The 288,358-nt window shown below is 45.3% G+C and overlaps 2 protein-coding genes across 12 annotated transcripts; both read right to left on the reverse strand.

Annotated features, from left to right (window-relative positions):
• Positions 1 to 60,382: 60,382 nt before the first annotated feature.
• LOC144719621 (cathepsin L-like) lies at positions 60,383 to 73,886 on the reverse strand. 5 transcript variants are annotated; one of them, XM_078595715.1, is made up of 9 exons: positions 73,776 to 73,886; positions 71,707 to 71,802; positions 71,154 to 71,296; positions 70,087 to 70,229; positions 67,029 to 67,220; positions 65,977 to 66,168; positions 64,104 to 64,272; positions 63,338 to 63,440; positions 60,383 to 61,286 (listed from the first exon to the last, which is right to left on the reverse strand). In XM_078595715.1, exons 3-9 carry the CDS (start codon positions 71,242 to 71,244, stop codon positions 61,187 to 61,189), a joined length of 990 nt encoding a protein of 329 aa, XP_078451841.1. In that variant the 5' UTR covers positions 71,245 to 71,296; positions 71,707 to 71,802; positions 73,776 to 73,886; the 3' UTR covers positions 60,383 to 61,186. The 5 variants fall into 5 exon arrangements, with proteins under 5 accessions (XP_078451841.1, XP_078451838.1, XP_078451840.1 ...); XM_078595712.1 differs by having other exon boundaries at positions 71,697 to 71,802; XM_078595714.1 differs by lacking the exon at positions 73,776 to 73,886 and adding an exon at positions 73,632 to 73,767 and having other exon boundaries at positions 71,697 to 71,802.
• Positions 73,887 to 81,711: 7,825 nt separating this feature from the next.
• On the reverse strand, positions 81,712 to 234,191 carry LOC144719622 (uncharacterized). Of its 7 annotated transcripts, XM_078595719.1 has the most exons (71): positions 233,743 to 233,973; positions 202,630 to 202,788; positions 202,066 to 202,282; positions 197,619 to 197,781; positions 195,169 to 195,300; positions 186,761 to 187,000; positions 184,941 to 185,021; positions 181,799 to 181,831; positions 177,659 to 177,922; positions 174,129 to 174,185; positions 171,782 to 171,823; positions 170,899 to 170,961; positions 167,929 to 168,003; positions 165,818 to 165,901; positions 164,691 to 164,747; positions 162,943 to 162,996; positions 162,233 to 162,286; positions 159,840 to 159,893; positions 158,595 to 158,648; positions 157,889 to 157,942; positions 155,664 to 155,708; positions 154,482 to 154,535; positions 148,552 to 148,596; positions 147,278 to 147,331; positions 144,698 to 144,742; positions 143,787 to 143,840; positions 142,688 to 142,732; positions 141,056 to 141,109; positions 139,912 to 139,956; positions 138,988 to 139,041; positions 137,259 to 137,366; positions 136,321 to 136,374; positions 135,165 to 135,218; positions 134,096 to 134,140; positions 133,005 to 133,058; positions 131,897 to 131,941; positions 129,793 to 129,846; positions 129,041 to 129,094; positions 124,475 to 124,528; positions 123,471 to 123,578; positions 121,126 to 121,215; positions 120,445 to 120,498; positions 118,844 to 118,951; positions 118,018 to 118,125; positions 117,394 to 117,447; positions 112,042 to 112,095; positions 111,358 to 111,465; positions 109,940 to 109,993; positions 109,356 to 109,409; positions 108,682 to 108,735; positions 107,580 to 107,633; positions 107,037 to 107,144; positions 105,486 to 105,539; positions 104,925 to 104,978; positions 103,666 to 103,719; positions 102,974 to 103,027; positions 102,527 to 102,634; positions 101,521 to 101,574; positions 98,396 to 98,449; positions 97,360 to 97,467; positions 93,308 to 93,361; positions 92,623 to 92,658; positions 92,130 to 92,183; positions 91,471 to 91,620; positions 89,609 to 89,705; positions 89,067 to 89,116; positions 87,548 to 87,610; positions 86,299 to 86,367; positions 85,069 to 85,320; positions 83,905 to 84,059; positions 81,712 to 81,814 (listed from the first exon to the last, which is right to left on the reverse strand). In XM_078595719.1, the coding sequence occupies exons 1-70, from the start codon at positions 233,819 to 233,821 to the stop codon at positions 83,916 to 83,918; spliced, it is 5,550 nt and encodes a 1,849-aa protein (XP_078451845.1). In that variant the 5' UTR covers positions 233,822 to 233,973; the 3' UTR covers positions 81,712 to 81,814; positions 83,905 to 83,915. The 7 variants fall into 7 exon arrangements, with proteins under 7 accessions (XP_078451845.1, XP_078451847.1, XP_078451844.1 ...); XM_078595721.1 differs by lacking the exon at positions 81,712 to 81,814 and having other exon boundaries at positions 83,817 to 84,059; positions 186,821 to 187,000; positions 233,743 to 234,191; XM_078595718.1 differs by lacking the exon at positions 81,712 to 81,814 and having other exon boundaries at positions 83,817 to 84,059.
• Positions 234,192 to 288,358: the final 54,167 nt, after the last annotated feature.

Raw genomic sequence — 288,358 nt, forward strand, 5'->3', positions numbered from 1 at the left:
GATCCACGGGGACCTTCGTAAAGCTCCGTTCGAGCCTGCAACGCAAACATCGGTGGTTCGTGCTCACTCACTCAATGGAAATGTTGTGCCACCAAGTCGATAAATCTTTTCTGTTCACGTTTACAGCAATTTCGAGCACTCTGCTTATTTTCTAATGCCAAGTGCTTGATTTTGTTGTGAACGAGTCAGACTCATCTACTCGTTCTTCTGAAGTCCATTGTAGCAGGCCGCAAACACAGCGTATTGATGAAGAAGCCTCAAGTTGTTGATTTGTTTTCAATTGCGCTTGTGCACCGCTGCCAAAGCAGCAGAAGCATTAGCACCCGAATGATTCGTTACACTTTGAAAAGTGTGCAACCGATGCGTGCATTTACTATTTAAATTAGTGATCATGAATTCATGAATGATTTACAAGGTACCCTCAGCTACGTTAATCCGGCCCATTATGTCGTGGAGTTGGTGGGAGGAGACTGCGCATTCTTAAGGCGATGCAGACGAGTGGAGCAGCCTAGGACGGACATTCGCATACCTCGTTCCTGTCCTGCTAGAAGAGGCACATCTCAGTGAATGGTGTTGGCTCAAGGAGGTCGAGTGTGAGATCCACGGGGACCTTCGTAAAGCTCCGTTCGAGCCTGCAACGCAAACATCGGTGGTTCGTGCTCACTCACTCAATGGAAATGTTGTGCCACCAAGTCGATAAATCTTTTCTGTTCACGTTTACAGCAATTTCGAGCACTCTGCTTATTTTCTAATCCCAAGTGCTTGATTTTGTTGTGAACGAGAGTCAGACTAATCTACTCGTTGTTCTGAAGTCCATTGTAGCAGGCCGCAAACACAGCGTATTGATGAAGAATCCTCAAATTGTTGATTTGTTTTCAATTGCGCTTGTGCACCGCTGCCAAAGCAGCAGAAGCATTGGCACCCGAATGATTCGTTGCACTTTGAAAAGTGTAAAGCGATGCGTGCATTTATTATTTAAATTAATGATCATGAATTCATGAATGATTTCCAAGGTACCCTGAGCAACGTTAATCCGGCCCATTATGTCGTGGAGTTGGTGGGAGGAGACTGCGCATTCTTAAGGCGATGCAGACGAGTGGAGCAGCCTAGGACGGACATTCGCATACCTCGTTCCTGTCCTGCTAGAAGAGGCACATCTCAGTGAATGGTGTTGGCTCAAGGAGGTCGAGTGTGAGATCCACGGGGATCTTCGGAAAGCTCCGTTCGAGCCTGCAACGCAAACATCGGTGGTTCGTGCTCACTCACTCAATGGAAATGTTGTGCCACCAAGTCGATAAATCTTTTCTGTTCACGTTTACAGCAATTTCGAGCACTCTGCTTATTTTTTAATGCCAAGTGCTTGATTTTGTTGTGAACGAGAGTCAGACTAATCTACTCGTTGTTCTGAAGTCCATTGTAGCAGGCCGCAAACACAGCATATTGATGAAGAAGCCTCAAATTGTTGATTTGTTTTCAATTGCGCTTGTGCACTGCTGCCAAAGCAGCAGAAGCATTAGCACCCGAATGATTCGTTTCACTTTGAAAAGTGTAAAGCGATGCGTGCATTTGTTATTTAAATTAATGATCATGAATTCATGAATGATTTCCAAGGTACCCTGAGCGACGTTAATCCGGCCCATTATGTCGTGGAGTTGGTGGGAGGAGACTGCGCATTCTTAAGGCGATGCAGACGAGTGGAGCAGCCTAGGACGGACATTCGCATACCTCGTTCCTGTCCTGCTAGAAGAGGCACATCTCAGTGAATGGTGTTGGCTCAAGGAGGTCGAGTGTGAGATCCACGGGGACCTTCGGAAAGCTCCGTTCGAGCCTGCAACGCAAACATCGGTGGTTCGTGCTCACTCAATGGAAATGTTGTGCCATCAAGTCGATAAATCTTTTCTGTTCACGTTTACAGCAATTTCGAGCACTCTGCTTAATTTCTAATGCCAAGTGCTTGATTTTGTTGTGAACGAGTCAGACTCATCTACTCGTTGTTCTGAAGTCCATTGTAGCAGGCCGCAAACACAGCGTATTGATGAAGAAGCCTCAAGTTGTTGAGTTGTTTTCAATTGCGCTTGTGCACCGCTGCCAAAGCAGCAGAAGCATTAGCACCCGAATGATTCGTTGCACTTTGAAAAGTGTAAAGCGATGCGTGCATTTATTATTTAAATTAATGATCATGAATTCATGAATGAAGAGGCACATCTCAGTGAATGGTGTTGGCTCAAGGAGGTCGAGTGTGAGATCCACGGGGACCTTCGGAAAGCTCCGTTCGAGCCTGCAACGCAAACATCGGTGGTTCGTGCTCACTCACTCAATGGAAATGTTGTGCCACCAAGTCGATACATCTTTTCTGTTCACGTTTACATCAATTTCGAGCACTCTGCTTATTTTCTAATGCCAAGTGCTTGATTTTGTTGTGAACGAGTCAGACTAATCTACTCGTTGTTCTGAAGTCAATTGTAGCAGGCCGCAAACACAGCGTATTGATGAAGAAGCCTCAAGTTGTTGATTTGTTTTCAATTGCGCTTGTGCACCGCTGCCAAAGCAGCAGAAGCATTAGCACCCGAATGATTCGTTGCACTTTGAAAAGTGTAAAGCGATGCGTGCATTTATTATTTAAATTAGTGATCATGAATTCATGAATGATTTCCAAGGTACCCTGAGCGACGTTAATCCGGCCCATTATGTCGTGGAGTTGGTGGGAGGAGACTGCGCATTCTTAAGGCGATGCAGACGAGTGGAGCAGCATAGGACGACATTCGCATACCTCGTTCCTGTCCTGCTAGAAGAGGCACATCTCAGTGAATGGTGTTGGCTCAAGGAGGTCGAGTGTGAGATCCACGGGGACCTTCGGAAAGCTCCGTTCGAGCCTGCAACGCAAACATCGGTGGTTCGTGCTCACTCAATGGAAATGTTGTGCCACCAAGTCGATAAATCTTTTCTGTTCACGTTTACAGCAATTTCGAGCACTCTGCTTATTTTCTAATGCCAAGTGCTTGATTTTGTTGTGAACGAGTCAGACTCATCTACTCGTTGTTCTGAAGTCCATTGTAGCAGGCCGCAAACACAGCGTATTGATGAAGAAGCCTCAAGTTGTTGATTTGTTTTCAATTGCGCTTGTGCACCGCTGCCAAAGCAGCAGAAGCATTAGCACCCGAATGATTCGTTGCACTTTGAAAAGTGTAAAGCGATGCGTGCATTTATTATTTAAATTAGTGATCATGAATTCATGAATGATTTCCTAGGTACCCTGAGCGACGTTAATCCGGCCCATTATGTCGTGGAGTTGGTGGGAGGAGACTGCGCATTCTTAAGGCGATGCAGACGAGTGGAGCAGCATAGGACGACATTCGCATACCTCGTTCCTGTCCTGCTAGAAGAGAAACATCTCAGTGAATGGTGTTGGCTCAAGGAGGTCGAGTGTGAGATCCACGGGGACCTTCGGAAAGCTCCGTTCGAGCCTGCAACGCAAACATCGGTGGTTCGTGCTCACTCACTCAATGGAAATGTTGTGCCACCAAGTCGATACATCTTTTCTGTTCACGTTTAGAGCAATTTCGAGCACTCTGCTTATTTTCTAATGCCAAGTGCTTGATTTTGTTGTGAACGAGTCAGACTCATCTACTCGTTGTTCTGAAGTCCATTGTAGCAGGCCGCAAACACAGCATATTGATGAAGAAGCCTCAAGTTGTTGATTTGTTTTCAATTGCGCTTGTGCATCGCTGCCAAAGCAGCAGAAGCATTAGCACCCGAATGATTCGTTGCACTTTGAAAAGTGTAAAGCGATGCGTGCATTTATTATTTAAATTAATGATCATGAATTCATGAATGAAGAGGCACATCTCAGTAAATGGTGTTGGCTCAAGGAGGTCGAGTGTGAGATCCACGCGGACCTTCGGAAAGCTCCGTTCGAGCCTGCAACGCAAACATCGGTGGTTCGTGCTCACTCACTCAATGGAAATGTTGTGCCACCAAGTCGATAAATCTTTTCTGTTCACGTTTACAGCAATTTCGAGCACTCTGCTTATTTTCTAATCCCAAGTGCTTGATTTTGTTGTGAACGAGAGTCAGACTAATCTACTCGTTGTTCTGAAGTCCATTGTAGCAGGCCGCAAACACAGCGTATTGATGAAGAAGCCTCAAATTGTTGATTTGTTTTCAATTGCGCTTGTGCACCGCTGCCAAAGCAGCAGAAGCATTGGCACCCGAATGATTCGTTGCACTTTGAAAAGTGTAAAGCGATGCGTGCATTTATTATTTAAATTAATGATCATGAATTCATGAATGATTTCCAAGGTACCCTGAGCAACGTTAATCCGGCCCATTATGTCGTGGAGTTGGTGGGAGGAGACTGCGCATTCTTAAGGCGATGCAGACGAGTGGAGCAGCCTAGGACGGACATTCGCATACCTCGTTCCTGTCCTGCTAGAAGAGGCACATCTCAGTGAATGGTGTTGGCTCAAGGAGGTCGAGTGTGAGATCCACGGGGACATTCGGAAAGCTCCGTTCGAGCCTGCAACGCAAACATCGGTGGTTCGTGCTCACTCACTCAATGGAAATGTTGTGCCACCAAGTCGATACATCTTTTCTGTTCACGTTTACAGCAATTTCGAGCACTCTGCTTATTTGCAAATGCCAAGTGCTTGATTTTGTTGTGAACGAGAGTCAGACTAATCTACTCTTTCTTCTGAAGTCCATTGTAGCAGGCCGCAAACACAGCGTATTGATGAAGCCTCAAATTGTTGATTTGTTTTCAATTGCGCTTGTGCACCGCTGCCAAAGCAGCAGAAGCATTGGCACCCGAATGATTCGTTGCACTTTGAAAAGTGTAAAGCGATGCGTGCATTTATTATTTAAATTAATGTTCATGAATTCATGAATGAAGAGGCACATCTCAGTGAATGGTGTTGGCTCAAGGAGGTCGAGTGTGAGATCCACGGGGACCTTCGTAAAGCTCCGTTCGAGCCTTCAACGCAAACATCGGTGGTTCGTGCTCACTCACTCAATGGATATGTTGTGCCACCAAGTCGATAAATCTTTTCTGTTCACGTTTACAGCAATTTCGAGCACTCTGCTTATTTTCTAATGCCAAGTGCTTGATTTTGTTGAGAACGAGTCAGACTCATCTACTCGTTGTTCTGAAGTCCATTGTAGCAGGCCGCAAACACAGCGTATTGATGAAGAAGCCTCAAGTTGTTGATTTGTTTTCAATTGCGCTTGTGCACCGCTGCCAAAGCAGCAGAAGCATTGGCACCCGAATGATTCGTTGCACTTTGAAAAGTGTAAAGCGATGCGTGCATTTATTATTTAAATTAATGTTCATGAATTCATGAATGAAGAGGCACATCTCAGTGAATGGTGTTGGCTCAAGGAGGTCGAGTGTGAGATCCACGGGGACCTTCGTAAAGCTCCGTTCGAGCCTGCAACGCAAACATCGGTGGTTCGTGCTCACTCACTCAATGGAAATGTTGTGCCACCAAGTCGATAAATCTTTTCTGTTCACGTTTACAGCAATTTCGAGCACTCTGCTTATTTTCTAATGCCAAGTGCTTGATTTTGTTGTGAACGAGTCAGACTCATCTACTCGTTGTTCTGAAGTCCATTGTAGCAGGCCGCAAACACAGCGTATTGATGAAGAAGCCTCAAGTTGTTGATTTGTTTTCAATTGCGCTTGTGCACCGCTGCCAAAGCAGCAGAAGCATTAGCACCCGAATGATTCGTTACACTTTGAAAAGTGTGCAACCGATGCGTGCATTTACTATTTAAATTAGTGATCATGAATTCATGAATGATTTACAAGGTACCCTCAGCTACGTTAATCCGGCCCATTATGTCGTGGAGTTGGTGGGAGGAGACTGCGCATTCTTAAGGCGATGCAGACGAGTGGAGCAGCCTAGGACGGACATTCGCATACCTCGTTCCTGTCCTGCTAGAAGAGGCACATCTCAGTGAATGGTGTTGGCTCAAGGAGGTCGAGTGTGAGATCCACGGGGACCTTCGTAAAGCTCCGTTCGAGCCTGCAACGCAAACATCGGTGGTTCGTGCTCACTCACTCAATGGAAATGTTGTGCCACCAAGTCGATAAATCTTTTCTGTTCACGTTTACAGCAATTTCGAGCACTCTGCTTATTTTCTAATCCCAAGTGCTTGATTTTGTTGTGAACGAGAGTCAGACTAATCTACTCGTTGTTCTGAAGTCCATTGTAGCAGGCCGCAAACACAGCGTATTGATGAAGAAGCCTCAAATTGTTGATTTGTTTTCAATTGCGCTTGTGCACCGCTGCCAAAGCAGCAGAAGCATTGGCACCCGAATGATTCGTTGCACTTTGAAAAGTGTAAAGCGATGCGTGCATTTATTATTTAAATTAATGATCATGAATTCATGAATGATTTCCAAGGTACCCTGAGCAACGTTAATCCGGCCCATTATGTCGTGGAGTTGGTGGGAGGAGACTGCGCATTCTTAAGGCGATGCAGACGAGTGGAGCAGCCTAGGACGGACATTCGCATACCTCGTTCCTGTCCTGCTAGAAGAGGCACATCTCAGTGAATGGTGTTGGCTCAAGGAGGTCGAGTGTGAGATCCACGGGGATCTTCGGAAAGCTCCGTTCGAGCCTGCAACGCAAACATCGGTGGTTCGTGCTCACTCACTCAATGGAAATGTTGTGCCACCAAGTCGATAAATCTTTTCTGTTCACGTTTACAGCAATTTCGAGCACTCTGCTTATTTTTTAATGCCAAGTGCTTGATTTTGTTGTGAACGAGAGTCAGACTAATCTACTCGTTGTTCTGAAGTCCATTGTAGCAGGCCGCAAACACAGCATATTGATGAAGAAGCCTCAAATTGTTGATTTGTTTTCAATTGCGCTTGTGCACTGCTGCCAAAGCAGCAGAAGCATTAGCACCCGAATGATTCGTTTCACTTTGAAAAGTGTAAAGCGATGCGTGCATTTGTTATTTAAATTAATGATCATGAATTCATGAATGATTTCCAAGGTACCCTGAGCGACGTTAATCCGGCCCATTATGTCGTGGAGTTGGTGGGAGGAGACTGCGCATTCTTAAGGCGATGCAGACGAGTGGAGCAGCCTAGGACGGACATTCGCATACCTCGTTCCTGTCCTGCTAGAAGAGGCACATCTCAGTGAATGGTGTTGGCTCAAGGAGGTCGAGTGTGAGATCCACGGGGACCTTCGGAAAGCTCCGTTCGAGCCTGCAACGCAAACATCGGTGGTTCGTTCTCACTCACTCAATGGAAATGTTGTGCCACCAAGTCGATACATCTTTTCTGTTCACGTTTACAGCAATTTCGAGCACTCTGCTTATTTTCTAATGCCAAGTGCTTGATTTTGTTGTGAACGAGTCAGACTCATCTACTCGTTGTTCTGAAGTCCATTGTAGCAGGCCGCAAACACAGCGTATTGATGAAGAAGCCTCAAGTTGTTGAGTTGTTTTCAATTGCGCTTGTGCACCGCTGCCAAAGCAGCAGAAGCATTAGCACCCGAATGATTCGTTGCACTTTGAAAAGTGTAAAGCGATGCGTGCATTTATTATTTAAATTAATGATCATGAATTCATGAATGAAGAGGCACATCTCAGTGAATGGTGTTGGCTCAAGGAGGTCGAGTGTGAGATCCACGGGGACCTTCGGAAAGCTCCGTTCGAGCCTGCAACGCAAACATCGGTGGTTCGTGCTCACTCACTCAATGGAAATGTTGTGCCACCAAGTCGATACATCTTTTCTGTTCACGTTTACATCAATTTCGAGCACTCTGCTTATTTTCTAATGCCAAGTGCTTGATTTTGTTGTGAACGAGTCAGACTAATCTACTCGTTGTTCTGAAGTCAATTGTAGCAGGCCGCAAACACAGCGTATTGATGAAGAAGCCTCAAGTTGTTGATTTGTTTTCAATTGCGCTTGTGCACCGCTGCCAAAGCAGCAGAAGCATTAGCACCCGAATGATTCGTTGCACTTTGAAAAGTGTAAAGCGATGCGTGCATTTATTATTTAAATTAGTGATCATGAATTCATGAATGATTTCCAAGGTACCCTGAGCGACGTTAATCCGGCCCATTATGTCGTGGAGTTGGTGGGAGGAGACTGCGCATTCTTAAGGCGATGCAGACGAGTGGAGCAGCATAGGACGACATTCGCATACCTCGTTCCTGTCCTGCTAGAAGAGGCACATCTCAGTGAATGGTGTTGGCTCAAGGAGGTCGAGTGTGAGATCCACGGGGACCTTCGGAAAGCTCCGTTCGAGCCTGCAACGCAAACATCGGTGGTTCGTGCTCACTCAATGGAAATGTTGTGCCACCAAGTCGATAAATCTTTTCTGTTCACGTTTACAGCAATTTCGAGCACTCTGCTTATTTTCTAATGCCAAGTGCTTGATTTTGTTGTGAACGAGTCAGACTCATCTACTCGTTGTTCTGAAGTCCATTGTAGCAGGCCGCAAACACAGCGTATTGATGAAGAAGCCTCAAGTTGTTGATTTGTTTTCAATTGCGCTTGTGCACCGCTGCCAAAGCAGCAGAAGCATTAGCACCCGAATGATTCGTTGCACTTTGAAAAGTGTAAAGCGATGCGTGCATTTATTATTTAAATTAGTGATCATGAATTCATGAATGATTTCCTAGGTACCCTGAGCGACGTTAATCCGGCCCATTATGTCGTGGAGTTGGTGGGAGGAGACTGCGCATTCTTAAGGCGATGCAGACGAGTGGAGCAGCATAGGACGACATTCGCATACCTCGTTCCTGTCCTGCTAGAAGAGAAACATCTCAGTGAATGGTGTTGGCTCAAGGAGGTCGAGTGTGAGATCCACGGGGACCTTCGGAAAGCTCCGTTCGAGCCTGCAACGCAAACATCGGTGGTTCGTGCTCACTCACTCAATGGAAATGTTGTGCCACCAAGTCGATACATCTTTTCTGTTCACGTTTAGAGCAATTTCGAGCACTCTGCTTATTTTCTAATGCCAAGTGCTTGATTTTGTTGTGAACGAGTCAGACTCATCTACTCGTTGTTCTGAAGTCCATTGTAGCAGGCCGCAAACACAGCATATTGATGAAGAAGCCTCAAGTTGTTGATTTGTTTTCAATTGCGCTTGTGCATCGCTGCCAAAGCAGCAGAAGCATTAGCACCCGAATGATTCGTTGCACTTTGAAAAGTGTAAAGCGATGCGTGCATTTATTATTTAAATTAATGATCATGAATTCATGAATGAAGAGGCACATCTCAGTAAATGGTGTTGGCTCAAGGAGGTCGAGTGTGAGATCCACGCGGACCTTCGGAAAGCTCCGTTCGAGCCTGCAACGCAAACATCGGTGGTTCGTGCTCACTCACTCAATGGAAATGTTGTGCTACCAAGTCGATAAATCTTTTCTGTTCACGTTTACAGCAATTTCGAGCACTCTGCTTATTTTCTAATGCCAAGTGCTTGATTTTGTTGTGAACGAGTCAGACTCATCTACTCGTTGTTCTGAAGTCCATTGTAGCAGGCCGCAAACACAGCGTATTGATGAAGAAGCCTCAAGTTGTTGATTTGTTTTCAATTGCGCTTGTGCACCGCTGCCAAAGCAGCAGAAGCATTAGCACCCGAATGATTCGTTGCACTTTGAAAAGTGTAAAGCGATGCGTGCATTTATTATTTAAATTAGTGATCATGAATTCATGAATGATTTCCTAGGTACCCTGAGCGACGTTAATCCGGCCCATTATGTCGTGGAGTTGGTGGGAGGAGACTGCGCATTCTTAAGGCGATGCAGACGAGTGGAGCAGCATAGGACGACATTCGCATACCTCGTTCCTGTCCTGCTAGAAGAGAAACATCTCAGTGAATGGTGTTGGCTCAAGGAGGTCGAGTGTGAGATCCACGGGGACCTTCGGAAAGCTCCGTTCGAGCCTGCAACGCAAACATCGGTGGTTCGTGCTCACTCACTCAATGGAAATGTTGTGCCACCAAGTCGATACATCTTTTCTGTTCACGTTTAGAGCAATTTCGAGCACTCTGCTTATTTTCTAATGCCAAGTGCTTGATTTTGTTGTGAACGAGTCAGACTCATCTACTCGTTGTTCTGAAGTCCATTGTAGCAGGCCGCAAACACAGCATATTGATGAAGAAGCCTCAAGTTGTTGATTTGTTTTCAATTGCGCTTGTGCATCGCTGCCAAAGCAGCAGAAGCATTAGCACCCGAATGATTCGTTGCACTTTGAAAAGTGTAAAGCGATGCGTGCATTTATTATTTAAATTAATGATCATGAATTCATGAATGAAGAGGCACATCTCAGTGAATGGTGTTGGCTCAAGGAGGTCGAGTGTGAGATCCACGCGGACCTTCGGAAAGCTCCGTTCGAGCCTGCAACGCAAACATCGGTGGTTCGTGCTCACTCACTCAATGGAAATGTTGTGCTACCAAGTCGATAAATCTTTTCTGTTCACGTTTACAGCAATTTCGAGCACTCTGCTTATTTTGTAATGCCAAGTGCTTGATTTTGTTGTGAACGAGTCAGACTCATCTCCTCGTTGTTCTGAAGTCCATTGTAGCAGGCCGCAAACACAGCGTATTGATGAAGAAGCCTCAAGTTGTTGATTTGTTTTCAATTGCGCTTGTGCACCGCTGCCAAAGCAGCAGAAGCATTAGCACCCGAATGATTCGTTGCACTTTGAAAAGTGTAAAGCGATGCGTGCATTTATTATTTAAATTAATGATCATGAATTCATGAATGATTTCCAAGGTACCCTGAGCGACGTTAATCCGGCCCATTATGTCGTGGAGTTGGTGGGAGGAGACTGCGCATTCTTAAGGCGATGCAGACGAGTGGAGCAGCATAGGACGGACATTCGCATACCTCGTTCCTGTCCTGCTAGAAGAGGCACATCTCAGTGAATGGTGTTGGCTCAAGGAGGTCGAGTGTGAGATCCACGGGGACCTTCGGAAAGCTCCGTTCGAGCCTGCAACGCAAACATCGGTGGTTCGTGCTCACTCAATGGAAATGTTGTGCCATCAAGTCGATAAATCTTTTCTGTTCACGTTTACAGCAATTTCGAGCACTCTGCTTAATTTCTAATGCCAAGTGCTTGATTTTGTTGTGAACGAGTCAGACTCATCTACTCGTTGTTCTGAAGTCCATTGTAGCAGGCCGCAAACACAGCGTATTGATGAAGAAGCCTCAAGTTGTTGAGTTGTTTTCAATTGCGCTTGTGCACCGCTGCCAAAGCAGCAGAAGCATTAGCACCCGAATGATTCGTTGCACTTTGAAAAGTGTAAAGCGATGCGTGCATTTATTATTTAAATTAGTGATCATGAATTCATGAATGATTTCCAAGGTACCCTGAGCGACGTTAATCCGGCCCATTATGTCGTGGAGTTGGTGGGAGGAGACTGCGCATTCTTAAGGCGATGCAGACGAGTGGAGCAGCATAGGACGACATTCGCATACCTCGTTCCTGTCCTGCTAGAAGAGGCACATCTCAGTGAATGGTGTTGGCTCAAGGAGGTCGAGTGTGAGATCCACGGGGACCTTCGTAAAGCTCCGTTCGAGCCTGCAACGCAAACATCGGTGGTTCGTGCTCACTCACTCAATGGAAATGTTGTGCCACCAAGTCGATAAATCTTTTCTGTTCACGTTTACAGCAATTTCGAGCACTCTGCTTATTTTCTAATCCCAAGTGCTTGATTTTGTTGTGAACGAGAGTCAGACTAATCTACTCGTTGTTCTGAAGTCCATTGTAGCAGGCCGCAAACACAGCGTATTGATGAAGAAGCCTCAAATTGTTGATTTGTTTTCAATTGCGCTTGTGCACCGCTGCCAAAGCAGCAGAAGCATTGGCACCCGAATGATTCGTTGCACTTTGAAAAGTGTAAATCGATGCGTGCATTTATTATTTAAATTAATGATCATGAATTCATGAATGATTTCCAAGGTACCCTGAGCGACGTTTATCTGGCCCATTATGTCGTGGAGTTGGTGGGAGGAGACTGCGCATTCTTAAGGTGATGCAGACGAGTGGAGCAGCCTAGGACGGACATTCGCATACCTCGTTCCTGTCCTGCTAGAAGAGGCACATCTCAGTGAATGGTGTTGGCTCAAGGAGGTCGAGTGTGAGATCCACGGGGACCTTCGGAAAGCTCCGTTCGAGCCTGCAACGCAAACATCGGTGGTTCGTGCTCACTCAATGGAAATGTTGTGCCACCAAGTCGATAAATCTTTTCTGTTCACGTTTACAGCAATTTCGAGCACTCTGCTTATTTTCTAATGCCAAGTGCTTGATTTTGTTGTGAACGAGTCAGACTCATCTACTCGTTGTTCTGAAGTCCATTGTAGCAGGCCGCAAACGCAGCGTATTGATGAAGAAGCCTCAAGTTGTTGATTTGTTTTCAATTGCGCTTGTGCACCGCTGCCAAAGCAGCAGAAGCATTAGCACCCGAATGATTCGTTGCACTTTGAAAAGTGTAAAGCGATGCGTGCATTTATTATTTAAATTAGTGATCATGAATTCATGAATGATTTCCTAGGTACCCTGAGCGACGTTAATCCGGCCCATTATGTCGTGGAGTTGGTGGGAGGAGACTGCGCATTCTTAAGGCGATGCAGACGAGTGGAGCAGCATAGGACGACATTCGCATACCTCGTTCCTGTCCTGCTAGAAGAGAAACATCTCAGTGAATGGTGTTGGCTCAAGGAGGTCGAGTGTGAGATCCACGGGGACCTTCGGAAAGCTCCGTTCGAGCCTGCAACGCAAACATCGGTGGTTCGTGCTCACTCACTCAATGGAAATGTTGTGCCACCAAGTCGATACATCTTTTCTGTTCACGTTTAGAGCAATTTCGAGCACTCTGCTTATTTTCTAATGCCAAGTGCTTGATTTTGTTGTGAACGAGTCAGACTCATCTACTCGTTGTTCTGAAGTCCATTGTAGCAGGCCGCAAACACAGCATATTGATGAAGAAGCCTCAAGTTGTTGATTTGTTTTCAATTGCGCTTGTGCATCGCTGCCAAAGCAGCAGAAGCATTAGCACCCGAATGATTCGTTGCACTTTGAAAAGTGTAAAGCGATGCGTGCATTTATTATTTAAATTAATGATCATGAATTCATGAATGAAGAGGCACATCTCAGTAAATGGTGTTGGCTCAAGGAGGTCGAGTGTGAGATCCACGCCGACCTTCGGAAAGCTCCGTTCGAGCCTGCAACGCAAACATCGGTGGTTCGTGCTCACTCACTCAATGGAAATGTTGTGCTACCAAGTCGATAAATCTTTTCTGTTCACGTTTACAGCAATTTCGAGCACTCTGCTTATTTTCTAATGCCAAGTGCTTGATTTTGTTGTGAACGAGTCAGACTCATCTACTCGTTGTTCTGAAGTCCATTGTAGCAGGCCGCAAACACAGCGTATTGATGAAGAAGCCTCAAGTTGTTGATTTGTTTTCAATTGCGCTTGTGCACCGCTGCCAAAGCAGCAGAAGCATTAGCACCCGAATGATTCGTTGCACTTTGAAAAGTGTAAAGCGATGCGTGCATTTATTATTTAAATTAGTGATCATGAATTCATGAATGATTTCCTAGGTACCCTGAGCGACGTTAATCCGGCCCATTATGTCGTGGAGTTGGTGGGAGGAGACTGCGCATTCTTAAGGCGATGCAGACGAGTGGAGCAGCATAGGACGACATTCGCATACCTCGTTCCTGTCCTGCTAGAAGAGAAACATCTCAGTGAATGGTGTTGGCTCAAGGAGGTCGAGTGTGAGATCCACGGGGACCTTCGGAAAGCTCCGTTCGAGCCTGCAACGCAAACATCGGTGGTTCGTGCTCACTCACTCAATGGAAATGTTGTGCCACCAAGTCGATACATCTTTTCTGTTCACGTTTAGAGCAATTTCGAGCACTCTGCTTATTTTCTAATGCCAAGTGCTTGATTTTGTTGTGAACGAGTCAGACTCATCTACTCGTTGTTCTGAAGTCCATTGTAGCAGGCCGCAAACACAGCATATTGATGAAGAAGCCTCAAGTTGTTGATTTGTTTTCAATTGCGCTTGTGCATCGCTGCCAAAGCAGCAGAAGCATTAGCACCCGAATGATTCGTTGCACTTTGAAAAGTGTAAAGCGATGCGTGCATTTATTATTTAAATTAATGATCATGAATTCATGAATGAAGAGGCACATCTCAGTGAATGGTGTTGGCTCAAGGAGGTCGAGTGTGAGATCCACGCGGACCTTCGGAAAGCTCCGTTCGAGCCTGCAACGCAAACATCGGTGGTTCGTGCTCACTCACTCAATGGAAATGTTGTGCTACCAAGTCGATAAATCTTTTCTGTTCACGTTTACAGCAATTTCGAGCACTCTGCTTATTTTGTAATGCCAAGTGCTTGATTTTGTTGTGAACGAGTCAGACTCATCTCCTCGTTGTTCTGAAGTCCATTGTAGCAGGCCGCAAACACAGCGTATTGATGAAGAAGCCTCAAGTTGTTGAGTTGTTTTCAATTGCGCTTGTGCACCGCTGCCAAAGCAGCAGAAGCATTAGCACCCGAATGATTCGTTGCACTTTGAAAAGTGTAAAGCGATGCGTGCATTTATTATTTAAATTAATGATCATGAATTCATGAATGATTTCCAAGGTACCCTGAGCGACGTTAATCCGGCCCATTATGTCGTGGAGTTGGTGGGAGGAGACTGCGCATTCTTAAGGCGATGCAGACGAGTGGAGCAGCATAGGACGGACATTCGCATACCTCGTTCCTGTCCTGCTAGAAGAGGCACATCTCAGTGAATGGTGTTGGCTCAAGGAGGTCGAGTGTGAGATCCACGGGGACCTTCGGAAAGCTCCGTTCGAGCCTGCAACGCAAACATCGGTGGTTCGTGCTCACTCAATGGAAATGTTGTGCCATCAAGTCGATAAATCTTTTCTGTTCACGTTTACAGCAATTTCGAGCACTCTGCTTAATTTCTAATGCCAAGTGCTTGATTTTGTTGTGAACGAGTCAGACTCATCTACTCGTTGTTCTGAAGTCCATTGTAGCAGGCCGCAAACACAGCGTATTGATGAAGAAGCCTCAAGTTGTTGAGTTGTTTTCAATTGCGCTTGTGCACCGCTGCCAAAGCAGCAGAAGCATTAGCACCCGAATGATTCGTTGCACTTTGAAAAGTGTAAAGCGATGCGTGCATTTATTATTTAAATTAATGATCATGAATTCATGAATGAAGAGGCACATCTCAGTGAATGGTGTTGGCTCAAGGAGGTCGAGTGTGAGATCCACGGGGACCTTCGGAAAGCTCCGTTCGAGCCTGCAACGCAAACATCGGTGGTTCGTGCTCACTCACTCAATGGAAATGTTGTGCCACCAAGTCGATACATCTTTTCTGTTCACGTTTACATCAATTTCGAGCACTCTGCTTATTTTCTAATGCCAAGTGCTTGATTTTGTTGTGAACGAGTCAGACTAATCTACTCGTTGTTCTGAAGTCAATTGTAGCAGGCCGCAAACACAGCGTATTGATGAAGAAGCCTCAAGTTGTTGATTTGTTTTCAATTGCGCTTGTGCACCGCTGCCAAAGCAGCAGAAGCATTAGCACCCGAATGATTCGTTGCACTTTGAAAAGTGTAAAGCGATGCGTGCATTTATTATTTAAATTAGTGATCATGAATTCATGAATGATTTCCAAGGTACCCTGAGCGACGTTAATCCGGCCCATTATGTCGTGGAGTTGGTGGGAGGAGACTGCGCATTCTTAAGGCGATGCAGACGAGTGGAGCAGCATAGGACGACATTCGCATACCTCGTTCCTGTCCTGCTAGAAGAGGCACATCTCAGTGAATGGTGTTGGCTCAAGGAGGTCGAGTGTGAGATCCACGGGGACCTTCGGAAAGCTCCGTTCGAGCCTGCAACGCAAACATCGGTGGTTCGTGCTCACTCAATGGAAATGTTGTGCCACCAAGTCGATAAATCTTTTCTGTTCACGTTTACAGCAATTTCGAGCACTCTGCTTATTTTCTAATGCCAAGTGCTTGATTTTGTTGTGAACGAGTCAGACTCATCTCGTTGTTCTGAAGTCCATTGTAGCAGGCCGCAAACACAGCGTATTGATGAAGAAGCCTCAAGTTGTTGATTTGTTTTCAATTGCGCTTGTGCACCGCTGCCAAAGCAGCAGAAGCATTAGCACCCGAATGATTCGTTGCACTTTGAAAAGTGTAAAGCGATGCGTGCATTTATTATTTAAATTAGTGATCATGAATTCATGAATGATTTCCTAGGTACCCTGAGCGACGTTAATCCGGCCCATTATGTCGTGGAGTTGGTGGGAGGAGACTGCGCATTCTTAAGGCAATGCAGACGAGTGGAGCAGCATAGGACGACATTCGCATACCTCGTTCCTGTCCTGCTAGAAGAGAAACATCTCAGTGAATGGTGTTGGCTCAAGGAGGTCGAGTGTGAGATCCACGGGGACCTTCGGAAAGCTCCGTTCGAGCCTGCAACGCAAACATCGGTGGTTCGTGCTCACTCACTCAATGGAAATGTTGTGCCACCAAGTCGATACATCTTTTCTGTTCACGTTTAGAGCAATTTCGAGCACTCTGCTTATTTTCTAATGCCAAGTGCTTGATTTTGTTGTGAACGAGTCAGACTCATCTACTCGTTGTTCTGAAGTCCATTGTAGCAGGCCGCAAACACAGCATATTGATGAAGAAGCCTCAAGTTGTTGATTTGTTTTCAATTGCGCTTGTGCATCGCTGCCAAAGCAGCAGAAGCATTAGCACCCGAATGATTCGTTGCACTTTGAAAAGTGTAAAGCGATGCGTGCATTTATTATTTAAATTAATGATCATGAATTCATGAATGAAGAGGCACATCTCAGTGAATGGTGTTGGCTCAAGGAGGTCGAGTGTGAGATCCACGCGGACCTTCGGAAAGCTCCGTTCGAGCCTGCAACGCAAACATCGGTGGTTCGTGCTCACTCACTCAATGGAAATGTTGTGCTACCAAGTCGATAAATCTTTTCTGTTCACGTTTACAGCAATTTCGAGCACTCTGCTTATTTTGTAATGCCAAGTGCTTGATTTTGTTGTGAACGAGTCAGACTCATCTACTCGTTGTTCTGAAGTCCATTGTAGCAGGCCGCAAACACAGCGTATTGATGAAGAAGCCTCAAGTTGTTGATTTGTTTTCAATTGCGCTTGTGCACCGCTGCCAAAGCAGCAGAAGCATTAGCACCCGAATGATTCGTTGCACTTTGAAAAGTGTAAAGCGATGCGTGCATTTATTATTTAAATTAGTGATCATGAATTCATGAATGATTTCCTAGGTACCCTGAGCGACGTTAATCCGGCCCATTATGTCGTGGAGTTGGTGGGAGGAGACTGCGCATTCTTAAGGCGATGCAGACGAGTGGAGCAGCATAGGACGACATTCGCATACCTCGTTCCTGTCCTGCTAGAAGAGAAACATCTCAGTGAATGGTGTTGGCTCAAGGAGGTCGAGTGTGAGATCCACGGGGACCTTCGGAAAGCTCCGTTCGAGCCTGCAACGCAAACATCGGTGGTTCGTGCTCACTCACTCAATGGAAATGTTGTGCCACCAAGTCGATACATCTTTTCTGTTCACGTTTAGAGCAATTTCGAGCACTCTGCTTATTTTCTAATGCCAAGTGCTTGATTTTGTTGTGAACGAGTCAGACTCATCTACTCGTTGTTCTGAAGTCCATTGTAGCAGGCCGCAAACACAGCATATTGATGAAGAAGCCTCAAGTTGTTGATTTGTTTTCAATTGCGCTTGTGCATCGCTGCCAAAGCAGCAGAAGCATTAGCACCCGAATGATTCGTTGCACTTTGAAAAGTGTAAAGCGATGCGTGCATTTATTATTTAAATTAATGATCATGAATTCATGAATGAAGAGGCACATCTCAGTGAATGGTGTTGGCTCAAGGAGGTCGAGTGTGAGATCCACGCGGACCTTCGGAAAGCTCCGTTCGAGCCTGCAACGCAAACATCGGTGGTTCGTGCTCACTCACTCAATGGAAATGTTGTGCTACCAAGTCGATAAATCTTTTCTGTTCACGTTTACAGCAATTTCGAGCACTCTGCTTATTTTGTAATGCCAAGTGCTTGATTTTGTTGTGAACGAGTCAGACTCATCTCCTCGTTGTTCTGAAGTCCATTGTAGCAGGCCGCAAACACAGCGTATTGATGAAGAAGCCTCAAGTTGTTGAGTTGTTTTCAATTGCGCTTGTGCACCGCTGCCAAAGCAGCAGAAGCATTAGCACCCGAATGATTCGTTGCACTTTGAAAAGTGTAAAGCGATGCGTGCATTTATTATTTAAATTAATGATCATGAATTCATGAATGAAGAGGCACATCTCAGTGAATGGTGTTGGCTCAAGGAGGTCGAGTGTGAGATCCACGGGGACGTTCGGAAAGCTCCGTTCGAGCCTGCAACGCAAACATCGGTGGTTCGTGCTCACTCACTCAATGGAAATGTTGTGCCACCAAGTCGATACATCTTTTCTGTTCACGTTTACATCAATTTCGAGCACTCTGCTTATTTTCTAATGCCAAGTGCTTGATTTTGTTGTGAACGAGTCAGACTAATCTACTCGTTGTTCTGAAGTCAATTGTAGCAGGCCGCAAACACAGCGTATTGATGAAGAAGCTTCAAGTTGTTGATTTGTTTTCAATTGCGCTTGTGCACCGCTGCCAAAGCAGCAGAAGCATTAGCACCCGAATGATTCGTTGCACTTTGAAAAGTGTAAAGCGATGCGTGCATTTATTATTTAAATTAGTGATCATGAATTCATGAATGATTTCCAAGGTACCCTGAGCGACGTTAATCCGGCCCATTATGTCGTGGAGTTGGTGGGAGGAGACTGCGCATTCTTAAGGCGATGCAGACGAGTGGAGCAGCATAGGACGACATTCGCATACCTCGTTCCTGTCCTGCTAGAAGAGGCACATCTCAGTGAATGGTGTTGGCTCAAGGAGGTCGAGTGTGAGATCCACGGGGACCTTCGGAAAGCTCCGTTCGAGCCTGCAACGCAAACATCGGTGGTTCGTGCTCACTCAATGGAAATGTTGTGCCACCAAGTCGATACATCTTTTCTGTTCACGTTTACAGCAATTTCGAGCACTCTGCTTATTTTCTAATGCCAAGTGCTTGATTTTGTTGTGAACGAGTCAGACTCATCTACTCGTTGTTCTGAAGTCCATTGTAGCAGGCCGCAAACACAGCATATTGATGAAGAAGCCTCAAGTTGTTGATTTGTTTTCAATTGCGCTTGTGCATCGCTGCCAAAGCAGCAGAAGCATTAGCACCCGAATGATTCGTTGCACTTTGAAAAGTGTAAAGCGATGCGTGCATTTATTATTTAAATTAATGATCATGAATTCATGAATGAAGAGGCACATCTCAGTGAATGGTGTTGGCTCAAGGAGGTCGAGTGTGAGATCCACGCGGACCTTCGGAAAGCTCCGTTCGAGCCTGCAACGCAAACATCGGTGGTTCGTGCTCACTCACTCAATGGAAATGTTGTGCTACCAAGTCGATAAATCTTTTCTGTTCACGTTTACAGCAATTTCGAGCACTCTGCTTATTTTGTAATGCCAAGTGCTTGATTTTGTTGTGAACGAGTCAGACTCATCTCCTCGTTGTTCTGAAGTCCATTGTAGCAGGCCGCAAACACAGCGTATTGATGAAGAAGCCTCAAGTTGTTGAGTTGTTTTCAATTGCGCTTGTGCACCGCTGCCAAAGCAGCAGAAGCATTAGCACCCGAATGATTCGTTGCACTTTGAAAAGTGTAAAGCGATGCGTGCATTTATTATTTAAATTAATGATCATGAATTCATGAATGATTTCCAAGGTACCCTGAGCGACGTTAATCCGGCCCATTATGTCGTGGAGTTGGTGGGAGGAGACTGCGCATTCTTAAGGCGATGCAGACGAGTGGAGCAGCATAGGACGGACATTCGCATACCTCGTTCCTGTCCTGCTAGAAGAGGCACATCTCAGTGAATGGTGTTGGCTCAAGGAGGTCGAGTGTGAGATCCACGGGGACCTTCGGAAAGCTCCATTCGAGCCTGCAACGCAAACATCGGTGGTTCGTGCTCACTCAATGGAAATGTTGTGCCATCAAGTCGATAAATCTTTTCTGTTCACGTTTACAGCAATTTCGAGCAATCTGCTTATTTTCTAATGCCAAGTGCTTGATTTTGTTGTGAACGAGTCAGACTCATCTACTCGTTGTTCTGAAGTCCATTGTAGCAGGCCGCAAACACAGCGTATTGATGAAGAAGCCTCAAGTTGTTGAGTTGTTTTCAATTGCGCTTGTGCACCGCTGCCAAAGCAGCAGAAGCATTAGCACCCGAATGATTCGTTGCACTTTGAAAAGTGTAAAGCGATGCGTGCATTTATTATTTAAATTAATGATCATGAATTCATGAATGAAGAGGCACATCTCAGTGAATGGTGTTGGCTCAAGGAGGTCGAGTGTGAGATCCACGGGGACGTTCGGAAAGCTCCGTTCGAGCCTGCAACGCAAACATCGGTGGTTCGTGCTCACTCACTCAATGGAAATGTTGTGCCACCAAGTCGATACATCTTTTCTGTTCACGTTTACATCAATTTCGAGCACTCTGCTTATTTTCTAATGCCAAGTGCTTGATTTTGTTGTGAACGAGTCAGACTAATCTACTCGTTGTTCTGAAGTCAATTGTAGCAGGCCGCAAACACAGCGTATTGATGAAGAAGCTTCAAGTTGTTGATTTGTTTTCAATTGCGCTTGTGCACCGCTGCCAAAGCAGCAGAAGCATTAGCACCCGAATGATTCGTTGCACTTTGAAAAGTGTAAAGCGATGCGTGCATTTATTATTTAAATTAGTGATCATGAATTCATGAATGATTTCCAAGGTACCCTGAGCGACGTTAATCCGGCCCATTATGTCGTGGAGTTGGTGGGAGGAGACTGCGCATTCTTAAGGCGATGCAGACGAGTGGAGCAGCATAGGACGACATTCGCATACCTCGTTCCTGTCCTGCTAGAAGAGGCACATCTCAGTGAATGGTGTTGGCTCAAGGAGGTCGAGTGTGAGATCCACGGGGACCTTCGGAAAGCTCCGTTCGAGCCTGCAACGCAAACATCGGTGGTTCGTGCTCACTCAATGGAAATGTTGTGCCACCAAGTCGATAAATCTTTTCTGTTCACGTTTACAGCAATTTCGAGCACTCTGCTTATTTTCTAATGCCAAGTGCTTGATTTTGTTGTGAACGAGTCAGACTCATCTACTCGTTGTTCTGAAGTCCATTGTAGCAGGCCGCAAACACAGCGTATTGATGAAGAAGCCTCAAGTTGTTGATTTGTTTTCAATTGCGCTTGTGCACCGCTGCCAAAGCAGCAGAAGCATTAGCACCCGAATGATTCGTTGCACTTTGAAAAGTGTAAAGCGATGCGTGCATTTATTATTTAAATTAGTGATCATGAATTCATGAATGATTTCCTAGGTACCCTGAGCGACGTTAATCCGGCCCATTATGTCGTGGAGTTGGTGGGAGGAGACTGCGCATTCTTAAGGCGATGCAGACGAGTGGAGCAGCATAGGACGACATTCGCATACCTCGTTCCTGTCCTGCTAGAAGAGAAACATCTCAGTGAATGGTGTTGGCTCAAGGAGGTCGAGTGTGAGATCCACGGGGACCTTCGGAAAGCTCCGTTCGAGCCTGCAACGCAAACATCGGTGGTTCGTGCTCACTCACTCAATGGAAATGTTGTGCCACCAAGTCGATACATCTTTTCTGTTCACGTTTAGAGCAATTTCGAGCACTCTGCTTATTTTCTAATGCCAAGTGCTTGATTTTGTTGTGAACGAGTCAGACTCATCTACTCGTTGTTCTGAAGTCCATTGTAGCAGGCCGCAAACACAGCATATTGATGAAGAAGCCTCAAGTTGTTGATTTGTTTTCAATTGCGCTTGTGCATCGCTGCCAAAGCTGCAGAAGCATTAGCACCCGAATGATTCGTTGCACTTTGAAAAGTGTAAAGCGATGCGTGCATTTATTATTTAAATTAATGATCATGAATTCATGAATGAAGAGGCACATCTCAGTGAATGGTGTTGGCTCAAGGAGGTCGAGTGTGAGATCCACGCGGACCTTCGGAAAGCTCCGTTCGAGCCTGCAACGCAAACATCGGTGGTTCGTGCTCACTCACTCAATGGAAATGTTGTGCTACCAAGTCGATAAATCTTTTCTGTTCACGTTTACAGCAATTTCGAGCACTCTGCTTATTTTGTAATGCCAAGTGCTTGATTTTGTTGTGAACGAGTCAGACTCATCTCCTCGTTGTTCTGAAGTCCATTGTAGCAGGCCGCAAACACAGCGTATTGATGAAGAAGCCTCAAGTTGTTGAGTTGTTTTCAATTGCGCTTGTGCACCGCTGCCAAAGCAGCAGAAGCATTAGCACCCGAATGATTCGTTGCACTTTGAAAAGTGTAAAGCGATGCGTGCATTTATTATTTAAATTAATGATCATGAATTCATGAATGATTTCCAAGGTACCCTGAGCGACGTTAATCCGGCCCATTATGTCGTGGAGTTGGTGGGAGGAGACTGCGCATTCTTAAGGCGATGCAGACGAGTGGAGCAGCATAGGACGGACATTCGCATACCTCGTTCCTGTCCTGCTAGAAGAGGCACATCTCAGTGAATGGTGTTGGCTCAAGGAGGTCGAGTGTGAGATCCACGGGGACCTTCGGAAAGCTCCATTCGAGCCTGCAACGCAAACATCGGTGGTTCGTGCTCACTCAATGGAAATGTTATGCCATCAAGTCGATAAATCTTTTCTGTTCACGTTTACAGCAATTTCGAGCAATCTGCTTATTTTCTAATGCCAAGTGCTTGATTTTGTTGTGAACGAGTCAGACTCATCTACTCGTTGTTCTGAAGTCCATTGTAGCAGGCCGCAAACACAGCGTATTGATGAAGAAGCCTCAAGTTGTTGAGTTGTTTTCAATTGCGCTTGTGCACCGCTGCCAAAGCAGCAGCATTAGCACCCGAATGATTCGTTGCACTTTGAAAAGTGTAAAGCGATGCGTGCATTTATTATTTAAATTAATGATCATGAATTCATGAATGAAGAGGCACATCTCAGTGAATGGTGTTGGCTCAAGGAGGTCGAGTATGAGATCCACGGGGACCTTCGGAAAGCTCCGTTCGAGCCTGCAACGCAAACATCGGTGGTTCGTGCTCACTCACTCAATGGAAATGTTGTGCCACCAAGTCGATAAATCTTTTCTGTTCACGTTTACAGCAATTTCGAGCAATCTGCTTATTTTCTAATGCCAAGTGCTTGATTTTGTTGTGAACGAGTCAGACTCATCTACTCGTTGTTCTGAAGTCCATTGTAGCAGGCCGCAAACACAGCGTATTGATGAAGAAGCGTCAAGTTGTTGATTTGTTTTCAATTGCGCTTGTGCACCGCTGCCAAAGCAGCAGAAGCATTAGCACCCGAATGATTCGTTGCACTTTGAAAAGTGTAAATCGATGCGTGCATTTATTATTTAAATTAATGATCATGAATTCATGAATGATTTCCAAGGTACCCTGAGCGACGTTTATCTGGCCCATTATGTCGTGGAGTTGGTGGGAGGAGACTGCGCATTCTTAAGGCGATGCAGACGAGTGGAGCAGCCTAGGACGGACATTCGCATACCTCGTTCCTGTCCTGCTAGAAGAGGCACATCTCAGTGAATGGTGTTGGCTCAAGGAGGTCGAGTGTGAGATCCACGGGGACCTTCGGAAAGCTCCGTTCGAGCCTGCAACGCAAACATCGGTGGTTCGTGCTCACTCAATGGAAATGTTGTGCCATCAAGTCGATAAATCTTTTCTGTTCACGTTTACAGCAATTTCGAGCACTCTGCTTAATTTCTAATGCCAAGTGCTTGATTTTGTTGTGAACGAGTCAGACTCATCTACTCGTTGTTCTGAAGTCCATTGTAGCAGGCCGCAAACACAGCGTATTGATGAAGAAGCCTCAAGTTGTTGAGTTGTTTTCAATTGCGCTTGTGCACCGCTGCCAAAGCAGCAGAAGCATTAGCACCCGAATGATTCGTTGCACTTTGAAAAGTGTAAAGCGATGCGTGCATTTATTATTTAAATTAGTGATCATGAATTCATGAATGATTTCCAAGGTACCCTGAGCGACGTTAATCCGGCCCATTATGTCGTGGAGTTGGTGGGAGGAGACTGCGCATTCTTAAGGCGATGCAGACGAGTGGAGCAGCATAGGACGACATTCGCATACCTCGTTCCTGTCCTGCTAGAAGAGGCACATCTCAGTGAATGGTGTTGGCTCAAGGAGGTCGAGTGTGAGATCCACGGGGACCTTCGGAAAGCTCCGTTCGAGCCTGCAACGCAAACATCGGTGGTTCGTGCTCACTCAATGGAAATGTTGTGCCACCAAGTCGATAAATCTTTTCTGTTCACGTTTACAGCAATTTCGAGCACTCTGCTTATTTTCTAATGCCAAGTGCTTGATTTTGTTGTGAACGAGTCAGACTCATCTACTCGTTGTTCTGAAGTCCATTGTAGCAGGCCGCAAACACAGCGTATTGATGAAGAAGCCTCAAGTTGTTGATTTGTTTTCAATTGCGCTTGTGCACCGCTGCCAAAGCAGCAGAAGCATTAGCACCCGAATGATTCGTTGCACTTTGAAAAGTGTAAAGCGATGCGTGCATTTATTATTTAAATTAGTGATCATGAATTCATGAATGATTTCCTAGGTACCCTGAGCGAAGTTAATCCGGCCCATTATGTCGTGGAGTTGGTGGGAGGAGACTGCGCATTCTTAAGGCGATGCAGACGAGTGGAGCAGCATAGGACGACATTCGCATACCTCGTTCCTGTCCTGCTAGAAGAGAAACATCTCAGTGAATGGTGTTGGCTCAAGGAGGTCGAGTGTGAGATCCACGGGGACCTTCGGAAAGCTCCGTTCGAGCCTGCAACGCAAACATCGGTGGTTCGTGCTCACTCACTCAATGGAAATGTTGTGCCACCAAGTCGATACATCTTTTCTGTTCACGTTTAGAGCAATTTCGAGCACTCTGCTTATTTTCTAATGCCAAGTGCTTGATTTTGTTGTGAACGAGTCAGACTCATCTACTCGTTGTTCTGAAGTCCATTGTAGCAGGCCGCAAACACAGCATATTGATGAAGAAGCCTCAAGTTGTTGATTTGTTTTCAATTGCGCTTGTGCATCGCTGCCAAAGCAGCAGAAGCATTAGCACCCGAATGATTCGTTGCACTTTGAAAAGTGTAAAGCGATGCGTGCATTTATTATTTAAATTAATGATCATGAATTCATGAATGAAGAGGCACATCTCAGTGAATGGTGTTGGCTCAAGGAGGTCGAGTGTGAGATCCACGCGGACCTTCGGAAAGCTCCGTTCGAGCCTGCAACGCAAACATCGGTGGTTCGTGCTCACTCACTCAATGGAAATGTTGTGCTACCAAGTCGATAAATCTTTTCTGTTCACGTTTACAGCAATTTCGAGCACTCTGCTTATTTTGTAATGCCAAGTGCTTGATTTTGTTGTGAACGAGTCAGACTCATCTCCTCGTTGTTCTGAAGTCCATTGTAGCAGGCCGCAAACACAGCGTATTGATGAAGAAGCCTCAAGTTGTTGAGTTGTTTTCAATTGCGCTTGTGCACCGCTGCCAAAGCAGCAGAAGCATTAGCACCCGAATGATTCGTTGCACTTTGAAAAGTGTAAAGCGATGCGTGCATTTATTATTTAAATTAATGATCATGAATTCATGAATGATTTCCAAGGTACCCTGAGCGACGTTAATCCGGCCCATTATGTCGTGGAGTTGGTGGGAGGAGACTGCGCATTCTTAAGGCGATGCAGACGAGTGGAGCAGCATAGGACGGACATTCGCATACCTCGTTCCTGTCCTGCTAGAAGAGGCACATCTCAGTGAATGGTGTTGGCTCAAGGAGGTCGAGTGTGAGATCCACGGGGACCTTCGGAAAGCTCCATTCGAGCCTGCAACGCAAACATCGGTGGTTCGTGCTCACTCAATGGAAATGTTGTGCCATCAAGTCGATAAATCTTTTCTGTTCACGTTTACAGCAATTTCGAGCAATCTGCTTATTTTCTAATGCCAAGTGCTTGATTTTGTTGTGAACGAGTCAGACTCATCTACTCGTTGTTCTGAAGTCCATTGTAGCAGGCCGCAAACACAGCGTATTGATGAAGAAGCCTCAAGTTGTTGAGTTGTTTTCAATTGCGCTTGTGCACCGCTGCCAAAGCAGCAGCATTAGCACCCGAATGATTCGTTGCACTTTGAAAAGTGTAAAGCGATGCGTGCATTTATTATTTAAATTAATGATCATGAATTCATGAATGAAGAGGCACATCTCAGTGAATGGTGTTGGCTCAAGGAGGTCGAGTGTGAGATCCACGGGGACCTTCGGAAAGCTCCGTTCGAGCCTGCAACGCAAACATCGGTGGTTCGTGCTCACTCACTCAATGGAAATGTTGTGCCACCAAGTCGATAAATCTTTTCTGTTCACGTTTACAGCAATTTCGAGCACTCGGCTTATTTTCTAATGCCAAGTGCTTGATTTTGTTGTGAACGAGTCAGACTCATCTACTCGTTGTTCTGAAGTCCATTGTAGCAGGCCGCAAACACAGCGTATTGATGAAGAAGCCTCAAGTTGTTGAGTTGTTTTCAATTGCGCTTGTGCACCGCTGCCAAAGCAGCAGCATTAGCACCCGAATGATTCGTTGCACTTTGAAAAGTGTAAAGCGATGCGTGCATTTATTATTTAAATTAATGATCATGAATTCATGAATGAAGAGGCACATCTCAGTGAATGGTGTTGGCTCAAGGAGGTCGAGTGTGAGATCCACGGGGACCTTCGGAAAGCTCCGTTCGAGCCTGCAACGCAAACATCGGTGGTTCGTGCTCACTCACTCAATGGAAATGTTGTGCCACCAAGTCGATAAATCTTTTCTGTTCACGTTTACAGCAATTTCGAGCACTCTGCTTATTTTCTAATGCCAAGTGCTTGATTTTGTTGTGAACGAGTCAGACTCATCTACTCGTTGTTCTGAAGTCCATTGTAGCAGGCCGCAAACACAGCGTATTGATGAAGAAGCCTCAAGTTGTTGATTTGTTTTCAATTGCGCTTGTGCACCGCTGCCAAAGCAGCAGAAGCATTAGCACCCGAATGATTCGTTGCACTTTGAAAAGTGTAAAGCGATGCGTGCATTTATTATTTAAATTAGTGATCATGAATTCATGAATGATTTCCAAGGTACCCTGAGCGACGTTAATCCGGCCCATTATGTCGTGGAGTAGGTGGGAGGAGACTGCGCATTCTTAAGGCGATGCAGACGAGTGGAGCAGCATAGGACGACATTCGCATACCTCGTTCCTGTCCTGCTAGAAGAGGCACATTTCAGTGAATGGTGTTGGCTCAAGGAGGTCGAGTGTGAGATCCACGGGGACCTTCGGAAAGCTCCGTTCGAGCCTGCAACGCAAACATCGGTGGTTCGTGCTCACTCAATGGAAATGTTGTGCCACCAAGTCGATAAATCTTTTCTGTTCACGTTTACAGCAATTTCGAGCACTCTGCTTATTTTCTAATGCCAAGTGCTTGATTTTGTTGTGAACGAGTCAGACTCATCTACTCGTTGTTCTGAAGTCCATTGTAGCAGGCCGCAAACACAGCGTATTGATGAAGAAGCCTCAAGTTGTTGAGTTGTTTTCAATTGCGCTTGTGCACCGCTGCCAAAGCAGCAGCATTAGCACCCGAATGATTCGTTGCACTTTGAAAAGTGTAAAGCGATGCGTGCATTTATTATTTAAATTAATGATCATGAATTCATGAATGAAGAGGCACATCTCAGTGAATGGTGTTGGCTCAAGGAGGTCGAGTGTGAGATCCACGGGGACCTTCGGAAAGCTCCGTTCGAGCCTGCAACGCAAACATCGGTGGTTCGTGCTCACTCACTCAATGGAAATGTTGTGCCACCAAGTCGACAAATCTTTTCTGTTCACGTTTACAGCAATTTCGAGCACTCTGCTTATTTTCTAATGCCAAGTGCTTGATTTTGTTGTGAACGAGTCAGACTCATCTACTCGTTGTTCTGAAGTCCATTGTAGCAGGCCGCAAACACAGCGTATTGATGAAGAAGCCTCAAGTTGTTGATTTGTTTTCAATTGCGCTTGTGCACCGCTGCCAAAGCAGCAGAAGCATTAGCACCCGAATGATTCGTTGCACTTTGAAAAGTGTAAAGCGATGCGTGCATTTATTATTTAAATTAATGTTCATGAATTCATGAATGAAGAGGCACATCTCAGTGAATGGTGTTGGCTCAAGGAGGTCGAGTGTGAGATCCACGGGGACCTTCGTAAAGCTCCGTTCGAGCCTGCAACGCAAACATCGGTGGTTCGTGCTCACTCACTCAATGGAAATGTTGTGCCACCAAGTCGATAAATCTTTTCTGTTCACGTTTACAGCAATTTCGAGCACTCTGCTTATTTTCTAATGCCAAGTGCTTGATTTTGTTGTGAACGAGTCAGACTCATCTACTCGTTGTTCTGAAGTCCATTGTAGCAGGCCGCAAACACAGCGTATTGATGAAGAAGCCTCAAGTTGTTGAGTTGTTTTCAATTGCGCTTGTGCACCGCTGCCAAAGCAGCAGCATTAGCACCCGAATGATTCGTTGCACTTTGAAAAGTGTAAAGCGATGCGTGCATTTATTATTTAAATTAATGATCATGAATTCATGAATGAAGAGGCACATCTCAGTGAATGGTGTTGGCTCAAGGAGGTCGAGTGTGAGATCCACGGGGACCTTCGGAAAGCTCCGTTCGAGCCTGCAACGCAAACATCGGTGGTTCGTGCTCACTCACTCAATGGAAATGTTGTGCCACCAAGTCGACAAATCTTTTCTGTTCACGTTTACAGCAATTTCGAGCACTCTGCTTATTTTCTAATGCCAAGTGCTTGATTTTGTTGTGAACGAGTCAGACTCATCTACTCGTTGTTCTGAAGTCCATTGTAGCAGGCCGCAAACACAGCGTATTGATGAAGAAGCCTCAAGTTGTTGATTTGTTTTCAATTGCGCTTGTGCACCGCTGCCAAAGCAGCAGAAGCATTAGCACCCGAATGATTCGTTGCACTTTGAAAAGTGTAAAGCGATGCGTGCATTTATTATTTAAATTAATGTTCATGAATTCATGAATGAAGAGGCACATCTCAGTGAATGGTGTTGGCTCAAGGAGGTCGAGTGTGAGATCCACGGGGACCTTCGTAAAGCTCCGTTCGAGCCTGCAACGCAAACATCGGTGGTTCGTGCTCACTCACTCAATGGAAATGTTGTGCCACCAAGTCGATAAATCTTTTCTGTTCACGTTTACAGCAATTTCGAGCACTCTGCTTATTTTCTAATGCCAAGTGCTTGATTTTGTTGTGAACGAGTCAGACTCATCTACTCGTTGTTCTGAAGTCCATTGTAGCAGGCCGCAAACACAGCGTATTGATGAAGAAGCCTCAAGTTGTTGAGTTGTTTTCAATTGCGCTTGTGCACCGCTGCCAAAGCAGCAGAAGCATTAGCACCCGAATGATTCGTTGCACTTTGAAAAGTGTAAAGCGATGCGTGCATTTATTATTTAAATTAATGATCATGAATTCATGAATGATTTCCAAGGTACCCTGAGCGACGTTAATCCGGCCCATTATGTCGTGGAGTTGGTGGGAGGAGACTGCGCATTCTTAAGGCGATGCAGACGAGTGGAGCAGCCTAGGACGGACATTCGCATACCTCGTTCCTGTCCTGCTAGAAGAGGCACATCTCAGTGAATGGTGTTGGCTCAAGGAGGTCGAGTGTGAGATCCACGGGGACCTTCGTAAAGCTCCGTTCGAGCCTGCAACGCAAACATCGGTGGTTCGTGCTCACTCACTCAATGGAAATGTTGTGCCACCAAGTCGATAAATCTTTTCTGTTCACGTTTACAGCAATTTCGAGCACTCTGCTTATTTTCTAATGCCAAGTGCTTGATTTTGTTGTGAACGAGTCAGACTCATCTACTCGTTGTTCTGAAGTCCATTGTAGCAGGCCGCAAACACAGCGTATTGATGAAGAAGCCTCAAGTTGTTGATTTGTTTTCAATTGCGCTTGTGCACCGCTGCCAAAGCAGCAGAAGCATTAGCACCCGAATGATTCGTTACACTTTGAAAAGTGTGCAACCGATGCGTGCATTTACTATTTAAATTAGTGATCATGAATTCATGAATGATTTACAAGGTACCCTCAGCTACGTTAATCCGGCCCATTATGTCGTGGAGTTGGTGGGAGGAGACTGCGCATTCTTAAGGCGATGCAGACGAGTGGAGCAGCCTAGGACGGACATTCGCATACCTCGTTCCTGTCCTGCTAGAAGAGGCACATCTCAGTGAATAGTGTTGGCTCAAGGAGGTCGAGTGTGAGATCCACGGGGACCTTCGTAAAGCTCCGTTCGAGCATGCAACGCAAACATCGGTGGTTCGTGCTCACTCACTCAATGGAAATGTTGTGCCACCAAGTCGATAAATCTTTTCTGTTCACGTTTACAGCAATTTCGAGCACTCTGCTTATTTTCTAATGCCAAGTGCTTGATTTTGTTGTGAACGAGAGTCAGACTAATCTACTCGTTGTTCTGAAGTCCATTGTAGCAGGCCGCAAACACAGCGTATTGATGAAGAAGCCTCAAATTGTTGATTTGTTTTCAATTGCGCTTGTGCACCGCTGCCAAAGCAGCAGAAGCATTGGCACCCGAATGATTCGTTGCACTTTGAAAAGTGTAAATCGATGCGTGCATTTATTATTTAAATAAATGATCATGAATTCATGAATGATTTCCAAGGTACCCTGAGCGACGTTAATCCGGCCCATTATGTCGTGGAGTTGGTGCGAGGAGACTGCGCATTCTTAAGGCGATGCAGACGAGTGGAGCAGCATAGGACGGACATTCGCATACCTCGTTCCTGTCCTGCTAGAAGAGGCACATTTCAGTGAATGGTGTTGGCTCAAGGAGGTCGAGTGTGAGATCCACGGGGACCTTCGGAAAGCTCCGTTCGAGCCTGCAACGCAAACATCGGTGGTTCGTGCTCACTCAATGGAAATGTTGTGCCACCAAGTCGATAAATCTTTTCTGTTCACGTTTACAGCAATTTCGAGCACTCTGCTTATTTTCTAATGCCAAGTGCTTGATTTTGTTGTGAACGAGTCAGACTCATCTACTCGTTGTTCTGAAGTCCATTGTAGCAGGCCGCAAACACAGCGTATTGATGAAGAAGCCTCAAGTTGTTGAGTTGTTTTCAATTGCGCTTGTGCACCGCTGCCAAAGCAGCAGCATTAGCACCCGAATGATTCGTTGCACTTTGAAAAGTGTAAAGCGATGCGTGCATTTATTATTTAAATTAATGATCATGAATTCATGAATGAAGAGGCACATCTCAGTGAATGGTGTTGGCTCAAGGAGGTCGAGTGTGAGATCCACGGGGACCTTCGGAAAGCTCCGTTCGAGCCTGCAACGCAAACATCGGTGGTTCGTGCTCACTCACTCAATGGAAATGTTGTGCCACCAAGTCGACAAATCTTTTCTGTTCACGTTTACAGCAATTTCGAGCACTCTGCTTATTTTCTAATGCCAAGTGCTTGATTTTGTTGTGAACGAGTCAGACTCATCTACTCGTTGTTCTGAAGTCCATTGTAGCAGGCCGCAAACACAGCGTATTGATGAAGAAGCCTCAAGTTGTTGAGTTGTTTTCAATTGCGCTTGTGCACCGCTGCCAAAGCAGCAGAAGCATTAGCACCCGAATGATTCGTTGCACTTTGAAAAGTGTAAAGCGATGCGTGCATTTATTATTTAAATTAATGATCATGAATTCATGAATGATTTCCAAGGTACCCTGAGCGACGTTAATCCGGCCCATTATGTCGTGGAGTTGGTGGGAGGAGACTGCGCATTCTTAAGGCGATGCAGACGAGTGGAGCAGCCTAGGACGGACATTCGCATACCTCGTTCCTGTCCTGCTAGAAGAGGCACATCTCAGTGAATGGTGTTGGCTCAAGGAGGTCGAGTGTGAGATCCACGGGGACCTTCGTAAAGCTCCGTTCGAGCCTGCAACGCAAACATCGGTGGTTCGTGCTCACTCACTCAATGGAAATGTTGTGCCACCAAGTCGATAAATCTTTTCTGTTCACGTTTACAGCAATTTCGAGCACTCTGCTTATTTTCTAATGCCAAGTGCTTGATTTTGTTGTGAACGAGTCAGACTCATCTACTCGTTGTTCTGAAGTCCATTGTAGCAGGCCGCAAACACAGCGTATTGATGAAGAAGCCTCAAGTTGTTGATTTGTTTTCAATTGCGCTTGTGCACCGCTGCCAAAGCAGCAGAAGCATTAGCACCCGAATGATTCGTTACACTTTGAAAAGTGTGCAACCGATGCGTGCATTTACTATTTAAATTAGTGATCATGAATTCATGAATGATTTACAAGGTACCCTCAGCTACGTTAATCCGGCCCATTATGTCGTGGAGTTGGTGGGAGGAGACTGCGCATTCTTAAGGCGATGCAGACGAGTGGAGCAGCCTAGGACGGACATTCGCATACCTCGTTCCTGTCCTGCTAGAAGAGGCACATCTCAGTGAATAGTGTTGGCTCAAGGAGGTCGAGTGTGAGATCCACGGGGACCTTCGTAAAGCTCCGTTCGAGCCTGCAACGCAAACATCGGTGGTTCGTGCTCACTCACTCAATGGAAATGTTGTGCCACCAAGTCGATAAATCTTTTCTGTTCACGTTTACAGCAATTTCGAGCACTCTGCTTATTTTCTAATGCCAAGTGCTTGATTTTGTTGTGAACGAGAGTCAGACTAATCTACTCGTTGTTCTGAAGTCCATTGTAGCAGGCCGCAAACACAGCGTATTGATGAAGAAGCCTCAAATTGTTGATTTGTTTTCAATTGCGCTTGTGCACCGCTGCCAAAGCAGCAGAAGCATTGGCACCCGAATGATTCGTTGCACTTTGAAAAGTGTAAATCGATGCGTGCATTTATTATTTAAATAAATGATCATGAATTCATGAATGATTTCCAAGGTACCCTGAGCGACGTTAATCCGGCCCATTATGTCGTGGAGTTGGTGCGAGGAGACTGCGCATTCTTAAGGCGATGCAGACGAGTGGAGCAGCATAGGACGGACATTCGCATACCTCGTTCCTGTCCTGCTAGAAGAGGCACATCTCAGTGAATGGTGTTGGCTCAAGGAGGTCGAGTGTGAGATCCACGGGGACCTTCGGAAAGCTCCGTTCGAGCCTGCAACGCAAACATCGGTGGTTCGTGCTCACTCACTCAATGGAAATGTTGTGCCACCAAGTCGACAAATCTTTTCTGTTCACGTTTACAGCAATTTCGAGCACTCTGCTTATTTTCTAATGCCAAGTGCTTGATTTTGTTGTGAACGAGTCAGACTCATCTACTCGTTGTTCTGAAGTCCATTGTAGCAGGCCGCAAACACAGCGTATTGATGAAGAAGCCTCAAGTTGTTGATTTGTTTTCAATTGCGCTTGTGCACCGCTGCCAAAGCAGCAGAAGCATTAGCACCCGAATGATTCGTTGCACTTTGAAAAGTGTAAAGCGATGCGTGCATTTATTATTTAAATTAATGTTCATGAATTCATGAATGAAGAGGCACATCTCAGTGAATGGTGTTGGCTCAAGGAGGTCGAGTGTGAGATCCACGGGGACCTTCGTAAAGCTCCGTTCGAGCCTGCAACGCAAACATCGGTGGTTCGTGCTCACTCACTCAATGGAAATGTTGTGCCACCAAGTCGATAAATCTTTTCTGTTCACGTTTACAGCAATTTCGAGCACTCTGCTTATTTTCTAATGCCAAGTGCTTGATTTTGTTGTGAACGAGTCAGACTCATCTACTCGTTGTTCTGAAGTCCATTGTAGCAGGCCGCAAACACAGCGTATTGATGAAGAAGCCTCAAGTTGTTGAGTTGTTTTCAATTGCGCTTGTGCACCGCTGCCAAAGCAGCAGAAGCATTAGCACCCGAATGATTCGTTGCACTTTGAAAAGTGTAAAGCGATGCGTGCATTTATTATTTAAATTAATGATCATGAATTCATGAATGATTTCCAAGGTACCCTGAGCGACGTTAATCCGGCCCATTATGTCGTGGAGTTGGTGGGAGGAGACTGCGCATTCTTAAGGCGATGCAGACGAGTGGAGCAGCCTAGGACGGACATTCGCATACCTCGTTCCTGTCCTGCTAGAAGAGGCACATCTCAGTGAATGGTGTTGGCTCAAGGAGGTCGAGTGTGAGATCCACGGGGACCTTCGTAAAGCTCCGTTCGAGCCTGCAACGCAAACATCGGTGGTTCGTGCTCACTCACTCAATGGAAATGTTGTGCCACCAAGTCGATAAATCTTTTCTGTTCACGTTTACAGCAATTTCGAGCACTCTGCTTATTTTCTAATGCCAAGTGCTTGATTTTGTTGTGAACGAGTCAGACTCATCTACTCGTTGATCTTAAGTCCATTGTAGCAGGCCGCAAACACAGCGTATTGATGAAGAAGCCTCAAATTGTTGATTTGTTTTCAATTGCGCTTGTGCACCGCTGCCAAAGCAGCAGAAGCATTAGCACCCGAATGATTCGTTACACTTTGAAAAGTGTGCAACCGATGCGTGCATTTACTATTTAAATTAGTGATCATGAATTCATGAATGATTTACAAGGTACCCTCAGCTACGTTAATCCGGCCCATTATGTCGTGGAGTTGGTGGGAGGAGACTGCGCATTCTTAAGGCGATGCAGACGAGTGGAGCAGCCTAGGACGGACATTCGCATACCTCGTTCCTGTCCTGCTAGAAGAGGCACATCTCAGTGAATAGTGTTGGCTCAAGGAGGTCGAGTGTGAGATCCACGGGGACCTTCGTAAAGCTCCGTTCGAGCCTGCAACGCAAACATCGGTGGTTCGTGCTCACTCACTCAATGGAAATGTTGTGCCACCAAGTCGATAAATCTTTTCTGTTCACGTTTACAGCAATTTCGAGCACTCTGCTTATTTTCTAATGCCAAGTGCTTGATTTTGTTGTGAACGAGAGTCAGACTAATCTACTCGTTGTTCTGAAGTCCATTGTAGCAGGCCGCAAACACAGCGTATTGATGAAGAAGCCTCAAATTGTTGATTTGTTTTCAATTGCGCTTGTGCACCGCTGCCAAAGCAGCAGAAGCATTGGCACCCGAATGATTCGTTGCACTTTGAAAAGTGTAAATCGATGCGTGCATTTATTATTTAAATAAATGATCATGAATTCATGAATGATTTCCAAGGTACCCTGAGCGACGTTAATCCGGCCCATTATGTCGTGGAGTTGGTGCGAGGAGACTGCGCATTCTTAAGGCGATGCAGACGAGTGGAGCAGCATAGGACGGACATTCGCATACCTCGTTCCTGTCCTGCTAGAAGAGGCACATCTCAGTGAATGGTGTTGGCTCAAGGAGGTCGAGTGTGAGATCCACGGGGACCTTCGGAAAGCCCCGTTCGAGCTTGCAACGCAAACATCGGTGGTTCGTGCTCACTCACTCAATGGAAATGTTGTGCCACCAAGTCGATAAATCTTTTCTGTTCACGTTTACAGCAATTTCGAGCACTCTGCTTATTTGATAATGCCAAGTGCTTGATTTTGTTGTGAACGAGAGTCAGACTAATCTACTCGTTGTTCTGAAGTCCATTGTAGCGGGCCGCAAACACAGCGTATTGATGAAGAAGCCTCAAGTTGTTGATTTGTTTTCAATTGTGCTTGTGCACCGCTGCCAAAGCAGCAGAAGCATTAGCACCCGAATGATTCGTTGCACTTTGAAAAGTGTAAAGCGATGCGTGCATTTATTATTTAAATAAATGATCATGAATTCATGAATGATTTCCAAGGTACCCTGAGCGACGTTAATCCGGCCCATTATGTCGTGGAGTTGGTGGGAGGAGACTGCGCATTCTTAAGGCGATGCAGACGAGTGGAGCAGCATAGGACGGACATTCGCATACCTCGTTCCTGTCCTGCTAGAAGAGGCACATCTCAGTGAATGGTGTTGGCTCAAGGAGGTCGAGTGTGAGATCCACGGGGACCTTCGGAAAGCTCCGTTCGAGCCTGCAACGCAAACATCGGTGGTTCGTGCTCACTCAATGGATATGTTGTGCCATCAAGTCGATAAATCTTTTCTGTTCACGTTTACAGCAATTTCGAGCACTCTGCTTATTTTCTAATGCCAAGTGCTTGATTTTGTTGTGAACGAGTCAGATTCGTTGCACTTTGAAAAGTGTAAAGCGATGCGTGCATTTGTCATTTAAATTAATGATCATGAATTCATGAATGAAGAGGCACATCTCAGTGAATGGTGTTGGCTCAAGGAGGTCGAGTGTGAGATCCACGGGGACCTTCGGAAAGCTCCGTTCGAGCCTGCAACGCAAACATCGGTGGTTCGTGCTCACTCACTCAATGGAAATGTTGTGCCACCAAGTCGATACATCTTTTCTGTTCACGTTTACAGCAATTTCGAGCACTCTGCTTATTTTCTAATGCCAAGTGCTTGATTTTGTTGTGAACGAGTCAGACTCATCTACTCGTTGTTCTGAAGTCCATTGTAGCAGGCCGCAAACACAGCGTATTGATGAAGAAGCCTCAAGTTGTTGATTTGTTTTCAATTGCGCTTGTGCACCGCTGCCAAAGCAGCAGAAGCATTAGAACCCGAATGATTCGTTGCACTTTGAAAAGTGTAAAGCGATGCGTGCATTTATTATTTAAATTAATGATCATGAATTCATGAATGATTTCCAAGGTACCCTGAGCGACGTTAATCTGGCCCATTATGTCGTGGAGTTGGTGGGAGGAGACTGCGCATTCTTAAGGCGATGCAGACGAGTGGAGCAGCCTAGGATGGACATTCGCATACCTCGTTCCTGTCCTGCTAGAAGAGGCACATCTCAGTGAATGGTGTTGGCTCAAGGAGGTCGAGTGTGAGATCCACGGGGACCTTCGGAAAGCTCCGTTCGAGCCTGCAACGCAAACATCGGTGGTTCGTGCTCACTCACTCAATGGAAATGTTGTGCCACCAAGTCGATACATCTTTTCTGTTCACGTTTACAGCAATTTCGAGCACTCTGCTTATTTTCTAATGCCAAGTGCTTGATTTTGTTGTGAACGAGTCAGACTCATCTACTCGTTGTTCTGAAGTCCATTGTAGCAGGCCGCAAACACAGCGTATTGATGAAGAAGCCTCAAGTTGTTGATTTGTTTTCAATTGCGCTTGTGCACCGCTGCCAAAGCAGCAGAAGCATTAGCACCCGAATGATTCGTTGCACTTTGAAAACTGTAAAGCGATGCGTGCATTTATTATTTAAATTAATGATCATGAATTCATGAATGATTTCCAAGGTACCCTGAGCGACGTTAATCTGGCCCATTATGTCGTGGAGTTGGTGGGAGGAGACTGCGCATTCTTAAGGCGATGCAGACGAGTGGAGCAGCCTAGGACGGACATTCGCATACCTCGTTCCTGTCCTGCTAGAAGAGGCACATCTCAGTGAATGGTGTTGGCTCAAGGAGGTCGAGTGTGAGATCCACGGGGACCTTCGGAAAGCTCCGTTCGAGCCTGCAACGCAAACATCGGTGGTTCGTGCTCACTCAATGGATATGTTGTGCCATCAAGTCGATAAATCTTATCTGTTCACGTTTACAGCAATTTCGAGCACTCTGCTTATTTTCTAATGCCAAGTGCTTGATTTTGTTGTGAACGAGTCAGACTCATCTACTCGTTGTTCTGAAGTCCATTGTAGCAGGCCGCAAACACAGCGTATTGATGAAGAAGCCTCAAGTTGTTGATTTGTTTTCAATTGCGCTTGTGCACCGCTGCCAAAGCAGCAGAAGCATTAGCACCCGAATGATTCGTTGCACTTTGAAAAGTGTAAAGCGATGCGTGCATTTATTATTTAAATTAATGATCATGAATTCATGAATGATTTCAAAGGTACCCTGAGCGACGTTAATCTGGCCCATTATGTCGTGGAGTTGGTGGGAGGAGACTGCGCATTCTTAAGGCGATGCAGACGAGTGGAGCAGCCTAGGACGGACATTCGCATACCTCGTTCCTGTCCTGCTAGAAGAGGCACATCTCAGTGAATGGTGTTGGCTCAAGGAGGTCGAGTGTGAGATCCACGGGGACCTTCGGAAAGCTCCGTTCGAGCCTGCAACGCAAACATCGGTGGTTCGTGCTCACTCACTCAATGGAAATGTTGTGCCACCAAGTCGATACATCTTTTCTGTTCACGTTTACAGCAATTTCGAGCACTCTGCTTATTTTCTAATGCCAAGTGCTTGATTTTGTTGTGAACGAGAGTCAGACTAATCTACTCGTTGTTCTGAAGTCCATTGTAGCAGGCCGCAAACACAGCGTATTGATGAAGAAGCCTCAAGTTGTTGATTTGTTTTCAATTGCGCTTGTGCACCGCTGCCAAAGCAGCAGAAGCATTAGAACCCGAATGATTCGTTGCACTTTGAAAAGTGTAAAGCGATGCGTGCATTTATTATTTAAATTAATGATCATGAATTCATGAATGATTTCCAAGGTACCCTGAGCGACGTTAATCTGGCCCATTATGTCGTGGAGTTGGTGGGAGGAGACTGCGCATTCTTAAGGCGATGCAGACGAGTGGAGCAGCATAGGACGGACATTCGCATACCTCGTTCCTGTCCTGCTAGAAGAGGCACATCTCAGTGAATGGTGTTGGCTCAAGGAGGTCGAGTGTGAGATCCACGGGGACCTTCGGAAAGCTCCGTTCGAGCCTGCAACGCAAACATCGGTGGTTCGTGCTCACTCAATGGATATGTTGTGCCATCAAGTCGATAAATCTTTTCTGTTCACGTTTACAGCAATTTCGAGCACTCTGCTTATTTTCTAATGCCAAGTGCTTGATTTTGTTGTGAACGAGTCAGATTCGTTGCACTTTGAAAAGTGTAAAGCGATGCGTGCATTTGTCATTTAAATTAATGATCATGAATTCATGAATGAAGAGGCACATCTCAGTGAATGGTGTTGGCTCAAGGAGGTCGAGTGTGAGATCCACGGGGACCTTCGGAAAGCTCCGTTCGAGCCTGCAACGCAAACATCGGTGGTTCGTGCTCACTCACTCAATGGAAATGTTGTGCCACCAAGTCGATACATCTTTTCTGTTCACGTTTACAGCAATTTCGAGCACTCTGCTTATTTTCTAATGCCAAGTGCTTGATTTTGTTGTGAACGAGTCAGACTCATCTACTCGTTGTTCTGAAGTCCATTGTAGCAGGCCGCAAACACAGCGTATTGATGAAGAAGCCTCAAGTTGTTGATTTGTTTTCAATTGCGCTTGTGCACCGCTGCCAAAGCAGCAGAAGCATTAGAACCCGAATGATTCGTTGCACTTTGAAAAGTGTAAAGCGATGCGTGCATTTATTATTTAAATTAATGATCATGAATTCATGAATGATTTCCAAGGTACCCTGAGCGACGTTAATCTGGCCCATTATGTCGTGGAGTTGGTGGGAGGAGACTGCGCATTCTTAAGGCGATGCAGACGAGTGGAGCAGCCTAGGATGGACATTCGCATACCTCGTTCCTGTCCTGCTAGAAGAGGCACATCTCAGTGAATGGTGTTGGCTCAAGGAGGTCGAGTGTGAGATCCACGGGGACCTTCGGAAAGCTCCGTTCGAGCCTGCAACGCAAACATCGGTGGTTCGTGCTCACTCACTCAATGGAAATGTTGTGCCACCAAGTCGATACATCTTTTCTGTTCACGTTTACAGCAATTTCGAGCACTCTGCTTATTTTCTAATGCCAAGTGCTTGATTTTGTTGTGAACGAGTCAGACTCATCTACTCGTTGTTCTGAAGTCCATTGTAGCAGGCCGCAAACACAGCGTATTGATGAAGAAGCCTCAAGTTGTTGATTTGTTTTCAATTGCGCTTGTGCACCGCTGCCAAAGCAGCAGAAGCATTAGCACCCGAATGATTCGTTGCACTTTGAAAACTGTAAAGCGATGCGTGCATTTATTATTTAAATTAATGATCATGAATTCATGAATGATTTCCAAGGTACCCTGAGCGACGTTAATCTGGCCCATTATGTCGTGGAGTTGGTGGGAGGAGACTGCGCATTCTTAAGGCGATGCAGACGAGTGGAGCAGCCTAGGACGGACATTCGCATACCTCGTTCCTGTCCTGCTAGAAGAGGCACATCTCAGTGAATGGTGTTGGCTCAAGGAGGTCGAGTGTGAGATCCACGGGGACCTTCGGAAAGCTCCGTTCGAGCCTGCAACGCAAACATCGGTGGTTCGTGCTCACTCAATGGATATGTTGTGCCATCAAGTCGATAAATCTTATCTGTTCACGTTTACAGCAATTTCGAGCACTCTGCTTATTTTCTAATGCCAAGTGCTTGATTTTGTTGTGAACGAGTCAGACTCATCTACTCGTTGTTCTGAAGTCCATTGTAGCAGGCCGCAAACACAGCGTATTGATGAAGAAGCCTCAAGTTGTTGATTTGTTTTCAATTGCGCTTGTGCACCGCTGCCAAAGCAGCAGAAGCATTAGCACCCGAATGATTCGTTGCACTTTGAAAAGTGTAAAGCGATGCGTGCATTTATTATTTAAATTAATGATCATGAATTCATGAATGATTTCAAAGGTACCCTGAGCGACGTTAATCTGGCCCATTATGTCGTGGAGTTGGTGGGAGGAGACTGCGCATTCTTAAGGCGATGCAGACGAGTGGAGCAGCCTAGGACGGACATTCGCATACCTCGTTCCTGTCCTGCTAGAAGAGGCACATCTCAGTGAATGGTGTTGGCTCAAGGAGGTCGAGTGTGAGATCCACGGGGACCTTCGGAAAGCTCCGTTCGAGCCTGCAACGCAAACATCGGTGGTTCGTGCTCACTCACTCAATGGAAATGTTGTGCCACCAAGTCGATAAATCTTTTCTGTTCACGTTTACAGCAATTTCGAGCACTCTGCTTATTTTGTAATGCCAAGTGCTTGATTTTGTTGTGAACGAGTCAGACTCATCTACTCGTTGTTCTGAAGTCCATTGTAGCAGGCCGCAAACACAGCGTATTGATGAAGAAGCCTCAAGTTGTTGATTTGTTTTCAATTGCGCTTGTGCACCGCTGCCAAAGCAGCAGAAGCATTAGCACCAGAATGATTCGTTGCACTTTGAAAAGTGTAAAGCGATGCGTGCATTTATTATTTAAATTAATGATCATGAATTCATGAATGATTTCCAAGGTACCCTGAGCGACGTTAATCTGGCCCATTATGTCGTGGAGTTGGTGGGAGGAGACTGCGCATTCTTAAGGCGATGCAGACGAGTGGAGCAGCCTAGGACGGACATTCGCATACCTCGTTCCTGTCCTGCTAGAAGAGGCACATCTCAGTGAATGGTGTTGGCTCAAGGAGGTCGAGTGTGAGATCCACGGGGACCTTCGGAAAGCTCCGTTCGAGCCTGCAACGCAAACATCGGTGGTTCGTGCTCACTCACTCAATGGAAATGTTGTGCCACCAAGTCGATAAATCTTTTCTGTTCACGTTTACAGCAATTTCGAGCACTCTGCTTATTTTCTAATGCCAAGTGCTTGATTTTGTTGTGAACGAGTCAGACTCATCTACTCGTTGTTCTGAAGTCCATTGTAGCAGGCCGCAAACACAGCGTATTGATGAAGAAGCCTCAAGTTGTTGATTTGTTTTCAATTGCGCTTGTGCACCGCTGCCAAAGCAGCAGAAGCATTAGCACCCGAATGATTAGTTGCACTTTGAAAAGTGTAAAGCGATGCGTGCATTTATTATTTAAATAAATGATCATGAATTCGTGCATGATTTCGAAGGTACCCTGAGCGACGTTAGTCCGGCCCATTATGTCGTGGAGTTGGTGGGAAGAGACTGCGCATTCTTAAGGCGATGCAGACGAGTGGAGCAGCCTAGGACGGACATTCGCATACCTCGTTCCTGTCCTGCTAGAAGAGGCACATCTCAGTGAATGGTGTTGGCTCAAGGAGGTCGAGTGTGAGATCCACGGGGACCTTCGGAAAGCTCCGTTCGAGCCTGCAACGCAAACATCGGTGGTTCGTGCTCACTCACTCAATGGAAATGTTGTGCCACCAAGTCGATACATCTTTTCTGTTCACGTTTACAGCAATTTCGAGCACTCTGCTTATTTTCTAATGCCAAGTGCTTGATTTTGTTGTGAACGAGTCAGACTCATCTACTCGTTGTTCTGAAGTCCATTGTAGCAGGCCGCAAACACAGCGTATTGATGAAGAAGCCTCAAGTTGTTGAGTTGTTTTCAATTGCGCTTGTGCACCGCTGCCAAAGCAGCAGCATTAGCACCCGAATGATTCGTTGCACTTTGAAAAGTGTAAAGCGATGCGTGCATTTATTATTTAAATTAATGATCATGAATTCATGAATGAAGAGGCACATCTCAGTGAATGGTGTTGGCTCAAGGAGGTCGAGTGTGAGATCCACGGGGACCTTCGGAAAGCTCTGTTCGAGCCTGCAACGCAAACATCGGTGGTTCGTGCTCACTCAATGGAAATGTTGTGCCATCAAGTCGATAAATCTTTTCTGTTCACGTTTACAGCAATTTCGAGCACTCTGCTTATTTTCTAATGCAAGTGCTTGATTTTGTTGTGAACGAGTCAGACTCATCTACTCGTTGTTCTGAAGTCCATTGTAGCAGGCCGCAAACACAGCGTATTGATGAAGAAGCCTCAAGTTGTTGATTTGTTTTCAATTGCGCTTGTGCACCGCTGCCAAGGCAGCAGAAGCATTAGCACCCGAAAGATTCGTTGCACTTTGAAAAGTGTAAAGCGATGCGTGCATTTATTATTTAAATTAGTGATCATGAATTCATGAATGATTTCCAAGGTACCCTGAGCGACGTTAATCCGGCCCATTATGTCGTGGAGTTGGTGGGAGGAGACTGCGCATTCTTAAGGCGATGCAGACGAGTGGAGCAGCATAGGACGGACATTCGCATACCTCGTTCCTGTCCTGCTAGAAGAGGCACATCTCAGTGAATGGTGTTGGCTCAAGGAGGTCGAGTGTGAGATCCACGGGGACCTTTGGAAAGCTCCGTTCGAGCCTGCAACGCAAACATCGGTGGTTCGTGCTCACTCACTCAATGGAAATGTTGTGCCACCAAGTCGATAAATCTTTTCTGTTCACGTTTACAGCAATTTCGAGCACTCTGCTTATTTTCTAATGCCAAGTGCTTGATTTTGTTGTGAACGAGTCAGACTCATCTACTCGTTGTTCTGAAGTCCATTGTAGCAGGCCGCAAACACAGCGTATTGATGAAGAAGCCTCAAGTTGTTGATTTGTTTTCAATTGCGCTTGTGCACCGCTGCCAAAGCAGCAGAAGCATTAGCACCCGAATGATTCGTTGCACTTTGAAAAGTGTAAAGCGATGCGTGCATTTATTATTTAAATTAATGATCATGAATTCATGAATGATTTCCAAGGTACCCTGAGCGACGTTAATCCGGCCCATTATGTCGTGGAGTTGGTGGGAGGAGACTGCGCATTCTTAAGGCGATGCAGACGAGTGGAGCAGCATAGGACGGACATTCGCATACCTCGTTCCTGTCCTGCTAGAAGAGGCACATCTCAGTGAATGGCGTTGGCTCAAGGAGGTCGAGTGTGAGCTCCACGGGGACCTTCGGAAAGCTCCGTTCGAGCCTGCAACGCAAACATCGGTGGTTCGTGCTCAATCACTCAATGGATATGTTGTGCCATCAAGTCGATAAATCTTTTCTGTTCACGTTTACAGCAATTTCGAGCACTCTGCTTATTTTCTAATGCCAAGTGCTTGATTTTGTTGTGAACGAGTCAGACTCATCTACTCGTTGTTCTGAAGTCCATTGTAGCAGGCCGCAAACACAGCGTATTGATGAAGAAGCCTCAAGTTGTTGAGTTGTTTTCAATTGCGCTTGTGCACCGCTGCCAAAGCAGCAGAAGCATTAGCACCCGAATGATTCGTTGCACTTTGAAAAGTGTAAAGCGATGCGTGCATTTATTATTTAAATTAATGATCATGAATTCATGAATGATTTCCAAGGTACCCTGAGCGACGTTAATCTGGCCCATTATGTCGTGGAGTTGGTGGGAGGAGACTGCGCATTCTTAAGGCGATGCAGACGAGTGGAGCAGCATAGGACGGACATTCGCATACCTCGTTCCTGTCCTGCTAGAAGAGGCACATCTCAGTGAATGGCGTTGGCTCAAGGAGGTCGAGTGTGAGCTCCACGGGGACCTTCGGAAAGCTCCGTTCGAGCCTGCAACGCAAACATCGGTGGTTCGTGCTCAATCACTCAATGGATATGTTGTGCCATCAAGTCTATAAATCTTTTCTGTTCACGTTTACAGCAATTTCGAGCACTCTGCTTATTTTCTAATGCCAAGTGCTTGATTTTGTTGTGAACGAGTCAGACTCATCTACTCGTTGTTCTGAAGTCCATTGTAGCAGGCCGCAAACACAGCGTGTTGATGAAGAAGCCTCAAGTTGTTGAGTTGTTTTCAATTGCGCTTGTGCACCGCTGCCAAAGCAGCAGAAGCATTAGCACCCGAATGATTCGTTGCACTTTGAAAAGTGTAAAGCGATGCGTGCATTTATTATTTAAATAAATGATCATGAATTCGTGCATGATTTCGAAGGTACCCTGAGCGACGTTAATCCGGCCCATTATGTCGTGGAGTTGGTGGGAAGAGACTGCGCATTCTTAAGGCGATGCAGACGAGTGGAGCAGCCTAGGACGGACATTCGCATACCTCGTTCCTGTCCTGCTAGAAGAGGCACATCTCAGTGAATGGTGTTGGCTCAAGGAGGTCGAGTGTGAGATCCACGGGGACCTTCGGAAAGCTCCGTTCGAGCCTGCAACGCAAACATCGGTGGTTCGTGCTCACTCAATGGAAATGTTGTGCCACCAAGTCGATACATCTTTTCTGTTCACGTTTACAGCAATTTCGAGCACTCTGCTTATTTTCTAATGCCAAGTGCTTGATTTTGTTGTGAACGAGTCAGACTCATCTACTCGTTGTTCTGAAGTCCATTGTAGCAGGCCGCAAACACAGCGTATTGATGAAGAAGCCTCAAGTTGTTGATTTGTTTTCAATTGCGCTTGTGCACCGCTGCCAAAGCAGCAGAAGAATTAGCACCCGAATGATTCGTTGAACTTTGAAAAGTGTAAAGCGATGCGTGCATTTATTATTTAAATAAATGATCATGAATTCATGAATGATTTCCAAGGTACCCTGAGCGACGTTAATCCGGCCCATTATGTCGTGGAGTTGGTGGGAGGAGACTGCGCATTCTTAAGGCGATGCAGACGAGTGGAGCAGCATAGGACGGACATTCGCATACCTCGTTCCTGTCCTGCTAGAAGAGGCACATCTCAGTGAATGGTGTTGGCTCAAGGAGGTCGAGTGTGAGATCCACGGGGACCTTCGGAAATCTCCGTTCGAGCCTGCAACGCAAACATTGGTGGTTCGTGCTCACTCAATGGAAATGTTGTGCCACCAAGTCGATAAATCTTTTCTGTTCACGTTTACAGCAATTTCGAGCACTCTGCTTATTTTCTAATGCCAAGTGCTTGATTTTGTTGTGAACGAGTCAGACTCATCTACTCGTTGTTCTGAAGTCCATTGTAGCAGGCCGCAAACACAGCGTATTGATGAAGAAGCCTCAAGTTGTTGATTTGTTTTCAATTGCGCTTGTGCACTGCTGCCAAAGCAGCAGAAGCATTAGCACCCGAATGATTCGTTTCACTTTGAAAAGTGTAAAGCGATGCGTGCATTTATTATTTAAATTAATGATCATGAATTCATGAATGATTTCCAAGGTACCCTGAGCGACGTTAATCTGGCCCATTATGTCGTGGAGTTGGTGGGAGGAGACTGCGCATTCATAAGGCGATGCAGACGAGTGGAGCAGCCTAGGACGGACATTCGCATACCTCGTTCCTGTCCTGCTAGAAGAGGCACATCTCAGTGAATGGTGTTGGCTCAAGGAGGTCGAGTGTGAGATCCACGGGGACCTTCGGAAAGCTCCGTTCGAGCCTGCAACGCAAACATTGGTGGTTCGTGCTCACTCACTCAATGGAAATGTTGTGCCACCAAGTCGATACATCTTTTCTGTTCACGTTTACAGCAATTTCGAGCACTCTGCTTATTTTCTAATGCCAAGTGCTTGATTTTGTTGTGAACGAGTCAGACTCATCTACTCGTTGTTCTGAAGTCCATTGTAGCAGGCCGCAAACACAGCGTATTGATGAAGAAGCCTCAAGTTGTTGATTTGTTTTCAATTGCGCTTGTGCACTGCTGCCAAAGCAGCAGAAGCATTAGCACCCGAATGATTCGTTTCACTTTGAAAAGTGTAAAGCGATGCGTGCATTTATTATTTAAATTAATGATCATGAATTCATGAATGATTTCCAAGGTACCCTGAGCGACGTTAATCTGGCCCATTATGTCGTGGAGTTGGTGGGAGGAGACTGCGCATTCATAAGGCGATGCAGACGAGTGGAGCAGCCTAGGACGGACATTCGCATACCTCGTTCCTGTCCTGCTAGAAGAGGCACATCTCAGTGAATGGTGTTGGCTCAAGGAGGTCGAGTGTGAGATCCACGGGGACCTTCGGAAAGCTCCGTTCGAGCCTGCAACGCAAACATCGGTGGTTCGTGCTCACTCACTCAATGGAAATGTTGTGCCACCAAGTCGATACATCTTTTCTGTTCACGTTTACAGCAATTTCGAGCACTCTGCTTATTTTCTAATGCCAAGTGCTTGATTTTGTTGTGAACGAGTCAGACTCATCTACTCGTTGTTCTGAAGTCCATTGTAGCAGGCCGCAAACACAGCGTATTGATGAAGAAGCCTCAAGTTGTTGATTTGTTTTCAATTGCGCTTGTGCACCGATGCCAAAGCAGCAGAAGCATTAGCACCCGAATGATTCGTTGCACTTTGAAAAGTGTAAAGCGATGCGTGCATTTATTATTTAAATTAATGATCATGAATTCATGAATGAAGAGGCACATCTCAGTGAATGGTGTTGGCTCAAGGAGGTCGAGTGTGAGATCCACGGGGACCTTCGGAAAGCTCCGTTCGAGCCTGCAACGCAAACATCGGTGGTTCGTGCTCACTCACTCAATGGAAATGTTGTGCCACCAAGTCGATAAATCTTTTCTGTTCACGTTTACAGCAATTTCGAGCACTCTGCTTATTTTCTAATGCCAAGTGCTTGATTTTGTTGTGAACGAGTCAGACTCATCTACTCGTTGTTCTGAAGTCCATTGTAGCAGGCCGCAAACACAGCGTATTGATGAAGAAGCCTCAAGTTGTTGATTTGTTTTCAATTGCGCTTGTGCACCGCTGCCAAAGCAGCAGAAGCATTAGCACCCGAATGATTCGTTGCACTTTGAAAAGTGTAAAGCGATGCGTGCATTTATTATTTAAATTAATGATCATGAATTCATGAATGATTTCCAAGGTACCCTGAGCGACGTTAATCTGGCCCATTATGTCGTGGAGTTGGTGGGAGGAGACTGCGCATTCTTAAGGCGATGCAGACGAGTGGAGCAGCCTAGGACGGACTTTCGCATACCTCGTTCCTGTCCTGCTAGAAGAGGCACATCTCAGTGAATGGTGTTGGCTCAAGGAGGTCGAGTGTGAGATCCACGGGGACCTTCAGAAAGCTCCGTTCGAGCCTGCAACGCAAACATCGGTGGTTCGTGCTCACTCACTCAATGGAAATGTTGTGCCACCAAGTCGATAAATCTTTTCTGTTCACGTTTACAGCAATTTCGAGCACTCTGCTTATTTGCTAATGCCAAGTGCTTGATTTTGTTGTGAACGAGAGTCAGACTAATCTACTCGTTGTTCTGAAGTCCATTGTAGCAGGCCGCAAACACAGCGTATTGATGAAGAAGCCTCAAGTTGTTGATTTGTTTTCAATTGCGCTTGTGCACCGCTGCCAAAGCAGCAGAAGAATTAGCACCCGAATGATTCGTTGAACTTTGAAAAGTGTAAAGCGATGCGTGCATTTATTATTTAAATAAATGATCATGAATTCATGAATGATTTCCAAGGTACCCTGAGCGACGTTAATCCGGCCCATTATGTCGTGGAGTTGGTGGGAAGAGACTGCGCATTCTTAAGGCGATGCAGACGAGTGGAGCAGCCTAGGACGGACATTCGCATACCTCGTTCCTGTCCTGCTAGAAGAGGCACATCTCAGTGAATGGTGTTGGCTCAAGGAGGTCGAGTGTGAGATCCACGGGGACCTTCGGAAAGCTCCGTTCGAGCCTGCAACGCAAACATCGGTGGTTCGTGCTCACTCAATGGAAATGTTGTGCCACCAAGTCGATACATCTTTTCTGTTCACGTTTACAGCAATTTCGAGCACTCTGCTTATTTGCTAATGCCAAGTGCTTGATTTTGTTGTGAACGAGAGTCAGACTAATCTACTCGTTGTTCTGAAGTCCATTGTAGCAGGCCGCAAACACAGCGTATTGATGAAGAAGCCTCAAGTTGTTGAGTTGTTTTCAATTGCGCTTGTGCACCGCTGCCAAAGCAGCAGAAGCATTAGCACCCGAATGATTCGTTGCACTTTGAAAAGTGTAAAGCGATGCGTGCATTTATTATTTAAATTAATGATCATGAATTCATGAATGATTTCCAAGGTACCCTGAGCGACGTTAATCCGGCCCATTATGTCGTGGAGTTGGTGGGAGGAGACTGCGCATTCTTAAGGCGATGCAGACGAGTGGAGCAGCCTAGGACGGACATTCGCATACCTCGTTCCTGTCCTGCTAGAAGAGGCACATCTCAGTGAATGGTGTTGGCTCAAGGAGGTCGAGTGTGAGATCCACGGGGACCTTCGGAAAGCTCCGTTCGAGCCTGCAACGCAAACATCGGTGGTTCGTGCTCACTCACTCAATGGAAATGTTGTGCCACCAAGTCGATAAATCTTTTCTGTTCACGTTTACAGCAATTTCGAGCACTCTGCTTATTTTCTAATGCCAAGTGCTTGATTTTGTTGTGAACGAGTCAGACTCATCTACTCGTTGTTCTGAAGTCCATTGTAGCAGGCCGCAAACACAGCGTATTGATGAAGAAGCCTCAAGTTGTTGATTTGTTTTCAATTGCGCTTGTGCACCGCTGCCAAAGCAGCAGAAGCATTAGCACCCGAATGATTAGTTGCACTTTGAAAAGTGTAAAGCGATGCGTGCATTTATTATTTAAATAAATGATCATGAATTCGTGCATGATTTCGAAGGTACCCTGAGCGACGTTAATCCGGCCCATTATGTCGTGGAGTTGGTGGGAAGAGACTGCGCATTCTTAAGGCGATGCAGACGAGTGGAGCAGCCTAGGACGGACATTCGCATACCTCGTTCCTGTCCTGCTAGAAGAGGCACATCTCAGTGAATGGTGTTGGCTCAAGGAGGTCGAGTGTGAGATCCACGGGGACCTTCGGAAAGCTCCGTTCGAGCCTGCAACGCAAACATCGGTGGTTCGTGCTCACTCAATGGAAATGTTGTGCCACCAAGTCGATACATCTTTTCTGTTCACGTTTACAGCAATTTCGAGCACTCTGCTTATTTTCTAATGCCAAGTGCTTGATTTTGTTGTGAACGAGTCAGACTCATCTACTCGTTGTTCTGAAGTCCATTGTAGCAGGCCGCAAACACAGCGTATTGATGAAGAAGCCTCAAGTTGTTGATTTGTTTTCAATTGCGCTTGTGCACCGCTGCCAAAGCAGCAGAAACATTAGCACCCGAATGATTCGTTGCACTTTGAAAAGTGTAAAGCGATGCGTGCATTTATTATTTAAATTAATGATCATGAATTCGTGCATGATTTCGAAGGTACCCTGAGCGACGTTAATCCGGCCCATTATGTCGTGGAGTTGGTGGGAAGAGACTGCGCATTCTTAAGGCGATGCAGACGAGTGGAGCAGCCTAGGACGGACATTCGCATACCTCGTTCCTGTCCTGCTAGAAGAGGCACATCTCAGTGAATGGTGTTGGCTCAAGGAGGTCGAGTGTGAGATCCACGGGGACCTTCGGAAAGCTCCGTTCGAGCCTGCAACGCAAACATCGATGGTTCGTGCTCACTCACTCAATGGAAATGCTGTGCCACCAAGTCGATACATCTTTTCTGTTCACGTTTACAGCAATTTCGAGCACTCTGCTTATTTGCTAATGCCAAGTGCTTGATTTTGTTGTGAACGAGAGTCAGACTAATCTACTCGTTGTTCTGAAGTCCATTGTAGCAGGCCGCAAACACAGCGTATTGATGAAGAAGCCTCAAGTTGTTGATTTGTTTTCAATTGCGCTTGTGCACCGCTGCCAAAGCAGCAGAAGAATTAGCACCCGAATGATTCGTTGAACTTTGAAAAGTGTAAAGCGATGCGTGCATTTATTATTTAAATAAATGATCATGAATTCATGAATGATTTCCAAGGTACCCTGAGCGACGTTAATCCGGCCCATTATGTCGTGGAGTTGGTGGGAGGAGACTGCGCATTCTTAAGGCGATGCAGACGAGTGGAGCAGCATAGGACGGACATTCGCATACCTCGTTCCTGTCCTGCTAGAAGAGGCACATCTCAGTGAATGGTGTTGGCTCAAGGAGGTCGAGTGTGAGATCCACGGGGACCTTCGGAAATCTCCGTTCGAGCCTGCAACGCAAACATTGGTGGTTCGTGCTCACTCACTCAATGGAAATGTTGTGCCACCAAGTCGATAAATCTTTTCTGTTCACGTTTACAGCAATTTCGAGCACTCTGCTTATTTTCTAATGCCAAGTGCTTGATTTTGTTGTGAACGAGTCAGACTCATCTACTCGTTGTTCTGAAGTCCATTGTAGCAGGCCGCAAACACAGCGTATTGATGAAGAAGCCTCAAGTTGTTGATTTGTTTTCAATTGCGCTTGTGCACTGCTGCCAAAGCAGCAGAAGCATTAGCACCCGAATGATTCGTTTCACTTTGAAAAGTGTAAAGCGATGCGTGCATTTATTATTTAAATTAATGATCATGAATTCATGAATGATTTCCAAGGTACCCTGAGCAACGTTAATCCGGCCCATTATGTCGTGGAGTTGGTGGGAGGAGACTGCGCATTCTTAAGGCGATGCAGACGAGTGGAGCAGCCTAGGACGGACATTCGCATACCTCGTTCCTGTCCTGCTAGAAGAGGCACATCTCAGTGAATGGTGTTGGCTCAAGGAGGTCGAGTGTGAGATCCACGGGGACCTTCGGAAAGCTCCGTTCGAGCCTGCAACGCAAACATCGATGGTTCGTGCTCACTCACTCAATGGAAATGTTGTGCCACCAAGTCGATAAATCTTTTCTGTTCACGTTTACAGCAATTTCGAGCACTCTGCTTATTTGCTAATGCCAAGTGCTTGATTTTGTTGTGAACGAGAGTCAGACTAATCTACTCGTTGTTCTGAAGTCCATTGTAGCAGGCCGCAAACACAGCGTATTGATGAAGAAGCCTCAAGTTGTTGATTTGTTTTCAATTGTGCTTGTGCACCGCTGCCAAAGCAGCAGAAGCATTAGCACCCGAATGATTCGTTGCACTTTGAAAAGTGTAAAGCGATGCGTGCATTTATTATTTAAATAAATGATCATGAATTCATGAATGATTTCCAAGGTACCCTGAGCGACGTTAATCCGGCCCATTATGTCGTGGAGTTGGTGGGAGGAGACTGCGCATTCTTAAGGCGATGCAGACGAGTGGAGCAGCCTAGGACGGACATTCGCATACCTCGTTCCTGTCCTGCTAGAAGAGGCACATCTCAGTGAATGGTGTTGGCTCAAGGAGGTCGAGTGTGAGATCCACGGGGACCTTCGGAAAGCTCCGTTCGAGCCAGCAACGCAAACATCGGTGGTTCGTGCTCACTCACTCAATGGAAATGTTGTGCCACCAAGTCGATACATCTTTTCTGTTCACGTTTACAGCAATTTCGAGCACTCTGCTTATTTGCTAATGCCAAGTGCTTGATTTTGTTGTGAACGAGAGTCAGACTAATCTACTCGTTGTTCTGAAGTCCATTGTAGCAGGCCGCAAACACAGCGTATTGATGAAGAAGCCTCAAATTGTAGATTTGTTTTCAATTGCGCTTGTGCACCGCTGCCAAAGCAGCAGAAGCATTGGCACCCGAATGATTCGTTGCACTTTGAAAAGTGTAAAACGATGCGTGCATTTATTATTTAAATAAATGATCATGAATTCATGAATGATTTCCAAGGTACCCTGAGCGACGTTAATCCGGCCCATTATGTCGTGGAGTTGGTGGGAGGAGACTGCGCATTCTTAAGGCGATGCAGACGAGTGGAGCAGCCTAGGACGGACATTCGCATACCTCGTTCCTGTCCTGCTAGAAGAGGCACATCTCAGTGAATGGTGTTGGCTCAAGGAGGTCGAGTGTGAGATCCACGGGGACCTTCGGAAAGCTCCGTTCGAGCCTGCAACGCAAACATCGGTGGTTCGTGCTCACTCACTCAATGGAAATGTTGTGCCACCAAGTCGATACATCTTTTCTGTTCACGTTTACAGCAATTTCGAGCACTCTGCTTATTTGCTAATGCCAAGTGCTTGATTTTGTTGTGAACGAGAGTCAGACTAATCTACTCGTTGTTCTGAAGTCCATTGTAGCAGGCCGCAAACACAGCGTATTGATGAAGAAGCCTCAAGTTGTTGATTTGTTTTCAATTGCGCTTGTGCACCGCTGCCAAAGCAGCAGAAGCATTAGCACCCGAATGATTCGTTGCACTTTGAAAAGTGTAAAGCGATGCGTGCATTTATTATTTAAATAAATGATCATGAATTCGTGCATGATTTCGAAGGTACCCTGAGCGACGTTAATCCGGCCCATTATGTCGTGGAGTTGGTGGGAAGAGACTGCGCATTCTTAAGGCGATGCAGACGAGTGGAGCAGCCTAGGACGGACATTCGCATACCTCGTTCCTGTCCTGCTAGAAGAGGCACATCTCAGTGAATGGTGTTGGCTCAAGGAGGTCGAGTGTGAGATCCACGGGGACCTTCGGAAAGCTCCGTTCGAGCCTGCAACGCAAACATCGGTGGTTCGTGCTCACTCACTCAATGGAAATGTTGTGCCACCAAGTCGATACATCTTTTCTGTTCACGTTTACAGCAATTTCGAGCACTCTGCTTATTTTCTAATGCCAAGTGCTTGATTTTGTTGTGAACGAGTCAGACTCATCTACTCGTTGTTCTGAAGTCCATTGTAGCAGGCCGCAAACACAGCGTATTGATGAAGAAGCCTCAAGTTGTTGAGTTGTTTTCAATTGCGCTTGTGCACCGCTGCCAAAGCAGCAGCATTAGCACCCGAATGATTCGTTGCACTTTGAAAAGTGTAAAGCGATGCGTGCATTTATTATTTAAATTAATGATCATGAATTCATGAATGAAGAGGCACATCTCAGTGAATGGTGTTGGCTCAAGGAGGTCGAGTGTGAGATCCACGGGGACCTTCGGAAAGCTCCGTTCGAGCCTGCAACGCAAACATCGGTGGTTCGTGCTCACTCAATGGAAATGTTGTGCCATCAAGTCGATAAATCTTTTCTGTTCACGTTTACAGCAATTTCGAGCACTCTGCTTATTTTCTAATGCAAGTGCTTGATTTTGTTGTGAACGAGTCAGACTCATCTACTCGTTGTTCTGAAGTCAATTGTAGCAGGCCGCAAACACAGCGTATTGATGAAGAAGCCTCAAGTTGTTGATTTGTTTTCAATTGCGCTTGTGCACCGCTGCCAAAGCAGCAGAAGCATTAGCACCCGAATGATTCGTTGCACTTTGAAAAGTGTAAAGCGATGCGTGCATTTATTATTTAAATTAATTATCATGAATTCATGAATGATTTCCAAGGTACCCTGAGCGACGTTAATCTGGCCCATTATGTCGTGGAGTTGGTGGGAGGAGACTGCGCATTCTTAAGGCGATGCAGACGAGTGGAGCAGCCTAGGACGGACATTCGCATACCTCGTTCCTGTCCTGCTAGAAGAGGCACATCTCAGTGAATGGTGTTGGCTCAAGGAGGTCGAGTGTGAGATCCACGGGGACCTTCGGAAAGCTCCGTTCGAGCCTGCAACGCAAACATCGGTGGTTCGTGCTCACTCAATGGAAATGTTGTGCCACCAAGTCGATACATCTTTTCTGTTCACGTTTACAGCAATTTCGAGCACTCTGCTTATTTTCTAATGCCAAGTGCTTGATTTTGTTGTGAACGAGTCAGACTCATCTACTCGTTGTTCTGAAGTCCATTGTAGCAGGCCGCAAACACAGCGTATTGATGAAGAAGCCTCAAGTTGTTGATTTGTTTTCAATTGCGCTTGTGCACCGCTGCCAAAGCAGCAGAAGCATTAGCACCCGAATGATTCGTTGCACTTTGAAAAGTGTAAAGCGATGCGTGCATTTATTATTTAAATTAATGATCATGAATTCGTGCATGATTTCGAAGGTACCCTGAGCGACGTTAATCCGGCCCATTATGTCGTGGAGTTGGTGGGAAGAGACTGCGCATTCTTAAGGCGATGCAGACGAGTGGAGCAGCCTAGGACGGACATTCGCATACCTCGTTCCTGTCCTGCTAGAAGAGGCACATCTCAGTGAATGGTGTTGGCTCAAGGAGGTCGAGTGTGAGATCCACGGGGACCTTCGGAAAGCTCCGTTCGAGCCTGCAACGCAAACATCGGTGGTTCGTGCTCACTCACTCAATGGAAATGTTGTGCCACCAAGTCGATAAATCTTTTCTGTTCACGTTTACAGCAATTTCGAGCACTCTGCTTATTTGCTAATGCCAAGTGCTTGATTTTGTTGTGAACGAGAGTCAGACTAATCTACTCGTTGTTCTGAAGTCCATTGTAGCAGGCCGCAAACACAGCGTATTGATGAAGAAGCCTCAAGTTGTTGAGTTGTTTTCAATTGCGCTTGTGCACCGCTGCCAAAGCAGCAGAAGCATTAGCACCCGAATGATTCGTTGCACTTTGAAAAGTGTAAAGCGATGCGTGCATTTATTATTTAAATTAATGATCATGAATTCATGAATGATTTCCAAGGTACCCTGAGCGACGTTAATCCGGCCCATTATGTCGTGGAGTTGGTGGGAGGAGACTGCGCATTCTTAAGGCGATGCAGACGAGTGGAGCAGCCTAGGACGGACATTCGCATACCTCGTTCCTGTCCTGCTAGAAGAGGCACATCTCAGTGAATGGTGTTGGCTCAAGGAGGTCGAGTGTGAGATCCACGGGGACCTTCAGAAAGCTCCGTTCGAGCCTGCAACGCAAACATCGGTGGTTCGTGCTCACTCACTCAATGGAAATGTTGTGCCACCAAGTCGATAAATCTTTTCTGTTCACGTTTACAGCAATTTCGAGCACTCTGCTTATTTGCTAATGCCAAGTGCTTGATTTTGTTGTGAACGAGAGTCAGACTAATCTACTCGTTGTTCTGAAGTCCATTGTAGCAGGCCGCAAACACAGCGTATTGATGAAGAAGCCTCAAGTTGTTGATTTGTTTTCAATTGCGCTTGTGCACCGCTGCCAAAGCAGCAGAAGAATTAGCACCCGAATGATTCGTTGAACTTTGAAAAGTGTAAAGCGATGCGTGCATTTATTATTTAAATAAATGATCATGAATTCATGAATGATTTCCAAGGTACCCTGAGCGACGTTAATCTGGCCCATTATGTCGTGGAGTTGGTGGGAGGAGACTGCGCATTCTTAAGGCGATGCAGACGAGTGGAGCAGCCTAGGACGGACATTCGCATACCTCGTTCCTGTCCTGCTAGAAGAGGCACATCTCAGTGAATGGTGTTGGCTCAAGGAGGTCGAGTGTGAGATCCACGGGGACCTTCGGAAAGCTCCGTTCGAGCCTGCAACGCAAACATCGGTGGATCGTGCTCACTCACTCAATGGAAATGTTGTGCCACCAAGTCGATAAATCTTTTCTGTTCACGTTTACAGCAATTTCGAGCACTCTGCTTATTTTCTAATGCCAAGTGCTTGATTTTGTTGTGAACGAGTCAGACTCATCTACTCGTTGTTCTGAAGTCCATTGTAGCAGGCCGCAAACACAGCGTATTGATGAAGAAGCCTCAAGTTGTTGATTTGTTTTCAATTGCGCTTGTGCACTGCTGCCAAAGCAGCAGAAGCATTAGCACCCGAATGATTCGTTTCACTTTGAAAAGTGTAAAGCGATGCGTGCATTTATTATTTAAATTAATGATCATGAATTCATGAATGATTTCCAAGGTACCCTGAGCGACGTTAATCCGGTCCATTATGTCGTGGAGTTGGTGGGAGGAGACTGCGCATTCTTAAGGCGATGCAGACGAGTGGAGCAGCCTAGGACGGACATTCGCATACCTCGTTCCTGTCCTGCTAGAAGAGGCACATCTCAGTGAATGGTGTTGGCTCAAGGAGGTCGAGTGTGAGATCCACGGGGATCTTCGGAAAGCTCCGTTCGAGTCTGCAACGCAGTATGGGAAGGCCGGATCTGACGATCCGGAAGGGTGGAGTCGGGGTCACGTGGGAGAGAGAATATAGAGGGGAGCCCAGAAGAGATCGGGGCCAGTTGATGGAGTGAATAAGCGGTACCACGTTGGGTGGCCGCCGCGCCATCAGCCACGTAGCTGATGGGGCTTCGGCACACCGTCGGCCAGTGGTGTGCGGAGCGGGGAGGAGCGGAGCAACTAACGGGAGAGCGCATGCGGGGCGCGCGCGAGAAGGAGCTGACGGAGGAGCGTGCGGGGCACGCGAGAGGAGCGTGCGCGGCCCGTGAGAGGAGATGCTGGTAGGAACGAAGTGGACCAGACCACCAATAGATTGATGTGTCCGTCTGTCCGACAAGATGGCCGCCCGCTCCCCCTGCGATCTGTGAACTAAACAAGATGGCCGTCGCTTCCGGCGCCTCACGGCGAAACTATTAACTTCTCTTCAAAATTGCTTTACTGAAACTCAGCACGTTTTTTTAAAAAATTACTTTACTGAAACGCAGCACATTTTTTTAACACAGAGACAAGAAACATTTATTAACACAGAGACGAGATACATTTAATCGCCTTATTTGTGCACGAAAAGCATGGCGCGAGGCCTAGTGCGGCAGGCTTCGCGAGGCCTAGTGCGGCAGGCTTATTAACACAGAGACGAGATACATTTAATCGCCTTATTTGTGAACGAAAAGCGCGGCTTCGCAAGGCCTAGTGCGGCAGCCTTCGCGAGGCCTACTGCAGAGAAGGCATCGCGAGGCCTGCTGCAGAGAAGGCTTCGCGAGGCCTACTTCAGGAGGCTTCGCGAGGCCTAGTGCAGGAGGCTTCGCGAGGCCTACTGCGACAGGCTTCGCGAGGCCGTCCGTCTGTCCGACAAGATGGCCGCCCGCTCCCCCTGCGATCCGTGAACTAAATGAACTAAACAAGATGGCCGTCGCATCCGGCGCAGCCAATGACATCGCCTGTTGCAATCCTTGCTCTGTGGGCGCGCGAGTCAGTGGGGAGGGGGGTGTGGACGTCATCGCTCACCCCCCATGCACAAATCATTTTCTTTTTAACTCCTCTATACCCGGTCGATATCCCTGCACCGGTATTAGTATTATTCCTACCAGCCCACCCCCCAGGAGCTGAGGAGGAAGCGCGTGCGGGGGCGCGCGCGAGACGACGCTGGTCCGCGGAGGAGACCAGCGGGGTGCGGAGGAAGAGCTTGAATAAAAGACAAGCGGAGACCAGCAGTGCCTGACGGAGTCTTTTATTACAGATATATCACTGAAGGATTTGCCTAAGTCTGAGCATGAATGTTTACAAGTACGTTTTAGTCAGTCCCTCCAGAAAAACGCGGAGTTTTTTGGTGATTGTTGCGGGAAAAAATCGTTGATTATGCGGCACGTTTTCTTAAAAAATGCGATGGAATATGCGGGATATTGATGCAATTTTATGCGATTAAATTGCGGGAACTTGCAAAAATTGCGGGAACTTGCAAAAATTGCGGGAACTTGCAAAAATGCGGTTTGATGAAAAAGAGAAAAAAAAGTGATTCCCCCAACACCCTATTCACTAGGCTACTACTTTAATGTAAAGAGTCATTTCTTATTACTTCCTATGATAAGCAAGCATACTACATCACAGAAAGTGCTGGGAATATTTAAGTTCTCATCTTGTTTTATTTCAGACCTTAACAAACAGATGGCTCAAACTTACAAAACATTGAGTCGAACAAGTTCTGTAGCTTTACAAAATGAATATGCTACAACTTCTGTAAAAATGAATAAATAAAATATTAAAAAATAAAATGTGTGCTTCCTGTTTTACAGAGGTAGCTATACAAAACAGACATCTTCTGTTAAAATAAGTGTTTTCAGTGCACAGTAACGTAAGCAATACAGTAACAGTACAGTCTTACAGTAATGTAAATTTACATACTACTAACAAAAAAGTGCAATCTTACAACTGTAAAGTTGCATAAACTCTTCATCATGGTTTCATTGGCATCGCGGTGTTTGCAGCTTTTCAATGATGTCGCGTAATGAGTGACGTCACTTCATAACGTTCCCATGGCAACAGGGGAAATGGCTGCGCTTGTGTGAAGTAAACGCAACATTTTTCAACTTTCTGCTAAGATATATGTGACTTTTTGCAACGAAAATGCGGGGATTATGAAATCATGCATATTTTGCGCGCAGAAATCTGCAATTTATGCGGCGAATTTGAAAAAACGCGCCCCCCGCATAAATATGCGGACTTTGGCTGATTTTGCGTGGAATCTTGCGATCGCATAATCGCGTTTTTCTGGAGGGACTGTTTAGTCTCAATTGGAAGTCCAGCATTACAATTTGGTTGCCATTACATACATATTTGACATCACAATTAAGGAGCGCTCATGTTTGACGAAACATTTGTATAAATGCATGTTTTCTCATGCTGACAATGTCAACTTTTAAGAAAAATATATAATGGGTTTGTGATATTAGGCGGATGTGAATATTTCGAGAATTGCAATGTTTGATTTAAGTTGGCAATAAAAAAATGTTTTGAGCAATCAGTCCCTTTCTTTTCTCTTTATACGTCTTAAAAGCTGATGCAGAACCTTATGTTTCATTCTAAAGATATAAATTAATTATCAATTGACTTGTTCGGCCAGGTGATAGTAGTGCATCAATGTACCCAACTTTGAGTGTTACCGCCTTGTATACACGTGTATACGTTGCTTCCCTTTTTTGTTGAACCGTAATGCATTTTATAGCGCTGATCATATGAACTATACAATCAACTATTGAGTTCTGAGATACGAACAAATCAACTTACGACTGGCCTAGGAACGTAACCCATCTTATGTCGAGGACTGCCGGTATTATAACTGGACATATTTTATACCTCTTGATTGTCCTCAATATTCAAACATAAATTACCAGATTGCCAACAATCAAAAATTAATTTGATATCGTCAAGTGAAACATATACATTACTTTAAACTGGCATTGGTTAAACATTATTTTAATGTTTACCAAATGTTAAAAAAAAATCTAGAATTTTTATTTAACATGCAATACTTGATGATATATTTAAACAGTTAAGTAACGTTGATAATTGAGGAATCAATAAGTGATTTAACATATTAAAAAGGTTGATGTATGTTCAAAATAAAACATGTAAAGAATCGAACAGAGAAACAAATCCTGCCATAGTGAATGTGCGTATGTTCAACATTGGCATGTTGCTTTTCACTATGAACTTTAGCGTTCATCATTGATATGTTGGACACTATTCATGTATGTTAAATATATTTAAAAGAATTAAAAGCGCATTTCATCTACTTCGTAAATATAAAAAGCCAGACCACGTGGGAGAGAACCCATCCCCTTCGACGCTTCAGTTACCCCAAGGGCACTGCTAGTAATACACTCATGTTTTTATACATTCATTTTATAAATCAACTTTTTTCAAGCCCCTCAATCTCTTCAGCCATCCAATTATGATTTATAGTGATGGTAATTCGGATTACATCGTACTGTAGTGTTCTTTAAACATTTTATTTTCTAAAAATATTTTATTCTAATTTCGTTATTCAGTTACTGAGTGTGTTAATTACGTGTAAATGCAAATTAAACGTAATTTTACTGGATGTTTTTAATTGCTTGCAGTTATGCTAGATGTCCCCCATCACCATTCAGGTTCTGCAATTGTTTTGGTAGCACTTCGTATATATTCATGCCTCTGACAGAAACACATTGACCAGTTGTGTCGAAATTTTCACTTTATTGAGAAAGTCACAACATGTCATTTATACATTCATTCGAGTTTTTATATTGGTTAATGATTTCACATGGTCAAATGTTTCCCAGAACGTTGGTTATGTTGCATTTTTGTCCTCAAGATTTATCAATGATGGAAGATGTTTGAACACCATTGTCAATGTAGTGGATATATATAATCCAAAGAAATAAATCCTGCCAGCTAAGGGTAAAAGTTTTGGGATAATTAATTACTGTTGGTGAAAATTAACCGTTGTGGTTTAAAATTAAAATTTTTACAAGGTGTCACTGGTCAGAAGTCTGGGTGATTGTTACATGCTGAAAATGAAAGAATCGTTTTAAGTTAAATGTAACTGTAAATATCATAAATGATATGCCGATAGCAAGCAAAATAGCATTAGTTCCAGTGACAACTCTCCTATAGTATCTATTACATTTGTATATATTCAGTGAATATCGTGCTTCAGGTAAAACATAATTATACAGTGAAGAAAATCAAAGATTCCTTTCTATGCATTAAAACAATAGAAACCATTTACATCTCCAGTTACACAGTCAAGCAAAGCAGGGGTGACTGCAAAGGCACAAGTGTAGTGTTGAATGCAGCAATCATAATTCAACCTCTGACAAATGTGGTTAATCAAATATAGATCAGATAGAAATAAACACATTAATTTGTGTTTGGTATGTAATTACAATTACGTAGGATTTCAGGGGCAATAGAACGCACAGAGCGCAGACATTGTCTTAGTAATCTTTACCAATCCTTCACCAATGCCAGTGGAGTTTTAAATGATTGGGTAGATACCGACAGAAGCGATTCCACACTGGTTATCCTTGTTTCTAATCATGTATATGTAGCCTTTCTCTCCCCAGTCTTCCCCCCAGCTGTTAAAAGAAAAAGACATGCACACATGTGCATACAGATGTTAAAAAATACACCAACCCACATGGTCACACACAACTGCCATTCGCCACGAAGTGGTAGTGATGTTACTACAGCGCTTGCGCCTTTCCAGGTGTATTTTTCCGCCATGTGAAGTGTCGAAGGACCACTGGCAGGACACGAAACAGACCCAGATTCCATGGGTTGACTGACTGAGATGGCTGGCAGATGCACAATTTGTGCTCCCTACTCTGCCAACTTTTAGCATTTTAGCCACACGTTGCTTTGCTTATTGTCGTGAGCGTCACTCATCTGCCCTCGATTGTTGCTGGAGGGTGACTGCCTCCAATTCCCCAGTAGCACCCTTCACGAACCGCCAGTGGCCGACCTTGATACTGTTGGTACTAGTCATTGGCGAGTCCAATGAGCTCCACATCCTTCTATATGACATAAGTCCATCTCTTCTCTAGCCCATGCAGCGCCCATTTAGTCTCATATATCCGGCCAAACAGAATCTACTTGGACATGTGGTGGCTTGACACGTGGGCTACATGACCCAGCCAACGCAGCCTGGCTTGCCAGAGGAAGTCACTGATGGCACTGTATCCAGATCTTTCAAGGATCTGTGAGCTTACACAATCCAGTCTGGTTAAACCTAGGATGGATCGTAGACATACTAGCCTAAATCTTTGAAACTGGTGCATATAATCCTTTCGAGGGATCCACATTCCACAAGCAACGGGAAGCAAGTGCATAACTAGGGCCTAGAAGACCCACTGGTTCATATTGAGTGATCGAGCAGGTAGCTTCCACACAGCATTATGCGGCTGTTGAAAATATACTACTTGACTGATTTCGAGCGAGATCTCAGCTGTCAAACGTCACACACATATGCAGGGAAATAACAAAACGCATGCAGTGCATTCTCATTAGGTTCTATGTTTCATGAGGCTCAATCAAGTTAACAGTAATTGAAATGCACAATAGATGAAATTACTTGGACGACTGACTACTAGGAGCCTCTTTTCTTAAGATACAATAAAACACCAGGTCCGGGCATCGTGATCAGTCTTGAAGCTCGTCCCTTCCCTCGAACGTCCCCTCCCCTCGTGCTCTCTCCTTTTATCCTTCTCGTGCCCCCTTTCTTCAACTCAGCCAATCCCTGCCCTTCTCCTCTAACGGTTCCCAACCATTGCCTCTGGGTCCCACCCTGTTTCCCGCCTTTTCCCGTTAAAACATTTTCCTCCAATCACTTAAAAACCCTGCCTCCCAATCGATCACTGTGGAGGGCTCTTTCCACCAACAGGAGACCTTGGCCTACTTTTAAATCACCATTTGTCTGCACATTGGCATGAAGTGAATGCTTGTTAATTTCAGTCATTACAAACACATTAGGATGTGGTCCCTGTTTTGACAAAATAAAGATTGAATGGCTTGTAATTGGAGGTTGTATTTTACACCTGTGGTGTTCCTAAAACACAATTTTAAAAACTTAACAAAAAGTTGACATGAACTATATATGCCCCATTCGATATAAACATACATGCAAATGTTTATGGGACCTCCTTTGCCAGTACCAACATATGAGAATAGGTGTTTCCCCTTTTTATCTGCCAACAAAAAAACACCTTTTATAAGGAATCATGTCTGCATTAACCACAATATATGTGGTCAGAATGCAAACAAAAACATACTCTGATAATATCTGGTCTAACACCGTTTGAGACGAGGTTCAAAGGAAAGCTGTCTCTGGTGTGGACCAATCAGTTTAAAAGGCAATGCATATATTCTCATAGAATGTTTTGTTTGCATTCTGACCACAAGTATTGTGGTAAATGCAGACATGATTCCTTGTAAAAGGTGTTTTTTTGTTGCTAGATAAAAGGGGAAAAACCTATTCTCATGCAAATATTTGTTTTACTTCTAACAAATATATTTTTGGTTACAGAATTCTACTAAAGATATGATAAATGGGAAATGTTGATCAATGTAAAGTTTAGTATTATAAAATAATGTTAAAATATAACTTCCATGGGAAGATAACTTTTACAACCTGTTCTTGACGATCCAGAAGTCATTGCCACTCAGGGTGCCGTATCCAACCACCAACATGGCGTGGTTTGGGGTCTTGTCGCAGGATGGTTCGTTAAATAGCCCTACACAGGACAGATTCAGTGGTGGCAGATTGGTGCAAAAATATCATAAACATGTGAAAAGCGGCAAATAGGTCTGTAATTGTTCAACTCAATTTTATCACCATTGTGAATACACGAATGATTGAAGCGTAATTTAATCACTCAAATAATTAATTTCCTGTAAACATTTCGTAAATAGGTCTGCTAATTTTGTTCCAAAAATTGGTCCCGCTTCTCTGAAAGTGTCCAGAGTTTTGCTTTAAATCACAAGTGTTCAGTCTCATTAAAACAACTGTTAGGATGGGCCCTGTATATTTCGCTATTGTTCAAAATAACATCTAAAATTAACATGGCAGGGTCAGGCACGAAAATGTCCGTGGAGAAGCTTCGCAAAATTATAGTAATCACAGTGCGTGCCGTTTGCTTCGCAGTAGATGTTAAAGCTCGCGTGACGTAATTGGCAAGAGTAGGCCATTGTGTGCAGAAGCATCATGGTCCAAATTTGAAAATTACATGGCAATGACTTATTTAGGATTACACATAGGCAGATGGCCCTCTACTGTAAAAATACTGCACTGTCTGTGAAACATGGTGCCTTCCTTCATGAAAGCCTTGTGCTATCGGAATGGTGCAAATAACCAAATTCACTAATATATTGGAATTATCATTACAATGATTGCAAACCTGATTTGTAGTGCTTAAAGGTGTCCAGGTCAGCATTCATTGCGATTGCAATTGGTCCCACAGATGCCACGGCTTGGCGCAAGACCTCTTCGTTACTGGACGGCTCCACAAATTGGTAGCTACTGCACTTGGTGGCGACATTCGCAGGCTTGAATCGACACTTTCCATCCTGGAGGAGAATAAAGAGTGGTTTCTTGTTACAGCAGTCCATCTGTAGATTTTCCTACCCCTTCATATTCAAAATGCCCACTCTTCAAATGTTTCACATCTCAGCTTGAGGCGTAATTAATCAAAGCCTAGTTAATTTATCCTCGTGAGGATATATAGCAGACTATATTTCTGGTGTCGTTGTGACTTAACCAGGTTGTGTCAGTCTTTTGTTGATCTACACCAGTTTTGAAACAAAAAAATTTAATTGACACGTAGGTTTTCGCAGGAAATAGACATCTCTCTGATCGCCGATGTCATCAAGTTCCATCAAATGATACAAAATTGTACACTGCAGTGAAGTTAAAGTTAGATACGGAGAGCTTCTGGAACCTCGAAGATAGCACGCAAGTGGTGCACCTGTGGTTTGCACGAAACAAGATGTCGCTTAATCTAGGAAATTTGGAGGTTCTGCTGGTTGGCACTCGCGCTCAGGTGAAAACATTTATGGGAGGATCAGGTGTGGTGGTCGCAGACTTCAGGATACAGTTTTCCATTCATCCAAAGAGCCTCGGTGTCATGCTTGACCAGAATATGTTATACTCTTAGGTTTTTTCGGTAAAGTCACGTAGGTAAAAAAATAAAATTAATAAAAGTAAAATAAAAAATCACGACGTTTCGGAGGCAACACAAGCTTCTGTCTTCAGGTGGAACCGTCACAGCATGATTGCTGTATCAAGTAAAGAGAAATTCCAAGAGACCCGACCTTGTATATATATACTTTACCGAAAAAAAAACTTAAGAGTATGAATCCTTGCAGTCACGAAAGCTTCAAATCTATAACCAGAATGTTGTTTGATCACCACGTGCAAAATATTGTCAGGTCCTGCAATTTTCATATCAGAGCTCTACGACACATTCAACCAGTATTTAGTCGTGACATAGCCAACACGGTGGGGTGTAGTGTAGTATCGATAAGGCTCAATTATTGCAACTCGCTACTCTACAGACGGGACGTAACATTACTAAGCTGCAGCAAGTACAACATTCTTTGGCACGTCTTGTGATGGGTACTGCTAAACCAATCAACAAAGATTGTCACTGCATCGCACGTTTTCAGATGCGCTTCTGGGGCTGTCTGGAATGCTCTTCCTGACGATATTAGGAAGCCACTGGAGTTATGCACTTTCAAATCTTGATTGAAAACTCATTTCTTTAGAACTGCTTTGTGTGGTTAGATTTTTGTCCTTCCCCTGCACCTTCAATTAGCAGTTTGCTATGTGCGGCACAAAATAAGTTCAACATACATAATATTACGATTCAATACTAAATATTGGGTAATAACAGGTGCTTCATTTGATTAAGATCCTCCACCACCCAACAGCCACATTAATTCAATTGTCACGAATAAGCATTTAACACACCAATTGTGATTGTTTCAGCTGACCGGTAACTTCCCTGGATTGTTACTCTACCTTCCTCGATAATGTCCTGATAATGATCGATGAAATTTCACACAAAGCATCATATCTAATTACTAAATTCGGCTGTGAGAGTTGTTCTTCAACTTGACGTGGAGCTTACACGTAGGAAAATCATTCCCTACAGCATAACATCTGGTAGGACTCTCCTGAAAAAAATTAGTGAGGCTTTCCTGGGTAAAATAGCAAATATAAAAAAATAAAAACACCCACAGTTGACTGGTGGATTGACAAGTAAAGCTTACCGCGTGCTCATATGGATACGACAACTCTGAGTCAATGCCATTATTGTCAATTATGTACTGGAGGGCACGTTCTGATCGTCCACCATTGCAACCGTTGTTGTAGTAGCTCTTGGTGCAGTCCACCAGTTGTTGCTCGCTTAACGATGTAAGATTCCCCGTTGCGGCAAAGTGTTGTCCTTCCAGAGAGCCTGTCTGCAGAGGTCCAAGGGTGGAAGAGGTGAGGAGAGTGACGCACAAAGACACGCACATTATAGGTTCCCAATTGTGCATTACAGAGCTCAAGATTTCGGTGGAATAAAACATTCCACAATCGATGAATCGAAGGTGCACAATATGAGGCAATACGCCTCATTCACATTGGTGTCCCTCATTGTAAGTGCGAGGGAAGAAGCTGCAAGAGAAGTGTTGTGACCTGCAGTGTGGTGGTTGACAACAGTGTGAATAAGGTGAAACAGTCAGTCTGTTTGACTGGGTCCTCAACATTAGGGGAGGAATAAATGAGTGAAGTTGACTAGAACAGTAGTAACCATGGTATAGTATCGATAAGACTCGATTATTGCAACTCACTACTCTATGGGACGTCTGGCATTACTAAGTTGCAGCGTGTACAAAATTCTCTGGCACGTGTCTTGATGGGTACTGCAAGATCCGACCATGTCCGCCGCAACGGATTTAAGGTGGCCATCGAACAAAGACGGTCACGGCATCGCATGCTTTCAGATGCGCTTCCTGGGCTGTCTAGAATGCTCTTCCTTCCGATATTAGGAAGCCAACGGAGCTATGCACTTTGCAATGGAGATTGAAAACTAATTTCTTTGGAATTGCATTTTGTGTTTAGTTTGTTGTCCTTCCCCCGCACCTACGATTAGCATGGTTGGCTACGTATGGTGCAAAAGAAGTTCAACATAAATACATGGCAGTAGCGATAAAAGAGTGATTAGGATACGACCGACCACTGATGAGCAATGAGCAAGTGACTGAAGGGATTCAGTGAGTGCTGGGTCATCAATTAACAGTGAACTGCTAGAGGAGAGAATCGTATATAAACGTACCGCACTAAAGGCCCAACTGGAGCCACAAAGCCCTTGTTCTTTAACGGGCGTCACGTAGCCCTTGAGTCTCCAGTCCACCTGCTCGGGGAGATTGTCCATGCTCCGGAGTGGGAATGGGGCCCCTCTCCTGCGAGTCTCATTTCTCAGATTCCAGAAACGGCCGACAACTTTCTCATGGTATTCATGCAGTTCCTGTACAAAAGACACAATGTAAAACTTACTTGCAATGTATTTATTTATAAGTCAACAGTCAAAGCGATTTCCTGCTCAAATGAGCAATGAGACAGTACTCTTCTCATGTTCACAGTCCTGAGCCAGTGGTGGAAATTACACATTCCCATGGCAGGGGCAAATCTAGCCATATAACAGCGACTGGTGGCTTTCCCACAAGTAATTTAACCTGCGTGATTACATTATATAATATTTAATTATTTGAATACCGGACAATTCCAAAACTGGACTCTCCCCACATTCATTCGGTCTCCATGAAGTATTACTGTAGCTGGGGAACTCATTCATCTCTATCTGTTGAGGTATGGGTCACAAAAACCTGCGGCTCTGCCGCACCAGAACAGCTCGTCTCCCCTAGTTACAGATATTTATGTATACTGTCTGCCACGACTATTTTAAGGCCCTGACAGAACAAGGCAATGTCTCACGGCCAGCTCCCTCCACGCCTCCCATCCTCACATCCCTTAAACTCCACCACACGCGGGGCGTACACCTACTTGCCCAATCAGAAAACACCTAGTCTGATTTGCTGTTCTCCACTGCTTTACTGGTTACATAACATTCACTTTAAGGACGTCATTACCATCTACTGGGCCGTGTGGCCAGATTCTGCATGCTTAATGCAAAGGTACAGTCAGTAACACACGTGCCAAAAAGAGGACATCACCATTTCCTCATATGAAGGGAACTAACACTTCCTGCACATGGTTTTCAATTGACTGAAAATAGATTAAACATGTTTTAGTTTTAAATCATATGAGACGCGAATATTTGTAAAATATGAGACTCCAGATGGCCAATGTGTATGTCATCATTTCTCTCGTCCAATGTTTGCATATATATTCTAATATTGCTGGGAATAGACTTGGTAAGGGTATATCGCCTTGCCAGACCAAATTATGATTTGTATTTTTCTGCTCTAATTATGTAGTCTCAAACATGATAATTATACGAACATTATTATTTGCAATCAATATGGTCAAAGTCAACAGTTCTGAAGAAGTACTTTCCTCTAAACTGTATTTATACTAAGTGCAACAAAAGTGTCCAGCGGCTGTTTCAGACCAAGCATGTATATTTCGTATCTGAAAGAAGTGGCACATGGTAAAGAAAAAAACTGCAATGCAGATGGATTAAAGTGACATGTTTAACGTGGATAAAAAATAATGGCTTAAACTCTTCGAATTCAGTTTAAACCATCTGTAGGAAATGGCACTGCCCCCTTCCCATTACGGAGAATCTTTAATTGTGGCTTTTAGGCAGCAGCTGTACCATCGACATTTTCGCTGTTTTCTTCTTCAGTTAACTAGGAGAGGAAATGAACCCAATGTGGCGCATGAAACGGCATCGCCGCTTTTGCAACTTTGACCTGGGTTACATCAAGAACATCATATTGGGTTTTTTACATTTTTATTCAACAAATGTAGACTTTATTTTACTATTCAATACTACAGTACAATGTGAATAAGGTTAAGTGAAAAGTTAAATTGCAATAAAAATGCTTAATATGTAAAGGATACAATGTAACTTTCGGAAAGGAATGTGACTAGATTAGGCAAGTATAGGCAACGTTTATACCAGACATTATCTGTACAATCTATTCTATTTAATTTATTTGCACTTCTTTGCACAGGGAAGCCACACTGGTCCTTTTGAGTTTTTAGCAGCAGAAGGTAATGTTAGTGCTGTGTGCAGATAATCTATCAGCATTGGGATGTTTGGCCAATACCTTCAACAGTTGATGTTGTTTTAGCTGTGGGAGGAGGAGGAAACTGGAGAACCCAGAGAAAACCCACGCGAACAGGGGGAGAACGTAAAAACTTCCCCACAGAGAGGCACCCGAGTTGGGAATTGAACCCAGGCCTTTCTTGCTATGAGGTTCGAGCGTTTCCACTGTTCCACCGTCCGTGCAGTTATGCATTTTGTTCGCTCATACCTTTACAGATTAACAAAAAAACTCACATTCGTCAAAACCACTGTGGATGTAAAGTCGAAAAAAATACACGACGTTTCGTCCTTCTTTTAGAGCACCTAAATAGAGAACCAGAGAGATAGAGGGGATACTAAGAGTGAGGATTGACAGGTTTCCAGTTTTCAATACTGGACTCCAGAGACTGGAGGCAGAGCTGAGATTACAGGCCCACATACTTCCAACCTCCACTTTTATATATACAATAGAACCTCGGAGATCGAACGCACCAGAACTCGAACAAATCGGTGTTCGAACGATATTTCCGGAAAAAATATTGCCCCGGAAACCGAACGAAATTCGGAGGTCGAACGGGCAATCGCGACTTGAAAGAACCTGAACGGCTGAGACGCGCATGGCCAGCGTGCATGACACTTGCCCAGACAAAGGGGACTCCCCTTCCAAACAATAACACCACCACCTCCTCCTCCTCACCACTTTCCACTCAAGCCATCAACTCTCCTTACTACAGGTAAAGTAAAGTTCAATGTTCATTTATTCCATGTATTTATTCATTTATTCCATTTATTTATTGCGTTTCTTGTTTTTTTAAATGATTTTCTGAATGTAATTACTGTAAACTTCGTGTAAAAATGGTTTATAATGAGATATTTCTTGTGTCTGGAACCAATTCATGTAATTTACATTAATTCTTATGGGGAAAATTAATTCGGTATTCGAATGGCCTTCTGGAACTAATTAAGTTCGATTCTCCGGAGTACCACTGTACAGTGGTCCTTTGGACTACGATGCCATCGATTAACGAGATTTCGATTAATGATCCACCTCCCATGAGGTCCCATTGTTTCTATTAACGATACATTTTCGATTAACGATACATTTATGCTATGTATGTACCAGGTCGGAATACTTGTTGATGCCAAGACGGAATGAGACGTTGCCCTCGTCGGCCAGTAGGTTGTGTTGCAGTACGCGCTTCAGGTTGTGCTCAAACACGTCGCGGCGGTGGGCATCCTCCTGCTCACTCCCGTAGTGCTTGCCTAGCAACATAACAATCATAATAATAGCGAAAGCGATTTGTTATTGAAACTATGCCCTCCTATACACATTGGCAGCTGGTGCTTGTTGTGGCACAAGCTAACTCGGTACCTGGCCCGCAAGCGGGTATTAGCCCACTGCCAGTAGGGGGCGATGATTGCTGCTGCTGCTGCGTGTGTAATCCAAATGAAGTAATTTGCAAAAATAAAGCTTTGTAATTGTAACATCCGGAGTTGCTGAATGCTGAAAAGAGGAATATTGGAGAAGGCCAAGACTACTATCCCCACAGATATGGGCCAAAACTTAAGATCTATTTGTGTTCACATGCAAATACCTATGAGTGTTTCCTGTGAAGCATTTGGAGTTTCTGTTGCTTACAGATGTTGCTATATAAATATAAATTGTATTCTGTATGATTGCCCCCCAACTTAAAGCTAATCCCAACCCTAAATCATAACCCTTCAAGCGATGGCCCCTCACCAAAAATTCCAACATATAACCCTGAACCATAATCTCTCTACCCTAAACCTAACCCCTTCCACAAACCATAACTAATAATATTTTCATTTTATAAAGCATCGTTCATGTAAATAGCATCCCACAACGCTGTACATGAGGACCAAATCCCACACACAGCCACTACTCGGTTAATGAAAACCCCACGACCTACCAAAATCCAAAATTTATGAATACATAAATGTCACCAAAACAAAAGGCACAAACAACAAGAGTTATTACAAGTGAAAAATAAACCCTAACTTATACAACCCCCATGATTGACAAGGGGTGAGGCCTACATCCAGCAGCGGATTGACAATGGGCTGTACATTATTCTTCATAAATTTACGTGCAAAGCACCACAATAGTAAGAGCGTCAATTTATTTAGACATGTCCCGTGGTGACGATGTGTTATGAACGTTCGTACCGTACGTGCTCTTCCAGGTGTCCCACTGGAGCTGCTGTACGCTCAGGGCCTGCGTCAGGGTGAGCAGCGTGGCGAACAGCAGCAGTTGCATCGTGGCAGGCTTCACCTTGACAACTTCCAGAAGTCAAGATAAACTCGTCACACTGAAATCACAAGCAACACACAGTACCTCGCATTGAGCGTTTGCCCCACTGCAATTTTCCAAGTTATGCTGGCGAGGCCCAGGAACGCTCTAGCCTGTTTCCCCAGAACTGATATTGACTGATTGTATCCTATGCAGTCGGACTGGAATTGTAGCTGTTATGGATTTACTCTACAACACACTGCTGTGCTGAACTATTAACTATTTGGCATGCTTTGTTTATGTGACAAACCTTATTAATCGGCTGTGTCGGGTGGTGGCGGGTTTAACAACACATTTATATTCACGAGATCTAATCCAAAAACCTCGATTATGAATTATTGTAGCCGACAGGCCCACACGAGACAATCAACCCAGTGACAACAATTGGCGGCGTGGGGTGGCATGGTGGTAACACTCACTGTGCCTTACAGCAAGGGAGCCCTGGGTTTGATTCTTGATCAGGGTGCCTTTCAGAATATGTTCTCTCCTTGTTCTGTATGGGTTTCCTCTGGGTTCTCCGGTTTGCTCAAATATAAAAAAACATCATTCAACGTAATTTCCATTGGCCAAGACTTCCCAATGCTTACAAATGATCTGAAAATCACTGAATTTGGGATTACACACAGAAACATCACCCTATACTGTATTAAATAATAAGAGTTTTATTGGAAAAAAACAAACGTGAGTTTGAAGGCACATGCCAGGACTGGTGGAGGTAAGGGTTTGTGGATGTCAATTTTCTTGCCAAACTCCCTTTCCAAGGGCATCGAGGTGCCATACCCTCTGGCTTAGGACGCCATTGTTGGCGATATGTTAACTACCTCGCATGGTATACAGGAGGTAATGGGTTCAATCCAGACACTGACGCTTGTATATTTGGAGTTTGCGTGTTCTCCCTATGGTTGCATGGAATTTTTTTCTGGGTCTTACGGCTTTTCCGTCCACATTTAGAAACACGTGTTTAGAGCATTTGGCTGCCGTAAATTTGCACGTGATAAGCCACTTCGTTGAGCTATTATTTGTGGCCAAGTCGCTTCTGAAAAAGAGCTACATAGCTCTGTGGGCCTTACCTGGTAAAATAAAAAATATATAATTGTCATGAAAAGGCAGTACGACAAATGTAGGCCAATATCCTGTCCTATCTGTACGAGAGAGCGTTATCCCCTCACAGTACCTGTAGTCCCTGGGCTACAGGTACTGTGAGGCCCCCAGTAAAATTTTCTAAAGGAAACCCAAGTTAAAGAAAATATAAATTATTTTTACAAGGCTAACAACAAAGAAACTTCAGCATTCACAAGTGAAATAACTTTTCACTTAATCTCTGGTTAGCCAAAAGCCGCTGCGAGGATGACCAGAGATTGCGTGATGATTTATGCTCCCTGACGAGATCATCATTTGTGGCAAGCACTTTGTGTGTCATGAGTGAGACCGTATAATGTATTCGTTCGGCAACCAGAAGCCATGACGACTCAGCGAGCACTGGGTGGACACGGTGGGATCTTGCAGTAACAAGAATGGACAGATGGGGTTGAGGCGACGCACGTCAGGTGGCGGAAAATAATAAGGTGACGACGTATTTGCGAAACGACGTAAAAGGGGGAGACGTAAACCGGGACATGACCGCACAACTGTGTGGGAAAGTCAACCGTGGTTGTCCTTTTGACTTAAAACTTCCGTGACTGCAGGAATTCATATTATTTGGTTCTTTCGTTAAAGTCACGTAGATAGAAAATAAAAATGTTTATAACTTTTTTATTTTAATTTGATTATTTTCTATCTACGTGACTTTACCGAAAGAACCAAAGAGTGATAAATGCGTGGTTGTCCTACGGAGAGACTGTCCCCTGCCCTTAACAGCGTGCAACTTCCACCGCTCGGAGTTCTAAACACTCGTGTGGCTCTTGCAACTTGGTTTGCGAAGTGAAACTTCACTTAAGACATTTGTTTTTGTGTGCGAGGCTGCGATCCCCCGTCGCGAGTGAACACGGAATATTCATCAGCGTATTTGTGGATACCACGGGTAAACCGACGACATGACGCACACTACTCGCCTCCTTCCCATATCTGTTCCTCCACATAAAATATTGTTTTTACACATCCCATCAGCCACACGGCCTCCTCGGAGAGTGAATACTTTAAACTGCATTTGTCTAACACAGGGGGTCGGCAACCCTTAAGGACTGCTTAGTGACGTTAATCATTAATGGGCCGTCTCATATTCACCACGGTGCATTGCGGCTCTTAAAAAACTTTTTTTTTACACCGAATTAAAAAAAACATGCCTCGTTATTTTACTTGCCGACGCCCTTGGCCCTAACACAAGCCCCACACTCTGGACCGCTTTCGACACTCACCCAGCCTCAGGCGCAAATGCCAGACGGTACGAGACCGGCGTCTTCAAGTTGCACACAAAACGACACTTTGATGGAAAAATGACCGCTTTAGTGGCCAGCAAAAACCTGGACCGCTTGACTTCAACAGAACTCGGCAGAACTCACCTGGGGAAGACGGGGGGGGGGATGTCTCAGAAGACGCTCGCTCGTGCTGCGACGGACCGAGTTACCGAGTGGACGAGGGAGCGGCCGGAGGAGGAAACTTGGAAATCCCCGCGCGGCGGGCCACGTGGGGCGGGCCACGTGGCGGCGACGACCCCCCGGCGCGAAGTGCGGCAACGATCTCCGCTCGCCCCCCTAAGTCGTCGCAGCCGTTCAATTCAAATGGAATAAACAACACCCCCCCCCCCACACACAGGTGCTGAGCACAGGTACAAAACGTGAAGCGGCCAGCAACAGACAGCACTGCCATGGTTGTCACAGTCGAGAGTGTAACGCTGATGTTTGATTAGGAAAGGTTGTTTTTGTTGTTGTTGCTAGGAAAAAGAGACGGAAGAGAGGTGAGTGAGGGGTGAGTGTTGCCACCTGCAGTGTGGTGAGTTAGGGGGTGAGTGTTGCCACATGCAGTGTGGTGAGTGAGGGGGTGCGTGTTGCCACCTACAGTGTGGTGAGTGTTGCCATCTGCAGTGTGGTGAGTGAGGGGGTGAGTGTTGCCACCTGCAGTGTGGTGAGTGAGGGGGTGAGTGTTGAGTCCTGCAGTGTGGTGAGTGAGGGGGTGAGTGTTGCCATCTGCAGTGTGGTGAGTGAGGGGTGAGTGTTTCCACCTGCAGTGTGGTGAGTGAGGGGGTGAGTGTCGCGACCTGCAGTGTGGTGAGTGAGGGGTGAGTGTTGCCATCTGCAGTGTGGTGAGTGAGGGGGTGAGTGTTGCCATCTGCAGTGTGGTGAGTGAGGGGGTGAGTGTTGCCATTTGCAGTGTGGTGAGTGAGGGGGTGAGTGTTGTCACCTGCAGTGTGGTGAGTGAGGGGGTGAGTTGCCACCTGCAGTGTGGTGAGTGAGGGGATGAGTGTTGTCACCTACAGTGTGGTGAGTGAAGGGGTGAGTGTTGCCATCTGCAGTGTGTTGAGTGAGGGGGTGAGTGTTGTCACCTGCAGTGTGGTGAGTGAGGGGGTGAGTGTAGCCACCTGCAGTGTGGTGAGTGAAGGGGTGAGTGTTGCCATCTGCAGTGTGGTGAGTGAGGGGGTGAGTGTAGCCACCTGCAGTGTGGTGAGTGATTGGGGTGAGTGTTGAGACCTGCAGTGTGGTGAGTGAGGGGGTGAGTGTTGTCACCTGCAGTGTGGTGAGTGAGGGGGTGAGTGTTGCCATCTGCAGTGTGGTGAGTGAGGGGGTGAGTGTAGCCACCTGCAGTGTGGTGAGTGATTGGGGTGAGTGTTGAGACCTGCAGTGTGGTGAGTGAGGGGGTGAGTGTTGCCATCTGCAGTGTGGTGAGTGAGGGGGTGAGTGTAGCCACCTGCAGTGTGGTGAGTGAGGGGGTGAGTGTAGCCACCTGCAGTGTGGTGAGTGATTGGGGTAAGTGTAGCCACCTGCAGTGTGGTGAGTGAGGGGGTGAGTGTAGCCACCTGCAGTGTGGTGAGTGATTGGGGTGAGTGTTGAGACCTGCAGTGTGGTGAGTGAGGGGGTGAGTGTAGCCACCTGCAGTGTGGTGAGTGTAGCCACCTGCAGTGTGGTGAGTGTAGCCATCTGCAGTGTGGTGAGTGAGGGGGTGAGTGTAGCCATCTGCAGTGTGGTGAGTGAGGGGGTGAGTGTTGCCACCTGCAGTGTGATGAGTGATTGGGGTGAGTGTTGAGACCTGCAGTGTGGTGAGTGAGGGGGTGAGTGTTGCCATCTGGAGTGTGGTGAGTGAGGGCGTGAGTGTTGCCATCTGGAGTGTGGTGAGTGAGGGGGTGAGTGTTGTCACCTACAGTGTGGTAAGTGAAGGGGTGAGTGTTGCCATCTGCAGTGTGGTGAGTGAGGGGGTGAGTGTTGTCACCTGCAGTGTGGTGAGTGAGGGGGTGAGTTGCCACCTGCAGTGTGGTGAGTGAGGGGGTGAGTGTAGCCACCTGCAGTGTGGTGAGTGATTGGGGTGAGTGTTGAGACCTGCAGTGTGGTGAGTGAGGGGGTGAGTGTTTGCCACCTGCAGTGTGGTGAGTGAGGGCGTGAGTGTTGCCATCTGGAGTGTGGTGAGTGAGGGGGTGAGTGTTGTCACCTACAGTGTGGTGAGTGAAGGGGTGAGTGTTGCCATCTGCAGTGTGGTGAGTGAGGGGTGAGTTGCCACCTGCAGTGTGGTGAGTGAGGGGGTGAGTGTTGTCACCTACAGTGTGGTGAGTGAAGGGGTGAGTGTTGCCATCTGCAGTGTGTTGAGTGAGGGGGTGAGTGTTGTCACCTGCAGTGTGGTGAGTGAGGGGGTGAGTTGCCACCTGCAGTGTGGTGAGTGATTGGGGTGAGTGTTGAGACCTGCAGTGTGGTGAGTGAGGGGGTGAGTGTAGCCACCTGCAGTGTGGTGAGTGATTGGGGTGAGTGTAGCCACCTGCAGTGTGGTGAGTGAGGGGGTGAGTGTAGCCACCTGCAGTGTGGTGAGTGATTGGGGTGAGTGTTGAGACCTGCAGTGTGGTGAGTGAGGGGGTGAGTGTAGCCACCTGCAGTGTGGTGAGTGTAGCCACCTGCAGTGTTATGAGTGTAGCCATCTGCAGTGTGGTGAGTGAGGGGGTGAGTGTAGCCATCTGCAGTGTGGTGAGTGAGGGGGTGAGTGTTGCCACCTGCAGTGTGATGAGTGATTGGGGTGAGTGTTGAGACCTGCAGTGTGGTGAGTGAGGGGGTGAGTGTTGCCATCTGGAGTGTGGTGAGTGAGGGCGTGAGTGTTGTCACCTGCAGTGTGGTGAGTGAGGGGGTGAGTGTTGTCACCTACAGTGTGGTGAGTGAGGGGGTGAGTGTTGCCACCTGGAGTGTGGTGAGTGAGGGGGTGAGTGTTGCCACCTGCAGTGTGGTGAGTGAGGGGGTGAGTGTTGCCACCTGGAGTGTGGTGAGTGAGGGGGTGAGTGTTGCCATCTGGAGTGTGGTGAGTGAGGGGGTGAGTGTTGTCACCTACAGTGTGGTGAGTGAAGGGGTGAGTGTTGCCATCTGCAGTGTGGTGAGTGAGGGGGTGAGTGTTGTCACCTACAGTGTGGTGAGTGAGGGGGTGAGTGTTGCCACCTGGAGTGTGGTGAGTGAGGGGGTGAGTGTTGTCACCTACAGTGTGGTGAGTGAGGGGGTGAGTGAGGGGGTGAGTGTTGCCACCTGCAGTGTGGTGAGTGAGGGGGTGAGTGAGGGGGTGAGTGTTGCCACCTGCAGTGTGGTGAGTGAGGGGGTGAGCGTTGCCACCTGCAGTGTGGTGAGTGAGGGGGTGAGTGTTGTGACCTGCAGTATTTTGTGAGTGGGTGGGATAGAGCAGTGTGGATGAGATTCAAGTTTGGTAGGCAGGTGGACCGAGCCTCAACATGCGTGGAGTGAATACCATGGGAACTCTACCATGGCAGTAGAGTGACGGTATTTACTGGCACATTCAACAGTATGGCGACCCCCGGGGTCATGCCATAAGGTTCACATCAAGACGTGGTCAGCACAGTGAGGCCACCGCTCCTCGCCCCACGCTCTGTGCTCCCCGTCGGATCCCACAATAGCTGCGCAGCAGCAGTAGCTGCAGCAGCAGCAGCAGCAGCTGCAGCAGCAGCAGCTGCAGCAGCAGCAGCTGCAGCAGCAGCAGCTGCAGCAGCAGCAGCTGCAGCAGCAGCAGCTGCAGCAGCAGCAGCTGCAGCAGCAGTAGCTGCCTCACAGGAGACACGCAGCCAACCTCGAACATCTGCCCTCACAGAAACCACCAACTGCCCTTAGGTGGTTATCCAGGTTTGATAACAATAATGTGTGTTCCGCATCACCGGTAACCGCATGGAAGATCCGGTCAAACCGGTTATTGGTTTGCCACTCAACGTTTTCAAATTCTTTTTCGCTTGAAAGACTAATTGCCGCGGTGTTAGTGGTGAGTACACCGACCTGGCGACGCAGAGACCTAAAGTTCGATTCGACAGCTCAATCGATAGGCAAATCTGGCATCCAATCGAGTATGCCACAGTCGATCGGGCAGGTCGCGTGTGGTGGGATAAATCGTGGGTGCCTCCACTTCCTTCCAACACATCCCGCGGCAGCATTGAAGAGGAGGCCGAATGCCCTCTCGAGCTCCGTTGAACAAGAGGCCCGTCGGCGAGCGATCGCAGGGCTGCTGCACCGTGACATTGGGCTGTGTGTACAGGTCGCCGGAGGGGCACCTCTGAAATAAACGACGCCGCCTGTCGTATAAATGGGCAAAGGGCAGAGCTCGAAAAACCTGCGGCTCCGCAGCCCCATGCGGCTCTTTGAGGACTGCTTCGTGACGTTATGCATCGAGGACCACGCCGTCTCGTATTCACCACTTGCATTGCGGCTCTTGATATGGTTTGTTTTACCGAATTCGAAAAAGTACATTTCTTTTTTTGTTGCCGACCCCAGGCCAAGGGGTTCAAGGTGGTAGAGCACGGGGGAATGAAGCTAAGGTTAGGACGATTAGGGGCGGATAATGAAGAAGGGACTGGATTGTGAGGATAACCTTCAAGGAGGTGAAGGAACACGGGGAGCGAAGATGACACGTGGAGCGTGTCGTGAGCCAGGGTTCTTTTTGAGAGGGACGACTTCTGAGTGCACTTCTGAGTGCACGCGCGAACGGGAGAGAAATTAACAAATTCCCATAATCAAAGATCGTCTCGTGTGGATTTCCTTTCAAATGTAACATGCGGCGACTTAGGCCGTTTACGCAGTGTAGGAAGTACTCATTTTAGGCTGAGTTTACCGTGGAGAGGGCCAGTATTGGTTCATATACTCATGTCGCTGGGTGTGTATTGCAGTGTGCTCACCAATGTACATTAGCTCTCCACCACACAACACATGATTGTAGGTTTCTCCTGAAAAATATTGATCTTTGGGATAAACGAATGGGTTTTTTTTGTAAGCGTTATCAATATCGCCATAGTAAAGTTCATCATTGGCAATTTTGAGCATGTTTTTCACAATTTTAACTTGTAACCAACATTTGAGGCCATTTCATGAATCCAATATTCAGCCCTGTGCCAGTGGTGGAAATTCTTCACTCCTATGGTGGGGACGAGCGTTTCCACAAGACTACTTATTTCTCCACAACACGGTATTCATTTGTGTGTATGCATGTTGAACTTATTTCGCTAATCGGAGGGATTACGGGCTGGGTCAACCCCCAAAAAGGTTTCATCTCATAACCTTCAGGTTGCGAGCCGCTTGCTCGACTCGGTGAGCCTTAATTTTAAATCCACATATTCCAACATTTTTGTCGATATAAATATATCATTTAAATAAAAAAAATAACCAGAAAAACTTTATTTTCCAATAAACATTTTCAAAACATTAACATAAAAACAAACATACATTAGTACAGGCAATGGTTAAATTCAACACTTTGTAATTTCATTGTATAAACAACAATAATAATAGATTCACTTTCTCCCACGCCGTGAAACGTGTGCCGTTTTTGCATATTTTCTCAACGGCAGGAATCCTGCCTTTTCATTTTTTTTAAGAGCAGTGTATACTTTTATAGCACCTACGCTTCATTCTGTCCCCCTGAACACGGTCGGCTGAGGAGCAATTATTACCTCTTCCAGATCATTGGCACCCAAGTTCCTCGTGCATAAGCGTAAATTGTGAAATACGCCGAGAACAAGTGCAGATCAGATTAAGATGTAATAAAAACCCTGCCTTGCATTATGACAATTTGTTATTATTAAACGTGTCACGCCAGCCAACCTTAAAACTTATTTTCATTTCAGTTAATTTGTCATAAACCGTGTAAATATTGAGGTAAACAAAAAATGTACGACTATAGATGTATACATAATTTCAAATATGTATATTCAAGTTTTGTGTGCTAGAGTGTGTTTTAAAAACATTTATTCTTTAGTGAACCATGATCTTCAATTCAAAGCAGAGCACCAATATCAAACATGCATTAGCACATTGCATATCCATTACTATATCAATACTAGTTGTTGAATGGGTGTTTCTACATTTACCTGTTTATAAGCATAATGCAACATATTGACTCCTGCCCCCATGAACCGGGGCTTTTGTAAAGTGTTGTTCACAGCCAATCGCCAAACTGAAACGAGCACCACCAACTCGACCACGCGGCCGGAACGGTGCCGAGCCGAGCAGCCCACTCACGCGGGCGGTTCACCACGTGACTTGGCTGGACGGGCAGCTTGGCCAGACACACACTGCGGGCGTTTCATTTGAAGTGACAAAACATGGTACATTTCTCCTGGCTAAAATGGGAAATAGAATCGCCGATTCATGAGGAAACAATGGGACGTATTCTACGGTATACAAATCCAGTAATGATCTGTAATAACAGCTATGCATTGTCAGACATTACAAAGCGCCAAAGTAAAAATATACAAAGTATACACAGCTCTTTTAAAAAGAATTTAAATTGCAAAAACATGCCTGTAACATACTAGTGATGCGTGCGAGGACATGTCACGGAACTGCACGTAACATTGCCATGTTAGAGCCGTCACTAATGTCCTTGTAGCCATTATCTCCGCCACGCCATCAAGTAAATATCTCTTGACAAGGGGCCGATGTCTCTTCGAGCTTGTGCATAATTTTCTTTTCAATTTGTTCTCACTTAAGACAAAAGTAGCGTCATAGCCGATTGCCATGCTTAATGATCTATCGCTCATAATTCACTCGCCCTTGAATATTACACTTAAATATATATAACGAGAGTGTGTGCGTGCGTGTGTATGTGTGTGTGCATGAAACTATGACCGTTAAAAACACTTTTAAAAAATCCAAGAGTCTTCCAATCCACCACAGTTGTCACGGGATTTCTGTTCAGGCCTGTAGTTTTTCATTGTCATGTGTGGAGAGATGTCGCACTTAATAACCGTGAGGAATGATAACATGATATCCACAGTAGTCAGAGGGGTCTTGGACCTTTTCTGGAGGAAAGAATATATTTGTTAAATTGTATTGCCTTGGCAACCACGCATATCACATTTCAAAACATATAACTTTATGTTGATGAGAATACAACATATTTAATTATTTCCCTGTGCTGGCCCCACATGGAGAAAAAGTTACTTTTTCACAGAAAATCCATCCCATCGCGATGTAGCCATTTCGTTTCCACAGCGAGTGAAGAAATTAATATGTTTAATCATACGACACACGTGTGCATGTACAATCTCACAGTGAGCGTATGTACAGGCGAGGAACAGTATCACCGTCACAGCATTGCCTCATGAAAAGGTGTTAAAAGAGTCACACTCGGTTGGGTCAGCGTTCATTGTTCCCAATATTAAGACTGCGATTTTAACTGACTCACATCCCCAGTGCGTTGATTAAACGAGCACCACTAGGTCGGCACCACCGCTTAGTACAGAGACAGCTCCTCGCCAGAGAACTATAGAATTCCCATCGTTTTGGCTCAGAAATCGCCAAAGGAAATGAGCACTGCTCAATGCGTACTTGAGCACGGGGAGACTACGGCGTTTGATGTTGCCCCTTATACACAAACAATGCACATTCCGATTTCAGTTTGTACCTTGTTGTGAACAAGGATGCAATAAAAACTGCCATGATTTGAATGGAGCTGCAATACAAATGCCCTTCCAATTTCAAAGCAAACAGTAGCCAACGTTTAAATGTCGGGAGACAAACGGAACTGAAAGTTAACAGAAAAATCCGACTGCAATTTTATATAACAGATGCTCGTTAAATTCTACTGAGATGGGTTATCGTGAATGCCAGCGAGTCTCATTCAGTGTGCAGGCAAGTCATGGATGTATTCCACTCTGGATTCACTTAAGTCCGAGTGGCTGGTTCGATGGAGACACTGTTCAGGTAATAGGAGCTACACTATTTAACCATTTCAATCATCGGTTGTTTTTGCTCCAATTTCACATGTAGTTGTTTTTTGTCTGATTTTACATGCAATTGTTTTTGCTCTGACTTTACAGTATTGGCTTAACCGATGTACTTTGCTTGAATGGTATTGCTCTTGTCATTGGTGACCCAGGTCACTCTTGAAAATAAGGCTCTTCTATCCTGGACTCTTGACTTCTGACCTGGTTAAACAAAAACAAACTTGAACATGAACTTGCATTTTCTTTTCTTGCTCGGAATGTGGAGTCATTGCCCAAAGTGTATATATATATGTCTCGGTTCATAAGACAGTGTCAATGGAGGTGATCATTATTTGTTTGCCTGTCCATTTAGAGTGTACCAGTTAACATATAAACCCATGCCTACTTAGAAGGATCACTGACAGGCCTTCAGAATTACATTGGGATCGCTCGCAATTCACTTAAGCTGTTGCGCAGTTTCAGTGACCATAACTTCGTGTTAAGATTGACTCTGTAGGTGAATGATATTAGATAGATATTAGATAGGGCAATTTTGTTTCCAAAAGCAACAGGGCTAAAGATGGGATTCTACACAGATTGGAGTGATGTATTCCAGTCAAGTGTTATCCCTCATGCACTCGTAATGATAGACTTGAGTGATGCGTAATGCTGGCACAAAAATGGCCGTACAAGAGTTGAGTAATAACCATCACGAGCACTTTACTGCCAAAGACAGTCTCTTAGTCAATAAGGCTTTCGTAAAAGTGATTCAGCAGTGAAAGATGAATTTGTTACCAATACATTACACATAGAGCCATATCACATTTTAACGAACGAGTCGAGTTGTAAAATATCGTCATAAAATGTAATGAACGAGATTAAGAGACTGTTAGAGCTGTGCTTAAACACGATTCGATTGTCGTGCTATGCATGCCAAACCATAACATTTAACGGACACTTCAGATGTGACCACCAGCTAAACGAGTTTTGAACTTGTTACTTATAAGGTTCACTTATTGTTGAGGCGTTTCTTTTCTTAATCAAAACAGCCACTCCATAACAAATGTTGGGGCATAAAACATTTAAAACATTCATTTTAACCCAGGCTCAATGCAAAATATTGACCGGAACTCACATGTTTATGTCCCTTTGTTCACACTGTGCATGGCACCAACATACTTATGAATCAAGGTGCTGTTTCAAAGCTAGTGCTCTGTTTTACAAAGTTTTAATTGATATTTGCTATCATTGTAGGAGAAAGAACTTGATTCAGCACAAGCTAGAATGCATCAATATGAACCTTGCGCAAAATGCAGTGGGAGAGCTAATGTTTAATCGTGGAAATGTATGGAAGCCTTTAACTCATTATAGGTTCTGAATGCTATTGCAAATAAAATGCGATTCAGAAAACAATGTCGGGAAGTTAAGGGCAGTGTGACGTGCATCCCGAGCATGGCAGTGTCCCAAGGCAGCATCTTTCTTGCCATCTACCACAATTGCAAATCACGTGCAGCAAATCAAAATAAATAATCTCAGAGGAGGCTCTCAATGTGTCGCGATTGCCTACTGCGTGGGCGTTGTGGATTATGAACGTTCACTGTGTTGTAGGAGACTGCAGCGTTGGTGCCGTGACATCTCCGACACTGCCTCCGCATGGCCACTACGTGCACAATGCGCCAATCGGGGAAGTCGCTGAAGCAACGGCGTACGATTGAGATGACGGGCTGTCCGTAGCTTATACCCTCTGGGATTCACTGGGTCGTGTATGCAAGCACATGTCTGTTTTGAGTGTCCATCTATATTGTCTGATAAACCACACTTACATACGCTTATATACATGTGTGCACATTTAAACTACACATATTCATCGGTACGGGCTATGAATGTAAGATTGCATGTATGCACCTGGGTGGGTAGGTGAATGTACATAGGTGGTCTGTGTGGTTTATTTTCTAAAACGTCGGTGTGCACCACAGACATGAGCATGTTTACCGTGCCCAGGTGTTTTCTCGAATGCGAGTGTCAATGTTCATGCGTTCTTGCGTATGCATCCTGGTGTGGTGCGTGGGTACTTTATAACACGCGCTTCTCGTTCTAAATCATGGCTCATTGGACTAAGTCTTGATCTGATTAGGTTGAGGTGGGTTGCCGCAAGGTACCTTCCAGTTATGTACACACGTGATGCAAAACCAATGTTACGTGAGCATGTTGGTGCACGTCGTGCGTAAATGACGACCGTGGAGATAGCGTTGCTTAGCGTGTGCGCGTGACGTGACAGAAATGTTTAATGTGTGTAGTGTCAGTATTGTCACCTTTTTTTTAGTTAGCCCTTAAAGCAAACCGGGCCAAGTTCAAATCCAAATCGCTGATCACTTTTCCCAAAATCTGTCGCGGAGACATCCATCACTGGGAGCTGGTTCACTCTGGGGGTCGTGATGAGAAGCTCTGCGCGACCGGCACCCCTTCCCTGCACACGCACACCACACATTGATCACCACGACGCAAATCGCATGCTGAGTCCCAAAGACTCAAATGAGTCTGAGGCATTGGTGTTCTTCTCTCGTTTACAGCCCTGTACTCATGGTGGATATTCCACATTTCTATAGCAGAGGGGGGGGGTGGGGGGAGCTCTCTATAAAACAACCCCGGTTGACTTCACCACAAAGTGGTACCTACTTTATCGACCGTGGATGGCTTGAGTCAACCATGCCCAACCAGGATTTGAACTAATGACCTTCAAATTGCGAGCTGCGCGCTCTGCCGCCGAGTCACTTAGGTCGGGACTATGGTGAGGATTCACTTTCTCACCAGCTAAGGAGGACAGGCAAGTTTGCTTTGAATATTAACACCAATTATATGATTCAGTGGTGTAAATGCATATTTAATTAAGCTATAGTCCATTAGTCAACCATCATGACACACACCTAAACAGTTTCTGAGCACAGTAGGCCCAATTGCTCAAAACGTCATGAGGACGGCAACACACAGCACGATTGTCAAAGTTGTAAGACATAATAGTTGACACGTTTCTTGGTTACTGGGCAAAGGTTGTTATAAGAGCTTGGGGAAAACGGACGACAATGGGCAGGAATTCCAAATTGGAGCAGTGCTCGGGAAGAAACAGAAAGAGAAGTGAGGTGACCTGCAGTGTGGCGAGTGGTTTAACACAGTGGGGATGAGACAAAATAAGTCGGCATCTGGTGGAACGAGTCCTCAACAGGGGTGGAGGAATCACCAAGTGTAGTTCACGGGAACAGTAACCAGAGCAGTAGGGATATAATGGGGGTGGGGGGGGGGGGTTAAAACGAGTATTTCGCAAATATTTGTAAAAAATTAAAGTATACATTGCAATAGTTCTAAGTAATGCAGTCTTGTGAGATAGCAAGAGAGCAAATTAATATTTGCAATTGGTTGTCAAGTGACATATGACACACAGAAGAAGCAGATCTTGTGCACGAGTGGACAAGTGAACTCACCGTACAACTGTCGAACACGACGTCTGCTGCGGCTGGTGGTCCAGTCGCACCGTGAGCATCTCCAGCCGCCGTGTCTTCTGTCGCGGCGCCCGATTTCAGAATCTCGGACTCATCAGCTCCACGCATACGAATGCTGCTCAGAGAGCTCTGGCATAAATACGTGAGTGACTGGCGAGCCTGGGCGCTGAGCAACCGGAGGAACTTCAGCTGAACCACACCGAGAGGAGAGCCTTCTGCGTCGACGTACGAAAACTATAAAGAAAAAATCAAAGCAAATACCTCAGAACAACTTAAAACGTAGGAGGCTTTCGCGACAAATATCCATGAGAGGTATTTTTTGGGTTAGATCACGTATATATTTAGGCTGCTTGTAATTACCAGTGAAATGTCACAGTACTCGAATTGTAAATGTTGTAGTGGGTTTACTCTCCAACACACCGGTGTGCTGAACTAGTAACGAATTGGCACCTTTTATTTACGTGACAAACGTTGCTAATTGGCTGTGTCGGGTGGTGGCGGGTTTATCAACACATTTATATTTACACGATCTCACCCAAAAAAACAACCATTATGGACCTCATCCAACTGGAAGAGGATAAATGATTGCTATTTAGATGGTTATAGTTTTATTATGCTTGTTAAACCAGGAAAAAATAGAAACTATTTTCAGAGGGGGGCAACAATTGCTATGTATTTCCCAATACACTAATCTACAATATAATGAAAAAAAGTTAAATTGGACACCAGCATTATTCGAATTATGTCACCGGATCTTTCACATCCAGTATAAAGCAGACGGCACCTAGTATTTTATGGTTAATACACATCCGCAAATGCACTGCCGCTGATTTAGATCACTGCCATGTACAAATGCGACACTGATCAGGGCTAATCAGGCTCAACTATACTGCTTTGAATCAATACCAAAGACAAAGATCCCCCGCATAGCCTTAGCAGACAGTTGGGGCAAGTGCTGTTAATGAGCACCTTTGAAGGCTAACAAGGCACACCATGCCCGGCCACTTTTGTCTCCCCAGTGCTGATGTTTACACACTGCCCCAGGTACTCATTCAAGACTGATTCAACATATGGGAGAACCGGAATCGGGTCAAATATTTGCAAATTATTGATCGTGAGCGAGAATCAAACTTGGGTTTGCCGGATTAGTAGCACAGTGTGCTAACCACTGCACCACTGTTCCTCCAATACATGAACCACACAAAAACACACCTCTTTTCCTCCCTTGAAGTTGCTGTACCAGCCTCCTGGTTTCTCCTTTGCCCAGGTCGACATCTTTACCTACAGAGCGAGGACAGAGCCAGAGGACCAAAGTTTAACAGCAGTCGTCCTTGTGTTTGCGCAATATGTGTACACACGTGTAAAATCTGAGTGAAGCGATCATTGTTAAGCAAACGAGACTCATCGTCTGAAGAGAATTCTCACAAGATGGTACTTATCCAACATTATTCCAGTGTCGACCAAATGAGCACCATTGTGTGAGAATAAACAGTTGGTTGTTTAGTGACGATTCTATCCGTGTCAAAGAAACAGGGTCATCGGGGGCCTCTGCCTCAGGGTCACAAAACAAGATTAGCAGCACCAGACATGTTTCAGCATTGACCCATTGACTTGGAAGTCTGAGTGGGTACAAGGCTGGCTTGTGAGCAAGTGTGCACATGGACTCTGTACGTTTCCTTGAGCTTCGTGAAGATATATTTTAAATTAACTTATTTTTTTAAAGTATGTTTCTGTTAAAAATGAAACACTAAAGGTTTAAAGGTGATTTTTGTTAACCAGGTGAGAACTCAGGAGACCAGAACATTCCCATTTGCAAAATGACAAAAAAAACAATAACAGAAAAACAAAGTACAAACAATGAAGCAAATATAAATCGGAGCAAAAAACAACCAAATGTAAACCATCGCCACACGTACTTGGGATACCATTCAAAGGAGCATGTCAAGTTTACGTGCCATAGCTCAAATCTCAATGCTAAAAAATTCTCAACTTCATGGCCTGCGTCATCCATCTCTTCCATTGCTCTACCCTTACTCGCCGGGAGAAACTAATACAGTAAGTGTGGGCTCATCCCCATCTCTTCCTGCTCCTGCAGGGAGCCACGCCCCAAGTATAAATCGTTATTTTGAAGACTGGACTATAATGTTTCTCTCTCGAATTGCAACCGTCGCCACACCATCTACCATGGCGACAAACGCAGGGACCACAACCCACGTGACGAGTCAAGCTTTACGCTCTGCCCGTGTCCCAGCCTGAGAACGCTACCATTAAAGGTTGAACGCAGCTTGAATTACGTGATAAATGGGCACGTTGTATGGCACCTTGGAGTCGCTCTCCCATGAAACGTCCAATAGATTTCGATTTATTGTTGTCATTGACTGGCTGAAAGTGTGGGGGATATTTGCCTCAACTACGGTGTGGTCTAATTTTATGTAGAACACGCTCATGTGTATGTTATTACCCTTGCCGACTTGACATCTGGTTGAATACATGTCTCCCCTCCAGCCGTGAAATTACAGAACACCTGATAGAAGGGAAAACACAACACAATAAGTGCATCATACACAGCACATGCCAAAACTACTTCTTCTTATACTTTAAACATAAAATATTTTTGGGGCACACCGGAATGTGACATGAGTCTCCACTTTAATTAAAGCTTCCGTGGCACAACACCTCCAACTGTTACAGCGTTAGGGTGCATTTGACGTGAACTAGCGGTGTGCACCAAGTAACTATTGTTGTTCTATAGCTGCGCGTCCCGCAGAGCACGTCTCGCACAACTATAGTAATGGGTGCATCGGCATGTAAGCAAAATCTCAAAAGGATTTTCCAGGTGATAATATTTTGATGAATAAAACGTATATACATTCATAAAATCCCACTCCCTGTTTGCTGGTTTGTTTGGAAGGATTGAGAGGTTTGAGTGAGGGAGGAATGAGAGAATGTGTGAGAATTAATGGGAGGCACGATTGAGTGAGTTAATGAGTGGAATGAGTAAATGAAGGAATGAGGGAGAAATAATTAAGCAAATGACAGTTTAGTGGTGTGGTGTGGAGCAGTTGTGTCGTATAGTGTCAGGGGACTGACCCCTACCCTAGGGATGTGAAATTTCTTCAATGGACTCAGGGCCACTGATGGAGGCAAGTGCCAAGGTTCATTAGTTCCCTTGACGGGCCGGTCTCATTCATTCGTGGCACAAGCTTGAGAGAGGAAATGCTCAACGCGCGGCCCTACCCGGACAAGCCACACTTGTACGAGTTTACTCTAGGGTAAGTCCTCGCTAAACGCGCGTTCACACAACCCGTTTTCGCTACAAAGCTGTTCTTCTTTTCGGGGAACACTTCACACAAGGCGGAATGTGTCCATTACAAACGCGGTTTCTGATTGTTCGACGACGACTAACTATTTTGATTTAAAGCTTTCGTGACTGCAGGGATTCATATTGGTTCTTTTGGTAAAGTCACTTAGAAGGGAAATAATAAAATAATATTAATATTAAGAATGCAAAGTGGTATTAACTGCTCTAAATATATTTTTTTTCTTCCAAACTTTCCCCAAAAACAACCGGCCTACAGTCCTTGAGCGCAGGTTTTTGGACGTGCACTTTGGATACGCGGTTAACGCACAATGCGCCCACCTTCAGAGAGTTGTTTTATATTTATATTCTTTTATTATTTCCCTTCTACGTGACTTTACCGAAAGAACCAAGAATATGACGACTAACTACTTTATTGAGCTGCGTGGGTGAGCGGCAAGGGAATTCTGGGTATATGTGCGGAATGATAGAGTAGGCGATTGCGTACCCTCACCTCAGTTATTTGTGCTGCCATCTTACTGTGTGTGTGCGTACATCGTATCTTGCAACAAATACGTTGAACATTTATTTTGGGGAAATTGTTTTTGCTTGACGTGCCACTTTCCAGGATGCATTTCCTCAACGATCTGAGTTGAGTCTGCCTGATAATAAAATTGCTTACCTTGAATGAATCGCGTGAGCAGCCTTGGTTAGGGTCAATGTAGTACTCTCCTAAACACAAGCACGCACATAACCACATGACCAGTCTGATTGTAATGAGTGACACAATAAAGAAGCAGACAGTTCACCTACTTCGCATATCTGTCCCTCCAGATCAATAAATATCCATTTTATGATTTACACATCCCATCAGACACATAGCCTTATTTGCGTTCTTAATTCGCCAGCAACAAAAACTCTGGACCCGTTTCAATATTCGATATCTTATCGAGTCAGGCTCTCCTCGAACCAATGCTGGTGAACTGCCTGATGGTTATATGCCATTTTAAGTTTACTGTGGCTTGTAATAATGAATATAAATTTAAAGTAAGAATATCGAGACAACTATACAATAAGAGAAAAAAAGTATGTTTCTGAAAATATGCTTCACTTGCAGATAGTCTGCGCCTCAACATTACGCTTACTGTAACTCGTGAATTGAGTGGGTCATTAAGGACCACAGAAGTTGCATCACTGATGAACACGTGGCTGGGGCAGTCTCACCGTTGGGCATGTCAGGGTGGCACATGAGCAGGTCTCGGCACGTTCGTGCGGGGTTTTCCTGTGTTCCGGATGGTTGCTTCATTTGTTCAATTTCAACCTGAAATGAATGAAGACAATGAGGTAGATTGGTTAGATTCTCGAAAAGCAGACATCCGCACAGAGGGAAACTCCCCTTTCCATGGTTAAAGAGGCTTCTGTCAGTGTGTATTAACAGCTATGTACTGTATGTTGAACTTCTTTCGCACCATACATAACCAACCCTCTTAATCAGAGGTGCGGGGGAAGGACAACAAACTAAACACAAAAAGCAGTTTGAAAGAAGTGAGTTCATAGTTTTGATTTAAAAGTGCAGAGCTCCAGTGGCTTCCTAATATCGGATGGAAGAGCATTCCAGACGGCCGCAGAAATACCTCTGAAGGCATACGGCTCAGAAACACAATCATAACGGAAGATCGGGAACAAAAAAAACTAAAATGTGTGTAAAGAAGCTTGGGAAGAGATGCACACGTGGAGTTATGCTGAGAGAGAGAAAGAGGAACACCTGGAGTAGAGAACACATGCAGGTTACTGACATCATCCAAACTTTCTTGGCGTCATCTGGTCCAACCCATGTGAGACTAGGCTCTAAGGAAAGCTGTCTCGGGTGTGGACCAATCAACTTCAAGGACAGTGCATATATTATCAGAGTTATGTTTTTTTTTAATTATGGCTGCAGGTATTGTGGTCTATGCAAACATGACTCCTTGTAAAAAAGGTGTCAGTTTTGTTGCCAGATAGAAGGGTAAAAAACCAATTATCATATTCTTAGGTTTTTTTGGTAAAGTCACGTAGGACCAATCAACTTCAAGGACAGTGCAAACCTAAGAATATGAATCCTTGCAGTCACGAAAGCTTCAAATCTAGAACCAATTATCACATCATCCAAACTGTTAATAAAAGTGAGCAGGCTTGGGCAGGACCACGTCACAGCCAGAATGGACAATGGCCGACGGTTGCGAATAATAACAGGTGGCAACCAAGGGATGGAACGCGTACCGAGAGACTACGGACACTTAGTAGATGGAGCGATGGAATCAGTTTGTGCATAAGGCGCTGGACGGATTGTGGCATCGCAAGGATCGAGAGCGGTGGTGGTGGTGGCAGCTTGACGAGGCGCTCATCCAACAGTGGATTTACCCTGGCTGGTGATGATGGTGATGAAGGAGAGAGCAGTGGGAGGGGGTGAACCCGGTAAGGAGGTGTCACTGTTAACCGCACTCAGTGGGTGAGGGTAGTGTGTGGCCGGACCCGAGGCAGTGGTGCTATGGCTATCCATAGAAATAAGCAGACTCGGTGCCTCCCCCACCCCCCTTCCATATCCACACTCCACATAAAAAAACATATTTGTACGCATCCCCTCAGCCACAGTGCCTTCTGGGAGTGCATAATTTCAGCAGCATTTAGTTAAACGCAAGTAAACTCTGCACCCGTTGAGACATTCAGTGTCTCATCGGTAGAGTCAGACTTGCTTGAACCAATGCTGCTGATCTGCTCGATGTTAATAAACAAGGATGCTTTTTGACAAAAAACCATGAAACAAAAATAACAATTCGTCCCAGAATAAGCAGATGAGGCTCCTCCTTCCCATTCCTGAATGTACGCACATTGTCTGGCTTACAAAAGTCCGTGCGTTGAACGTAGGAGACACGGTCACATCACGATGATTTAAAGAAGATTAAGAATGCAAAGTGGTATTAACTGCTCTAAATGTATTTAAAAATTTTTTTCCAAACTTTCCCCAAAAACAACCGGCCTACAGTCCTAGTCAGCGCAGGTTTTTGAATGTGCACTTTGGATACGCGGTTAACGCACAATGCCCCCACCTTCAGAGAGTTGAGAGAACCGAATATCTCCTCCATCCCGTCGGTGTAATCCATGTAGCTCTGGGGGTCCTCGTCTTGCTCCTGGACAGCTCGCCGCGCCTTCTTGGCAGACTGCATGGGGAGTGGGTGGACCACCTCACCTGGAGGACCCTGCGGCAATAACCGCGTGGCCTTCGTGAGTCTTTGGTAGTCCACTTCCATTGTCACATCACATCAACGTTCCAGTGACTGTCTGCTCAAATCAGCATTCAGGCATTGGTGCTCATCTCCCGTTTACAGCCCTGCAACCCCCAACCAAGATTAGAACTTGGAACGTTCCCTTTGCGAGCCGCTCCCTCCACCGCCAAGCCACCTGGGCGGATTCACATTTAGACTGGAGTCTGATATCCTCTCTCGAGTTAAATCGAGCCATTCTTCACTCGACTGGCCTCCACGTAGAAGGGTCACCACAATGAAAATCATAGACAGGATAATGGCCTCATTTTCGCAATGTGCCAAATTGGAAAAAGTACGACGACATTTCTCAATTGGCAAACCTGTAGCTGCCCGTTAAACACGGCAATGAGAATGGCACGGACACCCAATTATCTCGAGATAATCATTGTTGTTCATTACTGTAGGGACGGGTGTGCACGTCGATGTGTGCTGTGCTTCTATACCGGGGGTCCGGGCAATCCTGTGGGGCCCATGTCTCCTCTTGTCCCGGCGGGACCCTGCACCCAGACATTCACATCAATGACACGGCAGCAGTGATGTTAGGTCCCATGCAACAGTTCAAACGATGTGTTAAGTGCACTGGCTATTTTGATTATTAGCACTGACATACGTGACTGAACCGCATTCAAATGATGCAAGTGGCAGCCCCTGCAGAGCTAGTGCAGGCAGCACGGATAAACACTCACCACGCCCCTCTCACCTCACTCTACTCCCGTCCACACCCTCAACACTCCCCTCTCACCTCACCTCACTCTCCTCCACACCATCTCCTACCCCCCCCCCTCTCGTCTCATTCCAGGAAGAACATTGAAGCACATGTATACCACAGTGAGCCAGTGTTTATCAAATGATAGAGATTGGCGATGGCTTCTTAACGCAACTTTATTTAGCACTGATCACGGTGTGAGCGATGTGTGATTGACAATATTTTTTCACCGTTGATCCTTTATTTCCTTTCGGGCCTTGGGGTCCCTGAAAAATAGCAAAAGACAAAAAAACAATCAGTGCGTATTTTTCATAGTCACGAGAATGTGCATGTAATCACATGGACATGTGCGAATTAGTACCAATGAGCACTTACTCATGGCTGTGAGTGCTGTGGAGTTCACATTAGAGTATAGCGCTAGCTAGTGGTGAAGGAATGGTAATTACAAAGTACCGGTTTAAAGAAAGGTTAATCTACGGTACATTGAGACACACAATCACAGCAGTGGATTTAAACCTTGTGTATAAATCATAACAAGAAACGACCCTATTGACATTAAAATGGAGAATTGAATATGTGTAAGTTGGGGCACGCGTTTGATATCTTTCAGAACCATTGGATAAAGATCAAGATGGCATCGTGGCCAAAGCCATTGATGTCACCATCCCTCGCCAAATGCTGTCTGCACTCCATCAGATCCAGCAGCCGCTGCACAGTACATACAGGAGGGACTTCCAAGATCGACCCTGAAATTCTTGAATCCACCACCTTCTGCTCTTAAGTCTTCCCCTTGGTCGCCGGAACCGTGGACAGTATTAGATCACACCCCATATAGCCGTGAAAATGAATACACCGAGTGACAACACATGCAGAATATGAAGTGCGGGCCCCTTTCTCGATGATACGGATACTCACAGCGAGGCCAGGAGGCCCAGGAGGGCCCTGCGGGCCACCGGGGCCTTTGATACCCTGCGAAATAAAGAAGCAGCCCACATCATCAGCATCGTCAAGAAGCTTGCATTTCTTTGCTAGGCCAAAACCATTACTCCAAACAAATACGTCTATGACACAAAGGACAAATTTGGCTTTAGCTAGAATACTGCTGTCACATGTGTGGTGAAACACCCATTTCCTACCTCACTGCACTGGATAAAATTCAATGTAAAGCAGTCAGGGTGATTGATGATCCAGCACTCACTAATTCCCTCACACACCGATGATCAGTCGCAATCTCATCACTCCTCTGTTGTGACTACCATGGTCACTGTTCCCGTGAACTTCACACGGTGATTCCTCCACTTATGTTGCATGTATGTACGTAGGTTGAACTGCTTTCGCACCATACGTAGCCAACCGTGATAATCAGAGGTGTGGGGGAAGGACAACAAACTAAACACAAAAAGCAGTTCCAAAGAAATGTGCATAGCTCCTGTGGCTTCCTAATATCAGAAGAGCATTCCAGACGGCAGCAGAAGTGCATCTGAAAGCGTGCGATGGAGTGACTGTTTTTGCTAGATGGCCAGCCAAAATCCGCTGCTGCGAGGATGATCATAGTTCGCGAATGGTTTATGCTCATTGACAAGTTCATTGTGGAAAGCGCTTTGTGTGTAAGGAGTGCGACCTTATAAAATATTAGTTCGAGCACTGGCCCGACATGGTCGGATTTTGTAGTACCTGTCATGACACGTGCCAAAGAATGTTGTACTTGCTGCAGGTTGTTAATGTTTTGCCAGATGTCCCGTAGAGTAGTGAGTTGCAATAATCGAGCCTTGTCGATATACTTCGCTACACGCCACTGTGTTGGCTATGTCACGACTCAATCGTGGTCGAATGTGTCGTAGAGCCCTGATATGAAAATTGCAGGACCTGACGATATTTAGCACGTGGTGATCAAACGATATATTCTGGTTAGGTACGGTACTGAGGCTATTTAGATGAGTCCAAAACTGAATTCTGGAGTCTGCGACTGCCACACCTGATCCTCCCACAAATGTTTTCGCCAGAAACTGAATGCCAACCATCAGATCCTCCGATTTTTCTGGATTAAGCAGCATTTCGTTTCATGCAAACCACACGTGCACCACTAATGTACAATCTTCAAGATTAACCGAGGCTGTTCACATCTAACTTTCAGTTTACTGCAATGTACACTTGTGTATCATCAGTATATTGATGGTACTTGATGTCATGTGATGAGATGACATTGGTGCTGACTGTTCGTCACTTAGCTTGACGAATTGTGATCAACCATGACCAGTGGCGGCTCCTGCAAAATCTCTCAGGGGGGCAAATGTCTGGATGATTGATAAGGATAAGGTCCACCCATGCAATGGATAAATTAACAGCTTAAGCATGTAAAGGCAACTTCACTGCTTTAATATTAATGAAAAATAAAGTGACTCTTACAATATATCTTGTTTGTTTCTATACTCACTATTATTACAATCCACTCAGTTTCTTTTATTAAAGATTCCACTAGGTGGCGACAAATAATATTGTTGGATGAAACGTGCTTACGTATGATGACGTAAGCACGTTAGTGCGAGCCCTCCCGGAAGCCATAGAGAATGCATTGCAGCGCCCGCCGTTCGAAAAAAAACATCTTTGAATGTAAGTCTATGGGACCACACGGGGCGATTCTTAGCCAGAGGGAAATCACCCAAAAAGAGGCGGTACTCCACAGAACGTAGCATGACGCTGATTGGACTATATCCAGAGGCACAGTAACGGCTCGCAAAACTCTGTGGTTGAATGACATTGGTGGTGCGTCGCCCAATCGCCCTAATGAAGAAACCGCCCCTGACCATGACTCAATCCACCCCAGTGCCATACCCGATACACCGAACTTTAACCTCAGTCGCCTGATGAGTATCTCATGATCGACGGTGTTGAAGACAGCTGAGAGTTCGAGGTCAACCAACCCTGCGGCACACCGGTCATCCATGATCTTGCAGAGGTCATCAGTGATCTTAGTCGAGCCGTCTCAGTGCTGTGGAACTTCTGATATGCCGAATGCAATGGGTTGAATCTGCGCATCGCAGTGATGTGGGGAAGTAACTGCTTCTAACAAACGTGGTCCATGACCTTTGAAATCTTTCCCCGATAGATTGCAGGGTCACTATGGCTCAAGTCAACTTTTTCAGGAGGGGTGTTGCCTGCGCCATTTTGAACCGGTCTGGGAAACAGCCCTCACTGAACAAACTATTTGCCAGGTGGACAATCAGCGGAGCAAGCACGTCTGAGCATAATTTGAGAATCGGCGTGTAGTTGTAGTGGAGCAGCGATGTCTTATTTGGCAGCCGTGCAATGCACATCGACACCTCTGCCACTGACGTTTGTACAAAGGTCTCGAGTTTTCCATTGGTTCCAGGTTGATCAAAATCAGATGGCAGACCGGGAGAATGCATTGCCTTCCAGTTAGAATCTGCCGTCTTGATCGTCACTATTTTATTGGCGAAGAACGTCACAAGTACTGTGCATAGACCGGGGTGACTAGTTGATGGGTGGTTGGAGTGCAGCAGACCTTTCAGGATGTGTCACAGATCACATATTTTGTTTGTTGCGGTTGCACCCGACTTAATAGCCGCATAGCTCACAGAGCTATACCTAATAAATGAACTTGAACAGGGATAGCCAGCCGACTGATTGACGTCTAGAGCATAGAACGATCTGTGAGACTCAATAATGAGTCGGTTGGGATATCTCCAGGTGGCTTTGTAACAGAGTCGGGCAGTCTTGAATCCAGTTTTCTTCCAAAGATGCTCTGGCATTCTCTGCATATGCTTCGTAGCGATTGCTTCCGGTGATAGCCAGTTACTGCATGCTTTTCCCATTCTCTTTGTGCTTGTTCAGATGGGCAGGCTGAATGTTTCATCCTATCCACAATGTGTTCATCCACCACACTGCAGGTCACAACAACACACTCACTCTCTTAGACACCCAATCACACACTCACCCACCAACCCACTCACCCATTCACTCACCACACTACACGTCACCTCACTTCTCATTCTGCTTCTTTCCTAGCACTACTCCACTTTGCAATTCACTCTCATCATCTCTTTTCTAAAACATTCTTCAATTCAAGAAAGGTGCCAACTTTCATCTATTACAACTTTTAAAGTGCTGTCTGTCGGTGGCCGCTTGCCATTTTGGGCATTTGGGCCTGCGCTCAACAACTGTGTAAAAAAAAATCTACACTGCACCAATTCTGTAATTCCACCAACGAGGTAGAAATGAAATGCACAGGTTTGATTGCCAAGCCAGATTTGCTTAATTAAAATGGTTCTCTGTCTGTCTTCAAGAGTAATCTAAGATCTTGCTGCTCGTTTACAAGGCCTTACGAGGGCTCGTTTCCGCCTTATAGTCAGGAACCAGTTCAATTTCATGCCCACGCAATGTCGTTAAAGCTCTGCCCACCGAGCCCTTCTATGCGTACCTCCATCTTGGTTGTGTCCTCGGGACGTTCGGGCGTTTACTGTGCCCCCCCACACCCCCCGGGTGTGGAACTGCCGACTGATGGAGATCAGGCTCAGTCGGGTTTTTCCTAATCATTATTGTTCCTCTTTGATTCTTATTTTGCCACCCGGATTGTTTTTTACGACTTTTACTCTTTTCAGTACTATTATTATTATTTACTGAAAATCACAAAATATGCAATGGGATGCAATCTCTGGCCACTATCATAAATAAATATAATTTTCACCTGCTAATGTGTGACATAATGTGAAATTAAACGTAAAAAACAATGATTGAATTTGGTTCTGAGCAGTGTTCTTCAACTCACCGGTAAGCTGAAAAAATACTAATCGATGCGTTAAATACTTGTACACCAAGTGACTTGAATGTGTTGAGTGGTGGAGGGTACTTAATGACATAGATTTGGTCAGATCGTTATGTGACCCAACCCAAGTATTTATTAAGAACCATAACATTGGCTGCGTGTTCAGTAACTTCTACACAATTACCGTGTCGCCCTTGTTGCCGGGTGATCCTTGGGTCCCGGGGAGGCCGCGGTCTCCCTTCTCTCCCTGCTCTCCGGGAGGTCCGATCAACCCAATCAGCCCAGGGTGTCCCTGAGAGTAGTGACACAAAAGCATGTCGTTCATTAAGACAGTCAGATGAAAGAACGTTTAGTGCATATAATACATAAACTCCCCCTGTACATTAAGCAGTCCACCTCCATGCATTCCTTCCATTCCTCTCTTAAAGCCTCACCTGTTATCGACTGCCCATGTTGTTCCTCGACCCTCCCCTCACCCCTCCACTTCTTTCCGTCCCTCCCCTTTAGTAATTCCTATGCACCCTCCGTCGCGGTCACTCATTCCAGAGCCCTTGCACACCCCTGCTCTCTAACTCACAATATATATATAAAGTACTTATAAACTTTATTCATATTTATAGTGACTTGCTTACATTTTCTCTATTTTCCACTCCTATCGTTGTTTGTATTGTTTGTTATTCTAAATTGCTGACCTGCCCCTACTGGACATCTGTGAGCTGCATAGTTCATCGGATTCCTCCAGTCTAAATAAAGATTCTGATTTTGATCATTTTAACATACCATTTCTTAAACAGTGTTAAGCGGCTTTTACCCTATAAAAACAATAAGGTACAGCTGAAGAGTCAATCCCAGAAGACTGTGTGGCTGATGGGATTCATAAAAAAATATTTTTATCATGTGGAGAGACAATCATGGCAAGGAGGCATATTTTCTGCTCATGTGTACAGGTGATGCGAGTGCTGGTGTGGGGGTGACCTTGGTCGAGCTCATTATCCATGTTAATCTGAATGTGGATATCGCTACCTCCTGCAGGTTGCTCCCCTTTATCTATGCCAAAAGGCATGGATACAATTGGGTGAAAGTCATCCTTCTTTGAGGCCACATCTGGCTTGGTTATGGTTGGGTCCAGTGGTGGAAAATGCCTAGGTGTCTCAAGAAGCTCAAAGGGGCACCAACTTCGGAAAAGAAAACAAAAATGTCAATATGAATATAATTCTTACCTTTTCTCCTTTAATTCCAAGATCCCCCTTTAGTCCGGGCAGCCCCGGTGGACCCTGAAACAGACATACACACCGCGTGCAGCAACCTGAGTTTAAATCTCGCTCATGGCCAACACCAGTGCCGATTATCTGAATCGGTACTGGGCCTCCCCTAGGTCGACTAATCCTCAAATGACGTACCTGGTGTGGTGTGTAAATATCACCACAAAGGCAGTCAGGCGTGGTGCTGGCCACCCACCCCCTCGTGTGCCGTGCCAGCCTTCATAGCACCCGTCGGTGCAGCACAGTCACCAATGTTCACTGCTACCCTGTGGCTATGGAAAGCCCCAGTGTGGAGTGGCTGTAACCTTCACACTATGGGGGCCTTGTTCGTGAATCCCAGGAGCGGTCGAGTAAATGTGTAACCGCCAGGGGTCACGACTCAAGTCTCTGCGATCCGTTTACTTGCTGCTGCTGCTGCTCCTGTCGTTGTTGGAAATGGTTTCTCTCGTATATACACTTTGTTTGCCCACCCCCCCTTAGCCTCATTTGCATATGCTGTCATTTGCAAAGCATTCATTTGACGCTTATACTGTGAGCCTTAAGAATTCATATGAATTGTTGGATAGAAGCTTCGATATACGCTTACTCATTTGCATGTTTAACTTTTTTTTTTTAACCCAGCCTTTGTCAAGATGAATGGTCTATGCATCATCATCATCGCTTCATACTTGTGTGCACCATTGTTCCAGTTCGAGGTAAATATTCCCTGACAATGACTGCATGTACATTGCCTCACATGCAAGCCACTGCCATCATCTTCTAACTTTCCATCTCGGTTCGTCCCACAAACCCCCCCCCCTCCCTCCTCTCTCTCGTTTAACGTCTCCTTGTGAATTCTTCTTCCATATTTTCTGTCAGGAATTCAGTTTTTATACTTTTGTCTGTCTTAAAAACTCACCTCATTAAATTGTCTTTTACCCCCTAATTCTGGCTGCCATGTACCCTGGTTCTGCTTATTTCCTGCTTTTTGTAAAAATGAGATGTGCCCTACAAATGTTAATTATTATTACTCTAGGTCGTGCTCAATTATTGTTGAACAGTCATTCAAATTCTACATTGCTTGCCATTCCTCTTCAGTGCACTCTGCATCAATTTCTTCAGTTCCCAAGTAGATGGAAATCCTAAGCGTCATTTAGAGTTGATAAAATAAGAAAATAATTAACCTTTTTTGGCAATACAGGTGTAGCTCCTTAAATGGGCTACATGTACTTACCTGCAGTAGCAGACAGGGCCCACCAGGGGCAGTAACTTGGACCGACATGAGGGTCGTTACATTCCCCTGCCCCAAAGCAGGGAGGGGGGGGGGCTGTGGGGTGTTCTAGGATCCCCCTGCGTGGCCAGGGGCGGACACACCTGGGGAGGTGTATAAAGCCGGACGTCTGGACGAGTCTGGGGCCAGTCCGAAGACCGAAGCCTGAAGACCAGCTAGCCTAGGACCCTGGGAACCCCCAGACCCGCTCCCCTTCTAAGGGCCGGGACTGATTGAGCCAGTGGTGAGAACCTGGGAACCGCCGGGGGCCGACGTCCTTGTAAGGGCCGGGACCGAGAGGGCCAGTGGTCGAGACCCATACCTTGGCTGGGTCGGGTCAGTGTAGCCTCCCCTAGGTCACCCGTAGCCGGAGGAGAGAGAGAGCCCGTGGTCCCAGTGATAGGGCACGCTAGCCCGGAGGCCGTACCTCCCCAGGTAGCAGGTAAAGGGACCGCTACCCCTTTGTGCTCGGGACTGTTGCTGTTACCGTTATTGTAAATAAACGTGTTGCCTCTACAAGCCGTCTCCACTCTCCTTGAACCCACTACACAGGTATTAAGATGTTCAAACACCTATTACAAGGCATTAAGCCTTCATCAACCGCACATACTTGTGGTAAAACATACAAGCAAATTTGCTCTGATGCATGCATTATCTTTCAAAAAGTGATTGGCCCATACCAGAGACGGCCCCTTTTATCAATTTGTCTCGCCAGTGTTAGACCAAAGGATGCAAAAAGGGTTATTATATATCTGCTTAACCCAAGCTATTAATGGCTTGGCGTTTGCATTGTCCTTGTACGGTTCACTTTTTGCAGTTCTTTGCTCTATGGCACTGGAGGCTGTCTCCGTAGTAGGACTATCAGTTTTAAGGACAATGCATACATTATCAGAACATATTTTTTGCATGTTTTGCCACGTGTGCTTTATGCAGACTTTATGCATTGTAATAGCTGTGTCTATTTGGTGCTGTATTTTTGCCAGAAAACATAAAACCTTAATTTTTCATCATCTTCATAGTGTAAAAAGGGTACCCATAGATATCAGTAAAGTGATTTCGTCTATGGATTCTTTAATTTGAGCCCTCAGCCACTGTTTGGTCTTTTTTTATGAGTAAACATACTAAAGGTTTTTTGAGATTTATCATGTAAATATAAACGTGTCGTTAACCCGCCACCACCCAACAAGGCCAATTAGTAAGGTTTGTCATGTAAACAAAACGTGCCAATTAGTTACTACTTCAGCCCACGGGGGTGTTGGAGAGTAAACTCACAGCATTCACAATTTGAGTACCATGGCGATTTGTAGGTAATTCCATCCAGCATCATCGGGTGGTGGTGGGTTAACGACATTTATAGTTACGCGATCTAACCCAAAAAAACCTTGATTATGAATAATACTGTTCGTTAAAGCCTTCACGTCAAACTGACAAACCTTTACGATTAAACCTTGCACCTCTGTATTGAGGACAATTGCTGTCAAAGTTCTCTGCACTCTCTCTGGTTCAGGTTCGCTTCACGTAATCTGTCCCAAGGGCTGCAAAATTCTCCACCAGGCTCGTGTGGGACTGCTCCCCACGCGGCATCCAGTCAAAGTGAATACTTTGCACTTCTCGTAGATTTTTAACCACCCAGCCTCATTCTTACCTCTGAATACACTTCACACACTTTTGCGTCCAATATTAGGAACGTATAACCCCACCAAAACGTTATCATGACTAAATACAATTTCTTAAAATATCTATCTCAATAAAGCAGACGACCTGGATGGATAAAAATAATGTCCTGTTCAGCACATAAACACCACCACCACCACCACGACCAGAGGTGACTTACCATAGGACCTGGAGGTCCCTTCTGCCCAGATGGACCTGGGGATCCTTGATCTCCCTGTGCACACACATAGACGCACACAACATCAAACACATCAGAACATCAGAGAGGTTTCTAACGAGAGGGGGGGCAATCAATCCAAGCTCTGTAGTCTGCCAGTAGGGGGCAGCAATGGCAAGCTATGTATTAATGTGCGAGTATTATTTTCAACGTTGGGAAATGTGGACTATGATGCTGGCACTCAATGGCCTGCTTCTGCGAAATATGTCATAGGATCGTTAACGTCCACTCTAAAGCAGGTGGTTCGTGTGTTTTATGGCTGATGCACACCCCGGTGTGCATGAGGGTAGCCGCTGGAGTTGAACCACGAACCTTTGCGACAAGCGGCGAATGTGCTTTCTCTGGGCCACACCACCACCCCAATAATAACCACCACTTTCAATTTACATCATCGTTATATATGTATATTTGTTATACTTCTTTCATAAGTAATGCGAGGAACATGTGGCCATAAGCATATTTTAATTAATATTACTATTGCATGTGAAACAGTGGAATTATTATTTGTATCTTATTTGACAATACATGTAACAGACACAGATACCAGACATAAACAATGAGCATTAAACACTTACGCTTGGGATTTAATTGAGTTACTCGGTAGCAACGAAAGAGCATCCTAGCCCAATGCTTTCCAGCAAGACTGGACAAAAAAAGAATATACTTAATTGTTATTGCTTTTTTTATGCATACTATTCGTATACATACATATAAATGTCAATATTTTAAATATTAAGATATAAAGGGGTTGATGACAATGACAAAACTATACTGTAAGATGATTAAACAGGCCCCAGTTGCATAGACTGGCAGCCTGCAGAAATATGCACACTTAACTATTTTGGCAAAGTATATGTACAGAAAATAGGCAAACACTTTGAAATGGGCATACAAACAGGTACGGATACTTAGAATTTGAAGCAAGTAATTATTACAAACATATTATTACCGCTGGGCCTGGTATTCCCCGCAGTCCTTCAGGCCCGGCCTTTCCTGGTGGGCCTTGATTCCCCATAGGTCCTGTCTTGCCTGGAGGGCCTTCCGCACCACCCTCCCCCTAACACACACACAGAGGAGCAGCAAATTCAACATCGGGCTCTCAAACATTACTGGCACAGAGAGATGTTCATATCATTGCTGTCATCAGCGGCAACACCAGATCACCATTTTCAGAGTTATGTCAAACATCTTCTTTGATCCATTGCCAGGGTTATTTGCATGTAAATGTCCACGTAAAATGCATCTTTGAACACGTGTCAGAATGTGTTTTCTATGCGTGTGTGAATCGGCATCCAGGACACCATAGCAAACGAGATGTTCCATCTTTTCAGGTGAATATATTGATAAGAATTATTATAAAAAAATGATGTAATTGACACCAAGAAAATGTACCCACCTTTGCGCCCTTCTCTCCTTGCTTTCCCTCGGATCCAACTGCTCCTGGTAGCCCCTTAAAACAAAACCAATTACCACAGCTGTCATTGCATTGGAATTACTACGTAACACGAGTTGTCAATAACAAGATGAAGATGTCACCATGGCCAAAGTCATGCACTCACACCTCGCAAACGATTTCTATCCGCCACCAAATATCCCGCAGCTGCTGCATGGTTGACACGCGATCTGCACAATCAGCCCTTACGGTCTCCCACTATCTGCCCTTAGGTCTCCTCTTTTCCTTGGTCACTAGCCTTGTAGAGACCCCTCGAATGGCAAGTCTCAGCAATGGGCCTTCCTTTACTCCACGCACACAACCTACTCAGTGCGGCCATTTTTGCCTCATCATGCCTACAACACTCACCTGCCCCACGTTCCCTTTCGGACTTCTGCACGGTTGCTCCTGTCTTGCAAAGAAACTCCCAGCATCCATCTCATACACCTGAGCTCAAATACCAACAACTTCTCTTGGAGCTGCTAGGTAAGGTGCAGATCTCTGATCTACACAGTATTACGGGCAACGTTCCTGTCTCAACTGCCCTTCCCTTTAGACTCAAGACTCATCTGTACGGCTAAGTGGTTTCCATAGCGCATCTATCATACAGCGAGTGGATGCTATGAGAGGGGCCAGCGGTCGAGTGGAGCACCCACCCGCTTGCCAGGAGGCCCCGGGGGACCAGCCTCTCCAGATGGCCCTGGTGGACCCTGAAAGGCAGACACAAGAGTTGGGAAGGGGCACGAAACAACACGTAAAACGTCCTGAAAACACGAGTCCTTCAAATAATGCAGTGCACTAAGGATAGAATGAGTGTCGTTTATTTAAGTCAGTCAAGTATCCTAAATTTAACCACGATTATTGTTTGGGATAGAGCCACCCTCTTTTATGCTGGGGAGTCTCCGAGCACTATACACGTGATACGTGACTTACATCGCATCACATCTCAACACATTTAAAAGGCACCCCCAGTGGCAGTTGTCCCTCTGTGGCACAAGGCGACTCAGCACCTGTCCTGCAACTGGAAATTAGTGCCAGTAGGGGGTGATGATTTTAATACCAATTAAGTGATCTGCAGGTATTATTTTTTACGTATCAATTGTTGACTATGATGTCAACCCACAAAAGCCTACTGATACTGAATGACGTCATGTGATCTTTAGCGTCTTCAACTTGGAGTATTTCATTGTTAATACACCTCAAGCAATAACCAGGGGTGCCTGCCCAACTCGAACTGAAAAACACTGCAATAAGCAGTAAACGTGCTGCCATTGGACAAGGTCACCACACCACAGTGAAATAACCCTCGTTGAGACACGTGGAGCAACACTGCCTCTTTTGCCCAAACGACTTGGGTCACATCCAGACCATTTAAGTGCACAATGTCATACTATATTGTAAAGAAAGTTTGACTGGCTGGCTGACTGACTGCAGAAGGATGGACGGTCAAATCCAAGGGAAATGTGGGCTACCGGTTAAAAAAATAATGTAACACATGGATGCCACCTACAACAATAATAGTAAAAGTGTGAAAAAAAGCTAATATACCATTAATATAACATACATTCTGTAAAATAAAATTTACTAGATTGGGCAAAGTAAAGGAAAATGCGAAAAGTTTAACAATATATAATAAAGTGTCAACATGTTGACTTAAGGCAGCAAGAAAATATGCTGTTTAAACAAAACATTTACAAGGGCTTTCATCACTGTCTCTTCAGCTACTGTCGGGGTTGAATTAAGAGGCAGTGAGGAAGTCACGTGTGATTTCAGAATCAAAGGCGCCAACCTAGGCAGATGCTAATCACGAGCTGACGAGTGGGACAGAAGGAATAAAATAGAGAAAGCACAGAGAAGGAAGTGAATGCATGGATGAGGCCTAGTGGGCAGATGTGAGAGAGGCTCATGAACTCACTGCAGCGCCTGGGTCTCCGTTGTCTCCTTTCTCTCCAGGTCCTCCGTCAATACCCTGTAAATTCACCATCACCACAGTTACCATCACCATCATAAGACATTACGAATTTACCAATAAAATTAGGTATTTGCGCCATTCTTATAGCATGAGGCTATCACGATGGCATATGTTTCGCAGGCACAGTCTGCAATTCCAACGGAGTGATTTGCAGGTAATTTGTAAAATTGGCAAATGTGGACCATGATGCTGGCACACTACTATTTTCAAATGACACAATGGGAACTTGAATGTCCACTGTGAAGTAGATGGTAGCTATTGTTATGGTTAACACACCCGCAGTATTAACTAGGTCGAGCTGTCAGGTTCGAACCAAGAACCTCTGCAATGAGCGCCGAACACACTATTGCTGGGCCATGTCGCCACCCAAGACAATTACCACCACTTTAATTTACATTAAACAATTACTATTTAACCACGTTTAGACTTATCGTGCTTCTTTCGTAAGTCATGTCAGCAACGTGTTCAAAACCATATTCGTTAGTATGAAACGATCCAACTTACAGCCACGCCAGGCTCCCCAGGGGGTCCCGGATCTCCTGGGAATCCAACCGGGCCCTGCAAAGGAAAAAAACACACCACAGTTTTGCGTGTTTCACATGCATGCGCGTGTGTATCATACATGTGTATGTGTATCTACAGGCATTTAGGTATGTCTCTTTAAGGATATACAGGTGATCTTCATATATTTTTATTTAATGCTTTCGTAACTGCAGGAATTCATACTCTTTGGGTCTTTCAGTCAAGTCACGTGAATAGAAAATAATAGATCACGACGTTTCAATCATCACACAAGCAATTGTCTTCAGGTGAGAGAGAGAGAGAGAAACCTGCTGAGACAAGGTCTTATACAGGCGTGGGCTCACACGATATTGTTTTTTCCGAGACCAAGGCACTCTGCAAACCTTCGGGCTACCATCAAAGATTTGTTCATGAAGCCATCCATCTATAGAAACATAGACACAACTTCAACCGGGAAGATGGGTACAAATTGAGCAATCATTGGAAGGACGTGATTAACCAGGTAAACTTTTAACTTGCTATGATGTTTTCATTTTATCTACCGATGTTAACTGACTCTCTGAGTTTCATTACTAGGTTGGATGTCTTTGTATTGACAGGCTGGGTGTCCACTGCCCGAGCCTCTGTGGTTGAACCATCTCTAGCTCCACCCACCTACCTTGATACACCCATCTCAGGACAGGCTAATCTCTCGCAATACAAAGGCCACTGCCCCAGCTATTGACATGCTAATCTCTCACAATACAAAGGCCACTGCCCGAGCCTCTGTGGTTGGACCATCTCTAGCTCCACCCACCTACCTTGATGCACCCATCTCAGGCCTATATAAGACCTTGTCTCAGCAGCTTTCTCTCTCACTCACCTGAAGACGATTGTTTTTGTACGTATGTGCATGCACACAATTAATTATATTTGTAGTGACACTGGTGAATTTCAGTGAAAACATAAATAGGCTGTGGATGTGTTTGGTACAGTGTGGGATATTAAAATACGTGATAATTTTTTAAAACAGGAAAATAACTTTCATATTCTCGACAGCAACGCAAATATTTTTTTTTCATTGTGTCGGATGAAGGCCCATATATCACAGGGAGGGACCTTGCCTATAAAAATCTGGAAATATTGGTTCAAGTGAGCCTGACTGATTATGTGACGTGGAAAGTCACAACTGGTCCAGAGTATCCGTGTGTTAACACAATGCTTAAAAAACAGGTCTCCAAGAAGGCTATGTGGTTGATGAGATTTGTAAAAAAAGGTGCTCTTGTTTTATTTATGTGAAGAGACCAATATGGGAAGGTGTATCATCTGCTTATTTATTTCGGTACTAATATTCTTGATGAGGAAGCGCGTGATTCTGTTGTTGTAAGTGCCATAACCATTGTTATGGTTACGATCACCAACAATCTATCTTTAGCGCAAGTTTGTCAGCATTTCCTCAACGGCCGCTCGCTCTATACTTGTGCATTTCAGGGTCTGGACGGTAGATGAGGTGAGAGGCTGTGAGGCGAGGACGCGTGCTGGAGAGGTCCTCACCAGGTTGCCCTTGGGCCCGTCATCTCCCGGAGGCCCCTTCAGGCCAGGAGGCCCAGCGACGCCCGGTGACCCGGCTTCGCCCTTTTCCCCTCGTTCGCCTTTGCCGCCCTGGAATCACAGAAATGGCTTCTCAACGGCTGCACGGGAAACAACACATGGTGAGGAGGGACTGGCCGTTTCTACCACGATGAGAATGAAAATAATGCCACTCAACCTAACTAGTGCTGCACAGTCTCCCAGCGGCAGCAGTTGAAACGGCAATGCAAGTTTCTCAAATCCTACCCCGCCTCTGTCCACTCGATAGTGTAAATGGTTTACAACGCAGTCGGTCGAACGGCAGCTGGCGCGTGGCGGGATGAAGTGTGGGTATACATCCACCCCTTCGAACACGTCTTCTCAACGCGGTAGATTCGACAGAATATCCTTCCGCCAGCGGTGGCGTGAGCAAGCAACTGCAGGACCGCCACACCTTTACTGTAACATTGCTTATCACAGTCCAGTATTATTTTCTTGAAACGGAAAAGACCTGACGGGCACACGTACCGTTCCGCCAGGCTCTCCCGGGGTTCCAGGATTACCAGCTTCCCCTGCTTCTCCCTGAAAAACGCAGACACAGGAACAGGAACGTGAAGAACGAGGCAGAGAAAAAAAGAGTTGTACGCCTTTTGGCATCATCTGGTCCAACACCAATGGAGACTAGGCTCTAAGAAAATCTGTCTCGGGTGTGGACCAATCAACTTCAAAGACAGTGCATATCATTATCATTATCAGAGTTGTTTCTTTTAGTTTGCATTTTGACTGCTTGTGTTGTGGTTATTGCAAACATGATGCCTTGTATAAAGGTGTCAGTTTTTGTACCAGTTGAAAGGGTAAAAACCTATTACTATATTTTGCCACTGGTAAAGGAGATGTCTCATAGAGCAGGGACCGTTGTGGTGATGAATTCGTACGGATAATGATGGAATTATCCCATCTCTTCTAGATTCTCAGAAAGTGTTACTGGAGAGCTTAAAAAAAGATAGGAAGAATGTAGCAGAAAATCTAGAAGAGGTGGAATTGTTTCAGCATGTTTAATTAGATATTGTCTTAGCTATGCGGTGTGTATGCAGTTCATATAATTGCATTTGTCTGTTCTGTATACACATAGTAGTGTACACTAGATATACACTCACCAGCATGTCTAAATGGGGACAAATAGTCCTCACGCTCCACACAGGCATATGGAGGCCCTCATCCAGCAATGGATTGACAAAAGGGCTGTGCGTGTTCACGTGAACCTGTGCATTTGCGTGTGTGTATGCATGTGAGCGTAAGTGGGAAGCCGTGTTGCAGTGGTAACAGTGCTGCGCTACAAACCCTGCAATACGAATTCGATTCCCACTCGTGATCAACATCGGTGATGAATATGTGAAATGATGTTGGGCCTCCCCTAGGTCAACTCATCCTTAACATGGGAACCTAGTGCAGTGTGTAAACATTACCACTGGGAAGACAAAAGCAGCTGGGCATGGTGCTAGCCACACCATCCCCTCGTGTGCCGTATTGCCCTTTATCTGTGCTCACTACCAGCTCTTGCCCCACAGTCTGGTAAGGCTATATGGATGATCTTTGTCTTTGTGCACATTCTATCATTACGACCGCTTACCTTCTCTCCTGTGGCTCCATGAGTTCCCAGGCCACCAAGCGGTCCAGGGGGGCCCTAGGGAAGCAACACACAGATACAAGTGAAGTTGACTGCATCCCTTCAAGAATGGAAAGCCCCACAATAAATTGGTTTATTGTCATTTCATACTGGACCACCACATTCATCATAGCACAGCAGATGAAATACATGTCTGTGAGCAGCATTTTTTTTTCCCTTTCACATCTTCGACTGAATTAGGAAGACACCATATTGCATTGAGGGTTGAATTGTGTATGGGAAGCGGGCGGCCTGACTGGAAGTGTGTGTGGATCCATTGCTGCCGAGTCTGCACACAAATCAGTTGAGCCACTCCTTCAGTGCACGGTGTTCAGCAAGTGCTGCTGCTGATGTGATCTGGTGGTGCCGCGAGTTCAATACTGATTCTGAAAGGCAATGACTTAACAGGGGAAGAAAAACCATGCTCATGTGTGGCTTGTGCAATGTTCTCCAACATGAATTTGTGTTTTTTATAATGAATGCGTGCTGTTTGCTATTTTGATACATGGATCATACATAAATGTTGGATCATGACAAAGGTCAACACAGCAGGATTTAGGTCAATTTATCTTGGCATGTATAACAATGTCACTCAAGCAAGGTAAGGAATAATATTAATGATAAGACGATCAACTCACATCAGCGCCACTTGGCCCTTGAGGTCCCCTTGGTCCCGGAGGACCAGGTGGGCCCTAATGAAAGCATCGAGACAAAGTGAGACGAAACAAATTAGAACAGAAATAATGGCAAACACTCCATCGAAACATCTCAAAGAAATCTAACTTAACATCGGAGAATGTTACAAAAAAAACAAGCGTGCAAAATAAACCATCGATTTGTGATGATTAAATCATTTCCCAAGCGTCAAGAGATAACCAAAGTACGATATCCCGGGTTAGACTGCGCTTTGGGCATTTTTTGTCCTCAAGCTATCGCCATGCACTACTTTGGGCATCTCTAATTCAACTCCTGAAGATGCCCAACAGGCATTATAATAATAATCACAATTGGCACCAATACTTTACATTTTTTTGACAAAGATTTATGTTTAACAAAAGCAACGCTACACTTCACTTACTTGGCGGCTATTTAACTGGTCATTGCAGAATCAAAGCACACCATGAAATATGTGCCCTACAAGTGGTAAAAAACAACAAACAATGTGACAAATATGTAAACAACTATGACAAAAGAACTAAAATGGCCAAATTTGTTAACTTACCATTGGTCCAACATCTCCAGATTCACCCTTTTCACCCGGCGGCCCTGGGAGACCCTGAGAATAATACACATGTGTGCACACGCACATCATTTCACGTAAGCATGTAGAGAACACATGTATGTACACATGTTACACTCGTTAGCCCAGCCTGTTGTCACACAATGTGACTTCGTGCTTAGCGTTGTGTGACAACCACAAAGAAGTATATGGAGTGCCTTGTGTTTCACTGACAAGACATCAAACACACACGCAAAACATGTACGGGCACACATAAGATACGCAAGCAAGACCCACACACAGGTGAACGTGCGCAAGACACGCAAACGCAGGCAAGACGCACAACACATGGATGGCACACACATGATATGGACGCAAGACACATGCAAACACACGACATGTAAACACAAGTGAACATATACAAAACACACACACACACAAAACACATACGAGACACGTGTATATAGGTATCCCTTGATTTACGAAAGGGATGCATCCTTCAAAAACACATGTAAATTGGAATGTTTTTTTCCCATTCATTCAATTAAAAAAATTTGTGGATATGTTTCGAACAGTCATTCGAACAGTCATTCCAACTCTACTCTCAATGTAAAAATATACACCTTTATCACTTTTCACAATACAAAAATGAAAACAAAGAACATAAATATTAAAACGATTGAATAATAATTAATATAAAAAATAATGAACCTTTTCACGAAACTCACTAAAAGATCTGCACGTTGGCATGACGGTAAAGGTGATGTGGAGGCGTTACTGTTGTACAGCAGGGACACCGTGAGGCTGTCGTAGGTGGATGACGCAGCTTCCCGGGTGCTTTTTGTTTTATGATCTCATGGTGCGTGCCGCGCAAAATTTTGTTATTGCGGAAATTCGATTTCGTTAATCAAAGTGTCCATAATTCGTCAATTGTGGAAATACAAAATTTCGTAACCCAAACGTTGGTACATCGAGGGATACCTGTATGTGAGCCACGTGTTTGCACCTCCCCCCAGTACCCGCTGGGAGTTGGCTGGCAGCTTGTCGTGAGTCTCGCTAGGTGCGGTCCCTAGTGGCCATGTTCACACATTCCCTTTTCCCCCATAAGTGACAGCCCCCCCATCCTGCACACACCCTACCCAGCGAAGCCACCTCGTCATGTCTGCAACACTTACCTGCCGTGTTCTCTTTCAGACTCCCACATTGCTTAAACTTTCTTGCCAAGAAATGTTTAGCAACCATCCCAGACACCTGAGCTCAAATACCAACTATATATGTTTGAGCTGCGTAGTCTGTCCAGCTCTCTGATCAACACAACGATATAGACAGAGACTCCTATGGAACATTTTATTTTATTTAGACTCATTTTTATTCTCTCCCAACAAACACGCACACACACAAGCGCACATACGCGCACCCACCTGCAAGCCCGTTGGTCCTGGGAGCCCATTGAAGCCTCGATGTCCCTCATCGCCCTTCTGGCCAAACATGCCCTGCTGTCCTCTTGGACCAGCCTCTCCATCCGCTCCCTGCATTTCCACAGACACCAACCCAACTCACTCTCAAATGCACGTACATTTACACAACTAGTCGTGGTATAACGTCCCAAGGCAAACACAAGGCAACCCATTCACGGAACTAAGCCGAGGGGCGATGTTGCCACACCCCCTGGTAGCCTGGGTGGACCCTAGTGGCATGTTCAATTTGCGATTGTTAGGGCCATTTCAGCATTGTAACGGATGGCATGCCCAGCACCGTGCCACCAGTTTCCTCACTGCTGACACTGACACACTGCGACAAGTATTACTAGGCTGAAGTGACCCTGCAGAGGCCTAGGTAAAGTGAACTAATAATTGGCATAAAATTATTTGCTTAGAGACCAAATCCAGGTCACCAAGATATGAGCATCCACGTATTATTCATATTAGCATTCACGGACAAACACACTCTCTGTAGACTCTGCGTACGGAAAAAAATGCGGGTGGAAATTTGAGTGTGTGTTCTAACAGGTTCGCACAGCTGGACACGGATGTACTTATACAAGTGCATCTGTGTATATGTACAAACGAGGCCATGTTAAATGTACAAGTGCAAAATAATATTACCGCTGGGCCAGGCTGTCCCACCACTCCCTGAGGACCTGCAGGTCCAGGAGGGCCCTGCAAACAGAAGGCCACAACAAAACAGATCAAGTTGTCATCCTGGCTGAGGTCACTAATGTCACGACACCTCGCCAACGCTCTTCTACCCTCCGCCAGAATCCGCAGCTGCTGCACGGCTAACATGTCACCTCCTAGAACTGTTCTGACAGTGTAACAACACCATGCACCCTTAGGTCTTCTCTTCCCTTTGGTAGCCGGGGTCGTGAGAACCACTCCGGTTTTTGTCTCAGCAATCAGCTGTCACCCAATCCAGGACGTGTGTCCCTCCAAGCGCAGCTGTGTTTCTCTAATCGTAGCGACAAAACTGACCTGTTACATTCTCTTCCAGACATCTGCATGACTTCCCAAGTCTTGCAAATAAATTCACAGCATGTATCTGAGCTCAATTGCCCGCCATTTATCTTTGAGTTGCTACATTAGAATCCAGCTCTCTCTGATCCACACAGCGATACAGACAGCACTCCCACCTCAAGTATGCTTTTCATTACACTCAGACTCATCTCTCTTCTCTCCCAACGATGTTTCCACAGCCCATCCAAAACCTGCTCTGCTATGCCACAGTCAACAATATGTTTTTTTCTTAAGAGGATGTATAATGAATGCTGATTATAACATCAATCCTCATCACCACACTCATACTGTTATAATACAGTAAATTCAGCTCATACAAACGAAGACAATAGGTGACGTTTTAGGCCATGGCCCCATTCATTTCCTCTGAAGAATGGCCATAGCCAGAAACGTCACCTGCTATGCAAGTTTCCTTTTCAGGCAGCAGTGTTTGTTGAGTTATTTTAGTTAATTATGCTTGAGCACCACTGTCAACGCAGCAGCAGCTTCCCTAAACAAGTTGCAGTGTTGAAAAGATCAACATTACTGGGTGTCAGCTTGTGTATGTCATGCAGGAGCGGAGAAACTGAACAAATATTAACGTATGTAATGTATTAATTTGCAATTATGTCACAGCTATAATAAAACGTGTATATAAAAAACGATTTAGCAAGGCCAAGCAGGCTTTTCCCAGCCAGGGTGATGGCTGCAGAGGGAGGCAAGTGCAAAATGTCAGTGCTTTAGTTGATTGTTGTATGTGTGCAAGTCAAAGATATTTTATGTTCACCTTGAGGTGCGACTGGAATGTCCTCTGGCCCAAACACGAACATCTATCTTTATAAATCGCATAGTCCAAGTTGCTTTCCATTACCGTACCAGAGGAATTTCCATCTGGTAAAGATACAATGGAAGGCTGATCGTTGCCAGAGTGATATTAAACGAATTGCCTCTGATAAATTCACACTGTTGTGCATGCCACATGTTCTGAGAAGTTGAATCTGGGGTGTGCCTTGCGATGCGACACAAAAAACAAAACTGTCGTCTGACCAGTGGTATCTGGTAATAGCGGTGTCAAGATTGGCCTCTATTGTGGAGACTCGTGAAGGAAGCTACTGGGCAGGATCAACACTCACGAGTGGAGCGCTGGGCGGCTAAAGGGTAGCAATCTGGCACAGTGGGAAGCACAACAAATGCATCGGCCAGTCATCTCAGTTTTATGACCTCCTGCCAGCGAGCCTTCAAAACTTAACATGGCTTTAAAGTGCACCTTGCCTGGCACAAGCTCCATGAAGATGTCACCGGCACTTAGAGTGATGAAAGGCAGCCAATGTTCTTGGAGGTCATATGTTGTCTATGTATGTTCAGCTTCTTTCGCACCATACATAGCCAACCATGCTAATCGGAGGTGCGGGGGAAGGACGACAAACTGAACACTTTAAAATCAGTTCTAAAGAAATTCGTTTTCAATCTAGATGATTTAAAAGTGCACAGCTCCAGTGGCTTCCTAATATCGAAAGGAAAAGCGTTCCAGATGGCAGCAGAATTGAATCTGTGTCTTTGTGTCTGCTCGTGTGTGTCCGAGGTCATAATCTTTAAGTCTCCCAGCAGAATAACTCTGACTCCCACTTTGGGTAGGGGCGGGGGGGTTAAGGGGTGAATCTCAAGTTCGTAAAACAAACAGACATGTGTAGTGTCGTTGGTATGAGTACCGTTGTGTAGAGACAGGAGACAGTACCATGTGGGTGCCACTGTATGGGCAGAGCCTCTCCCCGGACACCGGATGGGCATACCAGGGGAGGCTGGGTAAACAGGAAGGGACACGTGACTGGAGGTGGTGTGGACGGGGGGGGGGGTGCCAGGATTGAGGACCACGTGAGGTGGCCCCTGAACCCTCACGAAGGTTCGGGAAAAGAGGAGTGACCAAAGGCGGGGCCTGGCAAAGCCGTAAGGATAAAAGCCAAATCCCGGGGTGGGGGGGGGGGGTCGATGCTGCTAGAAGAAACCTTCGTCGTCGGCGGGTCTTCAGGTCTCTGGGCGTCGCGCATGTGGACCAGACAGTGCATTGGCTGACCTGGTCCGGTTTGTAGTTGCCCATCCAGAATGTAAATAGCCATCTACTCCAAGTGTATATAGCCAAGTGTAGGAACGGTGGGTTATCACCTTATGTTGTTATTCCGTTAAGGGTTATGTTAAGATGAAAGTTCTAGTGTGTGCCTGATTGGACCCACTACAACTGGTGCCAAAAGTGGTAAAAAAAAATCCTCACGAAGTAGCATTACCTTGGGTAAGGCTACAACTCACCAAGATAGCTTCGGATGAAGACGACAATGAGGGGACTTCCCCACAGACGACCCCGGGAATGGCAGACCCAGAGAGAGGGGGTGAGGCAACGCTACCTATGGAGCAGCGGGACGACCACCACACTGCCGCTTCGCCGCCTTCAGGGAGACAGCGCCGATCGCTCCTCGGGCCCCTCGCTGAGCTGCTGGATGCGATGGCCTCGCTCGTCACTGAGCTCGACCAGGAGAAGCTGGTCATGGAGGGGGGAGCGCCTGGGTTGCGGGACGTAGAGGCAGTCGCCGCAGTTTCTCGTACGCGGGAAAATTCCACCACGCGGAGCGCGCACGCGGCCGCCATTTTGGCGGTTGCGCGGGAAGGGTTCCTGCCATTTCAGACCTCCTGCCAAAATTGCCAATGGACATCCCATTATCCAAGCATCAGCTCCTGTTCGTAAAGGAATTCACAGCCGCTGGAGGGGTTTGAGAGGCATTTTGGCGGCGCTTCACTGCAAACTGTGAGTTAGCGGGCTGGATGGAAGAGGAAGTGCTGAGGGCGCTCCCCACCGTCCTGGACGATGATGCCTTAGCAGCGTTTTATGCCATGCCGCCTGCTGAGAGGGCCACGCTGAAAGCTTGCCTTTGCACAGATGGCAGCGATCTATGATCCTCCATCTAATGTTTGGCAGAAGTTCTCTGCGCGAAGGCGAGGGAAGGCCGAGACGCCTCTCGCCTTCCGCAGCGCACTTTTGTCATTAGCACAAGCGGCTTTTCCCAAGATGGAGCAAGCTAGCTTGGATTCAATGGTGTTGGAGCGTATGCTGGCCTTGGCGAAGGAGCTTAACGTCGCCCTGCCACTGAAGAAGTGGAGCCCGCTCAAGCATGCGCTTCGGTCAACGACGGCGGCTGGCGGAGGGGCGCCTTGGAGCGACAGGGGGAAACCGACTGATGGCAGAAGATCTCTTCTCGCATGAGGAGCGGTTCCGTGCTCTGCTACAATTGCGGTCGGCCGGGACACATCTCGACAGGATGCCGCACTGCTGGATGGAGATCCTCTGGGTCGTCGCTGTCATCCCGCGGACGTCCCCTAGCCCGCTTGGTTCTAAGGTGAGTCGCGGCACACCTCATGCTTGGCCCTCACATCCACCTCATTCATCCCGTTCGGTTGTTGGTTCGCGTTCACGCGGGGCACTTTCTTGGTTGGTTGTGGGGCGGGACAATTCGGTTATACGGGAAAACGGCTGGCCACACCACCCTGGTCAGTGGTCGGAGTTAGCTCACCGTGTATTCGCCGCAGCAGCGGGGTCATCGGAGGTACGGGTGCTCATCGACACCGGAGCATCCGCTACCATTATTTCAGAGTTAATTTTTAACATCCTACCCCACACGGTTCAAGACCTTCGTCTGGTTACAGCTCCGTGCTTTGCCGCGAATGGTGGCTCCCTCGGAATTATTGACCAAATAATGGTGATGGTGTGCATTGGTGACATCCAATTGACAGGAATTGTGTTAGTTTAAACCTCGCTCACTGTACCATGTTTATTGGGCACTGATTTCATGGGGAAAATGCCCATTAAAATGTAAATAGATCAAGGGTGCTAAGGGTTGCTGTCGGGCCGTCGCATGGCCTTTTTGGCGTCCCCGACTAGATTGCGTACCATCTAATAAAGTAGCTCGGGCTCTGACGCTAGTGGGAGCACAAACGCTGGTGTCCAACGACTGCGTACCCTTCATTCAGGTCCTGAATGCGGGGCCGGACGTGTCTGTTGTGCAGACGGGCACTGTGTTGTCCCACGCGTCCGTCGCGGATTTCGCGGGTGATTTTGTTGGGGAAGTAGGGGCTGCGGGGTCCAAGGATGAAGGGTCAGAGGATGATGGGAGTTGGCTCAACGCGCTCTGCTGAGAGAACCCTAATTTATCAGATGGCCAGAGGTCAGAATTGCGCTCACTCTTGGTTGAATTTGCTGACGTTTTCAATAAAAGCAAATACGATATCGGTCGCACCACCCTTTTGAACCACCACATTGACACGGGTGGCGCTGCTCCGATTCCGTCAGAACCCCTACAAGTTAAGCCCCACAGAAAAGGACCACGTGCGTCAGCCGGTTAACGAGATGTTGTCCGCCGACATTATCTCTCCATCGACCAGTCCGTGGGGCGCCCCCTATAGTCCTTGTTAAGGAGCAAGACGGAAGTCTACGGTTCTGCGTCGACTTCTGCAAATTAAATTAAATCTCTGTGGCTGACGCTTATCCTCTGCCGGGAATGGATGACTCGCTAGATGCATTGGCGGGCGTGAGATATTTCTCTACTCTTGACCTGCCCATCCAGAATGTAAATAGCCATCTACTCCAAGTGTATATAACCAAGTGTAGGAATGGTGGGTTACCACCTTATGTTGTTATTCCGTTAAGGGTTATGTAATGTAGTTAATAAACCGTTTTGCCTCCAAGTTCTAGTGTGCGCCTGATTGGACCCACTACACATGTACCGATTCCCCCTTGTAAAACAAACAGATACGTGCTGATTCCCCCTTGTAAAACAGACAGATACATACCGATTCCCCTTTGTAAAACAAACAGATACGTGCTGATTCCCCCTTGTATAACAGACAGAAACATACCGATTCCCCTTTGTAAAACAAACAGATATGCACTGATTCCCCCTTTTAAAACAAACAGATACGTACCGATTCCCCCTTGTCTCCTTTGCTCCCTTTTTGTCCCGGTCCCCCAATCTCACCCTAAAGAAAAACAAAGCAACAAAACACATCATTGAGCATCGTTAAGATATTTTTCATAGTGTTATTATCTTAATATCAATATCTCCAAAGCTCTCTATGGTAACAAGAGAGAGAGAGAGAGACGCAGTAAGAACTTTAGATGGAGAGAAACAAGAAGACAAACTCAGAGAGGCATGGGAAGTGACGTCTTATCGAGTTTCTTGTGGCAAGAGAGACACTTGGCAGATTGTAATGATTGTAAATAGAAATGCTACTGTGTGCTACTGTGCACCATTGTTGTTGTTAAGTATTTAACTTCATGTGAGTATTCGCCAGGCTAAATAAATAATGGGAAATGCCATTCCCAGGTTTAAATATAGACTCTGCTGCACATGACGCCAGGAAACAGCAGCATGTAATGGACCACGCCTGCCAATGAGAAGAAGAATCCAGCCCGGAGTTATTATGTTGTCTAATCAAATGCTGCTGGATACCTCTGGCCCATTAATCTCTGTCCATAAATGTTAAGGTTATTGACTCTTGTAATTGCGTTTTTCTGGCATGATATACATGTTCCTATTGGAACAGGACCTTGTCTCCATCCTCTCCCGGGGGTCCAGCAGGTCCCGCTGGGCCTGGTAACCCGACAGGGCCTTGGATGCCATCTCTCCCAGCAGGCCCCATGACGCCCTTCTCACCCTATATGGACACACGCACGCACACACAATGCATATCAGATCAAGATCAAAACATCGTCATGACCACAGCTGTGGATGCTACCTGTGGTGGTTGTAGGGTTACCACCTGTCCAGGTAGTAACTCAGACGGTGTGCTAATTGGCGTCTGTTTTCGGCTCACAGCAATTGATTTATACCGATAATCTGGTGTGGTACAGAGTTGACCGTTATACGTTTTGATAGACCTAGACTAACTGACAAATATTTCCGAGATTGATCTCTGGGAAAGGTGGCAACCTTAGTGGTGGTCAGAGCAATGCACAGAGTGTAGGCAGCTCCTTCCCAGTGTTTGTGGGTGCCTTCAACCTGCTTGAGGCTGATCTGAGGCCAGAGGCGAACCTCAGTATTGAGATTTATTTATCTGGAAAAATTCGTTGTATCAATCCAAGATGAGACCACACCAAGGAAGGGTGTGAGGGTTATCTGAGGTGGGGGTTTGTAGAGGAATGCTCATGTCAAGTTGGGTTTCATCAGCATGAACAGATTCAGATAAGCAGTGAGCTGCAGATGGGGACTTATGGAACTCCATAGCAGAGGGGTTTCTGAGAAGACAACAGTGCTTGTTAAATATAATATACGTGTAAATGTATAGCCCACACGCACAACAAACACACACATGAAACACACACACACCCACGGCCTCATCGTGCGATGACACTGGCAATCCGATAAAGACTTACTGGTGCTCCCTTTTCCCCAGCAGGCCCAGAAGGACCCTGCGGGCCAGGTCGTCCTGGAAGGCCAATCTGTCCGGCCACGCCTGCCGGGCCACGCTCGCCCGGGGAGCCCTAGAATGTGACATCGCACGATCATGCCCTAGCAGTGGACTAGGCCGTGGTATTTTATTGGTTGTAGAATGCGTATGGTTTTATCCTGGGGGCCATTTATGCCATGGCACAGACACAAACACAAACTCTCACAGGGCACCAGAGAGGCAACATCGTGCGCTTCCGTCTGTTGGGAGATAGGACTTAATTTATGCTGTAAGCACTTTACGTTCATCATAAATACATTTCACAAACACAGCACTGCCCATTTGCTCACGCTTAACGTGAATGCCAACCAATTGTATTGCACATGACCAGCTGGGATCCAGAGTCAAGCACATTCAGGTGCTGGTGGCCTTGTGATTTGGGGTAGTGGTGAAAGTGGATCTCTAATTTTTTATCCAGTAACCAAAGCTTAGCATCAAATAACAACAACAATGATGTTGACATAGAATTGTTGATGAATGCATTGCTGGCTGAAGTCCTTCCCCTTGCCATCATGATCATGTGGTTTGTTTAACCATACTTCACCATGCTGGTCAGTGCAAGTTGGTGAAGGGGAGGGGTCAAGACCTGTTTACTCGCCAAATAATGTTAGCCTTGGATGGGAATCCAACTCAGGTCACTTGCAGCCAAGGTCACCCTTGCACCATGAGACTATCTTGGTCTCTGGAGTTCTCACCTGAGTTAAACTAAATAATCTAAATCACGACCTGTGTGTGGCTACAGCTGTTGAAATTGAACAATAGAGTAGATTATCGCTTATCCGGCGGCTTCGGATGAAAGGGATGCCGAATTTTCAAATAATAATCACTATATCATTATTCAAAATAATAATCACTACATCATTATTCAAAATAATAATCACTACATCATTATTCAAAATAATAATCACTACATCATTATTCAAAATAGGTTATTTTGTGCACATCCTGATGCGAACACCGAATTACATGCACTTGTCGCTGGATTGCACTGTATATTTTCTGTTTTTAGTCCTGTAGTTATTAGTCATGAAAAGTGTATATAAGTGCAGTATTTTTATTGTTTAAGTTGTCGTATGTAGTATATAATGTACTGCAAATAATATTTGACACTGAAATCAAGCATAGCTACTTTTTTGGCACGCACATGGTGCCGATCGCTGGACTGGTACAACCTTTGGAGCGGTTCTGTCGGTTTTGCCGGATCGGCCTGGGATCGCCAGATAATCTTGGAAGCTGGATCATAGCACGCTGGATAATCGATGATCAACTGTACAATTAAATATTTGTGCAGTACAAGAAGTCATCGTTGAAGTGAAACCTTCGCAGTTACAAAGATACCGGTTTCAATGGGGAAAGCTGCTCGATTTGCTGCAATGAGCTGCCACTGCTTCAGGCCAATGAACCGTGGAAGTTGGAGCCACGCATCAGAAAGGTCGAGACGTTACATCTCCCCCACCGATAACATGAATCAATGCGCCCAGCTCGAGGTGCGATAGTGGGGGGGTGCAGGAATAAGAGAGGGCTTACCAGAGGTCCTGGTGGTCCCTGAGGGCCTTCATTTCCCTTCAGGCCTGCAGGGCCCTGAAAAATAAAGACAACAAAACTGTTCAATGAATACTCAGGGAAACATCTTCTAAATCTTAGCATTTATCGCAACAGGATGAAGACAGTTAAGGAAGATTAACAGTGCACAATGAGCAGCATGACACAAAACTTATTGGTGCTGCTGCTGCATTCCCAGTTAAAGTGTATGGGTTTTTTGCTATGGGAGGAAAACCGGAGAACCCGGTGAGAACCTGCACAGAATAGGTGGAGAACATACAAATTGTATACACAAAGGCATGGAAGTCGGGAACTGAACACAGGACCTTCTTGCTGTGAGGTCGGGGTGTTCCCACTGTGCCACCCTGCTGCCCAGCTTTAATTGAATCCGTTTGGTGTCCACTGTTTAGTGCTTTTTTGCTGTTAAATTTTGGTTATAAATAACAATTTAGATCTATTTGGTTGCAATATGAAACACTGTAGCTTTCTTATGAGCATATAACAGAATAAATAGATGTACTCATTCGAGAATACTGACCAATTTGCATTGTATTGTTACCTGATATACTAATTCTTGACCAGTGGCAGGAAAGGCTATATATACGTGAAGTTTATTATTATAATTATTAAGATGTATTATATTATTAATGAGAATGAGTAACTCACAGAAGCTCCAGGGATACCCCGATCTCCAGCAAATCCTCGAACGCCAGGTGGCCCAGCCTTTCCAGCAATGCCGACCAACCCAGGGTCTCCCTGCACGCGGAAACATCATCAACGTATATTTAAAATGCACCAATAGCATGACAAATCTCTCAGAGCACAGACACGCGCAGGAGGAGATGGGAGGGCAACTCATCCACTCACTCACCCACTTACCCACTCACTCATCCACTTACATACGCATTCACCCACCCAATTACCCACTCATTTACCGACCAACCCACTCAATCATTCATTAACTTACCCACATAACAACAGCTGCCATTTAACCCTAAGTGGCAGTGATGCAAACACAGCGCTGGTGCCAGGCTAGGTGCACTTTGAGGCCACATGACGTGTCAAAGGCTCATTGGCAGGAGGTCACAAGACAGTTACAGGTACAGTTCGGTGACAGAGAAAACAGATGCACCACTTGTGCTCCCGACTTTGCTAGATTGCTGCATTTTAGCAGCCCAGCACTTCGTTGTTGTGAGCATATCTCCTTTGTCCACCACTGTTCTGGAAGGGTGTCTCTCCAACTGCCCAGTTATAGCCTTCATGAGCCTTCTCCATATAGCGAGATTTTGACACCACTGGTACCAGTCATCGACAAATTCAATCAGTTCCATATTCTGTACCACACCAATCCATCTCTTCTCTAGCCTGTGTCATGCCCGTTTAGCTCCCTCTCTCTGTGGCCAAACATAAGCTGCTTGGGCATGTGGTGGCTGGGCATGCGGGCTATGTGACCCAGCCAATGCAGCCTCGCCTGCCAGAGGAGTTCACTGATGGACATGTGTCCAGATCTTTCAAGGATTTGTGAGCTCCTCACACAATCCAGCCTGGTTAAATCCAGGATGGATCATCGGCAGGTCAGTCTGAATGTTTCAAACTGACGTAGATGTTCCTTTGGGGGATCCACGTTTCGCAAGAATAGAGAAAGGAGGGCATGACTGTGTCCGGAAAGACTCAAAACTTCACGTGGAGCGGCGGACCAGATAGCTTCCACACAGTGTTAAGCAGCTAATTAAATTATGTCGCCTGACTCATTCGGAGGGAGACCTCTGCTGCCAAATCGGAGTGGGTCATAAGCACACTACCCAGGTACAGAAACTTCTCCACTCTCTACAAAACTGTGTCATCACTAATGGAGAGTTGAGGGGGTTTTGAATCACACAAAATACCCAGGTAGGTGCTTAGTTTTGGTGAGGCTGATGGTACTGCACCACCTCTTTAGTGGCATACTCCAGGTTCAGCAGCAGAACCCCCCAACTCCTTCTCAGGAGTGATTAGCAATCAGCAGCCCAACAGCATATACAACATAATTAATCAATAGGCAGCCATCCCTTGACAGCACCTGGGCATTGATCACCCTCCTATTGCATCTGTACCGGATGGAAGTTCCTTTGGTACAGCCATGGAAATCGTCTTGAACTATGTGGTTGAAAAATGTTAAATAACGTTTGAGCCAGAGAACATCCCTGTCACACCCCAAGGTGAACAGAGAATGTCTTTGACTCCCGACCACGCAGCTTTACCAGGGCTTGCCCACCATCAAAATAGTCCTTAATAATTGTGAGCATAGAGTCAAGGACCACAAAAGTACAAATAACATACAATCCTGGCCTGTTGATGGTATCACAAGCTTGTACCAGGTCAATAAAGCAAAGATATAGGTCACACCCACCCACAAAGGAAGCCACTCACTCTCCCACTCACTCACTGAAGGGAAGGCGAGAGAGGGAGCAATGCAGGTTAAAGAGGAAGTTGTTCATGAGAGACCAGAAAGCAGAGAAGAGAGGGGGGCGGGGGGTGTAGGCAGGCAACCAGGTGGAGTTGCCTGTGAAGGGAGTTTAAGAGGGGGGTGGGGAGGGTAGTGGCTAAAAGAACACCCGCCAGTGTGTTGGAGCAGCAGCAGCGTGGAGCACACGTGACCCTGCACACAATCCCCGGCCTCGTCGCGGAGTAGAATCATCTTGAGAAAGCAATGTCACAAAGAGGTGGCTAGCGAAGTGTTTTGACCTGCAGTGTGGTGAGTTGGTGGGGGGGTGAGTGGATGAGTTGCTGTGTTGTTGTGACCTGCAGTGTGGCGGTTGTTGAACACGGTGTGGAATGAGACTAATCAGTGAGTGTCTGGTAGGCCGAGTTCTCAACCTTGGGTGGAGTAATCAACGATTGAAGTTGATGGGAACAGTGGCCATAGTAGTAGTAGCGATATGAGTGACAAGGAGGTGACTGACCGTCAGTGAGCGAGTGACAGTAGTGACTCAGTGAGTGCCGGGGTCATCAGATGGTACACACACACTCACCTTCGCGCCCTCTTTTCCAGCCGAGCCTGGCAGGCCCTGCTCCCCCGGGGGCCCTGGTGGCCCTGGGTGGCCTCTTTCTCCATTGGGACCCGTTTCACCAGTGGAGCCCTGCACACGCGATCACGCACGATCACGACCATGCACGATCACGCACAGACAATCACGCCACACATGATCACACACGATCACACACACACGCACGGGGCGGTAAAGCCAGCAATCATGAGAATCAAACCCTGGGGGTGGGAATCGACCACATATCTCAAGCAAAATCATCATTTAGAATCGTTGTGCAGAATATAGAAAGTAAATAATCTGACTATTCTCCACAACAACGTTAATTATTAGTTCGTGCTGTGTATTCATTAGCTCTGCGTCAAATAAGAAACCATTGTTAATGGAGGTGGTTCTTGCCGAAAACCACTGGCAGGTCACCAGCATTGGTTCAAGCGAGCCTGACTACTGATCAGACAATGAATATCGAAACTGGTCTACAGATGTTTTGCTTTTAAGCAATGCCCCTTCGAAGGAGGAGGGGTGGCTGATGGGATGTGTACAACTTTTATTATATATTTTTAAAGTGGAGGGACAAATATGTACAGGTGTATCATCTGCTTATTCATTGTATTCCATGTCTAAACATAATTTCAGAGTTTCTGCCAAAAGTGGAACGCTGAAATACACCAGCAGTCTCAACTGATTTAAATCTTAAAACTCACTCGCACAACACTCGCGCGTTGTACACGAACCGGCACCACTCAGCCACACGTGTGTTTATTTATCTACTTTGACTGGGCGTGATGTTCACTGCATAAACACGGACTGTGTAAGTTGTAGGTTTAACCATGTGTTGTACTACACGTGCAGTCATTATTACGCGTTTGCCGCGTGCACACCTGGAATGACACATCCCCCACCTTAAAAGGCGATGTTCCAGGCGGAATATTTCACGAACAAACAATAAAACAGAGTACAATAAAAAAAAACTTAGTCACGCTGCGCACCTGGGGCCCGATGACTCCCGCGGGGCCCGGGGGTCCTGTCTTGCCTTGAAATCCCTGAGCAAACAAACACAGAGGATTGACTCGGATACGGGCATGAATGGGGAGGGGGGGTGCATATTTCAGGTGTCACTGTGTAAGCTGTTATCGATGTGGACTGCTCTAATTGTAAACAGTGCTCATGTATGCGACGGCATGCACTTTTCATAACGGTTCCTATTCCAATATCACCATGGGAGTGTGTGTAGGTCTGAGTGAGGGTGAGAGTGTGACGATTATCTGAACCGGTATTGGGCCTCCCCTAGGTCGACTTGGCCTCAAATGAGTACCAGGTGCGATGTGTAAACATCACCACTAGGGAGACAAAGGCGGCCGGGCGTGGTGTTGGCCACCCACCCCATCGTGTGCTGCGCCGGCCTTTATAAGTGCTCTCTAACAGCACTTTCCCCAACAGTGTGTTATGTCTATACGGGGAGGTCTTTATCTTTGTGTGTCTGAGTGTATGTGGGAGTGTCTGTGTCGAGTGTGCGTCTCTGTGTCAGTGAATGTGGGCGGCAGGACGAGTAGGTGGCATAACGGCGCCTCTACATTAACATTTGGACCACGGATTATAAACACGTGTCATCCTATGGCACAAGTAACGCGTGAAGCTCTTATGTTGGTTTACGTAGTGTTGGGAAGAAGTGCGTTACAAATCACGTGTTACAGTCATCATTCCCAAAAGCAGGCGTTAGTACAACAGTACAAATCACAGTTTCGTGCTATTACTCCCAAGATTCGATCAGTTATTCGTAAGGAATACATGAGAACGGTACGAGAAAATCACATCACGTTACTTTCAAAATACCAGAAAAGGATTTGCATTACAACTAAAATGTAGGGTCATCAGCAATTATACTCTGGATACATTTTATTTAAAAAAAACTTACATTCCATTGATCATATTGATAAAGTAATATCTTACAAAAATAAAAAATAAACTAATTTAAAGTCTTCTTGGTTCTTTCGGTAACAGCTGTCGCCTCGACAGACTTGGTTTCACCTGAGGACGGCTGCTTGCGTTGTGGCCGAAACGTTGTGAGAATTATTTTATTATGTTTTATTTTTATTATTTTATTACTTCCCTTCTACGTGACTTTACCGAAAGAACCAAGAAGATGAATCCCTGCAGTCATGAAAGCTTTAAATCGAAATTTAATTTAAAGTCATTTGTCAATCCAGTCCTGGATGAGGTCCTCCCCAGGCTGCTTCGGTCATGGGAGTTGTTTGACCATAATTCGCATGCTCGGTCAGTGTTTGTTCAGGAAGCGTGGCTGGGAATCAAAATCGGGCCCCCATACTTTAAGCACAGTGTGCGCCATCCACTGTGCCACCGCTCCATGCCGATATCTCACAGCGGCGATGTAAATGCCACCAATTAAAATGTTTCCATAAACGTTTCCATACATGTGCATTTAATACACACAGTTCCTTTTTGCCACTTATTAATGGGAACACAGTGGCATGGGAACACTAGCTTAGCTCTGAGTGGAAAACGAGAGAAAGTGCCCTCTACATGGCTCTCTTGAGAACTCCCTCTCGCGGAGATCCTTCCACCAGCAGTGGCACGCGCAAAGCCATTGCAGGATCACACCTTTGCCTATTGCCTAAACGTGTGTGCAGCGAGTTCCCTCCGGGTATTCTGGTTTCCTCCTACAACCAAGCAAAACGCTCCACGTTCTAAATTCAGTCGGGACCAACATTCCAATCGATAAAATAAACAAATTCAGTTGGGCCCAACATTCCAATCGATGAAATAAACAAGTGCATTGGGGAATTCACACCAATCTTTCAGCGCTATGGTATTATCTTGTAGGTTTTACTGAACATCTCTTTCTCGAGCCAATTACTGCAGAACTGATTGAGAGAGACAGATCACGCACAGTCACCAGCGATGAGTTCCACGGAAATGCGCCAGATACCAGGAACATGTGCGAGTGAGCGGGTGAGCGAGCGGGTGAGCGGGTAGGTGAGTAGATGGGGCCAGGCACTGCGGAACTGTGGGGGCTGTATGTATCTCAAAGTCTCGGTGCGTGGGATGGCCAGGTCACCGTGCGCCGCCAGCCAGAGTCGATGGCGACTGGCATAGGCGGAAAGCCGCGACCTTGCTCACGCATATCGGCCAGATCAGATGATGCCGATTGGTGTAAACACTTGTGGATCAACATGCAGAGCTTGTGAGCGATCCTCTGCTGAACGAGCAACAAATGCAGCTCGTTCACGAATAGTCGCTAACATGTGATCATATTTGTGCTTCCCTGTGGCGGCGTGCAGAACCAAGTGAAGGTGACAAAGGCGAAGAGCAACCACGTGACGAAAGACGACATTACAGTCGTCCACGCGGCTAATGATCAACAAGTCTCTTGGTCGCTTTAGCAGTGAATACGCAATGTATTGAGGCGCAGCAGCCGGAGATGGTGAATTAATTCGTAAGCCAACTGCCTGATGTTTACTACAAACATCAGTTCCCTGGTGAGGACAACTCCTAGGCACGTGACATCTATTGCCAGCTAAATATCTACGCTGCTTACGGTGATGGTCTGACAGTTAACCTTAGCCAGCTGCTGTCTGTGTCATAGTCTGATAAACTGGGTCTTGTCTGCCTTTTTCTTCAGACAGCTGGTTGATAGCCACCGGTCAATGATATTGATACACAAGCGTGGAAGCCGCGCGACGTATGATGCAGCTCCAGCGTGAAGGATGAGCTGTGTGTTGTCACCGTAGCAACACACAACCGAGACCATGACAATGAGCGATGCTGATGATGTCGGCAGTGTAGAGGAGAAAGAGCAACCGGCCCAACACATGTCCTTGCGGCAAACCACACCGTACTGTTGACTCGCTGTATGAACGGCTTGACCGACAACAGCGCGGATCCACAGATGCAGAAAGCTTGATGAAGAAAATCGACAAGGATGTTGCGATCGACAGTATCGAGAGCAGCCGACAGATCAAGTAGAGCGAGTGGCCGACATCACCATGGTCAGATGTGAGAAGCATGCCTGAGGCGACTTTGAGAATGGCACTCTCTGTTGAATGGTATCTTCTGAAGGCTGACTGCAGGCTTCGAATAAAGGCCATGTTGCTCCAAGCTGGTGACAGACCAGTATCTGAGCAATCTTTGACATGAAGGCGAGGATGGAAGCTGGTCTGTAGTTCTTCATATCAAAAGGGTTGACATTGACTCAGTGGCAGTTGGCCATGATGAAGTGATGCATTGGAAATGTCCACTCGGTATGGCAGACGTTTCACACATAACTCAGCGTATTTTTGGAAGCAAATCAAGTGCACAGGATTTTAACATAGCATTTGTCATGTCATTTGTCATGATTTTCATGACGTCATTTGCTGATGGGTCTTGAAACTGTGACGTATCGCAGTAGTGGTATCAAAGGATGAGAGAATGTTATTCCCACCCGTAAGACCTTCCAACTGCACTGCCATTCTAAATAACCAAAGATTTGCTGAACAAGTTGACAATTCTTTGCACCACAATTTTATTGGATGAATATCTGGTTGGAGAGTCCAACACGTGCTCACTTTCTAGTGGTAGTTCCAATGTCACTTTCTCTCATGCTCAACTCAAGCTTATTCATCGGTTTGTCACTTGGACCTGCAAACTCTATCACCGGTCAAGCATCCGTAAGCGGTGAATGAGTTTACAACATTCATGGTCCATCCATGGAGCAAAACGCTGACATCAAGTAGTAATCCTCCTCCGCAGAGCAGAATTCGTCTGACAGAGACTGTAGCCACTAGAGTCCAGACGGTGGTCTCTACTGCACCTCGCAGAGTTGAGGAGTGCAGGTCAAAATTTGTCTTAGTCCGGTTTTCCCTGTTCCCTGATTTCTCAATGTAACATCACTGGAGGCTGTTGTTGACAAAGTCGACACCAGGTAACAAGAGATGATGTTTGGTGGCACCGTGGTGACTTTGGTTAAAGTAATGGTCACCTGGCAAAAGTAATGTCATGCCAGCATGAAAAGCTCTGCACGTGTGAAGGTCAGTGTGCGGGTCACTACAAGGACTCAAGAAAATGGAGCAAATTAAATTGCATGAAATATGAAGAGCTTTGAAAATCAAGCAGTGGATAAAACACGATGATCGCACGCCGAACCTTCCACACTGTAGTTCCATGAATAGTTATGAACATAGGTCAAAGGAAGAAGATGTTTAATCCCAGGTGAATGTAGAGAGTAACATAAAAAAAGTACTGACAACAGAATGGAACTGGGTACTTACAGAGCCTCAACCTCCAGGATGACAGGGGGTTTTAGACACCCAGAAGACAAAAGGGTTAGCATTCAGATGAGAACAGTTAGCATAGTGCAGTGTATGAGTGTCGATTTATCAGGACCCTCCTGAAAAATATCTTTGAGACTCAGTGAGGTTTTTCTGGGTAAATATGACAAGGTTTTTTTTCTCCAAAACTTTGGTTTCCTAAACGCTACAGTACAGAACTGTTTAAATATTACATAGATTGTTGACTGTGAAGCTCTATATGTGACAATTCACAAAATCCCGTCCTACCGTTTCTCCACGCTGGCCTGGGTGTCCGGGCAATCCATCTTTTCCAGCTGGACCCTAAGAATATTAAACGTTATCAAGTATTTAATCATCATCGTTATAATCACTTTCATATATATATACACACATCGCGATCACATTTAGGGCAGTATAAATGACCGAGCAGAAGTGTGGTCGCCGCTTGTTGCAGAGGTTCACGGTTCAATTTGGGCAAGCCATCCTGGTTATTACTGCAGCTGTATTAACCTTAACAACACGAGCCATCTGTTTCACAGGAGATGACAAGGATCCCTTGATATTATTGTATATGTGTGCATGCCTAGGTTTTCTATGGGTATACCGGTTTCCTTCCACGTGTATAAACACTCATGGATGGAGTTGGCCAATCATCGCAATATAGGACGACGGAGCTTGGGCAATTATTGGCACTAATTCTGGCTGCCTTACGGCTTGCCTGAGGTTTCAAAAAACCTCCACGCAAAAAAATTCGCTTCACAAATTCTGCAGCATTTTGAGATGCAATTTGCACGAGTGACGCCGTATCAAACAAATAAACAATATTGTGTGTCATATTATTGAGCAGCTTGTGCTCGGGATAAACTTTGAAGACATACTACCGTTTTTTGTTTTTCAATTGAGTATAAAATGTAAAATATGTCCACATGTGACGACACACAAAGAGTGATGGCATCTGAAAGTCGTGATCTCATGTCCCATGCACTACCAAGATCTACCGGCACTGTGTATGAACTCACAGGGGGGCCTTTAGGTCCAGGGGGCCCCAGAGGACCTTGAGCTCCATCAGGACCCTGAAATAACACCATCATAAGCATCGTCACTCTCCCCATTCACCAACATCAGTACCAATGCCCAACCTAGCAGCAACGATACCTTTTTTGCTCCGATTTCCTGAGTGGAAAAATTTCCTTTTTTATTTGTCTCAAGCCTTAACAATCCTTACGCTGCCACATTGACCATGATCAACAGACTCCTGGGCGTGTGATGCAAACATCTATCTAGCATTTACGTATGAGTGAATTTCACGCGCTCCATCTCCGCAGTGGTCTTTCTCTTGTGTTTTCACTCCTTTGGCTGCCACTGGCCATCATCCCTTATGGAGATGTGCACTGCCCAGAGCACGTCCTCTTCTTAACAGTCAAAATAATGTCTCGACCTTGTGAACATTGTCTAATCACGTGCTCCTTGCCCATCAGTGTAACTCAAAGCAAGCATCGACCCACACACACTTCTTTGCGCAATTGTCAGATTATGACGCATTGTGTCAATGTCCATTCATCTGATCCCTATGTCACAGCGGGAAGTATACACGTATACACACACTCTGATGTGAACACGTAGCCTTCTGTGTTGCATCCCTGCTGACAGATTTATCCAATTGTTTAGCGACCTTGTTGTGTGAATGGCTGTTGTTTATGTATGCATAATGCAATCTCAGTCGAACTGTTCAATCTCTGTACATGGTTATGATAATTTACGTAGATTTGCCTCTAAATGGTTTGTGAGCACTTTAATGAATGCATCGTATTACACTAAGACAAATGTCTACATTCCTTATTCATTTCTGCTATTTGATTAAAAGCATTGTATGTGGTCGAAGGGATATAAACCTTTGATGAACCCAGCTTTCTCAGAAGATTGATCTTAAAAAATTACGTTGTTTTACTCCCAACGATCTTCGTGAACAATTTGCACGTGGGTGGTCTTCTTCCACTTCTGTCATATGGCTGCTGATGTATATGCAGAGCAAAAACTACAATTTCACATTCAGGCGGTCAAAAGCCAGCGGAGTGTATCGCTGTGATGTCTCCTTCATATTTGTAGATCGGGCATTGCGTCATTATACGTTGTTGTTCTGGATGACCACAGTCCCATTTGTGCATCAGGTATCCGCATCTGTTGCCATGGTTTGTGCAGTGGATGTGGCTTATGGTGAACCATGAGCTTCATGGAAGTCAAACCCAGGGATCTTCTGCGTTGGGTTTTCACAAGATGTTTGTTTGTGAATTATTTTTTAACTTCATTCAGCTCTCCAAGCTTCATTGGGGTTAAACTCGCATTGTTAAAGGTTAAGCGCGTGGGTCCAACAGGGCTTGGCATGACTTCAAGCTATGACGAGGGAGGTTATTGAGGTCCTGATGAATGGCGATAGAGTGATTGATCTGTAATTTACTTTTATTTATTGAAGTTTCATCACGTTTTTGAAATAAGAATGGGACATTAGGCAATTCAGGTCCTTATTTACGTGACATTTATATAAATAGTTCTGCTGCTTTTGTTGCAACAAATGGTCCCGGATCTTTGATGATGTTCAGTTATACCAGCTGGTCCAGAAGTTTTTTGCCAGAGCTGACTTCTTCAGTGTGACATGTGGAACCCAAATCTTCACATGGAACATGCTTTTATTCCTTGGTTGAAATATGATTTTTTTTCGTAACAGAGACCTGTGTACATGTGAATGTTCTACCCTGTCATGTACTCTGGTCCACATTTCTCTGCAGCGGCTGTCTTTTGTGAGTTATCAATCATAATTTGTGACATCTTTAACAATATTCGAGTTCTCCGATTTCTGTTCTTTGTATTCTCCTCATCCATTTTTCTGAGTTTTGAGTATTCAATCATTTCGTTCACATTGCCATCTCTATGTATACCTCTCCTCTTTCTCAGCATGTCTCACGTAATTTTTTTCTGTTTACTTTCTAACCTCCCCCCCCTCACTTGTATTGTTTATTTCATGAATCTTAACGGAACTACCATTGCTCAAATTATCACCACGAACATGATCACACAACCACCATCAAGTAGCGCAAGCACAAATAAACACAACGAAAGGTGACTCACCCGCTCTCCGAGAGGCCCGGGTGGGCCATCATTTCCAGACGATCCCTGGACACAAACATCACGTGTCAAGTTTTCTTAGATTAGTTAGGCCACCGTTTATATACAGTAGTCCCTCGGTTAACATTTTAAATCAGATCCACAAAAACTACTGTGAACCAAAATAACTGTTAATCGAATATAGGAAATACATGTTACAAGTAAAAATTACCGAGTCTGCAAGTAAAAGCTGTTTCCACTGCCAAAACTGATAATCGAATATAGGAAATACATGTTACAAGTAAAAATCACCGAGTCTGCAAGTAAGCTGTTTCCACTGCCAAAACTGAAAACATAATGTGAACAAAGAGAGTCGCGGTCTAAATGCTCATAAATGGGCGTCGCTGAGTGTCTCAGCGCCACTTACGAGCATTCGGATTGGCCGAAATTGGCGCCACCATGTCCATAACATAAACGTGCTGTAAATAAATGTTTTAACGTTTGTCAAAACCATGGGGGTTCTACGGGAGGCGAAACATTAACCAACAAACCATTAACCAATGTCACTATTAACCGAGGGACTAGTGTACTGCGAATGCTTAGTTTATTTTGTTCCACCAGCTGAGAACTCAAGACACCAGGGCAGAGTGTCACTTGCAAAGATGACCTGCGTCACCAAGATGGCAAAAGCATTAACATAAAAACGAAGCACTACAAATGAACGGATTAGAAATCAAAGCAAACAAAACCAAACAAAAAATCAGGGCCCATGCAACCAAATGTAAATTCCAGCAAAAAACAACTGCTGCCTTACGAACAAAAACTCATAAAAACAATGCACAAACATATATCAACTTTATGTAAAATCACTTTCATATAATGCAACATGGATTGGTCATATTACTTAAAAAAAAAACATTAATCGTGAAAGTTACATAACCATTAAAATGGATTGAGGGTTATAATTGCATAATAGTGTGATAGGACCCTTCTTTAGCTGGCTGGGTTTATAACCCTTAGTAATATAATGAGAGCGATCTCCTGAATTTAACATTTATTTTTTATTTGTCCACAATTTTAGCAAAAGGTAGTTGACTTGGATGTAAAGAGTTGAACGTATAAACGACGTTACCTTGGCTCCTGGCTTGCCTGTGGGTCCTCTTTGTCCCCTTTCCCCACGTGGACCCTGTTGCACATGCGTGGATTTCAATACGCGCTATAACACTTGAACCCGCATTACGGGAAACATCGCGTATAGTATAATCTGGTTCTCACGTTCCCATTTCAAACATTTAGCCGCATCCTTTATCTCATTGTGGCGGCGACATGGCTCAGTGATAGCATGCTCATTGCGGTGGTTTGTGGTTCGAATCCGGCAGTGCACTCCGATTAATAATGTGGATGTATTAGCTATAAAAACAGGTGCCATCTGCTTTACCTAGTCGTTCGAGACAAAGTGACATCACTCAAACCAGCATAGGCCATTGTGTGTTGGCGTCAAATTTTAAAAATTACTTACAAATTACTTAATTACCTAATTGGATAATGCCCAGCAATCGTCTCCCCATACTCGGACAACTTGATATGACCCTTCTTTAAAAAGAGCACTGAGACTCAGTGAGGCTTTCCTGGCTAAACAATCTTCCTAAATAAAACTAAGTTATTTAGGTCCCGAAAAATCTCCATTGAGACAAAGTTACTCTGCATGCATCTTCCATCTCACTCTCCACATATCTCCAACATCTCACGCTTCACACATCTCCCACTATCTCTGTCGAGGGTCTTTGCTGCCTATAAACATCTTGTAGGTCAGCAACATTGGTTCAAGAAAGCCCCACTCTGCTGATGAGACACTAAATGACAAAACCGGTCTAGAGTTTGATCGTGTTGAACGAATGCTGCTGTTAAGGTGCACTTCCAGAAGGCCGTGTGGATGATCGTATGGATAATACACTGTTAATTGTTACGTGGAGGGACACATTGGAAGGAGACGAACGATCTGATTATTTACTTTGTTGCCAATTTTCTCCACAATGATGATGATGATTATTATTATTTTGTGTCAGTCATAACGGTGTGCAAACATATACGAGGCAATTACCACAATGAGAAAAGTTATTCACCGTGGCATGCATGTGGACACCGCTAAAAGCAAACATTGAAGCAAAGCAACAAATCAAGACTGAATCAATGCATTGGATTACATTCAACTCAACAACTCACAGTGGGCCCCCTTTGTCCCCTGGGTCCAGGTTTTCCATGTGAGCCCTGTGAGGTGAAGGGGGTTGTGGGTAGAGGAGGGGTAAAAACTCATTTAATAACAATATTCATTTAAATATAATGATAACTGTAAAGTAAGGATGCTACTTTTTCCACTCTAGCATAGGTCTATCAAAACTATGCAGTTGCCTATGATGAAGTTCGGCGCAAAACCAGCAGATGTCGGTGCAAATTAATTCCTGTCACTTGAACACAGATACCAATTACCGGACTGTCTGAATCAAATGTAAAGAAAATTCACCAAGTAATTCCTATCTCTGATAATTAACTTAAAAAACATGTATAATTAAATAACCAGTATTACCTGGGCAGCTGCGATTTTAGTACAACTATAAACTGTCATAAGAGAAAAGTTATAAAAATTCAAAGGGAATATGCAAATCCAAGTGAGATCGCAGTGATATGGGTGTGGCAGTGGTTGTTATGGATGACATCCTCCCTCCCTCCGCCCCCAATCAGTTTCCAGGAAGTCAACCCCCTTGTAATATGGCCACCATGATGTCACCCATGTAACATGATTACCATGGCGTTATCGCTATGTGCACTTCAGCCGGTCTGTGGCTGAGGGAAGGATGTTTATATGATGAATGTTGGTTATTATTGTATGAATGTATTCATTTAACAATATAAATTATACATTTTCACATTATGTTATTCATGATTATAATTGAATTGATTTACTTTGACAATCGACTTTCAAGTGGTCCTGACTACTCCTAACGTCGCTCCTAACACGAGTATGCCACATTGTCTTTCACTCCGTTATTAACCTGGGCCTATGACAAATCATGAACCAAGCTTATGCCATTTCTAGGCTGCATTAATTCATTCCGCGCTCAGGCCTCTGGTTCCTAGAAGGATTGGTCAGAGTCCTGTTCACAAAAGGGTGTTTAGGTTCAAGAAATCTCCATATTATATGAAAAAAGAACATGTCCCATTGCTGCATCACTAAAAGCAAACGTGTAGTAGTGTGTGTGTGTGCGGGGAGGCACTGTTTTGCGAAGGCACTCACTCGTGCGCCCTTCTCGCCATTTGCTCCGGCAAAACCTGGGAAACCCGTGGAGCCCTGCAATAAATAAAAGTGTTTTAAAAAAAAACACGGTAAACATTGCTGATGTGGAAAAAACACAAGGTGGCAATGACAACAATTGTGAGGGCAGTTATGGCATGATGTTACGAGGTCATTTTAAATTAAAAGTACACAGACAATATCACAATATTAAATTAATGACAAAGAAGCATTCATAGAAGCACGTAATTACGCCCAAAAGAGGGACACGTGGATGAGAGAACACACCCAGGTGAACGGTTCATGGCATCAACCAAACAGTTAATAAAGGTAAGTGGGCTTGGGCTGGGTACTTCGTGGTCAGAAGGGATAATTGGTAATGCTCAAGAATAATAACGGAGCAGTGGCCAAGGAAGGGAACGGGTCCGAGAGGACGTTAACTGAGGAGATGGGGCGATTAAATAATTTAGCGTGCAGGTGGTGAATGGGCCGTCGCATTGCAGGAGATGTGGCAGCGACTTGGAGAGGTCTTCATTCATCAGCAAATTGGCCATGGCTGACAATGATGATGGATTTAAATTAATGGACCATATAGAATATAGCAGAGCATTGTTATTATATGCTTGTGCACCACTGTCGACGAAGTAGCAGCATAAAATAAATAACACATACACGAGCAAGTTGTGTTTCGGAAACCACGTTTCAACCATTGAACACATGCAGACAATCAACCAGATTATAGGAAGAGACAGATCAACGTCGAATACCATTGTTCCTGGCATGAATGGACTGAGAAGTCATTTGATTCTGTGGAAATTAATGCACTCATGTGATTCAAAACCTGCTGCTGTTTATGCTCGTTGTCTTTACAGTATTACCACGTAATCTCCTGTATTGACATAGAAGTAACATTAATTACATTACATTTATTGATGAAAGCTATAGAAAAATAACGAGAGTGGCTTGTGTTGTGACTGGATGATGGTTATGAATTAATATTAATTGTGGAATGCTTTGATATCTGCCAGCCAAGTCGCCATTGCAAATAATTTAGTAGCTCAGTGGGCTATACTAAGAAAATAAACTTCTCATTATGATTATCAGTCACAATAACATCGTACAGTATTAATCGTGGTGGGTGTAACATTGGTAAATTCACCTTGGGTCCTTGACGCCCTGGATACCCAGGTAGTCCTGGGACTCCCAGCTTGCCCTGGAAGCAAAATAGATTTCCATAGTGACATCGCATTTGAGGTGGCCAGTCCATAATTAGCATTATCCATCCATGGTCCCCCGATAGCGCATTCACCGCTTGTTGCAGAGGTTTGCGGTTAGAATCTAGTAGACTGTCCTGGTTAATAATGCCGGTGCATAACCATAAAATTTACGGCGTTTACTGTACGGTAGACGTTAAAGATCACGTGACGTCATTTGAAGTCAATCGTTGGGTGGTGGGGATATGTGGCAAGTTTGAAAAGTTACTCGCCAATTACTGTGGAAACCCAGCAGAACATTAAAAAAAACTGTCTAAAGACATTTCTGGGCAAACAAGTGTAAAAATTTGAATAAACCATTAATATAGTTAGCAAGCCTCTATTCAACCACAGCAAATGTATTACTTGCAAATTACATACTTGATTGGGAAACATGGCGATAACAGGTTCACTCAACAACTGGAGGTTTGTTTTATCGTTGCAGACAAAACTGATCTGGAGTTTGCTTATTTTGAATCAATTTTGCTGAGAGGAGAAGAATATATTTGTGTTTTTGCCGACTCGCCTCCTTCAGAAAATACCAGGGTTTAGGGCACCGTAGTGGTGACACTCGCGCCTCACAGCAAGAAGCACCAGGGATAAATTCCTGACTTAGGCACTTTTCTGCGTAGAGTTTATATGTTCTCTCCCTGTTTAGGGTTCTCCGGTGTAATCTCATAAGCACACAATGTAACTGGTATTGGCCAAACATGTCGAAGGTTTCCTGGATAAACGAAACTTTATTTCACCCACAATAAAACAGCAAGCCACTGACGCAGCAAAACATTGGGTGAGTTAGTCTGGGGACGTGATTGCCCGGTATAAGTTAAACACATCATCGTACCTTTTCTCCTGCCACGCCAGCTGGACCCTGGTCACCAGGAGGGCCTGCGCGCCCCTTGGGCCCCTCTGGTCCATCCTCTCCCCTTACTCCTGCAGGGCCGCCCTCACCCTGTACATTCACAAACAAGGACAAAGATCCCCCACATAGCATTGACACGCTGTAAGGGCGAATTATGTTAGCGAGCACCTACAAAGGCCGGCACGGCACACGCAGGGTTTGGTGGCCAACACCGCACGTGGCCGCCTTTGTCTCCCCAGTGGCGATGTTAACACACTGCACCTGGTAATAATTTAATGCTGAGTCGACGTAGGGGAGGCCTAGGACCAGTTCAGATATTCGTCAGTGATTATTGGTTGTTTGTCAGGAATCGAACTTCTTGCCACGAGGTTCGTAATGCAATCCGCAAACTGTCACACTGTCGCTCCCCACATCACACCTGAAACACAGGCACACACCTTTACACCTGAAACACAGGCACACACCTTTACACCTGAAACACAAGCACACACCTTTACAACTGAAATACAGGCACACACATTCACACCTGAAACACAGGCACACAGATTCACACCTGAAACGCAGGCACACACATTCACACCTGGAACACAGGCACACATATTCACACCTGGAACACAGGCACACACATTAACACCTGAAACACAAGCACACACATTAACACCTGAAACACAGGCACACAGATTCACACCTGAAACGCAGGCACACACATTCACACCTGGAACACAGGCACACACATTCACACACATTCACACCTGGAACACAGGCACACACATTAACACCTGAAACACAAGCACACACATTCACACCTAAAACACAAGCACACACATTCACACCTGAAACACAAGCACACACATTCACACCTGGAACATAGGCACACACATTCACACCTGAAACACAAGCACACACATTCACACCTGGAACGCAGGCACACACATTAACACCTGAAACATAGGCACACACATTCACACCAACAAACGGTCCTGTCATAGTGTAATAAATGAGAGTTGACACATTGTGCGAGGTTATGAGAGCTTGGGAAAAGAGACGTTGGCAGAGGCTTCCAATTTATCAGCCCGATACATTTACCAAGTGGAATGTGTTAGGCGTAACATCCTAAACGAAGTTGTGAAATGCTCAGTGAAGAGTTGCATCATTGACACACCAAACAAAGGGCGATGTCTGATTTTCCATCATATTGGAAGTTCGCTGAAGGGGTATTCGCGTGAGTGATTAATACATTTAGCTTCACGTAAACCACAGCGGTGCTGGCCATCACTGCACGTGGCTTAGTCGTAGAACAAGCGGCTCGCAACCCAAAGGTTGTGAGTTAAAATCCTCGTTGGGGTTAATTGCACCATGTGAGGTTTGTGTTTGACTCAGCATATCATGCCTCTGGGGTCTATAAAACGAGTACCGCTTTGTGGGAAGTCGACAGTGATTGCCCTATATATACTCGCCTACACCATGGAAATTTGTAATTTGTGCATTATGTAAACACGGTATATACATGCAGAATGCACTAAATTTACAAAACTAAAGATATAATACAACAAATTCTCGTAAAAATAATGCAATGCCAAGACAGTGTCTCTATCAATAGACATGTGTTTGCGGGCGCCACATATTTGTAAACGTGTTTATGTAAACACGTGCACTTGTTAGGAAGTAAATGTATGTTCATGTCGTGCTTTAAAAATGGAAATGCACTTACCCGGTCACCCTTCACTCCCATATCGCCTTTGAATCCTGGGAAGCCATCTTCACCCTGCACGCAAAAAAAACACGGAATTAATGAGCATGAGCAGAAAATAAAGTTGTGTCACGGCAAGATGACCGCCCTAACGAGGCCTCCTCCATATATCACACTGCATGTCGAAACCGGTCCAGAGTTTTTGCTTGCGTTGAACCGGTACTGCTGAACTCATGCAGTTCACGAGGCAGTGTGGCCGATGGCATGGGTAAAGAAAATATTTGCATTGTTTATGCGAAGGGCCATTTACGGGAAGGAGTAATGTTGGAGGCTTATTTATTTTGCTACTTGCATTCTCCACAAGGACGCCTACCGATTGTTTTGTGTGTGTGCCACAAAAGCTGAAAGGCGAGTTAAGGCAGTTAAACAACAATCTTCGACCGGGTTATGGTCCTAGCATCCACAGCGAGCTGACGAGCTGCTAGTTGTGTGTAGATAATGTATCTTAAACACCTGCATTAGAAAACAAAGCGTTTGTTACACGCGGATTAACTGGAACGTATAATTGCTGTACTTATTGGTACGATAAATGTTAAATAAAATAATTTGACAGGTGGCTTGCAGACGATGTTTGTTGGGAAATTACTTGGTGATGCTGTGTTGGCAGTGATGCACACTCCACTTCACCAGCCTTTCTATGCGCTGTAAAGCAGGGTCGTTGCCTAAAACGCCTGCTATTATTTTCTTATCTTGTAAAGGCGTTATTGATGGACGTGCCGAGTTCGTGTGCTGTTTAATTATAGGTTCTGATACCTATACCCGACAGGGTGCGCATTGATACAAATTGTCACGGCGAGTGGTGATTACTGCATGAGTAAATGACGATCTCTTCATGTTAAAGTGGATGTATAATGTAAACATTTTCAAAGCAAAGTGACCACTCACCTTTTCACCTTTATTCCCCTTAAGACCACGAACCCCTTCTGTTCCCTACAAAGGAAAAAAAAACATCCAAATATACACAATTTTCACTGTAGTCTTAACAGCATGGGTAACATATGCAAAAGATGAATAGCACCAAGAGAAGCGTTCACCCGTCCCCTCGCCCGCACACGCATCGTGCGTGAGTTCACGCTGCACCTCTCATCACTGCTGATCGAGCATCGAGATGGTGTCGACCAACACGTGGCCTTCAAACGGAGGGCTCAGCAAACACAGCTCATCAGCGAGCCCACCACCACATCGCACAGCTTTCACCTTCCTCTATGCACAGCTCATCAGTGGGCCTCCATATTCCATGGATACAACAACAGCAGCACTTTATCAAATCGGCACACACCACAGAAGATGCAGATACCAGATGCGTGGGTGGAGAATCGTAGAATCCATCTCCTGTGTGCGACTGCGGCTACGACTGCCAAACCGTGAGGCACGTGACTTCGCAATGCCCCAAACATACACGTCAAGGCAGTGGTCGGTGCATCAGCAAGTCACACACTCGTAGCCAAAGAGATGGACTGGCTAAGTCACTTGCCACTGAATTTGTCATGGTTGCTTTTCACCGGCCATAGAGAAGAAAAAGGCACCGCCAATATTTGAGTGCAAGGAGCCTGCCGAGGGGAGGGGAGGGCAGGGAGGGAGGCCCTGACCCCGCTCCCGCTGTGCTCGTGACTGCTCTCTTGTTGTGCTGTAATCTCACATCGCAGTCATTCATCAAATTGCTGGTAGGAGATGGGGGGGGGTGAATCAGTCTTTATTTCTGTGTAAACGCCTTTCACGAAAATATAAAGTTTTACGTTTCAAGTTGATTTTGTTAAAGCCGGTGAGAACTCAAGAGACCAGGAACGCACGGTTCAACAGTTCTTCGGCTACGAAATTTTACGGTCATGTTCAGATTTATGCCAGAATCCTTCAGCCCCTCGTATTTATTGAGGTGAGAGCGTCTCTCAGGATAGTAATTTTGAGACAAACATAATGTGCCAACTTTTGGTTGAAGAATAATGGAACTGAATCAACTATCAACTCAGCGGTTAATATTCTACTCGTATAATTATCCATTGAGATATCGATGTAATTTTCCATACATTACCTTGACGCCACGTGGTCCTGGGTAGCCCACGGGACCCTGAGCACCTGCAGGTCCCTGAAAGGAACAATGTAAGTTGCGGCCAACGTGAATATTAATTTGACTAAACACATGATTACAGCACCACAGTGGAGGAAAACCACAATCAGATTTGAGAAGTCTCACACATGGCACAACGTAATTACGGATATTCCCTAAAATACCAAATCATTACTGCTGCCTAGCATGACAAGTTTCAGCTGTAAAGTGTAACACACAACTGATGCAAACTTCTCAGGGATTCCTCGGATTCTGTCATGACAATGTAATTGCATTGGTGTCCGGCCAGGTGGTTCAGCGGGTGAGCGAACGCTTCGCAATCAAAAGGTCGCCAGTTGGGAGGATTGAGTCAGGTCATCATCCCTCTGGGGTTCGACAAAAAGAGGAAACCACTTTGTGGGAATGGCAACAGTGGTGGCCTATGAATACTCTCCCTGCCATAGGAATGTGAAATTTAAACCCCAGGCTCAGGGCTGTAAATACGAAATGTGTAGAGCTGTAAATAGGTGAACTCATACACAAAAATGCTACATCTATAACTTATACAGTTTAGCATTTATATAATGCACATCACACTCAGTCAAACATATGCACGTACATGAAATCCCAGCTTCCTGAGCCACAGGGTAATAATCTCGATTTATAAAAAGGGGACTGTACTAAAAAAGAGCGATTGCTTTAGGACCACGGGAAAGGTGAGTGTTGTTTAACTGTGGATGAAAATGTGTCCTGTACCGTTTTGCCAGGTTTTTTTGGACATGAATGGAAATAATGCGGATGTCACTGCACATTGCCCATCACTTTCTATCCCTACAGCTGTTGTAGTTTTCCGAGTAAACTGACACTGCCGATCATATAAAATGCACACCGATGGCCAGGGGTAATTGAACCATGTCCACCTGCTTAATTTGGTAAGTGGTCATTGATGCAACAACAACAAAATCTGCACATTCACACAATAACAACAGCAGACCCCATTTATTACTAAGTGGCGGTGATGCCACCATCGCGCCCGTACCAGTATATGTGCATTTTGAGGCTGTGACGTGAAGTGTGGAAGGCTCACTGTTGGCAGGAGTTGATCGGACAGACCCAGGTGTCATGGGTTAGCCGAGTGAGATGACTGGCAGATGCTGCTCGCTGTGCCACCCCACTAAGTTTTGGCTCTGAGACGTTGGCACGTTGGTAGGACCTCCATATGAATAAAAAACAAAGGTTCCCCGTATAGCCTGAACAGACTGTTGGGGTAAGTTATGTTAGCAAGTACCTATGAAGGCTGGCAAGGCACACGAAGGGGATGGGTAGTCAACACCACACCCGCCTTTGTCACCGCAGTGGCAATTTTTAGACACCAAACCAGGTATTCACTTGAGGCTGAGTCAACCTCGGGGAGGTCCATGAACAGTTTAGATAATGGTCACTAATGTTGGCCTTGAGCGGGAATTGATCTTGGGTTGCCGGATTCGTAAAACAGCGCTTTAACCACGACACTCCCGCTCCCCACATATATACACACATGCACACACATACACAAACCATCCCACAAATACACAGGAGTGTAGCACCCACGTGGATATCGACTCGCATTCGACGTACCTGTGCCCCTTTCTCCCCTGGTGGGCCTTCTTTCCCAGGATGTCCCTGCAGATAATCACAAACACATTCCGTTTAATCACAATCCAGGCAAGTGGAACATCAAAGGGATACCACCAGCTATAACTTCTATCAGTAATAATTAACATAACCGTCTTTTAGTAGCAGAGGTAAAGATACAGCCCTGCAATTGCTAATGATGGTGGATGGGCCTCCATTCGCGGGACCTCTAGAGAGCCACCCTCTCTATGATACTTGGTCTACTCTTCCACATTGACCAGAAAAGGTTAAAAAAATACGGAACTGGTACTGGCCAAACATCACAATGAAAAGCAAGCCTTGCAATTACTAAATTGGGATCACACGCAGCAGCAATATCGCCCCCCTACTGTTGAAACTTGGCAGGACCCTCCTAAAAAAAGAGTCTTGAGGCTCAGTGAGGCTTTCCTGGGTAAACAATAAGGGTAGTAATAACAACAAAAACAATAATGTTGGAGGAGGTGGACATGTCCACATTATAACCTGGCGAGCGCCTGACAATCATCAGGTTAAAAACACGTGAGCTGGAAGAATTCCTCTGGAAAGAGCAGTGGTTGTCACCCACACACTCGGCGGCATGGAGAATCACAGACGTGGGCACAGCAGGAATGTGCTTACCAGTAGTTTCACTGTGTTACTGCCCCCGGATACCGTACGTGACACTGTCAGATAATGTGGTATTCTGTCGAATTGTTCAATATCCGTTGAAAAATATGGGCAACGAAAGCAACACATGGCGTTGGGATATCGCTGTGTGAATGTGTATTTATAAAATGTGAACATTAGGGGCGAAGAACCATCAGGCGTGCATTCATTTACATAGCAAGACGTTACATGTGCAACGCCACAGCTGGCCAGCAGAAGAATGCACAAGTAGCATACTTCTTAGTTCACTACCACTCTTCCTTTTGAACACTTTGACAATGTTAACAACAATATTAGTTCAGTGCATGTTCATCATATAGTTGTGGTAATGTGCTGTGTTCTTGATTGTTTTTGTTGCTGTCGTTGGTAAGAGGCTCTATGAATGGTGGTGACAGCGGAGAGGAGTGTGTTTTCATACCGGGGGTCCGTCAGATCCAGAAAGGCCCTGAATGCCAACCTTTCCTGCTGGACCCTGCAATGATTCATCATTCAGTTATAATAGCACCACACACGCAGGCCTTGAACGTCACTATCGCCTTGCCACTATCACAGCCACTCACACAGCATAGCAAACCTGGCCGAGAAGAGCATTCAATCTGTGACACACGCATTGCACCACACGCTGTGGTACATCAAAGGACCAATGTGTTATTTCCCAGGAATCAATTCCCCCAGTAATTATAACTTTACCAACATGGCCCAGGATTAGCGCGTTCTCTTGTTGCAGAGGTTTGCGGTTTTACTTGGCCAGGCCGCCCTGGTTACTCTTTGTAGGTGTATTCACTAGAAGAACACACTCTGTCTGCCGCACGGTGAATGTAACATCCCATGACATAAATGAAAAAAAGTAGGTAGGCCATTGTGTGCCAGCGACATGGTAAAAATGCCCCAAGTTTTAAAATAGTACCCGCATATGACTCAACTGGTCAATACACAGTGACGCCGCCCCTACCGAGAAACTACTGCCGACTCGGTGAAATACAACACATCCATACATAACGGCTTGCACTCTTAGAATGACGCTAACAGCAAATGTACCAATTATTTGGTTAGATTTGAAAATGTATTCATCAACATCATCAACTTTACAATCAACAGCATTCACCTCCGTAACATTACCATAATTCAGGCACATTAACACAGTACTGCAATACATGTAAACTGCAATGAGAAACAATCAGATGAACATCACACATGATCTCCTATCACCATCATTACTGCTTGTGAAATACACGTTTCCTTGTGGAATAAAGCACTTGTTCAGCATATACTGTAAATATCATGAGTTAAACTTTCATCATAATATCCTCATTATATCATTGTCCTTACCTTTTCACCAGGTGGACCTATGGGCCCTTGAGGCCCAGGTAAACCCTGCAAGTAAAAACAATGGACACAAATGTATTGAGTCATACATTTGCAATCATAATTTACAAAACTGTTCAATAGTTGCGAAAGGAAGGCCTCCCCATGCTGTGCAGTTTGGCAAAGTGGCGGCCCAGGAGTGGTTCAGATATCACCTGCCACTGATGTTAGTCGTGGCTGGGAACCAAATTGAGGTTACCAGGTTCAATGTGCAGTGCACGAGCCAATGCACCAACACTATGCCGCTTGTGTTGATATGACATATGCTTCAATGGCAGTTTTATTCGTATGGTCTGCACAATACAGCCGATTGCATGAAGCAAGGATAGGGAGGATAAGGTCAGGTTAAAAGAACAAACACAAAAGGGAGAGCAAGGCTGAGGATTAGGGCTGATTATTGGCAAAAGCGCAGAGAGGAAATGGGAGATCTAAACAAAGAGAGGAATGATTCGAGATCGGTCTTGCTGAGGTGTTTATTGGCACTACCGCACACCTGTAATCCAGTTATTTAGGAGGCAAGGTTGTTGGTTCACCAAAAGACAGGGGGATGGTGGTTTGGGTGCTGGTGGATCATCATAAGTTGCAGCAGTCACGTTATTATTATCATCCTTGACGTCGTCGCAACATTATTATCAGCTTTATCATCATTGCTATCATCTATATCTTCATCATCATTGTTTTAGGCCATGCCATGCTAAGCTAAGGATTGGGAACCTTTGCTGAGAGCAGAGGAGCATGTGAGTGTGTGCGCACGTGTGTGCATGTGAGACGCAGGGCCAGGAACTTGCGCGTGAACTTGGCAAATCACGTTTGCAGAATTTCCACTGGTCGGCGGAATTTCGCCGATAGGTGGGAATTTCCGCAAAAGCACGAAATAAAGTTGTGCATATGAATTGGGCCCTTGTAGCGTATGGATGATGTACGTTTGTTAACGAGGATCTCGACTGGGGAATTGCAGTGTTTATCAGCAATAATGGCTGATCTTCGACACTGAAGTCTTTGTAATTATTACACATGCCCCACTGAGTCTCAAGACTCTTTTTTAGGAGGGTAATGCCAAGTTTTCACAATATGGGGCAATTTTGCTGTGTGTGATCCCAAGTGAGCAGGTAATCGCTCAACATTGGGATTTGTGACCAACGCCAGTTAAATTGCGTTTTCTTTTTAGCTATGGGAAGAAACTGGAGAACCCAGAGGAAACCCATGCAGAACAGAGGACATACAAACTTCACGCGGAAAGACGTCCTAATTGGGAATCGAACCCAGGCCCTTCTTTCTGAGGCGCGAGTGTCACCACCATGCCACCACCCTGCTACCCTTAATGTGAGGTTTCCGAAAATACAGTTTTGCGGCAGTGGTTAGAGATGGGTCCCAACCACCGTTGTCGGTTAGAATGTGGACATAGAAAAAAGGGGGCTTATTAAGGTTGAAACGAACAACGCAACTACAAAAGACACATCTATTGTTTGACTACAGCTGTCACTACAGAGGCTAGGAGTTTTACGGAAGCACTGTTATCCGATAAAAGGAGGTTGTGATGGATGGGACATGTGCAGGCAGGTTATCGATACAGATACCCAAAGGTTCACAAACAATGAGAAGACCTAAAGCCAGATGGTATGGATACTGCCATAGTAGACTTTGAGGGTCTGCATGTCAGCATTATGGCTAGGGGATCTCTTGGTGAGGTTTAGTGGCATCATTGCCATTGTTCAAGGTGGCCGCTTGTCCCTGACGTTCACCTTAAAACCATAAACTAAAACACTGTGATCGGGCCAGCGCATTGTCTCAATAAAATTAAAAAAATACCATGATGCCAATTTGAAATTGGAATTTAAATACAGGTTCATTTACGCCACGTGCAAAAGTTTGCGACTGAAAAACACAAGAGAGAACGTCTGAACCTGTAACCGCTGTTGAAGGGGAAAACTGAATAAAAGTGATGACAAAGTTAAGGGTAGGAGTTGGTATGCTCTTGAAAAGCTGAACTTGAAATTGCAAAATAGCAGAGCAATGTGCAAAAGAACGCTCCCTCCCAGCTATGACACCTGAATCAGAAACGAAGTCATTGTCCAAGCAGAACTAAACTGGGAAGTGCGCACAGTAGCACAGACAGATGCAAGCTTGGAATTATAGAGGAGATAGACAAATTAACACATGGATCAGAGAACACACTCAGGTTAAGTACATATTTTAAACTTAAAAAACTATAAAGTAGATGGACTTGGGCAGGACGCATCAAGGCCAGAAGGGATAATGACAGAGTGACAGCCGAGGAATGGAAAACATCCAGGAAGACGTCCACCGAGAAGACAGAGCAATGGAATATGCACGTGTGCAGGTGCTGCGTGGATTTGTGCATTGCAGTTTTGTGAATGACAGAGGCGGTTTTGGAAGGCCTTCATTCAGCAGTGGATTGACCAAGGCAGAAGATGATGACTAGTGGTGGAAGACCTAGAAGTCAAACTTCCAAGGCAGGAATAACCGATACCAGGCCATCATCCAGCAGTGGACTGGCCATTGCTGATGATGATGGACACATACCTGGGAGCCAGGATTGCCTTGCTGGCCTGAAGGACCGGACTCTCCTTGTGGGCCCTGCAAAGCAAACGCGCTCAGTAGCAGCAAGAACATGCCAATGCAAGGACCACCATTCACTCAACGTGCGGTTTCTTGACTAAGGTGCTGCTGTGCCAGGCTGCGTACCACGTTGCCACAGCAGGCCCTTGGGCATTACGGACCAATACATTCCATAAGAAGTTGCTTAAGCAGAGAAACTCTGGTTGGTTTTGACTTCGTCAGCAGATGGACTTCCTGTCTGTTCACTAATTATTCATTACCCAGAACCCTCCACCACAGTACATACTGACTTTTACTAATTTGTCTAGCAATACCATCTGTAAATAATAAACGTTTTTGGGTTAGATTGCATTATTTATGTATGTGTAATAACCCTCCACCACCCGACACGGCCAATCAGCAAAAGCCTACGTGTTAAACCATCTGTAAACGCAGCGAGATTTATTTAGCGGGCCTGACTCTGCTCATGACATTGTTGAAAGCTAGTCCAGAGTTTGCATGAATAACAATCAGTGCATATCATTATCAGAGTTGTCTTTTTTTTTTGCATTTTGACTGCTTGTGTTGTGGTTATTGCAAACATGATCCCTTGTATAAAGGTGTCAGTTTTGGTGCCAAATGAAAGGGTAAAAACCTATTACTACTACTAAATCCTGCAGGGGAATAATAGCTCAGAAGGCCGTAGGCCGATGGGTGTTCTGTTGATTCATTATTTATTCTTGACTTAAAGCTTTCGTGACTGCAGGAATTCATACTCTTTGGGTCTTTCGGTAAAGTAACTTAGATAGAAAAATAAAAAAAATCAAGACGTTTCGATTTCAACACAAGCTGTATTTTTTCACCTGAGGACGATTGCTTGTGTTGTGATCGAAACGTGATTTTTAAAAATTATTTTTCTATCTATGTGACTTTACCGAAAGACCCAAAGAGTATCATTATTTATTCTTTCTCCACAGAAATTTTACAACAAAGTATATCAGTGTTAAGTTCAGTCAGGAAAAGTCCTAAGCAACCAGTGAGGAGCTTTTTGGGTGACAATTTGATGCCTACATCGGCACATATAGAATGCATTCTTTGGAAATGTGGCAATCTTGTCAGGTAGCGGAGGGTTATAGATGCAAATATTAACATTCATCACGATCTATATCACACTGGTCAGGTCACGTAACATAACATTATTGGCAATAGTTCTGTAATAAAGTGATGTCATTGCTGCTGCTGTTTCAACAGCTCCTTACCATGTTGCCCTTAGGTCCAGATGGTCCATCTAAACCCCTGGCACCCTGTTCCCAAGACACACACATACACCGCAAACAATATGTTAACTCAAATCTCCAATGATGTGGAAATACATTTGCCTTTTGGGCAAGCAAATGGTTCCCATTGGGTAAAGGCACAAGCCCTCTCCACATGGGAGGCTCCCCAGGCATGTGGCAGCAGAGAACACCGACGGCTGTGCTATACTGATGAGTCCTAAGCAGGACAAAATCTATTGGCGAGCTACACTTTCTCAACTCTTTTGAGTTTGTGGTCTAAAATTACAAAATGACGACAAGTGCAGTTCTATTGATCTGGTCGTCTGGATAAGGCTGATAGCTTTGTGTGTTGTGTGTGTTGTTAGATAAATGTTACATCATTATATGTATGTGAAACGTTAACCAGTTGTGGAAAAAAAATGTATAGACGTTCATACACGATCATGTCTAACTAAAAAAATATATATATCCACAGTTAAATAGGTGTTAACTTGACTTACAATGATACATGTGTTGGTTCAAATTCTAGTTGGGTGGTTGAATGAGCCAATCATCCCGCCAGGGTCCATATCATTTGTAACGCTCTCTGGTAAACCAACAGCAGTTGTCTTTTGTAAACAATGGTCTTTGACACAGGAAATTGAAAAGCACGAAAGCTCTACTAGAGTTGCCACAGAAGCTGCCTCCTCGAGCCTTCTTCTGAAGTTCTCTGCTCCTCAATGGCAGCTCAAACTCCCTCCATCCGATCACATTGTGAGCTTTCTTCCTCACGTCTCTTAATTCCTTCTTGATTCCTTCCTTCCTTCAAGTCATCAAGTAGATTTTTCTCTCTGCCTCTTGGCCTTTTCACCACATCCTTCTCTCCAGAACTTTCTCACCTCTGCGAACTCGACCAATGTGTTTTGCTTTTGTGAGATCGTTCCAATCAGACTCTATGCCAGGGATTCTGCAATGTAAAAGTAACCATGCCCGACAGATAACACTGATCCAAAGACAGTTTCTCTAATTGGAAAATATACACCTTCTGACTCTCCAAATTGACTTTCGTCCAATCAGGCTCAGCCACCTAAAAAGCCTGGAATATGCGTTGCCCAATTACATTCAATGTGTTCTCCTAAATGGGTTTAAAACATTAGGATCAAGAGAAAATGTGCTTATTACGTTTTGTGAAAGGATATGTTATTGATTTTTGGATTAATCCAAACAATACAAAAGTCAGAGCTTGATACGAAATTTCACATTATACGAAAATAATAGTTGTGGCTCCATTTGTGGGCACGATGCCACGAGGAACTACGTTGCTGACATTACTCGGCTTTTGTGCTTTTCCCGCAGACGTGTCACGTGACATGAAGGGAATAAACTTTTGTTTGCGCAAAGTGATGTTCAATCTTTTTTCTTTATCTGCTCTTTAAATTATTTCATTAAGTGATATTCAGAAGATAAAAGCAAGATTGAACCGCCTCTAAGGAGAGGGTTTCCACACAACTGTTTGATCTCTTAACAGACTGCGAGACAAGAAGGCTCACCTGATCGAGTCCCTCACCTTTCTGAAGAGATGCCGCGACAACAAGGTAATACCGATTGCCGCTGTCACTTCCCCTAACGCAAAACGGATCTTGTTCAGGGCTAGCCTAGCTCTAATCTCAGAGAGAATGAGACTGCTCCGATTTGAAATTGATAATTTAGACAAGACTCTCTTACAATCACACTAAGCATTAACAGATCAAATGTCCACATCTGATTGGGACCATGCAGATCACATGACTGTTTCTTCAGCCGCTAGAATGTCAACCAAATTTAAAGTTAACCTGATTGCTAAATTCAACATCCTGTCCAAAAAGAAGCCAGATCCACACGTTAAAAAGTAGATGTTAACAAGACTGTTATCAATCAGAGTAACAGCCCAATTTCCGACAGCCTAAAATCGGTACTAGTTAAAGGGTTGAATTTCGCAGTCACCCCTAAACACATCACAGTGGATGATGATACCATTGCCAAGGTCGATGTAGTCCTCAAAGGTTTGGGACACATCCTGTTAGACGTGGCAAGATCTGAAATCGCTGCTATCCTCAAAAACGCTAAGAAACCTATTACTAACATCAGCAAGGACGAGCGTTTTGAACTCGCTCAATTGAAAAAGAGAGATGATATTGTCATCCTCTCTACCGACAAGGGCAATGCCACTGTCATCATGGATAAAACCACATACAACAACAACATTCAGGACCTTCTTAATGATGACAGTTATACCAAAATCAACAGAGACCCTACCAACCGCCTGGCCACGAAAACCAACAATATAATCACTAATTCCACATCTCTAATCGAACCGACCAAGCAGCTCTCTCTAAAACCTTCGGCTGCTAAACCATCCAGATTTTATGGCCTTCCAAAAATTCATAAAGAAGGTACTCCACTCCATCCTATCGTATTCACCATTAACTCACCCACCTACAAACTGGCCCGATTTCTGTCTGAGACCCTGTTGCCATTCACAGGCAAGACCACCTCATCTGTACTCAACTCAGCTCACTTGGTTTCTCTAATCAAGGACATCTCACTATCTCCAGATGATTTGCTTGTCAGTTTCGATGTCGTTTCTCTGTTCACCAATGTACCTGTGCCTGACGCCATTGCGATAATTGAAGACTTGGTCCAACAGGGACTGGATCCTGATGTACCAACTTTGGTGAGGCACTGCCTTACCAACACTTACTTCATCTGGAATGGTACATTCTACAAACAAAATGAAGGTACCCCTATGGGTTCTCCCTTATCACCAGTAGTAGCGAATGTCTTCATGGAGAAATTTGAAACAGATGCCATCCTGACATCCACCCTACGTCCTTCCTTGTGAAAGAGATATGTAGATGACACGTTGATCATCTGGCCACATGGCCTGCCAGCACTGAACCAATTTTTCAACCACATCAATTCCATACACCCATCCATCAAATTCACAATGGAAGTGGAAAATGATGGCAAGCTACCAGTCCTGGATGTTTTGATTGAGAAGAGACCTGATGTCCACCCACACGGATTTCTATCTAAAGCCTGATTCCCACCACCATCCAGTCTAGAAGAATTCCCTCATAAAAACACTACACCATAGGGCCCGTTGCATCTCTGACCAGCACAACCTAGCCAGTGAGCTTGAGCACGGACACCAAGCACTCAAGATGAATGGATATTCAGACTGCACAATCCACAAAGCTGTATCCCCAACCATGGGGAGACAACCATCTTAGGACCCAATCAAAACCATCACCTTGCCATACATAGCAGGTGTTGCCAAAAATATTTCCAATATCTTGAACAAACACAAGATCTAGGTTCGATTCAACACAGTACACAAAATCCGTGATTTGATCCCATCTGTGAAGGATGTGATTCCTGACATGCAATACCCTGGTGTCTACAAACTAAGTTGTGTCTGAGGCAGCAGTTACATTGGGGAAACGAAACGACATGTTTCAGACCGTGTTCGCGAACACAAGGCAGATTTGAAACACGGCAGAACCAACACCACTGCCGTAGCTGATCACTATTTTAACGCAGTGGGCTCACGTGATATTGTTTTTTGGACCAATCAGTTTCAAAGACAATGCATATATTATCAGAGTATGTTTTTTATTTGCATTCTGACCACAAGTATTGTGGTCAATGCAGACATGATTCCATGTAAAAGGTTTCAGTTTGGTGTTTTAACATCTCAACACCTGTTTTGTTGCCAGAAAAAAGGGGAAAACCTATTCTCATATTTTGGTACTGGCAAAGGAGGTCCCATGAAGTTGACTCTGACGATTTATGAAATGTAATTTGTCTGAGTCAACTTTTGTGACTGGAAATGTAGGGATTTAATTTGAAGCTATGTTTGTGCATTGTTTTTGGCTTCTTCTGTCATGCAGTAGTTTTTGCTCTGATTACTATTTTATTAATTGTTGTACTGAGTGTTTATGTTATTGCCTTTGTCATTTTAATGACCCTGGTCACTCTTACAAATGAGACTATTGTGGTCTATTAAGTTCTCACCTGGTTAAACAAAATAAACTTAAAATTTGAATGTGCCAATCTCACAGTTTGAGGAATCTGAGCATATGAAACTATTTTGAAACTACATTTTATTTACCAGGTGAGGCCCACTGAGCTTTTTCAGAAGTGACCTTGCCACAAATGACAGCTTAACGAAGTGGCTTAGCATGTGGAAATGTATTGCATCCAAATACTCTAAGTGTGGTGGGAGAAATGGGAGGGACACCAGAGAAATATCCACCACCAAGGGGAGAACATGCAAACTCCAAATACATAGGCATCAGAGTCAGGATCGAACCCACAACCTCCTCCATACCAGACGAGGTATTTAACATCTCGCCACCGTGGTGCCCCTTGCAATGCTTGTCTCAGTCGTCTGCCCTCTCCCACACAGTGTGCAAGTCCAACCTATTGCAACCTCCTCTCTCTGATTTACATCTGCAAAATGTACCTGTTACGTGCCACTATTTTGCTGAATTTTTTTTCAGAAATTCACATCAACCTAAGTATGCGCCACAACCCAAAGGCCACATGCATCGTGTTTTGCATTCGTTGAAGCTCAGCATTTGTTTTTACTTCTGTAGTACCTCTTGTCTCAAACACCTATCTCAACAATGGCCATCTGCTGTTCCAAAGTGATTCACATAGTCCATCAAAAAGCCACGCTTTCAACACATTTCGGTTCTGCTCAACAGCTTTCCCCGACAGTCATATCCAAGCACCAGCTCACAGCACACGCATCACCCACATGCACCATTTCTCTGAGATGTAACTGACGCATTCGGATTCCTGATTCTTGACTATAACTGTCAATGGGTGTTTTCTCAAAACATGGATGGTTGAAGATGACTTTGAATTAAACTCTGATAAACACCTTGTCGTGGGATCCTCAACACGAAATGTACACCTATGGATGTGTCCCACCTGTTTGCAGCCTTTGTTTAAAGTTTATTTCTTAAACCAGGCAAGATTTCGCTGACACAGCGGCATGTAGGAACAGCCTTTTCTCGGTGTCTTGCTGAACTCTCTCCGACTGCATCCAGCTGTGACTATCTTGTGCAGTCCCTTTACCATCTGTCAGCCCCCCAACGTTTAACACCTTGGCTGTAACGCCACAACAGCATTCCTGCAGTCCTGGGTCCAGATTTAAATCTGTTTTACTGCTTCAGCCACTTACAAGGTCGATTATACCCCTAACTCTTCAATACAAAGAAAATACACTCGGGACATTCCTCAATTATATTTGGTCTTAAAAGGAAACAAAACTATATACAATAAGCGATGTTCATCATTAATGCTGTTGAGAAGGCCCATTGCCTAAAATGTCACCTACCCATTGATGTGTTTCCTTCTAAGGCCACAGAGTTATTGACGAACCTGCTGAGTTGTCGTTGTATATGATGGATTTTGATGGCTTTTCTCGTCAGTCAAATATCCTAATTGCTGCTGCTATTAGGCAAGCTTATCTGGCCCCATAGATATAAGTGCGGTCTCTATATGTATGAGGCAGACTTGGCAGCAGTGAGCATTCGTGACGGTACTGTACTGATGAGTCCGAATAAGAATGAAACCGGTCTACAGTTGTATTTTTGTCTGACAGCTGGCTGTTGGTCACACTTGTTCAAGCAACTGAAGGTGCCTTAAAACCAATGCAGTTCTTCAGGAACTGGTGGTTTTGCAGACTGCATGCGCCTTTTGTACACAGTGCACGTGTTTGGTTGCTGTTGAAAAATGTGTGCTTGTGCATCACTGTCAAAGCTATGTCGCCGAGCAACTCTTCAATTATCTGTTTCTGATAATAGATGCCACCACAACTGCTCTGCGAAACGCATGGTATTGGTGTGACAGCTGACGAGAGAGCCTTTTGGCAACTTTACCGGTGATCCTGGTAGCCCAGGAGGTCCCCGAGGGCCCAGCAACCCACGCTCACCCTGTCAGCACAACAGACACCGCACATAGTATTATTATCGCATCGTATCATTACTGTTATTGCTAATCTTGTTTACACAGGAGAGCCTCACTGAGTCTCAAGACAATTTTTTTCAGGATGGTCCTGCAAAGTGTTTGCAGTAGAGGGCGACGTTGCTAGGCGTTATCCAAAATATGTAATTTGACGGTATTCAGTAGGTCAGCAATGGAGTATTTTTTTAAGCTATGGGAATAACCAGAGAGCGCGGAGGAATGCTGTGCAGAGCAGAGGAATAACTGAGACACACAGAAAGGCGACAGAGTCGGGAATCGATCCCAGGAACTTCTTGCTGTGAAGCAGGGGCTTTAGCACTGTGCTGCTGCCACCACCCTGCCACCCAGCAAGGGCTTACAGCAGCTACCGGCAAACGAAGGCACGCACAGGTAAAGTGAGTGCAGCTGTCTTTAACGATCCCTCTGCAGATCCCACGTTGCATTTTCCCACTCGGCTCGAGTCACCTTTTGAAATGTGCTCTTCGGTTAAGTAATATCTTCTTGGCTTTTCTTTTGCATTCATGGATAACTTTAGTCACGCACACTAATGTGCCGAACACGTGACGCACAAGTACTAAAACTGTTTTCCTGGCATACTAAATGGTTATCAAAAAAATAAATTGTGAATAACAGTTGTCAAATAGCGTTTTCAATGAATTGGTTGCAGTCGTTCACTTTCAAGAAAAAGTTCCATGATTGCAATTATATTTAATGTGTAAATAACATCATCAACTGTGCAAATTAATGAGCCTTAAGCTATATATATATAATTTAATGGTAATTGCCTCTCGCCCTGGGGCAATTACCATGATTATAACTGCCGTCATCATGAGATCGGTGAGTGGACCCCATGTCAACTCCACCCCCGTGCCTAATACTTCATGCAGATTTGTCCGTATTACCTCATGACCATAACTTGCGTCTCCCTTTGTAACGAAGTGTTTTGATTTCTACACGAGCCGTGTCAAAGTTGGCGGCTCAAATTCATTGCCGGAGGATCCCATGACATGCAATGCGCTGGGGACAATGGGGAGGAGAACGACTGAGGTTTAGACGGTGTAAAACGTTGCAAAGAGGGAGAGAGCATCGGTTGTTACCGGGTCTCCTGCCAGTCCTCGGGGACCAATCTCGCCATCTTTCCCCTGAAAAGCAAATCGGGAGCTTTGGCAACAATACAGGCAACACATTGTAACAACGTGAAAAGATAAAAGTTACAAGATATATTACTAATCAAAGCACAGTAATCATATTACCAATAAAAAATATATTAGGGATGATATGCATTCATTGTACATATATAGGCTCAGAAAACGTTAGTTTACAGTGTTATAATATATATTGTTTAAACAGCAATATATTCAATGAGTAACCACTTTTTTTTGAAGATTTCTATAAGGAAGAATGCTTTCATGGATAATGTCTGTCTGTCTCTCCGTCTGTAATGCAGAGTCATAACAACTGTCATAACGATGACCCGATGTGAACTCAACCTTACGGTGCAGTTGCATCGCTCTTAGGGACTCACCCTGGAAAAAAATCGGCGAAATGGATCAAAGGCTACCACTAGCTCTATCATCGCTCATCCACCCTCGCCACAGGATGAAGTACGATGGAGGAATGTGTGACGGATGCCACTGGGCACTGGTAGTGGTTGGCTTCCAGCAGAACAAAACGGAGAGAGCGAGCGGTGTGCCCACGATGAGCCTGCTGTGTGGGTTACGCCACGACTGACTTCGAGAAAGTTGGCACACAGTGGAACGTGATTTGCACAATGCTTGTGTATTTTCAGAGATATAATTTATTGTTATTTTTTCATACAGAGCATGTTTGTTTGCATGTTTTTCCACAAGTATGTGTGGTTAATACAGACTTGATGCCTTGAAACATGATCTTTGATATAGTAAAAAACAGAGGTGTGGACTCGAGTCATGTGACTTGGACTCGAGTCAGACTCGAGTCATGAATTTGATGACTTGCGACTCGACTTGGACTTGCATAACAATGACTTTGTCCCACCTCTGGTAAAAAATGTCCCATATATATAACGGCTAAACCCAAACTATACGTCTTCTGATACTTGCATTATCTTTGTATTGTTCGCCTTTTGGTGTTCTCTAGTCTAACACTGGTGAGACGAGGCCATGAAGAAGACTGTCTCTGGTGTAGGTCAATCAGTTTAAAAGATAATGCTTATATTATCACAGAATGTTGGATTGCATGTTTTTGCCACAAGTATGTGTGGTTAACACAGACTTGATGCCTCCTTGCAAAGTTATCTATGTGGTGGTTGAACATCTTAATACCTCCTGCTTTATTGCCAGAAAAGGTTAAAACCTATTCTTATTTTTCATCACATCTGATCTGTTTACTCTAAAATCAGGGTCTGCACAGTAACCTCCTTTTAGAAGATATTCAAGATCTATCAGAGGGCATAAGTGCCCACCTATGCTGGCAAGCACACGGTGGTGAAATCACCACAAAGCGAAGAATGGCAGCTGTTGTCGTGTGCGTGTACGTGTGTATAAACGGTGCCAAGATCGGGTTCTGTAGAGGAGGCTAGCGAAAGACTCTACTGGGCAGTTGGAGAGGGTCGCCCTCCAACAACAATGGAGAACGGACGAGCGATGCGCACAACGAATGGAGCGATCGGGTGACTAAAACGCAGCAAGTTTGCAGTGGCAGGCACATCTGCCAGTCATCTCAGTTAATTAACCCATAACACCAGAATGTCCAATATTATTCCGTCGTATGGAGATATTAACATTTTCGAGGGTAGATCGAGTTTTGATTTCCAGTTAAGAACATCATCAGATGCGGAATAGCATTAATACAAGGAGCGACTGTTCATGATACATTCTGTTGCTTGAAGTTCGCCACAGGTGTATCGCCACTCGTGCATCAGGTACGATTCACAACGGTCATGTGAATTCCTGGAGTAGTTTACGAGTGCCCACTGGCACAGGGCTAGCGTGAAGCCAGGAGGTTTATCCGTGGCATCTTCAATCAGGCTCCAATTTTTGAAGTCTGCGCTGCCCCCTCATTTGTCCCGGCACCTTTCCTCTGGAGCGACGCTCCATTCCAGAATGGCCTCTGCTGTTTGTCCAGAACGTTCGGCGTAATTTTAGCCTCAGTGGTGGCGAGCGGTCGACATCTTTGGGAGTGGGCAAGGGTCGCAATGCAGTGTTCGTTCTCATGCCAAATTTCTGGTGGCGGCCACGGGTCTCATCCCGTCACTTGCTGAGCCTTCCACGCATCATGCGCCGTGGTGACCTCACGGCCACTTAGTTGCCTACGAGAGTGTATGTAAGTGTTCATCACTGACCCTCTCGCCGGTCTCCCCAGCAGCTCCGGCAGGTCCCTGGGGTCCTGGATCGCCCTAAGAAAGAAAGGGAGATAGCACGAAGAGCAGTCGTGATACTGTATCTTTGTTTTTCGCTTTTTTGTTGAATGCTTGACTTCAATTACCAAAAAATACTACGTTATTTCAGGCTTGGACAATATAGTAGTTTAGTGCTGTTAAAAATCATACATGGAACTATGAACGATACACTTTACCACAATTTGGCAGAGTTCAAATAAAATAATCATTTTTTAACAAACATGACCTTCCCTATAACATGTCACACGTTTATGATGGAGCTATTTACGATGTTAACTTTTTTCGCTTAACATAACAAAGCTACACCAATCTGGATCTGGATGCAGATCTGAGCCTCAAGTCATTCAATTTATTATAATGCCACTGTAGTTAGTGGCACAGCAAATATCTGTCTCTTTTCTATTTTCAACAGAAATTGAGCAAAAATATAGTTTCAGATATCTTGGCAGGCATCTTGTCAGCTTCTGTGCATTAGCTGTGCATACCCCATCACTTCAAAGTATGATTCTTGGAGTCGTCGAAACTTGTGTATGCATGTACCCCTCTTTGTCTCTCATTATCCGTAAAGACGCCTTTATGCAGTGGTACATTGCATTACACCTTGTGTTCTCGTACCGTAGTTCCAAATGCCACTGCGTGTGTTACTTACTCGGTTTCCTTTCTCACCCGACAGACCCGGCAATCCGTCAAACCCTCGGTCCCCCTAGCGGAAACAACAAGAGCATCATCACTCACCGTCACTTTCACTTCCGTGTGAGCAGTGAGAGGTTGGAACTGTTCGAGATGTGGATATGGAGAAGGATGCAGAGAGTTATCTGGGCAGGGATCACGACCGATGGCTAAATCTTGAGTGGCATCAACCAAAGAAAGAATGATAACGGAAGTTACCAGAAGAAGAGGGGAGAATTGGACCAGGTGCATTCTCCAAGAGCACGGGTTGACGAATACAGACATCACGGGAGGAAGGATGGAAGAGAAAATAACGAGAGGAATGTCGTAGGAGCTGGAGGAAGATTGGGCGTTTGTGGAAATGAAGAGGGCAGAGGAGAAGTGAAGGAGAGGAGAAGATGGCAGTCAGGAGCTGCCATCTAGGCCGAACGCTGACGCTGACAATACTCACTCACAACGAGTGCATTGAGGTGGGTACACAAGACCTTAATACTTGGAATCTCGTGAGAAACACCAACGTCAAAATACTCAACCGGAGTAGAAAGTGGTTCAACTTTAAGTGCAATAGTGGTTTTCAAATCTTACTGCTATCGCCGTGTTTTCTAAGTAATCCTCCTTTTTACAATTTTATCACCATTACTCTTTTTCTCTTCTTAACATAATCTATCTAAAATGGTCCTTTAGAGTAGAACTCGTACATAATATTGTACAGAACACACGCTGAACGTATTGGTTATTTTTTGTTGCTTTCCAAATAAAGTTTAAAGCGCTCACGCTTGAGTTCTGTCCATTGATCTGTGCATTACAATGGAACATGATACATCTTGTAAAAACTGATCCAATATGAATCAAACTTTAGTGTTGAGGTGTGGTCATATAAAGGATTGACCCTGTTTAAAACCAGCAGACTTGATCAAAAAGTTGTTTACAAATTGGAAACTCAACCAGTGCCAAAAGTACCTGCCACAAAATCACAATCCAGCAATGGCCATTATTCTGTATTATGCTTATCAGTTATATTCCTAATAGTCTTATAGCAGGAATAAAAGTACAACACCACTGCATTCAACATACCTCGTGGGTAACATTTAATCAAATATACCGTGAACACCATTGATAATGAATACACAGTTTACTTGCAGAACTGGACCATAGCCAGAGTAAATTGAAATATATTGATATTGTAGCATCATAAAAAAAAATGTACAAGTTAATCTCATTTCACCTTGGAGCCAAGTTCTCCTGGCAATCCTCTACCTCCATCAGCACCTGACCGGCCCTGAAAAGACAAATGAGCATGTAAATCCCAAGACATCAAAAGCCAGGACACACCAGAACAGGAGAGCAAAATTCATGACACGGCAGAAGAGAGTAAAAGTCATAACACAGCAGAACAAGACATCAAAAATTACGACCCGGCAGAATAAGACAGCAACAGTTATGATACAGCAAAACAAGACAACAAAAGTCACGATACAGCAGAGCAAGAGAGCAGGATGAGTCTCATATGCGAGAGTAACCTGGGTCACCAAATTAACAACATCATTGGCATCAAAACTAAGTGCAACGATGAAACAAAAATAAATAATGTATAAAAAAACAACCATATGTAATACAAATAATAATATTTCCCTGTCTGTTTTAATACGAGTGCAATAATCACCCTAGATCCATTGTGATGTTTCCGGAAATTAATTATACTATTAATTGTTTTTAAGATAATTAGTTTAATTAATGCTACAGAAAATTGTATTTATTTAATACTGATTTATGTTGCGCACTCTTTTCAATGTCTTCTGTAATGCAGTTACTTTTGCTCCAATTTATATTTGCTATATTGTTGTTGTTAGATTTATCATGGTTGGCTATGCCTTTTCACAAACTCAATCCCCACGAAGATGGATCAGATGGAGAATAATTAACTTGGTGTCCTGCCATCTTCTGGCAAGCCAGGGTATGGCCCATTCACGCCCATGGGAAGGCAATTTCACGACATCTATGTGGTGATCCACCAACCCTCACTGGCTCCACAGTGCTGTATTACAGGCCACGTGCAGCAGAGCCACCACTGCCCGGTCAGACAATTTTACTCTTCTTTCAAACAATTTAGCTCTCACATCTCCGATTAGCATGGTTGGCAACGTATGGTGCGAAATATGTTCAACATACACATATGAACCACGACAAAAACGGCAGAAAGTACATACATAATAAAGAGAATGAAGATGATGTATGTTAATTAACTGTGAATAACCCCACCAATAAAAGGTATCCATTGTAATTTACATGACTACATTAACCCCTCTGGTGTTGACACATGATTGGTTCACAGTAATGACATCACATTTACCCCCCTATTTAAGATCGAAACAGAAGGAGGATTTCTCCACAATTCTGGATGTTGTAATTACTGGCGAAACGTCGTACTCGAATTGTAAATGTTGTGGGATTACTCTCCAAAGCACCGGTTTCCTGAACTAGTAAGTAATTAGCACATTTTGTTAACGTGACAACCCTTCCAAATTGGCTGTGTCGGGTGGTGGCATGTTTAACGACATTTATATTATGCAATTTAACCACAAAAACCTCTTATAGATCTACTCTATTTAACATTATATTAATTAAACGCAGCTCTAGTTCTCCCAGACTTACACAAATCTTACCGACCTAATATTAACAAGCATTTCACATGTATCCTCGTCTGTTTAGAAGTTCGTACTATAGCCACTTTTAATATGTTAATGTTTCTGTATATTTGTTTTGAAAATTGTTCTGGGTTCAACCTGGAGGTCATCTGCCCAAGCTAATTTTCACAGCAAGGAATTACTTTTGCAATATTTTTAATTCATTAGTTTTTTCGTTTTTGGGCATATTTTCATTTGTTTTGATCTTGTAATTTTTGAGGCCCATGTTGCTTGCAAAATGAGACTATCCTTGTCTTGTCTCTTGAGTTCTGGTTAAGCAAAATACACTTAATCGAATGGCAGTCTGGGAAGATGTCCTATTGTGAGCTCAGCACTCTTGGCTCCCCAGAAAGTTGCCATGGGAACATGGCCTGAACTGGCAAGCCCTGGTTAAGAACCAAGCCATCATGCTTCCCAGTGGTTGTGGAACATCAACATCAATCTTTATTTACCCTTGCAGAGACCGAGTACAGGTCGCGGCGTCCTTTATCGGATCCCACCACGAAGCCACCCGGTTCCCAAAAAACAACTAAGCTCAATCAAATTTCCGCGACCCCACGATGGCGGATCCGGTCACCAGCTTCACAAGTGGAAAATGAAAGGAAGCCTGGAATGCTACCGCAGAGACTCTGACCAACCCCTGAGAGTGCAGTGTAACCAGAGAGAGTCTAGCACTGCCAAATTCACAAATTCAATAGAAGCAGCAGCAGCGGCAGTGTTTTATTGAGCGCCACCTGGAATCGTTGCGAGGATCTCACACTTGGACATCGATCGTTAAAGTGCCACACGAAGCCTCGCACAAGGAGAAGAGTCCTTTGAGTGTTGGTATAAGGGGCTGATTAGGCGAGAGTTACAATGGACTGCATAAGCTCGCATGCAGACATAACACTAATTGGCAAGGCTGTATGCATTTCAGCATATTTATACAACTTACCCGCTTTCCTGACTTTCCTGGAGGACCCATTGGTCCCTGAATGCCCCTTGGACCCTGTGTATGTGAGAGGGGTAGAGACAAAGCCACAGAGATAATAATTAAAACAAAAAATGTACATGCAATATCATACGGTGCCATCAAATAAATTAACTGCGACTGATGTGTGAGGCAGTAAACTTGCATCGGTGTGTGCACTATAGTCATTACGGTGTACAGTACTGTGCTATTTACGAGGTCATACATTACAGAATGTCGTGCATTGTTATATTATACGAACACGATCTGTATAGGTAATAGATTTAGAAATGTCTGTACACCTATCAATGGGTGTTTGCTTTGTGTGCATCAGCTGACACCCTGAACACCATACTCTTTGGTTTTTTCGGTAAAGTCACGTAGGTTAAAAAATAACACGCAAGCTTGTGTTGCCTCTGAAACGTCGTGATTTAATTTATTTGTTTTATTTTTTTACCTACGTGACTTTACCAAAAAACAAAGAGTATGGATCCCTGCAGTCACGAAAACTTCAAATCTAGAACCCTGAACACCCTTGTAATGGGGTGTCTCCTGGCCCAGTTGCACTTGAACAAGAGCTGTATTGCTAAACGGGCTAGACTCAGGAGCTTCTGAAGATGTTCCACCTCAAGGGACTTTCCGGGTGAAATGTGAACACGTGTTCTCCACTCGGGTAAAATCTTGTCAGATATTACCTGAGGCCCCATATCTCCTCCGTCTCCTTTCATCCCAGAGTTGCCAGGTAATCCCTAAGAAAGGGAAGACACACAAACACACATACGCACACTTCAGCATATGTACATTATTTGGTGCTGCTGTGTTGGTAGTGGTACGCAAGCACAATTAAAATGAAAAAAATATATAAGTGGTGACGTTTCGAGAAAATGCCCTTCTTCATAGCACATACATCCAAACCATTGCTGTGTTTTGGAGACATCTCCCAAAATTTTACCGATTATATATTTTTTTTATTTTAAATCAACAGTGTTGTTGATGAATGTGTTGCGTTTTTTTAATTTGTAGAGGTCTGCACACTTTCAGATCTATATTTCACGCCTATGCACATATTTACAAAAACAAAAGGAGAGATCCCCCGTGTAGCCTTAACAGCCTTTTGGGGCAAGTGCTGTTTAGGAGCACCTATGAAGGCCGGGCACGAGGGGGTGGGTGGCTAGCACCACGTCCTGCCACCTTTGTCTCCCTATTGGCGATGTTTACACACCGCACCAGATACTCATTTTGAGGCCGAGTCGACCTAGGGGAGGCCCAAGATCAGTTCAGATAATCGTCACTGGTGTTGGCCGTGAGCAGGAATTGAACCCAGGGGGCCGGGTTCGTAGCGTAGCGTACTAACCACTACACCACCGCCCCCAACATATTTACACACAGGCAACCACACACACAAACACATAAAGAGACACAATTGCAATATCAATCTTAGTACAATAGTGAAGTTATTCATGTATTCCTGCTAACCCTACTACACTGTAAAGACGCTCGCAGTTTTACCTTTCATATGTTCTCACATCTCCGATTTAACAATTTTTGTAATTGTCCTCAAATGAGTAGATCGCTCAGAAGCTTACAGAGCAGCTCAACAATTTATTTCCGAGCTGTACTGCGTGTTATTTGGAACGATGTCGGACGTTTCGCTCCACGTGCTGAACTGAATTCAACAGAATTCTACATAATTCAGTTCGTGACAAAACGATGGCTTTCCACCATCAAGCGAGTTATGGAAATGTGCATGGCTGATGAGGCTTTCCCATCACCCAGTATGCACCGCATGTTCACTGTGTAATGAAGACACGGTGTATATATTGTACCAGTGGTTCCCGTTCTTTCTGGGCCAATGGTCCACTGTCAGAGTGCTTTAACAGCTGCCTTGTATATACTACCAGATCAGAATAACTGCACACATGGCCATATTGTTGTTTACTACATCAACTCAAAGAGTTGAGAAAAATGTGGCCATCACAACAGGTTGCGGTGAAACAGACAACCGTAGACTAGTTTTGTCCTCATTAGGACTCATCAGTACAACACAGTCATCAATGTTTGCTGCTGCAAAATGCCTCTGGGAGCCCTGTTGATGGAGAGGTGCTGCACTCAAGTCTCTTTCGTTATGGGTTTTCTCATTGTTTACGGGCAAATTCAACCCTAAAAAAGTACTATAATTTGCAGCAGTTCCACGGACTGATTCCCAAACGGTCCTGCAGTCAATCATGCCCATCCTAGATCGTACACACTTCTTCATATAGCGATTGCAGCATCAAACTGAGATCATGACTATCACTAACTAGCAGGTACTGCTTCAGAAAATCATATCGCTTTCAATGTTTTTTAATATTCAGGCCAAAATGCAAACTTGGCAACAACTAAATGTCGTCTTTTAAAACACTCTTTAGATGGTGTCAAGCAATGACTTTGTGTGAAGGCTTACCACAGGACCAGGCCGTCCCGTTAATCCCAGAGGCCCCGGCGGGCCCCTCATAGCGAGCTGAAACAAAAGCATCGGTCATCGCACATTCGACGCACAATGACTCACTCTGTTGGAAAGTGTAATGCCAAACGAAACAGTCTTCTCATTCTACACGGGATGTAACATTTCGAGCTGGCAGCTAATACTGCGTTGGTCTGTTCGCTCAATGAGGCTCGATTAAACCCCTTGTAAATGTTTGGATTAGACCACGTTCGTTTGAATGTTTTCTGGTTATGATGACAATTTACTACTATAATGAGCCAAGAATGTCTGTGTGTCCCGGGCGTGATGTCACCCTACGTCGGCCAGCCCCCCTCATTAATACTCATGAACAAGTGACGTCCTCCAAATGGACCCCCCCTCATTAATAATCATGAGTGGGTGACGTGACTCCACATGTAGCACCCCCCCTCATGAATAATCATGAGCAGGTGACGTCACTCCACATCGAAAAGCCCCCCACATTAATAATCATGAAGAGGTGACGTCTTCCAAATGGACCCCTCCACCATTAATATTAATTAGCAGGTGACGTCACTCCACATGGGGGGGCGAGGGGCCTCCTCCCCCTCCTCAGCATCAACTTACAACCCTCACTACAAAGGCAGAACCCTCATGTCACGCGATATCCGTAATGCTTTTGAGACGTCATGATGAACAAGGGATTATAACCTTTAAATGAAATAAGTCTGTGTCATGGCGGCCTTACAAAATGCACACGCATTAATGCAATGAATATCACGTCGCGGGTTCAGATTAACTCAATACACTAATTTCTTAACAAAACTTTTACAATCTTTTGCTGTGGCAGAGTCATGAATGCTGCCATCATAATTCAAAGACAAAAAAGTGTCCAATGGCCGTGCTACCGTCTCTCAGCTCTTACTTCAACATGGAATGGAAAGCCTAAAGAAGGGCCAACAAAAATTGACGGCCTAAAGGCTTTATTAGCCTATGCATTAATTTGGCCTTGAATGTAATACTTGCAGGACTGGGGCCCGGGAATATTTGGCTAAGCTAATGCTGCCCTGAGCAGCATTAGCTGATTCGACAACAAAGGAAAGTCTGTCAGACGCAGGGTCACATACTCTGGCCTGCTGCAAGATGGCTTGAGCTTGAGTCTCTTGTGGCGATGAGACAGGTCCCTTCTCCTGGTCTCCTCCAAATCGGAACTACAAGACAAAAAGCAGCAATGTGTATATAATACAATGAACATTCTGGCAATATACAGATATGCATCATAATTCATGTAAAATGTATTTCATTACTGAGCCTACATGGACAACGCTTTAGCAGTTCGCCAGCATTGGTGTAAGCAAGCCTGACTGCTGATGAGACAACGCATGTTGAAACTGCTCCAGAGTTTTGATTGTATTAAATAAATCGCTCCCTGTAGGCCACGTGGCCCATGGGAAGTACTTATATTTTTTACATGCAGAGACAGATATGGGAAGGATGTGTTTGATCTGCTTATTTACTTTGGAAGAACCGGTTTGTGGATTTGTGAAACTGCCGAAACACCTGGTCTACAAGGTAACTAGGAGGTGACATTACAGAAAGTGGTGAAGTAAACCCATTTACGTGGGTAGGCTCGTTCCCTCTGATTCACAAAACATATTCAAGCAAAATGGAGCAAAACATCCCAATGCAGGATCCTTTTGAAACATAGTTTTGAGAATCGCTAAAGCTTTATTTAAAATAAATTAAATTCATTAATATAATGTAATTGTACCACTAAATTGCCCAGAGAGCGATGACATCCATCAAAAAGCAAGTGGCAATAAAAGGAAAATGAGGAAACGCCACAAGTACGAAAGGGCCATTGCCCAAAACGTCATCGATGCGTTCCCTTTAAAGGCTCCAGTGTTATTAACGACCATGTTGAATAGTTTCCAATGATCAAATTGAAATACTGCAGCAGGTGCATCGAAACACAAACATTTGTTGCAACACGATGTCGTAGCCATTTTGAAACCGTGTCCGAATCCAAAACGTTATTTCATTATCAAAAAAACATGTAATTTTTATAATTAAAAAATATACATGATAAAAAAAAAATTACGTTGATTTGTACTCGTGCCTTTACGATCCTATATTTATGATAAAGATGTACAAACTTAATTTCCCTATCACGTGGCAATAGACACGATAGATTTATAAATGGCGCTGGTAATTTCAGAATATTTGTTATGAATGCCTTGATCTGTGAGAGAAGCGGTTGCTTCAGACCTGCCCCCCCCCTCCTTCCCAAACTGTGAAGATTTTATTTTCGTGCAATTGCTTTTTGCCTAATTTCCGGTTTTCGCTGGATTCAACAAAAGGCGTGAATAACGTGTTCACAAACATTATCGCGACCGGGAATCGTTACAGTTCATTAATTTGCAATTCAAGTATCAGACTCATGAATAGAGTTGACCAAACATCCAAATATAGGACCACAGAGCTCGAGCAATCGTTGGCCCGGGTTCTGTCTGCCTTCCTCCATACCTCTGAATCTATGGAAACAGTGCGAATAAGTCCATGTGAAGCAGCAGGGGTCAGGGTAGAGTGTAGGTGTGTGCCCTAGGAAAGGGAGTTGAGTTAAATATCGAGGGAGCCAGACTAGTTGGAGAAGGGGCCTTTCTGGTTATGGGGACATCACCATCATCAGCCATGGTCTATCCACTGCTGGATGAAAGACTTGAAAAGTCACCACCACCCCTCACCAGGACATTTATGCGGGCACGTTTATGTTGAGATTTAAATGAGACATGAGAGCTAATATGTTTGAAGTGAGTCAAGTTGTTCTGGAGTCGGCGGGGGTTGGTGTATCACACACGTGCTCCGAAACTATCTTCCCATGGGCGCCAAGGTGATCACTAATGGAGTTCACCAAACTTTCCAAATTATGGCTAGAGAGAGCGTGGCCAATTGTTAATGCCGGCTGCATGTGGTTTCCCGCGTGCCCTGTGCAAAAAACTACATGCATTAGAACTCCTGTGGCGTTTTGAGATGCAATTTGCATGAATGATGCCCCTGTATAGCAACACACTGATCTTCTTATTTCTTAAAATGCAATTGCTTGGGAGGCGAATCGTTACAGGCCTCCTGTGAACTGCGATTAAATTAATCTTGCACGTAGCAAGCATCTCTGCAGCATTACTCCAGTTAGAAGGACAGGGCATAAGCAGAAGTGCCTTGGCCATGAGTGATGTCCTACCGGCAACATGAGCATGGTTCCAGGCGGCCCAGGCAGGCCGTCAGCACCAGGGAGGCCCGGACGCCCTGAGGGGCCCTGGAAAGGAGAGAATATTTATACATAACGCAAATGAATAATTCGTGTCGTTGTGCACAATATCGCTGATAATATATATACAGAGACATTCAGACTCTGTCTACTCGACAGACCTGCTCTCCACCTGAGGACGGCTGCTTGCGTTGTGGCCGAAACGTCGTGAGAATTATTTTATCATGTTTTATTTTTATTATTTTATTATTTCCATTTTACGTGACTTTACTGAAAGAACCAAGAAGATGAATCCCTGCAGTCACAAAAGCTTTAAATCGAAATATAAATAAAGTAGACAATTAGCCTCCTTTCACATATCTGTGTCTCCATATAAACTGTAAAAAAAATTCACACATCCCATCACCAACGCGGCTTTCTGATATAAGTAAACTCACATCTAATATAAAGGGTCCCTTGCCTACGAACATCTGGCAGTTCACCGCCATTGGTTCACCCAAGCCTGACTGCTGATGAGACACTGAATGTCAAAACCTGTCCAGAGTTTGTAGTATTAAGCCAATTTTTGCTGCAAATAAATAGCATCCAAAAGGCCATGTGGCTCATGGGATGTGTAAATATACTTGTTTTTTTAGAGAGAGACATACACGCGAATTCTGGAAAATGCCTCTTGATGTTGGTTCTAACTACGAGCAAAACGCCAGAATACCTAATTGTTGAATGTTGTTGATTTCTCTTCAACACGACCAGTTGTGGTGCTGAAGCAGTAATAAATTGGCACGTATGTTCACGTGACAACTTTATTAATCAGCTGTGTCAGGTGGAGAAGGGTTTAGAACACACATTTGACTTATGTGATCTGACCGAAAAATCTTTAATTAATGTGTACAGCCTATATCATTATGCATAAACCACCAGTCACTGAAGAACTGCATTGTGGTCATCTTGTCTTATGTCACCATCAAATAAAAAGGCCAGTAACTGCATCGTGCATTTTCAGATGCACTTCTACGGTCGATTTTAATGCTCTCCCTTCCGATATTAGGAAGCCGCTTGAGCTATCCACTTTCAAATCAAGCTTGAAAACTAATTTCTTTAAAACTGCTTTTGTGTTTAGTTTGTTGTCCCCGGCACCTCCGATGAGCATAGTTGGCTACGTATGGTGTGAAAGAAGTTCAACATACATACATACAATCAATTGAGAAATGTGGCAACTGACAGGCAGAAGTGAGACAAAGAAAAAACTATAGACCAGTTATATTTATAGAGCGCCTTCACTCAAAGCGCTTGACATAGTTTTTTTAAAAAACGGCGACAGAATAGAATGAGTTAGATGGCAGGAATTTGCAAGGATAGATTAATGAGTAACAGCGATATAGGGCCGCTTAGGGATCACGAAAGGGTAGGGGAGGGACGGGAAGGTGTGGAAGGGAAGTTGATTCCAGAGGAGAGGTGTAAAGAGGGAGAAGGACTGAAAACGAAATTGGGCAAGGAAGAAGGAGGGAGAGAGAGAGGCAGAGAGGAGATTGAGAATGAAGAGGACGAGAGGGGACATAAAAGGAGATAAGAGACGCCATGGAGAGATTTGAAGGCAAGAGTGACAAATGTTAATGGACAGGGAGCAAGTGTACGGTAGGTGGGAAAGGAGAGTATACGTGTGGGGAGTGTGGGGGAAGTTAAACATTATCCCAGCTGCGGCATGTTGCATCTGTTGGAGAGGAGTGAAGGTATAAGGCAGACCCTGAATGTGAAAGCCGGTCCAGAGGTGTTGCTTACATTAAAATTTTAAAAGGCAGCGGTCACAAAGGGAAAGCCAGTGGCATTGAAGGAGGATAAGTGAAGTGTGATAATTAAATGAGAGATTGAAAATAACACATATGGAAGCATTTTGATTTTGTTGAAGTTAAGTAAGAGCAGAGGCTGGGAGACCAATAAAAAGACAATTACAGTAGTGAAGATGGATAAAAATCAGACCATGAACCAGGGGTTTGGTAGCAGAGATTTAAATGAGGGAAATTTTCTTGATGTTAGAGGATAGCGGCAGATGTGCAATGAAGTGCCAATGTGGGCGGAACACGTGTGGGAAGAGTCACAGGGCACACAACAAGGTCGAGGGCAGAGAAAACTGGAGTGAGACAGAAAGGAGGGAAGGAGATGGTGGGAACACAAGCAAAGAGCAAGAGGCCGAAATAAAGAAAATGATTGGCGTTTGGAAGGATTGAGAGAAAGTGAAATGCCATCCAGAATTGAATGGCAGGAGGAGATATGAGAGGAACACTGAGGGGTAAATGAGGGTAAGGAGAAGAAAATTTGGGTGTCGTTGGCAAAGAGTACAATTGTAATGTTCCACATTGAGAAATTGTCGGTTCGAGCATGCGCCAGCTCACCGGTAGAGTGCACCATGTGGACTGCCACCAATAGGGGCAGTACTGAGAATGGCACTGAGGATGACCCGAGTCTCATCTCGATCAGCAGCTGATCTCATTCCACCCGTTGCGTTTGATGTTTTGCCAAGCCATGGTGCTCAGCTCTAATCAACTATTTGAACGCTTTCCAGAGCGGCGGCTCAGTCAGTATGACGTCTTAGTGGTGACAGTAGCTTAGTAATAACAATATCTTAGTAGTGACAATAGCTCTATGTTGAGGGAGAGCCCAGCTCAGCTGGAGAGTAAAACCCGGGTTACATGACCAGGGTGGAAACCCGTGTACTTGGTGGTGTTGGTTGTTAGAGGTTGTGCTGGACTTGGAATCGGCAGAGATTGTGTTAAAGTTAGCAACGTCAGTGTTTGTGTGGCTGGACAATTTCTCCTTTCAACAAGCTTTGGGTTGCCTACCTAATTATTGTTCTCATTAAATACACCCCTAATTAAACCAGTACAAAAATGTAAGGGTACGTCTATTTTAATACTCTATTTAAGATTAAACAGTGGAGAGAGATCTCACCCGATCACCATTGTCTCCTGAAGGTCCTGCAGGCCCAACAGGTCCAGGAGGGCCTGGATATCCCTGAGGACACACGAATCACCACCTCGTCAGCACGTGGACACATCATACAGGAATATTTTTCTACTTCTCTAGACCGCTTGTTTGCCCACTGAGTCTCAATACTTTATCAGAAGGGTCCTCCAAAGTTATCCCAGTAGGGGGCGATGCTGCTGTTGTGTGCAATCCCAATTGAGTCATTTTCAGGTAAGTGTTTAGCATTGGGTTGTTTGCCAAAAAACAGTTACATTGTATGTGTGTTTTTTTTAGCTGTGGGAGAAAACCAGAGAACACAGAGGAAACTGATGCAGGGGGAGAACATACAACTTCACACAAAAAGGCACCCAAGTTAGGAATCGAACCCAGAACTGTTCTTGCTGTGAGGTAAATGTGTTACCATTGATGTGCAATTACGTACGAACACCACAATCTCTGCTTATCACCGACACTCCCAAGACACACACGTGCATATTAATCTGTAAACACAACGTATAAACATGTATGTGTGGGAAGCAGTGGCATAGTGGTTAATGCGCTAGGCTACGCAATTGGCCATTGGAGTTCAATTCCCGCTCGTGGCCAGAAAACGGTGAGGAATATTTGAACCGATCCTGGGCCTCCGCTTGATTGACTCAGCCTTAAATGAGAACCTGGCACGGTGTGTAAACATCATCACTGGGGAGAAACAAGCGGCCGGGCGTGGTGCTGACTATCCACCCCCTCCCTCGTAGTGATAACTGTCCACCCCCTCGTTTAAAGTGCCGGCCTTAATAGGTGCTCACTCACAACACTTGCCCCAACAGTCTGTGAATCAATGATATGGAAATTCGAATTAATCACTTACTGGGGGGCCATCAAACCCTGGTGGTCCTTCAATGAGCATCCCCTGAGAAAGAAAAATATCACAAAAGTACAATTGTGAGAAGCCAAGCAAATTTACATGAAATCAAAACAAAAACCATGCATTAAGTCATCATCGTCATCATCAGCCATGAGTTATCTAATGTTGAATGAATGCCTCCCCAATCCATCCTGCACCTATACACAAAATTATCTCATCGTTCCATCTCCTAGGCGTACGGGTTCTCCAATGTATTCCTTTCCTTGACTGACATAGTCCCTTCTGGCCTTGTCGTACGTCTCTACGCTAAACTTCTTTTGCCCTGTACGTAGCCAACCGTGATACTCGGAGGTTCCGTGGTCCTGCCTAAGCCCCCTTTTATGAACTGTGGATGTCATAAACTGGCGTGCGCTCTCTAATCAATGTGCTCCTCTTACTCTCTCAACGTCATTCCAAGCATGCATCTGTCCATGCAACTTTGTGAACGTTTTTAGTTTTTCTATACTTTAATAAAATATGTTGAATATATTGTATTTTACTCTTTGGTTCTTTCGGTCAAGTCACGTAAAAATAAAATAAATTAAATAATAGAATACGACGTTTCGATTGCAACACAAGCAACTGCCATCAGGTAGAACTAAATTTGAGACTTTATCGAAAGAACCAAAGAGTAATTCCTGCAGTCACGAAAGCTTCAAATCAAGTGAGAGTATTTTAGTTTTGCTCAACACTCAAGTAGTTAGATTAGCATGGTTGGCTACGTACAGTGTGCAAGAAGTTCAACATATATTAGTAATAGTTAAATTACTATTGTCATGCTAATTGACCCAGAATATCCTCCCCGAGTCTCGTCATTTTTTTTAGGAGGCTCGTGACACTTTTCACAGTCAGGGGCGATAGTTTCCATGTGTCATCCCAACAGTCATTTGTGGTGTAACTTTACAAACTTAGGATGCTGACACCAGCACACAACGGCTTACTCACGTGAATGACCCCTGTTTAGCAGATGAGTGAATAATATTATTATTATGATGGTTAAAACAAACCCCAGCATTAATCCGGGCGGCCGCTGTATTTAAGCTGTGAACCTCCGTGACAAGTGGCGAATGTGCTACCACTGGGCCATGCCAGCACTCATGGTTGAGTGTGGGTGCGAGTGACACAACAAAAACTCCCTGCCAGTTTGCCTTTGAAAATGAGGCGCTTTGATTATTTACATTCTGCACAGTGTGTTATGCATCGTAAGAGTTTTTTTCATTGAACCAGGACCCAGAATCCTACAGAGAGTCCTTTTGACTTATACGCATCTTGCAGTTCACCAGAAATGGTTTAAGCAAGCCTGGCTGCTGATGAGACACTGCATATTGAAACTGGTTCAGAGTTTGCTGCTATTGAACACAATCTGCTGAAAAAAAATCACTCCCAGAAGGCCGTGTGGCCGATGGGATGTGAAAAAAAATGCTTTTACGTCAATACAATAATATAGTAAGTGAATTGTCTGCTTATTTATTGTCCTTAAAGTGATCGGGAACTAATGATTTACCATTCTCTCCCATTGCTGTGCCTGCATCACTACCTAGTGGTCTTGGACTGCATGTGCAGTGTATGAAAATATTCACTGGGAGATTCCATAATAAGCGCCTTCGCCATTCATCAATTGCAGGCAACTTGAGAATGGTCTCTTTGGTGATGCCACTTTAATTTGTCAAAACGACACTCGTTTCACGTTTAAATCTGAGTTGAGGCAAGGCACACCCAGATTCGTACAGCGCAAGGGTGGTAGAAAATGAAGGCACAGAGCTGAGGCATCTCTCAGTAGCACGATTTCGGCGTGTCGTGCACAATACACATCATTAAGCAACAGTCTCCCTGAACTGAGGTCAACATATAAATATAGAATACGATTTACCCAGTTAACGCCTTACAAAGTCTCATGATTCTACTGGGATAATAGACTAGACGAAAGTTAAGTTAAATTGGACCTTTTTTTAATTGAAGCAGGCAAACTCTGGATGGGTTTTGACCTGAACCTCATCAGCGGGGCCTGCTAAACAAACGATGCTGAGTTGCCTGATGTAATGTACAGGCTAGGGCAATGAATAAACACTGTGGCCACCATTCAGCATAGCGCAAAACTTGCCGTGTCCCCACTTAGGAAACATCAAATCTCCGCTTTCCGTGCTCAATGGGACCTGCCTAGTTTAGTGTTTCCCAAGAGCATTCTTTGAAGCTGCTAAAGTCTGCTTCAATTAATGTCACGACCTTCGTGACAACATCACCCCCGTGGTCTACACCAACAATGTCACGATCTTCATGACAACATCACCCCGTCACCACGTGTTACACTCACGGGCTCCACGACTGCCGGCTCTCCCTTCTGTCCCTTCTCTCCGAAATCTCCCGATACCTGCACACTCGAAAATGTACATACATAGGCACATACACTTAAACACAGAGACATAGATTACGCTTATATACGGGCACTCGCATGTACAGGCATGCGCACACACGTAGGCACAATCTCATCGTACGCTGCACATGTGAAATATCCTATGCACCGGTGCATCGCATGCACACACACATACGAAGGAAACCCATTTCATAGACACATTGGATACCATACTCTTTGGTTCTTTCTGACGTAGGAGAAAGGTTGCAGCAGCTCTTTCTCCTACATCAGCAGTCCTCCTGCTGTTTGTTTCACACATGATGACGGTTGCTTGTGTTGCGATCGAAACGTCGTGATCTATTATTTTTTATACTTACTTGACTTTACCGAAAGAACCAAAGAGTATGGATTCCTGCAGTCCCGAAATCTTCAAATCAACATTGGATACCCACTAACATGCAAACGCAACGAAAAATGCACACAAGACCCAATGCAACATCCATGCACACGACCGCAGCTCATATTACATAACTCACATAGCACTGGGGATATTTATCCACATGGGGAAGGAGCTAGAGATGGCTGAATCAAAGCGTTTGGGGGGCAGGCGTGCGTTAATGACGTGGCAGTGGGGAGGGTGGCGCGAGGTGATGGAGTCCTAGGCCACATCAATTGCACTGACAACGAAGTGGACAATTCACCTGCTTCCATTGCCTGTCACTCCGCATACAATATTAACGATATTTTTCTCACATCCTATCAGCCACACGGCCCCTCCTCCTTGAAGTTAATCATTTCAGCGCTATTGGTTCAACGCCAGCAAACCCTGGACTGATTTGCACATTCAGTGTCTGCCCATGCCTTCACTCCTCTCCAACAGACACAACATGCCTCAACCCAGATAATGTTTTACTTCCCCCATACTCCCCACACTTCTACTCTCCTTTCCCAACCACTGTACTCCCTGTCTACCCTCGATGTCTGTTAACATCTGTCACTCTTTCTGGTTTATAAATCCCTCCAAGGCCTTGCCCCACCTTATCTTGCTTCTCGAATATCTTACTACTCTGTCCCATCGTACCCTCTACGCTCCCAGTCTCTACTGATCCTCTGTGCCTCCCTCGCCCTGCGCGCTCTGGCTCCCTTGTTCCCTTTTCCTTGTTGCTTCCCCATCGTTGGAACGAACTCCCACTGCGTATAAAACAATCATCTTCACTATAACCGGCGTTCGGTCCTCCCTTAAAACACCCGCCATCTCTTCTCCCCTAGTCCGTTCTGCGACTGCTACTCCATGGACCCGCCCGCCATCTAGGACCTACCCCAACCACAATAACTACTCCTGTAACTAATCATATCCTTATCACTACCCCTGTTACTACCCCAACCCCTATCACCACCCCTACCACTACCCCATTACTCCCCCTACACCAACCCCTCCTTAACCTCTCCCACGTGTTCTCTGGTCACCATGACTCCACCCCCACTTCGAATAACTCCACTCGTCACCTCGACCACTACCATCTTATGTTAACGTTTATAATTGCTGTAAAGTACATTGGAATAATATAAGATCGGCAGTCAGGCTTGCTTCAACAGTGCAGCACGGTCACCCTCATGCCACAATGTACACAGGGTTGTGACTGTACGCGTTTAAGATACATCAGACATATGTGCCTGCGACCTGTATATGCCATAACTTTGGCTTCCCATAATGCCACGCATTACATTTGTGTTCATATTTTTCCTCATCCTACACACACGTTTAGTGTATGGGGGGTCCAAATCATCTGGGGGGAATTTTTGGCCTGGCTACCACAGGCCACCATTCACTATGACATAAACATGTGTTCTAGGACACAATAATATAATGCTTTCATTTTATATATACCAACATTCACACTAATGTGAAACCCATATGCTCGTCTCCCTATAGAGACTCACAACAAACCTCAAGCCACTCGTATTATCCCGATTCTTTATCCAGGAAAGCCTCACTGAGTCGACCGACTCGTTTTCAGAAGAGTCTCGCCATGTTAGGATGCACTGTCATGTGCAATCCCAATTGAGTAGTGTGCAGGTCATTCCGCAGCATTGGAACGTTTGGCTGACACCCTCAGCAATGTGTGGTTTATTGTTTTAGCTACAGGAGGAATCCGGAAGCTACCCCGTGCAGTACTGGGGGAGGACATAGAAACTCCACACAGAAAGGTACCGGAATCGGTAATCGACCCCGGGTGCTTCCTGCTCCGAGGCTCGACTGTTACCACTGCACGGTCGCCCTAAGGGGCCGTCCATAAATGACGTCACGCGATTTTGGACGATTTTTTACCCCCCCCCTCGTCACACGGCGTCACAAAAAGTTAGACCCCCCCTCAAATATGACGTCACAAAGCTCTGCCCCCCCCCAAAAAAAACATGCTTCAAATCGCTTTAAACTATTGTCATTGTAGTGCGCATTTAATGTGGCGCTGCACTCTGATGTTGTAGGAGAAAACATTTATTAAAAAGTCTATTTAATTAAGTAGAACGTGTTGTCTATATTTATTTAAAGTTGCGCATTTTGATGTGACGTCACAGTTCTCAACCCCCCCTCGTCACACATCGTCACAAATGTCTGACCCCCCCCCCCCTAGGTGCGTGACGTCATGTATGGACGCCCCCTAAGGTGTAAATTGTTCATGAATTGAGGAAGCCACCCACATTGCTGCGCAATACAACGAGCACATGGTGTGACTGCTTTGCGGATATACTCTGTTCGAGTGTTTAGGTTTACACGTAGACGCGGCATCAAGTGCGATGTTAATAATGCAATTAATAACACCGTCATGAATGAGAGCCAAACAGGCATTATAATTAACAATCCATTAAAGTATTATTTCGAAACACGCAGATTTATCAAAATACCCGTACATTTAGAAATAAAGCAGAGCCGTCACAGCATCTGGCAAAGGTGTCGCACAACATTCCAGACGACTTGCTCAACTCTCAGTGGAGTTAGATGTACACTATTGCCTGTGCAATGACCATTACACATCTACCTACCAGGCAAAAAAATACACAGATTGACACACACACAAGCATGCACAGACTATCAACATGACATCTCCACGCAAGCAATACACTGCAAAGTGCAAGGACAAAGATACCCCTATAGCCTTAACAGACTGTTGGGGAAAATCCTGTTATCGAGAACGGCACACGAGAGGGTGGGTGACCGCCTTTGTCTCCCCAGTGGCGATGTTTACACACCGCACTAGGTACTCATTTGATTCTGAGTTGACCGAGGGCAGGCCCAGGACTGGTTCAAATAATCGTCACTGTTGTTGGCCGTGAGCGTGAATTTAACTCAGGTTGCCAGGTTCGAAGCACAGCGCGCTAACGGCGACACCACCGCTCCCCACAGACTCCACTCTCCACACACACAACGGGCATCCCACGACACACGCGGGCTGCACAGCGCAGAGAATAACAGAGAGCCCTCCTGCACTCACACGCGCCGCTGCCTCCCAGCTGTTTTTAGCGGCCTGCGGACCTTCACTGGGGATGGCCTCGCCGAGGCCATAGTCATAGTCATAATCCTGGTTTGGAGGTGACGTCTTGTGCTTCCCATAATCGGTGCCATCGAGATCATCGTCGCCGTGATCAGCCCTGTCGTTCTTCCTTGTGGTGCCATAGTCGGCATCTCGATCGCCTTCGAGCGTTTTCTCCCAATCGGTGCCAGTGTACTCCTCGGAAAATGAGTCCTCCTCTTCAGGCTAGTCCGCGATGAGCGTGGGGATGGAGGCACGGGGAGGCAGGAACGAAGCATGTTAGTCTCTTACGTTTATATGATCCAATGTTTTTTTTTGCATCGTGGCAAAATAAAAATCAACGGATAATATAAAACGACAAAGCTTTAGTATGTACGCAAGCTCCTTCATGAGATAATATACATATCAATATATCTATGCAACTTTATTCATAAAGTTTTCTATAAATCTAGTGATTATACAAATAATTTCACAAAACTAGTCGCATAAACCAACAGTGTTATTACCCAGCGGGTACCAAAAAAGCAACTTGTACTGAAGCACTGCATGGTTATGATCCACTTACACAATCAGAGCGGTTAATGTGTTTGTTGGTTCTTACGGATACTACTTGTTGAGACATTCGTTTCACATTTACACACATAATGCACATGTTCACCGTTACACATTGTATTCTCGTTTTCAATTGTATATTGATTCACTTGGTGACAACTCCAGACCAGGATGATCTCATTTGCACGAGCGACCTGGATCATGAGTGGGGAAGTCAAATAGTGGTTGTCCCATGGATAGACTCATCGCCCACCATAGGAATGTGGAATATCCACAATTGGCCTCGGGCTATGACAGGCGATGAGTAGGACATAACTTTGACTTTTACTATTACTGTATAGTACACAGCGCTGCTTGGAATACTGCATCAAAGTGATCAAATCGATCAATGACGAGAGAAGCCCATCCACGTAACAGAAAAAGTAGTGCATTCCGGAAAACCATACCTTCCAAACAACACGGAACAACGTGTACACAGCACTCAGCCTTTGTGCATAATGCAAGACCCATGATCAGTCCCTCAAGTGCATTGGTGGCCGAAGGTAAGAGAACCGCAGTGCACTTCTTTAGGAGCTGCCGATGGTGTGAGCATAGTGCACAAAGGCTGAGTGCTTCACGCGTTGTTTGAAGCGTATCCATCACAGTGTCGGACCGCACGAGGCTATGGCCATGAGGTTAAACAACAGCATCCAGCAGTGGCTACGGCGCTGATCATGTACAGTTCGTGCATCTGGTTCACACTGTTACACATTATGATGTGCACCACAGATTTCATATCGGTGAACTCGTGTTAATGCAAATTTTAAGGATTAAGGAACAATATTTATATGAAAACAATTATGTTGTAATTCAGATTGGCAAATTCATTCGCCTACATTTCCTGATATTTGTCAATCTTTTGTTACAAAATTAGTTTTCGTATGTTTTTGTAAAAAGCAGCAGTGGTAGTATTGTTGGTAGTAGGAGGGACGGGGCCCTGAGTGAGGGCCACATCAAGCGAGAGACAGATACAGGTAGAGACACAAACACAAAACCCTGTACTGAAGCACAAGCAGAAACATACGCAGAGGGATGTAGACACACATAAAGATAATATTTAAAAGGCAACATGGGAATATACAATGATGTGCAGATATTCAGTGGCATAAATGCCAAGACACAAAAAGATAGTAAAAAGATGCAGTGACGTGGAGGGAGAGATAGACTTTGAGCTTCAAACAGCACGGAAATGTGTCAAAGCACACAGCCTCTGTGCATGTGCAAAAACCACATCCTGAAGAAGTGCATTGTGGCCAAAGTTGTCGATCTCTGCATCACTGCTGCTGCTCCTGCTGCTCCTGTCACTTGGTTACATTTGCTCACATTTATTGTGACGGTGACCTTAGACAAAATAATAATTCACGTCTTCGGGAAATGCTGACAGGAATTTTGCCCATGCATGGAGGCGTGTACGCATTATTGTGTCTTGTTTGATACTCATTATGGGGTTTTCTCATCATTTACAGATTTGATTAGAGACTGACTTGGAAACACAAAGGTACAAAGGAACATGGGAGCAGAGGGAGATGGAGAATGCGAAGCTACGTAATTACAGAGAAAGACTGAGAAATGCACATACATGTACAACGAAACAGAGGCGTGAATAGAGAGATAGATAAAAAAAATAGACTAAATCTATCTGACAGAGATAAACAAACTGAGAAGCAAAGACAAACACCACAAACACAGAGAATTGAGACGCAGATGGTGACGAATAGAAGCACATGGAGGGTATGCCGGTCGTCTTCCTGGGGTGTCTTCTCTCCTTTGGCTGCCTGTGCTCCGACGGCAGTCTCCGTCCATAGGCCACCATTCCTTGTAGCCACATTTGTTTCCAGCCCATGCACTATTTTTAAGTCAACGTTATTATGTCTCCAACCTGCATTTGTTTACTATCCCACGTGTTCCTCGTTCTCTCTCCCAGCGTAGTCGCTACCACGCATCTCTCCACAATTTATTTCGCACACTTTCAATTTGTCGTTCCATTTTCTCCTTTAGTGTCCGTGTTTCCAATCCGCAATGAAATAGCCAGTAGTCATAACGTGCGCCGATTGGAAGCATTCTTCGGTAGACACACAGGAACGTTGCTTTCATTACAAAATTGCGTTTCCCGAAAACACCCCAACTCAGCCATCACTTGCCTCTTTACTTCCTCGTTTTTGGGGAACGGTCCATTTCGATCTCAGCAGGGTCCCTTGAACAAATATTTGAATGTTTCGCAAATATTTTGAACTAAACTCTTGTTTAGCCTGTTTATCTTGAGCCCAACTTTCAGTTTTTCGTTGTATATTGCTTCAATAATTGCATGCAGTTCAATGCCACTGGCCGTCAGAATGACGTCTTATATCTAAGTATGTGAATCATGTTTTATTTAGTTTTACACCTATTATTTCTCCAATCGAATTTTCAGGAAACAACTCGAGTGAGAGTACGGCTCATTGCCTCTCATGGCTCAGGCAGTACAGCATTTCAAATACAGTAAGTCTCTAAGAAGGCCAAACTATGTGGGTATGTTGATCTAGCACACATTCGTTCCCTATATTATATGGTGACTGCTGTTAGGGTTACTTTAGGAAGGTAATCGATCGCCATGTAATTTGTACCCGAAGTTTCACAATAAACATTACGTAATCTCTTGTTATTATTATCAGAGGTGGGACAAAGTCATTGTTATGCAAGTCACAAGTAAGTCTCAAGTCTTTGCTCTCGAGTCCCGAGTCAAGTCGAGTCAAAGATGAGGCAAGTCCAAGTCGAGTCTGAAGTCATCAAAATCATGACTCGAGTCTGACTCGAGTCCAAGTCGCATGACTCGAGTCCACACCTCTGAGGTGGGACAAATTCATTGTTGTGCAAGTCACAAGTAAGTCTCAAGTCTTTGCTCTCGAGTCCCGAGTCAAGTCGAGTCAAAGATGAGGCAAGTCCAAGTCGAGTCTGAAGTCATCAAAATCATGACTCGAGTCTGACTCGAGTCCAAGTCGCATGACTCGAGTCCACACCTCTGATTATTATCACCGTAGCTTCATCTGATTACTTGTTTACATTCTACAACTTAACACGTGGTATGCTGCCCTGGCCCTAGAAACAACCCCACTATGCAACAGCACGCGTCTCCACACAAAATCGAAACATATTTGAGTCCATCAGCCTGTCGGCTTTCCAGACCAATACCATCCAGCAGCATTTGTTTAAGCAAGCAAGCTCCGGACCGGCTTCAACGTTCTGGGTTTCATCAGCAGAGTCAGGCTTGTTAAACAATTACTGCTGGGTTGCCAGATATTGCTGACAAGAGCACTCCAGATAAAATACAAAGCCATGTTCAACGCAAAAAGCAATGCCGTACACACACTCATTCTGCATAGCCACGGAGTATTATGGGAAAAGAGAATATACTGTATATATATAACCCCGTTCTGTCTCCACATGAAATACATGTATTTACATGTTTTCTTTACCCACAATGCTTCACGGCAATGCGTAATGATGTGGCTCAGCCTAGTCCCACTGACTCACCCTGGCGTCGTCTGAGTGTGTGATGTCATTGCTCTGTGGAGAGAGAAGCAGCAGCGGCAGGAGAGCAAGGGGACATGCGACCAATAACAACAAGGGGGGTCAGAGAGGGAGCGGAGAGGGGCAAAGACGTTCAAGATTCAGTCACACAGAAAATATCAGATTCAATCGAAATGGAGGAAAAAAAGACCAACAAAACATGACATGCATTGATAGAAACAACACGTAATACACAGCTTGAAATATATGAATATATAATCATTGCATAGCTAAGAGAATTCAAAACACAATTGGTGAAGTAAATGATAATATATATTTTTAAAGTTATGAATAGATGTGTGAAAAAGTTGAAACAAGGTTTGACTTGGCAGGTTGGGTTGTTGCATGATTGTGAGTAGATCCTAAATTGGGGTGTGCATTTCGCATCGCTTTATTATGAATAGGTAAGCACCCAGTTCCAATCTCACTGCACTGGATAGGATATAATTCAATGTAGAGCAGTCCTTTTCAACGTTCTATCACTACTACCATGGTCACTATTCTCATGAAGCTACTTGTTGATGCCTCAACCAATATTGATGGCTCGGTCTTCCCGACTGACAGCTTCGTCTCATCCACACGGAGTTCAACAATCGCCGCACTGGAGGTCACCTCACTTCTCCTTTCTCTTCTTTCCTCACAATGCTCCACTTCCGAATTCCCTCCCATCATCTAGTTTCCCCAAGCCCTGATAATAATAATAACCTTGCTCAATTCAAGAACAATGTTCCGCTCTTATCTGTTACAACCTTGAGAAGTACTATTTGTAGCTGACTGCGTATGCCGTTGTGCTCAGGAAGTGTGTTTGAAACAATTATCTCATTATGTGAACTTTAGTTGGAATAGGCAGAGCCTGGAATTTAACCTGAACAAACACGACTGGAATGATATGGGCTTTTATATTACATAAACAGTGTCTACACTGTCCTCGTTTAAATAGAAGGTGAATGCTGACACATTTCCACGAGTGATAACTTCATTTGAAGTTGCATCTGACATGTAAGAGACAGCAAGCATAGTGCTTACCACCAAAGGGCCAGACGAGGACTTAGTGATGCTGGAGATGCGAGGGAACTCAGGGGACCGGGCTGAGAGCCCTGACTGGTCACTCCAATAACCACTCCAGGAAACTCAGGGGATGAGTAAACAGCCTGGGAATTGGCCAGGGAATTTGAAATGAAAAGAGTGGGAAATAACAGTAAAATGGAGGCGATTAGAGGTGGAGAGAAAGAGGATTGGTAAAAGAGGGAACTTGGGCAGAGGCTAAGGGAGAGTCAAGAAGGTTTGCGGTGAGGCGCGAGGGCATGTGATGTGAGCACGACGCTCTTGCGGGGACAATCATGGGGAGAGGAGCGGTGGAACGGAGTGTGGGATTGTGTACGCGTGGGGTCAACACTGCTGTGGACCTCCTTTACGCAGGTTTACTCAATACTGGAATACTCACTCCAAGTCCATTTTGATATTTCTCTAATTTACTTTTACCGTGAACAGTTTTTTTTATCCTTTATCCTTTACCGAAAGAACCAAAGAGTAATTCCTGCAGTCACGAAAGCTCCAAATTAAGTTTTTTTTTCGTTTAAATAATTTGTCCGAGTCAACTTTCGTGGCAGGAAAATTATACAATTTCATATTGGTTTGTGTTTGTTGTACTCTTTTTGATCTCTCCTGCAATGCTGTTCAATTCAACGCCTGAAGATGCCAGCAGCAGTAGTATTGCGTGGTGTTGTGCACATATGCGGGCTTGATACTCTTATGCGGCGACGGAAGCTCATTTCATGCTAATCTCCCTCCCTAATCCCTCTCTCCCTAATCTCCCCCATTAACACAACTGACGTGCTTGGGTCTGTGGATGGAATTCCTTTCCAGCTCAGACCCCGCTTGCTTGCCCATCGCCACATATATAATCTTGTTGTAACTGCTCTCTCGTTGGTTCAGCAGTTCCACTGCTGTCTTATATTTTTCCGCCTGAGGACGACTGCTTGTGTTGCGATCAAAACGTCGTGATTTATTTTATTTTATACCTACGTGACTTTACCGAAAGAACCAAAAAGTATGCATTCCTGCAGTCACAAAAGCTTCAAATCAAGAGGAAACATAGGTCCATTTGTCATCGGAGGTCAAAAAACCTCTTCATACAACCTCACCAGCTTCCACCTCGTGTATGAAACCCTCGATCCTGGCAAAGGGATACCACAATTCTTTTATCACTAAACTGACAATGTAAACCAGCCCATTATCAAACCCCTGTTCCCTCAATCCCTTACTCAGCTCCACATCACCATTTCAGAAGTTGAGATAATAATTTCCCTTATATCATCGCCAATGAACCCCTTCTCTATCTATTTTCAAGACATGCTCTCTAAGAACATTAGTATTGATTGGCCACCTCGCCAATTCACCTTTGAATTGTGGCAAATCCCCTGTATCACAAAGGGCAGACAAGTTACTCTGCTCATAAAGAAGCCGATCCCTGACACTCTGTGTTTTGAATAACTACCAACCTATTACAAACATCTCCCTATCCAACATCCTTGAAAGGGTTGCTTTGGTTGGGTTAACAATTAATATTCTCCATTCTCCCAACTTGTTCTCTGCAGTTTGCTTATCAACCTGCACCCTTGACTAAAACTGCCTCATTCAAGGTAATCAACAACATCCTGGCCATAATTCACTGCTGCCATGATCGCCAGTCTTGACATTTCGGCAGCCATTCCGGATCTTACTCACTGGCCTCTCTAACATTGGATATGTAAAGAAAAAAATGTATTCCTGTTGAATCCGTAACAATCTGAGGCCATGATCATAAACAAACAACGGATAATTTCCCATATGCCCTCTAACATTGACCTGGTAATCGTTTATTTATTTTCCCGCACCTCTGAAATGTGTGCGCACTACAGATCGTATGAATTAATCACTCAATGTGTAGCTCAACCCAGAACACCGCACTTGGACTATAAGCAGCTGTGGAAATTCACTTTTAAAATGTCTTATTGGAAACAGTAAAACTTCCTGATAAATAACCTCTTGGAAAAATATTATTGAGTCTCCGTCATATTTGCTTGATTCATCAATTGCATTACTGCAATGTTAGAAAGATACTTACATCAAGTGACTGGTTGTGTGATGGCTTGGCGATGACTCTGGTAACATCAAGATCATCTTCTCCGTCAACTGAGTACGGTGCCTGGAATTGCACACGCACATTTATACTCATGTATACAAGCATACACACAATTACAGCAGCCACCGTTCACCACGAAGTAGTGATGTCACCATGCCCCCTGTGTCAAGCATAAATGCATGTAAACATATGTAGGTTCACATGCATATTTTAAATGCACATCTACCACATGTACACTGAACCAGTGAGTTGTATTTAACATGATCAAACTTATACACACGTGCGTTCATTCATTATTTCTGTTTGAACACAATCCTCTACATCTATGTCCTATCGTGTAGAAGACGCCATCTGCGACTATGTGGGAGGTGGCTAATACAGGAAATGAAACAAGCAAATTAGACAGTTCCTTCATCGGATCATAATACATTATTTTCAACACATTAATGCTCTCAACCTAAATTGGAGAGCTTCATCCAGATGCAAGAATCAAGAACAAGCACATTTATCCAATCGTCACGTCCCTATAAAATTCGTAACAACTATAAACCGAATGCCAGCGAGCTCAGAGTGCTCATGTGACCACCACTGTTCTCTGCCAGGGGCGACTCCTCCGCTGCTGTCCCTGACATCTGGAATGTCATCCCACTGGAAGTTCGCTCCACACACCGTCTGTTTCTGCTGCTGCTACTCAAGCAGAACTCCCATTCTGTCCCCCATCTCCTCTGGTCTTTCCATTGGGGCGGGGTGATGTGGGATGTGGCCCAGCGGCAGCGCATTGGCTGCTTGTCGCAGAGGTTCGTGGCTGGAATCCAGCAGCCACCCTGGTTAGAATTTATTGTGAAATAATACACGCCGTCTGACTCATAGTGGACGTTAAAGATATCGTGACATCATTTGGAAATAGTTGGTCAACGCGAGTCAGAGTCATTGTCCGCAGTTGCCAAATTTGAAAATTACCCACAGATGACTGAATTGGGACTACACATAGCAACATCGCCCACTACTGGCAAACTCAACTCAACTATTTTTTTTATTTTACCAGGTAAGGCCCACTGAGCTATATAGCTTTGTTTTCAGAAGCGACCTGGCCATCACAAATGATATCTCAACGAAGTGGCTTATTATGTGGACATTAATAGCGGCCAAATACTCTAAATGCATGATGTTGATTTTAAATGAAAGTGGGGGTGGGGGGGTACCGGAGGACCCGAAGAAAAATCCACGCGACCATGGGGAGAGAGACATGCAAACTCCAAATACACAGGGGTCATGGTCGGGATGGAACTCACAACCTCCTGTATTCCAGGCAAGGGAGCTAACATCTCCTCGCCAAAGCGGCTCCCTTAACTGACTGAGGAGTCCCGTCTTGCAGCATAACTGGGGGTCCCTTCCCAATGATCGGGGTTGAGTTCTGACATAAGGCACTTTGATTTTCCTGGCAAGCACCTTAATATTATTATAAGATTATTATTTGACGTATGCATAGAGGAATATAAGTTGAACAGTTTAGTGCTCGCATACCTCTGAGCACTGCATTTGCACTTCCTCACTTGCGGCATATCAATACCAATACCCGCCGTTCGCCACTAAGTGATGGTGATGTCACCACGGCGCCTGTGCCAGGCCAAGTACACTTTGAAACCACGTGAAGTGTCGAAGGCCCGCTGACAGGAGGTCACGGAACAAACTCAGGTGCCATGGGTTGACTGACTGAGATGACTGGCAGATGCACCAGCTGTACCCCCTACTGTGCCAACTTGCGGCATGAGCACACATACACACACGTGTCCACACGTTACCTCGGGCTCCCCATCCATCCTCCCTGCCGTGTTTGTGTTGCTTGTCGAAGCTGCATCCACCTGGTTTGAAGCATCCACCTCGTCTTCAGTACCAAGTCCCCCTTCGCCGTACTGGCCCTCGGTGTCTAGATCTATCTGGTCGCCGCTGTCGGTTTGAGCCGTTGGCCTTGCTGCGTCTGTAGGGGTGTCAGTCTCGGGGTTGTAGTCATAGTCTTCGTAAGCGAATTCCTCTGCAGAGTACTGAAGGCATAGTGAGAGATGGGTAGCGGGGTTAGTAAGGGGAAAAAGCATTTTTGGAAATGAATATGGGGGAATAAATAAATGACTTAGAGAGATGAGGTTTGCATGGAAGTAGGAGGCGGTGTTTAGTGTGTATAATGCAGAAAGGTATTTGCCTACGATCAGGGAGACTAGTTGGTAAGAAAATATTACGTCCGAGGATGTCTTTACAGGATGTGTTTTGTGGTTGTGGTGTATGGTGTGGGAGGATATGCTGCATTTGCTTTCGCGAGACACTTTTAACGAGGTCTGTTCCTGTCGGTTTAAACCAATGCTGAAATAATACCAGGTGTTTGTAAGCAAGGACCATCTCTACTGGATAAGGGTCCTAGTTTGACGAAACATTCCAATACACAACGCAGAATAACGATTCGCGTTATTGTGGGGAATATAAGAAGACTCAATTAATACGTAGACAAGCCTGGCACTGAATGTCAAACCCAGTCCAGAATTTGCTTGTGTTCTACTAACGCTGTTAAAATGTCACTCTCAGAATGTATAAAAAATAGATATCTGTGGAGGAACACATTTGGGAAGGAGGCAAATTTTATGCATTTTTGTTTCGATATCAGCCGACACTCGCCATGTGCATTTGCACTTGCTTTCATTTATTCCTGACATGTTCAGACTTGAGCTGATATCAGCTTCGAATGCAGTGGCTCTATCTCAGCGTGCAGTTGCTCAGACTCGGCGGCCGAGTGTAGATGTGGAACTACCTCCTCGTGACCTCTTTGTGCTGAGGCAGTGGAAGGAGGGTTTGGCTCAGTGGAGAGTGTTCATGTTGGCACGAATGAATGTCCTCGTGTTGACAGAGAGCTCAGTCAAGGACAGAGGCCTCGTGTCTTTGTGGGAAGACATTTGAGAATTATTCGCTGTTTATTTGGAAATGCAGTCCTTTTGTTTACACAGGGGGGACTGAAAAGTGTTTGTGGGTAACGAATGATGTTGGTGAGGGGAAACAACTGTTCGCAATTGCCGTCTGTGCAGGATGAGCGAGTGAACATGCATCCAAACGAAGCTGCGATCACGTTCCTGTGGACGGATGGGGTCTGGGGATGTGAAGCGTTCAGCTTTGCCCCCTTGAATTCAGCACCGCCTCAAAATGGAGTCGGCCGGAGCTGCCCTCTAAATTCCGCCGCTTGCCAGCGTGGCCCAAGTTGCCCTTCCACGATGCCCATTGCCTCGGTCGAAACAGCTGCACCCCGGTAGCTAGGTGACTCAAGGTGGACTTGTGGGGTAAGGTAGGTAAATATTCGCTTTAGAAATGATGAGGTGAGGTAGCGAGTCAACAAGGTAGCAGCATCGATAGAGGAGAAGTGTGAACAGACTGAGATGATTCACATATTTGGCCAGGTCATAATATGACATGTTCGAAATAACGTTCAGAGAAGGATAGTTGAGGGAATGAGGAGGGGGAGAGCAAGGGGGTGTGGTGATATGCTTTGAACGATGACATGAGGGCACATGACCTGAATTTGGAGATGGCGAAGGATCATAGACTTTGGAGAGAGAAAGAGAGGACTCAGAGAGCAGACTCCATTGAGTGGGACAAGCGATGGGAAGAATACGATATACAGGAATAACTAGGTTGGAACTCGAGTTCGATTGCCCACCACGACTAAAATCAGTAACGAGTGACATCTACGTTGGTCGTGGGTTGCCCTTCACTAACCCCAGCATGGTAAAGTGGTGAAGTACGATCAAACAAGTTGCATGACCATACTTAAGACGGTAGGAAGTGTGGACCCAAAAGACCCATGACGGATATGTATTTACCAGGTAAGGCCCCCACTGAGCTTTGCAGCTCTTTTTTAAAGCGACCTGGCCATAAAAAATAGCTCAACAAAGTGGCTCATCGTGTGAAAAGTTATAGCAGCCACATACTCTATAAATGGGATGGGGAAGCCTTCAGCTGGTGCATTAACGAAGAAATGCAGACAGTGAAAGTGAACTCACATTCGCCCAGCCTAATCCTCAACACTGACCTTTAACTAGTGAGCAAAACGAGTGACGAGGTGGAGCATGGCGAGTCAATGGAGGGAGCATAGAGCGTGAGGCATGGAAGCGTGGAGAGTCAGGTGTGGGAGAATGGAGCTCCATGATAGGGAGCCTGGAGAGTGCCGCGAGGGAGCATTGAAATGAGGATAGGGGACATGGAGAGTGAGGAGAGGGAGGAAAATTTGCCTTCTGTAAGAGTACAATTTAGCACAAACAAACTCTAGACCGGTTTCTATATTCATCATCACATCCGCAGAGTCAGGCTTGCTTCATCCAATGCTGGTGATCTGCCAGAGATGTTTATAGACTGCAAGAACCCTCTCCAATTATCATGTTGTTTCACCTGGCCTTGCGGTTTGATACCGAGTGTCTTTCATTACAGCGGTGATGAGAGGTTATACACTGCTAATAGAAGGGCACGGACTAATTTGTAGGAGGAGAGAGCTGTGTGCAGTGCTCGGGCAATGAAAAGTCTACGGTGCAATGCAGTGCGCTGCTTTGTTGTGGTGGGTGCGGGGGGGTCGTGAACGCAGCAGTGAGGAGCAGTGAAGATTGTGGCGGGAAGCGAAAGAGGCTGGGGGTAGCACATTGCACGGGCACACGAGCGAGTCACATCCAATTGCACGATCGGTAAACATCCACCTCACATGGAGATTGTGCCAATGGCAAAGCACGGTGGGACGGTGACACGGCAGCAGCAGCAATCTCACATGTCAAGATATTCACATCATAAAATTAGAGCACTAGGCATGAAGCTCACACGCACGTGTGCACGCATAAAGCTGTTGGCTTGTCGGAGTGGTTTCAGCGAGCACCGATGACACGGATGTTATCATTGACATAAAACGGTGCATGTCATCACATCGATGGCATTGATGTCACAATGATATCATCGACATGTGCATCACAAGGTTGTAAGACCAGAGGGGTATACTCTTAGTTCTTTCGGTAAAGTCATGTCGGTAAAAACTGAAATAAAAATTAATAAAAATAAAGCAATAAAATCACGACGTTTCGTAGGCAACACAAGCTTCCGTCTTCGGGTGAAATAAAACATATCTGTATACAGATATTTTGCTGTGACCGTTTCACCTGAAGACGGAAGCTTGTGTTGCCTACGAAACGTCGTGATTTTATTGTTTTATTTTTATTAATTTTAACTTCAGTTTTTACCTACGTGACTTTACCGAAAGAACTAAGAGTATGAATCCTTGCAGTCACGAAAGCTTCAAATCTAGAACCAGAGGGGTATTTTCCGGAGCATTAGTAAATGGCCCGGATGTAAATCACCGTCATCTCTGAGGTCGTGTCCCTTGCACCTTCTTACAACGTCCGTCGTGCCACGTGTCCGAATATTGGATCCTTTTCATTTAAATAAACTGTCTACCTCCCTCGACAGAATGACATGTTATCTTGTCCTGAAATTATATTTGTGCACTATCATGTCTTTTTTAACTGAATCATGTAAAAATTTCAGTCTTCACACCTCTTACTTTCGTATGTCAGGAAGGAAAATAAACAGTTTTTGAAGCGTGTTATAACTTGAATCCTAAGTGTTATTTAAACCAAGCCATGTGGGACAGTGGACACGGTATAGATTGCAGGTCCACCGCCAGAAAGTTGCATGGATCACACATTCGTTGGTGATGTGTTTGATGGTTTGAACTTCACCATCGTCACAGTTAGGCGATGTTTTTGATCTTCCATTTGCGGAAAGGTGCACGTACATCTCCCATGTTGGAGTTGAGCATGGTTTCGAGAGGTCCTTGATTGTCGGAAGAGAGAGAATCCCGGTATTTCCACAGTCGGGCCCTCAATGAGGCTTTTGTTTGCCATGTCTAAAGCTACCCACGGTTCCATCCAGCGAGTGCTTATGTGTTTATTTATTTACAGCTGCTGAAATGGAGGCGCATATCCAGAAAGGTTTACTGGATGTCAGCCTATGGCGTGGGTTTTTTTAGGTCTTTTTGGAGCAGCAGAACAATGTTGTCCTTAATCTTATGGTACTCCCAGGTGGTTGTGGCATCGCGTTGCACGTTGGCTGAGATGATATTCGCCAGCACGGGAAGCCACTAGAGTAGAGTGGACTTCAAGGCACTGCTGCTGACACCAAGTGCGGATGTTGATTTCGGTATTTTGTGAGAGGTGGCACTCCACACTGGGGCACAGTAGTATGCAGTGGAGTATGAGGGCTTGCATCAATGTCGCCAACGTGTGAGCATCGCTTCCTCACGTTGTTCCTGCAAGTTTTTGAAAAATGTTCCGTAGTTTTTTGTTGTTGTTTTCCTTTTGGCTTGTTCGAGAAGGTATGTGAGCATTCGTTCGAGAGTAACTACTGGGAACCAGAGGCCTGGTTGTTGCTCAGGTGGACGACGATACTCTCTTAGGTGTTTTACTTAAGATGCCAATTCTCGAAGGATGCTTCCAGGGTCTTTAGACCCTTTTGACGACGTTTAGTGTCCTCTATTGTGCGGGCTTGGGTTGTTAGTGCACTGTTCTTGTAATTGGACTTGCAGGAAGATGTCACCAGATGGTCACTGGTAAAGGGATAGAACAGCACTAGGGCAAGAACAGATCCCTGTGGGAGTCTGTTGTTGTTCATTCTTTGTTTGGATGCTTACAGCTTCACCAAGGCAGATGACGAATCAGCGGTTGCTCAGAATGTATGAGATGAGTCTCATTGTCAGACGGCAAGACACTGCTACTATAAGCTTTAGCACCATACTGTGTGATATCTTGAGGAGAGGTCGATGAACACTTGTTGCAGTTTTTGAGGTAACGTTCGTAGACCATCTCAATGTACTTGATCGCAGCAAGTTCGGCCCGCTTCTTAACTTGGCTAGTTCCTTTTGGACTATATCTTCAAGCATAGGCTTCAGCCTTTGAATCAGCAGTCACTCCAATTGCCTGTAGCAAATTCTGAGGGAAATCGGGCAGTAGTCTTTAGCATCCAATGCGTTCTTGGCGGGTTTAAGAATGGCTGTAATCTTCGACTCATTTGGTACCACACCTAAGACATGGATGTCAGTGAGGAAAGTGCCTGCCCATTTTCTTGCTCATGCTGCCAAGTTGTTGACGAATTCCAGATAAATCCTATTGAAGCCTGCGGCTTTCCCGGATCTCATCTGGGCAATATGAGCATCTACTTCCTCCATTAAGAAAGGGCCAGATAATGCAGAGGTTTGTTCACAACGGTTGGGAGTGCAATATAGTTTTTTATAAGCTTGCCATCTTGTGTTTTTGTTGATCGGCTCTCGTGAATTGCCGTTTAGCTGTCCGGAAATGTTGTCAGGGCTGACTTGGGGAGATTTGTAGGCCAGTGTCACTGCTGCTCCTAAAAGTCTTCGGAGGTGCCAGGATTTTTTGGCTGTTTTTTTAAAGTAAAGTGCCTCTACTCTTTCACGTCACCTTTGTCTTCTTTTTTGTTTATTTCAGTGACTCGAGCAATGCGTTTGTGGTCTGCTTCTGATTGACAAAAGTCTCCCGATATTTTCTGGAGACCAACGAGGAGTTGAAGCCTTTTAAAACGTTGACCTTAGCAGCTGCCTTCATGAGGCCAGCAGAGCGGTGTTGGTTGGCCGTGCACATGGGATAATCATTCTAACAGATTTCTCTGTGGCCGTGGCATACTTAGGCCATACAGCCAGGGTCAGGTTCCAACGCAGTTTTCGGTGCAATGCGAATCAGCAGAATATGAATGCCAATATGGAGCACTGCAGGCCTTTGTTAGATATTTGGAATATAGTGAAGGATGGTTCTCCTTGATGAAATAGGATTACCGCTCTTATCTCACGATCCAAAATTTAAATCGGGCGTGTAACATTTTACAATGCGCTGACTTTAAAATTCCGTGCTCTTTCGATGGCATTCATTTCCTGCCGCTGCCCATGATGGCAGCTGGCATTGTAGTCCCACATGGTGTGGCAGCCATTGAAGTTGCGAACATGAATGGTCGGGTGGCTTGGCATTGGTAGCACTAGACACGGCCATTTTATACATTAGAGACTTGTAGATGTTGACCGTTATACATCCATATGCAAATCACTCCATGTGTTAACAGCGTACCTCGTCTCGCTCTTCATGTAGGAAATGCCTTACATTTAAAATACCAGTCTGACAACGTCCCAGGCATAGGCACTGTGATGAGTTGCACACGTTACTTGCAATTTATTTACATCTCTAATTAAAACTCATTTGCAAAACATCGGCAACTGTTACAGCTACAGCACATTCGACATAAACTGGTGATGTACACAAGTTAATTATTTCTGTCTTGATTCTTTCATTTGGCTGGGCGTGATTTTCACTGTATAAGCCCGTACTATATGAGTTATAGATTTATAGGCGTATACACGTGTCACCACGTGTTGCTGTGTGTCGGTTGATGTCCTGGTCACTCTTGCAAATTAAATGTTTAATTTGGAGTATTTTCCCAGGTGAGATTTGATAGCAAACAAAACTATTCTATTGCGAGGTTTCATGACCTGGCAAAGAACCAACCTTTGCCAACCATTGCCTCCTATTATACACCTTGGTTCTGCCCTCCTTGCATTCCTTACCTTCTTATTAAAAGATCCCAACTAAACTTTAATAGGACCATAATGCACCGTGCACTCTACTCCTCATCCACACTGGGCCATGCGTGATCCTCTCCATAGCCGACATTAATGGAGCACAGTTTGCGCGGCAAAAGGAGGCGATGGAGAGACGTGGATTTCTGGCCATCGTCACGACATCACCGTATAAAGGCAGCCTCCATAAGGGGCCTTCGTTAACTGCAAACAATGGCCACTTATACGCGGATCTCAAGTTCAGCAAAAGTTGTAATCCTGTTGACATATCAAGTTCCTATCTCACTGCATTTGATGGAATTCAATGTGCAGCAGTCTGGTTGATTGATGATCCAGTACTCATTGATTCGATCCAACAACAACAACTGCCATTCACCACTAAGTGGCATTGACATCACCTAAGCACTTGTGCCAGGCTACGTGCACTTTAAGGCCACGTGAATTGTCGAACGGTCATGTGACAGATCCAGGTGCTATAGGTTAACTGACAGATGACTGGCAGATGCGTCACTGTGCCCCCTACTGCGCCAACTTGCTGTGTTATAGCCACCTGACGCTCCGCACCTTTTTGTGAACATCACTCCTCTGCCCTCCGTTGTTGCTCAAGGACGACTGCCTCCAACTGCCCAGTAGCGTCCTTCACGAGCCTTCTCCACAGAGGCCGATCTTGACACCGCTGGTACCAGTCAGTAGCTCACCAGTGCTCAGGCACATCCTTATCACTCTTATAGCTCTACTAGCACGCTCACTTCATTAATTGATTCTTCCTCCCATGTTGAGAACTCGATCTAACAGACATGACTGTGCTGTCTCATTCAAAATGTGCAACCACCACAAGGTAGGTCACAACAACACACTACCCTCACACACTCACTCATTTCACACTCAACCACCACACTCCAGGTCACCTCAGTTATCTCTCTGCTTCGTCCCTGGCATTGCTCCACTTTTTGCAAGTCATCACCCATTCTCTCTTTGCCGAAGCTGCTTCATCATATTTCCCTTGCAATCATGAGAAGTGAATGCTTTGTTTTTCTCGAGAATAATTTATGCTAAGTCTGACAATGATGTGTATGTCACAGACTTGGATAAGATGTGAGCTGTCACAGGTGTGCAGAGTCGGGAATTTAAGTCAGGCTCCCAGAATTCATTTGTAGTGCATTAAAGAGTACACCACAACCACCCTCGTGTGCAAACGGGTCACACATTAGTGTTACCACCATTCAGAGTTTGAGCCAGACAGTCCTGGAATTGACATCTGTGTTTGGGTTGCAGACGTTAATTTATGCCGGGATCTTGCGCCAGTCAGGTGTTTAACTATATTACAGTGTACTCAATGTCCTGATTTAGTCTGTGGGAAAGGTGGAAACCAAAGTCACACAAACACTTCCAAACCTGTGTTTGCAAAGAGCATGTCCACACAGCACATTGTCCTGTACAGTACTTGCAAACGTATCCACGCGAACAAATTTCAGAAACCATGTATCCTGCAAAAGAAACCAGGAACGATGAAAACAAATGAAAGCACACGTCGCTAGTGGCACCGTGGCCCACACGAACCTCTGGCTCCTGCGCCTGCAGCGAGTGTGGCTTGGAATTGGGTTGCGTCGAGGGGCACAGCGGAGAGAAGTGCGTGCATTGGTCCTTCGCGGCCATTGGGTCTGACACAATCAGCAACTGTTGGATGTCTCCCTGCACATGCAAAGGACACACACAGGCACGTAGTGGAAACGCACACGGCACACACGCACACATTAATATCGTAAAGCTCTCGGCAACAAACCAACAGTACAAATCAAATTGGTTGTGGTCAGATGGACCAACACTGCTGGGCCACTAACGACAATAAACATAGTAGAGTCATAACATCGCTTCTAGATTTGAAGCTTTCGTGACTGCAAGGATTCATATTCTTAGGTTTTTTCGGTAAAGTCACGTAGGTAAAACATTAAAATTAATGAAAGTAAAATAAAATAAAAATCACGACGTTTCGGAGGCAACACAATCATCAATCACTTGATGCAGCAAATCTGGCTGTGACGGTCCCACCTGATGACGGAGACTTGTGTTGCCTCCGAAACGTCGTGATTTTTATTTTATTTTACTTTCATTAATTTTAATGTTTTACCTACGTGACTTTACCGAAAAAAACCTAAGAATATCATAACATCGCTCTTCACCAACTATCTACGTAAAAGATTAGAACAATATTTTAGAGTAAACTCGTGTCATAAACAGCCAGAGTCAAAAGCAATTGCCACTGGATGCATATTTATGCTATATCTTTTACGTGAACACAATAATCTATCATTCAGTGCATTCCTTAGCATTGACATTTGCTGACGTTATTACATTCATTCCCATTATTGTATTCTTATTTATATATATAACTCATATAATTAATGTTTGTAAAATTGTTTCTATTATATGTGTTGCTCTACAATTTTTTTTTATATATATTCCGGATTGTGGTATCAGTGCCTTGTCACGAGACGAATAATCCATTGGCAAATCTCTAAGACCGGTGCCATCCTTCGCGTTGTTAGAGAAGGTCCCACGGAAACGGTTATCACAGAGCTACCTCTGAAATCCTTCTTCAAGTGACCTCGGGTCCACACAATGTAGCAGTGGGCAGCACTTTCCACTCACTCTGCATATGAGAGTGATGTTCGTCACATTGCAGTCAAATCGATGTGGGTTTTTTTATTCCCAGAACTGGAATTTACACAAGTGCAGAAGCAAATGTAAAGTGATTTTTTTTTTGATGCTCGGGTTGAGACCACCATCAACTCTATACTTGGGGACTCGGTAGCCAGCGTTTGAACCTATGACCTCAGTGGTGCCAGCTCAGCGCTCTGACCGTTTGCCTACATAGTAACTCTTACATGTATACTCGGGAGTCAGTGCAGCCTCCCTCATCTCACATGCCCCTGAAGTGACCACAACCCAGCCCCTGCATGGGCTTACTAAGACCACAGTGCGAATGTGCCAGCACACTCCACCTCACCATATGGGTGCCAAATGTAATGCTTTCCTTCTGCAAGACCTTTCGCAACTTCTACTGATCATGTAAACAGTTGCCTATGATCAGGCTTTGCACCTTCCTCTGGGTTACCGACATGTGGTAGATGTCTTTCCGATGTCTGTCTCAGTAATCTGCCCTCCTTCATCCGTGTGCGTCTGATCCACCACAACTTCTTCCGCATGATCGCATTATAGATGCGATTATGCGGAAGTTGTTGTCCTTCCCCCTGCACCTCCGATTAGCACAGTTGGCTACATATAGCGCGAAAGAAGTTCAACATGAATACATACAATTATTGCGTTCTTGTCACATGTTATTCCATACTTACAGATCTTTATCTCTCCCTGTGTTTCCATGAAACACATATTATACTTTATGTGTAGCTGTGTTCAGAAGCAACGCTATTTTCCAGTTGATTGACTAAAGTTCAGCTCTGACTAAGAATCGTTATTCTTGCCTTAAACCCATGCCTTTCAAAAATAACGTTTCCATTCCAAAATGTTTTGTGTCGTGAAAAAACATTTCCAATTATCGTTTTTATCCTTGATTGGCCACACATGAATTGCAAAATTCGGCATGGGGCGCTTAGTTGTATGCATGTGGGATGGGTGCATAATGCATTCAAAATAAGTCTTCTACCACTACGAACATAGTTTCTGTTCCCGTGAACATCGCGAATTGAGTCCTCCACCTGCGCTCACTGTTTCCCTGTTTACTCTCATTCATGCTGCAGGTCAGAACACTGTTTATTCCCTCGCACGGCTCCACTTTAGAATTCCCTCCCATCATTGTCTCTTTCCCAAGGCTCTCATCATCTTGCTCAATTCCAAAAAGGCGTTATCAATTACAACATTGGCAGTGCTGTTTGATGCTGGCCACTTGATGTGTTTGTCCTTTGGGTCTGTGCTCAACAATTGTGATATTGTATAGTATATGGGTAATATTGTGTGTGTAGGTGTTTGAACACGTGCACATGCTCCTGCACCTCGTAAACATCATCGTCGAGTATGCGTGTTCCGAACACCATGATACCACGCGTGTCCAGTCGGGGGGAAGAGCCACGGCCCAATCTCTGGGTTGCCACGAGTTTGCAGTCCACGTAGAGAGACACGCGTTTCCCCTCCACGGAGAATGCCACCCTGTGCCACCTGAATGGCAAACAAGGCGGCGTACCAGCGGGCAGGGTGAACACTTGGGACGGTGTGGTGGGGAGCGAACATTCGAACCTGACTGCATTTCCGAAAGAATCGGACACCAGTGTTGCCAACTTCGCGAGTTTGTCAACGTCACTATATCGATTCATTATGGGGGGGGGGGGGGGGTGCCCATAATGAATTACTGTGATGCTGATGGGGCGACTGCAATTAGATTCAACCCCATCCTATGGATACACATGAGTTGCCACGCGACTTTGCTGATCGCCGAGGTGGAAAGACACTTGCACGCGGAGTTGTGAGTCACGAGCAAGCAAAGTTGCGAGTCGTGCCCCTGTATACTTGCAAGTCATGCCCACGAGGAGTTGCAAGTCACGTGCGATCAGAGTTGTGCGGGCTCTATGGGCGCGGCACAGGCTAGAGAAGAGATGGACTGATATGGTACAGAAGGATGTAGAGCCGAGCATCGGCCTCTGTGAAGGTGACTCGTGGACACTACTGGGCATTTGGAGGGAGCCGCCCTCCAACAACAATGGAGAGCAGAGGAGCGAGCGACACTCACAACAATGAACAGAGCGCCGGGTGGATAAGCATGTTGCAAACCATTAACTTGCCTCGTGTGCTGTGCCAGTTTTAAAGTATGCTCCCCCAGGAACGCTTCTCTGAGTCTCAAGACTCTTTTTTTATTGCTACACTTAATCCCAATTCAGTAATTTGCGCATGACTTTTCAAATTCGGTAAGTTTGGACCATGACGCCGGTACATGAAGGCCTAATCTAGCAAATGACACCCAGATGATCTTTAACGTCCACTCTGTGGTAACAAATTACCGCCACTGGGCTGTGTCACCGCCACCCTGGCAGTAGGCCTCGGCAAGGTAAGGTAAAAGTTAAAAGGTAAAACAACGAGCCTACCTTTACCCTACCTTTTACCTTACCACAATACAATCACTCTACCCTTACATTTTACCCTTTAGCAGGTAAGGTAAAGGGTAAAATTTAAAAAGCAACGAGCCTACCTTTAACCTACCTTTTACCCTTACCCCATACAAATTACCCGATTACAGGGTAATTACTGGGTACTACACATGAAAAAGATTTATAACGGTAAATAACGGTAAATGCTAGGTAGAGCGCTTTATTAAAATAGAATACTCTCGATGATTCCAATTTTACACGCTTTCTTTTAACTCACTCTGTCTGTTGTTGTCGTTGTTGTTGTTGTCGTTGCTGTATCCTCAAATCTTGTAACTAAATTTTAACCCACTTCGCAATGTGGTATCGACTGCAAACTTGGTATACTTATGTGATACTGATGACAACACTATGTTCTATCATAAAAAATAGAAAACATATTTTAAAATATTACTTGTTTATATGTTATGTTTCAGCTTGGATCTAATTGTCCACAGTCAACTGACGTTGGCTGTAATTGGCCACGGTCCCTTACGTTGTGGCAAGCTTCGGGGCCACTTCCTGGAGTCGTGAAGTTCTTCCATTACTAGTACATTTCATAAAAGCGTGTTTTTAAAAAAGTAAAAAAAAATATTACTTATTAAATGGAGGCCACGGACTGCGCCACGGAGCTTCAAGCGGTAAACAAGGTACCGTATTTACCGGGTAATACTTCGTGCTACCTTTACCCTACCGGGTAATTCTTCCGAGCTACCTTTACCCGACCCTTTACCTTACCCCTTGGCATGTCGACAACTTTACCCTTTACCCTTTTACCCGGTAAAAAGGGTAATTACCTTACCTTGCCGAGGCCTCCCTGGCAGGGAGGCCTCTATATGTGCGTGCGTCTTCGTGTCATGCACGATCTATTAATGAGCACGCATCCCAAAGTTACGTCCATAGTCACTCGGGAGAGCGCGTTGCACTTTGATGTTGCAATATTGGTGTGCATTTTCCACAGCGATTTGACAAGGTGCATTGATGATGATGACGATAAAAGTCTGAGTGAGCTCGCGTATGTGTATGTGCGTAACACTGCATATGCAGTAAGCATATGTGCCACTGAGTGATTAACAAGGATGAAATGTGTTTTCAGCCGAGTGTTTACATATGTGGGAGGAAACCACAGGGCCCAGAGAGAAGCCACGCGTGTGAGACGGGGTGGGGGAGGCAACACTATCCCACATAGATGGAACAGATAGATATTAACTCTCACACCTGTTGTACCACATTATCCTGGCAAGCCAGGCAATGTCACTTATTCGACGCCGACGGGGGGAAGTGAGTTTCGCGACATTTGTGTGACCCACCAACACCTCGTTGCCTCCCTAGTGCTGGACTACAGGTGCGCGCCACCACCACCACTTGTCTTCCATGCAGTTTGAATGGATGCACCATAGTTGGCAGGTCACGTGTGGTGGGGTAAAGTATGGGTACTCCCACCTTTTCCAAAAGTGTCTGGCTCGTGTGGAAGAGTAGGCCAAATTCCTTCTAGAAGATCTGTCCATAGTTCCTTCTCGAGGATGCCCCATCCACTACCAGTGACTTGAGGAAGTTATTGCAGGGCTGCACCTTTGCCAGGAACGTTCCAAGCCGCACACGGAGATGATGTCATTGGGCACATGGTTTCTCGTGAATTTTTTGTTGTTGCGGTGAATATAAATACATCATTATTATTGAGCTGAATCGCGACCCAAATCGTGAGGAGAGGAAATCGTATGAGGCCTAATCAAATTAGGTAAAAAAATTAAATGTGAAACGCACAAAATTGTGTAACAAGCGCAGACGATTTACATTTGCACATAGGCTGAGTGTTTATTCCACATTTATACGTGTTGTTTGACAATCATGGTTTTCCAGGCCTGCACTATTATTCTACTATGACATTACAATGGAAGGACCTCGAAAACATGGCTTCTCTCGATGCAAGGCCTGTTCGATATCACTTAATTCGGTGGCCCTCTTGCTCCACTGGGAATTCACGTGTTCGTCGCTGCTAACAAATGATTAACACTGTTTTCAGAACTGTCAAACAACAACTCCCCATTTGGGTGCTTCATCTGTCTGGGCCAATTGGTTCCGAGACCTGGTAGCGGTATTGTGTTAAACCTCCTTACGGTATATCGCACAGTGTTGATATACCTGATGCTGACTGAGAAATGTGGCCGTTTTTGGTGTACAGTGGAACATGTGGGCAGCTCTCCTCTCCACGCCACGTGGGGCATGTGATCATTTAACGATACCGCACGACACCTGTCAGGCCGGGAATTGAAAGCAGGTCCACTGGGTTTGTAGCGCAGTTTGCTAACCAAAGTGGAACCACTCCCCCAATTTCCATGCTTTACACTTAGAGAAATGCACTTTATGATAGAAATGCACTTTATGATAGGAATGTAACAATGAGTTAACGAAAGTACATTCTGACATGTAGCATACAATTGCTGAATAATATGCAATGATTATTTTCGTGTTACGAATTTGATGGTTTTGCGTCAAACTTGGACTCATACCCAACTGAGAGGTGGGTTTTTGCCTCTAAACATCTGAAAGTTAACCAGCATTGGTTCACGGGAGCCTGATTCACATGAGACGCTGAATGTCAAAACTGGCCCAGAGTTTGTGTTGAACCAATGCTCCTAAAATGATGCAATCTGAGAAGGCTATGTGGCCGATGGGATAAGTAACCAAAAACACTTGTATTTTTTTTCACGCGAAGTGATCAACTTGTGAAGGAGGGCGTCTCGTCTGGTTATTTATTCTGTTAAGTAATCATTTATCATTTACAACGTATGCAAATTATATGGAAATGTTCCCACTCGGCTGATGGACCAAATTAGAGAGTTGAAATATAAAATTCAACTCAATCGTGACCCCAATCGTCACGATTCCTCAAATGCCAGCAAGCGAGCTGTAGTCTCGAAACTCATACTGAGACATTGAAGATTGTTTTCAGGTTCCCATTGGAACGTATTAAAAGGGGCTGTTATTTACACCTCTACTCATAGCTTGTGCTGCCTACAATGGAATGATGGTGTTGTTGATGTTACAAAAAGGTGAATGGCACACGCAGGTATATGACAAAGAGAGTGAGATTGGGCAGGACACGTCACTAGAAGGGATGACGGACGATGGCCACGAATAACGATGGCATGGCAGCCAGGTGCTGGGCGGCTTATTGCATCATAGCTTCGTGGGAGGTGGTAGCGGCTTGAGGAGACCTTCATCCAGCAGTGTATTATTCGTGGTTGAGGATTGACTATGTCAAGAAATATCAAAGTACAGAATAATTTCATTTGGATTCCCCTCCCGTGGCAAGAATACTCACTTTCCATCATTGATAAGGGGTCCTTCCTGGAAAGTGGGCTGATCTTCAGGAGGAGGCCTCCCAGATTGATCCTCATAGAGGAGGGCAGGAGAGGGCCCCACTTCCAGGCCCAGCTGCTGAACCGAGCTGGAGCTGTACATCGCCAGCAGGAAGGCCCGCAGGCTCGGACGCGTGCGCAGCGTTGTCAGAATTGAGAAGTCGCGCGGAAACTTTCCACCTGCAACGCATGGACAACATCACCGCTGGAAGTTTGTATCAGTTTTATTTTACACTGATTAAAAATTTTCAACTCGTGAAAAGCACTCCGTCCATCCTTCCTCCGGGGTTAATGAAATGAGTACCACTTTGTAGGAAAGTCAACAGTTGGTTTCCTGTGGGGAGACTCACCCCTGCCATATGAATATGGAATTTACATCACTGGCTCAGGGCTGTAAACGGGAGATAAGCACCAATGTCCCAATGCTCTTTTGTGCAGCAAATAACTTTGACTGCTGGGATTGTTGAACTATAGCTGAATATAAGATAATATTAAACTTTAAAACTACACGTTGACAATGATCGTACCTGGGTATAGTTGTGAGGTGGGCACGCTCAGCTGGGCCTCCCTGCTCACGTGGAACGCTGGTGTGTCGCCCGCCGAGCCACCGCAAGCTCCCGCTGACTTGGTGACTCCAGACGGGAGGGAGGACATTCCAAGAACTTCAAGGATGTTAACGGTTTCAGCTGCAGAAAAAACGACACAGACATCCCATATTTACCCTCACCGAAGGTTAAAAGAGCAGTGCTTCATCATCATCATTAGAGCAATCATCGAAATTCAATCATGAGCTGTGTTAGATAGACCGCCCATCTCAAAGCGATGTATATTCTAACACATTGAAAAGGCCACTCCCAGTGGCAGCTGTCCCTTTGGGCACTTAAGTGACTCAGCACCTGGCCTGCAAAGATGATTTAGTCTGCCAATATGGAGCAATGATTGCTATTTGTAATCCCAATTGAGTTTACTATTGCTTCCCAGCATTGTAGTTATGGCAGTCCACAATCAAGACATTCTTTGACGGGGTAACTCATAAAACATGTGCCCATTTTATCAGCTGCCACACAAGGAGATGGAATCGAACTGGCGACCTGTAGATTATAAGTCCAGTGTGCTAACCAATACAGCACTGTGGCAGCTCCCACCGTGTCTCAGTTAAATATGTAAACATGTTGAGTGTGTTGCTAGACACGTCTACGTGCGGGGAACTTACTTTCCTCATGCAGTTATGCAAACAAAATCGATGTATACTATTCGACCCTCATAAATAAACACAGAAAATGCAGCACACCACGCAGTTTGCAAGTCCCTTGCTTTTCGAGCCCATAAAAATACTCAGGGCTACCAAAGGTCCCTGTGGGTTAGTAGAAGTAGTAATTGTTGCTAAGCCAGGTGTCACCATGATCCATCGAAGAAAGCCAGGCCTCCTGGGTAGGCGTAGTCCGCATCATCGATAGCAATGATCCGTGAGCAGCATCAGGTTAAGCGTGGACATTTTCGCGGGCCGCGCGCCCACTTGTGGTCGAGTTCCGAATGTGATTTTGACACGACTGCAGAGCAAGGCAAGCCATAACGTCTGGTTGAAGACGAGCTACGTGCACTAATACACCTAGACAACCTTGCTGAGGTCCTCTATATTGAGGAGACAAGTGCGGGATGTCACAGTAACATTTTTGTGACGAAGTCAGACCGTTGACAGCGCATATGAAAAGCCTCCCAGGCACTTAATGTCGAATGCGAGCAGTGTGTGTCGAATGCGAGCAGGTCTCTTGAGCAAAATAGCGTAACTGATAGGAAGCAAGTGTTGTATATGCGTGCGTTTATAATGGTCATTACATTCCCACGGTGAAGCTTTTTTTAAATCTAGATTGTATTCCAAATAAACGGCAAAGGGGCGGGACTACTCGAGTAATGGGCGGGCTGGCAACTGAGTGGGTGTGGCTAAGTAAAAGTAGGTGAGCCCAACACCAAAATATCCCCGAGGCCACCCATGGTGTTGGTGGACACAGTTGCTTAGGGGGTGGGGGCTATGTTAAAGTGGGAGGGGCCAGTACCTGAATGGGTGGGGCAGTGTAAGAGTAGGCAGGCGAGTGGCTGAATGGGAGGGGCTGTGCAAGAATGGGCGGAGTTAGTGACTGCGTGGGCGGGGCTAGTTTCTCAGTCGGTGGGGTTATACAAGAGAAGGCAAGCCAATTGGTAGAGCTAATGGCTAAGTGGGCGGGATAGTTGAGTGGACGGGGCTAGTGGTTGAATGGGTGGGGCTATGTGAGGTTGGGCATGGCTAGTGAGTGATTGGGCGCTAGTTGTTGGGTGGGTGGGGTAAGAATCGGCCGAATGGGCGGCGACTCGTGGCATAATGGCGGGCCTATGCAATGCAAGTTGGGTGGGGAAACCTTTCGAGTCTCAATTCCACTCCACAATTTCCCTCGCCCACCAGTAGATGGCGCTGCTCCCTTACCATTCACTGCATGTGTAGCAAACCCACTGTAAATATATAACATTCGCGTCAGCGTGGTTGTGGACAAAATAAATAAGTAGACAATTCGCCCCCTTCATATATATTGTACTGTCTGTCACTCCGCAGAAACAAATATACTTGAGTGTTTTACACTATGCAGTAATCACACGACCTTTCTTCTGGGGGTGCATAATTTCAGCAGATTTGTTTTCAACACAAGCACACTCTAGGCCGGTTTAGAAACTCAGTATTTTTTATAAGCAGAATCAGGCTTTGCTTGAACCAATGCTGGTGAATTGCCAGATCTTTACAGGCAGCAAGGACCCTGTGTTTAGTTTGTTGTCCTTCCTCTGGTTGGCTATGTATGGTGCAAAAGAAGTTCAACATGCATACGAAGTTCTACATACAGACACCTTGTCTGTTAGATATCGGTCCAAGCTTGAGGGAAAACTCTACCTCACAAAAAGACCACTTAATTGAGCAATCAACCCGGCATGTTACAACCAAAGCACGTACCAAACGCTGCCAATAACACCAATAAACCAATGGCATTAATCAGAGTCAAAGTAGAACACTGAAACATAAGACTGATGAAATACACCTATGCACATTAACATAGTAAACGAATGAACACGTGATTCCACGGTCCGTGCAGAAGTATCACACTGCATTTCGGATTTATTGCTGGCCACTTGGTGTTTTGAGACGTTGGGCCTGTGTGTTAAGAAAGAAAAATAAACTGCTTCATAAGATAAGAACAATGATTGCAAAACACAGCTCGAGATACAAAGGAAATCAAAGTACAGAGGCGATGCATGGATGAGAGATGGGATGGTTGATCAATGTTTTCTCTCGTCCACAGAAGTTAAAAATTTTGGTTATTACATAGCTTTAGTTAACTGTGCACATAACTGTGCCAGTTGCAGATCCTTTTTTTTTAATCAAAATATTTAATCACTTGGAAATCCCTTAAGATGGAACATCTCATTCGCAAGAGTGTCCAGGGTATCCCGTCAATGTATTGAGCTTACGTGTAGTGTATTGGTTGACACTTTGAACTCGCAATCCAGAGGGCCACCTCTCAGGGCGGCAGTTGAACCAATGAACACGCTGGCTTCGTGAGGTAGTCTGGGTGACGTCCCCTCTTCCAAGCCATCCGGACAGCGTCCAAGAGTAGGCTGAGCGGTAGAGAGCTCCAGGGGAGGTCCTTACGTCACCGGTGGCGTGAGCCACCAATTACTCGGTGTGTACCTTCACCAAGTGGTTAATGCGACGTAAATAGTTCGGATTCAAAGTGATTTCCTGCTCAAATTAACATCGAGGCGCTGGTGCTCAGCTCCCGTTCGCAGCCAAAATCCACATTTCTATGGCAGCGTCGAGTCTGTTGATGAGTATATTCACTCACACTCACCACACTGCAAATAACCTCACTTCTCTTTCTGCTTCGTCCCTCGGACTACTCCACTTTGGAATTCCCTCCCATCGCAGCTTCCCGTGAATTTGGCTTGTTGATTTTGTTGTCCCATTTTGAGGACTGGGTTTAACAGACTGACAGTTTTTGTCTCATCTAGACTCTGTACAAACACCAAACTAAAGGTCAAACCAACATTCGCTAACCTACTCACCACACTGCTGATCACGACAACACACTCACCCACCCACCCACTCATCTTCGAACTCCTTCATGCACTCACCACTCACTCAACCACTCGCTCAACGACCACACTGCAGGACACCTTACTTTATCTACTTCTTCTGCTCCACTTTTAAATTCCCTCCCATCACCTCTTATCCCCAAGCTCAATTTAAGAGAAGCGTTAACTCTTCTTATCGATTACAACTTTGACAGTGCTCGCTGTTGCTGACCGCTTGACGTTTTGGGGCTTTGGGCCTGAGCTCATAAACTGTTTTAAAAACATCCTTCCTTTTGGCTCTTTCTCCGTCACAGCTGTCGCCAACGTGGAACCCTCAGACGCGAGCGGTTGGCACTGACAACCCACACTTCTGCGGGTGTGGAAGAGGCATCTCTATGCTGGCTTCCACTGTATCATTCGCACAGCCGAGCACTTCAACATGGCCCACATTTGGTAAATTCGAAACATTACTTACAAATGACTCCATTGGGATACGCCTCCTTACTGGCAAAATCATGCCCGTTTGCAGGCCAGGTGCTGAGTCGCCTAGTGCTGCACAGGGACAGTTGCTCCTGGGGGAGCCCTTTCAAATGTTTGAAATGTGATGCAAGTCGCGCATCGCAATGTACAGCACTCTGAGACGCCCAAAGGAGGGCGCGCCATCAGAAACCAATTATTGCCGTTGTTACCGTGTGTGCAAGTCTTGGAGGCTCGGGCAAAATTCCATCTGGGGTCACCTTACTCCACTATCCTCGGGCCGGGTGTGGCCCCCTCTCTCTTGCGTGAGTCCCCGGGGAAAGTCTCTCCCTTTAGCTCCCCCATTTGGACGGCAATGCTTATGTTTTTTATAGTCCCTGAGCAGACAGCGACATAGTTGTTATAGGTATGTAAAAGTTAAGGATTTTTTCATGAAAAGAGCAAAATTATATTGAGAGCTTCTGCAAATTGGCGACGGGAGAGAATTCCCAAGTGGAGCAGTATGAGGGTAGAAGAAAGGGACGTGTTTGACCTGCAGCGCGGGCGAGTGGGTGATTGTGTGGGTGAATGGGTGGGTGGGTGAGTGAGTTGGTGAGACAACGAGTGGGTAAGTGTGTGAGTGGTTGAACACAGTTTGGTGGATGAGACGAAACAGTTGGTGTCTTGTAGACTGATTCCTCAACACGGGTGGAGGAATCAACGGCTGAAGTTCACGGGAACATTAACCGTGGCCGTAGTGATAGAACAGTGATAAGGAGGTGACTGACCATTGGTGATAAAGCGACTCGACTGAATCGGTGACGTCTGGATAATTAATCGAAGTGACTTCTTTAAATTGAATTGCGTGTATAATTTGTCTCTGGTTACTTTATTCTGTCATAGCCATGTGTGGATAATTACTGACTAAAACCGCATTGAAACTACTATGTAAACTACATTATATCGAGTAACGTGCTATGCACTTAAATAGTCTAAACTTTTTCCCTTACCTTAATCTCAGTGTTTTTCACCAAACCAAACTGCACGTCAACACCTTGAGATATATGAGCTCTTTATAGAATTATACACAGACATAAATTGTGTTTTTTATTTTAGTGTTTATATTATTGCACGGAGCGGGAACCTTACTTTGTGTAATTGTCATAAATATACCAGTTTACTATTTACATTTGACATCGATCACTCGCTGTGCTTTCTTAGAATCAACACGGAGATGGTCAACCCTCATTGAATCAAAGATAAACACTGTGTAGCTGTGCATCAATATATATGGTATTGCAATATTACTCTATGTGCCTCTACTGCCAAAGAGGCCGTGAACCGAGGAGATGGAGCAGGTGCTGGATGGATTGCGTCATTGTAAAATCGTGGCAGCTTGGCGACGCCTTCATCCAGCAGTGGATAGTCCATGGATGATGCTTATGTATATAAATAATAATCAGGTATTACTATAATATTTCACAATGTCATGCCAATTACGTTACATTTTACCATATGTTTCACCGCGTGTTTTTTTTGTTTGACATGTGTTATATTTTACGATGCACATGGAATTGCGGTCGCGTGGACATTTGGACATGAAAGCACAATAACGCCAATGCATTGATATGACAGAGACACTTGAAGAGTGATTACTGGATAAGCTCGGTTCGTAACAATGGGGTTCAAGATCAAGATGTGATCATCAAGGCCACAGTCACCACACACTGCATTAATTATTATTGCGCTGGTTTATCCATCAAACAAAGAGTCTCATGACTATTTGTCTTTTTTTCCAGGAGGTTCCTGACAAGTTTTTGGAGTAGTGGGAAATGCTCATGTGTGTAATATCACCTGAGAAATTCTGCACGCAAATGTTCAGCTACAGTGGTTGTTGTCTTCGCTATGTGGGGTGAAGCCCGAGAACCCGGAGATGTACAAACTCCACACAGAAAGGCACCCAGGTCTGGAATCGAATCCAGGTGCTTCTTGCTCTGAGGCACAGGTGTTACTACTGCACCACCACTGTGCCACCCACCATGGGAAAAAAACATTATGTGCTCTTTTGGTCATTTGTAGGTAATTAATTAACACAAACCGACCAGGGTTTGCGTGACCACAAAACAATAAAAACGCATTTTAGGCCATCCGCCTGTAGGGCCTCTGGGCTTATTTTTCCAAACAGCATTTGTTTAAGCAGCGAAGTCTAGACCAGTGTCAACTTTGTGAATTTATTCAGCAGCCTGAGGTCTCAGAATCAATTCCGCCCTGCAGCGCACACCGGAGTTGCGTCCACGTTCTCTGCTATGCACTGAATGGACCCCATTGTGTCCATACAGTGCTCTTGCCTCAGCCATTATTTGTCGACCAGGTCCGATTATGCTGATGAGACACAGACAAATTGAGACCAATCCAGAATTTACCTGCTTGAAAATTTTTCGTCGTGTTTTTATTATATAGTTTTATGACACACGAGGACCCCTATCTAGCCTAGAGGGTGGCTTTGTCTATAAACATGTGGCAGTTGGAAGTTCACCAGCATGGTTCAAGCAAGACGAGCTCTGCTGATGAGACACTGTATGTAAAAACTAGTCCAGAGCTGGCATTGAACCAATACTGCTGAAAGTATGCACTCCCAGAAGGCAGTGTGCCTGATTGGATGTGTAAAAATCAACGACTTGTATTTGTTTATGTGAATGAACAGGTTTGGGTAGGCATCGAATTTTGTCGGTTTGGTTATTCTCTTGCTTATATTGATCCAGAAGCCTCTTCTGCGGATGGACTCAGATGTTACCGTATATATCAACGGTGAGGTCGAGCATTCATTCTAGATTTGAAGTTTTCGTGACGGCAAGGATCCATACTCTTTGGTTCTTTCGGTAAAGTCACGTAGGTGAAAAAATAAAATAAGAATAAAAATGAATAAATTAAATCACGACGTTTCGATTGCAACACAAACAATCATTATCAGGTGTGACAACCACAGCAAGAACATTTTTACTGAAGTGGGAGAGAAGCCGGAGTTAAGGCGTTTATATAAACTATATTATATATTATAACTCCGGCTTCTCTCCCACTTCAGTAAACATTTCCTTGCTGTGGTTGTCAAACCTGATGATGATTGTTTGTTTTACAATCGAAAAGTCGTGATTAAATTTATTTATTTTTATTCTTATTTAATTTTTTCACCTACGTGACTTTACCGAAAGAACCAAAGAGTATATATAGGTAGAGCATTGTCAAGTTACCCACAGGCGGACACGCCGACACACGGCACGGGGCACGTGGATGGAGGGACACAGTTACGCGAACTCGCCAGTGTCAATGCACAAGAACCCGTGGCGATACCGAATGCATGTACATAGAACCATCTGGAAAAACCTCCGTCCATCTACTCTAGCATTTGCTTTGGCTTGATTAGAGGGCTCGTTCTTGTGCATTTACTGCAAATTCACGAGATTCCAGGCAAGTTTCTCGACATTATTACAACCCTTTCATTACGCCTACACTTCATACACAATGTGCAAAATACACACGCGGGCACACGCACGCACGCGTACCGTATCATATAATGCGCCGCTCTGTGTGGGAACTCCAACGCCAAGTGAACGGCACAAGTTGTGACTTCTCAAAAATAAAAGTACAAGCGCACAAAGCTACATACAAACAAAGACGAAGATCCGTATAACCTTAACAGACTTTAAGGGCAAACGCTGTTTGCGAGTACCCTTTTTAAGGCCAGTACGGTACACGAGGATGTGGGTGGCCAGCACCAACCACCACGCCCGACGTTGTTGCCACACCGCACCAGGTACGATCCTCATTTGAGGCTGAGCCTGCCTAGGCGAGGCCCAGAAACTGTTCAGAAAACCGCTACTGATGTTGGCCATGAGCGGGAATCGAACTCGGGTCGCTGGGTTCGTAATGCAGCGGCGCTTACCGCTGCTACACACGCCCACACACACACACCGGGACGTAGAACAAACGTGCACACAATAAGTGAGCACGAGCACCCGTGTATTCCCAACGCGGAACGACGAACGCCCGCACGCCGGCACATTTGCATACATATGCATGCGAACGGCGGGTCCACCAGGCTTCAGGTTTTGAAAGGAGATCAGGTGCTGCGCTGTGCTGGCAACGCGAGGTCAGTGGTGGGAGGAGGGGGCCCGGGGTGGAGGAGGCAGCGGCTTCTGTGGCGCGAGTATGTGTGAGAAGGGGGTGGGGGGCAGGAGAGAGAGAAGGGGTCTTCTGTCTGTCTGCGCCTGTGTGTGCGCGCGTGTGCGCGTGCGTGCACGTCTGTGCGAAACTCTTCATTTAATAGGTGCTCGCCAACAGACTGCCCTGCAGATGCCGCGGCTAAGAAGGGGCATCTTTGTGAAAAAATATTCGAAGTTGTCTGCGTACGTTTTTATTGATTATATTTTATGATAATATAGTTTGGCTTGGAGGAGGAGGGGGGGAGTTCTAGCGGCTTATTGTCCAAAGATCCTCGCAATAAAATCCCGATGGCAACAGAGAGAATTTCAGAGAGGGGGGGAAAAACCTCCGCTAGTGCAGCCGCTTATTGCATTTTTAGAATAGTTTGCGATGGGTTCAAGGAAACACGTGGGGAGAATGAACATCACAGGTTAGGAGTCTTGAGAAGAAAGGCGAGCGTCGCGCTGCGCTGCCGCACGACAAGCCACGCGCTGCAGATGGGACGCTGATGCAAAACAAATGTAAGGGCAAGCTTGGGGGAGGGACAGAGATTCTGCCAGCTTTGAGTCGCAATGAGTGAGCCAAACAATCAGGCGATTGTGTCTCAACCCACCAACGAGAGTGAGTCTGGTCGAGTGTTAAAACTGATATATTTTATTTGCTTCATATATATGAAAAAGGAAATGATGGTTTACAATTCGAGCACGTGGTGCGTGTCGATCAGATATTATCATTGTCAATCAATGGTGATGCAAGCGCTCATTAGTACGTGCTTATCGTGAATATGTACCCACTTGGTTGTGTGTGTGTGAGGGTGGGGGGTGTGATTGCGGCTTGTGTATGCCAGTGAATGAGCGATCATGTGTTTTCACTCTGTGTGTGTGTGCAGCTGGGATGGGAAATATGGAGAACAAAAAAAAAATTTGTCCGAGGGAAGGTGGAGGCAACAGAGTGAGAAAACACATTGTGGGAGTCTGAGGAGCCCGAGGAGCAGGGGAAGTGGGAGAGACAGGAGGAGGCAGGGTAGAGTGAGGAATTGTATCGGGTGCGCGTGGAGGAAACCGCACGCGCGCGCACGCAAAGAACGTCGTAAGAGAGGAAACACGCAGCCGAGATGATGGAAGGGGACAGCAGTGTCCAGGACAAAGTCACCACGCGGATAGCGCGCCTCCTGCTCTCCGCATAGAAAATGAATGTTCTTTTTATACATGCCATCAGCATTAAGGCCTCCTGGGAGTGTGTTCCAGGAGGCAGCAATGATTCAACGCAAGCAAACTCTGGACCGGTTTCACCATTTAGTGTCTCATCAGCAGCGTCGGGTTAACTTAGACCAATCATGTTAAACTGCCTGGTGTTTAGAGGCAAGGACTCTCCTCTCTGTTCGACTCAGAGCAATGGAGTACACAACACCGAATAATAATTACGAGCATCGTTGTGTGGGAATATAGGTACAACATCAATAAACCAACAATAATTCCTCCGTTCCACATCGCATTCATTGTGAAGGATGTTTGATGTGTTTTATGAACGCAAAAAGAACAACCGTGTATGTATGATAAACTTCTTTCGCACCATACGTAGACAACGGTGTTAATCGGAGGTGCGGGGGAAGGACAACGGACTAAATACAAAAAGTAGTTCTAAAGGATTAAGTAATGCTCTTTAACGTGCGCTTGGGAATGTGGTAATTTTGAAAACGTGCATTCGTATCCAGGATAGCCACACACAGCTGTTTTTGAGGGAGAGTCCTGCATTTGATTTTTAATTTAAGAAGTGGTCAGCCGATTAATGATGTGTGTTTACGCAGGTGGGAGGAAACAGGAGCACCCAGAGAAAACCCACGCGCGCGAGGGGGCAACGCTCGATCCCCCGTACAGATGGAGACAGACGGTATTTCGTCTACTTGCTGCATTGCCCTCTCCTGGCGAGCCAAGGTACGGCACCTCGATTCGCCAACCCTAACCTCCACAGCGCTGGATTACATGCCACGTGCCCAGCCACCACTTGTGCTATTGCTGTCACTATTGATGAATACGCAATGTCTACTATAACGGAGTGGCAGCCAAGGAACTGAACGTGGCCCGAGAAATGGAGCGATGAGATGAGCAAGGAAATGCGTTTGGCAGGATGGCACGAATGTCACTGTGAGCTCATGAGCACGCCAGGCCTATCTTGATACCGGTGACAGCCCTCGGTGTTGTGCAGATAGAGACACCTTGGATAGACCCAGGGGGCCCTGTGAGCAGCAGCAGCGACGAGCACCACCAGCTATGATAGAAGTTATGTTGCTGTTGGTGTTGAGCCCCCGTCATGGTGAAACTTCGTACTATCTCCCATACTGCAAAATGCCAAATAATGTTTTTTCCGGGATGCCCGTCAGCTGAAGTACCAGTCTGTATTTACCAAGGGGTAAAACTACTCTCCGTTAACGTTTTATGAATTTTACTGCGGAAAAATCACCGTATAACAATGTATGAGTATACGGCTATATACAAACACTCAGCATTGATCCGATGATTAACAAAGTTAACTGATGTGATTGCACTTAAGCTTTGTTTGGAGCTGAAAACCAGGTCCCGGTCACACCACAGTCGACCGGACGGACTGTGGCGTCTCATCCACGCTGCATTCAAACGCCAACATCTGTGAGTCACAACAACACGCTCGCTCTCAACCATCCACCCACCCACCCACTCGCCACACTGCAGGCCACCTCGCTTCTCTTTCTGTTTCTTCCCTCGCACTGCTCCACTTTGGAAATTCCTCCCATCGTTTCTTTCATCCCAACTTTAGTTTGTATTATTATTGATCTTTTGTAATTTGACAAGGCACAAACCGTAACATGGGAGGGGGGAGGAGGTACAGAAATGTTCACGGACGGAAGCCGAAAGTCGGTGCTCCTGGATTCTGAGAAGCGGCTCACTGCCCCGCTCACGTAGGGAATGCGAGTGGGAAGCTGTCGGGTTTTATATGTGGGAAGGGAAGGCGAGGGGAGACGAGGAACAAACGTAAAGGGAAAGGGGTGGGTGGGGAGACTTTCCCCAACTCTTATAATAATAACTTTGCTCAGTTGCAAAAAAAAATGCTCAACTCTTTAGCTATTGCAACTTTGGCAGTGCTGTTTGTGGCTGGCTGCATTTCGTGTTGGGTCTTTTGGCTCGAAAGTTGTGTTCACAAAACAAAAATTCCCAACGAGCTTGAAAGTCTGCGACAATGCATCTTCCCTCCTCTCGAAATCTCCCTCACATGAAACAGTTCAGTGTAGGGAACCCAACTCTAAGCCACACCTAAGCACTGATCAGGCTTCTGTAAAATTTGTACCAGATGTTGGCTGTGCTGCTACAGACCCTGTAAAGGCCTTTTTCAATAACATTTTTTAAACATATTTCAATATCACACCCAAAAGGTAATATTACGGAGGTGCACAGGAAGTATATCGTCTCTTAGCCACGTCACGTCTGCAAGACCAAACCACCCAGACAGACATATCCTTTCACCGTGGCAGATGAAGGCTTATCTACATTATATATGTTAAACAAAAACAAACAGAGTATTTGTTTCATCGTCGAAACTTATCTTATTGGTCATTGGACCTTTCCATATCAAGGTATCCGAGTAGAATAGGGCAGCAGTGGCAGTGCAGTGGAAACATTGGCGCATCACGCATCCTGGGCTACATTCTCGACTCGGGTGCCTTTCTGTCGAGGGTGAATGTTGTCCCCCTGTTCTGCATGTGTGTTTCACTCTGGGTTTTGCGGTTTCCTGCCATAGCAAAAAGAAAATAAACACATACAATGTAACTGGCATTGGCCAGCACGGAAAATGTACCTGCAAATTACTCAATTGAGATTGCACACCGCAGTAACATCGCCCGCTACCCCAAAGACTTGGCAGGACCCTCGTGAAAGAGAATTGTGAGACTCCGTGAGGCTTTCCTGGGTAAACCAGCGGAATTGTTATAATAAAGGCAAGTCCTTGATGAGTTTAATTTGCACCGAGTGACATTAACAGGGCATGGGCTGTTCACCGTATACTCCTGGGTTGCCTGATGTTTATGAAAAAGGCCATCCATGAAATCAAATTAACAAATCATACATCACGGCTTGTGCCCACTGAGCTACCGCTCCTCCTTCAATTCCAATGCCTTCCCCTTCACAACCGCCGCCTCTTCAAACATATTTCAATCTCTTCGTGACCTTTCCCTGCCTTATCTTGTCTCTCTCAACTACATCCATGTCCCCTCCTCTCGTCCTCTTCGTTCCTAAATGTATCTGTCTCTCTCTCTCTGTCCGTCCCTGCTTCTCCATGTGCCCAATCCCCGTGTTCGGCCCTTCTCCCTTTTTGCACCCCTCCACTGGAATCACTTCCCCTGTACATTGAGCAGCACCGCCCGTAGACACAACACTGCACTTGAAAATGAAGCATTAAGCAGCCCCCCTCCTTAACCTCCTTCCGTTCCTCTCTTAAAGCCTCACCTCTTCTCTATTGTCCATTCTCTTCCTCTTTCCTCCCCTCACCCCTACCCTTTCCTGATCCCTAAGCGCCCCTCTATCGCTGTCAATAGTTCCTCAATCCTTGCACGGCCCTGCGATCTAAATCATTATATTCCGTGACCGTTGAGTGGAGGTACACTCTAAATATACACAAGATGAGCAAAACAGGTGACAGTTGTCCTTCTGGATAATCCAATTGAAACTTCAATGTCTCGGTGGGAGCTACCACATCACCCGCTCTGTTTGGCTTCACGAATTGTTACTGGCTCATTTGGGCCATCAGCCTGATGGGAGCATGTTCATATATATGCATAGCCGAACAATTGCTTATGTAACAGATGAAATGATCGCATAATTCTCCTTTTTCAACAGCATGGGTTTAATACAAGCAAACTCTGGACCGGTCTCAGCACTCAGTGTTTCATCAGCAGTCAGGCCTGCGCAAATAGATTACTGCTAAACAATTTGAATCGCATACTGCCAACACAGAAGCCTTCGATTCTGCTTGGCAGAATCAGAGGCTTCTGTGTCACATTGACCGACTCCATCATCACACCATCATCACACTGACCGACTCCATCATCACACCATCATCACACTGACCGACTCCATCATCACACCACCATCACACTGACCGACTCCATCATCACCCCATCTTTACACTGACCGACTCCTCAGAAGTGCTGAAGCAGTCCGCTCACTCTGCAGGATTCAGCGTCACTCAGCAGAGGTTGTGTTTACCTGTGAACCCTGGGTCTAGTTCGTATTGTGTCTGTGGTGTTCTGAATCATTTGTTTTATGTCTCCGTGCTGTTCTACTGTTTGATGTTCGACTGCTATTTGCAATGTTCCTCGTGCTACGATTCTATTTGCATGAATTGTGTTCTATAAAATAAAATGTTTGTTGCCAGTGGCCGAAATTTAAGTAGAGAAGTGCCCGTAGGAGACCTATTCCTAACACAGCCAATGCTCACTTCCGTTTCCTCTCTATGGAATCATCGCCGCATATGAATCAGAATCGTTCAGGAAAGAGCCAGTGCACGCACGTCTGGTGTTCCTTAAAGTGCCGTGGGTACGGCATACCGTCGTCACGTACCGCCACGTGCCCCCCACCCATTACGAGACTCGTTAGATTTGCGTGGCCACATCGGTCACAAACTCAGGCAGCTGTTCCTCGAATATTCACAGGAAGACCCAACATGCAGGCCGCCCTACGCCAGTGGACCCCATGTGATCAGCGGTGTAGAAACGGACAACTTCACATTCATAAAGACCCTTCCCCAGACCTGCAGCGCATAGGAGCAGCCTCCTCCTCTTGTTTATGCATTTGTTTTTACATCAATTGAGTTAAGAACCACTATTGTAAAGAGAGGGTCCTTGCTTATTACATCTGGCAGTTCACCAGCATCGGTACAAGCAAGCCTGACTCTGCTGATGAGACTGATGTTGAAATTCCACTTTGTATATTGTGCCGTAAAGAAAGGCCACTGCCCGAAACGTCGCCTATTATATATTATATAATCTTGTTTTTATTGCCAATGTTATTGACGGATGTGTTGAGTTTTCTTAGGGAAATATGCACTCCTAGGAGGCCTTGTGGTTGATGGGAGGTCTAACACATGCTTTTATTTTTTGCGTGAAGGGACAGATTCGTGAATGGGGGGGGATCGTCTGCTTTTCTATTTTGTTCCTGATATTCACCACAATGACGCTACTTTATGTTGCCTGCGATTATCCTGAAGGTAATCTGTGATTCTGAAGTCAGACCACACACCCCCATATGTGAGAGACGCTTTTAGACGGTGTTTTCCCCTTATTTGTTACAAAACACATTGATGTAGAATGTTAGGATTTTTTAAAAGGTTACTTTTGTGAGGAGGAAAAATAACTCCATGACAAAGCGCTCGAAAATCGTCTCAAGATCAACTCCCTGATGCAGTAATGCGTGTTGTATAGTATATCACGAATACCACATTGTTTTATAGTCTCCTGATAGGTGTTAATAGTTGAAGCACAGCGGTCAGGCGGTTCAGTGCTAGAGCCCGTAGTTCGCAATTAAAAGGTTGCGAGTTCAAATCCTGGTTTGGAGGGGTCTCCTCAGCCCATCATCCCTCTCGGGTCAATAAAACTTAGAACCACTTCGCGAGGGAGTCAACAGGGGTCGTTTTAATGTTAGATTACCCCCGCCATAGGAATGTGGAATTTGTACCAGCGGCCCAGGAAGGCTATAAACGGGAGACGCGCACCGATGACTCAGTGCTTGTTTCAGCAGCAGGAAGTGGCTGTTGTCCGGGTGAAGGTTCACATCTTTGTTGGGAATGGACAGGGCACAGCACCGTGGCTGTTACTTCCACCACTGCCGCCGAACACATAATTCAGTTTCTCCACCGATGAAAAATAAAGTATGTGCTTGCTGCCAAATATAATTTCGACCAATGTATTTGGCAGAAAAAAAAATCTACCGAATTCGAATTTTTTCATCCAAAATTTGTGGTAGCTCTACTTCCACTAAAACATGGATGGATGTACAGCCAGAGAGTTTAATTTCACGATATATTTGGCGAGGCTACTTTATGTAAAAGTCAAAGTTATTTCCTGCTGAAATGAGCATTGGGCCAGTGGTGCCAATTCCATATCCCTATGGCGGGAGCGAGTCTATCCGCCTGAGGACGACCGCTTGTGTTGCGATCGAAACGTCGTGATATATTATTTTTCTTTTATTTTTCTACCTACGTGAATTAACCGAAAGAACCAAAGAGTATGGATTCCTGCAGTCACGAAAGCTTCAAATAAAGAATCAATGTTGCCTTTCTCACAAAATGGTACTCATTTTAAGCATCGCACGGGGGTGTTGGGCTGAGTTAATCCTCCAAAACCAGTATTTGAAATTGTTAGCTTCTGATTGCGAGCTGCTCGCTCTCCCACAGAGCCACTTCGCCAAATATTTTTGAGAAAGTTTACCTGCTAATCATTCGCCGTCTGCTCAATGAATTAAAAGCAAGAAATGTTCGCCCAAGTTGGTGAGGTCACTACTGTCTCCAGGTTATGGGTTGCGCCCACGTCACTGGGTTCTGCATTCAGTCATGGGGACAGCGTGGCAAACTCGACCTCACTACTGGCACGCAAGGAGGAGGAAGAGAGTGAAGATGCGTGGTGTGGTACCAATAGCGGTTGGCACTCGGTCAAGTGTCAATATATTAACTTATAAATGATTCAGATATATTTTAATATAAACTTGTGTGTAATATCATTGTCATGAATTCAAAACCCACATTTTTTTACATATCCGTATTTTGTTTTTTATGTGTGGGCAGTTAGGGGAGCGGTTAGCACGCTGCGCTACGAACCTGGTGACACGAGTTCGATTCTCGCTCACGGCTAACACCAGTGATGATTATCTGAACCAGTCATGGGCCTCCCTTACGTAGACTCAGCCTCAAATTAGTACGTGGTGCGGGGTTTAAACATCGTCACCCAGGAAGCTAATGTGGCCATCACTCATCCCCTCGTGTGCCGTACTGGCCTTCATAGGTGCTAATTGCTAACAGTCTGTTAAGGCTATACGGGGGATCTTTGTCTTTGTGTGTGTGCCTCCATTCCTTGTTATGCTTGAGAGAGGCCGGCGCTGTGGGGGAATTTTTATGGAGGTTGCATGCATGCATTTTCGATGATAGTTGTCGAAGTTGAATAGACGTTCATGGGTCTGCTTTTTCTCTGTAGCAGAGACATTACTAAAACTAAATAAAACAACTTTTTTTGTTTAGCAGGTAAAACTCACTGAGGTATATAGCTCAAATAATAGCACAAATAATAGCTCAACGAAGTGGCTTAACACGTGGACATGTCGAGCAGCCAAACACCCTAAACGTATGTTTCCAAATGTGGCGGCAAAAAACGGAGAACCGAGGAAAAATCCACACAACCACGGGGGGAAGATATACAGCAGGCGTCAGGGTCGGGACCGAACCCACGACCTCCTGTATACCAGGCGAGGGAGGTAACATCTCCTAGCCACCGTGGTGCCCTTTGTCCCCACGAAGTTCACTTTGGTTCACATCTGTAAATTACACAATAGAGAAGCAGACAATGCATCGCCTTCACAGATCTATCTCTCCGAATTAAACCATTATTCTTTTGTTTTTCTAAAACAATCGGGCCCCACTACTTTCCATGAATGCATAATTTTTACAGCATTGATTCAGTACAAGCAAAGCCTGCACTGGTTTCGACACGCAGCGTCTGTCTCATCGGCAGAGTCAGGCTCGCTTGAATCAATGCTGGTGAACGTCGAACTGTTACAGGCAAGAAATTACCCTCCCTTTAAGATATGGGTCCTAGTTTGACACAAAATAACACAATATATAACTCAAGATAATCACCCTCGTGATTATTTGAAATATGTAAACGAGCAGACAACTCATCACCACGTAGAAATGTGCTCATGGCGCCAGTCAGAGGTTCACGCAGTGCAAATCCTCTGAGTTGTTCAAAGAAAAACGTGGAGGAGGTTCTTGGAGGTTTTTAATTGGTGTGAATGAAGTGCGCCGGTGCTGCTGTGTGTGGAGGCTACTTGAGTGAGTTTGACTTGGAGGGTGAGTGCGCGATTCTGTGTGTGTCCGCGGCTGTTTGTGTATGGGATGTGTGAGTGTATGTTTGAGAAGTCAGCATTCCATCGACTTGCGAAGAGGGGGGGGGGGTGCGCGCGCGTGTGTGTGTGTGGCTCGAAATGGGGGTAGGGGCACTCACACACAGGGTTCAGTGTCCGTGGATGAGGGTTCGAGTTACACCCAGACGTGACTCCCACATACGCGCGCACACACACACGTCCCAAACCACCACCTATGTGTGCGTGTGTCTGTACGCGCGCAGTCGCATTTGCGGGGAGCCGTAGCGTAATGGTCTGCGCGCTCCGCTACAAATCCTGCGACCCGAGTTCGACTTGCGCTCACGGCCTCTATTCGAGAAGAAGGACCGTAAGGGCGTGAGGGCAAAGTAACGGGGCTGGACAGCGTGTGGCCCTGTGTGGATTGACGAGCGCAATGCTGCGAGTGCATGAGACCCCAGCGGACACGTCCCCTTGTTAAATACCAGGGGGTGCACGCTTGCCCCGGATGTGTTCAGATTACTCACATTCCTCACTACCACCCTGGCCTTAAACGAGATATATATCACAGGCAACGTTTCGGGCAATGGCCCTTCTTCAGAGCACATAGATGGCAATGCGTGCAAAGTGTGCGTGGATGTATGGTAACGTCGACTGTGAGTAACCGTCATCACCCATGCCATATGTCCACCGCTGGATGACCGCCTGTGTATTGCAGCATGTGAGTCAAAGTCGTGTTACTGCGAGTACGAAGGATGCGGTGCGCGTGGTGCTGCCGTTGAGTTGTAGAAGGTGCGTGAGGAATGGCTGGAAACCCAGTTATTTATTCTCTCTCTCTGTCCCTGTGAAGTGCTGATGCTTGACCTGCTCGTGCTTTAGGTTATTCGCATTTTGGGGCCACACTCCTCTGCTTGCACCTTTCAGCGCCTAATATACACGTAATATACACACACACGTAGGGTCGGAAAGAATTTCCCCAGAGTATGAGAATGTTTCCACCTTCTCCGCAGTGAGCCTCCTAACGTTACCCTCTCTCTGTTCGCAGCAGCACGTCTCCACTGCTGCCACTCTTACCCCATCCCCCACCCCATCCCTCTCCAAACCCAGCACCCTTGCGACCCCCCCTTCCTTCCTGGCCGTTAATGGGTTGTGACTTGGAAATTGTGTGTAGTGTGTTCGCATACCGACATGTCTCATTCTGTCCGCGCATTCGTGTGTCTTGATGTTGCCGTTGTGAGTCTCCTGTGCTCAATTTGTGTATCTGTGTGTGCACTTTGGAAGCTGCACAATCCTGCAGCGATGCAGCACTTTGATGTAATCACAACAGACACGACGTTAGCCTTGTGTATAACAAGCAGCACACACAACCCTGTGACACACACACACAACCCTGACACACACACAACCATGTGACACACACACAACCATGTGACACACACACAACCCTGACACACACGCACACAACCCTGTGACACACACACGCACAACCCTGTGATATACACACAGACAAGCGCGCACGCTGAACACAGTGTAACGACAGCACTAACATGGGTATTTGATTTTTACAATATATATGTTTTACATTTGCGGAAAATGCACGTTTAAGCAATTTTTTTACTTTCATATTATTATTCACATTTTTATTTGCTTTTCAACTACTGGAATCGGTGTACTTTATTCACCTAGAAGATATGAATATTCTCTGCTGGTTAAGTAATTCCCACCACACAGCCTTGAGTCGCAGGAACGTTTTGTTTGAGAACACTGCGACTTTCATGTCAATTTTCTAAATTATTTTTCAGTTGCGACACAACGACAAATGTGTCCTTGGTTTTGTATCATGCATAATACTAGCGCTGCGAATCGAGTGTGCCACTTCCTGGAGGAACATCACTGATCAATTCGGTGTTATTCAACTATAACCTCGGCTTCAATATTATAAATTACTGTTTAGTACGTAGACTTTCGTGACCAATATTATTCATAAAAGTTTTTTTTGTTCGATTGAGTAGATATAAATGTGTTGCTAAACCCACCACCACCCAACACAGCCAATCATCAAGGTTTGTCACTTAATAAAATGTGCCAATTAGTTACTAGTTCAGCACACCGGTTTGTTGGAGAGTAAACCCACAACATTTACAATTATATTAATGACTTATTTATCCACGAAAGCCACACTGGGTCAGATGTGACTATACATTGGGATGTTTGGTCCAACACGAATGACATTGCGTGTGTTTGGCTATGGGAGGAAACTGGAGAACGTGAAAGAAACCCACGCAGGACAGAGCCGGAACATACAAACTGTTCACAGAAAGGAACGCAAGTTAGGAGTCCAAACTCAGGGGTTCCTTACTATGAGCTGCAAGCGTTAGAGTAATATATTTTATTTGCAGTTCAAAATAACCCACACGCAAGAAATCGATCCATTTCCTCTTCCTTGCAGGCTGTAAACATTGTTTTTTTACTCCACATAGGGAAGAAATGGTCGCGTCTCTTTGCACTTACATAATCTCTGCATATTGTAGGCCACGTACCCACAACGTGCAGACACAACGCTCACACACAAAAGGAGCAAAAGCCCCACAGTATTACAGGCCGCCACAGACCTCTGGAATGCATGAAAATTCCAATACGTAATTCAGGAAGCTCACTCCTCCTACCTCTCTCCTTAACTCTTCCCCACCCCCATAAAATAAATAAATGTATGCCCAGTGGTAGAAATGGAAATGTGCAAGCGTCGGTACGAATTCTATTCGTGCTGCAGCCTCGATGCACACCGACGTTTTCCATAAAATATACGAGTGATTATTTTTAGGTGAAGAAAGCGTTGTGAGATTATGCCGGCATGGCAATCCGCCGTGTGGCTCCTGGACGCATCGCATGCAGGGCCAGATAAACCCACATGCCAACAAGGCTTGGGCCCTCATATTTTTTGCTGCTCCTCCTTTAGGCCCTCTGTTGCGTGTCGAAGGTAGGCACAGCTGAGCGACAGTATTGCGGCCATCGGAATTGTTTTTGCCTTTGAATTGCGATGACATCATGCGTGACCTTGCCACGGCTAAAGCTTGGGAGGCATTTTTTTCGAAGACAGTGCCGTGAGTGATTTATAATTCACGAGTTTACCTTGAGTAGGATACATTTGTAAATGTTAACCATAGATAAATACATTAATATGTTGATAACTACATTTTTTATCCCCATAAGATGAAATATATATGGAGGCCCTTCCCTCCTATTAGCCCGAGGCCCCTGATAACCTCAATCCAGCCCTGATTGCAAGTAGTAGCTGAGTACAGACATGGGTGCCGACGAGTTTCATGAAGACAGTTACACAATAACGACGACCAATTACAGGTCCCAGGAGCCACGATCGTGAACATGCACCCCACTGGCCTGGCCAGCAGAGTTGACTTAACAAGATGGATCACACGTGGCTCATGAAACATGCATGAGCTCACATCTGCACGCCTGCCCTCCTGTTCTCCTCGCCCCTTCCCGCTGGCTGTCATCACTAGTGAATCACACGGTGATGTGTTACTCAGCTTGCACAGGAGAAATTTGGTTAAATAATTGGACTCGGTGAGACATGCTACTTGTTTGCTCGAAATGAAGGGCACATGGCCAATAGGATGTATACAAATACTTCGATTGTGTTTGTTTTATGTGGAGAGACAGACATGGAATGGAGCCGAATTGTTAACTACTAATGTTGACACTTGGTAAAACTTGCTTTTTATTGGATAAAGCAAGAGTTAGCCTATCACCGAGTTAACGTTCCTTTGCAACGAGAAACCCCATTGGATACAAAGTGTACGCATGACAGCTGAATATTACTTTGGCTGCCAGGGCAGAGGTCGGCGGGGTTACAGCCAAGAGCAGTGATGGCACCGCACATCACCCCACTGCTACCATCAGCGGGTTTTTTTTTGCCCAACCACGCCCAATTACGGAAACATGGCCGTGTTACCAATCTGGCTAAGGAGGCATCGAAGAAGCTTGGCTTCCTGTTATTCCAAATACTTATTCTTTAACTCTGAACAATTATTTCTACGGTACAAAACACAAATCCAGCCAATCCTGGAAACCTGCTCTGTCACAGCTGGAGTGAAGAACCCCCAGTTACTAGCTCACTGCACTGGATAGACTAGAATGCAACGCAGAACAGTCAGGGTGATTGAAGATCCAGGACTCATTCAATTCAGTCACTCGCTCACCAATGGTCAGTCGCCTCCTCATCACTCTTATATCGCAACTACCATGGGCACTATTCCCGTTAATTTTACTTGTAGATGTTTTCTCCAATTTTGAAGACTGTCTTTGTCTCATCCACCACTGCTCACCACACTGCACGTCACAACACCACTCACACTAACTCACCACACTGCAGGTCACAACAACACACTCATTCACCCACTCGCCACACTGTAGGCCACAACATCACAGCAACAACAAAAGAACAACCGTCATTCGCCACGAAATGGCGGTGACGTCACCACATGCCAGGCTATGTGCACGTTGAGGCCACGTGAAATGTGTCAGACGCCCGCTGGCAGGAGGTCATGGGGCAGACCCAGGTGCCGCGGGTCGACTGACTGAGATGACTGGCTGATGCACCACCTGTGCACCCTACTGTGCAAACTTGCTGTACTTTATCCACTCGGTGCTCCGCTCGTTGTTGTGAGTGTCGCTCCTCCGCAAACCCGTTGTTGTTGGAGGGCGACTGACTTCAACTGCCCAGTAGCAGCATCCTTCACGAGTCTCCTCCACAGCGGCCGATCTTGACACCGCTGGTACCCTTCATTGGCAAGTCCGCTCAGCTCCACATTCTCCTGTAGCACATCACTCCATCTCTTCTCTAGCCCGTGCCGCGCCCGTTTAGCCCCCTCTATCCGGCCGAACAAAAGCTGTTTAGGCATGCGGTGGCTGGGCATGCGGGCTACATGACCCAGCCAACGCAGCCTTGCCTGCCGGAGGAGCTCACTGATGGGACTTTGTCCAGATCTTTCAAGGATTTGTGAGCTCCTCACACAATCCAGCCTGGTTAAACCCAGGATGGATCGTAGGCAGGCCAAATGTTTCTAAACGGTGAAGATGTTCCATTAGGGGGGTCCACGTTTCGCAAGCGTAGAGAAGGGAGGGAATGACTGTGGCCGAGAAGACCTGAAGCTTCGTGCGGAGCGACAGACCAGGTAGCTTCCACGCAGCATTACGCAACCGATAAAAAATAATGCCGCTCGACTGATTCGGAGTGAGACCTCTGCTGTTAAACTGGAGCCAGTCATGAGCACACTGCCCAGGTATGGGAAACTCTCGACTCTCTCCACAACTGCCCCATCACCAATTGGGAGTTGTGGGGGTGGAGTGTCCGATAGTACAAAATACCCAGGCAGGTGCTTAGTTTTGGTGGGGCTGATGGTAAGGCCCCACCTCTTAGTGGCACACTCCAGGTTCTGCAGCAGCACCTCCAACTCCTCCTCTGAGTGAGCAGCAATCACCTCATCAGCATACATGACATGGTTGACCAATAGGGAGCCATCCCTTGACCGCACCTGGGCATCAATCAGCCTCCCATTGTATCTGTACCAGATGAAAATTCCTCCGGTACAGCCATCAAAGGCTTCACGAACTACGTGTCGAAAAATATGTTAAATAATGTGGGAGCCAGAGGATATCCCTGTCGCAACCCAAGGTGAATAGGGAATGGCTCCGACTCCCGGCCACGTATTTTACCCGGGCCCACTCACCATCATGAACGTCCTTAATGATCGTGAGCAGAGGGTCAGGGACTCCAAAAACACGAAGAATAACTCAGAGCCCAGGCCTACTGATGGTAGCATAGGCCTTGACCAGGTCAATAAAGCAGAAATGTAGGTTTTGTTGGAATTCCCTACACCTTTGTAACTCCCAGAAGGCCGTGCGGCTGATGTGATGTGTAACAAAAATACCAGTTAAGGAGTTGCGTGAAGGAGGCGTATTGTCTATTGATTTTGTTACTTTTATAAATTATTCAGAGTAACCAAGCATAGTTGTACATCTCAATTTGAGCAAATCCACACCCGCGATATGAGAAAAATGTGTCTTTTGCAACAGGAAACCTGGGGTGCAATGAATGTAAAGTATAAAATACACAATATGGTGAAGAAAATTGACCAAACAAATCGTGAACATCAGTCAAATTAACATAAAATTATCTAAATATTTAAATTGCTGACGCAAAATGTACAACAGCAAATGTAAACCAGCACAAGTGCGTTGGGTCGATCCTGCCACAAAGTTGATTATTGTACAAATTAACCATTACCCTGACCACGGACCTACCTATACCCGCACTCGTGTCCCCATTACAGGCAATGGTACAATGGGACCTTACTGCTTGCCTCTGACACTTCATTGGCTGGTTAAGCCATGACAAAATCAATACATCTAAAATTACAATAATCATCATTACTTATTTACCCAGTAAATAACTTCGTGTGTTTAGCTATGAGAGGAAACCGGAGTACCTGAAGAAACCCCATGCAGAACAGGGGGAGAACATACAAACTCCACGCAGAAAGACACCCGAGTCAGGATTTGAACCCAGGTCTTCTTGCTGTGAGGCACTGTGCCATCCTGCCATGCAAGAAAATACTATGTAAAATAGCGGAATGGGCAGTGTATCGTTGTCCTTGATAAATGTTGATTCAGCCAATGTTGTAGGTATTAAACATCCACAATCTTTGACTTAAAAAAATAAGCCATTGCCATTGTGAGTAGTCACTGTCCACAATGGCCTGCCAAGCTGGGTGTTTGTGCACATCTGTACGGGACTCGAGACTTTAGCGCCAATGCCAACATCGCACAGCGTCTTTAACTCTGGCAGCCACCAGGGTGCATTCTACACGAACCGGTGGTGTGCATCACTTCATTAATGGCCGCCGCGGTGGCTAGGAGATGTTAACTACCTCGCCTGTTATACAGGATGTCGTGAGTTCCATCGCGGCACTGACGCCTGTATATTTGGAGCCTGCATGTTCTCCCCGTGGTCCTCCGGTTTTCCCCTCCACATTTGGAAACATTCGTTCAGAGTATTTTGCTGCTATACATTTCCACGTGGTAAGCCACTTCGTTGAGCTATCGGTTGTGGCCAGGTCGCTTCTGAAAAATAGCTATATAGCTCGGTGGGTCTTACTTGGTAAAATAAAAAAAAAGTTTAGCTTAATGTTTATTTGTGCCTTTGACTGGGAGTGATATTCACTATAAACGCGTATTGTAAAAGTTGTAGATTTTCAACGTTAGTGTACACGTTCAATCACTGCGGGTTTGCTTACGTGTGCGTCAATCCATAGCCTGGACAGTCTTGCAAACGAAATTTTCCACCTATATGGATTTTCCAGGTTAAATATATTTTTTTTACTTTCGTAAAAATCACGTGACCTCACATAGCCAACCCCACATCTGTTGCACGCTTACTCGAGTAGTTGTTATTTTTGAACCGAGTTGCATCCTGGAGTGCGGAACCCAACTCTGATTCCCTCGTGCTACAGCCTCTGCTGAACGGAACGGTCTACACAGGAGCAGCAGTCCAACCTAACGCACATCGCGGGTGTACGATGATGCAACAGGAATGGTCATGGCCATGACCATTTTATGTGGTCACGTGGTGGTAACGCTTCTTCCTCACAGCAAGATGAGGCCTGGATTCGATTCGCAACTCGGGTACCTTTCGGTATGGAGTCCGTATGTTCTCCCAATGTTCTACAGAGTGTGAAAGAGTGAGGACGTGCACCTATCCTGGCACGAGCACTGTGGTGATATTACCACCACTTAGTGGTGGGGTGGCGGTTGTTGTTGTGGTGAGTCAGTGGAATCTGTATATTCTTCCACTGTTCTGCATGGGTTTTCTCCGGGTTATACTGTTTCCTCCAATAGCTAATAAAAAAAACACATACAAATGTAACTGGTCATAATAAATGTTTTTGGTTAGATCGCGTTAGTTATAAATGTGTCGTAACCCTCCACCACCCGACACGGCCAATCAGTAAAAAAAGTGTCACGTTGACAAAAGATAAATAGTTCACTACTTTAGCCCACCGGTGAACTATTTGTCTTCTGTCAACGTGACACTTTTTTACTGATTGGCCGTGTCGGGTGGTGGAGGGTTACGACACATAAATAACGCGATATAACCCAAAACCGTTTATTATGAATAATATTGGTCGCGAAAGCCTACGTGTTAAACCAAATGTAACTGGTGTTGGTCAAACATAGCAATGATGAAAAAATGGCCTGCAAATCACGCAATTGGGATTACACAGCAGCAGTAGCAGCAGCGCTTTTACTGCAAAGAGTTGGCAAGACCCTCCTGAAAAAGAGACTCTATGACGCTTTCCTGAGTAAACAAGCGTGAAGAAGAAACATAAGTAAAGTTGAATTGTCTTTATTTGACCACATGACATCCAATGAGGCTATAATAATTTCTGCAAGGGAGACTCGTGCTTAATTCAAAAGATGCATAACAAAATTAGGACGTTTATACCAAAAAAGTATATGGTGATGCTGCTGCTGTTTTTGCAGTGGTGCAAGAGCACAAATTATAACAAAAAACTCAACACATTTGTCAATTGCCAGAGAGATTCATCAGTTGATGTGCTCTTAAGAAGGGCCTTCGCCTACTATATGTATATCTTTTTAATATATTTAAGGTCGCAGTGTATATTTATTTATATTTGTTACGTTTTTAGCTATTCGTACCAATGAAGTTATATAAGTGCCTCATTTTGACCCGCTGATACAAATTGTATTCTGCTGCAACTGGAATCCACGTGGCTTGGCAGGGCTGGATAAAGGTTAGAAAGGGCCTAAGGCGAATGGGATGGAATGGTCCAGCACTCGTGTATGTATTACATCTTGTAAAAAAAAAAATGAAGGCATCAAACACATGTATTTATTTACCCATGTAAAATTTACACATTTATTCGACGCAATGTAAATTCATCAAACATAAATCACTCTGCACTCATTACTTAGCTTCAGCTGTGGCAAATTCATGAATGCTGTCATTGTAATTCAAAGAAAACAAGATTTCCGATGGCCGTGCTGCTGTCGCTCAGCTGTTACTTTAATGTGGAACGGATGGCGTAAAGGAGGGCCTACAAAATATGAGGGCCTAATACACCTATGGGATAATCTGGCCCAGTGGTTTGAGAGTCCTGACCATGGCAGTTTTCATTCACGAAATAATATTAATTGTGACGATGCTGTTTGCAAGGTAGTGTCCGCAGTGTGTGTATTTCAAATAAAGCAAAGCACCGCTTTTAAAATGGCACCTTATATATATAAAAAAGACATCACAAAGACAAAACTACTTCCGATTAAAATAGGTACAATAACTTTTCTGCGCAAGTGAGCGTTCGTACATGCCGCTTGTGATGTAAAAGTGCACAGCCTCCCAACTGAACAAGGCTAAAGACAATAATTGTTTTAACATGGGCTAAAAAAAGTTAGAGTGATGTCCTGCTCAAATGAGTATTGATACGTCGGTGCTTATTGCCCGTTTGCAGTCCTGAGCCAGTGGTGGAAATTCCACATTCCTATGACAGTAATTAGTCCAACCATAGGACTACTGTTGATTTCTCCAGAAAGTGGTACATATTTTAATGAGCCCGCAGGGATGATGGGCTGAGTCAGCCATAAACCAGGATTTTAAGTCGCGACTTTACAAGTCGCTCGCTCTACTGCTGAGCCATCTGGCCAGTCTTGATTAATACGGACTTAACAAATGTGGACTATACGATAGCAAAATAATTATGATAATGTCATTGATTATGTATTCATAATATAACAATGAAGAAAGCACCCAGGACATACGTAATGTGGGTATGTGCACACACACACAACACAAATTATTCTGCTAAAATCACTGCAGAGGAATAAACCTCTGATGGAAATTTATAGCTTTTTCTGATTGTTCAACGCGAGAGCCATTTTATGAGCTCACAAAAACAGATGCGTTACGCTTTATTATTGGCCGATTGCAAAGCCCCTCGAATGAAAACCTCCCAGGGGTCATGGCCTTGTGACCGTTCCGAGAGTAAAAAAAAACCCGCACAGGCACACTCCTGCTCAGACACGAAGCTGCTTCCTTAATTAAAACTCACTCCCACAACATCTGCAACTGTTACAGCTGGAGTGTAGTCTACACAAATCGGTGATGTGCTCCACTCGACTTCCACACGTGTTGTTAGTTATGCACTTGACTATGCGTGATGTTCACCGTATAAACGCGTACTGTGTACGTTATAGGTTTATAGGCATTCATTACGTGCTTGTTGTGTACGAGTCAATCCACACCTGGACGCCCTTGCAAACGAGATGTCCCATCTCAACGGATTTTCCAGGTGAAATATTTGAATTATAAAAATTGGCGCGGTTTACTCAATGTTAGATTGAGGCACGAGATGATTTCCCTCCGCTCCTGGAGCGATGACGCTGAAATGTCACTGTGGGCAGTGGCACGGGAAGTTCCCACAGCACCACGGGAGACGCGAGTGCAAAGTCGAATTACTTGGTGAGGCTGCTGCTGGGGCTTAAAAAAAAATTTAACAGGTAATTTGTTTTAGCAATGGCCCTTCATCATAGCACATATATGTAGAGGCCAGAAAGATAGAGTGGAGAATATGTGGAGACTGCACTATATACCTTGGAGTCCTAAAAATAATTCTAAATTCTAGTCTTACATAGTCACGCAATGGAAAACGGACATATAGAGACAGATCCATTGGAGTTACTCCCCAAATTGCTATGGTCATTAAACTCTGCTCTCCATGGGGAGCAGCTGTTCATGCTGCAGGAGAAGCAGATACACTCCATTCATGCTAGAGGCATTGCTTCGAGTAGGGGATAGATTCGAAGGCAAATTCTCCCAGTGTATTTGTGAGAGGCTGACTCATCTCCTAACAGGAGCCCCCGAGAGACGCTGTTGAAAACATGTCCACATTCCAGTGATGGGGCCGGTCTCTACATAGGCCAACCACCGTTGATGCTTGTGGTGTCTATCCCGGCGGGACAATCCGTCGAGTGAAGGCACACGAACGATTTGTCATTTGAACTCGACAGCACTTCCCTGTCAGATCACACTTGTAAACCGTGCCAATCATTGTTTCACGCAGCTATATTGAAGTCAATGTTGTAACGGCGGCTCAGCGGGAGAGCGAGCAGCTCACAATCGGAAGGTCGTGAGTTCAAATCCTGGTGTGGGGGGGGGGTAGGCTGACTCAGCCCATCATCCCTCTGTGGTTGTAAAACAAATAATCTCTTTGTGGGGAAGTCAACGGTGATTGCCCTATGATTAGACTCACCCACACCATCGAAATGTGGAATTTTCACCATCGGCTCGGGGAAGCTGTAAACGGGAGATGAGCACCAACGCCTCAATGTTCATTTGAGTAAGAAATAACGCACACTTTTGACTATTTTTTTCAACGTAACCTCATAAAAGCGTTGTTAACTGTGCACTTGAGTGTTTCCATCCACCTCAATAGGGTCTGAGTCACGACTGCCGAAGAGGTCTCTGGTCTCTTGCCCCTGATGTCGTTAATGTGGAACTAAGGCAATGGAATGTCTCGATTTTGCATCATTGGCTGCTTCTTCCAGTTTCCAGGCGCTGCCATTAACGTGCGAGAAACCCCAGCGAGGGAGGGGAGACGGAGAATCAGAGCGGGCGGGGGAGAGGGGGGCGGGCGGAACCCGGGGGGGGGGGGGGTGATTCCCCGGGAGTGAGGAGGGTAGCGGAGCTCACGGGGGAAGAGGGATGTGGACGCACGCACGCTACGCGAGCCGTCAAAAAGTCATGAGAACAGGACGTTACAACATTAATTACACCCAACGTACGTTGGGCAGAGGATAATTAACGGTACGTTCCAAACGCGCGGTGCTGCACGCGCAGTCAAATCCACGGCGGGATGAGGGCCTCCCCACGCCTTCTAGATCGTGGGGGTCAATTGACCGTACTTCACCAAATTGGTCAGAGCGGATTGGAGAAGGCGGGGAGCACAGATGTGGAAGCCTCGTACACTACAGCAATGGATTTTGCGGCACTGCCCCCTGCTGTGCACAGCATATGCACTGTGATGGGTGTGTACATGTATGGCTTCTGAATAATCCTGGCGCTCTAACAATTGGAGTCGTGTAACTCATTATGAATTGTTTTCGCCCCCCGTAAATGTGAGGGTTGTGGCAATATATAAATTATAATTATTATCATTACACTTGTTCACCCAAGAAAGCTTCACTGAGTCTCTTTTCATAGGAGGCGATTATTGATTGTTGTGCAGATTCGAATCGAGCAATTCGAGGGTCATATGTTACATTTTGCTAATTTGGACCACGACGCCGACACATGATGACACACTCTCGCGAGTAACGCCACGGGATCTTTAACATCTACTGGGACGCTGACGGCAAATTATATTTGTATGGTGAATACACCCGCAGTATTAAAGACACCATGCTTTCGAATTGTGGTAGATATACGGTGAATACGAGTGCGCAGAGTACGACCATGAACCGCATTTGGTAAGGCTTCCAGTTGAAAACGAAGACAAAGTTACTCCCAGTAAATGTGTGAAATTCAGAAATGCTGGTTGTGATGTTGTCTATTCATAGCACAACCACTGCTAACTTCCTCATAGTGGTACTCCTTTTATCAACCCCGTATGGAAGATGGGCTGAGTCAACCTCAGCAGCTTTGCAACCTTCCTCATGCAAAGCTGCTCATTCTATTGCCGAGCCACCTGGTCTGATTTATAATCAGATGGTTGATGCAATCTTATAGCCAGGGCTGGTACCAGCCATCACCCTGAGCTGGTTTTCCATAACGGTGGAAACATTTTCCTGGTTTAACTCTTCATAAATAAATCTAACTGAGCCCCTTCCTATTTCAGTAACGTGGTAGCTTTTGAGAGTTGTTCAATTGATGTTTACGTTGCGCGTCCTCAAGTATATGCAAAGTACAGGTGAGGATCGCCACCTTTTCCAGTCTAGACCAAACCCAGACATAGGTCTCAGTCAGCCTAGATCTCTAAGCATAACTGTGCAGTCTGCTGTCATAAAGTTCACCACAATAACGGTATCAGATCTCGGTGAAATGCAATATTTGCCACCCAAACACAGATGCCGATTCCTGGACTGTCCTGGTAAATTCCCGACAGTCCGGGAAATACTTACCTCCATCGCAGCAATGTGGAATTTACATCAGTGGCTGTCATCTGTCTGCGTACAACCCGACCAGATGGCAACCCTAGTACAGATCCCGTGCAGGTACTGTACATGGGCATGTGTTCCTGTAATTGTATAAAAATCCTCAAGTGCACGACTTGTATGAGTGACTAAGAGAGCTTTTCAAGATTTTTCCCCATTATTTAATTCCAAAATAATTAATTGGGAAATATTCAAAATCACTTTAGACAAATGACAAAATAATCATTAACGTCAGTGTGAAGAATTATACCCACATTAAAACATATAAAAAGTATATATTTTTACCTATCCCATTAGTCACACGGCCATTTGGGAGTGAATAATTTGAGCCGCATCGGTTAAACGCAAGCAAAACCCTTCACCGGTTTTCTACATTCAGTGTCCCATCGGCCGGAGTCAAATAGAGAAAATAATGATAAAGTAAAAACAAAAGTGAAAATGTCAAAGAGTGCGTTCCCCCAATTGTGGCCACGAGCGAGCGAGCGAGGAGAGCGGGTGGAGTGGTGCTGAGCTGGCGGAGCGTGGTAATGCACGCATGCATCCTCCTCCTACCTGTCAGCACAGGCGCCGACGGGACCACGCACACCATCACCAGCAGAGCCAGGAGGGCCCTCTCTCCGCGAGCCCCCATCTCGGCCCAGCGCGCTGCTCTCTCTTCTTCTCCTTCCTCGTCTTCTCTCGGGCTTCAAGAAAAGATCCGTGTCTGAATTTAAATCTTCCAGTTTTTACCCCAAAAAAATACTGAAAAAGCAAGTTCGTTTATTTTACCAAATAAAAAAAAAACTTACACAAAGAAACAAGTATTATTTGTCACGACATCATATTTAAGTCTTTATGTGAACTGTAGTCTTGAAAAAATATACTTTACAGTATTGACATATACTGTAGTCTATAATTATATATGCATATAGTACACGCGTTCCATACAAAAATTACAAATCCAGTTCAATGCAAAAAAAGGAGGACGTATTAACTGACTGCCACTGTGTGCTGGGGAGGGAGGATTGGGAGCGACAGAGGAGCCGGTTATATGTGAGCGTGGGGGAAGGGCGCTGGGGTGGAGGTGAGAGAAAAGGGGGGAATTTGACTTCGTGACATTTACTGCTGAGTGCGTGTGCATGCGCGTGTGTGTGTGCGAGCGAGCGAGAGCGTAAATATGTGTCTCTTTTAAAGACTAAGTCAACTTGGGTGTATGTCCGTCTGTTTCGTGGCCCAGAGGTCACACACACACAGAAATACCGTCAATTGGCAGCGTTATTCGCTTGCCACCAAACAAAGAGCGGACACTTTTTTTTACTTGTGAGACGTGAGCGCTGTGGTGTACTGAACAGACGTCGGAGCTTTCTTGCAGTCTTAAACCAATGCTGTTGAAAAAGTTCACTTCCAGACGGCTGTGTGGCTGAATGGGATGTGTAAAAACAAATACTTATTTGTGGAGAGACGGGAAAGAGGCGTAGGATTGTCTGCGCATTTATTACGGTACTCATTTTCAGTGGTTTGAGTTCTTGACAGCGAATAATGCACAAGCAGAGGCTGTGTAAACCCCGGGCTTGCTACATCTATGATCTCCGCAGTAATTATGAGTTTCCGTTGGGAAGTTTAACAGCGATGCTAATGGCTTATTAAAGTAAACACATTACTGTACGTACGGTTCAAAATGGAGTAGATGTTTCTGTAATTGTTGAGAACTGTACTCTTTGTGTACACGAACACAACGGTGATCGTCGTTGTGAATTAAAATAACACAATAAATGAGCATACAATCCTACGCCTCCACACATCACATCCCACCAGCCACTATATATTTCAGGCATTGGTTTAATCATGCTTGACTGCCGAAGAGACAACGAATGTCAAAACCTTTTCAAAATTGTGTTGTACAGTATTAAACCGATGCTATTGATGCATCAATGCACTGCCAGAAGATCCTATGGCTGACGGGATGTGTATAAAATGTACTTTTGTTTTTTTGTGTGTGGAGAGACGGATATGAGAAGGGGGAATTGTCTGCGTGGTCACTGTGGCTGTTGGGCCAGCCCTGTTGCGTATCGCATCTGCATGTGGAAAGAAGCCGAGTCATTGGCACCTTCCTCCACTCGTGCCTAAATGCCGTCCATACATGCCAGTGCGACGTTAAGGCAGCTTTGGTGCGTTCCTTTATTTACCGTGATATTTTCCTTCTATTCGATTGTAAATCCAGAGGCCAAACTCGTTCGATCTCCCGTTGCAGCAGTGGTTACGTTTCATAAATCACACCCACCCCCAGACTCTACTCAACCCAGATGTATCAATGGGTTTACCACAGTTAGTCGGTCGCCCGTTGTGGTGGGGCAAAGTATGAGCAACTCTAAATTCTCCCAAGACGTCAAGGTCAGCGCGGAGGAGTAGTCCACCCTCTCCAGGGGCTCTCGAGAGGTTGCTCGAGGGGAGAGGGCCTCCACCAGCCGCCACCGCTGGCGCGAGCAAGCGGTGGCAGGGCGAAACACCTTCAGCTTTACTTTGTTTGTTTGTTAAATTGTTCACGCGGGGGTGGGTTTTAACGCACTGATCTGATGTGAGAGTTGAGTTCACGTTCGGGTCACATTACTCAGGCCTGCGCGAGTACAGTGCGTCAGACAAAGGAGTCCAGCAGTCAAGGTGGGGATGGGCAACGTTGCCGATCATTGTGCAGAGCCACAGTATTCGCCATTATAATTCTACATTTAATGACACATTCATATTTATACGATCTCTCTAAAAAAATACCTTTATTTTGAATAATCCTCTATTCTTGGTAACAAAATAAATAAGCAGACATGTCGCCTCATTCCCATATCCATCTCTCCACATAACACATTTTTTTACACATCCCACCAACCACAGCCTGCAAGGAGTCAAGTTTTTTTAGCAGCATTGGTTTAATACAAGCAATCTATGGATTGGATTCAACATTCCGTGTCTCATCAGCAGTTCTCCGTTCTTAATAATAATTTGGTGAACCCGGGTTGTGAAGACGTCGGGGTGGTTTTTCAAAATCTGCTGATGATCCACACAATATTCCAGTCTGCGATGGTCACGGTCATGAAACGTTGTGCTCTGGGGCAATCCTCATGGAAAATACACCGAATTGTAACCAGGTGGACTAACGCCACATCTCTTAGATCATATCCCCGCTACAGGTCATGTAGTCGTTTCAGTTCCGGTACAAGTCCTGACCCCAGCTGCATGGCCATACGTACCTATAGGTAGGGTTGCCACCTGTCCAGGTTTGACCGTATGGAAATTGCCATGTGTTTGGCTGGCAGCAATTGATTTGTCCCAAGATCTGGTGTTAATGTGTTGAACTTCATCACGGTAGACTGCGCAGTTTTTTCATTAGATCTAGGTTGATTGAAAATGTGTCTCGGGTGTGTGGTGAAAAGGGAAAAGTCCACTTATGGGCGAGTCATTAAGCATTTGTTTCAGCTACTGACGGTTGGCTGATGCGTTTTCCAGACAGGCTCCTTCTTGACAGACAAATTCCTTCTTGACATCACAACCTGTGGGCGTGTGCTCGTAGTATTTATCTTTTCGCATTGACACTCTCTGCGAATCCTCAATACATCACCTCTTCGTCATTAGAGCTGTAAGCATCAATGACTGGCACTAAGCAGTGGATCGTTATCATTGTTGTTTTAGTTTCTGCACTGAAGCCATGAAACACGGTTAACCAATGGTGACCAGTGGAACAGTGCGCAGCCAGTGATAGCGGTGTTGTTGTTGATTTAAAACAAAGGTCTGGGGAACTCGTAGGAATAAAACAAAAAGTAATTTTGCTTAATCTGTCCAAAAGAATGGCGAATATAATAATTTAGTCTTGCAACGCATCGCACAATATTCGCTCGCTTTCACAAAGAATGACTCAGTGGTGCGAAGGAGCTACAAACAACCATCTATAATTGCCCATGCTTTGTGGTTCTCTATATTGTAAGGTGGTTTCAGCCATTTAATGAGTGTTTACACGTGAACGCTGACCCATGACTAACTAAGAGATCAAGGCCAACCAACGCTGCAGCGCATTGGGCATCCATGATCTTGTAGAGGTCATCAGTGACCTTTCAAAGAACCGTCTCAGTTCTGTAGAACTTCTGGTATGTGGAATGCAATGGGTTGAATCTGCCTGATGCAGCGACATGGGGAAGTAACCGCTTCAGACAAAGGCACTCTATGATCTTTGAAATCATACACAGGTTTGAAATCGGGCGATGATGTGTGGGGTAATGTATGTCTTTTGTCAGGACTGGTGTTTCCTGCACCATATTTAACTGGTCTGGGAAACAGCCGGGTGGACAATAAGCGGCACAAGCATGTCCGAGCATGATTTTAGAACTGTCGTGTGAATGTAGTCGAACGGCGATGCGTTATTTGGCAGCTGTGCAATAAACGACATCTCTGCCACCGACATTGGTGCCAGAGTCTCGAGTTTTGCATTGGTTCCAGGTTGATCAAACTCAGATAAAAGACCAGGAAAATGCATAGCCTTAGAAAATGCTGTCTTGATCGTCACTTTTTTTTTTATTGCCGAACAACGTTGCAAGTACTGTGCACAGACCTGGCTGACTAGTTGATGGGTGGTTGGAGTGCAGCATACCCTTCACGACACGTGACAGAAAATGGGGATCGCAAGCCAACTCATTGATGTGCATTGCATTGACAGATCTTCAGGTGGCTCTGTAAGCGAATTGGATACTCTCGAAACCAGTTTTCTTCCAAAGATGCTCCAGCCTCTTCTGCATCTGCTTCACATATAACGCTTCCAGTGACAACCAGTTACTGTGCAACTTCCCCCATTTTCTTTGGGCTTGTTCGAATGGGCACGAGTCCATCAAGAAGAGCAGTGATGTAATTTTCAAATTGAGCTGCAAATGAATCGACCATCGATGCAGGATTCAGACACGCCGATGATGACCAGATCCTCTGAAGAAAAGCATCGTGGTTCAATCATGTCCAGTCTTGGTATGATATCATTGTGATGGGTGGGCGAATAATTGGTAAGACCACTTTGCACGCCATGAGACTGTGATCTCAAATACCCACATATTCACTATGAGATCTCTTTTACCAGTGGCAAATATAATGGTAGGTTTTTACCCTTTTAACTGGTACAAAACTGACACCTTTATTCAAGGCATCATGTTTGCAATGACCACAACACAAGTAGTCAATAAAGCAAACAAAAAGAAGCAACTCTGATAAGGATAATAATATGCACTGTCCTTGAAGTTGATTGGACCACACCCGAGACGGCTTTCTTTAGAGCCTAGTCCCCATTGGTGTAGGGCCAGATGACACCAGAAGGCGTACAACTCAAAAACAGTGCAATATCAGAGTATTGAGAGTTCGGGGTAAACATTTACACTATGAGATCTCTTTTACCAGTGGCAAATATAATGGTAGGTTTTTACCCTTTTAACTGGTACAAAACTGACACCTTTATTCAAGGCATCATGTTTGCAATGACCACAACACAAGTAGTCAATAAAGCAAACAAAAAGAAGCAACTCTGATAAGCATAATAATATGCACTGTCCTTGAAGTTGATTGGACCACACCCGAGACGGCTTTCTTTAGAGCCTAGTCCCCATTGGTGTAGGGCCAGATGACACCAGAAGGCGTACAACTCAAAAACAGTGCAATATCAGAGTATTGAGAGTTCGGGGTAAACATTTACACTATGAGATCTCTTTTACCAGTGGCAAATATAATGGTAGGTTTTTACCCTTTTAACTGGTACAAAAATGACACCTTTATTCAAGGCATCATGTTTGCAATGACCGCAACACAAGTAGTCAATAAAGCAAACAAAAAGAAGCAACTCTGATAAGGATAATAATATGCACTGTCCTTGAAGTTGATTGGACCACACCCGAGACGGCTTTCTTTAGAGCCTAGTCCCCATTGGCCATACGAGCCGGAAACTCGAAGTGCCGTGGAGGGGTCTCGGCAGTCATTTTGCACAATGGCCTCCTCATGACTTGGGATGACAGCTCTCGCCACTATTAAATTGTTGTCCCTACTGCCCTGCAGGGGGAAGAGCCGTTTGGGCCGCACACGAGTGGCTCTTGTACTTGGGCATTCATAAAACGCTTGTTACTCTGCAGCTGGATTTCTTTTGGCCTGGTATGGCCAACGATGTTGTGGAGTTGTTGAAAAGCTGCACCCAGTGCGTGAGACGGAAGCCCCCCGCTAGACCAGCCTACCCACCGTTACAGTCGATTCGGGTGTCCCGCATCAACGAACTAGTGGCAATGGACATCCTCGGGCCTTTTCCGACACGGCCCGCGGTAATAAGTACCTACTGGTTGGAGTTGAGTATTTCACCCGCTGGCCCATGGCTTGGCTGCTCCCCAACCAGTCGGCGGCGGCCGTTGCGGAAGCCTTTATTCAGGGCTATGTCCTGGATAAGGGGGACCCGGAACGGCTGCTGACCGACCAGGGAAAAAACTTCTCATCTACCCTTCTGAGAGAAGTCTGCGACCTCCTTGGTACTCAAAAAGTGAGCACTTCACCGTCCCACCCACAAACCGATAGGATGGTCAAGCGCCTCCATTGGACAATCACCTCTATGTTGTGCCACCAAGTTGATGCTGCCCAACTTCACTGGGACCTCCGTATCCCTGGGGTCTTGGCCGCATACCGGTTGGCACCTTACGCGGCCACTGGGTACTTGCCCTTCTACTTGATGTATGGCAGGGACATCGACCCCCCCATGGACATACAGTTGCGCTTGAAACCACCCGCATCAAGGTCGAGATTGTCCGACCACATTGGCTCCATTGTCCCCAGGTGCCCTTAGCAACGTTGCCCAAACTGCTCAAACCCTGACGGAGTTCTGTGAACATTGTTCGGGTTGTTCGGCCCACTATGTCAAAATTAATTGCGGGAAGCATTCTTGGTATGTCCACCCGTCATGCCTAAAGCCCTACATCGCGCCGCACACTATCACCTCAGCTTCATCTCGCAGGGGCCATGCGCTTGACGTGTCCGATTAGCCGGGGTGTGTTCCTCCTGAACCTGTCTGTGAGCCGTTCCGTCTTACCATTCACCCAGATGCCACAGGAGTGAGTTCGCCATGTGCATCAACGCCGGTCGGTCGCGATGCTGCGCAACCATCCGTCCACCAGGATGGTGCTCCGACAGAGCCGGCATCTACCACCCAACAGATGCCGGGTGTTCGTCATCCGGCCTCTCCCGATTCAGCACCAAAGCACCCTGACTCTTACAATGGACCCGCGACGTGGACTCACTCTAAAATTTCCCGGTTCTGCTAGGTTCCCCTGTTCCCACGCACCCACACTGCCCACTTGTCCCCTCTGTCGGATCATTCGGTCGGTGTCTTGCATTACCTTCTTGTTCCGGCCGTTGCACTCATTGCCGTTGTTCAATTCTTTTTTGTGTGTGTGCTGTCAGGCGTGGGTAGAATATATACCTCCAGTCAGGGCCCAATAGGGGGCAATAGCCGGTCTGGTCTATACTAAGTAGGACTCGTGGGTCAGGCAATCTGGGGGGCAGTTAGGAACCAGAGGGGGGCACCCCAGGCCCCCAGTGGGGGCTGGGGGATTGCACAACAATCTAGGTCCCTCCAGAAGGTTCCAGAGAGTAGGCGTGGCCACGGGCGGACTGACCGTGGGAGTCCCATAAAAGCCAAGCCGAAGACCCAAGAGCTCGCCTAAAGATAGGACCCTAGACCTCAAGCTCCTCCGTTCTTCTAAGGGCCAGAGCTCAGTGAGGCCAGTGGTCAGAAGGCTAGGACTCTGAGGATCCCCGGAACCGACATCCTTCTCAGGGCTGGGTCTGAGTGGGCCAGTGGTCGGGACCCGAGGACTTTGGCTGAGTCGGGTCAGTCTCCCCTAGGTACCGTTAGCCAGAGGGCTAAGAGAGGGTGGTCCCAGTGGCTAGGGCACGTTAGCCCGGAGGCCGTACCTCCTGAGGTTGTTGGGTATAAGGGGCCATTACTCCTTCGTGTTAGGGACCTTCTGTGTTATTGTTAAATAAATACGTGTTGCCTCCGTCTCCATACAACTCACTACAGATGTGCAATTTGCATTAATGATGCTACTAAATACAATTTATGAGTTCACATGGTCTCCATCGCTATCTTCATCATTTTTAGCACAGTATTCATCATCATTGTCTTTAAGCTGGGCAGCAGTGACTAATCAGGACAGTAAGTTTAAGTTTATTTTATTTGTTAAAAGGATGATACCGTTTAGCCAGTTGTTTGCCTATTTTCCTGGGGAGATCTGTGGTGCGTGAGTACAGCAACATTAAAACGAAGACAAAAATATGAATATTTCAGAGAACGAGTACAGGGTCCTTAAGGCATAATGCACAACTCACAAACGAGGTATTTAATGGTTGTAAATGAAACACACGCAATAAAAAAATCTGCAAATATAATGTGAGAGCAAGAGGCCCCAGAAAAAGTTAGGCACATGTAAGCTCTGTGCTTTGGTTTAATATGGAATTAAAGAGGGGGGAGTGACGGGAGGGAACGAAGCTATAGATGAGCAGCGAGGTTTTTCCAGAAACTTGGAGCTGAAACGTAGAAATACTTTTTACCAAAAAAAGTTTTAGCAATTGGATTTTTATGGTGGAATAAGGAGGGTCCTTCTGATGCTATGAGAGGGAGTTAGAGGAATTATTTGGTCTTTTGGTTAATTTGAATATTTTGTTTCAGAGGATGAAGACAGCTCACGATGGTCTCTCCGGATATCCAGGGGAGACAAATTTGATTTAATATGCAGGTTACAATGGCAAGTTTTATATGTAGTAACAAGGACAAAATGTAGAATAGAGTGGTATAACGAAATTCAGGTTTTAAGGTAGAGTCAGAAGCAAGGTGTCACTATAATAAAATATGAACAGGAGCTGGCATTAACTATATTCAGATGGAGTTGAGGTGTAAAAAACTAATCCAATCGGTCTTTTATCTTGTTGGCCATGTGGTCAATGTGAATCTTAAAATACAGTTTTGACAATAGCATAACTTCGGTCTTTACCGTGTTGACGACCAATTATATGGCATTAATTTGGAGTTGAAAATTGATAAAATACTGTTGTAGATGCTGCTGTAACTCCTCTATGACCTTCCTGGACGCCATCGGGGCTGTGTCTTCAGCAAAATGGTTAATGTCAGAGTGCAAATTGTAGATGCTGACGTTCAGACAAAACAAGATAGTGCCAAGAACAGAACACTGATAAACTCCCTTAGTAATTGGGGGGGGCGGGGGGGGGGCGGGGGGCTTGTCAGATAATATATTATTGAAGGAGAAATTTAAATTGGTCAGATTAGTAGTTTCAAATGTAGTTATTAACACGATCTGAAAAAAGGCATTTTAGCCTTTGCCACATTATAGCATGTTCTGCATTGTCAACTGTTTCAGGTATCACAATGACGACGATAATAAAGACTGTTGATAAGGTCAAGAGTTTCGAGTACAGCAGAAGCTATGTTAAAGCCAGGGCTTTAATGACATTTCGGGGATCGCTAAAGCTGCAAAGTCATTTGGGTTGCCTGATGTGTCAGGTACCCTAATAATAATTCCAGGTGTATGTTTTTCCTGAAACCGTATGCATGTTAACACCATCTCCCTGAATTTAGAGGGGTTTTTTTCCTAAACGGCCTCAAGCATTTCCGACAGCTTACTTCTTACGTGCTTTCTATTTTTTTTACATGATAATTATTACTATGAAAATTAAAGAATGAACAGGAAGAAATACTGACACAAATAACATCAGCCTTCCAGTTTAAACTTGAATATGCAATGCCTTATGTTTCATTGCTGTTATTATTACCTATGCCATCTCTTCTATTTAATCATTGCCCCCTCTGCACATCCCACTTCTCGCATCTCACTCTCACAACTCTTCCCCCCTCGCATCTTCAGTGTACACACACACTCAACTCACGCTAACGTGCAGAATCTCACACTGGGATCATTCATCTCTCTACACCAGTGTGTGTGTGTGTGTGCGTCCCCGTGCTTTAATTTCTGGACCCAGGTTTTATTCCTAGCTATGCACATTATCAGTGGAATTCGGTTTCTATACCTGCTCATTGCCACCCCTACACAAACGCTGAAATTAATAATACATTGAGGGGTATAATCAACATTAACACAGGGGAACAAAGGCCATTGTACTTGCCATAATGGGTGCTCACTAAATAACACTTTGTCCCAACAGTTAACAAGACTAAATGGGCATCTCATTACTTCAGTGTGCGGTGGATATGCACAGAGTGATAATTTGTGAACGCATTTTTATTTTGTCAGGGCAGCAAGGTGGTGTTGTTGTGGTAACACTTGTGCCTCACAACAAGGACCTGGATTTGATTCCTGACTTTGGATCCCTTCTGTATGGAATTTGTGCGCATTCATGATGGACTGGACTCATGAGATTGGTCAGACTTATGTATGGTCTCCCCCTATTCTATAAGGAGTCCTCCGGGTTCTTCAGTTTTATTCCCATAGCTAAAAACACACACACACTGCAAATGGTGTTTTCCAAACATCCCAATGTAGAAGAACCCTCCTGAAAAATAATCTTCATATTCACTATATATTTCTAGTGTAAATACATCATTATTACTCTGCTTATTATTGTTTCAAGGATTCAAGGATGTCGTACATCCCGCCTTGTAAAACGTTCTTTCACAGATGCAAACATCAGCTGACTAATCCTCCTGCAGTGTCAAGTCGTGAACAATATTTGGAATGTACAAGATTAATAGAACCCTTCTCTTTAAAGGTATGTGCCCGTTCCCTGCTGCTTGTGTAAATTGATTTATAGGGTTCATTGTGAACATACAAACGCTGCAATATTCTTTAGTTCGTTTTTTCAGTTCACCGCAACATGATGCTCGGGCCTTCGATGTTCTCAATGGATCTGCTCCCACTGTGATTTATTACCACATAGCATCCTGATGCTGCTGTCTGTATCGCATCATTAAACAAAGCGTTCATTCTGATCTCTCGCACAGTGGTGTGACCCTTCGCATTAGAGAACGACCAATGGATATAGGTATCATAGATATGGCTCTGTGATACCCCTTTAAGTGACCTCTGATCCACACATTAGAGGGCCGCATATTTCCACTCGCCTGTAACATTTTTAAGTCCGAGTCGGAATTTAGCCAAATTAAGTGCAGCACCAAAATTTAACACGATGGAGGTTAATTTGTTGCATGCATTGGTGACTGGGCTGAGACCATCGACTCCTGATACCTGAGGACCCAGCTTAATCACAGGTGAGGGCCCCCATCTGAAACCAGGATCTCAGTTCAGCGCTCCGACCTCTCAACCATCTGGACACCTCGGTAATATTGTAAAGATATACTCAAGGAGTTTGCCAGATGGTTCAGATGCCAAAGTACTGAGCTGGCACTGCCGAGAACGTGGATTCAGCTGCTGGCGATTGAGCCGGGTTCTCAAATACAGGGATATTATGATCAAAGCCAGTGACTGCACAAAAAACATCAGTTTCAATTTGTTTTTGCACTTGATTTGGCAAAATTACACCTCTAAGAACTAAAATATATTGGTTTGACATTCATGCAGCATTTCATAGCAGAGCTTGTGAGGAAGTGTGTAAATAAAACAAATATTCCACTTGAGTATGTTTTACTGACACATACGGTCATATACACTGTTCTGTGAGTTTACGGAACGGATTAATAATCTCATTACACAACGCCAATAGCACATATGGAATAATTTAGGAACAGGAAATAAAGTGTTTAACATGCAGGGAAATTTACTGCAAGCATGTGGACAATATGAAAATGATGCCTGGCTTATCTAGAACAATTAAAAAAATGTTCTAGACATTACATAAAAATAACTTACTACGTGTGAACTTACTGTACTGCACGCTTCTGCATGTTGATAGATCAGGGTGGTGGAATTCCAAACAAGGAGTGGATCACAGTGGTCTGATTTCAGGTGCCTGCTACTCTACATGAGAGTAAATACAGGTAGAAATAGAAACACCAGGGCTGCACTCTAATGCAGTGTAGTGTCTGCACAGCAAGCACGGCAAGCCTATGCAATATTTACTTTTCACCATCTTCGTTAATTCTTACTTTTGTCACTGGATCAGCCTACGTACTTTCTGCCAGCAGACTTAAATCACGTAGGAGTTTCAAATGTACCCGTTGAGAAGTCAAGAAATCAGGATATATTCATTTGAACGTGTAATCTTGGGCATTTGTCTGCCAGGAGGTGATGATTGCTTTGTATAATCCCAATTGAGTGGTTTCCTTGTAATTCATGAAATTGTCAAATCTAGACCATTATGCATCACTCTTTGGTCCTTTCCGTAAAGTCACGTATAAAGAGAAAATAATAAATTAAATACTAGCATACGACGTTTCGATTGCAACACAAGCAATCATCATCAGGGGGTGGAGCCCAGTATGGTGGGCGTGTGGGGGGGGGGGCGCCGTTCACCTCGTGTCCAATTGGAAGCGAGGTGAATGGAGGTGGAGCCAGCAGGGCAGTATGGGAAGGGCGGATCTGACGATCCGGAAGGGGAGGAGTCAGGGTCACGTGGTAAAGAGGATATAGGTGGGAGCCCGGAAGGGATCGGGGTCAGTTATTGGAGTGAAGAAGCAAGACCACGTTGGGTGGCCGCCGCGCCATCAGCCACGTGGCTGATGGGGCTTCGGCACACCGTCGGCCAGCGGTGTGCGGAGTGGGGGAGCGGAGGAGCTGACAGAGGAGCGCGCGTGGGCGCGCGCGAGGAGACGCTGGTCCGCTATCAGGACCAGCGGGGTGCGAGGAGGAAACTAAATAAAAGAGCAACGGAGACCAGCAGTGCTTGACGAAGTATTTTATTACATATGCGTTAATTGTGTGTTGACCGACTCTCTGTGTTGCATTACATTACATTCCGAAATTTTGCTAGGTTATTTAATTCAGTGTGTCTCTCTCCCTGTCCCCCCATTTTTTCAAGCTTCTGCAGCGTGCCACTCATTGGCATGCTAATTTCTCTAACCCCTCCCTCCCTCTCTCTCCGCCCCCGCCCCCCTCTCTCTATTTAAGGCCTCGACACAGAGACGTGGTTTCTCTGTGTGCCTATGCACGTATCTCTCTCTATATATGTCTGTGATATCTGTCTCTACTTATATGTCTGTCTATATGTCTCTGGTTCTGTGTTTTATCTCTCTCTCAAATTTAGCATTCTCAGGAAGAACGTAATCAACCAGGTAGGGTGTTGACTGTTATGTTATCCGACTCTCTGTTGTATTATATTACATTTCTAAGTATACTAGATGTGTGTTTCTATTTCATTTATACCTGATGATGATTGCTTGTGTTGCAATCGAAACAATATGCATCACGCAATGGCCTACTGTTGCGAATTACCTTTTGGGATCTGTAATGTCCACTGTGAAGCTGATGGTGCATATTATAGTTATTACATCCGCAGTATCTGGGTGCCAGGTAGATTCTAACGATGAACCTCTGCAACAAACAGAGCATGCACAACCGCTAAGTCATGTCACCACCCCAATAATTAGAGATGATAATAAACGTTTTATCGCCACGGAACCTGTCAGCTCATCTCCAGAGTGCACGCAGCTCAAACTGTGGGATGCTATAGCTGTCTGGAGCTCTGTATGAGTTTATAGATCTGCGTGTGAGTCTATAGGTCTTTCTTTGAGTCTATGGCTCTATGGGAGCCTTTCACTCTATTTCAGTTTATGTGGAACACAAGAGCAAGTAACAACAGTAGCTGCTAAGATAATACTACAAGCAGTGGAGACTGTTTAAGCAGGGTGAAATGAACTGTGGGTAAATTCTGGTGATGCCTGAACCACCTCAATACAGGTTTCGGATGCTGAAGCGTGAACCTCAAGAACTATGACCCATATTTAGTGGAGAGGATCATTGCCTATAAACATCTGGCAGTTCACGAGCATTGGTTATAGGAAGTCTGACTGCTGATGAGACGCTGAATGTCGAAATATGCCCAGAGTTCGTTTGTATTGAACCAATGCTGGTGAAATTATGTTCTCCCAGAAGCAACGCAGTGTGTCTGAGGAACTATATTTTTTGTACTTGGAGGGACTGCTTGTTTTGTTTCTCAAGAAGTGGAGCCATCTCGACCAGGCCCAAAACATGGCCTGCGTCTGTGGTGACGAGCAGATAAAGAAGCCTCGTTCATCTGCTCCAAATTGAGCCCTGAGCTAGCATGGTTGTGTGGGAGGTGTATAATTCCTCCTCGTATTCCACAGCGTCCACCCACAAGGTCTTCAGGGATGAAATAGGAGACCAAGTCGGTTGTAGGAACACTACTCTTTAATACATCCCAAAAAAAATTACCACAACTACATTTTTGTAATGTCAGTAAAGAATTCCTGATTCTGAACAAGGTGCACCAGGAAAACAATAACAAATACAACCACAAAACAACCTTCTGCAACACGCCCGCACAGTTGTATGAACTCGCCATGCCCTGTCCTCATGAGTTCCAGCCCCAGGTGTTGGTGGCTCATCACTGCAGAGAACGTGAGTTGCCAGAGCTCGGCACAAGCAGCACAGGCCGTGAGTGCACGGTGGCCACGAATCAGTGGGAGCAGTGGCGGATGGATTCTGCTCAGGTGAGTTGCTTTGTTACTAAGTTCATAGGGGTCAGCACCGATCTGAGCCTGACACCAGGGTCGCACGTACTGAAGCAGATAGTCGCTATCATAATCGTGTTATCACCAACGCACCCGATGGAGAGCCACCGGGAACATGGAGTAGCTAGGGGTACCTGACAACCTCCATTCCTAGCTTGAAGTCTACTGCTACACCAACATCGTAGCCAAGAGGCAGGACGATGTATATTCATATCCCTAGGATGTACCCTTCACTGTCATTCTGGATCAAGATGAGACTGATAAAACTGTGTAACAATTGTTTTTATATATTTTTTGTTCTTGGGTAGCAAGTGTTATTTCCTAATTGCTTATGCCTCAAAAGTACAGAAAATGGCTATTATTCCCCACAATTGTATTTTATTTTATACCTACGTGACTTTACCGAAAGAACCAAAGAGTATGGATTCCTGCAGTCACAAAAGCTTCAAATCAAGATTCCCCATAAACTTTGCTTTTGTGACCAGGGCAGTGATATTTAGATATTTACCTTTTTTCCAAAACATTGCAGATAGATTCAGTGCTGAGTAAATTTTATAGTAACAACTAGAACATTCTAGAACTTTGCAGTAATATAAATAGTATAAATACAGTGGCCTTAAGCCCCTCAGTTAAATTTAGTTCAAGTTGCCTAAGTGGATGCATATCTGCATTTTTCTGATATGGCATCAAGAGGATGCAAGCATCAGGCAGACGCATTTTGCTATGTCTGCGGCCAATTTATAAAGACAAGAGCGAAAAAGTACTCTGTGGAAGCATCTGCTAAAATGTGTGAGGCCTACAAGGCATATTTCGGCATGCCTGTCGGGGATCAAGACAAACCCTGGGCACTTCATTTCACCTGTGAGCAATGCAAAAACTCTGGAAGGTAAGAAGGACAATTGTTGCTCGGAAATTTATGTTATATAATTTGTTAAAATTGTAACAAAAAATAAAAGTTTTAATTTAAAAGTTTTACAATTTTCAATGTTATTCAAAATATATATCATTTTTTTTAAATGTTGGGACAATCTCTTACACATGAGTCATGGGTGAAAAACATGTATTTTAGTAGGATGGTACAGAGGGGAAAAGCGAGCCATGAACTTCGCTATCCCAAGAATTTAGCGCGAACCCACTGACCACTCAAGCAACTCTACTTCTGTATGGTGGACCCTTCCAAACGTCGGACTGGCAAGAATGTACCTGCTATCACGTATCCGGACCTTCCTTTATCCATCGCGCCAGTGTCACACTGCCATTAGCTCCCTGTACCCACTCCTCCGAAGAGAGAGCAGCCGATTTTAAATTTCGATTTAAAGCTTTCGTGACTGCAGGGATTCATCTTCTTGGTTCTTTTGTAAATTCCTTTGTCAAGGTTCTCTCCTCCTCTAACCCCTGCTTAAATATACGCTGCCAAGCTTGGTGGTGTTCATTCGGAAGCTGTCTTTCCGACAGCCCTGTTCTTCACCTGAGGACGGCTGCTTGCGTTGTGGCCGAAACGTCGTGAGAATTGTATTTTATTATGTTTTATTTGTATTATTTTATTATTTCCCTTCTACGTGACTTTACCGAAAGAACCAAGAAGAGAGCAGCCGACTTTAGAAGAGAGCAGCAAGTCAGAGAGTGAGGAAGACGCTGTAGATCCAGATGACGATTTCAGAGGTGGAGCTGAGGAGAGAGACCCATACTACCCCAACCAAAAACACCTCAACGACTTGATCAAAGATCTTGGTCTCACCAATTCCAATGCCAAGCTTTTGACCTCTAGGCTCAAGCAGTGCAACTTGTTAGATGAAAGTATGCAAGTCGCAGATGAGAGGAAGCATCACCAACCTTTTTTCAGCTTCTTCACCCGTCAAGATGGGCTCTGCTTCTGACACAATGTGAGCAGTCTGGTCGAGGCAATCGGAATCGCCTGTAAACAGAATGAGTGGTGCCTCTTCATTGACAGCTCATCCAGGAGCATCAAATCCGTGCTGCTCCATAATGGTAACATGTACCCGTCTCTTCCCCCGGCTCACTCGGTGCACCTTGCTGTTGTAACAGCATCAAGACCTTGCTGGACGCCTTGAAGTATGATGAGTACGGCTGGGAGGTCATCGTAGACTTCAAAATGGTGGCATTCCTGATGGGTCTCCAAGGCGGTTTTACCAAGTTTCCCTGCTATCTTTGCCTTTGGGACAGCAGGGACACCAAGGCGCACTACCACAGGCGGAACTGGCCACAGCGGACGGAGTTCTCTGGGGAGGAACAACGTCAAGTGGGAGCCACTGGTGGATCCCCAGAAGGTGCTGATGCCACCACTGCACATCAAATTGGGCCTTATGAAACAATTTGTCAGATCCGTATAAATAAGGAGTTGGCAGGCTTCAAGTACCTTAAAGACTTCTTCCTTAAGCTGTCTGAGGCAAAGGTAAAAGCTGGTGTCTTCGTCAGACCACAGACAAAGAAGGTCCTGGAGTTCAATGAATTCCCCAAGAAGCTCACTAGTAAGGATAAACCAGCTTGGGACAGCTTTGTCGCAATGGTTTGTGGCATACTGGGCAATCACAAGGTCGAAAACAATGTGGAGCTGGTTGAGACTCTGGTGAAGAACTACGGCACAATGGGCTGTAGGATATCCCTCAAAGTTCATATCCTTGATGCTCATCTTGATAAATTCAAGGAGAACATGGGAGCATACTCGGAGGAGCAAGGCGAGCGCTTCCACCGGGATATACTGGACTTTGAACGCCACTACCAAGGACAGTATAATGAGAACATGATGGGAGACTACATTTGGAGGCTGATTCGTGAAAGTGATTTGCATTATAATCGTAAATCTCGAAAAACGACTCACTTCTAGATATAATATTTAGTAGTCATTTTTTATTACTTTAGTATAAATACATGTTAATTTTGATTCATATATAGTTTTTTTTCTGACTTTATGTGAACGAAAAGACACAAATTCGCCCGTTTTGTCATTAAATAAATAATATTAAAAAACTTTCTCTTTTTTTAAACACGCTTTCATGAAATGTACCGTACTAGTAATGGAAGAAATCCACGACTCCAGGAACTGGCCCCGAAGCTTGCCATAACTTAAGGGACCGTGGTGATTTATAGCCAACGTTAGTTGAGCGTGGACAATTAGACCCAAGCCGAAACATAACATATGAAAAATAACGTTTAAAATATATATTTTTTATTTGCAATGATAGAATATAGTATTGTCATCAGTATGACATAAGTATACCAAGTTTGCAGTCGACACCACATTGGGAAGTGAGTAAAAATCCAGTTACAAATTTGAGGATACAACAACAGACAGAGTTAACAAAAAGCGTGTAAAATAAAATACGTACATTTTTAAATATTACTGTCATGGTCACAAAAGCAACATTTGTCGGGAATAGCAGACATTTTCTATACTTTTTAGGCATACGCAATTATGAAATAACACTACCCAGGAACAAAAATTGTGTTACATAGTGTAATCTGAGAAGTCGCTACACCCTGTTGTCAAACTGTAGCTCGGGATCACTGTCAACAATTACTGTAATCCTGTGATTTACTGCTCACCGTTACGCTGGTTAGTTTGTCACTCCGACCCACAGTCATGATGGTAAGTGGAGGTCGACTGGAAATCTTGGGACTCACTGCTCACGATTAATCTGGATCGCATTTTGCTCTGTGACTGGATCGCTGTCACACTGTTAAGTCGAGCTAGCCTTGTAATTCTGGGGCTCACTGGTCACTGTTCTCTGATACACCAGTATCTATGTTACACCTGTATCTCTGTTACACCTGGGCAAACACGAACCTGCTGCAGAAATCCATCATCAGTGACCCCGCAATCCTCCAACCCGGATGTGATCTGGTCCTCCTTGAATAGGATCCGGACACTCTGTAGAAGACGTTTGGACACTATCTCCAAGAATGGAAAGTTAACGAGAGTCCAGTTTGGGACCGTGGTGCGACATCTCAGACCATACAACATATCGTAAACGACTGCCCAATCAGATAATTAAACGGCGTTCTGAAACAAATCCACGAGGCTACTCCTGAAGCAGTTGAATGGATATAAAATTTCGACATCAATTTGTAAATCTGTTACAATCCACAAAAAATCCATATGGAAGAAGCAGAAGACCAGTATCTCTGTTTCCCCATTATCTGTATTACACTTGTATCTCTGTTTCCCGGTATCTTTGTTATATCAGCATCTCTGTTACCCCAGTATCTCGGTTACCCCAGTATCTATTTTATACCAGCATCTCTGTCACCCAATATATCTGTTTCCCCAATTTCTCTGTTATATCTATATCACTGTTACCATGGTATATCTGTTACCCCAGTATCTTTGTTACACTCGTATCTCTTTCCCCAATATTTATGTTACCCCAGTAGCTCTGTTACATCAGTATATCGGTTACCCCAGTACCTCTGTGACCACAGTATATTGTTATGCCAGTATCTCCATTATATCAGTGTAGTGACATAAAAGGTGTTACTATAGTGTAGCGACAGTATCGAGTGAAGAGTGGTACTGTATGTGCGGAGCCTCTCTCTAGCACCAGAGTGAGTATGCCATGGAAGGTCTCTCTAGGGGGCATAGCCCTGGTGACGGTGAAAGAGAGGGCGGGCGAGGACATAGTACTCTGGGTGAACCCGAGAGGGCACGTGACTGGACGAGGTGGAAAGGAGGCCCCCAAAAGGAGGTGAGGGGGACACGTGATGTGGAACCAGAGTCTTCGAGAAGGATAGGGAATAGTGCATGGCCATGGACGGAGCCCGGCCACGCCGGGTCCCAAAAACGCCCTGCGCAGGGAAGCAGGAGGGGCTGGCCCTGGGAATGGAATCCGCCGGCCAAGTCTTCAGTCTTTGATCTTCGGGCTTCGCACAAGACATCGGGAGCCAGGCAGCGTGTTAGCTGACCTGGCCGATTATATAGTATTCCAGGGAGTGGTTATGTAGTTAATCGTGGTGGTCACCACCCTATATCGTTATCCCGTGTGTGGTTATGTAGTTGAAGTACCGTTGATGACTCTTGGACACCGTTGGTGAGGCACACGTATTTATTCCGTACAAGTAGTCACAACTGTGGACATACAATACTAGAGGGGGTATCGGCCCCCTCACCCGGCTAGCTGGGAATACACTGCTAGCTATCTCTGACCTACCTCCTAGTCCTCCACTAACGGGCTAGGGGAGGCTGTCTGGCCCGACACTGGTAAGTCGGGCTACGGTACCCGGAGTCCCAGAGCACTAGCTCTGGTTCTCGGGACCACGCCGCTGGCTCGGTCCTGCGCGGCCCTGACAAGGGCGGCGTCCCAGGGGAGTCCAGGGCTCTAGCTAGACGATCTTCGGTCTTCACTGGTTTAGCTTTAACATTCTGCCCCGAGCCCTCTGACACATCCCCCTTTATACTCCACCCCCGCTGAGGGGTGGGGCCCCGGGCTGCCTGGTGCGGACGTCGTTGAGAGCACCCCCCCCCGTGCACTCACGTAGCCCCGCCCACTGTGTTTGTTTCCCATAAGCTGCCATGCATAACGGCTCTCTCTCTAACACCCCTACATAGTTACCCCGTTGGGTCCGGAATAAACATGTTGCCTCCAGGGTCGAGTGTGTGCCTCGGTTGAACCCACTATGCCAGTATCTCTTCTACACCTGTTTCTCCATTACCCCAGTATCTCTGTTACACCTGTATGTCTGTTTTGCCTGTATTTTCATTACACCAGTATCTCTGCAATAGATGTACAGTGAGGGAAAAACGTATTTGATCCCCTACTGATTTTGTACGTTTGCCCACTGACAAAGAAATGATCATCTATAATTTAATGGTAGGTTTATTTGAACAGTGAGAGACAGAATAACAACCAAAAAATCCAGAAAAACGCATGTCAAAAATTTTATAAATGTATTTGCATTTTAATGAGGGAAATAAGTATTTGACCCCTCTGCAAAACATGACAGTACTTGGTGGCAAAATTCTTGTTGGCAATCACAGAGGTCAGACGTTTCTTGTAGTTGGCCACCAGGTTTGCACACATCTCAGGAGGGATTTTGTCCCACTCCTCTTTGCAGATCTTCTCCAAGTCATTAAGGTTTCAAGGTCTGGAGACTGGCTAGGCCACTCCAGGACCTTAATGTGCTTCTTCTTGAGCCACTCCTTTGTTGCCTTGGCCGTGTGTTTTGGGTCATTGTCATGCTGAAATACCCATCCACGACCCATTTTCAATGCCCTGGCTGAGGGAAGGACAGTACATGGCCCCGTCCATCGTCCCTTTGATGCGGTGAAGTTGTCCTGTTCCATTAGCAGAAAAACACCCCCAAAGCATAATCTTTCCATCTCCATGTTTGACAGTGGGGATGGTGTTCTTGCGGTCATAGGCAGCATTCCTCCTCCTCCAAACACGGCGAGTTGAGTTGATGCCATCTGACCACAATACTTTCACCCAGTTGTCCTCTGAATCATTCAGATGTTCATTGGCAAACTTCAGACGGGCATGTATATGTGCTTTCTTGAGCAGGGGGACCTTGCGGGCGCTGCAGGATTTCAGTCCTTCACGGCGTAGTGTGTTACTGTTTTCTTGGTGACTATGGTCCCAGCTGCCTTGAAATCATTGACAAGATCCACCCGTGTAGTTCTGGGCTGATTCCTCACCGTTCTCATGATCATTGCAACTCCACGAGGTGAGATCTTGCATGGAGCCCCAGGCCGAGGGAGATTGACAGTTATTTTGTGTTTCTTCCATTTGCGAATAATTGCACCAACTGTTGTCACCTTCTCACCAAGCTGCTTGGCGATGGTCTTGTGTAGGTCTACAATCTTGTCCCTGACATCCTTGGAGAGCTCTTTGGTCTTGGCCATGGTGGAGAGTTTGGAATCTGATTGATTGATTGCTTCTGTGAACAGGTGTCTTTTATACAGGTAACAAGCTGAGATTAGGAGCACTCCCTTTAAGAGTGTGCTCCTAATCTCAGCTCGTTACCTGTAATGAAGACACCTGGGAGCCAGAAATCTTTATGATTGAGAGGAGGTCAAATACTTATTTCCCTCATTAAAATGCAAATCAATTTATAACATTTTTGACATGCGTTTTTCTGTATTTTGTTGTTGTTATTCTGTCTCTCACTGTTCAAATAAACCTACCATTAAAATTATAGACTGATCATTTCTTTGTCAGTGGGAAAACGTACAAAATTAGCAGGGGATCAAATACTTTTTTCCCTCACTGTATATCCATTACTGCAGTATTTCTGTTAACCACAGTATATTTTTAAGCAGTATCTCGAGTGTTGGGGTCTGCAGGCCACCCTCATGCACACTCACCATGCAAACACGATGTCACCCGGATCAAGGCGCGCCAGACGGGAATGTGTATTGGAGATGAGTTAAAGGGCGGAATGCGTGGGACGGGGGTCAGGGGTCAGAGGGCAGTGACGTCACCCTGACCAAGGCGTGCCAGACGGGAATGTGTATTGGGGATGGGTTAAAGGGCGCTGTGGGACGGGTGTTCGGGGTTGGTTGTGGAACGAGTGTAGCTGTGCATTGGTGAATTAAAGAAGTGCTTCAAGCCTTCTCGACTCCTCTTCACTAGTACTCCAGTACCTCTGTTACACCAGTTTGGTTGTTAACACAGTACCTCTGTTACACCTCTATCAATATTACCCCAATATCTCTGTTGCCTCTGTCTCACTGTTACCGTAGTATCTATGTGACCTCAGTTTCTCTGTTACACTGGTATCTCTGTTTCCACAGTATCTCTGTTACCCCAATATCTGTTTTAATCAGTATCCCTTTAAAACCTCTATCTATGTGTTGTCCTTTATTTGGGTTCTTACAACTTGTCCCACACGGCCCTCGCTCAGAGCCTTCCGCTTGGCAGCTTGACAGCTGCCGTCACTCACGTAGCCTTTTCCCCACTCCCGATGCAGCTCTGCTGCAGGCTTCCCTCTTAGTCTCTCCGCCCTTGTGCAGTCTCTCAGCTGCTCTCGCTGCAGCCCCACCGCTGCTCTCTGTTCCACCCGTGCCCGGACACCGCTGGCCGACGGTGCCGAGTCTCACCGCGTGGCGATCTCGCCACTCTCCACCCTCTGCCCTGCGTGGCCTCCTCCTGTCTTTATTCCCACACTCTCCTCCCGTCTCTTCCGGTTACCGCCCTTAAGAGCTTACCCCTCTCCCCCACGTGACCTAACCCCTCCCCCCGTGACGTCATATCCGCGAGGCCGTTTACACCCGCATTACATATGTTATGCCTGTGTAGTGTGCCCAACTGAGTCACAGATGTACTTCTTAGAGGTCAAAACATGTATTCCACCAACACGAATACACAAAGGGGTAGCTGCCCCTTTACGAGGTAACAGGCAAGGGTGTTGGACCACCCAGCTAACCACACTTAACACATTGGGAGTTAGCTACAATGGACCGGACCCCGGCTCGGGTTCCGGACCATGTATTGGAGACCCTTCGGGACGTAGAACATAGATCTTCAGATGACGGTAGCAACAACCAACCCCGGTCCCTGCGGGGACCCGGCTTATATGCTCCCCGGTTGGGGGCCGACTCCGCCCTTGGCCCCGCCCACCTTCAAGAGAACTCTGGCTCTCTCTCCACTTTTCTTGATACAACTTTCCCCGGACACATGACCACCCCTTAGCCCCCACCTGGAGGACCCCTGGAAACTTTACCAGTCACATACCTTCGGGGTCAACCAGAGTGCCATGGCCCAGGGTAACCCCGTCCCTGAACTGACACTCTCCCACTCCTTCCAGTGGGAGACAGCACTTCACGCCATGTGTGGTGTCAATGCGCTATCCCAGCTCTCACCAAGCCCTCACTAGGGCTGGTACTACACCCACCTACGGGGGGTCCGCAATGACGGTGCATCGCATGTCGTGCCTTGCTAGAGCCGGCATTACTCAGTGACATGCATGATGCTGCTACATACATGATGTCCGCGATGTGAGTACAGTACATCGCAAGCCATGCCTCTCTAGGGCCGACACCATACAGTGACATCCACGATATCACTTCACCTGTATCTCTGTTACAGCAGTATCTCTGTTACACCTGGCTCTGTGTGACACTAGTATCTCTGTTACACCTTTATCTGTGTACCCCAATATCTGTTACCCCTGTATCTCTCTTAAACTAGTATCACTGTAACCCCAGTATCTCTTCATTCTAGATTGAAGCTTTCGTGACTGCAAGGATTCATACTCTTAGGTTTTTTCGGTAAAGTCACGTAGGTAAAAAATAAAATAAAAAAATAATTAAAGATATAGGTTTTTGGGTTAGATCGCGTAAATATATAAATGTGTCGTTAAAACCCGCTACCACCGGAGTAAGTGTTGTCACGTAAACAGAACATGCCAATTCGTCACTAGCACAGCACACCGGTGTGTTGGTGAGCCAAGTCACAACATTTACAAACTGAGTACGACATTTCGACAGTTATTACAACTAGCTTCATCAGGCGACAGCCAGATTTGTGGAGAAGTCTTACTGTTCCGTTCCTTATATAGAGACGTAGATGTGTTGACCACCCTTCTGCGCTCTTGCACAATGTGTGTGGGGGGGGGATTACTGAGGCAACGTACATTATGCATGTGCATTATGCGAGCCCTTTGAATTTGTCCTTCCTGTCTATTGTGTTTATTAAAATAGCCCTACCAACGATAAGTAATCCCTATTGAAGTACGCTTCCCTTTGTAGGCATGCATTTAAATAATGTATTATTTGATTATTCGCTTTCACACAGCACTAAGACGGTAGATATCCAAATGGTTAAAGTTATATTCTTAGTGTCTTTCGGTAAAGCCACGTAGATAGAACCATAATAAAAATATCACAACGTTTCGATCGCAATAGAAGCAATCATTATCAGGTGAAAAAATATAGTGGGAGGGCTACTGAGGTAGGAAAAAATATAGCGTGATAGCAGATGAGGCAGGATATTATAAAGGTTTGAGATGGGTGTAGCCCATGGATCATAAGCGAAGTGGGCAGGGCTGGAGATAAGATTTTCATGTAAATGTAAGGTCGGAGAGCTGAGCTACCTCCACGATGATGAAGCTGTGGAGGTGGCCATTGTATTGTAAGAGATTAGCATGTCAATGTAAAAAAAAACGAAAACCACCGCCACATCGAGGAAAACGAGCAATGGTGGCTGTGTTAGTGAGACATTTAGCCTGTTATTGTAAGATTAGCATGTCAATGTAAGAAAAACGAGAGCCACCGCCACATCGAGGAAAACGAGCAATGGTGGCTATGTTAGTGAGACATTTAGCCTGTTAATGTGAAGACATTTAACCTGGTAATGTAACTCAGATAGTCGAAATTAACTGCTAACATCGGCAGGTAGGAAAGATCACAGCCAGTTATGACTTAAACTGGTTAATAACGTCCTTCCAATGATTGCTCAGTTTGTACCAATCTTCTCGGTTGAAATTGTGTTTGTGTTTATATTTCTGGATGGCTTCATGAACGAATATTTGCTGATAGCCAGTGGGTTTGCAGAGCACATTCGAATGGGAAAAATAAATTTTGTTTGTGCCCACAGCGTTAAAACAATGATCAGCTACGACTGAGGTATTGGTCCTACCGTGTTTTACAGATCTGCCTTATGTTCATGAACATGGTCCGAGACATGTTGCTTATTTTCGCCAATGTGACTACTGCTGAGTTTGTAGACACCGGGGTATTGCATGTCAGGGATCACATCCTTCACAGATGGCATCATATCAATAATTGTATGTACTGTGTTGAATCGAACCTGGATCTTGTGTTTACTCATGATTTTGAAAATATTTTTGGTAACCCCTGCTATGAATGGCAAGGTGATGATTTTGATTGGGTCTTCAGATGGTTATTTCCCAACGGTTGGGGTGATAGCTTTACGGATTGTGTAGTCTGAATATCCATTCATCTTTATGGCTGGGTGTACGTGCTCCAGTTCATTGGCTCGGTGGTGATGGTCGGAAATACAACAAGCTCTATGGTGTAGAGTTTTGACAAGGGAATTCTTCTGGGATGGATAGTGGTGGGAGTCAGGTTTTAGGTAGGCATCTGTATGGGTGGCTTTCCTGTAGACAGTGTCCCATTGAGCCATCTCGTCTCTTTTCGATTAAAACATCCAAGAATGGTAACTTGCCATCCTTTTCCCCCTCCATGGTGAATTTGATGGCTGGGTGCATGGAATTGATGTGATTGAAAAATTAGCCCAGAGCTGGTAGGCCATGTGGCCAGATCGGTTAAAGTTATTTTGATTTCCTTCAATTTCGATAGATTATCTAATTAGTATTGGCCAGTAGTAGCTAGTTTTGCACAACACTTCAACATTATCTAAATCAATTGAGTGTCTTTGTTGACACGCGTATTCTGCAACTGCTGACAGTTGCATTTAGGAGAATTTAACATTTTTCGGATGTTATTTTAGTCTCGCGCTGATCATTCGTCCTGTTTGCCCAACATAACATTTACTACACGTCCAGTTAATCCTGTACACACCTTCTGTTGATAGCTTCGGTAATACATATTTTGTACCAGATATTACATTCATTATTTTATGTACCGTGCCAAATCTGACTCGGATGTTTTGTTTTCCAAACATCTGGCTAGTTTATCAGTTACTCTTGCAATGTACGGTATTTTGATCGTTTTAATTACTTGGGGAGTTTCAATGCTCTTGTTATTTGATTTGGTTTTGGTATTCAATGCCCTGCTGATTTGTTCATCATTGTAATCGTTCATTTTCAGCGCATCTTTAACATGTTGAATTTTACTTCTCAGAGTGTTACGATCTGACACTTTCTTAGCTGGATGAATGAGCGTCTTGATAAGAGCAGATTTCTATGCGGGGTGATGGTGTGATTCTGCATTCAGATAGGCGCTCAGTATGCGTTTTCTTTCGGTAAACACTGTGTTATTTTACCATTTTTACCCCGTCCGAGCACAATATCCAGAAATGGTAAAGTTCTGTCAGCTTCCACTTCCACAGAGAACTGGATGGATGGATTTGGCGAGTTGAGATGATTTAGAAATGCGTTCAGTGTATCTTTGCGGTGTGGCCAGAACACCAGTGTGTCATCCACATATCTAAACCAAGCAGATGGGTTTAGTGTGCTTGAAGCTATTGCTTTTGTTTCAAAATCTTCCATGTACAAATTCGGTATCACAGGAGACAAAGGAGAGTCTTGGGATGTCTATGGCTAAACCTTTGTTCGTTATTAGAGTGTCGAATAATTTAATTGACTCATTGACCGGAACCCTTATGAACAGAGAGGTCACATCAAAACTTATGAGAATATCATAATAGGATTACGCTTAATATCTTTAATTATATTTACGAGATGTTCAGAGTTTTTGATGAACGAAGAGGTGCTACCGATGTCGGGCTGTATATGTTTCGTTATGTATTGTGCTAATTTGTACGTGGCAGAGCGTATTGTACTTGCTATGGGTCTTAATGGGACATCAGCTTTGTGAATTTTTGGTAGCCGATAAAGTCTTGGTGGCTTTTCAGCCCTTGGTTTGATCAGGTATTGCTCTTTCTTGGGAATTGATGACTTGGCAATGATTGCCATTGTTTTACGTTCCAAGGTGCTGGTTGGGTCTCGTTTATTTTAAGGTAGGTACCTTCATCGAGTAGATCTTTGATTTTATTATCATAGTCCTCACGGGGCATCACAACAGTTGATCGGCTCTTATCAGCAGCAAGAATTTGGATATATTTATTTGCTCTCAATTCTCTTAAGGCTTTTGCTTCACTGAAGTTAATATTTGTTTTTGGCACTTTGCTGTTCTCAATAATGTTAGCAACCTCGTGCCTAGTCATCTCAGCTTGATTATGAGGGAAATGTTGAACTGCTGATTCCACTTCAGCAATGATCTCATCGACATGGATTGTACAAGAGGCAACAGCAAAGTTAAGACCTTTAGACAGGAATGAAACCATATCGCTGGATAATTCAATGTTAGTTATGTTGAAAACCGTTTTGTTTATGAAATGTTAATTTTTTGTTGAGTGTTGTTTGTTAGTTAGTCTAGCAAATTTGTTAATTTGGGTAGTGTTAGTTTTGTTCAATACATTATCAGCTGATTGCTGTGTAATTGTGTAGATTATATTCCAGTGATCTGTAGAGACACTGTTACTCATTTTTACATGTAAGGATTTGAGTGATTTAGAAGTGTGACTTAGTTCACTTCTATTGTGCTGTATTCTCTATTTTAGCAACAACTCACAAGCTTGATGTAGTATTTGATTAGCTTTAAGTGACTTAACGTGATGAGTTACTTTAGCTGCGTGTGGAATTGCCTTTGAATCTCTGCTTCTTTTGAGGAACACCAGTGAAGACAACAGCTTTATCCACTTAATTCGGAGTTTCTCCAGTTTTCTGGTTTGAAAAAAGTATCCTCCCCATAGAGGTGAGTCAGTTTAACATGTCTGCTTTCGCGACCAATATCCATAATATAGGTTTTTGGGTTAGATTGCATAAATACCCTTTGCACTGACAATGTGGCCCACATACTGCACAGGGGTCCATCACAAATTAAACTTGGCAGGTTTTAATTTAAGGTTTGCCAACCGTACCCTAGAGAGCACAATCCACAACCTCTGCAAATGCTCGTTGAATGTGCGGCCAAAGATGACTGTAGTCCTGGCGGTACCAATTCCATAAGGTGATGGAAAGTGGCCGGGGCCAAATGCAATCCCATTGGGAGGCAATTAAACTGGAACAGTTCCTGGGGCGTTTGGAATGCCGTTTTCGACTTGGACAATTCGTCGAAGGGAAGTTGACAAATCCCGATAGTAGGTCCAAAGTGTAAAAAATATGAGCGCCCGCCACCGTGTCCAGGGAGTCGTCCATACTTGGCAGTTGGTAAGCGTCTGCCACTGAGACCTTATTCAATTTGCGAAAGAAATTCAACGCAAAAGTGCAAGCTGCCATACTGTTCCTTAACCAACACCACAGGGGCTTCCCAGGGGCTGGTTGAAGATGAAATTATATCTGCAGCCAACATATCCCCCACTGTCTCGTGTACATGTTCCTTTTCAATAGGACTCAACCGATATGAGTTCTGCCGAATAGGAGCTGCATCGCCCGTATCAATGTGGTGTTGCAACAAGTTAGTGCACCTGCTATCAAATTTCCCTTGGCTGAAAACGTCAGAGAACAACGAACGCAGTTCATTCTGCTGCACATGGGAAAAATCTGGGTTTTCTCTACACAATTTCTCCATCCATGTCCCGTCTGACTCTACTCGCTATTGCACCATGCCCATGACCTCACCTGCCCTTGAGTCAACAGCCTCGCAGCATGCCGCCATTGTGCGAGCTAACACGGCCACCGCCTGAACCACAGCCACTCCCAGGCCCACATTCAGGACCTGTGGAAAGGGTTCCTGGTTCCCCTGAATGATTGTTTGCACCCCCACCAACGCAAGCCCTCAGGTCACTGTATTAGATGGGGTAAGGAGGACCCCCGCCTCGGGGTCAGACAGCTGGAGGCATTTGCAGTAGCGCAGGGGAATCAACATTTGCGTGCCTGGTGGAATCTGTATAGATTCCTTTTCCAAGGCCTGAACCGTGACATTCGCCACAAGTTTCCCATGCGGGAAATCTAAAAATAACAATCGCTGTCCCGACGGCATCTCAAAACAGCATTGATTCGTTAAGATTTTCAAGGGGATGCTGCCCAAAAAGTCTGTTCCAAGAGGCAAGGCACCACCAGCATCTTCGAAACCAGCATGGGCCCTGACATCGCTATTTCCCCTATTCTCACGCGTACCTCTATCCATGCCAAAATGCCAATTTTCGCCCCATTAGCAACAACACACGCATTTCCCACCGGCATAATGCGACGATTCCTCAAGGGCAACAAATTATAAATGACGTCTGAAATAATGGTAACCAAGGCCCCTGTGTCAACCAAGACGCATACCTCTTTCCCCTGAATGGAATCAAATATTGCTGATGACCCTACCATGGCTGCTATCGCTCGATGCGCCAATTTTCTCCACTGAGTAAAATAATTTGGCCACCCATGAATGTTCCAATCCCTCTTGTTTGTGTGCCCCAGCCGGTGACGGGAAGGTGACAGCGCCTGACGGAATGCGTGGCGACCTGGATGCGTGAGGTGGTGGTGGTGGTATGGGCCAAGTGTCTGGTGTGCCATGACTTGCCTGTTGGGGCTGGGAAGGGGTCATCAGCAGGACAGGGGATGTCGAGAAGGACGTTGATGGTCAGATGTCATCCGGGTATCTCCGCGCGATGTGTCCCGGTCATCCCCACCGGAAGAAGGAGATGGAGGGTCCATGCAGCAGATTGGTTGCCTCTTTCCCGAGGACCCAACCTCGCGGTGGAGGGGTTACCTCTACCCTGGGGACCTAACCTCATGGCGGGGGGGTTAACTCTCCCCTGGGGACCCAACCCCGAGGTCATCACGGAATGTGTTCCATCGCCGTCGAGGCCATCCCGGCATCGCCGCCTTCTCCCTCTCCAGCTCCAGCTTCTCCTCCGCCAGCCTTGGGTTGCTCCCGGCTGCCCGGCCAGTCGGCTTGTCGCCTGAACCAGGCTAATTTTCGAGGGCCTGCAGGTATTTGGCCACCGAAAGGGATGTTTGTCTCTCCTCCTCGACGACGGGCAGCAAAATCCCCTTCTCTTGCGCCAGCCCCAACAACTTCTCCATCATTAGAGAGTCAATCACCACCATCACTAAGCCAGGGGCATCTCGGTCTCCCCTTGTCCCCCGTTGCAGGAAATTCCTCTGCACATTGGATGGAGGATGGAATACAGCTGCCATCTCCCTGTACACATGGCGAAACGTGGCATGCTTATCTAGGTGGATGGCTCGGAATGCCAAAAGAGCGTCGTCATCAACGGCCATGAGTAAGGCCCACAGGACCTCATTTCTGTCCACGTGACAGATGAGAACTCTACCTCAAAGTGACGGATAAAGCCAGCCCAGTCGCCTCCTTCTGCCATGAACTCCCTGATGGGAGGCAGCCTCCTTGGTCTGCCCGTTGCTTCTCCCTGCGCCATCGGGGACGGAGCTGAAGCCGCAGGCCTTGGGCCGGCAGCGAAATGGCGGCAGCCAATCGCACCCCCTCCCTGCAGGGGAAATGGCGGCCATTGACTACGCAGTCTCCGCCGCGTGGGAGACGGCGCCTGCCGACCGCGCAGGCTCCGCCACAGCAGGGACGGTGGCCGTCGTCTGCCCAGTCTCCTCGACGGGCCCCCGTCACGTGCTCTTCATGGCTCCTGCTTGCACCGCTGTTGCACCCAGCAGCAAGGAGAGCTGCGTGATGGCCGTGAGGGGCAGGTCCAGCTGCCACCTCTCGTCACCCCTCTGTAGCCCGAGGTTGCTTGGCAGCAGCCCCCTCCATCTCCGCCCCCAACGTCGCTCCCGCAGTGCCCAGTGGCTCGTACACCGGGTCCGCTGTTTTTGGGGCTGCCTGGGGAGGGGTCTCCTCCTCGTCTTCACCCTCGTCCGAGGTCGAAGTAGGTGGGTTATTTTTCCTTGAGTATCTGGACATCTTATGACACCAGTTGTAATGAGTCTCGGACAGCTTCTGTAGTCTTTGTTATTTATTTATTAAGGCGCATTGCACAGATAACGTTGTCTCATATCCTACAGATACTTGGGCTAGGAATAACATACATATACTTGGGCTAGGATAACATACAGAAACTTGGGCTAGGATAACACACAGGTGACTTGGGCCAGGGATGGCACACAAGTAGCGAAGACGCGAAGACAGCTACGACGCAGAGAAAGCGACGGCCCGAAGACAGCGAAGGCATGGAGACATTCGACCCGGTAGCCTAGAGCTCGATCGCCCGCCGCCTTATATTCCCCCGGCGTGGCCTCGCTCCGCCCCAGGCCACACCCCCTTTCTCAAATTGTCTCCCGATCTTCCCCGATAGTTCCCTCCTGTAATTATCGCTTGTGACCACGTGGCCATGCACTGTCCCTGCACCCGCAATGCCTCATCACACTCACAGTCTCCTCTCCACGTACTGTCTCCACACATGCCCTGTCTCTCTCTCCGCCCTGACCCTACATATGTATCACTGTTACCCCAGTATTTCTGTTACCCCAGTATCTGTATTAGACCTGTATCTCTGTTACACTTGTATCTCTGTTACCCCAGCATATGTTACTTCAGTATCTATAGTTCTCCAGTATATATGTTACTACATTATCTTTTTGTTAAAATCTGTATCTCTGTTACCCCAGCATTTATGTTACACTAGTATCTGTATTAGACATGTATCTATGTTCCACTAGTATCACTGTTACTCCAGTATCTCTATTACCCAAGTATCTCAGTTACTTCTGTATCCCTGTTACACCAGTATATCTGTTACCACAGTTACTCTGTTACCATAGTATCTCTTGTAGACCTGTAACGTTGTTACTCCAGTATCGTAGTTACTCATGTATCTCTCTTATACCTGTATCTTTGTTATCACACTATCCTGTCTCTGTCACACCAGTATCCATGTTGCCCCAGTATCTATGTTCCCCCAGTAGCTCTGTTACACGAGTATCTCTAGTTTCTCAGTATATTGTCTCTGTTAACACCTGTATCTATGTTACCCCAGTGTTTATGCTACACGAGTATCTGTATTAGACCGGTATCTCTATTACCCCAGTATCTGTTTTACACCTAAATCCGTGTTACAGCAGTATCTCTGATACCACAGTATCTCTGTCACACCAGTATTTATGTTAACACAATATCTGTTACACGGTATATATGTTACCCCATTATCTCTGTTATTCCTGTATCTCTGTTACTCAAGTATTTGTGTTACACCTGTTTCTTTATTATCCCAATATTTATGTTACACCTGTGTAGGGTACACTACATGCCAAGGGTTATAGAGTGGTCAGTGGATATGGGTCTACACAGGTGCAGGGTAATTTGGAGCTTTCGTGACTGCAGGAATTATTCTTTGGTTCTTTCGGTAAAGTCACGCATAAAGATAAAAGAATAAATTAAATTAAATACTAGCATACGACGTTTCGATTGCAACACAAGCAATCATCATCAGGTATAAATTAAATAGGAACACAAATCTAGTATACTTGGAAATGTAATGTAATACAACAGAGAGTCGGATAACATAACAGTCAACACCCTATCTGGTTGATTACGTTTTTCCTGAGAATGCTAAATTTGAGAGAGAGATTAAACACAGAAGGTTAGAGATTAAAACAGAAGGTTGCTTGTGTTGCAATCGAAACGTCGTATGCTAGTATTTAATTTAATTTATAATTTTATCTTTATACGTGACTTTACCGAAAGAACCAAATAATAAAGGTGCAGGGTACTGTATGAGGGAAGGTTCGGGAAGGGAAGTAGAAGACGGAGCTGCCGCCGATATTGACCACGCGGTGAGGAGAAAACATTGAAGGGCAGCAACTGCTGCTTCCCCTCATCAAGCAGCAGGCGGGAAGCGATCAAACGGCTAAACTGTAATTGAAAACTATGCTGCAGACCCCGACCACCTTGAAAGAGAATACAAGGATGCTGGGACATGTAAAATAATGTACAGCTAAGGGAGGCGACTGGACGGCGTTCATTTAAAGATTTGAAGCAGCCGTGAGAGTCACCCGATGGAGTGATGAAGAAGTGCTATGTGCGCTACCTATGGTGTTGGATGACGGAGCGCTAACAGCCTTCTTTACGATCCAGGAAAATCAACGCGCCACACTTAAACACGCTTGCGAAGGCATAGCCGAGATTTTCTGCCCTCCGTCCAGCACAAGGCAGCAAATATCGGCCCGGAGAAGGGGAAAGAGTGAGTTACCGATGGCTTATAGAAGCGCCTTGTTCGTGCTTGCAGTTGTGGCACGCCCAAGGATGGACAAGGCGGCCTGGGATGGGCTAGTGATGGAGCGGCTATGAAGGCTCCTCTATCAGAATGGCATTACATTGCCGATCGTGCCAGAGAGTGACCAAACGTCGATGTGGTTCGCGAGATGTCTCTGGGCACACGAAGAAACCAGGACACCATTTGTAGTAGTGGCACAGGTGTCAAGGATGACAGAGAATGGAGGAGCAAGAGGACTGATGGAGCCGACGGGAACAGCGACAGCAGAGACTGCCACCAAGCCCATCACGGAGAGTGGTCTTCGGCCGACCTTGGAGGGGATGGCAGTGGCCATCCGGGAGTTCAGCGATCCAGGGCATCAACTACGGCTGCAACCACGGCAGAACCACGGAAGAATTCGGGACCACGCGGTGATCCGCTGCTACCGCTGCGGGAGGCCGGGCTACATCGCGAGAGGATGCTGAGAAGTCAATCCGAGACAACCAAGTCAGCTCTGGGAAACTTTGCGGGACTTACCAAGAAAAACCCAGGCCAGTCGTGATGCCCCAGACACCCAGCCAGATCACACATACACCTCATTTCCAAAACCCTCATCACCATTGTCACCTGCACACCACTCGATCGCGGTTACCCACAGTGACACAACAGGGCAAATTGGGCCAACATCTTGGGCTCAGTATAAAAAGTTGTAGCAACAGCCACGGGAACATCGGTTTTGGAGAGCGATAGAGGGAAATCCTGTGAGGGTGTTGGTGGACACAGGAGTATCAGTAACCATAATTTCTACACTCGTGTTTGATATGTTACCTGCGAAAAAAAGTCGGCTTGAACTGGTTGACAATACATTTGTGGCAGGAAATGGCGGTAGTCTAGGAATTTTGGGAAAAGTTAACAGAAATCCGTATATGAGGCAATGTGTTTAAGGGGCCCCATTTTGTCTCCTCTTCCCTATCAGTACAAAGTCTACTGGGTACCGATTATTTAAGTCGGATACCCATTAAGATAATGATGGATCAGGGCTGTGTTGAGATACCAGAAAATATTTTATTTTTTGCGGCCTGATGCAGAGACAGGAAAGGCTGCCAGAGTGCATGCCCTGGAGGGAAAGTTGATGACGATTCCGCTGCTAGCACAGGTTTTAATTCCCTTACGATATCGTTCACCATTAATCACCTCACATGCGGACACAGCAGTTATAGTTGCAATACTGGGACCAACATCAGTCGACATTCGCGAGTGTGCGGCGGACACCATTTTAAGATGGAATCAGCAGCTATGTATGCACGTTTTAAATACGTTAGAGCAGGAAATTACATTGCGAGAAGGGACGATAATTGAGCATATTTCCCCGGCGAGTGAGATTCATGAAGACGCAGAGGTAGCGTGGATACAGGAAGAGACGGATGGGATAGGGTCTTCCTAACCCAATCGTTCAAGGGATCCCTGAATTGACTCAAGGTCAAAGAGTCTGCCTTAAAAGTCTCCTTTTAGAATTTGAACACGTTTTCAGTAAGAGCCCATATGATCTAGGTTGCACGGACTTGATGAAGCACCGTATTGAAATGGGGAATGCTCAACCCGTTAAACAGAATTCATATAGTGGTGGGCCAGTATAAAAATAGCATATTCGTATAGCTACAGATGAGATATTAAGAGTGAAAATAATTTCTCCATCAACCAGCCCCTGGGTTACCACGAGTAGTACTAGTTTAAAAGCCAGATGGTTCCATGAAGTTTCATGTAGATTTACGATGACAAAACAATGTTACGATCATGGACGAGTATCCTCTGCCGTAATGTTATGATTTGCGAGATGCCTTATCAGGAGCAAAACATTTTTAGATCTTATATCTATCACCAGGATTTTGGCAACTTCCCCTGGACGACGAATCAAAATAAAAAAAATTATTTTCGAATACCACAGGAGTGGTTCCAATTTAATAAACTCCTCATAGGACTGCTCATTGTGCCGGCAACCTTCCAACGCCTGATGGAACTTATACTGTCGGGCCTACAATGGGAGGTCGTTTGACGAACATCTGATGAGACTGCGACAGGTTTTCTTAAAAGTGCGAGCCACCAAACTGAAATTGAAACCATCTAAGTCTGACTTAGTACAGGGCTAAGTTAAATAGAATATATATATACTAGGGGGAAGTACCCGGCGTTGCCCAGAGGAAAAATATTTTTTTAAATCAACTGACTGTAGTATTATCTACTGACTATATAGTAGTATCTACTGACTCTACGGTAGTATATACTGACTTTATAGCAGTATCTGCTGACTATAGCAGTATATATTGACTCTATAGTCGTATCTACTGACTCTGCAGCAATATATACTTGCAATAGTGGTATCTACTGACTGTAGTATTATCTACTGACTCTATAGCAGTATCTACCGACTCTATGGTAGTATCTACCGACTCTATGGTAGTATCTACGGACTCTTTAGTAGTATCTACCGACTCTATGGTAGTATCTACCGACTCCATAGTAGTAACTACTGATCTTCTTAGGTTTTTTCGGTAAAGTCACGTAGAAAGTAAAATAAAATAAAAACAAAAATCACGACGTTTCGGAGGCAACACAAGTCTCCGTCATCAGGTGGGACCGTCACAGCCAGATTAGCTGTATCAAGTGAGGCAATGATTCAAGATGTAATCCCTTAAAAGCGAGTTGAGGGGGGAGGGAGAGGGAGGGGGGAGCTCATCAGACTATGGTAGCCAATGAAAGGAACGTATCGGGAGGGAGGGGGGGCGAGGCCAAAAGGGTGGGCGATGGACGTGGAAGCGCTTGTGCCCACGTCCATCGCCCACCCTTTTGGCCTCGCCCCCCCTCCCTCCCGATACGTTCCTTTCATTGGCTACCATAGTCTGATGAGCTCCCCCCTCCCTCTCCCTCCCCCCTCAACTCGCTTTTAAGGGATTACATCTTGAATCATTGCCTCACTTGATACAGCTAATCTGGCTGTGACGGTCCCACCTGATGACGGAGACTTGTGTTGCCTCCGAAACGTCGTGATTTTTGTTTTTATTTTATTTTACTTTCTACGTGACTTTACCGAAAAACCCTAAGAAGATGATTCCTTGCAGTCACGAAAGCTTCAAATCTAGAATTAGTAACTACTGACTCTATAGTAGTGTAAAGGCATAGCACTGGCTGCTGGTTCGAAAAAGGGTTACTGCGGTGTATGCAGTACCCATGTCAGAAGGCCACGACAGACACGAGAGGGGGACATTTAGGGGAAAGGTCACAAAGGGGGGCCCATTGGGAAGCCTCGGGAACCTGCTAGTAGGTTCCAGAGAGGAGGCATGGCTGGGCCGGTGCGAGGCCATGCTGAGAGTATAAGAAGGGCCCCTGTAAGGGACCTCGTGGCTGTTGCTGGAAGTGGGATCCCTGTCATGTGGTTCAGGATAGCCGTCGTTACAATCTTGCCGTCGCCATCATCTCGTCGCCATCGTTGCTGCCATCTTCACTCGATATTGCGCTGCTAGATAGTTGTTGGCTGTCTCCCTTCAGCGCCGTTAGTGCTAGACAGTTCATGTTTTGAATAGGCTAGCAAGAGTGTGTACCCACGTAGGGTGCGTATTAACCCGATGGTGCTCGTTAAATAAAATAAGTGCTTCCAAGTCTTACTGTCTCCGAGTTAGTCACTACATTTGGCTTCAGAAGTGTTAGGACAACTCATCATGTCAAAAGCAGCAAAGAGGAATAACTTACCTGTAGAGCCCTCGGGAGACGAGGACGACGGGGACATTATCCCCTCAACAGCCCCGGAATCCAGGACCCTGGTCATGTGTCCCAAGGCAGCGGCATCTGTAGAGCAGCGGGAGCAGAACATCGGCCCCTTGCAGCCACCGGCCGATGAGGGATGGCACGACATCACCGGGCACCTCACACATCTGTTTTCCTCTGCTGCACAGCTGGTCGTTCAGCATGGGTCAGCTGCGCCTGCCGGAGGAGCCGCGGTGCAGGGGCTACAGGCAGACGGCTCACTTTCTACCGCCACGCCAGCGCAAGAACTGGCAGGTTTCTCACCCGCGCTGGCGTCCGCCATTTCGCCCACCATGGGCGTGGGGCAGAAAATGGCCGCCATTTTGTCAACAGACCAGGAACTGACTCCCACCAAAATTAAGTCACCATCGGTGGCTTCCACGGGGGTGCCATTTCAATGAAGATGCCTGCCTCCCATCCACGAGTTCGTGGCAGCAGGAGGCAACTGGATGGCAACTCAATGCTGCTTTAAAGCTGCCTGCACCTTGGTGGGGTAGTCCGACAAGGAGGCTCTGCAGGCTCTGCCGACTGCTCTGGACGACGACTCCCTGCCGGTGTTTGAGGCCATCCTGGTGGCAGATCGAGTGACTCTGCCTCGGGCATGACCCACCGTCCAACGCGCGCCGAAGATTTGTGCTGCGGAGGTGGGGGGAGGCTGAGACGCCTCTCGCCTTCCGCAGCGCGCTGCTGGCATTGAGCCACGCAGAATATCCACACATGGAATAGATGGCGCTGGATTCCCTGGTGCTGGACAGGTTGCTGTCGCTGTTCCAAGAGTTAAGCATTAATCTCCCCATCACGGAAGAGGATGACCTGTCGTCCGTAAGGGTGGATAGCTGCATCCAAGAGCATGTAGGCCTGCAGCGGTGGCCCGGGGTGGCTGCCTGCGCAGGGGTCCCGGAGGATCCCAGCACCTGAAGTTCGGAGATCCCCTGATGGTGCTTCTCTGTGATGGACCACATGTGGAGATCCGGTCGCAATCTTCTTCTCCCAGGGAGTGGCCACGCCCTTTAAGCCATTTGTGTGATGTGTTCCGACGTCGTCTGGCGGGTGGCCGCAGCCACGAGCCAGGCTGTGGCTTCTGGTTGATCTGTGGACTGCGGCATGCCGGCGGATGTCGGAAATTGTTATGCTTTCCTTGCGGTTTGGGTATTTTTATTTATTTCTCTCAGACGTTCGGTAACCTTCCCTGTTAGGTAAATTGTGTTAGCATATTCTTTTAAGTTTCCCCCTCTCCGTATGTAATTCTTGTCATCCGAGACGGCTGGTTTTTTTCACGGGGTCGTAGTGGCATAGCACTGGCTACTGGCGAAAAATGGTAACTGCGGTGTATGGCTGTACCCACGTCAGCAGGCCACGATAGACACGAGAGGGGGCATGACCGGGGCGGAGCGAGGCCATGCTGAGAATATAAGAAGGGCCCCTGTGAGGGACCTCGTGGCTGTTTCTGGAAGTGGGATCCCTGTCGTGCTGTTTAAGATAGTCATGCTGTTCAAGATAGTCGCCATCATCGCTGCCATCTTCACTCGATATTACACTGCTAGACAGTTGTTGGCTGCCTCTGTTCAGAGCCGTCAGTATTAGACGGTTAGTGTTTTGTATAGGTTAGCAACAGTAATAGTATGTACCCACATAGGGGGTGTATTATCCCGATGGTGCTCGTTAAATAACAGTGCCTCTAAGTCTGTGTCCGAGTTAGTCAGAACAGTAGTATCCACTGACTAAAGTAGTAGCTACTAACGCTAAAGTAGTAACTATTGACTCTATAGTAGTATATACTTACTGTAGTAGTATTTACTGACCGTAGTAGTATCTACTGACAGTAGTAGTATCTACTAACTATGCAGTAGTATCTACTGACTGTAGCAGTATTTACTGACCAGAGTGGTATCTACTGACTGTAGCAGTACCTACTGACTTTATAGTCGTATCTGGTGACTCTACAGCAGGGGCGGTTTCTTCATTAGGGCGATTGGGCGACGCACCACCAATGTCATTCAACCACAGAGTCACGCTAGCCGTCACTGTGCCTCTGGATATAGTCCAATCAGCGTCATGCTACGTTCTGTGGAGTACCGCCTCTTTTTGGGCGATTTCCCTCCAGCTGAGAATCGCCCCGAGTGGTCCCATAGACTTACATTCAAAGATGTTTTTTTTCGAACGGGGGCGCTGCAATGCATTCTCTATGGCTTCCGGGAGGGCTCGCCCTAACGTGCTTACGTCATCATACGTGCTTACGTCATCATACGTAAGCACGTTTCATCCAACAATATAATTTGTCGCCACCTAGTGGAATCTTTAATAAAAGAAACTTGAGTGGTTTGTTTTAATAGTGAGTATAGAAACAAACAAGATGTATTGTAAGAGTCACTTTATTTTTCATTAATATTAAAGAAGTGAAGTTGCCTTTACATGCTTAAGCTCTTAATTTATCCATTGCATGGGTGGACCTTATCCTTATCAATCATCCAGACATTTGCCCCCCCTGAGAGATTTTGCAGGAGCCGCCACTGCTCTACAGTAGTATCAACCAACTCCATAGTAGTAAATACTTACACTACAGTAGTATCTAATGAAAATAGTAGTAGTATCTACTGAATCTATAGTCGTATCGGTTGACTCTATAGTAGTATCCACTGACTATAGTCGTAACTACTAACGCTAAAGTAGTAACTACTGACTCTATAGTAGTATCTACTGACCATAGTAGTATCTATTGACTATGTATATAGTAATATCTACTGACTCAATATTAGCATCTGCCGACTCCACAGTAGTGTAGTGTGGTAAAATACGCGGTCCGCACTGCTTCCCGAGGGCAACCGAGGGCAAGCAGGAGCGCGTGTACAATGTAAGCTTGCACATGCAAAGCACCACCTCTTTAACGGAAGATTCATTTGCAGATGCGGTCGGTCCGGGGTCGTACGCTGGCACTGGAGGTTTCGCCTTTGAGACATGCGATAAGGAGTGATTGATGGCCTAACAGACACCAGCCTGTCAGGCCCTAAAGAGACACAAGGGAGGATCTGGAAAATTGGGAGGAGGATATAAGGGGGTGTGAGAGAGCGGAGCGGGAGTTCAGGTTCTGGGACCAAGGTGAAGACATCTCGCCACTGCCGCTCAAGCCAGGGACGGACCTCAACCCTCACGAGTCGACGGGCGGGTGATGGTTGATCCCTCCGCCCGGACCAGACGAGTGAGTGAGTCTGAGGGAACGTAGGCGAGGGCAGCGGCTCAGAAGGAGAGCAGCTGGGTGCAAGCTCTGTGTGCGCGAAGCTGCTGTGTGAGCAAAGCCTTTGTGTGAGCGAAGCCTCTGTGTGAGCGAAGCCTCAGTGTGAATGCTGCTGTGTGCAAGCCTCTGTGTGAGTGCTGCTGTGTGCAAGCTTTGTGTGAGCTGCTGTCTGTGTGCTGAGCTGTGAGTGTGGAACTGCTGAGAGGAAGAGCTTCCGCAAGCAGATAAGCGAGGTGTAAAGTAGATAGGGGAAGTTGGTTAACAAAGTGACCATATAGAGAGAGATAGGAGTACCTACAGATGGTGCAAGAAAGAGTAATAAAGTGTAAGCAGGTGACTTGGAACAGCGTGTCCGATTGAGTGATTCTACACGACACTGCAGTAGTAACAACCATGATGTGGACGGCACGACACAGTCCTTCCGACACATGCCCTCCGAACACGCCATCCCCGGCCCGTCGGACACATCAGACACAGGCAGGCCAATCGTTGGAGATAAAGAGGTGACACGTGGAGGGACAAACGGCTTCACCCGCGAAGGATAGACGAACCAATGGCGATGGCCCACCCGGATATGCACACATTGTGGCTGTTTCACCTCGACCACTTCCACGGGTCCTTGCCAGGTCTGATGTAACTTAGGAGATGTGCCAACCGGCACCTAGGGACAATTCAACCATGCTTTGTCGCCGATGGACCATGGCAACACGTGATCCTGCTTCCCCGCATTACGTTCATTGGGCGCCTGTGTTTTTGCGGCATTAACTCTGGCCACTTCTCGAGCCGTAGAAATGCACTGTAGGGAAATTTGCAAATGCTCAGACAATCTGGATTTCCCTTTATCCAGTGACGATCCCAATTGGGCATCTATAGGGGGTACATTCTCCCTCCCATACATGAGAAAAAATGGCAAAAACTCGTGGAAGTATGAGGGGCCATCCGATACGTGGCGAGTACACTCGGCACATGCAAAGCCCAGCGTCGACCGCCTGACAGAGCAAGGAGGTCAAAGTTCTATTCAGGCGCTCCACGATCCCATCCGTCTGTGGGTGGTATGGCGACGTCCTAATTTTCCTAGTACCCAAAGCATGGCAAACCTCACGCAGCAATATAGACGAGAAATTGCGCCCCTGGTCAGTAAGCAATTGCTCGGGGCTCCCTTGTCCATCACATAACCATATAAAAACGCCTCCGCAATGGAGGCCGCCGACTGGTCAGGCAACAGCCAAGCCATAGGCCACTAAAATAAATGGGCCCAAGGATATGGAGCGCCAATAATTCGTTGATACGCAAAACCGAAATGGATTGCAGTGGCGGTCGGGAATTCCGCTGTGGTGGTTTCCTGTGTGTGTATTCAACACATCCTTGGATCCATCTGGAAACATTGCTGTAGCGTATGACGCTACAGCAATTTTACTGGAGCAATTACACCTGATGACGGAGGCTTGTATTGGTTCCGAAACGTCGTGAGTTAATTTATTTTAATTTTTTACCTACGTGACTTTACCGAAAAAACCAAAGAGCGTTAACAACAGGTTGTATTTGACAAGCCAGAATCGACAACAATTGAAACATAAGGTCCGAAATAATGGTAGACGAGGCTCCCCTGTCCACCAAGAAACGTACCTCCACTCCCTGCATGGAACCCGACACCACCGAAGAACCCGCAGCTGCCGCGACCACGCAACACGCCAATTTCCTCCAATGTGTCCTCGAGCTAGGCCACCCCTAGCAACCAAACCCTAGTGCCCGGTGCCAACGTGTGGGTTATACTTAGAGCGAGTGAACCCCGAATACCGACTCGCCTGTTGGGATTGAAGTTGAGCCGTCGGAGGGGCAGCAGGCGCCGTAGCAGCAGTCAGTGTTTGAGGGCGATTCTATCGAAGTGCCCCGGATGGCCGCAGCGGAAACAGACCAAAGGTGGCCTCTGCGCCCCCCCAATCCCCATGTTGACGTGGTCTCCAGCTCCATCGATGGTGTGCAGCGTTTTTTTACTCCGATTCCTGGGAGGAACAGCAGCAGTGATACCCCCCACCGAAGACGCATCGCCGGCCAGCACCACCACCACCTTGCTCAGCGACCATCCCGTCGGTTCCCCATCTCAGCAGGAATAGCTCTGTAGACCGCCAGAGCGTCGTCATCTAAAACAGTTGTCAGAGCAACCAGCGCCTCCTCCTCCATCCAATGTACTGAACGGAAAGCTGCCTCGAATCGTCAAGTGAAGGCACTCCAGTCGCCGCCTGCCGCGATGAATTATTTAACTTGAGGAAGTCTTCGAGATCAATCGGTTATGCTCTGCCCGTCCTTAGCGGCGGCCGAGTCTTGCGCACCACGCGTCATTTGTAAAATGGCGGACTCTGTCCGTGACTTTCCCGCACCGCTTAAAATGGCAGCGTCCGACTGCGTGCTTCCCTCTGCACGCGTAATGGCAGCCGTCACACCTGTAGATGAACCTGACAAAACTTTAACTCTGGATTCCCGGTCGCTACCTCCTGGCGATGCGTGTGTTGAGCGCCCCGCCACCGTAGAAGCAGTGAGGAGCGACACCAGCTGCACAACCACCGCCCGCAATGAGTCCAGTTGCTCTGTCTCCCTCCTCCAATCGTCTTCGGGCTGCTCATGCGGAGGCGTTGCGTTCGCGCCGACCGTCTCTGGCACAGCGACCTCTCCCGCCATGGTTTCCGTAACTGGGACCACGGCTCCCAGGGCCGGTAGGTCTTGGGTACCATTTTCATCATCTTCGTCAGAAGATGCCACAGGTGGGTTATGCTTCTTCTGATGTTTAGACATATTCTGTCAACTATATTCCTTGTTTTTAACTACCTCTGAATCCAATGTAATTAACGAATTCTGCGACACGTCGTGTAGAGAGTACTCTTCTTTATTCCACGTATGGGCACAGCACAGGCCAACGGTATCAGCTTCCTCTCAAAGTACACACTTAGCTATTCCGTTCTATAGACTACACACACAGTTGATCACATGGCGGGTTCCGCCCGTCCACTCCTGGTCTCGCCGCTGGCTGACGGCATGCCGGGGAGGACGGTGGAGCACCACAAGAGATCCTCAATGTGACTGAACGATGGAGAGAGATAACGCCGAGCAGCGACGCAGTCTGAACCCAAGACTCCCCACACCAACCTCGAATCCTCCTTGGCCTCCGCTTATATTGCCGCAGGCACGTCTAGGCCCCACCTCCGGCCACGCCCTCTCGTGGAACTTTGTAGCCGGCCCTCGGAGTTTCTCAGCCAGCCCCACCCTTCACCTTTGACCCAGACACCTCTCCCTTTGGGGATTGGATAATGTTTATAGTGGTGCCTGTACCCGTGCTCTTTTTTTCCAACCAATAGATATCACTATCTCATTACAGTAGTATCCACTGACTAAAGTAGTAACTACTAACTTTATAGTAGTATCTGCTGACTATAGCAGTATCTAATGACTCTATAGCAGTACCTGACTCTATAGTCGTATCTACTGACTCTACAACAGTATATACTGAATGTAGTAGTATCTACTGACTATATAGTAGTATCTACTGACTATAGTAGTATCCACTGACTATAGTAGTATCTACTAACTCTATAGCATTATCTGCAGACTCTATAGTAGTATCTGCAGACTATAGTAGTATCTGCAGACTCTGTAGCAGTATCTGCTGACTCTATAGCAGTATCTGCTTACCCTATAGCAGTATCTACTAACTCTACAGTAGTATCTACCGACTCTATAGTCTTATATATTGACTCTACAGTAGTATTTACCGACTCGATAGTCATAACTGACTCTATAGTAGTGTCTAGTAATCCTACAGTAGTATTTCCTGACTTTAGTAGTATCTACCAACTCTAATAGTATCTATTGACTCTATAGCAGTATCTACTAACTCTACAGTAGTATATACTGACAAGAGTAGTAGCTACTAACTCTATAGTAGTGTACCGGCTATATAGTCCCAACTACTGACTCTATAGTATCTAGTGACTCTACAGTAGTTTCTACTGACTGCAGTAGTATGTACCAACTCTAAAATATATCATCATCATGGGACTTCCTTTGCCAGTACCAAAATATGAGAATAGGTTTTCCCCTTTTTACGTCAACAAAACAGGTGTTAAGATGTTAAAACACCAAACTGAAACCTTTTACAAGGAATCATGTCTGCATTAACCACAATACTTGTGGTGAGAATGCAATCAAAAAAACATACTCTTATAATATATGCATTGTCTTTGAAACTGATTGGTTAACACCAGAGACAGCTTTCTTTTGAGCCTAGTCTCAAAACGGTGTTAGACCAGAGGACGCCAAAAAGTGTACAGCACAAAGACAAGCATTATCAGAGTAATGAGGGCTCGGGCTGAGCATCTACATCATGGGACCTATGTTGCCAGTACCAACATATGAGAATAATAGTATATTGACTTTATCACAGTAGCTATAACGCTACAGTAGTATATACTGACTATAGTAGTATCTACGAACTGTATAGTAGTATCTACCAACTCGATAGCAGGATCTACTAACTCTACAGTAGTATATACTGACTATGGTAATAACTTCTGACTTTATAGTAGTAACTATTGACTCTTTAGTAGTATCTAGTGACTACACTAGTCTTCTGACTGTAGTAGTATCTACCGACTCTATAATAGTATATATCGACCCTATAGCTGTATCTACTAACTCTACAGTAGTATATACTGACTCAATAGTAGTATCTACCGACTTGATAGCACTATATACTGACTATAGTAGTATCTACTGACTGTGGTAGTATCTACCTGCTCTATAATAGTACTCTATAGCAGTATCAAGTAACCCTACAGTAACAAGATACTACTATAGTAAGTATATACAGTAGTATATACTGATTATAGTAGTATCTATATTCGTTGGTTCTTTCGGTAAAGTCACTTAGATAAGTGAATAAAAATACCACAAGGTTTCGATTGCAACACAAGCGGTCGTCATCTGGAAAAGGGGTTAGCTTCCAAAGGCAAACTATTTATAAAGGTTTGGAGATGGGCGTAGCCCAAGTGCATCAACAGCACCAGCAGCATGGGCGGGGCAGCAATGCCAATGCAGCAGCAATGCCAATGCAGCAGCAATGCCAATTTAGCAGCAATGCCAATGCAGCAAAGGGTCGCCAGGAAATTACTGCACCCCACTCTACACACCACACTGCTGACGGTGGAGGTTGATTGACAAGAAAACACAATTTCAACCGAGAGGATGGTTATCGACTCAGAAATTATTGTAAAGATGTCATCAACCACTTTTGGTCATGAATTGACTTGTGTTTTCTTGTCAATCAACCTCTCCACCGTCAGCAGTGTGGTGTGTGGAGCGGGTGCAGTGGGAAACTCGGTTAACAATTTGCCCTCTAACTGAGCTGGAAGAAAGTAGCAAAGAGAGAGAACAGAGGGAAGATACTTTAATTCGGACCGAATAGTGGAAATTTTATTGTGAAAAAGCTGTGAATTTTAGTACATAAATCAGTGGAGGAATGGGAGATTACACGTGGTTTCTTATTCAAAAGTTCACTGATACAGGTAAATACGGTTTGAGGATTGTTATCACTATTTGAAATGCGACCAGCAATGTGGGAATTTTTTCCAAGGCAATGTTTTTATGGTAAGTATGAAGTTGTTATTTAAATATGTGATGTATAGTGAGATCGGACTTTCTCCAAACTCGTTCTGCTTTATGGGCAGTAGTTTTTTTGCGCCCTCAATTGTGCAGTGTACCATGGTGAGTGACGATGGGAAGATATACAATGGTTTCGGAGGGAAGCCAAATGATCCACGATCTCTGACAGAACAGAGTTATATAATTGAGCAGCTTCTTCAATGGGAACCTCACACTCTTCGGCTAGTGGATAACTCTATAGGGCAGCTGTGATAGAGGCTGGGGTGATATATAAATTAGTTAAATGAAATGTGATGTTCAATAGAAGGACCAAGAGGGGGCAGGAATATATCAAATAGGACCAAAGAGTGGTCTGAGATTCCTGGATCCATCATAGTCAGTTCAGATAGTGATAGCGCAAGAGAACAAACGAAATCTAAAGTATGTCCACCAGACTGTGTTGGCTACATGACATGATGGATGAAAACCAAAAGAGTCAAGGGTGGCCAAAAAGTCCCTGACATGAGGTTTGGATGGTGTATCAACATGAACACTGAAGCCACCAATAATGAGAATGTGTTGCTAATGAGCACATACTGCCGAGAGGAACTCGGATAACTTTGAAAGTAATGTAAAAATTAACCTTGGAGGGTGATAGAGCAATATTAACAATGCTGGCTGGGTACAAATTGGCCTCCAATCTAATGTGAGGCGCTCAAATGACTTGATCGCTGGCAATGGGACAGGTTAAATAAATTCCAAATTTGCATGAAATAAAGCCAGCCCCCCTCCCCTACCTGATGACCGTGGATTCTCAGAATAAGAAAAACCAGATGGAGTTGCCTCGTTCAGTGAAAAATAGTGAAAATGCCTGTGCCAGGTCTCAGTCAGACATAGGGAGTCAAGACAGTGGTCTGTGATAAGTTCGTTTACCACAAAATGCTCTAATTGAGATAGAACGTACATTAAGTTATGCTAAATGAGTACAACCAGATATGGAGCCCTTTAACGGTGATTGTTGAGCAGGCCCCAATGTGTAATGTACGGAACAGGTAACAAATGGAAATGGTGGAGCTATGACAAAACAGATCTGATGTTACAACCGGATTTGTGAGTGAAATAATGGTTTTGCTACGACCAGCACCGATGATGAACATAGGGTGATCGCCTGAAAATACCCAGGGATTAACAGTCTGGACAACTGTGCATCACGCAATCGAAAAACAGAGCACAAACTCAATAATACATTTCTAGGGTATATAGCCATCGTAAAGAAAAACGACCACAGATTTGTAAAGTCTGCAAAAAATTCTGTGGCCAACCTGCCATCAGCTGAGATGGGCCAATCGGAGGCGGAAATCACAGCCACAGGGTGCAACAATCGTGGATTTTTTGAGTGATGAAACACGACAACCAAGCAGCCCCAAGCTGACCAGTCAGTCACGGTAGTGGCAGTCACTGGGGGCCAAGAATGGCGTACAATGCCGCATGCAGGCCAGGACAGGCCAGAGAATGACCGCAGCAAGCAGCACAGCCGAAGCAGGCAATGGAATGGCCATACAAAAACAGGGCCCTAGCTGAACCACTTGCGGATGCCGTCCTTATATGGCTCCACTAATGCCGACACAGATGCAGCAGCCAGACCAGCAGGATAGCAGCATGATGACCAAAGCAGCGTGGAGGTCAAAGCCCGGATGAAGACAGCAGCGGTGGTGGAGGCAGCAGCTGCACACTTGCAACAACAGGACCAAATGGCTCAAACAAGCCAGGTAGGCACAGCCTGATTGTCAGCCGTAGTAGTAAGCTGGCAATCACCACAGCCAATCAGGATACCAAGCCCGGCGGCATAGATGAAAGTGGCAGCAGCAGTGCAGGCCACAACGAGCCAAGCCATGTGCTGGTTAGCGTCAAATGGCAGGCACCGCCAGTAATGTGGCAGTAGGCCCTTTATCCAGATGGTGAGATGGTGGATGACCCAGGCAGTACATAGTGATGGTCAATGTCATAACAGGTCGGCCAACGAGGCAAATAAAACCGCATGGCCACGTTACTCGGACATGCGCCACTCTGTTTGCCTCCCAAAATGAATGCCACAGCTGGGCAGGTCACATCAGAGCCTGCGGAGAAACAGTTGAAGAAGAAGACCCGCGGCAACACCCGCATCTGCAGTGACAAACACCAGACCCAACCCAGAGCCTAGTCGACATTAGCAGTGTCCGGACCAGCAACAAGTCGGTAGGAAAAATAGGAAAAAAATAAAACCCTCCACTGCCTCTGTGTGCTTCTGTCCGAATCAGTGTGTGTTATAAGATATGTGCATGTGTTGATGTATAATTTAATGTGACGGTGATTGGTTTACTGTGCAAGTGCGTGAGTGTTGTGCATGTAAAAAGAGTAAAACAAATTACGTGTACCAGTGTTAAGGAGTGTGCCATAATGTTAATGTGTGTGTATAAGCACATGCTGTATCGGCTATTAGAGGAAATCCCTGTCTCAATGTGAATAACGCTTTTCGTAATAAATTTACAAGTGTTAATGTGTACATAGAGTACATATTAAGTCTGATTGAATGTAAGGATGCATGTGTTAATGTGTGTTGGCACAGTAGGGGGCACAGGTGGTGCATCGGCCAGTCATCTCAGTCAGTCGACCCATGCCACCAGGGTCTGCCCCGTGACCTGGCAGCGGGCATTCAACACTTCACTTGGCCTCAACATGCACATAGCCTGGCACAAGCGATGTGGTGACATCACCGCCACTGAGTGGCGAATGGCGTTTGTTGCTAATGCGGAAGCAATAGTTAATAAATATGCTTATAATGCAAGAGCGTGTTTAATGCTTAAGTGCAGGTGATAATGTATGTGATATGAAAATATTGTATGTGCTATAATGCAAGGCCGTAGCCATGGAGTCAACATTGGGGGGGGAAATCTTCCAGGGGGTCTCGGGGTCCCACCCCAAGAAAAAAAAAATCTAAATTTGAAAACTCATTTCCTGTCATTTCCTGCCTAAAATATTAAAATATTCACTAACACATAGGATGGACTTTTTATTTATGTTTTACAATAATGTCTAATAGTGTATTGTATTACATTTCAGTTTTTTTTTTACCTTTTCTTGTTTTATTGTATGTAATGGCAGAGATTCGGCATTATTAAAGCACAACTATAACCATAATCATATAAACAGAAATCTATTTTATAGCAATATATTGGGGCTGACATTTTGAGCATATTTGAATATTGGGGGGGATGTTTCCCCCCCCCAATATTCAAATATGCTCAAAATATATATTGGGGGGGGGATGTTTCCCCCCCAATATATATTATAATTACGGCCTTGCTATGATGTGTTAATGTATGCTTGAAACTAAAGTGCAAATGTTAAGGTGAGTATATGAATGTATCATGTTAGCATAATGTACGTATAATTGTTTTATCTGTATGCCTCTTTGCAAGAGCAGGCTAAATGTGCCGACACCACGGGAAGGGCAAGCAGCTGAATGGTGATAAAAAAATTGAACCTAATAAGAATAACAACCGCTAACTTAAGTAATAAAAAACTAAACTGAAATATAAAGTAAGTAAAGATTAAAAAGAAAAACTAGCGTGGAGTGGCAGCAAGCACCAACGTTCCATACTTCGACCAGCAGTATCTAACCCAGTACCAAGCAAATTTAAAGAATGCAGCAAGTTGTGCCCCTCAACTAAAAACTGCTGGAAACCAACCCTTATATAGCCAATAATCAAGACACCGGCAACAAAGGGATGCACAGGTTAACTGCTATGCCTCGTTGAGTTAACAAAAGTTACTAAACGTCCTGGTTTGGCCTGGACCTTCCTCGAGGAGTCTGAAAATCGAGAAGTAAAATGCGAGACCTCCACTGTGTAGGCATAGCTGAGGGAGTGGTTACCAGCTTAGCACGTGTCACGGTTGAGCCTCCCAGAACACGTGGTAGCTTGATGTTAATTCATTTTGCAACGTGCCTCAAGAGATCCAGAGATCCATAAATTCACAAAGACACCCATATATTTACATAGTCCCACAAATTCACATAGAGACTCAAACGCTGATATAAACCAAATCAAACTTTACTTATATAGCACGATTTGTGCAAATAATGGAATACAAAGTGCTTTACAGGACTGGATTAAGGAACTGACTCAATTTGAATAACAATAAGAATGATACATTATAACAAATAAAACATCACAATCCACTAAAAGTATAATAAAATGCATAATAAAAGCCAATATAAATGGTATGTTATAAGATTTCATTTAAAAACATTCACTGATTCTGATGCTTTCAGATCTTCAGGAAAGCTGTTCCAAAGTCCATATAAGCTTAAGGCTTCCTCCCCATAAGTCTTCCTGGCCTTTTGCACAACCAGACATCTGGGAAGACAGTAGAGTCAACCTAGGGTGCAAGTGGACTAGCGGCCATGGGAGGTAATGACAGGGGAGTCAGCCTGCAATGCCAATGGACTGGTGGCCACGGGAATGATCTAGAATAGGGTCATGGACAGGTGACGTAGGAGGACAGTGGTAGAGCGAGTGGTCTCGGGCTAGCAAGAAAGTTCTGGAATAGGGGCGTGGCCACGGGACAGGGGCATGCCCACGCACTGTATATAAGGGGCATAGGCGGGAGACTCAGGGCTGCTGAAGTGGGGTCTCCGCCTATCTAAGTGTGAGCACGCGGCTCCCTAATAAAATAAACCAATACAAGTGCATCCAAGCCATTCTTACACATTTATTCAGGTGCCAGTCCATTTAGTGACTTAAAAACCAATACAATAACATTGAAATCAGTTCTAAAGTTGAAGGGCTGCCAGTGTAGAGACTTTAAAACAGGTGTAATGTGTGCTCTCCTTCTGGTCTTTGTCAGCACTCATGCTGCAGAATTCTGAATGAGTTTCAGTTTACATATTGCTTTCTTATCGAAGACCAGACAGGACAGCATTGCAGAAGTAAAGCCTGCTATTGATAAAAGCACGCATCAGTCTCTCAATAATGGCCTGAGAGAATAAAGGCTGCAATTTTGCAATATTTTTGAGGTGATATAAAGCCGTTTTGGTAACATCTCTATTGTGGGCTTCCATCTTGATTTGAAGCTTACGTGACTGTAGGAACCATACTCTTTGGTTCTTTGGTAAAGTCACGTAGATAGAAAATTAATAGATCACGACGTTTCGATCTCAACACAAGCAACCGTCATCAGATGAAACAAACACAGCTGGAGAACTGCTGACGTTGCGATCGAAACGTGATGACAATTGCTTGTGTTGCGATCGAAACATCGTGATCTATTAATTGTCTATATACGTGATTTTACCGAAATAACCAAAGAGTGTGGGCTTCCAAGTTCAAATCCGGGTCTAAAATCACCTAAGATGTTTATCTGGTGTTTGGCGTTTAGTGCCAGCGAGCTTAAATATGTGAACAGGTTCTCTCTCTGGGCTTTTGCTCCAATAACCAACATATCAGTTTTGTCTTTGTTCAGCTGCAGAACAGTACGTGACATCCACGTGTTGATATCCTCAATACACTTAATCAGGTTATCGATGGTGCTGAAATGTACAGTTGTGTGTCATCAGCATAGCCATAAAAAATAATTCCATGCCTCCTGATGATGTTGCCCAGTGGCAACATATAAAGCCTGAATAAACAGGGCCCAGAAAAGAGCCTTGCAGAATGCCACATGCGAGGTCTATCTTAAAGGGAAGATCACCAAGTGAAACTAAATACTCTCTACCAGTCAGATAGGTCCTAAACTAATTAACTACTGTCCCAGAGAGGCCAACCCACTTCTGCAGTCTATCAATCAGGATGTTGCGATTAAATGCATCAAACACTGCTCTCAGGTCTAAGAAGAAAACCACAGAAGGCTTTTTATCATCAGTGATAATTCTTAGATAATTAACGACTTTAACTAGAGCCGTCTCAGTGCTATGTAGGTGTAGTGAGTTATTGAAGACCCCCGTAGAGGCCACATATTTATTATATATAACACACAACAGCAACAGCCCTCCGTACAGCCTAGGAACACAGCCTCCAATCCCAACGTGCCTAACACCGGCTACGCTCTCAGGTCATCTGGCTACAAGCTACCTAGGGGAGGCTACCTGACCCGACCACTGGCTTCCTCAGACTCGGCCCTTACAAGGACATCAGGCCGGAAGTCCCAGGGTCTCACCACTGGCCCACAGAGCCCCGGCCCTTACAAGGACAGCGGGGCTAGGGGTCCAAGGGTCCTAGGCTGACTGGTCTTCTGGCTTTTTTCTTGGACTGGCCCTGAATCTCTGGAGAGGTCGGGATTTTATACCCCTGGGAGGGATCGCGGGGGATCCCAGAACACCCCGCAGCCCCCTCCTGCTTTTTGGCTGGGGAATGCAGTGACCCCCCTGCCAGTACAAGGTACCGCCCCTGATGGGCTCTGTCTACCACTGCAGGTAAGTGCAGCCCATCTACAGCGCTACATTACCCCCCTCCCCCTTCGTAGCATCCTGCCGACTCGGCTGTCAACAACACAACAAGAACAATGAAAGTTGTTAACCACCAAAAATAAATTTTGATTTAAAGCTTTCGTGACAGCAGGGATTCACCTTCTTGGTTCTTTCGGTAAAGTCACGTAGAAGGGAAATAATAAAATAATAAAATTTCAACATAATAAAATTAAATTATCACGACGTTTCGGCCACAACGCAAGCAGCCGTCCTTAGGTATAGAACAGAGCTGTCGGAAAGACAGCGTCCTAATGAACACTGCTAAGCTTGGCAGCGTATTTTAATCTGGGTGGGAGCTTAAAATACGCTGCTTTATACGTGACTTTACCGAAAGAACCAAGAATACGAATCCCTGCAGTCACGAAAGCTTTAAATCGATAGAGTTTCATAGTTCATCGGATTCCTCCAGAATAAATATTCTAATTCCGATTCACTACTACTACCATCATAGCCATCATCACCACCATCATCATCACTATCACCACCATCATCATCACTTCTGATTGATACCGCGCCTCCAATGCATTGCGACTCGGGGTGACAGAACAAAGGGGCATTTGAGATAATTATGCAGGAAGAAAGTGGTCGCAGAATACATGTAATATTTAAACGCAATACGTTATGGACAAATATACACAACGGACTATAATATACATTGAAAATCCTATATGTGATTGACACTTCGCCCGTGTTTGTTCACTTCATTTGAAGTGAACGATCTGAACATAATGTCTTTAATTCTAGATTTGAAGCTTTCGTGACTGCAAGGATTCATATTCTTAGGTTTTTTCGGTAAAGTCACGTAGGTAAAAAATTAAAATTAATAAAACAAGCTTGTGTTGCCTCCGAAACGTCGTGATTTTAATTTAATTTTTTTATTTACTTTTATTAATTTTTATTTTTTACCTATGTGACTTTACCGAAAAAACCTAAGAATATGAATCCTTGCAGTCACGAAAGCTTCAAATCTAGAATTAAAGACATTATGTTCATATCGTGCAAGAATCACTCAAATGAAGTGGACAAACACGGGCTTGTGTTGCCTCCGAAACGTCGTGATTTTTATTTTATTTTTTATTTTACTTTTATTAATTTTAATTTTTTACCTACGTGGCTTTACCGAAAAAACCTAAGAATATAATGTCTTTAGTTTATTGAGATTTATATGGGGTCTTACGTCATGCATCACATCAAAGACGCAACGGAAGACATACAGATATACAACAACTTCACAATTGGGACAATAATCGCTGGTCTCATCTTATACAATGTCTACAAACCGCCAACAACAACCTATATGTATGTATGTTGAACAATATCGTGCGAGCCCACTGTGTTATAACAATGATCGATGGTTCTGGCTGTGTGATGAGCTGTGTGTCTCACTGGCGCGACCACCGTAGCACCGCAGCTTGTGTTACACATAGACATGACATTAACTTGCTAATCCCCCTAATCTCTTTGCGTAATCTCTCCCATCAACATAGTGCTAATCTCCCATTAACACTGCTGTTGTTAATGAGGCGACGGAAGCTCATTTCATGCTAATCTCTCTCCCTAATCTCTCTCCCTCATCTCCCCCATTAACACAACTGACTTGCGTGCGGGGATGGAATTCCTTTCCAGCTCAGACCCCGCCTGCTTGCCCTTCGCCACATATATGACCTCTTGTTGTAACAGCTATCTCGCTGTGTTCTTCCTGGTTCAGCAGTTCCACTGCTGGATTATGTTTTACGCCTGAAGACGACCGCTTGTGTTGTGATCGAAATGTCGTGATATATTATTTGAATTGAATTTTTCTACCTACGTGACTTTACCGAAAAAACCAAAGAGTTTCAATAAGGCAGTTCACTTCGTTATGGACTGGATGGTCGCAGTCTACACTACAGGACATGCTGATTAAAATGAATACCAACACTTTCCCTAAACACGTCCCTTCTCTCGGTGGGAATGTTTACATTGATTTAGGCTATTAACACAGAGGTACATAATAATGCAATTTATAACGCGAGCAATGCTGCGGACCAAAGACGTAAATCTGAGGCACGTAGCCAAGCTCAGTGTCAGATCACGTTGTGTGGTTCCAGGGAGACTCAGTTCAATGTCGAGCTCAAGATATGTGCCTTTAGATTATTTTTGAACAAACAAAATTATTGATCTTTACGAATGTGAGTAGAGATAGCATTCCAGATGACGAGTGCTTCGACGGAGAAACGACGAGAAGCGATTACAGTCCTTGTCCTTCGAGTTTCAAGGAGTTCTACGATGCACTGCGAAGGTTTCGACGCTTAATTGAAGTGCAAGGATTTTTGGGTATGGTGGCAGAGGCAAGCGAGCTTGAAGGTAATTCTGGTCGAAATGGGCACCCAATGACTGGCCCGAAGGATGGACAGGGAGTCAGGGCGAGGGTTGCGGGGGCCATGAACAACTCAGGCAATACTATACTATGGGAACCTAATTTGCCAGTAAAAATATGATAATTGGTTCTTTACCCTTCTATCTGGCAACAAAACTGACACCTTTTTACAAGGAGTCATGTTTGC

The sequence above is a fragment of the Lampetra planeri genome, chromosome 6 (genome assembly GCF_965212315.1).
Source record: "Lampetra planeri chromosome 6, kcLamPlan1.2.h2, whole genome shotgun sequence".
Classification (NCBI taxonomy): domain Eukaryota; kingdom Metazoa; phylum Chordata; class Hyperoartia; order Petromyzontiformes; family Petromyzontidae; genus Lampetra; species Lampetra planeri.

Coding starts and splice junctions, on each gene's coding strand:
- LOC144719622 (XM_078595719.1), bottom strand. CDS start 233,821: ATGGGGGCTCGCGGAGAGAGGGCCCTCCTGGCTCTGCTGGTGATGGTG. Junction 159,894..162,232: donor CAGGAAAGTCAGGAAAGCGG/GTAAGTTGTATA, acceptor TTGTCTTTTCAG/GGCCGGTCAGGTGCTGATGG. Junction 112,096..117,393: donor AAGGAGACAAGGGGGAATCG/GTACGTATCTGT, acceptor TTCTGTTTGCAG/GGCCCTCCTGGACCTGCAGG.
- LOC144719621 (XM_078595716.1), bottom strand. CDS start 71,244: ATGCAACTGCTGCTGTTCGCCACGCTGCTCACCCTGACGCAGGCCCTG. Junction 64,273..65,976: donor CGTATCCATATGAGCACGCG/GTAAGCTTTACT, acceptor ATTCTCCTCCAG/GATGGAAAGTGTCGATTCAA. Junction 61,287..63,337: donor TTCTGGATCGTCAAGAACAG/GTTGTAAAAGTT, acceptor TTCTTTTAACAG/CTGGGGGGAAGACTGGGGAG.